Genomic DNA, 288358 nt, shown 5'->3' with positions numbered 1-288358 from the left:
TTATGTTCAGTGTTGCCTGATTAAGAATGTAGAAAATAATACATTGTCCTAGCATATGATTTCTCACCATAAAAAGTGATGAAAATCAAAATTTTATTGAACCTTGCAGAAGCAGTACCTCAACTACGTGGAAAATTCATTCATGTGGTATGCCTCATTCTGGTGAGGGGAGATAATTAAAGAGTTAATATACTGTCTTACATGGGTCACTATTATTTATTATATTTGGTCCTATCCCCTCTGTTCTTTGAATGTAGATTTCCAAAGATTTACATTTATTGGGTCCCTTCTGAGACTACTATGGAGGTGGATACATGGTAGGTGTTCATAGCAGAAGAAAACACAGGTATGGAATCAGGCAAACTTGAGTTCAAATCCCAGGACTAAATAATATCAAAGTCAGAATATGACTGTCTGCAGGTTGGTCCAAGCTGAAGGGCAGGATGAGGAAGAAAAGAGGATAGACACTGTTTTAAAATGTCCCTTTACAACATGCATAAGTCACCCCCTCCACACACTGATTCATTTGAAAAACCATTATTGGAAGTCCCTAGCATTTAGAAAGGTCTCTGGCACATATAGTCACTTAACAAGCATTGGGGCACTGGAGGTTCAAAGACAAGTATGGTGGGTCACTGCACTCAATTTGGAAAGCAATGAGAAAGTCTTTGTTTGGATTACTTCCATCCTTTTTCTCACCCAGAGTCCTGAATATCTCCCCATCTCTTCTTGTATGCAAGGCTACCTGTGGAGCCAAATATTCCACAACCCCTAGTCTTTAGAAGGCTTAGTTATTTATCAGCATAATCTAAGGGTTTATATCTTCTTGTTGTTGGCCTGGTTTATTCTGCTAATATGTGATGAGCACTTTTTATCAGTCACTTTTAAGGTGTATGATCATATTCAAAATTCATGAGATAATATTATGTCCCAGGATAATATTATTCCCATTTTACTGATCAGAAAACTGAGGCTCAGACACACAGCTAGAAATAATTTTTCAAGTCAAACAACTAGAAATAATGGAACAAAGATTCCAACCAAAATATCTGCCTTTCATATATTCTAATGTTCATATCATGGGCACAACAGAACAAACCAACCTCTAAAATTGGGATCCAGGCATGGCCCTTAGTGTTTAGACCAGACTCCAAGATCTCTTCAACTTATTCAAGTCCAGATGCCAAACAAGATGACTGAGACAATTGTGACCAAAGAAGAGCTTATGAAAGTATTTGCATCCAATCAAATCCCCAGGGTGGGAGCCTGGTGTAACAGAAAGAACACTGTCTGTGGAGTTCAGACACGTGATTCTTAGACCTGACTGTTGCAGTTGATGTTATTGGTGGTACAACTACTACTTATTGTATTTGCTAGGAAGCTCACATGAGATAATGATGAATGAATCACAATAACCACAGAATTAATTCCTTTATTTAAAAAAAGAAGAAAATGTAAGAAGGTGCTCTTTAGCCTTTAAAAAGAAAAAGATTTGGTGGAAGAGGAATTTTGGACTCTTAGTTACAATGAGAGTTTCCATCTATCTTTGGTTTTCATTTGTCCTGGCTTTTTTTTCCTATCACTCATTAAAAAGAATTGTTAAGGTCTAGTTCAAGGTCCTGCACAAACTTGTATGTTCAGTATGATCCCAACTATGTTAAAAACTAAATGATTCATTTTTTTTAAAACTGGCAGAAAATACACTCAAATGCTAACATTGATTATCACTGAGAATATAGATAATTTTTTTCTTTTTGTAAGAGCACTTTTTCATAGTGAGCACATGTTATTTTCTGAGTGAAAAAATAATACCTGCTCATTTTAAATCTTTTCAATACTCACCCAAATGTGTACCTTGAAGCAAACAGTAATGATGTAATTAGACAAGAAAAGAGTGTCTCAAAAAGTTTTTATCCATAAATATATGATCATATATGATCTACTTAGAGATAAATCAAAAATGAAGGGGAAAAATTATTCTGCAAAGTATAGCCATAATTTTACAACGGTGACTATATTTCTGCAAGCAGTATAATCTGGGAGTGGTATTGGTCCTTGATTGTGAAAGCAGAGACTTCTTCGTAGAATTCTTCAACATAGTAAAATATCAAAAACTGTTACCCTCAGGATTGTGACCACAGAGCAGAATGACCTATAAGCACAGGCTATGAGCAACTCAGTGGAAACATCTGGATATCTACCTTAGACTGGGTTTTCTTACAGGTGTTCGTTGAGCTGGGCAACATCAAGTTGGAAGAGCTCATGTTTGAAAGCTCCATGTATATATTTCATTTTCTTGGAATACAGGAAACTATTCACAATGCAACCATGAGGACCAAATTCAAAATGTACTACCGCCCCCCTCCCCAACACACTATTGCTTTAATACTCAACATTTATTGATGCCCCATCTTGTCAAAGGCTAGCTGAAGTTTTTTATCTACTCACTGCACCTTCACCAACCTCAAATATTTGTTTAGTTGCCACCTTCCTGCTCAAGATATTTTCCCAGGAAAAAAAAAGACAGTGCTGGGATTTAAACCTAATTGTCAAATGTTCTAGACACTACAGTGGCCTCAATAAAATAAACTCAAAAGATGGGTAGTCACAGGTGACTGGGAACATACTTCAGTGAGGCAGCCATACTTGTAGACAATTTACTTTGCTACAAATTAGTGACGACTAGTTGGAAGTTTAGTGTCAATTCATCATTATATCATGAGACATAAAGGAGTTTCATAATCATTTGTCATTTTTTCTGTTTGACAATGGTTTATTACTTTTCCTCTGACTCTTGTGTTCTTCCTGATTGAGTATATTTTCTCAGCAACTGTTTTGAACAAAGCACCGTCATCTGTTGTAATAAAAAGAATTAAGGCTAATCCATTGGCACTTTTATCTTTGCTTCATCCTCCTAAGTGAATGTGAGGCATGTGTGATTCCTCTTTTAGAAGGTTTGCTTTACTTGTTATTGCTACAGTCCACTCCTATCATTTCCTAATAATGACAACCGTATAAAAAGATTTTTTTAAATGCTTCCCATAATTTTGTCATGTAATACCCATAGGATTATTACTGGTTATGTTTTATGATATAGAGATATTATAGATACCTATATTTTTCTTTCTACCAACATGTAAAATGCTGATGAGTTAAAACCCTAGAGGGTGAGGCTTGACCAATGAAAGACAGGAAACAAGAAGGAACCTTGCCTAAAGACATTCCACAAACATGAAGTGATCACCTAATATATTCCAGGCACTGTATCTGCTTAATAATATTACATGAAACTTTGACATAGACTCTACTGTCTTGTTTCTTTTTATGGTAAAAGGAAGTGTTTTTTTTTCTTTTTTATCCTAGAAGCTACTTAAAAACTGGAATTAGTCGGAATAAAATAAAAGAGCTTGCATGCACAATGTCTTTCAAAAACAGCCAACTCTCTTAATGATAGCAAGTCTTGGAAATCTTGCTGAAAGCTACATGACTTGTTTAAAGTAAATGAGATTTTATCTTCCCATAATGATCATATCAGGGGAAGAGGAAATCTGAGAGATCAAGTGGATTACAAGGGCCAGAGACATCTCTAAAAACTATGAACCAGCACAGAGGTGCAAATTTACAATTTTTGGTCTTCAATGACAGCATTCAAAAATAAATTCAAACTATTATTACCATAATTTCATAATATAAAGAACATTTTAACCCCAGTAAGAAGGAAATTATCTCAGATTTCTAAAATTCTGCTATAAACTTAACATTATGAAAAACTCATTAAATATTTTATTTTTCTCCAAAGCTGGTGGGACTCAGGGTTCCTTCTGTCCTCCTTTAGTAGTTCATGCTTTAGTTTATTCTTCACTCATTTATTCAAAAAACCTATGTTGAGAGCCCACTATGTTCTAGGATTGCTAGCAAAAGATGGTTATCTCTAAATACTGCAATGTATGATTTTCAAAAAGTTAAAACATGACTCATATGATCAATTTATTTAACTAATTTAATATGGAATGATCAATTTATCTGACTAATTTAAAAGGGAATCAGCAGAATCATAAAATAGTATCAAAGAGCATTTGAGGAACTGAGAATTTATAGGGATTAAAGAAAGAATATTGGAGTAAAATTGCTAGGTTAGGTAGAAAATGAATAAACTGTCCTCTGTAGTTAAATTTTCTACGAGACAGAAATTTGCACCTCTGTTAAACAAAAATATAGCAGTTAAAAGGTAACATGACATGGGCTTCCCTGGTGGCGCAGTGGTTGAGAGTCCGCCTGCTGATGCAGGGGACACGGGTTCATGCCCCGGTCCGGGAAGATCCCACATGCTGTGGAGCGGCTGGGCCCGTGAGCCGTGGCCGCTGAGCCTGCGCGTCCGGAGCCTGTGCTCCGCAACGGGAGAGGCCACTACAGTGAGAGGCCTGCGTACCGCAAAAAAAAAAAAAAAAAAAAGGTAACATGACAGAATTAGGGCCCTGATCCATAAAAAATACAATATCAAATACAGGCATTTTCTTCTTGATTATTAAGTAGTCATTGGGTAGGTCTATTAGTCAATGTTCCAGAATGACACTGAAAGGACACGCAGTCCTCTTTGCCTTAGTTCTAAGTATCAGATAATTTTGAGAACAAGAAGCAGATTCTATGGGCTGGTCTATTACAACTATACTTCCCCAGTTGTTAGAAAGGAAAAAATAAAAGGATTATAGAGAATTAAGTCCTCAGAATAAATAAATATATATAGAACTTACATGTGGCACTTTGTTTTTTTTGCGGTATGCGGGTCTCTCACTGTTGTGGCCTCTCCCGATGCAGAGCACAGGCTCCGGACGTGCAGGCTCCAGACGCGCAGGCTCAGCGGCCATGGCTCACGGGCCCAGCCACTCCGCGGCATGTAGGATCCTCCCGGACCGGGGCATGAACCCACATCCCCTGCATCCTCAGGCGGACTCTCAACCACTGCGCCACCAGGGAAGCCCCTGCACGTGGCACTTTATTTAGTTCTCACGCAACTGAGCAAAGTGGTTATCACCAAGCAAATTTTAAAAATGGAAAAATCAAGGCTGAAAGCATTGAGATCACACAAGAGGAGCCACTATTCTCAAATCCATACATGTCTGTTCGAACCTTCAAGCACTTTCCAGTAGGTCATGTGGCCACTCATGAAATTCACAGGTTTGCTGAGCCATTCACTCACTGGTTAATTCGAAGGCATTTATTGATCACCTCCTACACACTCAGTATCTCAGGCCTGGCCCTGAAGCAGGGAGCTAAACAGGTTCTATCTTCATTTTATCTCTGCCTCATCAGCTTACATTCTAAGGGGCCCCAGGCCTTTATTTTAGCCAGTTGTCACGCAAGCATTTCCCTCTGACATATCAAAACACAGCAAAAACTAATTTGAAGTCGTTTCTTTTTCTTTTTGAAAGCATGCCCCTCTTTCTGCCATCTCAGCCCACAGACACCTGCCTGTTTCATCCAGCAGCCTCTCCCCTTTTCCTGCTACCTCTCATCTTTCCCTTCCAAAGCCATTTCATTCCCTGAGTTCAGAGAGGCCGAGCTTTCCTTGCAAGTCAGACAGACACCTCACACGTTCTATTCAAAGGTTTCAGATGCTTAAAAGACCAGCAGCTGCTCTTGGGAAACCGAGTCCAGAGCCCTTTCAAGCAGTGGCTCCAGGAACTCCCCTCCCCTCTGGGCCTGGGATGGACAGAAAGTCAGCCCAGGCTAGAGCTCACTTTCACGCAGGACACATGTCTGAGAAGCTGGTCTTTGTTACGAAATGTCACAGCTACGTGAACAGTGGGAGCATAATTCAGGCCACTCTCTTGGTGGTCATTCACAATGGATTAGGTCACTGGTAAAACAGAACCCAAAGGTCCCCAGTGTAGAAGGGCTCCCTTTGGCTTTAGCAAGAATGCAAAACGGCAAGAGCGTGTACCTTTACAGCTCATGGAGACTATTATTTACTTCCTTGTAAACTGGGGTAAAATTCATTTCCTGTTTTGAGCTACAGTGATGTGACTGTGCAATGCTTAAACAGCAGGCCAGGGCTTCCCTGGTGGCGCAGTGGTTGAGAGTCCGCCTGCCGATGCAGGGGACACGGGTTTGTGCCCTGGTCTGGGAGGATTCCACATGCCGTGGAGCGGCTAGGCCCGTGAGCCATGGCGGCTGAGCCTGTGCGTCCGGAGCCTGTGCTCTGCAACGGGAGAGGCCACAACAGTGAGAGGCCTGCGTACCGAAAAAAAAAAAAAAAAAAACAGCAGGCCACAGAATCCTAATCTTTTAGACCTGTAAGGACCCTACCAAAAAAAAGAAAAAAGAAAATGGTAACTATTGAGGTGATGGATATGTTCATTAGCTTGATTGTATTGATTATTTCATAATGTGTACATATATCAAAACATCAAGTTGTATACCTTAAATATTTACAATTGTCGTCAGTTATATTTTAATAAAACTGGAAAAAAATTCATATGTCCCATTCCTCTGCTTTCAGACAAGACTCCACAAGATCCATAACATTCAAATCAGAGAAATCCAGTCAGAGCCCAAGGGAAGCGGGGTGGAGCTTCCCACCTTTCCCCTCAATCAACCAGTCCAAGGTTTAAGGATACTCAGCTCCCAAATACATCTTTCCTGGGGCATAAGTGAAATCCCTCACACCGGAGCCTAATCATTTCTCCTTCCTCTTGTTCTGTAATTGTAGAGGTGCCATAAGACTGGTCAGTATCCACTGAAGTATAACCCATTGCAAATACTTAAGCACAATTTTCTCTAAATATTCTCACCCCAAATGTCTGAAACTACTTGACTGGTATAGGTGAACCGTGAAGTTGAACCGTGAAGTTGAACTAGAACCCAGTGAACTTGTCTCTGTAAACTCCCTGGGGGTCTGAAACAGGAAGCTCTAACTAACCCATGGGAAAAGGCATTTTTACTTCCTCCAGAAGGACTGACAGCCAGGCTCATTCTTATTATTCCCAAACCAAAGGCCAGGAGACAAATGGAGGCCCACATACCATATAACAATATATTTTAAATGTATAAATCAAGCTGACAAACTGTTGGTTAAAATATGTTCTATCCGCCTTCCTTGAAAAGTACACCTTCATAATGACAAAATTGAAAAATATTTTTAGTACTGTTAATTTTAAATGATTGTAAGTCAGTATGATATCAAAGATCACTGAATTTAATTCACATTACAGTGTTCTGTTGGTAAGCCGCCAATGTCAGAATGAGTTCTAAAGACATGCCATTCATAAATTATTATACTTTTTCATAAAAATATGCCTTGCCTTTATTTCAGCACATCACTAATTACATTGTTAAAGATTTTTCACATAATCTGGGATCTACTGACAGCAAAGCCAAATTAGACAAACTTTCTTGAGTCATCATAGTTCTTAGTTTTTTTAATTAAATTCAATGTAGAGAAATTTCCCTCTTCTGAGACAATAGCAATTAGCATTGTCAATGAATTCTTTAAGCAAAACAGATTCAGAAATTAATCATAATTTTACATGTCATTTAAAAATTTTTTATGGGGTCACATAATAAATTATTATCACAAAAATGTCATAAAATAGCGCTTCCCTGGGGGCGCACTGGTTGAGAGTCTGCCTGCCGATGCAGGGGACACGGGTTCGTGCCCCAATCCAGGAAGATTCCACATGCCACGGAGCGGCTGGTCCCGTGAGCCATGGCCGCTGAGCCTGCGTGTCCGGAGCCTGTGCTCCGCAACAGGAGAGGCCACGATAGTGAGAGGCCCGCGCACCATGATGAGGAGTGGCCCCCACTTGCCGCAACTAGAGAAAGCCCTCGCACAGAAACGAGGAGCCAACACAGCCATAAATAAATAAATAAATAAATAAATAAATAATTTTTTTAAAGTCATAAAATAACTTTATCATATAAGGCACAAATGCACTGTAAATTTAGCATCCCTTTATGAAATATTCAAATTCATAAGACCTGCGTTTCATTTCTCTCTTCTAGTGAATCTCATATGTTATCTAAATTTAATTTTGTTGCTCTAAGAATGATTTAGTCATTATTCTCAGCATGTGTCTGAGAGTAGTTATGATGTCAGACTTGACATGTGTTTCATCAACATGCTCCTCCATTGACTAGGTCCAGAAAACATATGTAATCTCTGATTTTTTCCCAATGTCATTGCTATGAACATCGAGACCATTCTCCCGGTAACAAATTCAGATGATGTACCTTACATGGCACACAAAATATTTCTGTATTTCAGCCAACATTCTACTTTGCACACTTTATTACCTTACCCACCATTTGGTGCCATTATCTTAGGCCTTTCCTGATTGATCTTTTAATTACTTAAATAAGCTGAATATTTTTTTTGAGAATTTGTTAAATTATATTAAATATTTTTATAAAGTACAACTTTTGCAATCCTAGCTTCGGTACCAGTCTAATTGCCAATGTGAAAAATAAATATCATGCTCCACATTCATTACATCTAGACCAATGCCGTTCAATAGAATTTTATGCAATGATGAAAATGTTCTATATCTGAACTGTCCAGTATGGTAGCCACACTCCACATGTGGCTAACAAGCACTTGAAATGTGGTGAGTAGGACAGAGGGCCTGGATTTTTTTTTTTTTAACTAACCTCTCTTTTTTTACAAAAAAAAATCGATTTATTTATTTGGCTACACCAGGTCTTAGTTGCAGCACACAGGATCTTTTAGTTGTGTCACGCAGAATCTTTTAGTTGCAGCATGCGGTATCTAGTTCCCTGACCAGGGATCGAATCCTGGCCCCCTGCATTGGAGGCACAGAGTCTTAACCAGTGGGCCACCAGGCAAGTCCCAGGACCTGGATTTTTAATTTCGTTTAATTTCAGTTTATTTAAATCTAAATAGCCACCATATTGGACAGCATAGATCTTGACCTACATATAAACAAATTTAAAAGTAATGTGAATTTTTCACACTGCAAAATATTTCTCATTTGGAACGTTGTGCCATTTAATGTATGCCTTCTTGTCCCTACCTGGAAACCCTATCTCCTTATGTAAAATTGGCTTCATGCTACCTGAGAGAAAGAACTTGTTAATTAATTTTTCTTTCTCTTAATTAAGAGTTCTGCCACTCAAATTATTTCCACGCCCTGATATAGTGTCTGTCTCCACTATCTTGTCCCATCCAGGAGAGGGAGTGGAAAAATGTTTTGTTGATGCCTGGCGCAGTGGTTGAGAGTCCACCTGCCGATGCAGGGGACACGGGTTCGTGCCCTGGTCCGGGAAGATCCCACATGCCGCGGAGCAGCTGGGCCCGTGAGCCATGGCTGCTGAGCCTGAGTGTCCAGAGCCTGTGCTCTGCAACGGGAGAGGCCACAGCAGTGAGAGGACCACGTACCGCAAAATAAATAAATAAATAAATAAATAAATGCAGTTTTTAAAAAACAACTTCACTTAAGTCATAAAAAAGTGGATTTGACTCCTGTCTTTGCTTTGTTATAAAGCAGAAACAAACACACCATTGTAAAACAATTATACTCCAATAAAAAGAAAGTGGATTTGAAATCATATCAGACCAATAAACAGGTCTTAGATACAATCACAAGTATCTTTATGAGATAGGCAGGAGATTTCAGATACACAGAGAGGAGAAGATAGTGTAAAGGTGGAGCAGAGAGAGATCTGGAGATGCTACATTGCTGGCCTTGAATATGGAGGGAGATGTCAGTGGAAGGAAGGAACGCCCACAGCTACCAGAAACCAGAAAAGACAAGGAAAATGATTCTTCCCTTGAGCTTCCAGAGAGAGCACAGCTCTGCCAACTCCTTCGATTTTGGCTCAGTGATACCAATTTCCCACTTCTGGCCTACAGAGCTCTGTGAGAATACGTCTACTGTTTTAAGCCATGAAGTTTAAGCCATGATAATTTGTTACAGCAGCCATGGGAAAGTAATTCAATACATCTGAATCCAAGTTTTTCATCTGTTGAGTTGGGGATGGGAGACAGAAAAGATAGGCAATTCTCAACTCTTGCTACACGATACCATCAGCAGGAGAGCTTTCAAATTATTCTGATGTGAGTCTGGCTCCAGAGATTCTGGTTTAATAGTCTGGGGTGAAGTCTGAGTAGCAGTACTTACAAAAGCTCTCCAAATGTTTATAGGATGCAGGGAAGTTTGGAGCCACTAGACTAAATGGTTCTTCCTGAATCTAACATGCTTTCATTCTATATTCTCTTACTTTAATACCATTACCTGTTTGAATGTGGGATAAGAAATCCCCAGAGAGGACAGGAGGAAAGAAACCTCCAGGAGAAACCAGGACAAAACTGAGTGATGTGAAAGAGAGCCAGAGGGACATAACAGCGAATTTCAACATGTCACTTTGGTGTTCAACAGCCTTCCTCTCCTGGAGAGAGTGAAATCACCCCTAGCAGTGAAGAAACACTGTAGAAGTAGGTGACTTTCAGAAAGGCTACATCCAAATGGCAAGCCAATTTACTTCTGTGCTTCACCAGAGTGAAAATCAAAGGACCAGTGGGAATTCAAAGGACTCCCTTTCTTAATGATTCATTTATCACTTTATGAAATATTTATTACAGTACTTTCTTGGATGCCATCCAACCTTTGGTCATTCAACAAATACATACAGGTTGCATACTGTGTATCAAGCACTGTTCTAGGTATTGAGATCCAGCCAATATCCAGAAAGATCCTATACTTGATGAGATCCTGGGGAAAAAACATGGTGTGAGGAAAAATAAATCAGGGATGGGGAACATGAAATGGGGTGGGAGGTAGTGCACATGTTTGGACAGGGAAAGGTTCCCGGGAGATACATTTGAGCAAAGCTCTGAAGTGGGTGAGGGAAGAGCCTTGGGCATTCACTTAAAGAGCTTCCCCAACAAAGGGAGTAGCAAGAACTCATGGCTACTTTACTAAATCTAGAGAATCATCTCTCTTCGGAACTTGAATACTTGATTCAAGAATCAATGTATTCTCTTCTGCTTTGCCCTATTTCAAAATAATTTGGAAATGGAAAAAAGGAGAAACTGTTTAAGTAAAGCTTGAGTATGGGGGACACTGCATTGGTGAAGAATTGGTTCTATGAATAAGACCCTTTTATATTCTTTTTATAAATAAAGAGAGCAAAAAGAGCCTTTTGAAGCATATACCCCCAAAGCAAAAGTTGAGCCACTGTGGGGCTTCAGTCTCCAAAGGGCAAGTTCCTTGACAGGAAGCTCAAGGGAAGAACAGTGACCAAGGCAGTAGAAACCCCTAAGCTCCATGCTGTTTTTCAGCACTGTGGTGTGATTTCCCTTTATCATTTTTGGACCAGTCCCCTTTCCAATTAGGGATCACAGCTGCTAAGAATAAAGTGGTGTCTGTTCTCCTGGCAGAAGGCACAATGGCCCACTCATGTCATCAATGGGAGTCATTGTTTGGGAAATATTGCCATTGAGATATTTTAAAATGCTAATGAGTTAATTTCTATTTCAATGCTGATTGTCACTCAGTTCCTTTTGTTTTTAAATGCAGGAGAGTTTTTTTTAAAAAAAACAAATTGTTGTGGATCAAAAATATTTCTCATGAATATATAAATTCAGGAACCTCTAATATTATTTATTTAACCAACTCACTTAAAGAAGAGAATGCAGCTCAGAAAAGCTGAGTACTTGGTTAAAGCAACAATGCTACTTAATGACAGACTTGGAATTAAGAACCAGTCTCTGTGCTCCATCCAGCATTCTTTTCACTACAGCAGCCTGTGCCATCAGAAATATTTTTGTTAGAGGGATCTGTAATTCACCATTAAATTTTCTTGCCAAGTAAGTATATTCTCCCAGCAATTTTTTTCTTAGTACTCAAATATGGAGTCCAGTCAAATTTCTCATGGCCTTCTCATTGAATCAATGCTATCTTTTCCACTCAAGGAAAAATAGTCCTTGTACACTGGACAGTCTCAGGGAATCAAAGGAATGTATCGTGCTTTCAGATACAGGCATGTTTCCTGATGCAGCCTGTTTGGTGGCTTGTGTGGACATTAGCTATAAAGCGTCTGTCCCCTTTAGGTGTCCTGGTCAATGGTTTGTTGCTGTTAAATAACTCTTTCCAGAAGCTGAGGGTACTTCAGCCATCTCAATGCAGTGCCCTGAAGACTGAATACTCAATGAGCCTCACTGGAAAAAAAAGGGGGGGTCCCTTTAATATTGTGGAACATATAAGTGTGATTCACTTCACACTTACATCAAAAAAGCTCTGCTTTATCTGCATACCCATTATTCTGCTGTCATTAGAAGAAAACACAACCCTAGTTTAGATATGCAGCTTGAGCATACACAAAAAATAGCAATGAACTTGGAGTTCAGAGAATTTTTGCTTTAAGTATTTCATTCAATCATTTATTCAACAAAAATGTTCTTAAGACGTATGAAAAGCCAAATCCTATTCTAGGTGTTAAAGAAAAAAATTATTCATGACACTTGTTAAAGATGAAAGGCAAACTTCATTCAGAGGGGGGGCTATTGAAATCAGTATGGGGATCACTGTAATAGAGTCTTGTAGTGGAGAAGAAATATTGGTCTCAACTTTGAACACAACCTGGGCAAGTGGAAATTTATAGCCAAGGAGCAGGGTGGGGGTCAGTAGATAGAAAATTACTAAGAGGAAACATCTGGGGTGAGGGAAGATTCTTGCTTAACCAACATAACAGGATTCTTGCTGAAGGCAGGCCAGGGTGATCAAACATCACTTGAGGGATGCTGGAAGGTGAGGAACCCAATTAGATATCAAGAGTGATCGGGAGGGACCTTCAAGATGGTGGAGGAGTAAAACGTGGAGATCACCTTCTTCCCCACAAATACATCAAAAAGACATCTACATGTGGAACAACTCCTACAGAACACCTACTGAACGCTGGCAGAAGACCTCAGACTTCCCAAAAGGCAAGAAACTCCCCACGTACCTGGGTAGGGCAAAAGAAAAAAGAAAAAACAGAGACAAAAGAATAGGGATGGGACCTTCACCTCTGGGAGGGAGCTGTGAAGGAGGAAAGGTTTCCACACACTAGGGGGCCCCTTCACTGGCGAAGACTGCGGGTGGCGGAGTGGGGGAGCTTCAGAGCCATGGAGGAGAGCACAGCAACAGGGGTGCGGAGGGCAAAGTGGAGAGATTCCTGCACAGAGGATCAGTGCTGACCAGCACTCACCAGCCCGAGAGGCTTGTCTGCTCACCCACCGGGTGGGTGGGGGCTGAGAGATGAGGCTCAGGCTTCAGTCAGAGCGCAGGGAAAGGACTGGGGTTGGCTGCGTGAACACAGCCTGAAGGTGGCTAGTGCACCACAGCTAGCCGGGAGGGAGTCCGGGAAAAAGTCTGGACCTGCTGAAGAGGCAAGAGACCATTGTTTCGGGGTGCAAAAGGAGAGAGGATTCCTTTCCCCTGTGCCCACAGAAGGCAGAGTACCACCTAAGCAAGCTCCAGAGATGGGCACAAGCAGTGGCTATCAGCTCGGACCCCAGAGATGGGCATGAAACACTAAGGCTGCTGCTGCTGCCACCAAGAATCCTGTGTGCGAGCACAGGTCACTATCCACACCGACACCCCCAGGAGCCTGTGCGGCCCGCCACTGCCAGGGTCCCATGATCCAGGGACAACTTCCTTGGGAGAACACATGGCACGCCTCAGGCTGTTGCAATGTCATGGCAGCCTCTGCTGCCACAGGCTCGCCCTGCATTCCAATTATGACTACTGTACCTCACCCTCTCCCTGTCCTGAGTGAGCAAGAGAGCCCTAATCAGCTGCTGATTTAACCTCCTCCTGTCTGGGTGGGGAACAGATGCCTGATGGTGACCTAGAAGCAGAAGCAGGGCCAAAACCAAAGCTGAGCCCCGGGAGCTGTGCGAACAAAGAAGAGAAAGGGAAATTTCTCCATGCAGCCTCAGGTGCAACGGATTAAATCCCCACAATCAACTTGATGTACCCTGCATCTGTGGAATACCTGAACAGACAGCAAATCGTCCCAAAATTGAGGCAGTGGACTTTGGGAGCAACTGTAGATTTGGGGTTTGCTGTCTGTGACTGATTTGTTTCTAATTTTTATGTTTATTTTAGTTTAGTTTTTAGCACTTGTTATCATTGGTGGATTTGTTTGTTGGTTTGGTTGCTCTCTTCTTTTTTTATTATTATTTTAATAATTTAGTTTTTTTAAATTTTTATCTTTTTCTTTCTTTTTTTTCTCTCTTTTCTTCTGAGCTGTCTGGCTGACAGGGTCTTTGTGCTCTGGCCTGCTGTCAGGCCTGAGCCTCTGAGGTAGGAGAGCCAAGTTCAGGACATTGGACCACCAGAGACCTCCTGGCCCCATGTAATATCAATCCGTGAGAGCTCTCCCAGAGATCTCCGTCTCAACACTAAGACCCAGCTCCACCCAATGGGGAGAAAGCTCCAGTGCTGGACACCCTATGCCAAACAACTAGCAAGACAGGAACACAACCCCACCCATTAGCAGAGAGGCTGCCTAAAATCATAATAAGTTCACAGACACCCCAAAAAACACCACAGGATGCGGTCCTGCCCACCAGAAAGACAAGATCCAGCCTTATCCACCAGAACACAGGCACTAGTCCCCTCCACCAGGAAGCCTACACAACCCACTGAACCAACCTCACCCACTGGGGGCAGACACCAAAAACAATGGGAACTATGAACCTGCAGCCTGCGAAAAGGAGATCCCGAACACAGTAAGTTAAGCAAAATGAGAAGAAAGAGAAATACAAAGCAGATGAAGGAGCAAGGTAAAAACCCACCATACCAAACAAATGAAGAGGAAATAGGCAATCCACCTGAAAAAGAAATCAGAGTAATGATAGTAAAGATGATCCAAAATCTTGAAAATAGAATGGAGAAAATACAAGAAATGTTTAACAAGGACCTAGAAGAACTAAAGAGCAAGCAAACAATGGTAAACAACACAAAAAATGAAATTTAAAATTCACTATAAGGAATCAATATCAGAATAACTGAGGCAGAAGAACGGGTAAGTGACCTGAATATACAATGGAATATACAATGGAGAAAAGAGAGCCTCTTCAATAGGTGGTGCTGGGAAAACTGGACAACTACATGTAAAAGAATGAAATTAGAACATTTCCTATCACCATACACAAAAATAAACTCAATATGGATTCGAGACCTAAATTTAAGACCGGACACTATAAAACTCTTATAGGAAAACATAAGAAGAATATTCTTTGACATAAATCACAGTAAGATAGGGGCTTCCCTGGTGGCGCAGTGGTTGAGAGTCCGCCTGCCGATGCAGGGGATGCGGGTTCATGTCCCAGTCCGGGAAGATCCCACATGCCGTGGAGTGGCTGGGCCCGTGAGCCATGGCCACTGAACCTGCGCATCCGGAGCCTGTGCTCCACAACGGGAGAGGCCACAACAGTGTGAGGCCCGTGTACCGCAAAAAAAAAAAAAAAAAAAAAAATCACAGCAAGATCTTTTTTGATCCACCTCCCAGAGTAATGGCAATAAAAACAAAAATAAACAAATGGTACCTAATGAAACTTAAAAGCTTTTGCACAGCAAAGGAAACCATAAACAAGATGAAAAGACAACCCTCAGAATGGGAGAAAATATTTGCCAATGAAGCAACTGACAAAGGATTAATCTCCAAAATATACAAGCAGCTCATGCAGCTCAATATAAAAAAAACAAACAATCCAATCCAAAAATGAGCAGAAGACCTAAATAGACATTTCTCCAAAGAAGATATACAGATTGCCAACAAACACATGAAAGGATGCTCAGCATCACTAATCATTAGAGAAATGCAAATCAAAACTACAGTGAGGTATTGCCTCACACTGGTCAGAATGGCCATCATCAAAAAATCTACAAACAGCAAATGCTGGAGAGAGTGGAGAAAAGGAAACCCTCTTGCACTGTTCGTGAGAATGTAAATTGATGCAACCACTTTGGAGAACAGTATGGAGGTTCCTTAAAAAACTAAAAATAGAACTACCATATGACTCAGCAATCCCACTACTGGGTATATACCCAGAGAAAACCATAATTTAAAAAGAGTCATGTACCACAATGTTCATTGCAGCTCTATTTACAATAACCAGGACATGGAAGCAACCTAAGTGTCCATTGACAGATGAATGGGTAAAGAAGATGTGGCACATATATTCAATGGAATATTACTCAGCCATATAAAGAAACGAAATTGAGTTATTTGTAATGAGGTGGATGGACCTAGAATCTGTCATACAGAGTGAAGTGAGTCAGAAAGAGAAAAACAAGTACTGTATGCTAACACATATATATGGAATCTAAAAAAAAAAAAGGTTGGTTCTGATGAACCTAGGGGCAGGACAGGAATAAAGATGCAGACATATAGAATGGAAGGGTAAGCTGGGACGAAGTGAGAAAGTGGCATAGACATATATATACTAATAAATATAAAATAGATAGCTAGTGTGAAACAGCTGCATAGCACAGGTAGATCAGCTCGGTGCTTTGTGACCACTTAGGGGGTGGGATAGGGAGGGTGGGAGGGAGATGCAAGAGGGAGGGGATATGGGGATATATGTATACATATAGCTGATTCACTTTGTTATACAGCAGAAACTAAGACAACATTGTAAAACAATTATACTCCAATAAAGATGTTAAAAAAAAAAAGAAGAGTGATCAGGTATTGAGGTTGGAGGATTCTGGCTAAACAGACATAGCAGGATTCTTGCTAAAATTAGACAGTGCAGAAATAAACATGTAAATCCAAGAGTTGAAGCCTAGTTGAAAAAAGAGTTTAGGAGAGAGTGAGTAGTTTGGTCAAGAAGAGAATCTTGGTTATAGGTTATAAGGGATGATGTTGAGCTAAGGCAGGTTTCCCGCTCTGTCATGATTTGCAATGTAAACTTTGAAAAATCAAGGAGACAGTTCCATCATTGCCTGGCAACTTTGCAGCCACAGCCCTGCTCCCATGTAATAATCCAAATCCTAACCTATGGCAAATTTGAAATGTTAGTTACATATGTTTTAGGTAGACGTGTGTTGGGGGAGAAAAATCAACTCATCAGATGTGCTCATCTGCCACCTGGCTTCCTCTGGGTGCCTGAAACATCCCTCAACTTAAGAACATACCAAATGGAAAGAAAACACAGCAAAGACAAAAGCTGAAGGCCAAAGCCACAGAGCAATGATTGAACTCAATTCCAAACAACTGTCCAGAAACAATGTTAACATCACTCTTTCTCAACTCTAAAAATGGCTTTTAATTAATTTATTAAAATCATTAAATTATGCCATTAAAAAATTCATATTTTTAAGATTTTTCTGTGCTTTGTGTAGTCCATCCACCAGTTGCAGAGAGAATGCTCACTTGAGCACAAATCTTCACTTCGTCCGCACGTATGTCCCCTGTGTGTTATGTTTATCGTGCCATATAGTCCAAAGTTGGATATAAAAGTGTCCATTACTGTTCCATGAAATGTATAAAGACATCTGTGTTGCTTTTCACTCATAGCAAACCCCTTCCATGTCCTGTCTCTTTCTGCTTAGCCTTAAAACAATCCTGTAAAGTAATTGAAAAAGTTACCATCACTCCCATTTTACAGATTAAAAAAACAAAGCCTCCAAGAAGTTAAGTGACTCGCCTGGCAAAGGCTAATGTCGTGTTGCAGGAAGCACAGGACACTGGAGCTGAGCAGACAGACCTCTAGTACTTACCACCTGCTTTTCTTCCCTTCTCCCTCCCTGGGTCCCTTCCCCTTCTCCCTCCCTCAGTCCCTTCCCCCTCTTCCCCCATCCTTCCCTGCTCTCCTTTCTCCTAGTGGTCAATAACTATTGAACTCTTTGAAGTCAGCCAGGCAGACATCCTGTTCAGTCACTGACTGGCAAATTCATGGCCATACTCCCATTCCAGGCATCCAAAAGCAGTAACCCCAAATCTGACCAGTGTCAAATTTGAAATTGTGGTTCCATCATGTCTTCCAAAACCTGAACTTTCCTTCCATCTTAGCTATCATAGGTATTTTTTTGGCTAATCTGGATAAACATGTATGTTGTTTACCAGTCCACATAATTTGCACAACTGTGTCTGTTGGGATCGCATGAATATTCTTTTGTCCCAAGTATCCTTGAGAACAATGATTTAAGCAACAAAGTTTGGGGTAATAAAAAACTGAGCAGACTTCCATATACGAGAAGGACTCACTGGAAGATTGAAGAAGAAGGAAAGAGAAGTTTCACCCCCTTGTCTCCAGTAAGACCACATTTCTTTCAAACACCCTCACAATGCAGCTGCTATTTCTTATTTCCAGCAATAATGCAGGGTCATTTCTGTTGTCTTTAATCACATGGCCTCAGCTTCTGACCCCTCCATCCTTCATTCATGAAGTGAAGAAACATACCAATTGCTTCACTGTAAAGTTTGAACGAGACTCCCTGGAGGCAATCAGCAATTTCATGATTAATGTCAATAGCAGAGATCAGTGAGCTATGGAAATGGGAGCTGGAGAGGGAAAGAAAAAAGAGAAAGAAGAAGCAGTTGCATGGGAGACTACAAAAATCTACTTGTAAGTCAATTACCAATTTCCACATTTAGTTCTTCCTTGAAGGGAGAAAAATTAGTCTTTCCCAGAGTATGTGTAAAGACATGATGCTAATAGGCTTCACCACCAAAAAAAAAAAAAGAGGGGTGGGGTAGGAAGTCTTATAGTCATCATTGGGCTAAATAAAATTTGAAATTTTGTAGACTTTAATATGTGAATGGGAGTGGTAAGACAAGATGAGTACAGAATATGTTGGTTTTACCAGATTTATGTGATTATGGAGACAATTTTCTTACAGTCTATGACACAGAATGTTCTGTGGAACACACTTTGCTCAGTTATAGTTGTAAAAAAAAAAAAAGAAGAAAGAAGAAGAAGAAAGAGATAAGAACTCCAGATAAGATATAGTTGAATTTCTCACATTCACATAGTAACTTACAGTTTATCAAATACTTAACTAACATAATCTCAACATAGGATGTTTTGATCTCACTGCCCCCTTGAACTTTACCTAATTCCATATGGCCCTCGATTAAAGCAGCTCATGACCCTTGTAAACAACAGGAGAATTCTTTCTCCATCTCCCTCCAATTTCTCCCATTCTTTTCATCCAGTGTTCTCTCCTCCTTCCCCCTGGACCTTAAGGTCCAGCACTTTCTTCTCTTCCAGTAGGATCCTAAAAAGAAGGGGAGTTCTAGGAGTGCAGCTAGTTTTCAGTTCAACTGGTGTTGAGTATGTACCGTATTATTAGTTACTAGTTGGTGATGCTGAGGTTGTCCCATGTTTCTGGCACTTGGAAATGCTAGAGAACAATAGCAGCAAATCAGGTTGCTGTATGTATAAAGGTAAATTCCAGTCAGACTGACATCCCAGCTTCACTGCTGCTGTTGGACAAAGGAAGGAGACACAAGTATGTCTTCTGCCACTTTATATTGTAGACATTGCTGGTGATTGGATAAAGCAGGTAAAAATAATTATCTAGTAATCTCTGTGTCATTTTTACTAATATGGATTCTATAGGCGTGAGTTGGAAATTTTTTGAACATGGCTTCTCTCAACTCTTGGTCCATGTGATATGGAAAGGATGAATTTCATCCCCCTGATCCAGGGCATGTCACATGGCCAGACAACTCCCTCCATTGTTCAAAAGGATCAATTGAGGGATGGGCACATGACGTCAGCGGGTCAATTAGTGTTGACCCTCGGCACTTTGCTGAAACTCTCAGGAAAGAGGAGCTCTTTGTTCTCTATGATCATTAGCTGTGAGAATGAGGTAAGCCTAGAGATTTTGGTGACCAAAACCGCCACGTTAGTTCCATGAGAATGAACCCAAAACTGGGGAAGGCAGGGCCAGGATAGAGAGAGAACAAGGGGATTTACTGGTGGCATTATCTGAGCTACTGGATGCCCTCCTGAAGCTAGAAACGCTTCTGAATTTCTAGTTTTATGAGCCAATAAATCCTTTTTTGCCTAGAGAAGTTTGATTTGAGATTGTAACTAAATGGATTTTGATTAATGCACATTATAATTCTTAACCCCTATAAAGAGACTGAAAAATATATCCTTTTACTCATTTTGCCAAAGATGATTAGAAGGATTTCAAAAACTAAATGTTTGCCTTCTCTAGAAACTTAATATACAGAGATATTTTAAAATTTTTTTAAATTGTTAACTTGGAAAAATAAGATCATTATCATTTTTAGAATGGTCCATTTTCTCTTATTTTAAAAATGTATTAGCATAAAAATATTCATTGTAATTAATTTTTTTAATCTCTCTGTATACTTATGTACCCCTTTTTTCCAGTCATGTATACTTGTTTATTCACTCTTTTTTTAATCAATTGACTCACAGTTTTTTCTATGTTATTATTACTCTTCACATTGAATCAATTTGGTAGTTATTGATCCTCTGTAGTTTTTGTTTTCTACTTCACTTATTTCTGCTTTTAAATTTATTGTTTTTTTTCCCTTCTACTTGTTTTATGTTTAAATTGCTGGGTTTTTTCCAAGGGCTACAAATTTCCCTATAGTACAGTTTTAGATTTTTGATAGGAAAAAACTCACGTATTTCAGTTCTAGGTATTTTCTGAGTTCAATAATGACTACTATTTAATCATTGGGTAAGAATGAAGTTTAATTTTTTATTTGCTCATTTTGTTTTCCAATCATGTCTGGTAATTATTTAGTTTTATTTTTGTTGTAGTCTTCTAGTTGCATTGGGGTTATAGAAAAGAGTCAATATATTACTACTGAAACTTTGGTTTTCACTAAGACATGCTTTGGAGGTAGATACATAATTGGTTCTGGCAAATGATCAATATATATTCACAGTGTAATTAGTAAATGTACATTTGCTAATCGTTAAATACAGAGTTTGTTGTAAATCCATTAGATAAAGCTTCTTAGTTGAGTTTTTAAATTTTTCTGTTTCTCCTCATTTTTATTTTGGCTTGATTCATTCATTCACTTACTCAACAAATGCTCTGAGTGACTACTAGCTGCTAGGCACTACTTTAGAACCTTGAGATACTGTGAAAACGATAAAAACAAAAGTTCTTGTCATCAAAATGCTTCCTATTGGGGAAAACCTGATAATTTAAGAGAGAGGGAAGAAAGAAGGAATGAAAGAAAGAATGGAGAGGTATACAGTATCTGAGGGTTCGATTCACCCAACTGCTGATGTGGAACCCACAAATACGGAGGGCTGACTGTAGTGCCATTTTTGATAAGGGGCTTGAGCATCAGTGGATTTTGGTACCCTTGGGGGTTCTGGAATCAGTCCCTCTCAGATACTGAGGGATGGCTGCGGAGAATTTCAAGTGGTGATAGGAACAATGGAAAAAATAAAGAAAAAAGATAAATAGTGCAAGGGTGGGAAAGGGAGGTGGTCTGGATTATATGTAGGATTCACAAGAAAGGGCTCACTGAGAAAGATACACTTGAGAAAAGACTCAAGAAAGTGAGGGTGTGAGCCAAATAGATTTCTGAAGTCAGAGAAATTAGCAAGTAGAAAGGTCCTACAGTGGGAGCATGCTTGGTAGGATCAAGGAACATGACGGACCAGTGAAGCTACCACAGAATAAGTAAGGGAGAGACTAGGGCATGATGATTTCAGCAAGGAAGGATGCTGGGTTACAGTGAAGAGGGAGACTGAAGGGGGACTTTTAGCTAATTTCAGGGCTTTGGCTTTTATTCTAAGTGAGATGGAAAGTCATTGGATGCATGTGGAGTGATTAATATGAGTAAAATCATAAACAGGTCATTTGGATATCTTTTGGTGGGGGGCAGGAGGGAGAGTGAACAGCTACAGTAGGCAAAGGGCAGAACCAGGGAGAACAGTTAAAAGGTAATTGAAATGTACATGTAAAAAACTACTGGAGCCCAGGCCAGAATGGTATCAGAGAAGGTAGTAAGATGAATGTATTCAAATACGGCTTAAAAATATAGCTAGCAAGATTTGCAAACAGATTAAATACACTTGGAGTATGAGATAAAGAAAGGAGTAAAACATGACTCCAAAAAAAGTTAATCTCTTCCTTCTTCCCATAACACTAAAGAGATTTTGAAAACTTTTACTCTTATCATGCCTCTCCTTTTTATATGTATAGTTTTCCAGTATTTTACTTCCATCTTGCTTTACACCCACCAAATGAATCACTGTTATCTTTATTGTTTTATATACAGCCATTGCCATTTAGATATGCCCACAGTACTGCCTGTTGTTTTTTTAAAACACACCTAATTCCTTGGATCACACTTCTTTCTTCTATATTCAACTTCCTTTTATCTAAAGTTTATTATGTCAGCTATCAATTTATTGCTTCCTAGCTCGAAATTCACCCTTCAATATTTGCTCTGCAATAGTGGAAGAAGTTCCTTTTTTTTTTTGCGGTACGCGGGCCTCTCACTGCTGTGGCCTCTCCCGTTGCGGAGCACAGGCTCCGGATGCACAGGCCCAGCGGCCATGGCTCACGGGCCCAGCTGCTCTGTGGCATGTGGGATCTTCCCGGACCGGGGCACGAACCCGCGTCCCCTGCACCGGCAGGCAGACTCTCAACCACTGCGCCACCAGGGAAGCCCTCAATATTTCTTCTTTACAATGAGTTAAGCTTTCTGGATAGAGGGCATGGATGGGGCACTTCAGTGGGGAGGAGAGCTCCTGCTTTATCTGGATGTACTGTCAGTGAGGGGTATAGGCATTAAGACATTCAACGGTGCTTGGCCCTAGCCACACCCCCAGAACATATATAGTGTTTTGGTTTAGCCTAGTGATCACTTGTCATGGTCTCAATAGGGACACTGTGAGTTCTGCCCACACTGGCACCCTAACTCCCTCTGCAACACTCCCTTTCCCTGGAGGTTTGTCTCCTATGACCTGTGGCCCATGGACAAGACTTCTCACACACTCTGGCATCCTGGCTCTCACTGCTTGCCCCTGCTCTGAGAAGTTTGTCTCCAGCAGCCCTCCTGATGCCACAGCCCTCCAGACAGGAACAATATATGGTAACCCCTCACCCACGCCAGTGCTCCACCTGTCCTGCAGACCTGCATGCCTGGCCACCACATGTAGCATGCGTGTGGCTTGCCTCTGCACCCTGGAGTGTTTAGAGGATGTTCTCTTATTGTCATTCTAGCTGCTTTTAAGATCATCTCTGTGTCTGTGCTATTCGGCAGTTTGACAGTGATGTATCTAGCCCCTCCCCACTTCTGTTGAAACCAAGCAGGTCCCTGGGGGACCTTCCTGGGGACAGACTCCCCCTTCTTATTTGTAGAAAACCTTTAGCCTCCTAGGCCTTCCGCCAGTTCCAAAGAGCAAATTTAATCAGAGAAGTGAGAAAATGCAGAAACAAAAGAAAACAGTCAAGCAAGACAAAATTATAATACTTTAGCCATCAAGCAAGTCAAGGACATTTAGTTCCTCCTCAAGGGCCATAGGTAATACTCTTAAGTTGTTTTGCAGATACCAAAACCCCCCACCAGTGGAAGAAGTTAACTGCATGTTGACCACCAGCACATAGACCTCAGACTGGTTGCAACTAGAAGGTTAATGATTGAAATTCTCAAATCATCACCCTGTTACCTCATGATCAACCAATCAGAGAACTGTGCATAAGCTGACCACACACCGTGTGACCCTGTCCCTCACACTGTCTTTAAAAACCCTTCCCTGAAAGCCATTGAGGAGTTCAGGTCTTTTGAACACAAGCTGCCTATTCATCTTGCTTGGCACCCTGCAATAAATGCTATATTTTCCTTTATCACAACCCAGTGCCAGTAGATTGGCTTTGCTGCATGTTGGATTAGTGGGCCCAAGTTTGGTTCAGTAGCACTGTTATGTTCTTCTTGCACTTCCAAATGTGAGAATCCGTGCCTTTCATCAATTCTGGAATATCCTCACCCATTTTCTCTTCAAACATTGCTTCTTTCTTATTCTCCCTATATTTTCCTTCTGTACTCCTTTTTGACATATGTTAGGCTTCTTCATTCTAACTTGCATCTCTTTAACCTCTCTTTGTAGTATCTACTTACCCCTCTGTTCTGATAATTTCCTCAGCTCTACCTTCTACTTTCCCCTATTCTCTCTTTCAATGTAACTAATCTACAATTTAACCTATCTATTGAGTTTCTAATATAAATGACTCCAGTTTACATTTCCAGAAGTTCTATTTGATTCATTTTCAAATTTGCCTGTTATTTTTTATAGCTTCTTATTTTTAGTTTCTTCTAAAGTTCTTTTGTAGTTCTTTAATTATCTTAAATGCCCTTATTTCATCATTTGAATTCCTGCTATTTGTTGTGTCTGCTGATTCTCAGGATAACTATTTTCTTAAATTGATTTATGATTTATCATTGTAAGTCTTTCTTCAGAAAGAATTTCTCAGTAAAAATCCTATGCATCGTTGTTGAGAGTACATCCTTCAGAAGAAAAATTTGGCCTTCTGAAAAATGCCAGAACTATTTTTGTGTTAATTTGTCATCATGGAATCCTCAAACCATGCAGGCAGTAAAAAGTACAATCCCTTATCCAAGTGCGAACATGCCAATGGTTAAATTTATCAGAAGGAACTTTGTTCCCACTCAGAGTCCAGGATGACAGACAAGGTTCCTTGTCATCTTACTGTGCCAATGGTTCATTTGTGTCTAATCTACCTTTTCACTAAAATGGCAGCCCTTGAAGGGTCAGACTTAATACAGTGGTCTCAGTTATAAATGTTTTTCTCATGTAGGTCCGTTTTGTCCTGTCCCAGTATGTGCACCTAACACCCTAGGTTACTAAGACTGACAGCCACCAACTTCAGGACTTCCACAGTTCTATAATATCAAGTCACTTTTTTACAACTCCATTGGCACCTCATGTCTACCCTTACTCATTGATAACCTAAGCTATGAACTCAAAAGGATGTTGTCTATATAATTTTTAAACATCTTTATTGAGGTATAATTGCTTTACAATGTTGTGTTAGTTGCTGCTGTATAACAAAGTGAATCAGCTATACGTATACATGTATCTCCATATCCCCTCCCTCTTGTGTCTCCGTTCCACCCTCATATCCCACCCCTCTACGTGGTCACAAAGCACGGAGCTGATCTCCCTGTGCTATGCAGCTGCTTCCCACTAGCTATCTATTTTACATTTGGTAGTGTATATGTGTCCATGCCACTCCCTCACTTCAGGCTATCTGATATTCCACCATGTTTCCAGATATAAAAGTATGACTATTATTTTAAAATATTTCCCCTAATAAAATGTAAGTTTTCCTCATTCTGACACAAACAGTTGTAAAAAAGTTGTATTGCAACTGGCTTTACAACTGGCTTTACAACTGGCAAAGGAGAAATGTAATTTTCCTATTGATCATTCTTTGCTTCTCAAAGTGCTTCTGTTGAACTAAAAGTCTAAGAGCAGAGAACATATTTTTATTTGAGTCTTCTGAGTCATATTAATTAGGCAATGTTTTCAAAGTGCTTTTTTTTTTTTTTTTTTTTTTGCTGTATGCGGGCCTCTCACTGCTGTGGCCTCTCCCGTTGCGGAGCACAGGCTCCAGACGCGCAGGCCCAACGGCCATGGCCCACGGGCCCAACCGCTCCGCGGCACGTGGGATCCTCCCAGACCGGGGCACGAACCCGTGTCCCCTGCATCGGCAGGCGGACTCCCAACCACTGCGCCACCAGGGAAGCCCCTCAAAGTGCTTTTTGAGATGAAACCATTATTCATCAGCAAACCCAGTTTTTTGTTAACATAATGATGGCTCCTTTTAAAGATGCTAATTGGCCCACCTGCCATGAAAGAAAAATTTCACCTTTGCATTAATGACTGGAAACATCATACCTAGGCATCCTACTTATGAGTTCATAAATAAAGACTTCATAGGCAGAAATATATATAATTTTACTGTTACAACAGCGATGAAAAGTCACTGCAATGAAAGTGAATATTTTGGCAATGCTGTGCACCTCCTGAAAATAGAAAGTTACTTGTGTGGGAACCACAAGAGAAAACCCATTATTCTCATTGTTTCCATATCATTGTTTCTATAGATAAGAAAAATATTTTCATATTTCTCAGCAGACTAGACCTTACTGAAGTAGTCCATTCCCAACAACTGTCCTATGAATATGGTTTTATGCTAGTTCTATTCTATGTCTATAGGGGGGAAAGAACTATTAAATGATTTTTTTTCAGCATTTAAATGAAAATAACAGTAACAAGTAACTTAGCAGTAACAAAGTTTCTCTCAGGTTCTTTTCTAACTTGCAAAGAGAATATTATGCTCTCTAAAATGTTATCCAAAGATTCCGTGACATTTTTTTTCAAAATTATATTTTTATCCACTCTGTATTTCATTGGATATCAAATATTTGATATGGCATTTGAACTGACTTAATTTTTTCCCAAGGGCTAAAATGATTTTTTTATAAATCTTCCTTACAGAATCAAAACTATTTGGAAGGCAACATTAATAGCCTTCTCTTCTGAGAAAAGTGAGAGGGCTATAAAAATCTAGCATAGAGAGCCAAGTACGCTACAGCTCTTATAAACCTTAAATCTAAAAATAAACCTTTTCATGACACTTGTTTGAAAAATAAAGGTTGTTCTAAGAGAATATTCTAGAAATAAATTTAATCCGAATGTCTCTTTTCAAAAGAATTAGTTTTGAAGTCATTGTTCCATAATAAAACAGCCTAGTATATGAGCAATTTGCTAGTTGTAAAGTAAGCATTTGGGGGTGTTTGGTTAACTCTTTTGTGGATCCAGAGGCCCTTGAATGGGCTAAGTACCCATTTATGAAATGGTGCCCCAGAGTCAAAAAACTAAGAGAGCAATGAAAAACACCTAAATAATTGTCAACAATCAGATTCTATCCCAGGATAACCTATATGGTTCATATATAACATAAATCTAAATGAAATTTTTAAAAATCTGATGATATATAATGTTGAGAATCTGGTCTCTAAACAGAAGTCTTATTTCTTAATTTCAAAAATCGATCAGGTTGGTTTATGAGGTTCCATACGATAATAAATTTCACTGTGCCTAAATAAGGAATTTTAAATAGCTGGGCCAAGAAACTCTCTACCATCAAGGAAGTTAATTAGATGCATTTTAGGGGGCTGAAGGTGTGTCTGTAATTCAAAATTTGGATGTTTACCTTTACATATTGCACTAGGTGTTGAGTATGTAAGAGGTGAATATAACATAATGATCCCAAGTTCAGAGGGGAGGCTGACATGTAGATCCGCAGGTATAACACAGTGATGGCAGGGAAAAAAAAGAGTGATCAATTCTACTTGGGAAGCTCAGAGAAGGTTTCTGAAGGAGGTATTTGCAGTAAGATTGAAAGCTGAGTAGGAGTAGTATAGGTGGACAAGGGGAACAAGGGGCATCCCAGCAGAGGTATGAAATAGGATTGCAGATTTGGAGAACTGTATAAGTTCAGTATAATTGGAGCATTAAATATACCCAGGGGAACACTGGGAACTGAGGTTCCAAAAATACACATATACATATATTTACACTTTAACATTTCAACCTTTTTAAAAAGGTGACTTAGGATCAAATTATAAGAAGGGTGTATTATGTACCTTGATGGCTGAAAACAACACATATTTATTATCTCACAATTTACATGGGTCAGGAGTCTGGCCAAGCCTTAGCTGGGTCCTCTGCTCAAGGTCTGACAAGGATACAGTTAAGACATCTACTGCCATGTGCTCACCTGGAGGCTTAGCTGGAAAAGAATTCACTTCCAAGCACATGCAGGTTATTGGTAGAACTAATTTCCTTGTGGTTGTATGAGGAAGGGTCCCAGCCCTTTGCTGGCTGGTAGCTAGATGTCACCCTCACACCTTAGAGGCTGCCCACAGTTCCCCACCATATGGCTCTCTACTTAGGCAGTTCACAAAATGGCGATTTGCTTTTCAGAGTCAGGAAGAGAGTCTCTCTCACTGACAAAGTCTTATATGATGCAGCCTGATCAAAGGTATGATATCCCATCACCTTTACCATATTCTATTGGTTATAAGGAAGCCACTACTTCTTCCTACACTCACGAGGAGGGAATTACATGTGTGTCATTCATTGAGGTGTCACCATAGGGTGTGTCCACCTCAGAGGGCTTGATGGAATCTTCATGGAATCAAATTGAAACTGAGTATCTAAACTGTTTTGATGTCATTTTCAATTCCTAATTTTCCAATGACTCATGTTAGAATATTGGAGGTAAATTCCTTTGGAAAATGATTGGCCCTAAGATATAACAACACAACACGTAGAAACATAACAAACATTCTCAAAACAAAATAATAGAAAATAAAGCTTTGATGAATTAATAGTGCTCAAAATAGCTCATAAAAATTCAGATATTACAAATAATATTAATTCTGTATTTTGTATAACAAACTAAATATCCAAACAATAGCAAAAATGGCACATTGGATTCGGTCATCACAACCCCTCTTCCCATGGTCCACAGCAAAGCAACAGGTGCTGAGAGCTATCCAGAGCTTTGTGAAAACTATTTGGTCTCTGGGAGTGATCATGACTGAATGAGATACAAAACAAAGCAATAGAAGTGGCAATTCCAAATGCAGCAAGTGATTACATGGAGTGACTTATTTACTAAAACCAGAGAGGAGAAACTTGAAAACTCCACTTATTCACTCAACGAGTATTGACACCTCCTACATGACAGGCATTGTAAAAGGCACTGAAGACATGATGGCAAACAAGGCAGACTCAGTTCATGTCCTCAAGGAGTTCTCGTGACCTTGTGGTGTGTGGGTATAAAGTGAGCTCCTGTAGACTTGCTCTGCCTGGTATGGTACCCACTAACCACATGTGGCTATTGAATATGTAAAATGTGGCTAGTAATGATTGAGATCATTATATACCATACTATATAAACTATAAGCTTAAGATGTACATTGGCTTTCACAAATTTACTAAAAAATATATATATATATAAATTATCTCAGTAATTTTTATATCAATTACAAGTTAAAATAATATTTATACATTGAATTAAATAAATATATATGTATACATAAAATATATTATTAAAATTAGTTTCATCTGTTTCCTTTCATGTGGCTTACATGTGTGGCTTGCATTGTATTTTTACTGGACAGTGCTCTAGACTAGGGACTTCTCATTTCTATGTCTTTTGTGCCAAAGATGGTGCCTGTCACATAGTTTACTCCACACCCATCAGGAAGCAGTAAAAGCAGAGAGAGAGGGACCACCTAGGGCTGTGTAACAAAGTAAAGGAGAGTTGTTATCAAAATTTCTCTCTAAACACTGGTGTTCTTGGAACTAGACAGTGGTGATCTACTACTAAAATATATATATATATATATATATATATAATTGTCTCTTCTCAATTTTCAGAGGGGGAAAGGCAAATAAAAGAATTTTCTTTAACTAGTTTTTTTTTGTTTTTGTTTTATTCATTTATTTATTTACTTATTTATTGGCTGCGTTGGGTCTTCGTTGCTGTGCGCAGGCTTTCTCCAGTTCTGGCAAGCGGGGGCTACTCTTCCTTGTGGTGCGCAGGCTTCTCATTGCAGTGGCTTCTCTTATTGCGGAGCACGGGCCCTAGGCACACACACTTCAGTAGTTGTGGCACGCGGCCTCAGTAGTTGTGGCTCACAAGCTCTAGAGTGCAGGCTCAGTAGTTGTGGTGCACGAAATTAGTTGCTCTGTGGCATGTGGGATCTTTCTGGACCAGGGCTCAAACCTGTGTCCCCTGCATTGGCAGGCAGATTCCTAACCACCGCACCACCAGGGAAGTCCCATTAGTATATTTTGTTCATGAATTTTTCTTAAATCTTTGTTACCAGTTGTTGCTTTTGTGCTATAAAATAAATAAGAAGTTAGTGTGATCAGTGGAAAAAAGTGAAAAATAGCCTCCATCTAGGAAACACTGAGAGCTTCCCTGGAAAAAAGTTTTCCAGATTCCTTTGCAATTTATTTCCAAACTTCTTTCAAGTCCAGTTTACTTTTGGCTTCTGATCTTTAGTATCATGTCTTGTTTGGGATCCTCTTCTGCTCTTTGGACAGAAGTCAATATTTGCCTTTGCTAGCTTTGATGTTTGATGCTACTAAAGATATTCTTTCTGTCCTTTTCTGGACTTGGGCAGGAGGAATCATAGCTCAGTTTTAGCCTCTTAGCCTTCCCAGCTAATTCTAAATTGTACCCACAGAAACAAGGTGTTAGACTGAGGAGCCATTATTGCTTTCCACAGGATGAATCATTCCTAAGGAAAAAAGCATCAGCTTCCATAGTCCACTTGATACCACAGATGACCTTGTCATACTCCCTATAAGAAGAGGAACATTTTTCTGACCCAAAATCCATGGCGGTGGGCGCTTTGGGAAGTTATTGAGAATCTAAAAAGTTACCTGTTCTTCAGATTACTTGTCATGGGAGTGGGATGCTGAGAAAGAAGATATACATGATGCAGAATGCATAGAATATGAACTGTAAGAAATATCAGTTCCCTGTTTTTCTTAAATTCAACTTAATTTGATTCTCTGCTCCAACCCACCAGGTTGGCAGACTATTCAATCTCAAGCATTATTGGGGTCTCCTCTCCGTCCCAGGTTTGCACCACAGTATGGGATCTAAAGGTACAGGGAAGGTCTTCTAATCGCCAGTCTATATGAGGACCACTGAAGTCTCAGAGTTCAAGTTTATTGTAGTTTAATGTGCCACTTGTGGAGTATGGGAACTCTTTCTAAAGCTGAGAACCTTCACAATACAGTTTCCACCTCCTTATGCACTCATCATAGTCCTAACTTCTAAGCCCTTGTCTCCTCTTTAGGGACAGGCACAGAGAAGTGTATGGTATACAGATGCCCACTGGTCTGGGGACACACAAATCTTTCTGCTTTTCCACTTTCAGGGGAATCTCTTTTCACTTCCTTGCCCTCAAAAACCTTCATCATCTCACCTCTTTCTCTGGGGCACGATATTTTTAAATACCCACAGTATTTTATAAACGACAGAAAGCATTATTGACTTCAGGTTGTTTTTACTAAGACTGGCTCCTACCTGGTACAGGAGGCAAGATGTGGTACAAGAAGGAGAAAAAAAAAAGAAAATTAAAATTTTAACCAATTAACCTGGGACCAACACTGTGAAAACCACAGATTTAAATAATGGTGCCTTTGTTTTTTAATCTGTTTCTAGTAACCAGTATTGGACCTGGCTCAATAAATATAGATTATGTAAATGAGTTAATGAATGAAGAGTATTCAGTTAGATTTATATAGGCCCCACCTTTCCCAAGGTCTGCCAAATTTAAGTTATCTCTGTCACTTTCTCAGGCTGCCCATCTAAATTTGTATATCAACATGGCTACTATCTCAACAGCAAACAGACCTCGTAGTCATGGTCTGAACCTTCAATGGTACACGCATCAGAAAAGCAGAATGCAATCCAGGACATTTCAAACATCTTTTAATCAAACAAAAAGTCAGTGCACTGGGCTTCCCTGGTGGTGCAGTGGTTGAGGGTCCGCCTGCCAATGCAGGAGACATGGGTTCGTGCCCCGGTCTGGGAGGATCCCACATGCCGCGGAGTGGCTGGGCTCGTGAGCCATGGCCGCTGAGCCTGCGCGTCCGGAGCCTGTGCTCCGCAATGGGAGAGGCCACAACAGTGAGAGGCCCGCGTACCGCCAAAAAAAAAAAAAAAAAAAAGTCAGTGCACCTATTTTCTTTACCCTTCTGTATGAGGAATTTTGATGGCAAGACTGTTCAGTTCCCTACCAATTCTAATGTAGAAAGAGTCTGCAAATTACTGCTCATCCCAGGAAGCCTGCAAAATCAGCTTCCATTTGAAGAAAAATAAATGCAAAGATAAGACAGAGTTGGGGTGAGACCCTGGTGCCCTCAACACATCCCCATGTTGACAGAACTCAATTTTTTGCTTCACCCACTAAAAAAATTATTTGTATCCATTTCTAGCCTTCTCTCCTTTGATCCTTTTCAGTTGAGAAGCCCTTCCCTATATTTCCCAAACAGCTCTATGGCTTACGTGACTGCCTAAAGGGCACCGTTGGTTTTCACATGACAAGTATGACAAATTTCTAGAGCACAGTGAAGACAATGAGGTGATGTAGAGTCCCATTCCGTCGGAGTCATTTATTTGGTTTGCATATAAGGAGCAGCCACTTGCTAAACAGAAACATTATCCTCCACTACTTCATGTTTCCACAGAAAGGTCATCCCACTAAAGTAACACTCCTGGCCTCCTTCCCTACCCTTTTGCTCACTCCTTCCCATCAGAGAAATGATTTATGCAGCTGAGGAGCGTGGGAGAAGAGACAGGAGAACTCCGTTCCTTAAGAACTATTGGGTTAGCCCTGCCTCTGTGATGGGGATTGGAGAAGCTGTCTTGGACCAAAGACTCTGTGGTTGAGTGAGTAGGTCTGTCTAATCCTAGAGTTCAGTATTAGGAAGCAACATCTTCCAGCCTGGCTGGGGGTGGGGGGTCCCTTAAAAGTCCCACACTACTGCGTCATGTTCACTGTGAGCTATTGGGAATACAAACACCCATAACAAATAATCATGGTCCCTTCACTCAAGAAACTCATGGCTCATAGGAGAGACCAGGCACATAAACATATAATTACAATATAAAAGGGTAAGTAGTGACTGAGAAAAGCACTGGGTACTAGGGGAACACAGAAAAAGACACTTAGTCCAACTTGAGGGGTTCAAAGAAAGCTCAAGAAGCAAGCTGTGTCTTCAATGAGAATTAAAATTTAGCCATCAAGGCAATAAATAACAACAAAAATTACCATTTATTGACAATGCACCATGTTCTAGGCACATGCTTTACATGAGTTATCTCATTTAATCCTCATGACAATATATGAAGTAGATTAGTACTCCCATCTGAACATGAAGGACACTGAGACTCGAAAAGTAAATTTTTTTTTTCCAGCTCATACAACTTGTCAGTGATGAGGCATGCACTTTTTTTTTTTTTTGGTACTTAAATCAGGATTCAGCAAACTTTTTCTGTAAAGGGACGAATAGCAAATATTTTAGACTTTGCAAATACTCTCAACTCTGCTGGAATAGTGTGAAAACAGCCAGAGAACCTGCATAAATCAGTGAGCACTGCTGTGTTTCAATTAAACTTTATTTATGGATGCAGAAATTGGAATTTTATATAATTTTTCTGTGGCACTAAAATCAATTCTTCTTCTTCTTCTGAATTTTTTCAGGTATTTAAAAATTTAAAAGCCATTCTTAGCCATAAAAATACAGGCCACATCCAAACAGGTGCTAGGCCAGATTTGGCCCTCGGACCATCCATTGCCGATCCCCGCTTTAAATCATTTTCTACCCAACTTCCTCTCTGATGCTTGCTTGCAGTTTTCCTTCTCCTTTGTGATGGTGGGGACTTTTGTTGGTTTTAGTTTGTTTTTATTAAAGTGTGAGTTACTGGATTTTCTTTGATGTCTTCTAAGGTAGAAAATAATTTCTCACCTTCCCAGAGTGCCACATAGCTGAAAGTAAGCATGTCATGGCTGGGACTTCCCTGGTGGCGCAGTGGATAAGACTCTGTGCTCTCAATGCAGGGGGCCCAGGTTCGATCTCTGGTCAGGGAACTAGATCCCACATGCATGCCACAACTAAGAGTTCACGTGCCACAACTAAGGAGCCCGCCTGCCACCACTAAGACCCGGTGCAACCAAATAAATAAGTAAATAAAAATATTTTTTAAAAAGTCATGACAGATGCTGGTGCCAGTTAGAACCCATCACAGTTTCTCTGCCCCGATGTGACTCTGAAACACTTGGCAGAACTTTACTTCTCACTCTTCCAGCCCATTTTGTTTTTACCTTGTTATTCCCAGGCACATTCCTCTGAGTTGATAAGTTCATTCCTTTATAAGTCCAGACGGGGAGACTGATAATAAGCAAAGTGATGATTTCAGAAAATGGCCCTTCATGGAGGTGTTGGGTGAGTCCTAAAACATTCCTTCCATTTTCCAAAGAGGAGAAGTTAAAGGCTCTAGTAGACATGGCAGTATGGAAGCCTCCTTGTAGGAAAGGCCCAAATAAAGTAAAATTGTCAAAGTTCAAGTCTGACACTTGTGATAATGGTGAAGGGATAGAACTTACTTTCTGAGCACTTCTGTTCTTTCTTAGAGTCTGTTGTGCCTGCTCAGCACCTCTTACCTATCTGCACACTTAGGTGCCCAGTGTCCTCAAAACGGACCTTGCTCAACTACTCAGATCAAAGCCATTGGCAGAATGGCCTTTGGTATTTCGAAACTATAATGATGAGAACTCCATTTTTTCTGACACCTGGGAATGGATCATTTTTGGCTGAACTGCTAGTCGCTTATCCTAAAATCCATTCTCCCTTTCTTTCTTAGTAATAGAACCCAAAATTGTTACCCAGGCAAATGACTGTCTAGAAAAAAGATGAATTTTTCTAGCTTCCTTACAGCCATTTGTGAAGAAATGACTATGTTCTGAACAATGATATACAAGGCAAACTGTATTCAGTAGCTTTCAAGAAGCATACTTAGGTATCTGGTGTGCACCCCTGCTCTCCCTTCTTATTGTCTCTTTCTCCTTGAAATAAAGATGCTATGGCTGCTTCTCCAGTAGCCACTTTGAACATGACTATGAAGGCCACACACAAGGGATGGTGGGTGGAGCGCTGGAAGGAGCGTCAGTCTCTAATTTCATTTGGCCATCAAATTAGTTCTGGACTACCTCTGGATTTTTTATACATGGGCAAAAAATAAATCTTTATCTTACTTAAGCAACTACTTTATTGGGTTACTATTATACGCTGACCCACCCCCCTGCCACTCCCCGAAGTCTAACAATCATGAACTGTTACAATTGATAAAATCATCAAGTTAGCCAAACTTATACGGGCAGAAATAGTGAATCTCTGACTTTTTGAGGAAGTTCAAGTCATGGACCACCACGTACCTAGCATAGATGATCAGGGGCACCTCTGAGACTGTTATGGCAACTTCTTGGCTCCCACCTGTCAGACCAGTTCTCATCTCAGCTATGAACTTCATGGTCTTCCATCTTACATAGGGACACAGGGTAGGATAGAGGTCAAGAGCAGAAACCCATGACCCACCCATACCTGCTCAACCTCTTACTAACCTGTGTGTCCAAAAGTAGGTTAACCTCTTTAAGCTTCAGGTCCTCATCACTAAAATAGTAACTACTTCATAGGATTATTGTAAGGCTTAATGAGTTAATGTATGCTAAACAGTGTCTGAAACAAAGAAGTGCTATCTGTGTGCTGTTAGTATCTTTGATGCTTTGGACTTGATGTTGATAGCTCTTGATCTTCCTAGTATAGAGTTACTATTTTATCCTTTATAAGTTCATTTAAAATATTGTTTAATTATAAAAGAAATAAACGTTCTCTATTAAAAACAGTTAAACTGCACATAAGTCATTAAAGTAAAATTCAAAATTTTCCTTAAAATGTTGGTTTCACTATGATTCTTAGAGTCAATCATTTTTTTTTTATTTATTTTATTTATTTTTATTTTTTGCTGCATTGGATCTTCATTGCTGCACGTGGGCTTTCTCTAGTTGCGGCGAGTGGGAGATACTCTTCCTTGAGGTGCAAGGGCTTCTCATTGCGGTAGCTTCTCTTGTTGCAGAGCACGGGCTCTAGGCACGTGGGCTTCAGTAGCTGCAGCATGCGGGCTCAGTAGTTGTGGCTCACAGGCTCAGTAGTTGCGGCGCATGTGCTTAGTTGCTCCATGGCATGTGGGATCTTCCCGCATCAGGGTTTGAACCCACATCCCCTGCAATGGCAGATGGATTCTTAACCACTGTGCCACCAGGGAAGCCCTCAATCATTATTAATGGTTGTACATGTATCCTTTCAGATATGTTCCATGCATGGAAAAATATACATAGACATATGTAGAGAGAGAAAGGGAGACACATATGTAGAGAGAAAAAGAGAGACACATATGGATATGCATATCCTATTGTTGTTTTATACAAAAGGCTCCTACTATAGCTACTATTCTATTATTTGCTTTTTTGACTTAATATTATTATTTTATTGAGATGTAACTGACATATAACATTGTATTCACTTTAGGTGTACAACATAATGATTTGATACATGAATATACTGTGAAACGATTATTACCACGATAAGTTTAGTTAATATCCATCACTACACATAGTTACAAATTTATTTTCTTCTGATGAGAACTTTAAAGATCTACTGTCTTAGCAGCTTTCAAATATGCAATACTCCATATTGTATATTACATCCCCAGGACTTTGTCTTAAAACTGGAAGTTCGGGGCTTCCCTGGTGGCGCAGTGGTTGAGAGTCCACCTGCCGATGCAGGGGACACGGGTTTGTGCCGCGGTCCGGGAAGATCACACATGCCACAGAGCGGCTGGGCCCATGAGCCATGGCCGCTGAGCCTGAGCGTCCGGAGCCTGTGCTCCGCAACGGGAGAGGCCACAACAGTGTGAGGGCCACGTACCACAAAAAAAAAAAAAAAAAAAAAAAAAAAAAAACTGGAAGTTCGTACCTTTTGACTTAATATGATTTTGACATCCTTAAAAATGTTTGCATTGTATTCCCTATTCATGGACCAATATATTGTTTGCAGTTTTTTACTATTATAAAAAACACAGTACCTTTGTGCATTTGTGTGAGTATATCTGTCAAAAAATTCCTGAAAAAAGAGAGCTGGGTCAAAGTCCACAAGCGTCATAAATAGTGCTGAAAAGGTCTCCAAAAATTTTGTTTCAATGTATAGCCCACTGATAGGGAAAGCGAGTTCAATCTCCTTACACTATCTTTAAGATTGAGTATTATCAAATATCTTAAATCTTTGCTAGCCTGAGAGATTAAAAAAAGTTTTATTGTTTTAATTTTTATTGTTAGTGGGGCTGAGAAGCTTCTGGGAAATTGATCATTTATCTGTTTTTTCTTAAAAAAATTTTTTTAACGCGATGTTTTTTGTTTACGTCCTTCCAGTATTTGAATCTTGCTGTTTCCTCGAGGACTCTGGCTCCATGTGCCTTGGGTCACCACGCATAGGGACTCCTGCTGTAATTCAATCTCTTTCTGACTTCTGACACCAGCCACTCAGCTGGCATCTTGGCCTGAGTGCCCTGGTTCCAACTGCCCTTGTAAGTAGATGGGAGAGGGGCTCTGGTAGGCAGATTTGGACACACTCATCCAAAAGGGTTAAGTGTCAGAATGAAAAACTATAGCACTTCTTTCCTAAGTCATATCTCCTCTGTGAGTCAGAGGAATAGGTTGTATAACCCTAGGCCTCTCCAAGCTGGTGTGAATCCTCACCCAGAGTACAAGTTCTCCAACAGCACCACATTTCCTAGTGAGAAACCATTACTCTTAAGTGAAGACTTTGCAGAAAGCCCAACAAGCTCTACCATCCTACTGTCATGCTATGTCAGAGTTGAATCCCTTTTGGAATGGTTGAGAGGGGCAGGGTCCTCCAGGCAATAAGGTTTCCTCAGCCCGGGGCTGTCTTTAGCTCACAAGGTTGACTCTGGCTAATACATTTCTTAGAGCTCCTGGAAGCACCTCTCAGAAGCAACTGAAGCCTCAGAATACAAAGGAAATAATAGAGAAAGTGGAGTCTACAAAATCAAGCTCTGGCTTTGCAAAGTGCATCTGTGGGCCATAATTTTGGTAGGTACATGATTTGAAGAACTTGTTTGTAAGAACCTATGCAAAGCCTGGTGTTGTGAGGCAAGCAGGTATAGAACCCTCCAGAGGCCTCTTATAGGCTCCTTCACTGTCCCCTAAGAAACAGCATGGTTCAACCCACTCTGCCTTATTCAGGGAAGCCCCTTCCCTCTTCTCCCACGGATGCTGCAAAATCTTGCTTTTCATCCACTTCAGGGAATACCTGAACTCAGGAAGCTAGGGCACTTGGCAAAAGCAACAAACTCCCCTTTAGAACAAAGAGGCACAGCTGTAAATCCAGCTCTGAGAACACGCCATACTAACCCACAGCTCTCCAGCGAGGTAAACCATCTGACCTCTGAGAGAGACTGTGCATCACTTAGTTCGAACCAATCACCCACTTATTACTCATGCTTTTCCAACACCCCTGTGCCCTCCTCAAACCACTGGGTCTGCACCAGTCCTGCTCTCTGTTTCTTTCAAGTTCCAACACACTACTTACTGTTCTGACGCTGTCCTTCTCTGAGGGTGCCCACCTTCCACATTTTCCTGGACACTGAAGGGTTCAGTCCCTATCACGATGGGCTCCTTTGTGTTCACGGAGTCAGAATGGCACGGTGAAACTCTCCAGGACTTTGACATCTGGCAGAGGTGCAGCTGAATCCCAGCTCTGGCATTTGCCACCTATGACCTTGGGCAAGGTACGTAATAGTTTCCTCCGTTGTCAGGTGGATAATCACAGGTGCCCTGGAAAGTTGTTCAAATGATTAAATCAGGTAATTATGTAAAGTGCTTAGCTCTGTGCTTGATTCCTGCTATGAGATCTAAATATTATTCTTAGCTTGACCTCTCTTTTTTGGCAGTTTCACATAATCCTTTTCTTTCAAATCCAAATTGTCTATCCTTTGAGATCACAAACCAAGTCCTATGTTTTTTTTAACCCCATAAAAGTGTCTAGCACAGGCTGTTTATGGATTAGTCAATAACTGTTTCTGAAATTATTGGAATATTTAGATAATATTATGGTAAAGGGTGAGAAAGATGGGAATCACGTTTAAAAGTTGATGGCCTCAACAGAACTGGTACAGTACTGTATAGAGCATAATTCTCCAGATACTGAAGAAAAATGCTCAAGTTTGACTCAGAAAATCTGAGTTATAATAACCTTGGCAACCTCGGTAAAGTCACACAACCTCGGGTTCTCGTCAGAAAATAATGCTTAACAAAACCTGCCTACCTTTCTGGGACATTTTGAGGTTCAACTGCCATCATCTATATGAAAACATTTTCAAATAGTAATATACTATAAAAATGAAAGAGCTGACAATGGTTGGATAAATTAGACCTCTTAAGATTACCTAGGAAAGGAAGAAAGAGGTAGGCTGTTTCTCCTGGAAACTGCCCAGTGTCTGAACATTGTTAGGATTTGTAGCCTTGAAATGTGTACATAATCTGATCCTCCCCTGGATGACAGAGGGTCAGGCTGTACTTCCCAAGACTGCTCAGAACCAGATCTGCTAGCCCCTTACACTCTGCTCCTGTGCCCAAGTTAAGCCTGCAGTGGCTAAAGCTAATTTCTAAAATATTAGGAGACTTCATGGGGAGCAAAGTCCAGGTACTTACCCAGAAATGTTCTCTGGGTTGACTATGTTTACAAAGAATGCAAAGTGCAGAGAATTCTGAGACTCCTATAGATTCAAATAAACCCCAAATTTATCTCTATACAAGTCCCATTTTTAGCACTTTTTGGATCAGGTTGGTTTCTTTTCATTTGCTTTTGCTGCAAGCTTGTGGAAGCGTTTGCTTCTTGACAAGTAGGAGTTGGGAAAGAGGTGGAAAATTACAATCTTATAGCCGCACCATGCCTTTTTGGCAAGAACCTAATATAAAAACATCGAGTCGGGGCTTCCCTGGTGGCGCAGTGGTTGAGAGTCTGCCTGCCGATGCAGGGGACACGGGTTCGTGTCCCGGTCCAGGAAGATCCCACATGCTGCGGAGTGGCTGGGCCCGTGAGCCATGGCCGCTGAGCCTGTGCGTCTGGAGCCTGTGCTCCGCAACGGGAGAGGCCACAACAGTGAGAGGCCCGCGTACTGCAAAAAACAAAAACAAAAACAAAAACAAAAACAAAACATCGAGTCTGGTGTTGAACCATACAGTAGAAAACAGAAAGTCTAGCATCCTATTTCTGTCACTAGTTTGGACAGTGGTGTAGGCTGAAGGTGCATACCATGAAGCAGAAGAAAGTCCAACTGGGTAGTTGCCATAAAACCTACCTTGTAGCATTACACTTATTGTATGAGCAAGGATGGGACCTCCTTGGAGCTCAGAGGTTTCATTCTATGCTATGAGAAGATGAGATTGTAACAGATTATGTACTGAAGACTGAAGACAGACCAAACATATGCAGACTTCCCAGAGACTGATATAAACATCCAAAGCTCCAACTCAGTTATGTATAGTGGGAGGTACAAAGTCATGACCCAAAGTTCAAATCCAGCCTACAGGAGTCTTTGTTTTCCTTGTCACTTATTTTATTTCTGGGGTTAAATAATATTTTATGCAAATTTGAGCCAAAGGTTTTTCCAGCTTTACTGTGATATAACTGACATATAACACTGGGCAAGTTTAAGATGTAAAACATGATAATTTGATATACATTTATATTGTGAAATGATTACCACAGTTAGGTTAGTTAGCACATCCATCACTTCACAGAGTTATCTCTTTTTTCTAATGTAAGAACTTTAAAGACCTACTCTCTTGGGCTTCCCTGGTGGCGCAGTTGTTGAGAGTCTGCCTGCCAATGCAGGGGATGTGGGTTTGTGCCCCGGTCCGGGAAGGTCCCACATGCCACGGAGCGGCTGGGCCTGTGAGCCATGGCCGCTGAGCTTGCGTGTCCGGAGCCTGTACTCCGCAACGGGAGAGGCCACAACAGTGAGGGGCCTGTGTACCACACACACACACAAAAAAGACCTACTCTCTTAGCAGCTTTCAAGTATGCAATACAGTATTGTTAACTATAGTCACATACTATACATTAGATCCCCAGAACTTATTCATCTTATGTCTGAAAGTTTCTATGTTTAACCTCCTTCACCTATTCTTCCTCGCCCATCTGGCATCCACCAATCTACTCTCTGTTTCTATGAGTTTAGTTTTTTTTAGATTCTACGTGTAAATGAAATCATAGAATATCTTTCTTTCTCTGTCTGGCTTATTTCACTTAGCATCATGCTTTCAGTGTCCATTCATGTTGTTGCAAATGGCAAGATTTCTTCTTTTTTATGGCTGTATAATATTCCATTACATATATAACTCACATTTTCTTTTTCCAGTCATCCATTGATGGACATTTAGGTTGCTCGTGTATCTTGGCTATTGTGAATAATGCTGCAATGAACATGGGGGTGCAGATATCTCTTCAAGATAGTGATTTCATTTCCTTTGGATATATATTCAGAAGTGGGATTTCTGGATTATGTGATAGTTCTATTTTTAATTTTTTGAGGAATCTCCATACTGTTTTCCATTGTGGGTGCACCAATTTATATTCCCACCAACAGTGTACAGTGTTCCCTTTTCTCCACATCCTTGCCAGAACTTGTTAGGTCTTGTCTTTTTGATAAAAGCCATTCTAACAGGTTGAGCCAAATTTAGAAAGTCATTTAAAAGTATATTTCTTGATTGTTTTGGCAAATCAGAGCATCTGGCTCCTATGCTTTTCCCAAATGACAGCAATCACTGCCTGTTGCTGAGCAGCACTGGCTCTTGACAGGGAGCCTGTGCTCTCCAGGTTTGCATATCTCTCACCTCTGATTATTATCCAACACTGGGATCATTTATCATGGTATTTGTGGAGAAATATCTCATCTATACTTATGTCTCTATCAAAATTTAGAAAATTTAATAGAAAACTAGAGGGCAGAGTATTTTAAGAAAACTGAAAGAGGACATATTTCCTTTTGGGGGTAAAGAATAAACATCCTCATCAAATATATATATATATATATATATATATATATATATATATATATATATATATATATATATATATATATATATATATATATATATATATATATATATATATATATCTCATCATCCTATGGTCATAAGCTTCTTTCTTCCCCAAGGTAAAATCACTTTAGCCTTGAAAAAATTTCAGAGCTCACTGATTATACCTGACTTTTTGTGACAGAATCTAAGTTCACTCTAAATTGATTCTTTTGGGGAAAACAAAATTCTCTCTTAAAAAGAAAAAAAGAAAAGAAGAAAGAAGAAGGAAAGAAAGAAATCCCCAACCAGCCTGAAACACATTTTTCAGTTGCTTGATTTTATGGAAAGAAAATAAATGGCAATAAAGTGTTTTGCATTCGTGAAAAAAATAAGACTCCCTTGCTCTGACTGTAATCTACAGCTGCCTTTACTTGGGGGCATTGGTGCTGGTGACATTGAAAGGAATAGCCATAGTTTTTTTAACCTTTCAGAAAGCCAGTGAGACAGAGTTTAAAACATACCAGTGTTAGGGTTGCCAAAGACTCATTCTTTGGAAGAGAGGTTGATCCTCTTGTGGGTTTCCCTCTCAAAATGATTGTAAAGGCCCTCACTCAGAGGACTGTGGATGTAAAATCTGAGTTTCTATCAACTGAAGCTTAAAATAGAGTGAAGGTGGCAGGGTGACCCAGTGGAAAGGGGACATGACGTGGAGTTTGTCAAGCCTCAGTCTGAATTTCAACTCTTCTACCCAAAATTGATGTGATCTAGAATGGGCTTATTTCTCTGCGTTTCAATTCCCTGTTTATGAAACATGGATAACTTCTTCACAGAGAAAACATAAATTGGCCCATTGTAGGCACATTCAAGTGTTGATTCTGATTCTTTTGTTTGTTTGTTTCCTTTATATATAATAATGTTAGCTAACATGGACTGAAATATTTACTATCTGCCAAACCCATGCCCCTTCACCTACATTCCAGTTTTCCCCTGCTTTTAAAGTTGCTCTAGTCTCTTTCCTAAATTTGAATACACTAGAGCAGGAGTCATTCTTTATTTCTGTAAAGGGCCAGGTTAGAAATATTTTTATATTTTTGACCATCTCTACTGTCAAAGGGTTCAAAGGTCAAAGGGCTCTATAGTTTGTCAGATTATTCAAACCTGCTATTGTAGTATGAAGACAACCACAGATAATATATAAACAAATGTCTGTGGCTGTGTTACGATAAAAGTTTATTTACAAAAAAACAAACAGCTGGACCAGGGACCATAGTTTGCTGCATCAGAACCCCCTTGATAAAATGTAAATTTCCAGACCCTACCAAAGACCAGAATCATCAGAATCCTTTGGAATGAGGCTTACGTTTCTGTATTTATTATTCCCAACTCTATTTTGAAAAAAAAAAAAAAAGTATTAAGCCTATCAATAATTTGAAAGAATCGTACAATGAATCCCCATTTATCTTTCACTAAATTAACTTATTATTAATTTTGCATCATAGATCTCCTTCTCTTTCTCTTGTTCTCTGTCTCTATGTTTGAAAGTCAGTTGATACTTTGCCACATTTTCTTGGTAATCCCTCCCTTTCTGCATTTGAAAGTCAGTTACAGACATCAGCATGTATCTTCTAAGAAGAAAAGCTTTCTATGATTATCACCTGCAAGAAACTTAATTAACATGGATACAATTATATGATCAAACATACAGTCTGTATTTAAATGTCTTTAATTGCCACACACAAAAAATTCCTTGTAGTTTTTCTTTTATTATTGAATCCAAGATCTTGCAATTTATTTGGGTTTCATGTCCCTTTAGCTTCCTTTCTTTTAGAAAATTCCACCCTGTCTTTTGTCTTCCATGACTTGACACTTTTGAGAAGCCCTGGCCACTTGTTTTATAGAATCCCTGCAATCTGGATCTGCCTGTTTCCTCATATTTAGTTATTTAGATGGTAGATTGGATCAGGCATCTATATGGTGATCTGTGCACCTTTACTGAAATATATTCTAAGGACAAAATGAACTGCAGAGAAATTTTGAACTTACTAAGTAGGTTTGTTGTTGGTACTGCTATCAGGATAGTAATAGTAATTCTGAAACAATTTCTTTTTGTAATGTAGGACACACCAAGATGAATAACTCTATTGACATGTATGAAAACCAGATTTCTCACATATTGGGAGACACAAATATGGAATAAGGAAAAGTAAGAAAGTATCTCATGGTGTAGGATTTGAAATGATAATAGGAGTTATGAACTCTATCTACCTATCATCATAGTTTAAATAAGCACACCTAGTCTCCAGATCTTGATTTTTTTTTTTTTTTTTTTTTTTTTTTTGCGGTACGCGGGCCTCTCACTGTTGTGGCCTCTCCTGCTGCGGAGCACAGGCTCTGGACGCACAGGCTCAGCGGCCATAGCTCACGGGCCCAGCCGCTCCACGGCATGTGGGATCTTCCCGGACCGGGGCATGAACCCGTGTCCCCTACATCGGCAGGTGGACTCTCAACCACTGCGCCACCAGGGGAGCCCCAGATCTTGATTTTTAAATCACATTTCACACTAAAAGGAACCAGGGCTCCTTAAGGAATGGCTGACCCCAGGGCTAGGCAGATAAAATACAAGTTGATCCTGAAATAGCTTGTTATGCCAGAAAGCAAAAAGAAAAAAGCAAAAAAAAAAAAAGTGCTCGATAATGAGGACCTGTCAAAAGAACACAAGAGGCAGCTTGAAGAGGTTCATACTGGCCATATTTGATATATTTAAGCAGAAAACAGAAAAACGATAGTAATGAATTAGAGCGCATTAGATAAGAATCTATATCACAGTGAAATTAAAAACCAACACCAAAAATCACTGTGTATAGAAAAAATTCCTCATTTCAGAAGTAATAATAAATGTGGAAGAAATTATTGAATTTGATACTTGCCTTTTTAACATGTTCCCCAGGTGGTTCTAATTCCCTCCAACCACTGGGAACAACTACTAGGTATCTCCTTGACACTGCTCTATTTTATAATAGCCATGAATCTTAAACATAGCCCCAGGTCTGGAGAACCTAATACTTAACAGAAATATATGAAAAATAGAAATTCTAGTGAACCTGTGACAATTAGTTTTCTCCTTCAAAATACTTCTGAAAGTATTTTTCCTCTCTGTTTAATAGATCAGTCATTCTGGCTACTCCTGAAACCTGCCTTTCTATTGTAGCGTGGTCCTAGGAGAAGTCCTGCTTACTTTCTCCATAATCCTCTGCCCCTGCAGTGCAAAGTCTGATCACCCATGGAGATGGGAAAAGGAAGCAGCTGCCTGGGATAGCCTCCAGGCTCAGCCTCTTGCTTTCTCTATTTTTTTTTTTTGTTGTTGTTGTTCCTTCACCAGGCAGACCAGAGCTTTCAGGCAGTGATTGCCAACTTCGAATTTAGTCCAGTGGACACTGCGTGTAAATACAGTGTCTTGCGATGCCTCAGAGGGCTTAAATTTTCATTTCAGAAGTAGGGCAGTAGCCCTTTGCCTTTAAATATGTCTTCCGCCTCTGGGTTTCCAAGTTTTGCAATTAATTGGGGCTACTTTTGTATAGTTCTAGTTTAATTATGCAGAGAAGCAATTGAAAAGTTAGCATATAGTTATGAATTTCTCTCCCCATAAACACTTTTCCTTTGCTCCCATATTCAAATCGATTGCTCGACCCTATCAATTCTGCTTTCAACATTTTCCAAGCATCATCCTTTGACTTTTCACTTCCTTGCTACCATATTTTAAAGACATGTATGGAAGAAATTTTGATTTCTTATTCCTCTTTACCTTTGTACCAGGACATCTTCTATGCCTACTTAGGCCAACTTGCTAAAGTTTTAATATGTGGTGGGATACACCTTGCCTACTAGGATTTCAGAGTCATTTTATTCAACATGTCTTCAGTATGGGATCTCACCTATCCTTCTACAGTTTTAAAAAAGAATCAAATTTATATCCCTTAGGAAAAGTGACTTAAATTTACAGCATAGATATTAAAAGACTGGGAATGGTTTGTTTCAGCAGAAGTAGTTATGGAAGAGAATGAGAGAGAGTGCAACTCAATAAGAAAAGAGAGAGGATAAGCATCTAACTACTTTACAATTCTGCCTTGAGCTAGTCCTGTTCCCCAAAGTCACCACTACAACATTCTAAACACAGTGAGCAATCAAATAACTCACCTGACCTACTGGCTGGCTGAGAGTCTGGGTGGTAGTCTATCTAGTTTACCAAGGATCCAGCCAGCTAAATACCAGGTCTATGCAATAGAGTGTGTTGGCCAACCCACTTGAAATGGATGATGTGCCTGTAGGCCTCCTGGGGCACGCCAGAGAAGAAAGAACCTGCTCAGCCTTCTGTTCAAGAGCTGTCCCCCAGTCTCAGTGCTTCATCTTTAAAATAAGAGTCACTCCTCCTGTGCCTTGAAGAAGCTTTGAGAGCCAACGTGGAGTCTTCCATGGGTCTCCCATTCTTGCAGCAAGTAACTAGCCTCAAGGGTCCCCTCGGGCTAAGAATTCCATCTGGGCAATTCCTCGTTTCTCAAGGTGGTCTCTGTTGCCAGTTAAGACTCCTCAGTAGGTCTCTGTGAGGCTTCAGTGGCCTCAAAGCAGAGGGTCCAGATGGGGGCCTGACTGAGCCCTCTGCTGTCAACCTCAGCTTGCTCTAGTTGCAGCCACTTATGACAATCTTGTTTCCTTACAAATTCCAGCCTGTGACTTTGGTGCCATGTTGTTACTTGTAAAAAACCCATTCTTCTGTTGTCTTTGATGTAGTCAAAAAAATTCATGTAGTTACATAAAAATATCTGATTCACAAGGAAGCCACCTATATGTCTTGTGTTGGGACAGTTCAAAATGTAGTTCCTGGAGGACTTTTGCAAATTGTTTTTGTCGCCAGACGTGTTCAAACATTGCTGTGCAGTTGTAGGGGAGGTTGGAGGGAAGGGGAGGGGAGATACTTTTTGGTCTTTTTGTTTTTCACCTTCCCCAAGAGGGGACAGTCTGGCCAGCTTGCTCCAGTAATGCAATAATGACATTGCAATAAAGCAAAAAATAGTGAAACCGTAGGGAAAGGGGCAGGAATTCCTTTAAAGGAATGACATAGCCTGAGGACACGACATAAACTGATTACAACCAAATAGGTCCAAGATGGTGGAGAGTCAACTTCCACTAGACCTTGAGCCCCAGTATACACTCACTGTAACACATCAGCACTCTAAATGACACACCCACAGGCGCCATGACAGTTCCAAGGCGGACCATAAAGGTCAAAAAGTGGGCGGTGGCCCAATTCCTGGGAATCCCCACCCCTTATGCAAAATAGCTAGAATACTCTTCCCACTCATTAGCCTACAAAATTACCCACCCCTATAAAAACTGACAACCCCATACCCTGGGGCTGCTCTCGCCTTCTAGCTTTTTTTTTTGTTTTTTTTTTTTTTGGCCACGCCGTGCGGCATGTGGGATCTTAGTTCCCCGACCAGGGATCGAACCCGTGCCCCCTGCAGTGGAAGCGTGGAGTCTTAACCCCTGGACCGCCAGGGAAGTCCCTGCTCTCGCCTTCTGAGATGGCCCACACACTGTCCGTGGGGTGTGTTTCTCTCTACATAAATCCACTTCTTACCTATCACTTGGTCTCTCACTGAATTCTTTCTGTGATGAGACATCAAGAACCTGAGCTTCATTCATTCCTGAGACCAGGTGTGTGATCTCCGTTGAAAGACTGGGGGTTCAAGTCCCAGCCTGAGGGTTCAAGTCCCAGTCTGAGTTGCACAGTTTTAGTTTCAATAGTGAGAAGAAGAAATAAAATGAGTCACTGACCAGAATTATGATTCAGCATCTGGAACCTGGCTGCTTCCACTCATTTCACACTCAGTACTGCAGCCATCTCATTCTCCCCATGAGCTCTTCATGTACATGTCTGTCTTCCTGTCTTAATCATCTTTGCATCCTTGGGTGTGCCTGTCTCCATCACCTTCCTCGGTGTTTTATAAGAACAGGTACTCAGTAAGCATTTGGTCAACACATATGTACATAGGTAGGCCTCAACTTAGGAGTTCTGCCTTTCAAGTACCCTCCCGCTCCTCTCTCATTCTGTTCTCTCATTTCCCCCCAGATATCAAGGAGCTTTCTGCCTCCTCGTCTTCACAAGGTGAATCCCTTATATCCAAACTCCATTCTGTAATTGGATAAATCCCCCTAAAGATGCTCAATCTGTCTTCAGGAAACAGCATCAAAAGTACAACGATCCGATTTTCCAAACCTAAACACTGGAGCATGTGTTCTAACCAGTAAAAATTGACTCCGTAGGTATTAGGAAGTAATACAGTCTCTCGCTCTCTGAGGGGGATTGGTTTCAGAACCCCAAAGGATACCCAAATCTGAGGATGCTCAAGTCCCTTATATTAAATGGCCTAGAGCAGTCGGCTTTCCATTACTGCAAGTTCTGCAACCACGGATTTAACCAACTGCTGATACAGAGGGCCAACTGTAGTTGTCATTAAGACAGTTCCTGACAATCCAAAATGTATGATGGCTGAGGCTCAAAGAGGACAAGGAGAATGGATTGGGCTGTAATCCCCCAAGGCCCTCCTTTGTGGTCTGGCCCAGTCTATCTCTCTGATCTCCCCTCTGGTCTCTCTCCTCCTCCCAGGGGCTGCTCCAGCCGTGCCGGCCTCCCTTGGTCCCTTGAACCAGGCAAGCTTAGTTCTATCTCAGGTGCTTTGCTTTGGTTCTTCCTTCTCACTGGGACCCTCCTCCCTAGATCTTTGCAAGATTCCCCTCTTCTTAACATCCATGTCTCAGGCAAAAGTCACCTCCTCACAAAGGCTTTCCTTAATGGTGGCCACCCATAGGTATCCCTTGCCCCTAGTCACTCTAGACCCTATTGCTCTGTTTGATTTTCTTCCTGGTACTTACTTCTCCATGAAAGTGTCTTATGTTTGCAGTCTTTGTCCACCTCCACCCTACCACCCACTATGATGTAAGCCTCATAGGGCACATCCTACCATTTGTCTGCTCGCATATCACAGCACCTAGAACAGTGCCTGGGACAGGACAGATGCACCACAAAACTTTGTGGAAGGAATGAGGACCCCTTCTGCCACGTGCTGCTGCTGCTCCATCACTATCCTCTGCTCTGTGCTGCTGAGGATTTCATGACCTGTTTTTGCAAGCCTAAGTCCACCCAAACATCTGCAGGAAAATGCACCTCCCACAGCAAAGGGGCACCCATGGGAAGATCCCGCTTTGGGCTGGGTGGGAATGGAAGTCAAAAGTTTAGGACAGAAGGAGGAAACAGACCTGGAGACAGAGCTGAGTAAAAGAAATCTGGTCAGGGCTTCCCTGGTGGCGCAGTGGTTGAGAGTCCGCCTGCCGATGCAGGGGACGAGGGTTCGTGCCCCGGTCCGGGAAGATCCCACATGCCGCGGAGCGGCTGGGCCCGTGAGCCATGTCCGCTGAGCCTGCGCGTCCGGAGCCTGTGCTCCGCAACGGGAGAGGCCACAACAGTGAGAGGCCCGCGTACAGCAAAAAAAAAAAAAAAAAAAAGAAAGAAATCTGGTTAAAAAAAGGAGGACGCGACTTCAGGGGTAATATCTAGAATGCTCAAGTTGGACTGAGATTCATGGTAACCCCGTTGTGTCTTTGTCACAAACCCACCACGTGGCCTTGGATTTGTCACTGCTCTTCTCTAAGCTTCAAATGCCACACGCATAAAGTGAGGAAGCTAGTAGTCTTTTCAGACCTGTCCAGGGACCATTCTTCAAAAGGGGAGACCTAAGAGAACATAACCTGTCCTAATTGTAAGTATTACAGGGCTGCGGTGCAGTAGTCCCATCTAGAACCAAGAAATGAGGTACGTAAGGTTTACCTTTGAAGGTCAGCCTTACTGCTCAGGGACCAGATATGCAGAGCTGTGTGAGGGATAAGAAAGGGCTTTTAGGCCAGCAAGACCACAATAGTCATCAGCTTCAACTTACTAACGTGTCTAAAGAAAAGCATGTGTCAATTCTGGAAGGGCCGGGTGTGCTCTAACTTTGGAAAGCAGGAGAGGCCACAGAGACGAGGCTGGCTGCACCTTTCTACACATATCTAGGGGAAGGGTCTTAACCCTCAGGGCTTTCCTCCCAGTGGAAAGGCTGGCCTCAGTCCAAGGTGAACACTGGGGCTGACAGGTTCTGAGCATTTTTAGGAGAGTGTAGGACAACGATTAAGACTCCAAATTCTTCATACCCGGGTTTGTATCCTGACTCTGCCATTTATTAGCTACAGGACCAGAGCAAGTTTTCCAATCTGTACCTCCGCTTTTCCACCTGTGAAATAGGAGAGATGATAATAGTAAGTATCCCCAAGAATTACTGGGAGGATTAAGTGAACATGTATAAAGCTCTTGGAATAGGGGCTATTACTCTAATTCCATTGGTGAAGGCATCTCTGGCTGACATGTATGCCTCAGGCCTAGTGATATTGAATATTTGCTCCTCTCCTTCTGATGCCACTTTCAACAAGCAACCTACTCCTTCCCATGCAGTGCTGCTTACCCGGAAAAAGGTGCTTATCACAGAGATTCTGAGAAATTCCCATCTCAGAGCTTGCAATTTCTTATGGCAAATTGATACATTACTTCTAGTTACGCCTGGGCCTCTGACATCACTTGACCACAGAGGCAAGATACAGGTGTGATGTGAATGGAGGATTTCAGTCCAAGGGCGATCTGTTTTGATTTCTAAATCATCACACTGGCATCCTGTTGCCTATTTCCACCTCAGTGCCTTTGGCAGCACTCCTGAAGAGTGATGTGTGTGGGTCCTCAGCCTCTAAAGCAGAGGGCAGCCCCAGATGGTTTTCCCACCCAACGGTGGAGCCGCCTGTGCTGTCCCGGCCGTGGGTACCTTTACATGAAAGAATAAACAGCTTTTGCAACACTGGTGGGTTAGAAATATAGGAAATAGGGATGCTACAAGCAGAAGTACAAGTCTAAGCATTCCCCTGGACCTACCTGCAGTGACTTCTTTTCCTCAAAAAAAAAAAAAAAAAAAAAAAAAGTTTCCATTTCATTCTGGGACCCTGCCTGGAATACCAACCACCGGATCTCTAGGGATTGGTCTGGGATTTTAAACATTCTCAATTAAATGTGTGAGTCATTCTGGAAGGGTTAGAGAACTTCCAATGATAATACACATCAGTGGGAATGTGTTCAATAGATTTCTTTCCTCCTGACACCTTGCTGGGTTGGGTTTACCTTTAGGTATTCTCAGATTTGTGAATTTTGTTTTGGTTTTTGGAGAGAGGGCAGAGAGAGGAGGGAAGAGGAGGGAAAGGAGAAGTGTGAAACCCTTCCAGAGTTCCATGAGACCTGCTTAGGGTCGGGGAGAACTTGAGAGGTTCAAGGACCAGGAGGGTTCTGGGAGGTTCATCTAAGACATGGGTTATGTTGGCACTTTCGCATTGGCCTGGGAAGGTAACCAATGATTATAATATCATTTCCCAGGAAAAACGCAGCTTGAGCTCCACATAAGTCACTCATAAAGGAAATTTTGAGAGACAGTCCATTGCAGCTGATTTCTTAAATGGTGGACTTTCTATATTGGATCTTGGGAAGAAAGAGAATGTCACAGGAAGCATGTGGGTGGCATTGGGGAAAAAAAAAAGATAGGTCAGAAGCAGAGAGCATATAATGTGCTAGAAATGGAAGAACATCTGTCCCTGGGGTCTGGGGCAGGCAGCAACCTGCTGAAAACCCTAGCCAGCAAAGACACCTCTCCAGAGACCCGGCAGAAAGATGTCCTGCATTTAAAAAGAAGTTTCCCGCACTCGGGTTATGCTGACGTTTCATTTTGGGGTCTTGGGACAGCCTTCCCTCGTGACTCTCAGGGAACCCAGGGCCTCTGCCTGAGTCTACCTGAGAGTCCCTGCGGAAAGGAGAGACAGGTAAGAACTCAGCAGGAGAAGCCGAGACTTCGTTTGAGGAAGCCAGAGGGAGGAGATTTGAATCTAGACACCCCTGGGGGTTAGGACTGAGAGGCGATTCAACAGAGGGTGTGAAAGGGGAGGGGGCTTGGGAGCATACAGGGAGGGGACCAACGCAGGACACACAGACCACGTCAAGGTGCGGTGTGGGCGCCCGGGCGCCCGCGGAGAAGGGCGAGTGGAGAAGAGACGCCTGGGGCGGGGTGGAGGGGAAGCTGTCCCTGCGGCGACGTGCGCTCGGGGGAGGGAGGCGGGGAGGGTCGAGCGGACGCGCGGCGTGTGACCGCCGAGGCCGCTGCCGCTGGAACAGGTGAGCGGCCGCCGGGCGCTGGGTCTCCGCCCTCCCCCTACCGACCTTCGCCGGCGCTTAGCCCTTACGCGCGGCTTCCCCTCGGTTTGGGGTTTTGCCACTGGCAGCTGGGTTTTTTTTCCCCTTTCCTGTTTCTGTCTCTCCTTCTTTTAGGCTGCTCCACCCCGCCCAGGATCAGGCCAGGGGGAACCGGCCGCACCGCGGTTGCCAACTCGCGCAGGGCGCTTTGGCGAAGTCCCGGAGTGGAGTCCCGCGTCCCGCCTCCTCCCTGCGGGGCGCGCTCTCCTCGCTCCCCCCGCAACCCTTCCCCACTTTTCCCCCCTTTTGCAATCACATGGCATTTTAAGAATGCCGGAAAGATGGCGGTAGCGGCGGCGGCGGCAGCGGCGGCCGGGCCGGCCGGCGGGGGAGGCGGCCGAGCGCAGCGGAGCGGGCTGCTGGAAGTTTTGGTGCGGGATCGCTGGCACAAAGTTCTGGTGAACTTGAGCGAGGACGCCCTGGTTCTGAGCTGCGAGGAGGGCGCTGCGGCGTACAACGGCATCGGGACCGCCACCAATGGCTCGTTCTGCAGGGGCGCCGGCGCGGGGCACCCGGGCGCGGGCGGCGCGCAGCCCCCGGACTCGCCCGCCGGGGTCCGCACCGCCTTCACCGACCTGCCCGAGCAGGTGCCCGAGTCCATCTCGAACCAGAAGCGCGGCGTGAAGGTGCTGAAGCAGGAGCTGGGCGGGCTGGGCATCAGCATCAAGGGGGGCAAGGAGAACAAGATGCCCATCCTCATCAGCAAGATCTTCAAGGGGCTGGCGGCGGACCAAACGCAAGCCCTGTACGTAGGGGACGCCATCCTGTCCGTAAACGGGGCCGACCTGCGGGACGCCACCCACGACGAGGCGGTGCAGGCGCTGAAGCGCGCTGGCAAGGAAGTGCTGCTGGAAGGTGAGGGGTTAACGCCGAGCGGGCCGCTCGGGATGCGCAGCGCACGACCCCCCCCCCCCACCCACCCACCGCAGCCGCATCCTCACAACCACCCGCGTGCTGTCACCCACCAGGGGGCCGCAGCGCGCGGCTGGCGGAGTTTTGACAACTTTTGCCCACCTGGGGGCAACTTGTTCCCTCCCTAGGGTCGTCCCAGGCGTTGACCCGTCAGGGGTGTAGGAAAGGGCGAGGCGAGCAGGGTTTCTTGAGCTCCTACTGTGCGCCGAGCAGCGGGTCGGAGGCGTATGATGTCTCATTTTTTATCCGCGCGAAATCCTTGTGTAGTGTAGGGGCTGGAAGTGAAACTGGCAACGAAGGGTACGCGCCCGCGTTCCGAAGCGAGCTCACTGAGTAATAGCAGCTCTGACAGTTTTCTGCTTTGGCACAGTTTTCTTCTCAGGAGCCTGGGCTGCCCAGCTAAAAAAAGGGTTGAATCTCAAAGGGGCCAGAGAGGGGTGGCAACGTGTGAATGCTAGAACTCCCACCACCCTTCCCGACTTCCCTCCTTTCAAATTGGAAACTGGGCTTCTGGCTCGGGAGCTGTGCCCAGGGCTGGGAAGTGAGGTGCAGCTTTATGCAAAAGTTCACTTCTGCTGCCAGGTGTTTGGCCGGTCCGTCTGGATTCCAGGTTGCTCCGGTGGAGGGCTGGTGAAGTGGTGTTTCTGCCTGCATCTTCCCCCGGTGTTTCCCCTCCATCTCCCCGGAGTGATGTGGAAACAACTTTGCATTTGTAAACAGTTTCCCCTGCGTGTGAGGTGTCTTAGAAACTACTCTCTTGAGATCTTATGTCCCCATCCTCCTAGTTACCGAATGTGAGCAGAATAGGTAGCACCGTTTTGTGCCCTTTTGTGACTGTGGGGCGTTACGTGGGGCAGAGGGCAGTGGTAAGGGGATGACGCATTCTCCTTTCCCACTACAGCTGCATTTTTCACTTGATGCCTGCCGCTCTGCCCCTTAGCTTGCTTTGTACGTAGCTCTTTCAGCACTAATGTCATAGAAATATCTATTTATCCAGCTTTTCCCCGCTCTAGATTGAGTTATGTGGGGTCTTTGATTTAATTATGGGTCATCTCCCTTGAGCTCCATGACATGCTTGCTGAGTCAACGAATAAATGAACCCATGGCCATTGAAGCAATGTTTCAACTGAGACCTTGTAAACCAGGTGGTTGATTTAAGTCCTAAATTAAACACTTAAGTCAATTTCCTGCTCATCAATTGTGGTGCTGGTGTGTGAAACCCAGAAAGTTCGAAGTTGGGAAACCAACTGTTCCCTGTAACAGCTGATGCAACTCTCTGGTACATGGCCCACCTCCTGGCCTAGAATACATGTTCCCCCCCTCCCCCTTATTTGTCTAGAGGATTTGTGATGTCTTCATATTTAATTGCTACCGAGGATCCAGAAAGTGGAAGGCTATTTGCTTTGGCTTTATGGTTAACATAAGTAAACAAAAAAAGTTTTCTTGATTCAAGTGTGTGTCGGCTTCTGTGACAAGGGGCAGGTGGAATCTGGACCAAGTGTAGTTTGGACTAGAAACGGCTGGACACCTGCTTGGCTTGTAATATTTACTGCAAAATATCAGGGGGCACAAAGGCAGGTCACTTCTATTTCGGGCACTGTCCTTCATTATGTCTCTTCTTTTCTTCTCAGTTTCACTTTAATGAATAGTGATTTAGCAAAGAAGTAAAACAAAACAAAACAAAAAAACTCTCTCACCCCAAAAGAGGAAGAAAATGTGACTCGCTACAGTTTAAAATAAACTTAGACAAAGAAAAAAAAGTCAAGCAGTTGCATGACTTTATTTGTGCAGCAACTGAAAAGTGAGCTTTGTAAAAATCTCTGAAGGTAACATTCTTACAACGGATTGTTGTGTGTTCCAGGCAGGACCTCTAGGGGCAGACCTATGGGCTTCCTAGACACGACCCACCTGGGCTTTGGGCAGCAGTCTCATTCCAGGCCTGAGTTTTCAGAAATTGACTGCTATTAAGATAAGCAAGAAACCCTCTCCCCCACCCACCCCCAAAAACAGTGTCTCTTCTTCTGAGAGTATTGGTCCGAAATGAGGTGGGAATGATCATGTATCATCAAATCAAATAGCACACAACCTTTCTTTTGTAGCTTGGCCTAGTACAGGGATTCCCAGCTGAAGGGACTTTTCAGAACCACGGGAAGGACTTTTTAAAATCACCTATCAGGACTTCCCTGGCGGTCCAGTGGTTAAGACTTCGCCTTCCAATGCAGGGGGTGCAGATTCAATCCCTGGTCCAGGAGCTAAGATCCCACATGCCTCACAGCCAAAAAACCAAAACAACTTCAATAAAGACTAAAAATGGTCCACATCAAAAAAAAAAATCTTGAAAAAAATTTAATAATAAAATCACCTATCTACTTGCTACTGCACTGAAATGCCATCTTGATTTCAGAATTTCTACATAGGAAAGTCTTTGCTGATGTAATCTAGTTGGACCAGAGGGCTAAGGGAGATGTATTAAAGATATATTTATATGGCATAAAATAAAATAATATAAATAAAATTTATATATTTTTATATAATATAAATAAAATTATATGGCAGATATATTATATGGAGACTATTTTCATCCCTCAACCGCAGCCAATATGACCCCCATTATGCGACATGCGCCCCCTAGTGGAGACTGACTGCCTCTACTAATGGTACATCCTGTGAAATGAAACCCCGCCCAGCAAATTTCAATGCCAGCATTCCAGTCTTAGATTCTGCCACAGAAGATGTCAACCTCCCTGAGTTTCAGTGTTTTCTGAAAAATGAGAATAAAGAAATGCTTACTTACTGGGCCGCTGTATGGACGAGCACTCTGAGAATTTAAAAAGGCCGGAAGGGGGGTGGGCGGGACAGAATGTATCAAATGCCTGCTGTGATTATTTTTACAATTCACATGAAGATGAAATTGCCCCTTCTAAGGGACACAGCTTTTCCATTCCTTTACTGGAGTTTATATTTTTAAATTTTTATTGTTTTTTTTTTTGTTGTTGTTGTTTTTGTACTATAGAACTGTAATGTTAAGAGACCTTTGCTCTGGGAAAAGAGAATCACAGCAACAGCTAACATCTGTTGAGCACTTACTATGTGCCAGGTTTTACTTACATTTGTTCGTGTACACTTCTGGTAACCCCATGAGGTTAGTGCTACTGTTGCTCATTTTACTGATGGGAAACTAAAGTTTACAGACTTTACAAGTTTCAAGTTTACAGGTTATTTGCATAAACTACCAGAGCTAGAAGGCATCCAGATCTATCAGACTTAAAAGCTCATACTTAAAACCTCGAGGTGAAATTGATACTCTGAGCTTCTGCTTCAACTGCATGCTTGAATCAGTTGAAGCTTCATCAGTGATTGGGCTCAAGATGTCCTTCCCCACTCCTCGAATGTGCTGACATGCTTGGGACAGCCTTGAGCAGGAAACAGCAATTGTGCGGACCACTCAAAAGGGAGAGACAGGAAAGAGGATTGAGTCTCAAAGCCCTAATCACCAAGTGTCTGGCTATCAAGAGGGAGCTGCTGCGATATGGCCCAAATTTACAAGGGGACCGAGCCTCCATCATTGAACACATGGCGGGCAAAGAGACTCAATTGCAATTCAGACTTAAAGAGTGAATAAACTATGCCAGTTAAGTCAGTGTTAAACCAAACGTGCATCAAAGTTAAGATCAGAAATCTTCACACTGTGAACTCATTTCCCATTTTAGGGAGGTGGGAACAGGGACCCTGCATTCAGCCATGCAGATATTCAAGCTCATAACTCCAGGGGTGCACCCTCTGGAGCTGGGCAGGGCATACCTGCATAAACGTCTTTGGCAGCTTTGGGTACAGAAGGGGGGATGGGGGGAGAGGTTTTTGCCCTTATATTAATAGTAAAATCATAATTTGGACTATATCAACCTTTTCGTAACTGAAGCGACCCTAAAATTAGTTTCTTCAGAACTTTGTTGAGATCAAGGAGTGCAGAATGTTCCGGAAGTGGAGGTGAGGGGTGGACAGAATTATCCTTGGGTACAAAGGTCACTTATGGAACTGGGCTAGAAAAAATGGAAACGCAAAGGAGAAAGTCAGAGACAGTTGTTGGCATTAACCTTCTCCATCAAAGTTCCTCCCTCAGTACCGCTCCCAGGAATGCTTGTCTGTTGAGATCATCTAAAATGTCACTTTCATAACCACTTTCTCCAGTGGTGGAAGGAGGGATGTTGGGGCAGGGAGATGGCAGGGTGCAAGGGAAGGGAAGGGATTTCGCTGTCATACAATCTCAGGGTTGGATGAGAATTTGAAGTTTAAAGAATATTAATTTATTTAGGATGTACAGATTCTTAAAGAATACCCAAGAACCCTGGAATTAGGATCTTGAAACTTGAGTTATCTTTTAACTAATAATTACACTTTTTGCAATATACTTTGTTTCTTTGGACCTTAATTCTCTTCATTGGAAAGCTAGAAAGCTGGGGTCAGCCATCTCTAAACCTTATTTCACTTCATATCTTATCAATTCAGACCCAACACACTTTTATTAACAAATCTAACACCCCTTTTATTATCATGAAATGAATTTCATAAATATAACCTAACTCCAATTTAAATTTAAAATCAAAATAATGCCCTATTATTTTACTATTATTAACATTAAAAAATGAAGAAATGAAGTGAATTATAAAAAATATGTTTCAATAGATAACTGCATGGTACAACTACACCAGAGGTCATAATGAAGGAGGTAGATGCTAGGACTTGTATGTAAAATTACTATCGCTGCATAGCCACAAATGAAGATGGGTAGGGGTATGTAGTATCACTTGGGATCTGGAAAAATCTTGCACTGTGAAGGACTGGCTCAGATGTTGCAGGGTGTCTTGGATCCCTGGTGGCTATCACTAAATGCTAGTCACATGCCAGCATGACCCACCTTGACCTCTAAAATGCCTCCATAAATTTATGACCTGCTATTGGGGAAGGGCAAGAACCAACCTCTTAAGAACCAGTGTTCTGTAAGAATGCTAATTCTACTTTACCACTTTATAATGCCTAACCTTTTGTAAACTCTTTTTACACGTGTGATAGTAGCTAACACTTATATAATATTTACCTTGTACCAGATGCTGTTCTTAGCACTTTACGTGGACTAAATCAGTGGAATCTCACAATAACCTGATGCTATCAGTATGTCTATTTTACAGATGAGAAAACTGAGGCACAGATCAATTAAGCCACTTGCCAAAGAAACACAGTGAATAAATGCTGAGGCTGAGATTTAAGCACAAGCCTTAAAGCTTTTAATCCTCATGAACAGCTGTATTAAATAAGCGGACTAGGGATGTTTATCCTCAACTTGTTGATTAGGAAAGTGAAGCTCCAAGAGGTGGAATGATTTGTCGTTATGAGGTCTTTCTTCTACTTTCTTGTTTGAAATACTCATTTTCTACTATGGCTGTAACAAATAACTAGAAACCCTGGTAAATTAAAACACAAATTTACTATTTTATAGTCTGTTAGAGTCAGAAGCCTGATGCAGATCTCACTGAGCTAAAGTCAACATATCTGCAGGGCTGCATTCCTTTCTGGAGGCTCTTTTCCAGAAGCTTCTAGAGACCACTCTCATGCCTTGACTCATGGCTCCCTTCCATTAAGCCTGGGGTAGCAGTTTGAGTCCTTCTCACCTCTGATCACTCCAACCTCTATTATACCTCCTTCTTGCATTTTAAAGGCCCCTTGTGATTACATTGGTCACATCCAGATAATCCAGGATAATCTCCCCATTTAAAGTTAATGTTTAGCAAGCCTAATTCAATTTGCAACCCTAATTCCCCTTTGCCATGTAAGGTAACATACTCACAGGATCTGGAGACTAGGCATCTTTTCAGGGGGTGGTGGGGAGGGATAACTTTTCTGCTACCACATCTGGTTTGCTGAAGTCATAATGGTGCAGAGTCCCCAGGTAGGACTTCATGAATACACTGAACCACAGTAAAGCATCACTTCGTGTCTCATTGCAAAGGAGTTCTTCATTCATTCATTTATTTATGCCTCCAATGAGTTATTTATTCCATGTCTTCTATGTGCCACACCCCACTAGGGAATTGCCCTCAAGAAGCAACATTGGAGTGACAGACACAGATCAGCACCGGATCAGCACCATGCAGGCAACTACAGGATGGAGTGAAAAGGGCAACATGCAGGGTTTTATGGGATGCTGTGGTCTCCCATGGGAAGAGCAGCTGAGCCCCTCTAGGGCTAGGGAAGGCAGATGCCTCAGGGCAGCCTAAAAAAGAGCTTGGCCATCAGCTGTAGCCCAGTGTGGCTGAGCGGGTAGAATGTGACCTTCAGACCTTGATGAGGGCCAAGAGTGAAAAAAGACCAGAGAATTGAGCAGGGGGCAAGGCTGGGAAGCCTTGTTACAGAGTTGGATTTCATTCTGAGGGTGAAGCGTTTTAGGCAGGGAAATGTCACGCTCGGTTTCACATTTCAAGCTTGCTCTCTAGGGCGATGCTTCTAGCATGAGGTTGGCAGGGCTTTAGTGAAATGGCTGGCTCCCTGTTTCCACCCAGCTACCCTGGGACACGGCCACTTGACCCTGAATTATACTTGGGGGCAACTCCGTGAGTAAGGCTTAGGTTTGTAAAGGGGCTTTACTCACATGATTTCGTCACCAGGTCACCCCTTCGTGGATGCTTGGACAGGTGTTACAATCTGCCTTTTGCACAGGAGGGTTAGGTGACTGGTCCCAGGTTACCTGTCAATGACAGAGCTGGAAATCAGATTATCTAACACCCCATCGGCTCTTCTGCAGCACACTACACAAACTCAAGACATCGTGTGGGGACCAAAAGAAGTCTCAGAGGAATAAGCCTTGGCCTCTGATTTTGGGAGCCTTACAGTAATTAGAGAGGTAGGGCATTTGAGGCTGATTGTGAAGTACTTGAGATTAGTAAGACAAATAGGGTGATTTTGACCCCAGCAAATATAGCATAGTACCTGGCAGACATCAGGCTGTTAAAATGTGTTAGAAAAGGAAAAAATGGAAGGACAGATGGAAGGAAGGAAGGGAGGGAGGGAGGGAGAGAAGAAATTGGGGGATTTAGCAATGACCCTTTTTTTATGACTCCCATCCTCCAGCACTCCTGCTGTTGGACTGTGGTGATAAACATTTGGCATCAGATAATGAAAACTATACCTTTTCCTGTAGAGAAGAGGGATAAAGAAGGGACTTTATAAACCTAGGAAGCACTTACTTAACATAGACCAGTCTTGAAAGACAGTTGACCAAAGAGGAGCCAGGCATGATTTTAAAAGTGATCCGAAAATGTAATTAATTTTCCTTTTCGTGTTATATTTATAACCGCTTTGCCTTTGCCCCGCTGTGGCACAGGGACCTACACATCTGAATAAGTAAGAACGCTTTCTACCCAAGGAGATGAAAACTCTCTGCTTAGATATTTTAATTGTTTCTTTTTTAAGCTTATGTATCAGCCTGAGAATTCAGACCATGTTCCTTAAGTGAAGCTGATTGGAATGGTCCTTCAATTCCTTCTTTCTGCCGGGGTAGGGGATGTTCTTGTTCAGTGGTGCATTTTAGCCATCACCCCATGAAGTATGTATAAAAATAACTCACTGCACATGGCTCCACACTTGTGAAAGACATCTAACCAAAGCACCAGTGTTCTGTTTGGCAAAGGGAAATTATTCTCTGGCAGCTAGTGGCCTACTAAGAATTCTACTTCAGATGATGCATTTCAAAGCAGTTAATGTTAAAGAAAAGCCAGAATTTCCCCCCGTATTTATAACAAGTGTTTTACGTACCAAACCTCATTACCCACTTCACTGGCTTTGATCTATAATAATGCTTGCCTTTAGCTCTGGCCTGCAGAGTGAGACTTAAGAGAAAATATATAATGTGCACCACAAAGTAAATATCCTAACAGACCCACACAGATGAGCTGCATTCCCAGCCCAGAATAGACAAGATGGACAGGTTCATGATTAATAATGATTATCATGGATCTTAAAAGGATGACCCGTACTTTATCTCAGTACTTTTAAAAACTGCGCCTCCCTGTGAACTGAAGCCTCGTTCTTAGCATGTTCATAAATGTGGGAGGCTCTGTCTAAAATTTAACGGGTTGCTGAGGATGACTGCAGTTGACATGTCCCGTTTGTTTGCATTGCTGTTCAAACTGCTCTTGTGTCTTCCTTTCGCAATTTTATTTTTTTTTCAAAGTGGTAAAAGACAATGGTTCAGAGGGTGGGCCTTGGATTTATTTTGTCTGGGCTTGAATTTGCAAGCTACCTCTTTCTCCCTGTGTGATCTTGTGCACTTAATTACAAGCTTCAATTTCTTAATCAGTGGGTTCATTGTAAGGTGTAGAGTGATTATGTATGTAAAGTGGTTAGTTCATTGCCTGCAATGTAGTCTGCACTAAATAATTACTAACTGTGTAATATGTCAGCTCTCATGCTTATCTAAGTATTATTTTTGGATAGAGGGTTCAGTCCTCTAAGTTAAATGAAGGGTTCAATCATATGTTCTATAAAGCCTTTTAGGGGGCACAAGGGACAGCTTGGGATTTGCCATGTTAGGGAACCAAATGATGTAAGTGATGGCTTAGGAGAGTTCGTTTGCCTTGCAGGGGTGAATTATGATCCCACAAGGGTGTATTTCACTGATGATTTTTAGTCGCATCAGATGCTTTCCATCAACCAAACCACAGCATAGGGTGCTGTGGCTTTTAGTGGGCAAATGTGAACTGTGTCTTAAAATGCTGATATGCAGGAACATGCAGAAGAGTGTTTTGTGAAGGAACAGTAGGCAAGTAGGGATTTAACCTACACAGCAAAATTCAAAACTCTTTAACAATTTTTCTAGTGATTATAGGAATGTGGAGATCTTATTAACCCAGAGAAACCCAAATGTTTCTTTTACAAAAAATGTAAAATATTTATATAATCATTACTAAGTCAGAAATATACTTTAGTTTTTTATTCTATTATTTAGTACTGTGTTTCATGGTCTCCAAGAGACCATCCAGTGGAAGATATATCATTGTTTATGTACCCTTAAGAAAGAAAAAACTGTCTAAGATGGGAAGTCTGATAGGTTACCTGCATAAAGTTGGGACACCAAAGGGCTATGCCTTCAATGCAGGAACAAATGAAAAATAAACCCATCACAGAAAAAGGGACAACGAAGGCACTCATTTCAAATTTGGTACTGGTAGAAGGAAGGAAGAATATATCTCCAATAATTTTGAATTGCAAGTTGGTTCTAATAAATATTTAGGTCTGAATATACAATGTCAGTGTGAGTTTTAAAAAGTACTTAGGCAGATAATCTAATCTAAAGTGTTTTCAGATAGAGAGGGCCCCCCGATGAATGATAGGAGAAATTATAAATACTCTGCAAGAACTTGGTTTCCATCCATACCTTCAGAGATTTTAAGGCCCATCCCCCAATTCAGAGATGATAAAATATGAAAAGAAATGGGCAGTTTGAATTGATGAGGTATGGTGTAAAATTGTTACACAACTATTTATTAAAATAATTTTCCTTCTAATGTTTGTAAGGTGGCACCTTGTTGGTAGATTGAAGCAAAAATCTGTAGAGGGATGAGATGAAATTCCTGTTCTAAAATAGAACAACCCAGAGGGGAGACAGGTGTAGAGTAATAAACTACATTTGTGTAAATTACAATAAGTTCTATAATAATAATAATAATAAATTATAAAGGAGTAGATGTTGTAACAGAACTTATGGAATATCTGAAGGTACAAAGGATGTATGAAGTGGAAAGGAATGCTTCACAGAAAAGGTGACTTGAAAGTAGGATTACATAAGCAAAGTGAAATTTAAAATATAGGTAATTACATGGCTATCTGGGGCCCTGCATTTCAAATACTTTCATCTGAAACATCCTTCATCTGCAATGAAAATCAAGGTTAATGATTTTTCTTTTTTGCTTGCGATATCCATATACCGTCCTCTGTTCTCTACTTCATTTTTAGAATTTGTCTAAATCAAAATACTACATGCTTATAGCATTCCTTCGCCTACCCTCCCCCATATCTTCTCTCCTGTTCCCCAGAATATTAGAATAGATAGCAGTATAGGCATATTATTTAGAATATTCTAATAGCAGTATGGGCATATGATTTAGAACACCCTAATAGCAGTATGGGCATATGATTTAGAATACTGGAATACTTTTTTTTACATACTAGAATATATATTCTAATATTCTGAATAATATGCCTATTACTGCTATTTCTTGATATATCAGATTTAGCCATTATTGACTAAATCAGTCTCTGTTTATAAAATTATGATGATGTCAGTATTGCTCCATTTTCCAGCCAAGTAATACTCTGTGATCAGGTCTTTTGCAGTTACTAACAGCTTTTCTTTTTTTTCCATTTGCTTAGTTTTCTTATGCCTAGCTCAATTTTTTTCCCCCAAATGCAGCACTAATGTATCAAATTTCTAGCAATAATTTTTTTTCAGATTTTCACACATATCAAATAATCCACCCATTCTGTTTATTTTTCTCCTGGAGCCCTGCCACTCTGGACTGGTTCTGTCTTGGCCTAGTGTTTGGCCATCTTCCTCAGGTTGTCCTTGGCTTTTTCCTGTGTCTGTTTTCCTGGATCTACTATCACCTTCATTTTTTGTTTACTCCCTAGTTTTGCTAGAGCACATTCTTTTTTTTTAGCGGTATGCGGGCCTCTCACTGTTGCGGCCCCTCCCATTGCGGAGCACAGGCTCCGGACGCGCAGGCTCAGCGGCCATGGCTCAGGGGCCCAGCCGCTCTGCGGCATGTGGGATCCTCCCGGACCGGGGCACGAACCCACGTCCCCTGCATCGGCAGACGGACTCTCAACCACTGCGCCACCAGGGAAGCCCTGGAGCACATTCTTTAGTGGCTTTCTGAGAAAGAATGGGAGGTAAATATGTGATAATATCTTTAATCTATTTTCTTACTGGGTGGGTCCTTTGATTGTGGTGGTCTGAGGTAGCATTTTCCCTCAGCAGCTTTCAGGGTTGCTAGTGAGAAGTCTTACGCCATTCTCGTTCTCTTTCTTTTATGTGTGAACTATTTCTTTTTACTGGAAACATTTGTTTGTTTGTTTGTTTGTTTTTGCGGTACGCGGGCCTCTCACTGTTGCGGCCCCTCCCGTTGCGGAGCACAGGCTCCGGACGCACAGGCTCAGCGGCCACGGCTCACGGGCCCAGCCTCTCCACAGCATGTGGGATCCTCCCGCACCGGGGCACGAACCGGTGTCCCCTGCATCGGCAGGCGTACTCTCAACCACTGCGTCACCAGGGAAGCCACTTACTGGAAACTTTTAATACTTCTTTTTATCTCTGATATTCTCAGTTGTATAGAGTGCCTTGTCTTGGTGTGAGGCTTTTGGTAATCAATTTTCCAAGCACTTAATGGAGAGCAGTAGGCTGAAGCCGTATTTCCCAAACTGTGTGCCAAGATACCCTAGGGTGCCCCAGTGAACTCACAGGGTACCATGGAATATTTTAAAGTTTCAAGGAAAACAGCAAAATCTCTTGGATACCAGGCAAACTATTAAAGGGAGTTTCAACATTAGATTGCTGTGTTCCTTCAATAATGTGGATATCTTTGCAAAGCCGGGTTTTCTGCAATTACTGTGATAAGAAATTAAATTAAATTAAAAATAACAAGTACCACATGAAATGAAGGTGGCAGTATCCATATGATTCCAAAGTTTTAGAAGTTGTATAGTGCCCAACAAATGTTCAGTTTTTAGGACTTAAAGATGTACTATGTTGTTTGGACTTAACTACTTAATAAATTGAATTGGTAGGTGTTTCTTTGGGCCTATGAGTGTCATGAAAAAAAATAACTAAGACATTTAGGGTGCCATTTACTGAGTAGATTGGGGCCTGTGGTCCAAAGGCTCTTACACTTCAGTTCTGGAACATTTTTCTTGTATTATTTATTTGACAGTTCTTCTCCTTTGCCGTTTTTGCTCTCTGTGTGTGGAAATCTTGTAGCTGGATGTTGGACCCTCTGTATGGACACGCTAAGAAACTAATTTTTGTTGTTATCTTTTTTTTTCCTCCAGTTGTCCTTCTCTTTCATGTTTGTTCATTTTCATGAACAATTACTAGGTTTGTATCTACAACTCTTGTATTGAATCTTTAAAAAATTTTATCTGTTCTAAGTTCCAGAACATTCTCTTGGTCTCATTGTTCATTCTTTTTTTATAGCATTCTCTTGTTTTGTGGATACAATATCTTTGCTGCTCTCTAAGAACCCATGAATAATAGTTTCCTGAAGACTTTTTTTTGCACTAATATTGGCTCAGATGTGTCGATGGACCTTTCTGTCCACTTAATTTTTCAGTGTGTTTAGGCATATCTGATAGTGTCACATATTCTGAGATTTGTTCCCTTTTTGTGTTCCCCGAGAGGCAGAACCTGATAAGAGTATCTCAGTGTAAGAAGTTTATTTGGGATAGAATCACAGAAAACACTGGTAGTAGAGTGGGAATGTAAGACGGTGATTGGAACAGACCCATAAAGACCCCACCGTGAGCCACTAAGCCACTCCGGAATGCATCAGATCCTAACGGAGGGGTGAGGAAGGGGGTGAAACTTATTCACCAACTCGCCATCATCATTTCGTTAAGGTTGACTGCTGAGGGTATTACCTCTCTGATACTCTTGCTGGCATCTCTGTAGGGGTCACAAGTGCCAAAAAGATGCCCTCCAGGCAGAGAACTGCAGGTATTCACTCTAAGCAGCCTTCTCTGCATGTAACATTGACTGCAGAGGAGACATGATATGCTAACTTGGGCTTCGTCAGAACCTCATTTCCTGATTTAAAAGTGTTCAGAGGAAATCGTGATGGAAGATGTACTGTGCTCAGACCCATTTCTGTCCCAAAATCTTTTGTAAAGGCTGGTTCAGACACAATCAAGATTGAGTATATTATCCTTGGGAAGACTTGTAAGGCAAAATTTTGCCCACCTTTACCTGATTTTTAATTTCTTTGAGTGTGTGGTTAGCAGAGAGGCTGGCAGTTCCACTTAGTTGATTGCACGGTCCCTGCAAGTAGGCTATGCACAAGTTAGATTCATTGAACCAAAGGGGAACATTGTGTTTCTCAGCCTCAGTGCTATTGACATTTTGGACTAGATAATTCTTTGTTGGGGAGCAGGGTCTGTCTTCTGTGATGTAGGATGTTTAGCAGCATCCCTGGCCTCTACCCACTAGATGCAAGTAGCATCCTCTGCCCCTACTTATAATAACAAAAAATGTCCCCAGACACTGCCAAATATGCCATGGAGGGCAAATAGCCCCTGGTTGAGAGGCACTGGTGTACAGCCTATAGTACCGGTTCTCAGACTTGGCCATGCATTAGAGACACCTAGGAAGCTTTAAAAAACCTTGTGACTGGATCCCTCCCTAAGGGATCCTAATTTTAATTAGTCAGGGATTTATTCTGGGTATTAGTCTGTTTACAGGCTCCCCAGGTGATTCTAATGTACCTTCAGGGCTGAGAACCACTGGCCAAAACTATCTGCTCATTAACTGTAAAGTAGTGAAACAGAGTCTAAGACAATCAGGAGTGGTGGGGCCCATGGTGGACTGGGTTAATCCAATGCCATCGTAAGGTGGGCAACTTCGGCCCTTATCGCCATGTGGAAGAGATCTCTTTTCTGTTTTGTCTCTGGAACTTGCGATTTTCCTTTATTGACGCTTTGGAGTGCCCAAAATACATTAACAGCAAGCCCCTCTTTTGATAATACTATTCCTGTTACAGGGACAAAGGAACTATTGAGTCTCAGAGGGACAGTCACAAGTGTAGACGAGGCATGAGCAGAGTGGACAAACTAGCGTTCTGACCTTGATCAATAGCCTCACCTGTCTAGAACTCAGTTTCCTCATGGCTAACGTGGGGATAACAATAGTCCTTTCTTTATGGGGCTGCTATGAGAATGGAAAGGGTGAATATAGAACTTAGTACAGTATCTAGTACTGTGCATTGTGTCAAAGTATCAAAGTGTGTTGGTTACTACTATGATATGTTTGTCTTCCTGCCTAGATTATATGATCATAAGAGAAGGGATCAGGCCTTCTCTACTTTAAGAACTTCAATGAACTGAGCAGAATTGGCTCATTGGTAGTTGTCTGTTGGTCATTAGCCATGGCCCTAAAACAGCAGGATTTGGGAAAAACTAAGAAACAAGCGGCTTCGTTTGGTAAGATTTACAGATGGTTAAATAATGTACGTGGTGTTGGATCAACCATTATTTAGCAATGTCTCCATGTCGTAGGTCTTTATCAACACCTGGTTGAAAGAGGGGCCTAACTTAACAAAACCAGATGCTCTGGCCCAATCCTCCTAACACCTGGAAAATAGAATTTTGAAATGGATTTGCTGGTTTTCATATATTTTGAACACTTTTCAATTTTTACGTGGGTACATTTTATTTTGAATTATACCTCATGTCCCAGAATCATTATTTCTCATTTTGCCAGAAAATGTACTCTCCAAAAATTTATCTTTGCCTCAATAATTATGAAATGACAGGAGACTACTTCCAGTATGGTATGTTTATCAATCTGTATTTATCATGAAAAAAATGAATATAACTTTATAACTGTTCCAAGTACTGAATTAAGTTGTCTATCCTTTGAAAACATCCATAAGGCCTGGAAGGATGATCTGAAAGAAGAAACATTTTAAAGAATGAATCTCAGCCACTGATTTGTAAAATTCCGTTCTCAGCTGCTTAATTTTTTTATATATGTTCATATTTATATATGTGTGGGCATGTAATGTAAAATATATGCATAAAATATATTTTGGGAAAATGGAAAGTTTCCCTGATATAGTTGTAGAGAAAGAACATACCTAGAAAACACACATGACACTATATGACAGCTTTGCTAAATGAGTGTTGTGGACAGTAAGTGCTACACACATAATGAGGGAGGAATCCTGAAAGCTGGGGACAGTAAGGAATGCTTTTACAGCGCCAAAGCCTGAAGTGGACACAGAATGGTTCATTCTTGTCTGCCACTGCGTCCTTCCACGCTGTGTAAAAGCAGCGTGCTTGCTTGCAGAGCAGCCTTCATCTGTCTCCTCATCAGCCCCCTCCCCCCAGGCTGGAATAGTTAGACTTTGCGGGGCCGGTCCCAGGTCTTGGGAGCCTCCCACTTCCCAGATTCTCTCTGTCAGGTTTCATATCCAGACTGGTCTCCTTCATCTTTGGCTTTCCTCTCCAGTCTTTCTAATACATTTACAGATTCCACCCCTTGTTATAAGTTAAATATGTCCCCTGTAAATTCTTGTGTTGAGGTTCTATCCCTGACGTGTGGAAATGGGCTCCTTGCAGATGCAGTTAGTTAAGATGAGGTCATACTGGAACAAGGTGGGCCCTGACTTGTATCCTCATGCAAAGGGGAAATTTGGACATGGACACACACACACACACACACACACACACACACATATACAATACCATGTGAACATGAAGGCACAGATTGGGGTGATGTTTCTACAAGCCAAGAAACTCCAAAGATTGTTAGCATGGAACTGATTCTCCCTCATGGCCCTCAGAAGGAACCAACCTGGCCAACACCTTGATTTCAGCCTTCTGGCCTCCAGAACTGTGAGAGAATAAGTTTCTGTTGTTTAAGCCACCCCGTTTGTGGTGCTTTGTTATGGCAGCCCTAGCAAACAAATGCACCCCCTATAGGAGGTTTTAGAATAAATTTCATTAAAATTTGGCAAGGAGTTTAAGGAGTGGGTGCATAGTCATTGAGTTCTAGCACATTTGTTTCTCTTTGTCAAATGTCTGATGACACCATCTGTCTTTTCTAAGTGTTCAAATAAATTCCTCATCACCTCTAGGTGTGTAAGTCAGCACCAGTAGGGCTGAGCAGTGGTAAAGGCTGTTGCAGGTTGATCTGTGCTCATGAAATAGGGGGGGACTAGCTCTCTGTTATGATGCATATACAGCACTGCAAAATTTTGCTCTCATGCATCTTAGCCTTGCTGTGAGTACTGTTACTTGGAAGCAATTTCTCTACTTTCTGGCTGAGTCAAAACCTGACATCCACGCTACTGGAATAAATCATTAATGTCATTCCCCAAATGTTCACATATACCGTTGCTGGATGCAATACAGTTATTTGATTTTAAAAATTTAAGTATAAGTATATCCCAAATACTGCGTGGGACATAGTTAGGCTAAAAAATTGTGCTGCTTACCTGAAAGCCAAGTTTAACTGGGCATCCTGCATTTTGATTTGGTAAAGCTGGGAACCCAGTTTACATTGCTTTCAACATTGTAGCCTCAAAGCCAGCCAGTGACAAAACCATGAGTCACTGGAGTAAGCCAATCAGAGGGTGGATCATTTAGAAACGGTTTTGTAAAGATACAAGTAAACCAAGAAGCTGCTCAGAAGGTGTAGCTGGGTCCTTTCTCAGGCCTTTTCCAGAAAAAGACAAGAGCAGGAGATGGAGGATGTGATTCTTTCTCTGAAGCCTTTGCTCCTTATCCCCAATTTCAGAGGGACCAGAGTCTGGAGCACTGACTAAGAAATGGGGGTAAGGGGCAAGGCATAAGAGAACTGTAAATCTAGAATCAGCACTGACTGAATTACTAATAAAACCTAATATTACCAGTGTGACCTGAAGTAGTTCTCATCTGAAAATGGAAGAATTGGCATCTTGATGCTGTAGGTGTAAACTAATTAACAAGATTGTTATTAATAACACTCCCCCCTTTATATCTTTACCCTGATTTCTTTCTAGCATGTCATACCCATAGTACTTATATTCCTTAGGACAGCCGGCCTTCAGTATCCCTGGGAGATTGGTTCCAGGACCCCTGTGAATACTAAAATCTACTGATGCTTAAGTCCCTTATATAAAACAGGGTAGTCTAGGCAGCCTTTGGTATCTGCAGGTTCCACATCCGTGGATACAAGGGCCAAATGTATGTATATATGTGTGTGTGTATATATTTATATATAGTGCATATACTGTATATTGTTTATTGGTTTCTTGTCAGATTCCTTCTGTTAGAGGCTCTATTCCCAGTGCCTAGAGGGTTACTTGGAATTCAATAGACACTCAGTAAATACTAGTTAAACGAATGAATGAATGAGTACATGGCTTTCTTTAAGTAACCCAAGGCTTTACAGAAGACCCTTTAGTTAGTCAATTTAAAAGAAAGGCCTGACCCTCTGAGCTTTCTGTGTGAAGGTCTGAAAATTTTCTGCTCTTGTAAGTTAATTTGGGCTAGTGGGGGCTGAGAGCATGGTGGGAGAAAGTTAGAGCTGGAAAGATCCTGTTTTCAAAACTTTCTAGCATTCTGTGCCAAGTTTTGGAGTTGTGTCAGGCTGCAAGACATTGTATGGTCTAAGGGACTTCTCGAAGTCTCTGCAGCTTCTTGCTAACTAGTAGTGAAGTTAACCTTCTTAATACTGAATTCACCAGCCACTTCCTGATTCCTCCAGTTGGTTTCATGAAAGGGAACAGAGGCATATGGGAAGAAAAGTTTCATTACCTGGATCTTACCCTATTATCGCCATAACTAAACCAGTTGCAGGATTTTTTCTTTTCCACGGCATTGAAAAAACATGATCATGCTTGACCTATATTAAAAATAAGTTGAAGCATATATTTATCATTGAGAAAGACACTGTGAGCTAGTCACACTTATGAAAGTTCTTTCATGTGCTTCAAATAGCAAATATATAAAGATGAAAAAAAACCTAATAATTTTTTCGTTCCTTGGCAGCAGCATTAACATTCAGATTAAATCTTTGATTGTTAATGTGTTCTAGAATCTTGTAAATAGGATTTTTTTTTAAATCACCTTTAAAAAATCTCTATTTGACTAGTTAAAACAAAGTAGGTTTGAAGTTAAACAGCCTGAGTTGCAGTTGTGCAACTCCCTGGACCCTCACTGCCTAAATCTTCATAATTCTAGTTATCAGAAGCCAAGGACTCTGGAAGAAAAAAAAAAATTGTTTTGGAACCAGAGTTGGTCCCTTGAGTGGAACACTTGATAGATTGTATGCTGAGAGATTACCTTTGGGAACAGCATTTGTTCGTGGGCACCCGGTGTCCTCTCTCTTAGATCTTGCCTTATCTTTTCAGCAGCACGATTAGAAGTGGCGACTGCAGTCGCAGTGGAAAAATCCAGCAGGAGGTTATCATATTTAATGTTTCAGAAAACTTCCTTTTGAAGGCGATAACAGTATTTCTTAATCACTGTGCTGTTGGGCAAGCACAGGTGTGTTGCATACCGTTAAATCACTCTCTCCGTAGGACATAATGTTGTTCTTTGAAAGTATTTGGCTCTCCTTCCACCTCTTTTTCCTCCCACCCCCGCTTTATGCCAAAGAAGGCACATTTCCCAGACTTACTCTCCACACCCAGCAAGGTGTTCTTTCAGAAATCCCGAATGATTTTTTTTTTTAACTCATTCCATTCCAGTTCCATTTCCAAGCTCATGATGCATGTTTTCTTATTTGGTATCAGTCCACACATTTTGACTGAGCATCTCCTGTGTAATGAGCATTATAGCAGCTTCCAGAGGTAGAAGCAAGCCCTCAAGGGGCTTAACAATCAATCCACTGGGGGAAAAGACCTGCAGAGTAGCCACGTTTTTCTCTTTTCTTCCATTAGAGTTTGTCTTGCACTGAGTCAGGGAGAACCATGGTGTAAACAGATAGCTCAAGCCTAGTCATAAAAAGGGTGGGTTGGAATAGCATTTCAGTCAATTTTGGTCACATTCAAAGTATGAGTCTTGAAAGGCAAGTGAGAGAGAAGCAGAGACTTCTTTTTTTTTGGTGGGGGAGGTACGCGGGCCTCTCACAGCTGGGGCCTCTCACAGCTGTGGCCTCTCCCGTTGCGGAGCACAGGCTCCGGACGCGCAGGCTCAGCGGCCATGGCTCACGGCCCCAGCCGCTCCACGGCTTGTGGGATCTTCCCGGACCGGGGCACAAACCCGCGTTCCCCGCATCGGCAGGCGGACCCTGAACCACTGCGCCACCAGGGAAGCTCACAGAGGACTTCTTGATGTGAGTCAGTTAAGAAACGTTTTGTAAAACCAGCTACCTTTTAATTTTAACTGCAGGACACAACCCCCAATCTTTGGTCAGCCGTTGAAACCTGCTTCAATTTTAGCCTCAACCTACTTTCTTCTTCCTTCATGAACAGTAGGCTTTAGCTAAACTCTTCTTCTTACCTCCTAAAAACACTGTACAGTATAGGATCTGCCACAATACTTGGCTAGCAGCAGGTAATTAGTCAATATTTGGAGAATGAGGAAAAAATCAATATGAAGGTAGGTATTTCCTCTTCCATTTCAATTCCAAATTTCTGAGAGAGAGAGGAAATCTGACTGGTATGGCTTGGGTGAGGTGTCTCCCCTTTGTCCAGATAGCTGTGTCCGGGAAATCGTGTCCAGGGCCAGGTGGTCCGTCAGCAAGGGTTTGGAGCATCTGCTCTGGGAAGGGTGTCATGAGTACGACCTGCTGTACTTCTGGGCTTAAGGAGCAGAATGTATTGAGAGATTGTAGAGGATCAAGTATCTGGAAGGGGCAGTAGGGAACAGAGTCTGTTGATTTTCCTTCTTTGCCCTTGTAGTTGGACAGAGGTTGAAGGAATGGCCAGCATTGGAAAGAGTTACAAAGGAAGTGGTCTTTTCAGGGGAAAGCCAGGCTTCCGTCAGGGCAAGTAGGAGGAGGGAGTGTTTAAGAAAAGATTGAAGATAAGGAGAAAGAATCTTTTTTCACAAGTAAACATAATTTATTTTAGTTTATGCTTAATTATGGGTATTGACATTTTTTTCTCATTATCTCATTATGATTAGATATGCATGTACTGAATACATAAGACCAAGTCTGCATGGGTAACACTGCTTTTATTTTAAATGATGCATTCCAGTTCCAAACAGTAGTGTTACAAATGGAAGGGAAGTAACCGACTTTTAGGTTGGGATTGACCCATGATTGTTGAATGACTCAGTGAAAAGTGAACGAGTGAGTTAATATAAAACATATAAACTGAGAGTGAGAAGTGGGTGTGTTTGGAAAACTATCAGCTTTATATAATTTACTCTTCTGAGAAATATTTGCTACTCTCTGTTAGTTTGCTGCCAGAGCTTGTTTTCAAATTAACCCAGATTCGTTGTCTCAAGTTAGATACACAGATTTGCAAAAGCTTTTTAGGCAAATGTACAATTGCATATTATAAGAGAACTATTGATTAGATAAACCAAATAAGAGGAAAATTCTCCCCTTGTAAACTTCCTATGAAGTGCCCTTGCTGTAAAGACCTGTCCAAGAAGAGTTGAGTAGAAATTAAAGGGAAACTTGTCATCCTTGCTTTTCTTTCTGGGTGGAAAGCAAAAGGTAAACATCATGGTCGAATGGAAAAGTAAATTGGATTTTAAATTTTTATGTGTGTTTCCCCAGTTTGAGGTGCTCAGGCTTCATTCAGCTGTACAGTTAAAATTGACAAGACCCCTTAAAATGTGACATAGTCACTTGAGGGTTGAACCTTTCAGTATAGCTATTGGGTGGATGCTTTTGGATGATGACTTTGTTGTATAACATTTGTTATGTTTATATATATAAATGTAAGCATATTTATAATTTAAATTATTATTACTTCCTTTGATCCTAAATTATCCTAGAGTATGTATTCATTTAGAGGAGGTAATGTAATGGTTAGCATTTTCCATTTTATTTAGTAGAGGAGTTAACAGTGGGTAAATGTAAAGTGAATTTCTTCTTTCAAATCATTTTTTCCAATTGATTTTAATTTTTAAAGGGACATATTCCTAGAAAAAGAAAATATTCAGTAAATTCTGTAAATGTTCGGAGGAAGGCTTCAAGGATCTGGTCATTGCCTGGTTTTGTGGATTGAATTGTGTTCCCCCAATATTCATATGTTGAAATCCCAACCCCCAGTACCTGAAAAGGTGACCTTATTGGAAATTGAGTTGTTGCAGGTGTGATTAGTTAAGATGAGGTCATACTGGAGTAGGGTGAGCCCATCCAATGTCACTGGTGTCTTTATAAGAAGAGGAAATCTGCACACACAGCCATGCATAGAAGGAAGACCATGGAAGAGACACAGGGAGAGGACAGTTATCTACAAGCCAGGGAGAGAGGCCCAGAACAGATCCTTCCCTCACAGCCCTTAAAGGGAACCAACCCTGCTGACACCATAATTTTGGACTTCTGGTCTCCAGAACTGAGAGGCAATGAATTTTTTGTTGCTTAAGCCACCCAGTTTTTGACACTTTGTCATGGAAGCTCTAGCAAATGAATCCACTTGGCTATGTAATCTGATGAGCAGGGGTGGCTATACAGGGTGCCGTGGGTCCCCCCTCCCTAGAAACTGACTTTCATTTTGGAAATTTCAGTTCCATACCCCACCTCCTGGTAGTTCCCTTCTTCTCTTTAACATCAGACATTTATAATGTCTGATGAGGCTGAGCTGTGATATAATAATTTTCCAGGGAAGTCTATCGTACAGTCTGAAACTTCCTAAGTAAGAATGGATCCCTTCCCTGCGTTGCAGAATTCATAAAAAGAGGCAGCTTGAGAGGGCGTTGATAAGGTACAGACCTAGTAGAGAGGCTGGATTCTTGCTTTGGCTCTAGCTGTTAGCTGTGTGGCCTTGGACAGCTCACTTAACTTCTCTGAGTCTCAGTCTTTTGATTTGCAAAACAGAAGATCTTTATCTTTTTGTGACTCTGTGAATGTAAATTCAAAAATCTAGACTACATAAGACAAAGTAAGCATACACGTAATCATAACATTTAATAGCTTTTTTCCACTTCCGTATTCTCCAAATAAAAATGCCGTTGGTTACAAAAAAAAACTTGCAAAGTACAGAACATCTTATAATGAATATCACAGCCTCCTGCTTCAGCCTAGTTTTAACTAGTTTTAAAGTGAAGAATCCCCACCCTCCTTAACTTCCAGTTCACTTCCCAGAGGAAACCACTTTGAACACTTGCCATATTTAGCTCTTTTAGCGGTTACAACCCTATCTTTAATGATATGTTTATGCTACATTTCCTTGATGATCAAGTCCAGACATTAGCTATTCACTCCCCAATGCTTACTAGTTTTAAAGTGAAGAATCACTGATTCAGCAGACATTCCTAATGCCTGTAGGTCAACAGGTCCCTTTAGGAGTCTCACTCTCTGTGGATCTAATTTGAGAACAGAAATCTAGCTTCAGTCAAAGGGAAACCAGGGATTAGATGATTTCCACAGGGCATAACACAAGATGTCGGGAAGGAGTTTGGTTTAATTACTCAGCCTCAAATTGGACCTGAACTGTTATGTTTTTACTCCTTTCTATTTTTCTTTTTTTAAAAATATTTTTTAAATTTATTTTTTATTTTTGGCTGCGTTGGATCTTCATTGCTGCGCGCAGGCTTTCCCTAGTTGCGGCGAGCAGGGGCTGCTCTTCATTGCGGTGCGGGCTTCTTATAGCAGTGGCTTCTCTTGTTGCGGAGCACGGGATCGAGGAGCGCGGGCTCAGTAGTTGTGGTGCATGGGTTTATGTGCTCTGCGGCATGTGGGATCTTCCCGGCCCAGGGCTCGAAACCATGTCCCCTGCATTGGAAGGCGGATTCTTAACCACTGCGCCACCAGAGAAGTCCCTCCTTTCTGTTTTTCTGTCTGCACATATTTATTTTAAAAGAAGTAAAATAAAACAAAATATTGTGTGTTATTTTTATAAAAAGGGTGAGTATCTACCCTGATAGCTCATCACTGATTAAAAAAAAATTAAGAGATACTTGACAGGTTAGATGCTTGATTCTTAAATACTAACCCAACTGCTCTGAAAGGGTCAATTGGTGTTCATTTGTGGCACTAGTTTGATTTGGTTTTGCAACTTCCCTTTTCTGGAAAATTGCAGTTGACTATCCAAAGAGTAAGATATGGAGTTGAAGAAACCATTACTGTTTCTTGGAAACACAGCATTTCTGCAATACAGATTTTTCTGGAAATGCTATTAAGTAAATGACATTGGCTTATAATTTAGAAAACCTCTTTTTCATCCATGATGGCAATAAAATATATTTTACAAAGGTTGTCATGTTGACAACTTGGGGTTTCTTTGAACCTATTCAAATAATCTGACGCGTCTGCTGTTCATTTCTAACTCATGATCACGTTAGATGTCTCATCAAAGTGGAGACAGGAAACACTGATGTTAACGGAGTTTCGAATTTAACTATCATATATACCATAGCCACATATTAAGATATACATTAAGCCACATAGACCATAGCCACGCAGATACATATTAACTCTTAGCTTAAAGGGGGATATTAAAGGATGTGTCTACAAATGAGACAAACAAATTTGGTGGTGAGGTGAAAAGAAATGTAGAAGGAAGGGTTGGATTTTCAGCACTTTTTTCTATTTACCAACCCTCTTTCTGGAAACTCTCTTAGTTCACCCACCAGGGATCAAACCTGGGCCCTCAACAGTGAAAGCATGGAGTCCCAACCACTGGACCACCAGGGAATTTCCTGTCTTGCCTTGTTGACTTCATAATAGCATTCTTTCCGACTTCTCCTGTTCTGCCACCTATCTTTTTTTTTTTTTTTTTTTTTGGTAGATCATCCCCTATATGTCCCTAATAGGCTTTGGCAAGGGTCCATCTGTAATCTACTTCTTTTCTTCTTCCATAGTTTTAACTGTTATTTATTTGCACACAATTCTTAGATCCCTTTCTCTAGCTGTTGCCCCTATCCTGAACTTCCGGCATGCCAGCTGGACATTCCTGCATGAGTGACCCGGAAATTTCTCAAATGAGACATGCCCCAAACAAAATCATCATTTTTCACTCTTTTGTTCAAACTTACCTCCTCCCAGTGCCCCTCAGGTGGGTTACAGACTCATGCTTTGCCCACTTATCCAACCCAGGAAACGGAGGCTTGGGCTCTGCTCACCTCTCAGAGTTCAGTTCATTCTACCCACACAGTTTGCAAATCCTGATGCTTCTTTCTGTGCCCACTGTTCTTGTCCTAGTCAGGTCTTATCATCCTGTTTCTAGGCTGTAGCAACATCTTCATAGTTGGGCTGTCAGTCATCAGCTTCCGTAATCCTCCATTGTTTAATTTTATTTTTTGCCAGAACTGTTTCACTTAGTAGAAGTTGTGGTCATGTCATCTCCCTGCTCAGAAATCCTTGGCTAGATCCCTAGTGACTATCAGGATACAACCGAAACTTCACAGCCTGACATCCGCCATTTCTTCATCTGTCCCCACTGGGCCTGGCACCCAGTACACGCCTGATGAATAAATGGATAATGAATGAAAGAATGACCGAATGAATGACTCAACAGGTATTGAGCCTGCCAAAGATACACTCGTCTCCTGCTGCCAGGGAAGCTATTTCCCTCCTTCTAGAATGGATGAAATGGTATCCAATGTGTCATCATTGTGCACTTTTTCATGACTATCCAGACACAATCAATTTCCTCTCAGTTTGTGACTGGGGGATGTGTTATTCACATCACAGTCACAGCAGTTAATATCCATCATGGTTATTTACGTGTCTGCTGGGTATTCACCGAGAATTGGACCTTTTAGGGCAATGAAGACTCAACCCCTAACACAAAGCCTGGTGCACATGGGAAATCATCCTTCGTTTGAATTCCCACCACCACTGATTTCTTTCAGACTCTCAGTATATCTCTCCTGGAGTTCTATAATAACTTCATAGGCGTTTTCCCTGTCTTCACTCTCTCATCCTAAAATCTACTCTTCACAGCCCTGCTAGGTTAATTCTTTTGTCCTAAAAATGAAAAGTTTGCAAAAATGTGAGAACACTGATGAAATCAGAGGTCAGGACTCTTGATTTAGAGGTTGTTGCCCTTTTGAAAGCATCTGAAGTTTTCCCTTTTTTGGTAACTCTGATGGTTTTAGAGATGTAGGCACCCTAGGTTGCAAAATGAATAGAATGTCATTTTGTGGGGCATGGGAGATCTTTCAATAACTTTTAACTGCCTAACCATTTTGTAGTATTTGTACTTTGAGAGTAAATATGGAGTTAAGAGGAAATGTTCCTGGGAGCAGGAAGGAGACATGTCTAAGCCTAAAGTGAGCCTAATAACTCTGTATTTCCCCTGCTAAGGAGTCTTGGAAATTACCTGAGTTGTAGCAAATAAATACGGTTATTGCAGCTTGACGAGGTTATGTTCACATGCACATAGAGTCTGGACTGATGCAAATGACTAGACTTTGTCAACAGAGCTGAAGTTTGCAGAACAGCTAAATAAGTTGGAGACTTGAGAAAGGGAGAGTTCTGAGAAACATCCATCTCACCAAAGTGTTTCTGCTGCTACTGCAGATGCCACTGTGAATTAGAATTGCTTATTACTTCAGTCACTTCCCATAGTGCTTTGGGGGATACTATTGCCTTTGTATTATCTAAGTCTGTTCCTGCCACCAGTGACTGGAAAACCTAGGGCATTTTTTTTTTTTGCGTTACGCGGGCCTCTCAGTGCTGTGGCCTCTCCCGTTGCGGAGCACAGGCTCCGGACGCACAGGCTCAGCGGCCATAGCTCACGGGCCCAGCCGCTCTGTGGCATGTGGGATCTTCCCGGACCAGGGCACGAACCCGCGTCCCCTGCATCGGCAGGAGGACTCTCAACCACTACGCCACCAGGGAAGCCCCAAACCTAGGGCATTTTAACAGGCAGCCTGTCACTTGAGAGTCAGCTTCGTGTTCCCTGTACTAAAGTAGACATTCCTCCTGGGATTTAACCTCCTGTGCAAAGCCTGAACCACTTTGGTAGGAAAAACGTGGTCCTAATCATGTTTGCCGGTCACCTGTGGCTTGCAAAGTACTTAATGCTTATTAACTCATTAATCCTCTCCATGAACCCTGTGAGGAAGGTAGATGTCAAGTCGTGTTTTCTTCCTTCCAAGGGTTGTGAATTCGAAACACAGATTTGCACAGGCTGTATAAGCACACGTATAGCCAATCTTGGGAAGTGACCCTACCATTTTGAGCTGTGTGAAATCAACATATTTTAGCAGCTGATTCCTTTTTTTTCTGGTAACTCCAAGATGGCTCTTTCAAACCACCAAGGAAAAGTCCTCACTGAGTAAATCTAGCAAGGAGACATGGGCTGAAAAATAAAACTTGAAGCAACAGCAACTGTTTGATTGGGTGGGGAAGAGATACTTATAACATCAAGACCATGATGCATGACCTTGAGGTTGTTCCAAATTCAACATGTTTATCAGTTTTTTGAGGCTCCTATTTATCCAAGGGGTAAGGGTTAGTTTAACCAACTGTTTCCTAATCTCCTCAAAAATATTTATGAATAAACCATGGCAGGTGCTCTTTTAAGAGACCCAGTCTCTGGCTTCGGAGAGTTCTGTTCTTCTTCATTCTAAATCTGAGCAGTAGAAATGCATCCTAGTTGAAGATTGGGATTAAATGCTTATAGCTGAAACTGGGATATTATTCCTACTTCTAGGTGAGAGTGTTATTACTGTCCCTTAGATCTATAAATTGAAGGTGATTTCTGAGGATCTGCCCTGTCACAGGGCCTGATTTTAATCAACATGCTTCTCAGATAACCATATTGCCATCTTATTATTTTCCTAATGAAGTATGCAGAGCCCAAGGACATGCAGACTGTTGATTCATGCATGTGTGCATTTATTCATTTCACAAGTACTTCTTTATTACCCACCATGTGACAACATGTGCTAAGCTTCTGGGGGTGCTGAGATGGCCAGGCTTAGGAGGAAGAGCAGGTGGGCTATTTAGCTTTAGGCCTCATGTTCATAAAAGGCCTCAAATTAAGACTCCTGACCTTGTTCCCCAATGAAGTTTTATTTTGGCTATCAATAAGGGTAATTTGTGAAATATAAGCATTTTAGACTATATGAGAGTACTGATAATTCTGCTTTGGCAGGTCTTAATTCCATAGCATATTGGGAGTTTCAAAAGGGGAAGTGACCTGGGCCAGGTACCACCTCTGAGAGTTTTTAGGAATGGCTCTGACACCCTTCCTGTGTCTCATTGCCCCCCAGAAGATCAGGCATCCTTTCCCCCAAGAAAGAAAGAAGGTGGTTTGCCTGGATGAAGGAGCATCTCCTGGCAGCAGCCATGGAAACTAAATGCTAGATAGAAGGGGCAAGAGACAGCCTCTGGGGAATAGAACTGAAAAGGTTGGGGACATCATAAGGCCCCCTGGGCAGTTAATGGCTAGACTAGAATGAAGGTTTCCTAATCTGATGTGCTTTTCTCTTTCCTCCATAGAAGGGGACCTTCAACAAAAGATACTGTGCTTTACCTTGCTGCATGGTCCCCTACATCACTCCTTAGGATACAGGTTGACTTCAATTTGCCCTCCTCTCTCTCCCACCCCCTCACTCCTTCTCTCCCTCCCTCCCTTCCTTCCTCCGTCTCTTCCTTTCTTCCTTCCCTCTCATTCTTTCTTTTTGTCTCTCTCACTTTCTCTCTTTCTTGTTTAATTGAGTACGTCCTGCTTTATACTTATTGCCAATGTCTTCTCACTACACTAGTCCATTGTTTCTACTAACAATAGAGGTTGGCCCACATCAAAAGCCGAAAGCTTGGTTTTTATCAGACCAATATTTGTGTTATGTGCTTTGATCTTGACTCTCCTGCCTGGGGCCAGAGCAGGACTTCATCACAGCAGTGAACTTGAGGCTGTGCGTTCTCCTTCCTGGAGCTGGGATGGCCAGGATGCAGTTAGCCTGTTACAGAATGAGTATCACTTGGACTAAAAGCCTGCAACCAGTTTTTCTCAGTAGGTCCCAGCTACGTAAGGCAGAGAGGGAGGAAAAGAAAAAAAAACCCACACAAATATTACTCAGCCATTAAAAAGAATGAAATAATGCCATTAGCACCAACATGGATGGACCTAGAGATCGTCATACTGAGTGAAGTAAGTCAGAGAAAGAGAAATATTGTATGGTATCGCTTATATGCAGAATCTAAAAAAGAAATGATACAAATGAACTTATTTACAAAAGAGAAACAGACTCACAGACTTAAGAGAAGGAACTTATGGTTATGGGGGGAAGGGTGGGAGGAAGGGATGGTCAGGGAGTTTGAGATTGACATGTACACACTGCTACATTTAAAATGGAAAACCAACAAAGACCGACTGTATAGCACAGGCACCTCTGCTCAATGTTGTGTGGCAGCCTGGACGGGAGGGGAGTCTGGGGGAGAATGCATACATGTGTATGCGTGGCTGAGTCGCTTTGCTGTGCACCTGAAACTATCACAACATTGTGAATTGGCTATACTCCTATATAAAATAAAAAATGAAAAAAACAAACAAACCCACCAAACAAGCAACCCCCTTCTCCGCCTAAAACACAGAGAAGATAAACTAGGCCAGAGTGACTTATTTACCTGCCTGTCCTGTTCTTATTATTTCTCTTCCTTTGGGTTTTAGACAAGTGCAATATGACAGAAGTTTAACTATGTTTTCCCTGGAGTTCCAGAATTATCTTTGAGCTGCCTGGTGGATAGCACACTCAGTGTGCCAAAGGCTTTTCAGACTCAGCGTGCCAAGACTGCACGTACCACTTTCCTCTAGAAACCTGCTCATCCCCTTCAGTTTTCCAAATCTGCCACCAAGATCCCACGCTAGAAACACTGGATTCAGCCTACACTCCTTTCACTCACCGTATCTGTCAATTCTCCCGCCTAAACGTCTGTGAATCCAGTTACTGCCGCCGCTCCACCCTGTGCTCCACACGGCTGCCAGGAAGATCTGTCCAAAATGCAAAGCCGAATGTGCCATTCTCCTTTCTAAAAAGCTCTGAGCATCCCCCAGACTCAGAGCATCACATCTGTACCCTGAAGCATGGTAGAGCCACGTGGTCCTCAGCACCGCTGCAGCCCTGTTGGGGTTACCTGTAGCCACACTGAATGTCTGACCAGGCCTTCACGGGGTGTGATCATAAATGCCCCTGTATCTTTGCTCTAGTTAGTTGCATCACCTGGAATATACTTTTACAGCTAGTCACATTCTGCTCTTTCTTTCACATTCAGCTCAACTCTCTCTACTCTTTTTTTTAATTTAATTTAATTTTAGTTTATTTTTTTTTGCGTACGCGAGCCTCTCACTATTGTGGCCTCTCCCGTTGCGGAGCACAGGCTCTGGACGTGCAGGCTCAGTGGCCATGGCTCACGGGCCCAGCCACTCCATGGCATGTGGGATCCTCCCGGATCGGGGCACGAACCCGCGTCCCCTGCATCGGCAGACGGACTCTCAACCACCGTGCCACCAGGGAAGCCCATCTCTCTACTCTTTATCAAGTCCTCTAAGGCCTCTCAATTAGTTGGTGGCTTCATCCTTTTACTTGGAGTGTGGCTTACTAGAAAGAACATGAGCTTCAGAGTTAGACCAAACAGATCTTGAGAACGCGTTTCACTCTGAATCTCAGTTGTGAGCCCTTTACAGAAACTGCCTTAGATGAATACTTATGTGTGACTCAGCATCATAAATACAGAATTATTATTCAGCAGGTAATTACAAAAGTGGGAGCTCAAGATGGCGGAGTAGAGGACGTGGGCTCACCCCTTCTTATGGAAACATCAAAATCACAGCTAACTGCTGAACAACCATCGACAGAAAAACGCTGGAACCTGAATCTCAGTCGTTTCATTCAGAGCATCAACACAGTGCCAACTTTGTAGACTCATTGATAGGATTAAACAAAATGGCACTATTTCCAATAAATACCAGTTTCCTTCTCACAAAACTGTACAGAGATATATATAGCACAGCGGTTAAAAGAATATGGCGCTGAATCCAGCGCATGTGGCTTTAAAGCCCAGCACCACCACTTACTCATATCAGTGACCTTGAGCAGTGACATTCACTTGAGCAAATTACTCTTCTTGCAGTGTCCTCATCTGTATGATTATAGAACCTACTTTGTAGGCTGCTTGGGAATATTAAATGAGATAAATGTGAAGTGATCGTGTTTGACACACAGTAATCATGCAATGGATGTTGGCTGTAATCATGTTTCCCCCGCACTTGCCATGCTATATCACAATTATTTCTTTACATTCTTCTTTTCCTATTAACTTGAAGATTCCTAAAGGGAACAGGCTATGCCATACTCGTGCGTGTATCCTCAGCAACTACCAGGAAACATGGAATAAGCATTCAGAAGGTATTTCTTCAAGTGGATAAAGCCAGGAGCATTTCATCCGAAGTTTTCATTCTGCACCACAATTAACAATACAGTCTGGGCTCCTTCCAGGACATTGCCCCGTTCTCCTCTCCATGCCAATCACCCTTTATGATCCATTCAAAATTGTCTCCTTTAGGAAGCCTCCCCCCATGTTACCCCAGGTCCATTCAAATCTCTCCTTTAGATCTCAGTTCCTGTTGTTTTGTTACTTTTTAAGTACATTATTATTATTATTATTATTATTATTATTATTTTGCAAGTGTATCCTCTGTAGGATTGGAGACTTGTCAACAACGGACACTGCCTTCTTCCCTGGTCTGTGAGTGCTGTTGGTACCAACAACAGTGATGCACTTGTCAGTGCTTTTAATGAAACGTGTTACCTCTCAGGCTGCCTCTTACGGCAGCGTCTTTTCTTCCCCTTCCTTCCTTCTCTTCCTGTTCCCTCCAAGGGCTCTTCCACCTTTGGAAGAATGTGGTTGATCACTGCTTTTGACTAGAGAGCTTCCATTCCTGCTCTGGACCCAGAGTCTATCAGTTTAAGGTGTTTCTCTCCTCTGTCTTGTCTGTGGCAGGCACACACAATTTTGAGTGTTCCCTATCCTTCTTATTTCAGTTTAGTTGACCCCAGTGGTACTGGAAACATTTGTCTGCGTCCTTTGTTATACTTTATATTTTTTTAAAAAGTGTGTCCCTAACCTTATATGTGAAAGGCAATCCAGAGAGTTCTGGACAGGACAGATACAGGACAGAGATAAAATATGTATTGTAACATTGTTACCCAACAGAACTCCTGAGAGAAGCTTATTTTGGAAGATTTCTTTTAGAAGGGCTAAATTCTGTTCTAAAGATGCTCAAAGAGCTTGATGTAAATTAAAGCTGTATGATTTGGGTTAAGTTTCAAAGAAGGCATGATTATATTTGTTTTAAGCAGGTTTTTCCGTTGTTTTCAAATCAGATCCTCGAGTTGAAAATGATTCTTGATTGGGAAGAAGACACAAACCAATCAAGGGCTTCTCCAGTTCAAACTGGTTGACTATTAAAAAGAAGCATAAGCATACAGCACTTGCATTTACATCATCTTCATTGTATTCAGTTTCTTAGCAAAGAAACCTAAATGCTTGTGATCTAATGGAACAGAAATTACTTATACATTTTCCCCTGAATCTGTCCTTTTATTTACTTTTGTACAGAAACAAAATTTTCAGGTGCATTTTCCTAAAGAATAATTATTTCTCCATTCTTCACATAACAGGAATAATAGAGACTAAAAGAGAATGCCACCCAGGGTTTCCTTTAATTCCATAAATTCTGATTTCCTTTTATCTTATTCTCTGGAGTCTGAGATTCTAATTTTTGACTGAGTCCCTGGACCTTTCTCTTTTCCCAAAACATTGTTCACCTCCCTCTGGGACAAGAAGTTTCCTTTCTTGGAGATACTGGGCGCCTGGCTCCATTCTAGTCCAGCCACAAATCCGATATCAGCAGCTGTCAAATCTTCCTGATCTCCCCACCTAACACCTTCTCTCACCCTTCCACTGAGTGAACAATCTGGAAATAGATGGTCCAAAGTGACTCTTCCTGTTAGAATTCTGAGATCATTACTCCATACCTCTGTCTGTCTTTCCCATAACCCAGCTTAATGTAAATATAGGTAAAGATTGGTACCAGAAATAAATTGCTTAAAAAAATAAGCATGGTCCATTTACATTAGATGAGTCTGCATTTTAAGAGGTACATCTTGCACACAGGATTTATAGTCTCCCTTTTAATATTGAAGGTTAAATTGGTTTGAGGTCCAAATTTTCAGTAAGCACTTGAAATCAGGCAAAGAAATGCCCAATTATTAGGCATGGTTCCTATCATGAAGGTAGGGGTGGATATAGGGAATGAGGTGAGGGAAAGTAAGGAAAAGATCCACACTGACTTGACTTTCTGCAAAGTGAATGGTGATTGTTTTTCTTGCCTTTTTGTGTCAGTCCCTTCACTGGGATCAATGTATGTTAGAAGGAAAAGCCACTTGGCAATGTAGGATTAGTAGAAGACAGCATCACAAGACTGATTACTATAGAGTCAGATGTTGCAGTAGTTATAGACATAAACTGGTAGGAAGAGATGCATTTCATGATGGAAAAGACAGGATGCATAGAAATGTTTCTCACCAAATACAATGGCTGATGATAACCAACTGCCCAGTGGTTAGCAAGAACAACTCTGTGTAGCAGAGGGAGCCCTGGGCTAGGAGTGCAGACCTGCCTGTGTTCTAGGCCCTGCCCAACAGCAAATTTGCTATGTGAGTTTGGGTTAATCACATAATAATAACATCATAGGCATACGAATATATGGAGCATTTTGTTAGGCATTTTATATGTGCTGGTTATCTGTTGTACAACAAACCATCTAATGCTTAGTAATTTCAAAACTGTATCATTCTCTCTTACAATTCCATGGTCATCTTTTGCCGTGGAGGAAAACTGAGGCTCAGAATAGATTTACCAACTTGCCAGGTCACAAGCCGACAAAGAGTAGAGTATGCTGTCAGGGCGTCATACCCTCTCTTTCAGCATCTTTTAAGTGGAACATCTGGCAAACCTTACCAGCACCTCCCTCTGATGTACACTACTTCCTGCAACCCTCCCTTGCTTGTTTCTCTCCAGAACCCTTATTACCATCCTGTATAGTCCATGCATACTTGTTTATGTGAGTGTTGTCTGCCCCTCTCACTAGAATGTGGTCAAATGTAAATGATGTGGTTGGAGTATAAAAGAGGTACAAGTACAAGCTAGTGTTATTTGCACACAGGAAGTACCACTGTGTCCCCTATAGTATTCGGTAAATACCTTCTGACTTTAGGATGTCCCCATGATGAAGCTCTGAGGATGTGGGCTGCTGGGTATCCATCACTCCTGGCTTTAGGGTGCCAGCACACAGCCGAGGGGCTAATGGTGGGTGCTGTTTTGCTAGAACTTGAGTGGCATGAGGACGATGTGTTCCATGGGACTCAGTGTTGTGACCATGTATAGGTGGGTTAGTCTCCGTCTCAGGTTAATTGTTCCGGGCTTTGCTGCTGTTTCCTACAGTGAGTTTCACAGACAGAAACAACTGCCTCTCTTTCTAGCAGAGCTCTCAGAACATCAAAACCATGGTCTGGCTCTTGGGTAGGTCAACAAAGCAATTGAACGCAGTTGCAATGAAATAATGCAGACCCCAGAAAGGTCCAGCTGCTTGGCTGGGCTGTGACCATCTTCCCAAGTGATGCCTGCAGGTCTTTTGTGGGGAGTAGAGAAGTAGCATCTCTCTTTTCATTCATCAGAGTCACTAGTTACAATTTATCAAGAATGAGAGAGGTTAGACTTGGAAAGTGCAGAAGTATATATTAATATATATATATATATATATATATATATATATAGTATATTTATAATAATGCCACCATGCTCAAGAAACAACAAAGCCCGATAAAAGCCTAGTAATAGAAGAAACTTTTTATTGAGGCATCTTGCAAGGGATTTCTGTGTTTTATCACATTAATGCCTCTGAACAACCCTCTGAGGAAGTAGTACCCCTGTTTAACAGATGAGAAGCCTAAGGCACAGAGATGCTAAGTGATCAGCCCAAAAGTCACACAGTAATGTGTCAGAGCCCAGGTTTGAACCAAGATACTCTAGCTGTAGAGCCTGAGTTCTAAACAACTATATCACTAGATCTTTCTACTGCCTTTTTTGTTGATAGCATTTTCAAGGTCTAAAGAGTGTATAAGCAAGTCAATGAATGCATCTAAGATGTAAGCTCTTTGTATTCTTCAACTATATAAGCATGGTGTGTTTGCGAACAATTTATAGACACTGCTTACAGTTATCAAGTACACTGGAGTGGGAAGTGATTTTAGAAGCAGTCTGTTCCAGCTTCCCACCCAATGCAGGGATCCCCAGGGAATCATCCTTCAGGTTGGCTTCAACTTTAAGGTCAGGTGAATAAAAATACTAACAACCAGCATAAGAACTGATGTTAATAATTGCTGTAACCATGGAAACAAATGAACACAAATGACAAAAAAGGTTCTTAAAAGAGAATAAAACACACACACACAGAGTAATGACTAGATTTGGGAACCCAAGTCAGTTAATAAAGGCTGGGTAATGGAGGAGAGTGGGGTTGAGAGAAGTATAGGCACTAAATGCCTGGGCATCTCTAAAACACGGTCAAACCCGTTTTTGTTTGTTCATTTGTTTTGATTAGGTAAATAAGATTTTTTGTGTGTTTGTGAAAAAACTCTGTGATAACCATTCATATAATTAAAAATAAGATGCCTGTCTTTTAAGTGGATATGGGACATAAAAGAGCCTCTAAAGGAAAAAAAAATAATGGAAAAGAAAAAGCAAGGAAACAAAAGAACAACAATAAACCCCAAAATGTATGCAGTATGGCAAATTCATAGGTTTAAATTCTTCTATTAAAACATAAAAATATTTCAAAGTGGATTAAAAAGCAATATTCAGTCATTTGCATTCATTACCCAGTGAATAAAAATGGTCTAGTCAATTATCACATTGTACAGTATTTTATTAGTTAATATCTTCTCTAATTACCTTGAAGACAGACTTTAAGTCTTATTCACTTCAGTATGGCCAGTGTATGGCTGGTATATTGTTGTCAAATATGTGTTAAATGATTTAATAATAAAAAGATAATACGTGGATAACAATTTGAGGAAGATAGTATTTAATCAAAAAGTATTATACACAAGAGACTGGGTGGTTTCACATTGATAAATGGTATAATCAGTGATGATTATAGATTTGAAATAGATAATAGATTCGAAAGTTTATGTGCCAAAGAGCTTCGCTATAAAACATATGGAGCAAAAACTGTTAGAAATACAAAGATAAGTCGGTGGTAAGAGGATGGGTTTTGTAATCAGTCGTACCTGGATTTGAATCATGGCTTCGCTGTTTATTAGCTTGGACCAATTATTTATCCTTTCTGAGCCTCATTTTCATCATCTGCAAACATGGAAATAACCTAATTGTTGTGAGGATTAAGCGAGGGAATGTAGGTCAAATACTAACCCACAGAAGTCAGCCTTCCCTCACCACCAGGTCCCTTAATTTTTTGGAAAAAATGGAAAGGAAGGAGAAGGGGAGGGAGGGAGGGGAAGAGGAGCCCTGTTCTGCTTAATATATCACTGCTTGGATGTACCATTATTTATTCTCTTGATGACATCTTTTGGGATGGCCATTAGAGAGTTTCTAACATTTTGCTATCAGAAACAAGACTGTAATGAATATTCTTAGAAATATGTCACTTTGCATACATGTAAAAGTACTCCAAGAATGAGAATTTATCCTGCGTCAAAAGGTATGTGTGCTTATGACTTGGAGACTATTGCCAGATTACTCTCCAGAGCTATTGTGCCAGTCTACTCTCCACCAGCAGAGTACTGAGAATGTATTTTTCCTCATACTCTTGCCCATTACATTGTGTTATCAACTTTGTGATCTTTGCTCATCTAATCGGTGGGAAAAAAAACATTGAAACTTTGATTTGCATTTCACTTACTTTGAGTGAGGTCAAGCATCATATTGTAGATTTAATATTTTTTTCCTATTTCTATTCTTTGCCCATTTTCTTGTTGGTGTTCTTTATAGTTTAAGGAAATTATCCTCTTGTTAGTTGTAAAATATGTTCCCCATTTATCTTTTGACTTTGCTTAATAGTATTTTTTTCATTAAGACATTTAAAAAATGTTTATATAGTCAAATTTATTAATCTTTTAAAAATGACATTCAGAGTTTATGTCATATGTAGCAGGGCCTACCTTACCTCAGATTATTTTAAAAGGTTTAATTTAATATTTATTTGGTTCCATTGTTTAAATTTGCGTCTTGTTCCTTCTGTAATTTATTTTGTTGAAGGTGTATTGTTTTAAAATGACCTCTACATTTTATGTACTAAAAACCAGTTGTACTAATAATCCTATGCCTTTTGGTGTCTAACACAAAGATAAGACCAGACAACCAGTGCCAGATACCAGCAAGGTGGTTGTTGAAGAGAAATATGTTAGCTCTGTTAGGGCAAAGACCCGTGAACTACTAGTTACGAGGAAACTGATTTCCGCTCCTCCAGGAAGAAAGAACATTTTAACAAATAGAGAGACCAACAATGGCATCGCCTCCTTTTTTCAGGTTTCTTTGTGGCTTAGTAAGCTAACTATTTTTCTGAGTATTCCAGGAAGCCTGCATTCCTCTGTCTGCTTTTCAAGAAGAGCTTTGCACTTTACAATGAGTGTCATTAACCAAGCAGTCCTTGGGAAATAAGCACATATAATAATGGGATATGTAAAACTCATTACTGTCTAAATAACAAAATAAATTTCCTGGGAATCACGTACCTTGTGCTGGAGGTAGACGTTTCTGAGCTAGTCCATTGCAGTGATAAGAGACCGGGCTTCAGAGTCAGAGGGCCTGTGTGCCTGGCTACACATACCTCTGAGCCTCAGTTTCTTCATCTATAAAATAGGGATATTAATACTACCAAGGGATTGTAGTCAGGCACTCCTGAAAGTTTAAATGATTGATAAATACTAGCTATTTTTATTATTATCCTGTTTTGGTACAATTCCATTGCCTAGCATTTTTTTTTTCTTTCAGCAAGCATTTATTGAGTGCCCACCGGGTACTGAACACTGTACTGGATTCTGGGGCATAAAGAAGATTAAACAAGGTACCTGTCATCAAAGACCACAGTCTTAGGTTGTACAGAAGTATGGGGACAAAATACTAATTAGATCAGTAAAGCCAAAAGCACTGTACAAGTTCTAGATTATAATCCAAACTAGAGAAGGAATGGCACATAGCGCAAAGTAACGTATGTTGGCAACAAGCCTGTGAGTGAACAACAGCTGGTAGGAAAATCAAGTAGAAGCTCCCTCTGCACCCTCCAAACCCAGACAGTCCCCTTCTTTCATGCACGTAACGAGAGATGACAACACGGGATCAGGTCCTAATGCACAGGCTTTCATGAACCCAGTCCTTCTTTTCATCCTGATTAGAGGATAAAGGAAATGGTTTTCCTGGCTGGTCTCATCCTGGTAAACATTTTGCCTGCTTTACAGAACTGCCACCCTAGTTAAGTGCAACTTGCTGGACCTGCAGTTGGTGGAAAACAGCAGGGCCTTTGTCAGTGAATAGAGCTGTAGTGACAGGGAGGACATTTATAAAAATGCTGGTGTGTCGCATGCCGCATGCCAGCTGGTGCTATTAGTGCTCTTTTATGTGACTCTTGAAATTCACTATAATCAATTCTGAAAGTAAAGCCAGGGCATAATGAGTAATCAAATTCAGTTCTCTGAAACCCATAGTAGTGGTGGTTTTAAACGCAGGTATTGTCTCACTGGAAGTTGAAAACTTCTGAGAAGTTGAGGAAAAAAAGGTTGATATTTTTATAAAGAATTATATGGGTTCTTTTCCAGTGGTTTTATTAAGAACCATCAATCCATGAGTTGCAGGAATACCATAGACTAGGCACCTTGTAAACAACAGAAATTTATTTCTCACAGGTCTGGAGGCTAGAAGTTCAAGAACAGGGTGTCAGCATGGTGGGGTTAAGGGCCGTCTTCCAGGTTGCAGACTTCTCATCGTATCCTCACATAGTGGAAGGGAGGGGCGAGGGATTTCTCTGCGGTCTCTTTTATAAGAGTGCTAGTACCATTCTTTAGCTAAGCGCCTCCCAAAGGCTCTACCTTTTAATATCATCACACTGGGCATTAGGATTTCAACATATGAAATGAGGGGCAGGGGGAGATACACTCAGACCATAACAACATGGGTAACTGGAACCCATGGATTTATGTGAATCCTGCAAATCCTGGTCTGAGTTACCATTTTGAGAAAAAGAAACACTTCTGTTAGAAGTCTCTGGTTGCCTCACAGGGTGTTCTATACCAAGCATAGGGGTGGGTTAACTATGACCTGTGGGCCAATTCCAGTTCACCACGTTTTTTGGGGGGTTATCTGCCTAGGAATTAGGCTGTGTTTATTGTTTCCTGGAACTGTAGGTGTCAGAGGCTGAATTCTTCTGGTGTCCTTGTTTTTGTCTGCTCTGTTGTCTTGGGTTTCCCTAGAGACTCCTGTAGAAATATGATCTGAGCCTTGCAGTTAGCAGTAATCCCCTGTTATTATACAGTAGCCACATTGATGTGGTGGCAGCATGTGTGCCAGGGGAAACACTCTTTTTCCTCTGTTCTTTTTTTTATTTTTTTTTTTTTTGAGGTACGCGGGCCTCTCACTGCTGTGGCCTCTCCCGTTGCGGAGCACAGGCTCCGGACGCGCAGGCTCAGCGGCCATGGCTCACGGGCCCAGCTGCTCCGCGGCATGTGGGATCTTCCCGGACTGGGGCACGAACCCGTGTCCCCTGCATCGGCAGGCGGACTCTCAACCACTGCGCCACCGGGGAAGCCCTGGGAAACACTCTTTTACCCTTTGATTATGATTAAGTCTCAGTCCTTAGTCTCCATCATTTCAGATTTAAGAGCCTTTTAATTTCTTTTCCTGTTTATATTCTTTGCCCATTTTTCTGTTGGGTGGGTTAACTCTTGTAGGCATTCTTTATAGTTTAAGGAAATTAGCCTCACATTAGTTTCCTATTTGCTCCTATTTTTGACTTTATGCTCTTTTTTTTATCCACAGAGAAAAACCAAAAAAAAAAGGTGAATACATTTGACTACACACAGTTCTTCACAAGTGGTTCTCAGAAGTTTTTTTCACCCCTTAGATGAAACAGGAAGACGAGGAAGGGCTGCAGTTGGGTGTTTCCCTTCCCTTAGCTCATTTGGGTTCTGATAAAACCCCAGTAGTTTAGGCTCTGGTAAAATAGTTTCCCTTGAAGGCAGGTCTTGTTAAGGAGAACAGAAGAGTCTGGGTATACAGTTGACCCTTAAACAGCACAGGTTTGAACTGCATGGGTCCACTTATACGTGGATTGTTTTCAATAAATACGTTCCACAGTACAACACGATCTGAAGTTGGTCAAACCTTCAGATGGTTGGTGGATGTGGAACCATGGATACAGAGGGCAGACTGTAAAGTTATATGCAGATTTTTGACTGCGGGGAGTGGGGCGGTGAGATGGGGTGGGAGGTTGGCACCCTTAACCCCCGCATTGTTCAAGGGTCAACTGTATTTCGGAGTGGTTACTTTTCCTCTCCTCCTGCTGGAGACATGAAGGGCTCATTTTCCAGTCTTCACGTTGAGAACCTGATGGAGCTCTCGGAGATAAAACTCAGGAAAGTGTTGGAGTCCCTCAAGTCTAGGCCTCCAGGAGTTTTAATCTCTCAAGCTAGGCCAAACCCAGTCTCCAATAATTAGTCATTAAAGGCTAATCAGCCAATTGCAATTTAGGTATTCCTACCCAATGCTCCTGGTAAGATGTGAATCTCTATAGCTACCTGTCTGGCCACTTGTGGGAGCATGGTGATTTGCTCTCACAAATTTGTGACCTCAACTCTCTACTGACCTAAGAAAAGTTGTTGATTTGTAGTTTCTCAGCTTTTTTTCCTGTTGTGAGGATGGGAGCGACGACTTCCTAGCTCTTCGCGTGTCAAACCAGAAAGCGAGACTCACCACCACCCTTTTTTGAACAGCCCATGAGCTAAGAATTCAGTTGTTGAAAATAATTTAAAAGAGAATATTTTGTGACTTGTAGAAGTTATATCAAGTTCAAACTTCAGTACCCAGAAATCAAATTCTGCTGGAGCATAGCCACTCTTATCCATTGATATGTTATCTACGGCAGAATCGAGTAGTTGCGAGAGGGACTCTGTGGCCAGCAAAGCCTAGCATATTTACCCTCTGATCCTTTACAGAAAAAACTTGCTGACCTGGCTTAGCACATTCTGGATGCAGGTCCTGATTAAGTTCAAATCCTTTTTGACACTGTGCTTGGGTTGGAAATCAACATTGAGTACCTACCAAGTATGGGACAGGATCATCACATTCAGAGATGAGCGAAGACATAGGCTTGCCCCCAGGGAACTTACAGGCTTGTGGTGCAGACTAAGGGTCGACCAAATAAGCATTTACTGGATTGTTTCAGAATGAAAGACATTGGAGTTAGCTTGCAAGAGAGCATCATTAGAGCCCAGCCTATCGGGGAGAATAGGAAGTACTTGGTGATGGGCCAAGGGCTGAGTCTTCTTAGAGTGCCAAGGTCAGGAGATCGTTGGTGTGCTGTACTTCCTTACTCAGTGTCGATCGCTAACAGTGGTGGATGCCCCGTGACTGCTGTGGCCACCTCACTATTGTAATGCCACGTTCAAATAGGCATAACTGTGTTCAGTGTGGTTTTCAATTCTTATGTTACCAAGAAGTATACTGCTTTGGGGAGGGAGTGTGCTTATTTATCAAAAAAGTATTTGAAGCAGACTACCAACCTAATGACCAATGAATCAGGAGAATTCCCTAACTGTTTATAAACAAGTAGAAAGACGTGAACATTTCCAGGTTGGTGTTAACTCTGTTGGTCATATTTGCTGCTCTCTTTCTGTCCTCTGAAGCTTGCTTTGGGTTTCCTGCAGAAAAAAAAGCTAAACCACTAACTGTTGAGCTCATATACATCCTATAATGCAGAGTGAGTCTACTATGATCTCCATAGAGAATAACAACTTTAGAACTCATGGCCATAACCTGTTTTAAACTCTTTCAGTTCTTATTGTTATGTGTATAACAGCTGTAAGATATCAGAAACACTTCCTGATCTTAAGTGGGTTGACGCTGAGGAAGGTCTGTGATGGGCTTATATAATAGGGTGGGTGTAGGCAACACGTAGATATACAGTCTGGATTTCCTTATTCATTGAAGATAACTTCAGTGAGGTCTGGAGTCTTTAGGAAAGAGAGATGACCACACTAGCCTCTTGGGTCTTCTTTGTGTTAAGTGTTAAGGTCAGCCGAGTTCATGATTTAATAGTAGCTTTGAGTCTTTCTGGCTATGTCCCCAAACTGCAACCTGATTGCACGCTATGCTGTGGTTTGGCAGGGGAACAAAGGTATATTTCCTTACCTTCTTCTTAGATTCTTTATCTGAGTGATTGTGAAATCCCCTCAGGATGTCTTGTAAGTGAGCCATCAGCAGATGACATTGCATGTAAATGGAGCTGGAGAAATAATGAAGCAAATGACCCATGCAGAAGTGACCTAGAGGCTGTCATACAGAGTGAAGTAAGTCAGAAAGAGAAAAACAAATATCTTATATTAACGCATATATGTGGAATCTAGAAAAATGGTACAGATGAACCAGTTTGCAAGGCAGAAATAGAGACACAGACGTAGAGAACAAATGTATGGACACCAAGGAGGGAAAGGGGGCAGGTGGGACGAACTGGGAGATTGGGATTGACATATATACACTAACATGTGAAAAACAGGTAACTAGTGAGAACCCGCTGTATAGCACAGGGAACTCTACCTCACTTTGCTGTAGAGAAGAAACTAACACAACATTGTAAAACAACTATACCCCAATTAAAAAAAAAAGAAAGTGACTGAGGCACAAATAAAGAGCATATTCTTGACTGTCTTGCAGCTCTCGTAGAATTTAGACTTGACAAGGACTTCCAACTCAATGCAGAGATCACTTTCATGAAACCTGTGTTCTGTTATCATCATCCAGGTCCTTTCTGAATGTGTCCAGAGGTGGGGAGCTCCTGCCCTCACCTCAACCCATATGCATTAGGGCTCACTAATGATGACGTTATAGGGATCTTGTGGTTGCGAGTGACTCCAAACTCAAACTCGTTTTAGGGATAAGCAACATTTTTTAGCTCTCTTGACAGAACTTGGGAACGGCAGGTTTCAAGGTTGAGTAGAAGCTCGGTTTGAATACTGGAAATCAATCCATTTCTCCATCTCTTTCCCTGCCTCCCTCACTTTCCTCATTTCCTCTTTTCCTTCTCTGATTTTCTCTATTCTCTTCCATCTTTCTAAGTAGAGATGGGCTTTCTCCACTTAGTGGAAAACACGGCCACCAGCAACTTCCCAAGCTCATATATCCCTGCTTCACAGTTAGAAAGGGTTTGCTATTTGTTCTTTCTGGTTCCCATGTTCCCAGTCGGGGGGAAAGATCTGATTAGCCTGCCTTCCATCTGGTGTCTATACTCACGCAGTCCAAGTAGCCAGGAAGGAAGGACACCCCCATTGGAGTGTTATGATTGGGATAAAGGAAAGTCTTTCACAGAGGAAGGGAAGAGTGTTAGGCTGATGAATCTAGAGATGCACATTAGAGACGTCTTGGGTGCTTGGGAATGCTTTCCTAAATTAAAACTGAGTGATTGTACTTCCTAGTTTTGCCTTCTCTTGAAACACAAAATGCATTAATTCTTTCTTCTTTGTGACCTTTCAAATATGTAAATACAGCTTCCACGTCTGACCATTTGGCCTATTACAACAATCTCCTGGCCTATGTCTCCTGTCTCTGAGTGACCTTCTCCTTTCACTTTTGGCTCCAATAGGACCTTCTTAGATGTCTCCCTACTTACTCTTTTCCTTTAGCCTCCTTACTCACCTGTCATTCCACCTTAGTCCCCAGAGTTCCCCTTAATCATCGCTCAGCTGGCCTTGGCAGCTGTGGGCCTGTTACCCAGTATCATGTAGGAATGCAGTTCTTTCAGTAGAAAACAGGTTTGGGAACCTGATAGATCTGTTTTGGTTCCATCTCTCCCACTGAGTAAAAGTGTGACCTTGAGAAATTGACTTAGCCTTTCCGCAGTGTTGTCATGAGGATTACGGACTAATACCTACACATAGTCCCTAGCCCAAGGTCTGGCATTGAGTAGGCACCCAATAAAGGATAGCTGTGGTTATTGTCATCATGATGATTACCTTAATTCCTGACATCCCATAGGTAAGGGGCATGTGGCTAGAGACCAGGTCCTCTAGCCTTTGTCCATGGAGAAAAAGAAGAGACTTTTCCTAACCTGGAAAAGGAAAAAATTGGCAGGCACAGGCTGGACCTTGGGACTTCAATTTCTTTCCCCCCCCGCAGGCATTAGATTTCAATCTCTGTGCCTCTGGGAATGTAGCAGTTGATTTTTTCATGTTTTCTACCTCAGGTCTTAGGCCAATTGTCTTGAGGGAAATAAAACCTCTGTTATCCCAAGCTAGGGAATTGGACAGAATTCAAATTCCATCCAGGTCAGCTATTAGAGACCCTAAAGGTAGAGATGATTCTTCTCTGGGGCTTTCTTGAAAGTGTCAGCCCAACTCGTTCAGCTCAGTTGAAGAAAGACGGTTCTCATATTATTACTCTGGGTAAATGTCTTGGCATTTGAAGCTCTCCAACTTTTGGCTCTAGTTTAATTTTCCAGCTTTAATTCCCTTTACTTTCTAATAATTACCTTCTGCCATTCAGGAAAGGTCAATTTACTGTCCCCAAAGCTCGCCCTGTGAATAGGTACCTCTGAAATTTCCCTATATCATTACCCAAGTGGGTGTCCTGCAACAAACTAAATCCATCTTTACCACCTTATCCATTCATCCATCCATACCCATCTGTCCATCCATTGAATAAGATAATATTTGTTCTATTCTATTATTAGTGTTCTGTTCCAGGTGCTAGATGTGACCAACATCAAGTCCTGGTCTCGTGGAGTTTACATTCTAGTGAAAGAAACAGAAAACAAATAGATGCTTTAATGTCAGATGTGTTAAGTGTTGTGCTGAAAACTAAAGCAAAGTGAGGACATAGAAAATGATGTTGAGGATGGGAAGGGTAAGGGAGTGATGCTATTAGATACACTCATTATGAATCCTAGACTCGTAATGATTTGGAGGATGGGAAGTGGAAGTTTGGGTAGTCCAGAATACCACCTCATTCTCTGAAAGATGTCTAGCCACGGAGACAATACACCATTGCTCTTAAGAGCATGGGCCTTGGAGTTGGATTAACCTGTGTTTGAATTCTAGCTCAACCACGTGTCACCACTTGCTGCCATCTCAGAGAGGAGATTTTTTAAATGATATATATTTAATATTAATTAATTCTATATTTTATTTATTTTAAATTATATAATACATGTGTACATATGGGGGTGTGTGTGTGGTTTTTTTTTTTTTTTTTTTTGCTAACCCCTGTGTTTCTGGGAACTTTAACTTAGCCAAGTTGCCTGACCTGAGATCAGGTTGGATTTTTCATTGCCCTTTTGTCTAATGAACCAAGTAAAACTGCCCTTCTACTAGGCTTGGCTTTTGATTTTTTTGTTTCTAAATGTACTTAGTATTTATTTATTTATTTTTTGACTGCGTTGGGTCTTTGTTGCTGCGAGCATGGGCTCTTGGCATGCGGGCTTCAGTAGTTGTGGTGCACGGGCTTAGTTGCTCCACGGCATGTGGGATCTTCCCGGACCAGGGCTTGAACCTGTGTCCCCTGCATCGGCAGGCGGACTCTCAACCACTGCGCCACCAGGGAAGCCCCCTTTCCACATTCTTAAATCACAGTCCCCTTTGCTTGTGCATAAAGCTGGTTCTGCTTGTAAAATGGAAGCCAGCTCTTCATTTCCCACCTGACTTCATGACAGATGGAAATGTCTCTTCCACTTCTCCTTCTTATCGCTCAGCGTCCTTCTTCTCTGAGCAAATGAGCATTCGTGACCCTTAGTGAGTCAATTCCATTTAAACAGAAGGCCAGATACACCCCAGTGTATTCAATTATTTTATAATCAGTTCCCTTTTCTGCAGCATCTTTCTTCCAAGGGTCAGAGAGCACTTTACAAACTATATTGGCAACATTATCACAAGTCGGAGCAGAGTGACTGGCATCTGAGGACAGTGATTTAGGAGAGAGTGAATATGAAAAGACAAATTTGATTTTGATCAATGGATGATAAGCTCTTTGTGTGTTATCTCCATAAGGCAACACCTAGAGAAATCAGCTCAACAAATGCATCCCAAATGAAGGAATTTCAGGCAAGCCAGTTGGTACTGGAAGTTAGGAACACAGCAAGTTATTTCACATTGTGGATACTTAGTAAATCTCTACTGAATGATTAACCATGTAAATGCATTAATTCAAAATATTTGTTGAGCTCCTGCTATGTGCCAGACACTGGGCTCAGCCTGGGGATTATAAAGGCGGGGGGATGCTGCCATAGGATGCAGTAGTGAATGAATATACCATAGTGCTGGCCTTCAGGAAGCTCAGATGAAGACACATGAGACACATCAACATAATAAAGATGATTAGAAGACCCAAGAGAACAAATAATGAAGATGAAATTTATAGAGCAGAGGTTACAAAACTGGCATATTTACAATGACCTGCTCAGAGTTTAAAAAGTAAATGTTCTTTTGAAAAATTGGGAGATCATACACACCCACCCACCCACCCCATATACACATGCACCCCTCAGATTTTGAGCTTCTTTTGAATCTCTCAAACCTGACAACATTAGCCCCTAATTCCCATTATGATATCTGGTGGATGCTGAGTAGCCTTTTAGAGACGGTGGTCCATCTCCGATTAGCCACAGCTTCCCCCGCTCCCACCTGTGCACAGTACAGACAAGTTCAGTTATACACAAGTGACCCTCTTTTGCATATATGCCTCCTTGCCACCCTAAGCATTTAAGTTTGAAAATGCTGCTGTCGGGTGCAGTGGGGAACGAAGAAGGAAGGTGTCAGGCCTATTTTGAGAGGTGTCAGAGAGGAAGTGAGTCTTGAGTGCTGTTAAAAGCTGAAGTTTTAATTAGGTGGTACATGGTGGATGGCCATTAGGGGAACTGTGAGGTTTTGCCTGAAGCAAGAAGATATCTTTTCCTGGAGTGAGAGGGCAAGGCCACATCATGGGAGATATTACTTGGCGAGCTAAGAAATGTGGGCACATTTACAGCCTCTTTCTCTCAGCAACACCTTCTACTCAAAGACAACGATACAATGGCGTCTAAAACTTGAGTTCAAGATAAAGCCACCTAGTTACTAAGGCCAGAATCCTGAGCTCATCCTTCTATCTCTACCCCTTCATGAATTTATTATCAAGCCCTGCTAATTCCACCTTCTAAATATTCCTTGATTTCCATTCCTTTCCAGCTTCATCTCTTGTTCACTACATTCCTTCCAAGCCCTTGCACAGTTCCCAGGTGTGTTTCTTCTCACCTCAGGTCTTCCTACGTGCTCTCTCTCTGCCTAGATCTTAATTTCCCTATGACAAGCTCTGGCCCACCCTTCAGGTCCTAACTTAATGATCACTAACTCAGGGTACCTCGCTTTGACCTGGCCATGCTCCCTTCTTCTTCTTGCACAAGATATGGTCTTCCTATATATGTTCTCAAAACATCCTTATGCTTCTCCACCACAGAAAATATAACAATTTTATTGCTTGTGTAATGATGTGTGCAGTGGTCCTCACCATCATTCAGCTGTAAGGTCCAAGAGAGCAGGGGTAGGTTGTGTCTGTCTTGCCCACTCCATCACCTGTCCCAACCCCAAGCAGGTAGCATAGTGACCACCATATTGTGTGAGTCACGTTATCGCCGTGGAGTAAAACTTATAAACATAATTATAAAAAATAATGCTTTATATAGTAATAATACTGTGGTGTATAATCACTGCCATATTATTGCTGAGGAGTAATGACAGAGTGACAGGCTGTATGGGCAAAGGAATCTGGTTTATTCATTCATTCCAACCGTATATATTGGAGGCTTGTTATGTGCCTAGTATTGTTTTAGGAGTTAGGGATAGAGCAGTCTCTGACTTTGTATGCCCATCGATGAGCGCATAAATGAAGGAGACAGGAAAGGATGAGCAGAAAGGAAGGAAGGAAGAATTATTAGCCTAAGTGATGGAATAATCTGTCTGCAGTAGAGAGGCCTGGCCTTGAAAGATCAAATGAGCTTTTTATACTTTTTTTTTTTTAAAGATGTTGGGGGTAGGAGTTTATTAATTTATTTATTTTTGCTGTGTTGGGTCTTCGTTTCTGTGCAAGGGCTTTCTCTAGTTGTGGCAAGCGGGGGCCACTCTTCATCGCAGTGCGCGGGCCTCTCACTATCGCGGCCTCTCTTTTTGCGGAGCACAGGCTCCAGATGCCCGGGCTCAGTAGTTGTGGCTCACGGGCCTAGTTGCTCGCGGCATGTGGGATCCTCCCAGACCAGGGCTCGAACCCGTGTCCCCTGCATTAGCAGGCAGATTCTCAACCACTGCGCCACCAGGGAAGCCCCGTTAATACTTTTAATAATGAAAATAATCATGGTTATGAGTGATTCAATTGAAAAATTGAAAGTGGAAGTTTCTATCCACATCCCATGATTGCTAGAGTTCTATAAAGTGAAAGCGTTAAAGCTCGGAGAGAATCAGGTAACGGCTTTGTTGCAAAGACTTGAACGGTCTGTTTGCCCAAAGAAGAAACAGAATCTGGACTCCTAAGGAGTTAGGTAAGTTCAAAATGGGCACTTTAGCAGACAGGGATTCCAAAACCAGCACAGACTTTTTCCAGACTAATATTTCAATATTGCAGCTGCTGAGCACCAGCTAGTTAGGCTTTCAGTGGAAATGTAAAGATGAGAAAAATAGCTGGCTCCTAACTTCCTATAAGTCTGTTTCAGTTTTCTTCATTGCAAACCTTTATCAGCATTTTTCACAAGACTTTCATAACAGCCATAAAACTCAACAGGCAACCACAAGACAGGGGCCTCTTCACAACGTACAGACAACCAACCACAAGACAGGGGCCTCTTCACAACGTACAGACAACCAACCACAAGACACTACCAAGGAAGTAGAATAAAATGCACCAGGCATATACAGAAAGGGACTGTAGTGGTTTATAAAGAGTATATTGATCCATTCCCTACACATGGAGAAACCAATACATTTAAGTAGTCTTTAAAAAAAGAGAGTTTTGGCTTCTCAGTAAACAGTCTGGTCAACTGCTAGCTTATAACGAAAGGAATTATTTAAGACTTAGCTTCCAACACAACAAGATTCTGCAAACATGTAAAGAGGAAAGAGAATGCTTTTCCTTTCTCTTTTATTTTCTCCTGCAACCAGTGAACTGTTGAAGGTTTGCCTAGCAGTTAATTTTAAAAGTTGAGGAAAACAGGTTGTTGGAAAAACTAGCTGGAAATAGGCTCTGACCCAGACCTTCTAACTAATCCCTGGAAGGCTGTCCTCTAAATTTTTTCCAGACCTTCCTCTGATATCGAGTTTGAAAAATCAGGCAAACTAGAAGATTATTATTAATATGACCAATGTTTGAAATAATATTTTTATTACTTATATTTAAACTATTAGTGAAATAGCTAGCCTTTATTATTTCCTTTCTGGGTGCCAGGGACTGTACTACCCATTGCACATATAATTACTAACAATAACAAAATCAGTACAGGGTTGGTAGTATTATTTCTATTATTTTTAGAAGAGGAAATTGAGGCCCAGAGGGATGCAAATGACTTAAAGTCCCACAGCTGTGAAGTCACATGGCTGAGGACTCAAAGGCTCGAGTCTGTCTTCCTCCAGAGCCTGGGCTATTTCCACCGCACTGGGCTTAATGAAACCAGAACACCTCCCTTTGCAGTGAACAAGGGTGTGTCATTAGCACCATGCTAGTCTTTTGCTAAGCACTAAAGTATTAACACCATTACCCTGGAAGAAATTTTCATATTTTATTTTCCTTTGGAATTCTCTGCCTTGAAGGTATATAGTCAATTCAAGCACTAACATGTCTCCCCTTCTCTGGGCAGCTCCAAAGAGTTCCTGTGGCCCCCGATGCAGGAATTTGACTTTCCCAGACAGCAAATCACTTCACCCTCCTTTTCCCTCTAGTCTTTACAAGTCCTGCATGTGCCAGATGCTTCAGAAAACAGATCCTTTGTATTGAATTTCCAGACCACAATTCCCAGATTGCGGAAGGATGAGGACCAAAATATTTTTATATTCCATCAGCTCAATTTTTTTGTGGATAGATATATTTTTAGAGTCAGTTAAAAAGGAGGAGGGAAAAAACCCACTCCCAAGCAAACAACTCCCTGATCTAATACAGAGAATGCAGGAGTCCTGACGTTCAGTGGAATGGACAGGATGTCAACGGTTGCTACAACAGAGCTTGTTTTTTTTTAACGTTTATTTATTTATTAAACATTTGGCTGCGCTGGGTCGGGTCTTAGTTGTGGCACACGGCATCTTTAGTTGGGGCATGTGGGCTCTTAGTTGCAGCATGCATGTGGGATCTAGTTCCCTGACCAGGGATTGAACCTGGGCCCCCTGCATCGGGAGGGCGGAATCTTAGCCACTGCGCCACCAGGGAAGTCCCCAGAGCTTGTTTGAATAGAGTGAGAATGTAATTTCTCTCACCTGCTTCAGAGCAGAAAGGGTGATGACAGGCTTGGGTTAATTAGAGAAGTCAAGTTACTCTTCGGCAGGTATCAAACAGTTGAACATTGGCAAAGAAGTCCATTCAAGATCTCATCAAACAGACAATGCCTAGTAATGTGTAAAATGTATCTTTTGGGGGAAAAATAGAGGGAAGAAAAAGGAAAAATAATCACTTTTTTTCTCTCCACTCAGAGACAAACATGTTTAAAAATCAGTGTATTATTCTGGATTAATTTGTTTGTGTTCGTACATAGGTGTGCATGGGTATGCTTATATGCATATATATTTTTTAAACAAAAATAGGACCGTACTACATATTCTGTATCTTCACCTGCCTTTTTTTTACTTGAAAATACAACATGAACCTCTTTCACTGGTTGAAAAAAATATTTTTTTCTTTCTTTTTTCTTTTTGGCCGTGCTGTGAGGCTTATGGGATCTCAGTTCCCTTACCAGGGATTGAACCTGGGCCACAGCAGTGAAAGCCCAAAATCCTAACCACTAAGCCACCAGTGAACTCCAGAAAAAAAAATTTTTTTTTTATATGATTGTTTTTCATTGCTTCAGAGAGTTCCTTGAGTGGATATATGAGTTGTTGGCTATATATGTTGCTTTCTACCTACCTATTATAAACTATCCATGTTGACATTCTTGTAGGCTGAATCCTTATTCAATACAAATTTCCTTATGATGAATTAATAAAAGTGGCATTTATTGGGCTAAAAGCTCTGCATATATTCAAGATTAAACTGTCCTCAGAAAGATCTACAGTCTGAATATAGGAAATACCATTTCTCTAATCTTCACTAACACTGAATATCCATGATCCGGAGTAATAAAAAGAAAATCATCATTTTAAAAGCCAGCGACTTATTCATTTTGGTTGGTATCCTGACAAATGGCAAAAATTGCCTTAAGACTGCAACTTTTATATAGGAGAATACCTCCTTGACCTTTTTTAGGTGAGAAAGGCTAGACCAGGGGCTGGAAAACTCTCTTCTGTAAAGGGGCAGATAGTAAATATTTTAGGCTTCGTAGGCCAGAAGGTCTCTGTTGCAGCTACTCAACTCTCCAGGTAATGGGTATGGCTGTGTTCCAGCAAAACGATGTACAAACACAGGTGGATTTGACTTCTGGTGCTATGGTTTGCCAGCCTTTGGGCTAGACCCTCAGCATGGTCTTTAAGGATAAGATTTAGACAAAGACTGAACAGTAGTGCCTTGCAGGATAGAGTAACTGGTACTCGGGAAACTCTTGGTAGGAGGGGCGGCAATTAGAGGGGGCGAAAGTTTGGGGGAGGTGGGAGAGAACTCAGACAAGTCCAGTGTCAGGGCAGTTAGCAAGGCTTAAGGAGAAGCCTGCCAGAGAGCAGTTCCCTCTGGTGGGGGTGGCTGAATAAATTTGGCTGAGAAATTTCGTCACATCTAAGATTAATTTTAACTTATTTCCTGTTATGCTCCAAATAGGAGGCCTCCTCCATCTTTCTCAAGCCTCTGGTAAGATCTTGCTACACTTGCTATATTGTGGTTATGTGCTTTGGAAGAATGAGGGCAATAGGACCAGTTTCAGGGGTGGGAAGAAGTGGCATTGGCTGTGGTGAGTGAAGTGTTTGAGAATTAAGCCAGAGAAGGGATCCAGGCAAATTGTGACAGGAGAATGTGATCTTGCTTCTCCGTGAGAACCTTCAGAAGTTCTGGGGGAATGCTGGACTACTCTCCATCTGTGGGATGGGGCTGTATTAGGCCGCATCCTGGCAGGAAACAGATGGAAAGCTGGAGCAGAGGCGTGGGCAGGGCTAAGGGAACCAGCCGAGATGGGGATGGGCCCAGGGACCAGCAAGAGTGGGGAGCCATCAGCACCCCTAGGTGTGGGGAGGTACAGGAAAGAATCATGTCACCAGGGGCTGATGAGGGCTGAAGCCATGTAAGAGGGACCTGCTTGCCTTTGCTTGTAGCTGTGTGCCGCCAAGATCAGAGTAGACATCTAGGTGGCTGGGCCTGTTAAAATAATCAGTCAGACCTCTTTTTTTCCATCTTTGTTCTCCTGCCTGTGCTCCCAATGGCCAGACCACATAAGTAAAAGTCAGAGGGCAAGGAGACTGGGCAATGGAATTCCCAGAGGTCAGTCTCCCAGTACACCAAGAGGAGCAGAATGACTTGGGGGCAAGGAGTTGTAATCAAGAATGCTATTCACTTTATTTGGATAATAATAATAATAATAATAAAGGATATATCAGAAAACTGAAGGCCTTGGGATATCTGGGTTTTAATAAATTTGCCAAATTATTTAATGAACAATCATATTTTATTATTTATATTTTTTGTTTTAAACATGGCAACAGTACTAGGTGCTTTAGACAGAGAGAGATAGAGGGGACAGCAGATACATCTGTGATTCGTACTGACTGATTGCTCTTGTTCTGGTTTTAGAAGGCTAAAATATGCCCCTAATTAATCGATGTGTGGCATCTATTCGAAGTTTCTTTTGTCCTGGAAAAACCCTACCAACACTAAAAAATAATAATAAAATATTAAAATAAAAGGAAAATGTTATGGCCAATTACAGCAGTTATAATTATAGCAATACGTCATATTTACTGGTAAAACATCGAACTTATGCTATATCAGACATATTAAGAGCAACTGAAAATGATGGTTTTGTGTGATCTATATTTGGTGTGAATGATCCATCTTCTCCAGAAGAGTCAGCCTCCGAGGCTGGTAGTGGGTCCAAGACAAATGTTAGGTCATAATCATCTTGTGTAGCTCTAGGAATCTGTACATTTTTCTATTGTATGGAATTTCATTAACACTGATCTTCACTTATGTGGATCTGTTGGCTTTTAGAGGGAAGGGAGAGGTACTAGTTAATTTTTAGTGTAAGAGATGTAGATGCACCTTCTTCTCAAGGTTGATTTAATCAGATTCTCTTCCTAATGAAACTGGAAATAAATGGAGGTGAAGACATGTCTCCCCAGCACATTAGTTTCTTGTCGGATGGATTCCGGGACCAGAAAAAAAAGCACAACATTTTCGTTTCTTGGCCCAGTGCAATAACAGTAGCGTGCTCTGTGCTTTAGCCCGAGACACACAGTTTACGAACAGATTGAGGCTATTTCAGCACCATCTGCCAACATAGTAATGATGACACCCACAAAAGCCCACCCCTCCCAAAGCCCCTCAGTCGCTAGACTACCTGCTGTTAGTTGAATGTTTTATTCATAGGTTGCAAGAGGATCTTACTTTATCAGGAGATAGAGAATTACCACTTGTACCATTGCTGCAAAACAAACTCCATTAAATTTTCAACTTCCTTCACGGATGCACAGCCCTTTAAACACAGGCCTTTGCATGAGCCTTCACTCAGCTTCCTGTTAATATGGGCTGATTACTCCCGCTCACATTACAGATCTCAGTTAACTACAGTGATGCTGGCCAGGTATCGGGAACATCGATTGAGAAGCCAAGGAAAGAGTGTTGAGCGTGTTTTTGTCATTACCTCTGTGTTCCATGCAATTTCCGGACTCCAAGTGATAATGAAACACAGACACTCAGTGTCATTTTAAGAACTGTATCCTTTGAAGGTTAAGTTTCATTGCACTTGTCCTCACATATTTTGTCCCTGCTAATCAGAGGTCTGCTTGCAGGACTATTGAGCAGAAAGACCTATAAAGAAGAATTTTTGCTTCCGTAGTACGGTCCCTGACTTAGAACCCAAAGGTGCCAGAGCAAGTTGCCAACTCCAAACCCTCTTCAATACTCACAAGAGAAAAACAAGTCTATTCATTTGTATTAGGCTTATATTAATGGAATGGCCAGAAACCCAGCAAGTAAGAGCATGTTCGATGTTACCTATCTTCCAAGAACAGCTAAAGTTTTGAGAGTTATCTCAGAGGATGACTGGTTCATACTGTCGACATCTGCTTGTAAAACTTTTGACCTTTCCTTTAGGAGTTCTGTGACTCTAAGGTTTTGACCATGCACAGGAATTACTTTAAAAGTTTGTATACATGATACCATGTTGGGCACTTTGAGAAATTTCTCAGCAGTAATTTTGGCCCTTCAGGATCTTTGCCTTACATTTAAGAACCCAAAGCCAGTCCCTACTCTCTGCAGGAGATGAGCTGTCACCCCTCTTCAGCAGAGTAAGTCTGTTACCTGGTTGTGCATATAGTCAAGGGTCTTCAGCCCCCTGATAAGTAACTATTGATTGTTCTCTTAGTCTATTCAAAAACATATACTACTATAACAACAAAAAAAAAAAAACCATATACACCGGGTGGTTTATAAACAGCAAACAGTTATTTCTCATAGTTCTAGAGGCTGCAAAGTCCAGGATAGAAGTGTTGGCACTTTCTGTATCTGGTGAGAGCCCACTTCCTGGTTCATAGTCGGCTGTGTCTGACTGTGTCCTCACATGGCAAAAGGGACAAGGGAACTTTCTTGGGCCTCTTTTATAAGAACACTAATCTTATTCTTGAGGGTGGAGCACCTCCCAAAGGCCCTACCTCCTAATTTCATCACCCTGGGGGTTAGGATTTCAACATATGAATTTGGGAGGATGGGGGGGGACACAGATATTCCGTCCATAGCAATAGTAAAAACAAACAAATAAAAAAGGCTTTTTAGTCATTTTATTTTATACCATTTTAGCTACAGCATTTTCTGAGTATAACAGATAATAGGTATAATGTCTGTGACCGGGGACAAAAAGAACAGAACGGATTATTTGTTGTGCTGAGCCTTGTGTGGTGGCTTTAGGATGCAGCCTCCTTGCTTCCTCCATGCTTTTCGGTGACTGCAGAGGCTGGTTCAGCATCCTTCCTGTGCAGTTGTCATCTTTTCCCTAAATGAATTGTTTTGCATTCGCCTTTAGGGAAGAGGCAGTCCCTCTGAGGACTCTCTGCAGGGCCTGAAGAGTCCTGTATTTTAACCCCACCTCACCTCACTTTACATTTCTTTGGAATGTCTTATTTTTGCCCTCTTGGAAATCTCTATACATTCTCTCTTCCCAATTATTATGAAAAATCTGCATTGAGACTTGAGAGAGGGTTGATTGCTGGGAATCACTATTGGTTTTACTTGTCTCCCACCCGCAAGATGTGAGTTGACCTGTCCTCCTCTCTCCCTTTGGCAAGAACCACAAGAGAGCCCTGGATTAGTTTTGAGAAATTCATGCTGCATTTGGGGCCTCTTCTGATGTTTGTGTGGGGTTCCCCATCTAAAAAATACCCATCAGTCTGATAATTTCCAGAAAGAGAAAGGAAATTTTTTACTCTGAAAGAGAAATCCATTATTCCAGCCTGTGTGGGGATCATTTAAAGCTCCTGAAAGAGACAGCCTAATGAAATGCCACCAGTGTGGCTTGAAATAGTTAACAAACATCGGAAAGATGGAGAACTTCTACCCCCAGATGGAGGAGGAAGCTGGGCTGGGAGTCACACAGCTGGGGCAGGCTGCTCAGGGGCCAGCTGTCAATCAAAAACCTCTGCCTTCTGTAGGAAAATAAATGGCCTCAGACGAATGTGATGCTTTCAGTTGGAAACCTCCTCCAGAACAGGTGAGGTGGTCACCTCTCTCAATAATGTATCCCTTACTCAATAATCCTAGGTTGATACACTTTTCCTTATATCTCGTGAAAATCTTTTTTATTGCTTTTCAAACCAATACAATATAATGTCCAGGAGAGGCAGGAAAAGGGTTTTTAAAGGCACAGTTTTCTACCTCAAAACGCTTTCCCTTAAGCCAAGGGCCATAAATTGGCAGGCAGTGTTTTGCTTGTCGGGCAGATGGCTTGACTTTTTTTTTTTTTTAATTAAATGTCTTTGATTTTGTTCCCTTGTTTCCACAGACCCTGCCATTTCCTACTGTTTTTCATTCAGCCCATTCACACGTGTGTTCTACCTGCCCAGCCCCTGTGGATATTTGGGTTCATGACTCTTGATTTAAACTCTTATTTTCTCAACTTTATAAAAGACGATTTAACATGGTCACCTCTGCATCTCCTACACATACCAAACTTCAGTCCTAACCCTAGGATGCTTTTGGAGAATGAAGAGTTAATAGGATGTGTTTCTCTCCCATATAGGAGAAGGTTTTTCTCCCATTAGTAAATTGGTAGCATTTGCCAATTTCCACGGTATAAATCCTCCCACCATGGCTGATTCCAGGCTGCCAATACAAAACCATCAAATGCTGATGTGGGAAAAGATGCACAAAGTCAGTCGTGCAAGCCAGCTCCAGCACACTGCTCATCGTTGCTGCCGTTACACCCATGATCTCTTTTGATTTATTTCCTCAGCTATGAGCTAATCAGATGAAGAGGACATTACTCCGATTATGGCAATGGACAGAGCAAAATGCTCAAAGAAAATATAAAATATATTGCTCTGCTAAACTTTAGAAATTATGTAAAACATGAGGTCAGCAATTTTTTTTCCCTATAAACAGCCAAATAGTAAATACTGTAGGCTTTGTAAGTCACATACAGTCTTTAGCACATACTCCTTCTTAGCATTCCAGCCATACAGATACAGTCAGGAGCCAGTCAGATCGGTCTGTGGGCTACAGCTTGTAGGGTATAAAAGAGTAAACATGGGAAGATGGTCAGATTCATGTATTTTTTTAATTAGAAGGGGTAAAATACCCTAATTCTAACTATATTTCTCTGAGTACCAATGCACAGAAAGAACATGAAACAAAGATACCTAGAGATTTTTTTTTTGCGGTACGCGGGCCTCTCACTGTTGTGGCCTCTCCCGTTGTGGAGCACAGGCTCCGGACGCGCAGGCTCAGCGGCCATGGCTCACGGGCCCAGCCGCTCTGTGGCGTGTGGGATCTTCCCGGACCGGGGCACAAACCCGTGTCCCCTGCATTGGCAGGCGGACTCTCAACCGCTGCGCCACCAGGGAAGCCCTACCTAGAGATTTTTAATACAGGGAAATAAAATTAATGAGTAGTTGCCACTGAGACTTGGTAGACTTGGTCATATATCTGGAATATAATCATCCTAGGATAATGCTTCATCCAAAAAGAAAAGCGCTATAAGAAGTGGAGGTGGATGCACTGAACACCAAAAACATTCATCCTCGGACCTAAGAGGTTATCATACTAGGTGAAGTAAGTCAGGCAGAGGAAGACAAATATATGGTATCACTTATATGTGGAATCTAAAAAATTATACAGGCACTTCCCTGGTGGCGCAGTGGTTAAGAATCTGCCTGCCAATGCAGGGAACATGGGTTCAAGCCCTGGTCTGGGAAGATCCCACCTGCCACGGGGCAACTAAGCTTGTGCACCACAACTACTGAGCCCGCGCGCCCAGAGCCTGTGCTCCACAGCAAGAGAAGCCACCGCAATGAGAAGCCCACGCACCGCACCGCAACAAAGAGTAGTCCCCACTGGCCACAACTAGAAAAAGCCTGCGCACAGCAACAAAGACCCAACGCTGACAAAAATAAATAAATTAATTAAAAAAAATTATACAAATGAATTTATTTACAAAACAGAAACAGACTCACTGACATAGAAAACAAACTTGTGGTTACCAAAGGGGGAAGTGGGGGAAGGATAAATTAGGAGTTTGGGATTAGCATGTACACACTGTACATAAAATAGATAAACAACAAGGTCCTACTGTATAGCACAGGGAACTGTATTCAATATCTCATCATAACATAATGGAAAAGAATCTGAAAAAGTATATATATATATATATATATATATATATATATACACACACACACACACACATATATATGTGTGTGTATATATATATATATATATCGAGAGAGAGAGGGAGATAGCTGAGTCACTTTGCTGTACACCAGAAACTAACACAGCATTGTAAATCGACCATACTTCAATTTTTTAAAAAAGAAGACAATGCATCCTTGTGTGCAAACTCACTGCCCAGTGTTTTGTGAGGACAGAAGACTGATGTGATATTACTGTGCCTAGAGATTAAGAGCATGAGCTGTGGGTTCAAATCCTTGCTCTGCCACTGACTAGCTGTGATGTCATCAGTCTTAAACTCCCTGGGCCTCAGTTTCCACATCTGTAAAATGGCAGTCATAACTGTAACCACTTCATAGTCCTGCTGGGAAGATTGAGTCAGTAGATTTAAACTGCTTATAATGTGTGTAGCACGTGGTAGATGCTTTATTACTGTAAATCCAGTAAAGGGAATGGACGATGCCTTCTTAAGAGATCATTCTCTGGAAGAAAGGTGTGGAAGTGATGGGAGAACCTGAACCTGGGTGCTTTTTTCCTGTATAAAATATGAGATAGAGCATGTGCCAAGTTCTTGACCATGACAGCTTCGTGACTCAGAAGACAGAGAAAGCGATCAGGGCAGCAGCCTCTCTCCTAATCTCGTCTTCAGCCCTATTTATAAGGGGTGCATCACTTCCCTTTCCTTCCAGCTCTCTTCATGTCACTAGAATTAAAGAATCCAGTAACGTGTCTGTTGCAAACACAGATCACAGAAATCTTTTTATGGGAAGGATGCAGACAACTCCTTTCCTATTAAATTTCTTTTAGGACCATTGGCTGATTTCCCCTCGGTCTGCATGGGTTAGTCTAGGAATATGGGTTCATGCGTGACTGTGTCATTTTCATTCATCCCAACCCCCAACTTTTCCATTAACTTTGCAATTTTGAAGAAGTTGCTCTGTGTTTATGATCCCCTGCTTCTTCACCAATAAAATAGGAGTAATAGCAACACTTCCACATCTGGGCAGAAGGCAAAAATGTGAGGAAGAATTAGAAAGCACTCTATAAGCCCAAATGCTTCGTAAATATTTAATACTTAGTAGTTGAGGTAGATGTCAGGGGAGCATGGAACCCAACATTAATCTTTTTGTTATGACAGCTCTTTAGATGTGTTTAATTTCCCAGTCCAAACACTGGGGACCCTGAACTTTTCTGACCCCCTTTCTCCTTTTCTTATTTCTCTTCTTTCACAATGCCCAAATATTTCCCATCCAACATCAAATCACAGTTCATTTCCCCCCCCCTTTTTTTTTATTAGTTTCTGATTTATAACAAAGTGAATCAGTCATACATATACATCTGTTCCCACATCCCTTCATTCATGCATCTCCCTCCCTCCCACCCTCCCCATCCCACCCCTCCAGGCGTTCACAAAGCACCGAGCTGATCTCCCTGTGCTCTGCGGCTGCTTCCCACTATCTATCTACCTTACGTTTGGTAGTGTATATATGTCCATGCCATAAAAAGAAACGAAACTGAGCTATTTGTAATGAGGTGGATAGACCTAGAGTCTGTCATACAGAGTGAAGTAAGTCAGAAAGAGAAAGACAAATACCATATGCTAACACATATATATGGAATTAAAAAAAAATGTCATGAAGAACCTAGGGGTAAAACGGGAATAAAGACACAGACCTACTTGAGAATGGACTTGAGGATATGGGGAGGGGGAAGGGTAAGCTGTCACAGTTCATTTTAATTCCTCAGCAAAGGGTAATTTTAGCTTATGAGGTACCCCGATGTCCTGCTGTCCATCTTGATTTCCTAAATGCTGGCGCAGAAGAACTTAGGCTTCACTGGGAAATTCCCTTTTTTGACAGAAATATCCCTTTGTGTTTGAACTGGACTGAATGCCTTTATCCCAGAACAGCCCCCATTGTTGGAAGTCCTCCCTTCTCATTAGGCTAGCTTATTCCACGGACAGGCTAAAGGCATTTCCTTCCAGCTTCACAACCCTACTGGGTCCTTGTCACTCATGAGACCCAGCACCTGCTACTGTCAGCAAGGTTTCCTGATTGAGGCTACGAGGGGTATAGGTAAATGAAGGCGGCAGGGGGATTATTTAAAAATTACACTTAATAATGCATGGAGATTTTTCTAGATTAACTCTGTTCTTTTGAAATGACAAGGGCTTTTCAGTAAACACTTGTCTGGATACAGTTTCACAAGGGAGATTTGCCACACTCTGAGGAGAGCTTTTGCTTCTATTGTTTGTTGCTATGCCCAGGTCACACCCACCTCAGCTGCCCAACAGAAGAGCAGTTCTTATGAACAATGATTTGTTTTGCAGTTTTAGTTTATTCCTAAATTGCAGAAATGGTTGATGAGTGAAGTCTTCTGATAACTTTTTATTGGAACAGAATAGAGCATAGATTCAGGAATACTTGAGGCTGACGTGTTTGGTGAAAAAAAGAAAAAAACCAATAAAACCTCATGCTTTTTTTTTTTTTAACTTCATGGTCATGCATGCAGTTATCTGAGGCTAGATATCTTATATTTGTATTGCGCTTTGCAATTTGCATAGGACTCATGTACTTTCACGTGCTTCTCCGCTTTAAAGTACTGTTATTGAGCGTTTTGGGTGACGATGTTAAGTGACAGCTTTAGAAGACGGCTATGATGAGTGATTGGGAGTTGGGGGTGGTAGTTCTTTTACATTTAAGAAGGAAGGAAGAACGGATGCATGGAGGGAGGGAATGAGAGAAGTCAGTTACTTAACCTCGGCAAGACTTGCTTTTCTTACCTGAAAAATGAAGATAATAGTAATCTTTATCCTGTTTGTCTCACAAGGTCTTTGATCCCCTGCAGTAACCTCTATATGAAAGTCCTACTTCATCCAAAAAGTGCTTTAGAAGTTCTAGTGGGTGTTACTGCTTATATTATGATGATGCATGGAAAGTCTGCCCAGCCAAAATTATTTCATTCCCTGGCCTCCTGCACTGTGAAATTCCCAGTTTCAGGGATAACACAGTAACTCCATAGCACTCATCAACACATGAACTGGCTTGGTTTGGCCACTTTCATGTTAGGTTCTAGGGAGACCTAGTAGGGATGAAAAATGGGATTATATATTCTGATAAATAAGAAGGGGTTGAGAAGAGTTCTGAACTGGAGAACAACAAGGAGAAAATGAGGACTGTATTGCAAGGGTAGGTTGAAGCCAGACTAAACAAAGACAGACCTTGACGTCCAGGCTGGCCCTAGAACTGCCTTCAGCCTTAAAACTCAACAACTGCTCTGACCCCTTAAGCGACTTCAGAACTCTTATGTCTCCCCAGTCTCTGGATAGTCCTTGTGGTTAGGTCTTTCTGAGCTTGTTTTGGTTTTCATTTCTTCTATCAAGACTTGTCGGTTTATAGGAGATAATGTCAGGTTTGGACCCAAATTGCCTTTCTTTCCCCTCTTAGAAAACATCAATAGAAGGAGTATATGCTATACAAGTCATGAGATTTGTTTAAACAAATTTATAGCTAACTTTTCTTTAATGCTTCATAGTTGACAAAGTATTTTTCAAATATTATGTAATTTATTTAGAGCATTGACTCTGTGGGTAGGTATCCTAAGTACTGGGGGGAAAAGGAAGGTAGTAATACATACCTGCCCCCCAAGATTGATAGGATTAAATGAGACAATGTTTATCAAGCACTCTGCTTAGCCCCCTGGCATACAGAAAACACATATTTCTAATGCCTCTTGTTTATGGATGAAGAAACAAATTCAGAGAGGTTATGTGATATGTTTAAGGTTACAGGACAAGTCAAAGGTGGATCCATAGGTCAGGCTGCCTCTCCACCATGATAACATGGCAATGAACAGGCAAACCACGAGACATTTAAGTTTGGATTCCATGTTACAAACTGTTGAGAAAGAAAGAGAGACAAAAAGAGGAAAAGGGAGAGAGATAAAGAGAAAGAAGAGAGGGGGAACACAAGCATGTGCTATGGTCTGAATGTTTGTGTGCCCCTCAGATTCATATATTGAAATCCTAATGCCCAATGTGATGGTACTAAGAGGTGGGCCTTTGGGAGGGGCTTAGCTAATGAGAGTGGGACCCCTTTGAATGGGGTTAGCACTTTTATGAAACAGACCCCTCAGAGCTCCCTGGCCCCTTCCATCACATCACAGACACAATGAGAAGTCTGCAACCTGGAAGAGGGCCTTCACCCAACCCTGCTGACACCCTGGTCTTGGATTTCCAGACTCCAGAACTGTGAGAAATAAATTTCTGTTGTTATCACCTACCCAGTCTGTGGTATTTTGTTAGAACAGCCCAACCGGACTAAGAGGGCTTTTTTCTTTTTTTGCCTGTGTTGGGTCTTCGTTGCTGCACACAGGCTTTCTCTAGTTGTGGCGAGCGGGGGCTACTCTTCGTTGTGGTGCACGGGCTTCTCAGTGCGGTGGCTTCTCTTGTTGCGGAGCACAGGCTCTAGGTGTGTGGGCTTCAGTAGTTGTGGCTCGCAGGCTCAGTAGTTGTAGCTTGCGGGCTCTAGAGCACAGGCTCAGTAGTTGTGGCGCACGGGCTTAGTTGCTCTGCGGCATGTGGGATCTTCCCGGACCAGGGCTCGAACCCGTGTTCCCTGCATGGGCAGGTGGATTCTTAACCACTGTACCACCAGGGAAGTCCTAAGAGAGATTTTAAAATGTTGACTTGCTAAGACATAGGTGAGAGATAATAAGTACCTCACCTTGGCACAGTTAGGGTATCATAAAAAATAAGTGTGTGTGTGGGGGGGGGTTGTGTGGCTTCAGTATGGTAATGTAACCAAAGGGCTTATGGGAATGGAGCACATTTAATTTTCCTCCAGCTTCTAGTTTCTTAGGCTTCCATGTTTTAGCCCTGCTGCATCAGACCTTGCATATTAATAGATGGTTGGCATGGCAATCCCTGGATGGCCCCAGGGGAGGGAGAGGTCTTCTAATAAAATCCAAACTGGTTCAGCTGAAAAGTTTAAGTCTTTTTATATCTACTTTGTTTCTTGACCTTCCAACAAACATCATGGAAATGTCATTTCCAGCCACAGAAGTTTTGGTCCCTTGATAGATTCCTGAGGGGAAGTAGACTCACGTTCACTGGTTCCCAGCTCTTCTCTGAGGTCCCCCACCATCATTCAGCATCTCTGACTTCCGCCTGCTGCAAAGTCTTCACTCACCTAAGGTCTCTTCAGAATCTCAACAATTGTGCTGGGCCCTAAGCTCTTATTCCCTCTAATCCACCAGCCTAAGGGCTACCTTCCAAAGAGCAGTTAACAGTAAAGAGGCTTGAGGGGGATATGGTGACACAGCTTTGGAACTGTTTGAACCAGTCTCTTGTGGCCTCCCCCACGTTCCCCCTGCATCCTTGGAGAATCCCAGGTGACTCATTTGTTGCCTCGTGTAGTCGTTTGCTGAGGGCTTCCATAACAAAATATACAGACTGGATGGCTTCCACAGCAGAAACTTACTTTCTCACGGCGTCGGAGGCTAGAATGCTAAGATCAAGGTGGTGGCAGGTTTGGTTTCTCCTGAGACCTCTTTCCTTTTTCTCGCAGATGCTGCCCATGGCCACCTCCTCACTGGGTCCTCCCCTGTCTTTCCTCCGTTAGCATGATCCTCCCAGCCACACCCCCATCTCCTTTTGTGCGTCCTCATCTCCTCTTCTTAGAAGGACACTAGTCACATTGAGTTAGATCCCACCCTACCAGCCTTATTTTAACTAAAGCCACTCTTTACCGGCCCTCTGTCCAGATACAGTCACATTCTGAGGTCCTGGGGTTAGGGCTTCAACATACACATTTTGAGGGGGACCCAGGTTAGCCCGTAGCACCTTGACAGCTATCAGATCTTCATGCTTTGCTGCCTCCATTGTTTGTTCCTTTTCTGGCCTCATCCCCCCCCAGGGGTTGTCTCATGGAGATCTCTTGTCTTCCTCTGCCAGCCCCTCTCCTGGGTTCTGACTCCTGTGAAGATTTCCTGACTTCCAGGCGGACTCTTGGGTTTGTGGAGACTTTGTTGCATTGACCTCATGTTGTCAACGTGGCCACGGCCACTGCTGAGCTGGACTATGGCCCCCTTCCACCAGAGTGATGATTCTTTTTCTTAAGACGTAAAATGGGCAGATGTGTGTCTTCTTTTTCAAATGCGCCTAAGTGTCTTGGCTGCTTTTCCTGACACACTCTTTCTATTTTATATATCTTCCCTCTTGGAATTTCACACATCCACTCCATGGGCTGGGTTGAAAAACAATTGGCATTGTGTTTAACTAGCCAAAGCTTCCCTGTCAACGTATAGCCATTCATCCTAGAATCATCTGCAAACTCTCAGAATCTCTATGCTGGGGGGGCGGGCTCTCTTTTCTCCTCCAAGACTTCCTAGACAATTCAAAGGTAGCCATTGTTCTGTCTAGGGCTGGCCAGAATGTCCAAATGCTTCAGTCACATCTCATTGGAAGTTACACCAACCTGTATTAGGGCATACAGCATCGGTTTGATCCCTCTGGCCCTGGGGTAAATCCTAGAATTGCCTAGAATTAAACCCTATAATGGCCCCTTATTAAAGGAGTATTATTTCCCAAAGGTCTCAAACTTCTTCATCTCTAAAGTGGTGATAATGAGAGTACCTATTTCTTAGTGCTGCAGTCAGGCATTAAATACGGTAGCTTAAAGTCTGGCACATAGTAAGCACTCAATCAATATTAGCTTTCATGACCATTATGCCAATAAGACGTCATGACAGTCTTGATCTTTTTACGTTAGAAGCTTCCTTCTTCCTCTTTGTGCTCCTCTGTTTATTCAACAAAATATTTATTAAATAAGTGGTATGTTTTAAGCACTGTGCTAAGGTCTTTGCATTCACTGATCTTACTTGCTTCCTCACAGTAAGCCTTGAGGTGGGTATTATTTAGGAAGAGAACTTTACAATCCTGGGAGTATAGCCTTGAATAAGACAGATGTTGTAGCCTCTTCCCAGAGATTGCAGCATAGTGGGAAAGTCAGATGTTCGACTACAATAGTCATCACATCAGCCTCCTCCACTGGAGGTGGTTGGCTACTTCTTCTAGGGATCACGGGATCCTGGAGTTTAAATAGAGTTGGCCTTACTGTTGCTAAGTGCTTCATGTTGTGAAATTATATCCCCAACCTCTGGCATCCCTTAGGGCTCTTATCAGTGAAAATCCGGAAAGCTTAGAGAAGGAAGAGAGTGGAAATCATATGGTCATTTGTATTTTGTTAGATTAGAGCTGATTATTTGTTATCACCTGGTAAAGAAGACACACAGACCCAAGCTCCAGTCTTTCTTTCAGGAGGCACCGAAGAGCTTGGAATTCCCAGCCAGCATCCTTACAGAAGGCAGTTACTTGGTTGGTGGAATAGGAGTTTAGAACAGACCTATTGCTTGGAGATCCAGGCTCACTGAGCCTGCCTGGGCCATGCGACTCTGCAGAGCCGTATACTGAACACAGAAATAATGTTTTAGAGAGAAAAATGATACAGACACCTATGCGCATACACCACCAATTGCCAGCCACGGCTACCTTTCCTAGTCCTCAATTAAAAACCACAGCCAGATTTTCAATATGGGTAGACATTCTTGGCTGTACAAAGTGACCCCTCAGGTACGATGACTCACTCCAGGAAGAAGGAACAGGCCACCCAATGATTCTGAAATAAACTATTGTGCTTTTTTTTAAACCACTTTGTGAGTACTTCTCAGAGATGATATTTATCTACCTAATACTTTGCACACATATAATTTTATTCCCAGTCAGGGCCTCTTGGATGAAATTAGTTTCCTTTGTCACCCCGGTGATGTTTGTCACGTGAACTAGCATTGCTGATGTTGCCTAATAGCTGTAGTTCTTGCAAAGATGTGTTTTACTCTAAGGTACAATATAAACTCCTGAAGGCATAGGCAAACAAGGGTTGACTTTTGCCCATCACATAAACTTCCGTGCCCTTTCTATTTGTCAGCCTGCAGGAGTCTCAGAGAAATAGTGTATGTGCTCTCTATTCATAAAATATTCCTGTGCTTGAAATAGAAATGATCAACTCTGCACTGAGGGAAGTGACAAAATGACGTGAAAGCAAAAGGAGAACTTTTCATGCTCAAGAACCCAGAACCCACATCCCCTGAGCTAGGTTTCCGCTTTTCTGGTTAATCGTGAGGAATAACCAGAAAAGTCTACTTTAAATATAAGTTCTGCTAGAGATAACAAACATCATTTTGAATGTCCTTGCTTTTTTTTTTTTCATCATAAGCTATAATGCTGTCTTCCTCTCAGTGGTTCAAAGTTGCAGAAATGAGGAGAGTTAAGGTATTTGATAACCAAAAGTTATAGGAAGCTATTTAATAACCAAGGGAGACTTGAAAAAAAAGTAGCTGATTTACCAACAAGTCATATCAGTGCTTTGAAGAAAAGAACACAGCTGTTACATCCTATGAAAAGTGTGGGTAATAAAATCTTTACAAAGGTGTTGAGCTTTCCAACTTTTAATTTTCATACCCTTGTGGAAAGATAAGCATCTTAAAAAGAGCCAAATTGCTTCATATGGCTGTCAAAGGAAGCTCCAGTTTTGAGACACTGCTCACTGCTTATACAGCCCTCCCATTTCCATGAAATAAAATTGTCATTCTAGTCGCCTTTGCAGAAATTACACAGCATTGGGGAATGCTGAGTGTTTTCTGTTGAAGTTCTTATTAGGGGAAGTTAAAAATTCAACAAGTCATAATCATTACCCAGAATTAAGCCCATGGTATCTAGTAACAGCTGGGGTGCTGGATGATAGGGAAGTTCTGCCACGGACATCTGCGGGTTTGGCTTCTGGTTCTGGGTTTGGTCCTTACTGAGCGAGCAATTCAGGACAAGTCGCCTCTCAGTGAAGCCCAGCTTCCTCCCTCGTGACATGACTTGATGTCTGCATACTCACCGATGTCCTTTCCTGCACCAATGTTCTATGACTCCTGGCAAGACCAGGGAGCTAAACTTTTCTAATGAAATATTTAGCAATCAAGATTTTAGGTCTCAGAAGTCATCTCTTCCAAGCCCCGTCCATCCAGAGTTTCATAAACTGGCCCAGAGAGATGATATTGGTCCTCCTCGTCCATTTCTAATGCTCTGCCATTGACCCCCTTTCACTCTCTCTGGGTCTGAAACCAAGGAGCAGCTACTGCCTCATGTTATGGAACGTGTGTGGTTCCTTCATATTGTGATTGGATCGTTTTTTTTTTAAAGAGAAAAAAAGACAGAGCTAAGCATTCTTTTTTTTCTTCTTCTTGTTTTTTTCTTGAACAAACTAAAATAACAGGGTATAATTTGACCTGGATTTATAAAACTGCAATTTATTCATTGAACTGAAAACAACTGTACTTTTTCTTCTTAGCTATTATTTTCTTTAATCTTTTTTTTTCTTAGCTATTATTTATTAAGCCACCCCATGGCAGGCACTGGGCTAAGTTCTTTTTCTAGCCATACTATTTAAAATCTTTAAATCGCCATGAAAGAGAGGTGTCATTACGCCCATGTTACAGAAGATGAAATTGAAGCACAAAGATATTAAGTTGCCTAGAGTCACTCAGTTTGTGATGGAACTGAGATTCCAGTTCATCCCAGTCATCCTAACCACAATGTACTGTATATATACACAGATAGGTATCATATACATATATATATCAATATGTATAAAACATATTGAGGAGATGTAGGTAGTGGTAATGTTTCCACTTCCATTTCTAAAATAGTTGGTTGCAAAATGAAACTCATTTTAAACTCACCCCCCCGAGGATTTAGAATTCATTGCAACAGCCCCTAGCATAGGGTAGGTTCTCAGTTTGGTTGAACAGATGCTTGGATTTATAAACATGGGATTTATGTATGGGACATCACTGTGGGGTCAGTGGTAGAATCGGCAGTGCATTTGTTGATGTTGAGTTGAGGTGATGGCAGTCTCTGTGTTTGCACTTTGACCTGATGCCGTGGTCATTGGCATGGTGCCTGTGGGGACACTGGGACATTAACCCACACTCTATGTTTAAAATATGTCGGTGGAAAGATTAGGTCTCATAAACAGATTTCTCTCCAGGCATGTTTTGCGATAGTCTCGCTCTTGTGGGAGGTTGATGATAAGTTAGACGTGGTCCTCACCCTGGTCCTTCAGCCTGTTCTGAAAGGGACATGACTGTCACTTTGGGGATCTTTGAAAGGCGTAGAGCATGTAGGCAAAGTGTGGAGCTTTTAACTAGAATTGATAATGATTATAGTTGTACCTACATAGGGAAATCTTATTTTTCAAAATAATTTTCAAGGGCTTCCCTGGTGGTGCAGTGGTTGAGAGTCCGCCTGCCGATGCAGGGGACACGGGTTCGTGCCCCGGTCCGGGAAGATCCCACATGCCGCGGAGCGGCTGGGCCCATGAGCCATGGCCGCTGAGCCTGCATGTCCGGAGCCTGTGCTCTGCAACGGGAGAGGCCACAACAGTGAGAGGCCTGCGTACCGCAAAAAAAAAAAAATAATAATAATTTTCAAGAGTTAATGCATGCATGGGGTACATAATTCAACAACTACCGAAAGTCCTACCTCCAGCCCTCCCTCTCATTCACCCAGTTCCCCTCCCAGAAGCAACTGGTGTCTTCCAGAATATTCCAGAGATACTCTAGACATATATAAGCACTCAGGCATTTATGTATTTTTTTTTTCACCAAGAGTAATACATTTTATACAATCCTATACCTTGCTTGGAAAACAGGATTTTAAAAAAGTGTCTAGTATTGAAGGGTCAGTTAGTAAATATTCTGTTTAACAAATTAATCCACAAAGGCAACAGCAAGAGGGAGGGGGTGGGGGAAAGAATATTTGCGTGGCTGGTAATACCATTCCCCAGTAAAGCTCAGAAAGATTTCCGTAGGAAGCTGGCTTCTAATCTCCATTCGTTCATCTGTGCTACAGTAGGAAGCTATGAGGTGTAGCTAAAAGATCACAGGGCTTGGAATCAAACTCATACAGAATTTGTGAGCCATTGATTTTCTCAGTGATCAGCAAACTGAGAATTCTCATAGGAGACTACCCAGCCCAGTGCTCGGTACATGGTGGATTTGACGCAGGAACGGTAGAAACTCCTGGTCTTTCATGAATCTCCTCTGCAGTATTTTCATTCTACTTCAACCTGGGTCTGTTGCAATATTCTACATACTGTGGAAAGAATCTGGCAGTAGTTTTTCTGGTCTCTGGAAGCAGTGGCCAGCATATACTGAGTATTACTCTGTGCCAGGCACCGTGCAAAGCACTTTGCGTACATGATCACATTTAAGGCTCACTGAGACCATATAAGATTATGACCATTATTTTTCAGACCATAAACTGAGCAGAAAAGTAAAATAATTTTCTCACAGTCACCCGTTGGGTGAATGACAACTATAGGACTTGAACTCTGAGCTGCCTGAAACCAACGTGCATACTTGTCACACACTCACCCGCTCCTTGTCTGGATCTGATAGTTTCACACCTGTAGGCACAGCCCTTGGACATCACAGGCAAGAATGAACTTGTTACCACCTCAGCCTAGTTCTCCACACACATCCCTGAAGTTTTATGCAGCTTTACACACCTCGCTAAGTTGTTGCAAACACAAATAACGAGATGAGTCACACCCTGAGCCCACATGTCAGTGTCCTTCTGTACTTTGTGGTCAGCAGGCCAGGGCTTGTACTGAGGTGTATTTTCTGATCTCTCCTACTCTCATCTTCCAACCCTCCGTTCAGGAGCCCCTCCATCTCTTGATCACAGCAGGAGCCATACAACTCTTGCTGCGTAATGCAAAAAGAAAGGGAGAAGAGTGTTGACTGAGAATTCTAGAAAACATTTTTTTTGTTTTGTTTTGCGTTACGCGGGCCTCTCACCATTGTGGCCTCTCCCGTTGCGGAGCACAGGCTCCGGACGCGCAGGCTCAGCGGCCATGGCTCACGGGCCCAGCCGCTCCGTGGCGGGTAGGATCTTCGCGGACTGGGGCACGAACCCGTGTCCCCTGCATTGGCAGGTGGACTCTCAACCACTGCGCCACCAGGGAAGCCCCCTCTAGCAAACATTATTTAAGCTGAAGAGGAGTGCTGCAGATTGACTGTTAGATTCTTAGTGCTAGGAATGCCCGGACACTTTCTTGTCAGACTTAAAGTTTCAGATTTTTATGACTGTTTAATTACCACCGCTATTCCACATTGCCCGCATGTGCCTCTTCCAAACACTATGGAAGTTCATTGTCAATTACAACCAGCTACGTTCACACTCTACATTGTGGATCTTTAATAGCTTTCTTTACTCCACAGCACTGTCACAAACAGTCCAGATAATGGCTCCAGTTTTCCCTGTTAGAACTCATTTTTTTTTTCCTTATGTACCATGAAAACAAAAATCAGATGAAACTGTTATGTTTCTGCGGAAGAGTGATTTTCCTTGTAACAATTATTTAAACAGGAGTCTATTTCAAAATGTCCACCCTCATCTTACACAGTATCAGAAATCTGTTCATAAATGTATTTCGCCATTTGAATAATTCTGGGAATTACATATTTGATATCGATGTTGAAAGAGGAGTTTAATCCACAGAGGGTGATTTAATCAAAAAAATAGCTTTGCTATTGGAATATATGGTTCTTTACAGAGCAACAAATTGAGTCCTTCCTTATCCAATAAAATTTATACTCAGTGGCCAACAGTGTCTCTGAGGACATCTGAGAAACTAGGGAAGAGAGCATCTAAGGGCTAAAATAATATTCAGGGTTTTTAAGTGATAGCTGATGATTTTTAAAGAAACATAAATTTTGAGCATAATAACCTAAATGGAAAAAGAATTTGAAAAAAGGTACATGTATATGTATAAGTGAATCACTTTGCTGTACACTTGAAACTAACACAACGTTGTTAATCAACTATGCGCCAATATAAAATAAACATTTTCTAAAAAGAAATGTAAGTGTTAAAAAACAGATTTTCAAAACTAAATGAACACAGAGCTCTTAAGTAAGGATGAACAAAATAGTTTTGGTTATACTGCACCAGTGAGCAGGGAAAACTTTGGTTCTGGTTAAGAATATGGTGGAAACAGAAGCCCTTCTTGTGGTCGGAAGGGAGAGGGGAGTAGTTTCAGTGTAATGAGATGCTGACCTCCCAAAGGATCATTGATCAGGTTGATTAGGTTGGTTTATAGCAAGTCAACGGTCATATCATTTTTTAGGCTTTTGGTGCTAGTGGTCTAATTCATTATTAGTGTTAATGATAATGATTAACTTCATAGATTTTGTTAATGATATTGAAGGATTTCCACATAGCAACTTTTAAGAAAGTCTCTCCTGCCTAGGATTGATGAAGCACCTGTCTTAAGGTAAGAAGACAGACTAGATAATGTCTTCGGAGTCCTTTCAGCGTATGTTACTATGATTAATATTGTGTATGGTTGGACCCTTTTGCAGGCATAACAACTGTTCTTTCTCTGCTGCAGCTGCTGCCACCAACTTCCTTCCTTCAATCCTCTTTTAGTTTGGGGTCCTCTGAAAGCAGAGTCAGAGACAAGGACTTAGGCGCAGGTACTTTATTTGGGAGGTGATCTCAAGAAGCTGGCATGAGGGCAGAGAGACTGATACAGGGAAAAATGGAAAGTCCATGAAGAGCATAACATTGAAATATTGAGCTGGTGACCACGTTGGGCAACTGGGGCTTAATCTCTTTGGGGACCCTTTAAGGAATTGTTCAGAATGCACCCAGAATAATCCCCCCTTGCCATAGGTTTGAAGGCTGCAACATCATCCACCAACTCCTCCCCTTGCCCCTGTTCCCTCTCTTCACCTTCCCCTTCCCTGCCTTCTCATTAACTCCTCCACGCTGAATGAATGGCTTCCGCAGTTCTGGAGAAAGTTCTGAGGCAGAGAAGCTGAGAAGCCTTAAGCTGGGAGGCTCTCAGTATCTAAAGACCTGTCCACGACAGCCGGAGCTAAATGAAGTCAGATGTGGTTCAAGTCACAGGAGGCCATAGGGAGGGGGCACGAAGCCCCCATTAGCAGCTGCCACAATATTCTAACTCCTTTCACCCACCAGCCCTTCTTCTCTACCCCACAGCCCGCTTCACTACTGTTCATTCGCTCTCTGCCTTGTACTTTTCAACCCACTGCCTTCACTGGTCCCTAAGTCTCCTTGCTTTTCTCCTCATCCCCATGTCTGTCTTCCCGCAGTAGTCTTCATTCAACTGTGCAATTCTGCCACCCCTGCTTTTCTCCCTCTATTAGTGATATCATCCTTGTTTGGGGGCCTTATCTTTTTTTAAATCTTCTTTCCATTTCATCAAAACAGAAAAAGACCAAAAGAAAAAAAGGGTGGGGATGGGTTTCCAAAGCTCAAATCTTACATGGGGCTAGTGATCGTAAAAATGCTGTGAGCTAATTTGCAGCTGTCGCTTTAAAATCTAGTGCTTTCTTTCCATCAAATTACTCTTTTCCCTACTCCATGTTCCCTAGAAGGGAATCGCTACTGAAAATAACTTTTCAGCATTTGGAAGCTGGAATGTGGTGTGGCTTGAGGATTTGGGCTTGGTGGGGAGAGAGCTTTATTCTGAGAGCTGCAGGAGACGCACACCCAGCTTAACAGGTGGCCCAAGCTGATGGGACTTCATGTTCTACAGCATCAGTGAAGGAATGTACGATGGACGCCAACTAGAGCCCATTAGAGCGGACAGGCCCAGGCCCATGGCTGTCACTCTAAGCCCGAACCTTGTCAGGGTGTCCAAGAGCTCTGACTCTCAAATTACCCACACACACGCTGTTTGGTACCCCTGAAACGGGGGTCTGTTTCAAGGTCTGTAGAAACATGAATTGACCTTTGCAGCAGAAAGGCTCATCAACGTCCAAAGCCTTTTTTCTCTCTGCTGTTGTCTGTCGGTTTCCTTTCCAACTACAGGGACCCAAAAGATCTTTGCAGAGCCTGAACTAATCTCTTTCCTTCATGGGGAATGAACAAGAGTTTCGGACTCCCTGGCTCGAGCCCCATCAAGCATGCCTCCTTTGAGTTCCCAAAACATATTGTTTATGCTTCTGCAGCAGTGATGATGGCGTTGTAGTGTCATTTATCTGTTTGCATGTCTGCTGTCTTCTCATGAGACTGGAAGCGCCTTGTGGCAGGAAACATATCCTAGGATGAATAACAGCTGCCATTTGTTGGACATTCAGTATGAGCTAGGCATGGTTCTACGGCTGTAAGCATATTTTATTTTCTTTATGGTAGTCCTCCTGGGAAGGTATTATTATCTTCATTTTGTAGATGGGAAAATTTGAAGTTGAGGGAGGTCAAGTTTGCCCAAGGATATACAGCTTTTGAGGGGGCAGAGTTGGAACTTGGACCCAGTAGCCTCTATGTCTAAGCCAGAGTGTATGACCAGTGAGCTGTATGGTGTCGCTTTGTCAAGCAACCAACTAGGAGTGAATGAAGGAATTCACAGAGCAGGCTTAGCAAACCCCAGGCTCGTCTCACACACTTATTTACACTCTGCATTTGGAAGTAATGCCAGTCACACCCATCCGTCTACACTGAGGAAGAGCCTTTGCTTTGCTTTCTGAAAATAATTCTAATTGGCTTTCTGTATGGTTTGTAACATTGGCATACACACTTTAAGTCTTTTCTAAGCATGTATAATATGTAGTATATATGTGTGTGTATTTATATATATATATATATATATAATATTGTGCTGTATATAGCTCATTTGAACCTTCCTTGTTCATTTAACAACATAACGCTATGAATATTCTTCCATATCAAAATATCATTTCTCTGATATAGCTGCAAACAAGTGTGATAAAATAATCAGATTGGAAGGGACTTTTTGAAGTCACCACCCACCTTTATCTAAAGTGGTGGTTTCAAACTCATTTTTAACCATGACTTATTTTTTTTTCCAAATAAATCTATATAGAATATCAACAAACGGCAGTAGGGTTATATTTGTATGAATTTATTTCATAAGTGCAGCTTTACACATTTACTTATTAAGAAGGCAACCAATTAGAGTAATAAGGCTGTTTTGGCTAGACAACCCTTTTTAGCTGGAAGTTAGGGATGGCAGTTGAAGTTTTATGCGTGCATAAAACTTGGCATCTTGTTTTGATTGTGCTGTGATGGGAAGATCATGGACCACACAGGTAAGTATCTGTGAGTGGTCATCAATATTTAACAGATACCACCACAATTAGCTGAGTACGTGCTGCAGGAGAAGCTTGATTTCAAGGTCTGTACAAACATGAATTAACCTCGTAGCAGAAGTCCACATCTTGGTGTGTGCCAATGTGTCAAAGTTTCATATAAGACACATTTAAATCTGGGAGTACCACTTTTTATTACCATTTTAAAAAATAGTCGAAGGTAAATTTTCACTAAAATATGAAATCTTAAACACATAGTTGTGTAACCCCTTAAAGCACGCATTGTAGAAATCTAGGATTCCATGACACTCTAGAGTTTTTTGGAACTCAGCTAGGAAACCACTGATATAGCATCCCCCCACAAAGTCTAATAAATTTATAAAAGCTGGAAAACAGGGAGGCTACCCAAGACTGCTTCAGGAATACACCCAAGTATTTAAATCCCCTCACTATGGTCAGAAAAATTTTCCTCATGCCTGACTCAAGTCTCTTAAGCTGCTGCCTGAATTTAGCACAGTAGATAGAGGTTCTCAGAAAATCCTTGATGGCTGGTAGCTTGAGGGTTCTGTGGAGGGGTAAAGTAGTTGGTCACCTTCCTTCTCACCAAATAAATATGTCTTCTCTCACCCACTCCTGACTTAGCATCGTGGGTACCCGTGATTTGGCAGCATCCTTTTCTGATTAGCCCCAAAGGCCTGCCAAAGCAGTAGTGACTTCTTTAAGTCACCTCAACAGAGAAGACATTTCGCTTGATATGTTTTCGGAGTTTGGGTTTGGAAAAGATCCTGGTTGATGCCCTTCATAGCACTTATGTGTGTCTCTCATCCGTCTTGTCATAGCTCAGTCCAGGATACCGATGGCTGCAGTGAGTCAGGCAGAAAGGGAAAGCCCGTAATCTGACCTGTCCACTTGAGCCAACTAGTTGTTGGGGAAGTTGGCTTCACTTGCAGCAGGTAGGAACAGGAAATGGTAGGCAGATTTGAGGAATAAGGAAAAGACCCAGTTGTCAGAATGGGGTCACAAGGTCAGAGAGTCAAGAGCACTTGATACTGATTGGCGTGTCTTATGCTGAGGGTGCTTAAATCTATCCTTTCTGGCTTATGGCAGGCTTGTACGAGAACCAGGATGCTGGCCCCTAGGACAGAAGCCAAGTAGGGAGCTGGGAAGAAAGAAAAGCTTCAGAGTTTGGGTGCCAGGCAAGGTCTAATATTCTTAGCATTGGGCAACCCCAAAGGGCATAGGGGGTTTGTTGCCACACTCTTATGGGGTAGCTGGGTTCTTCTGGACATCAATCACCAGGAGGTGATTGAAATTATTTAGAGAGCACTGCCTTATCTTGCTGTCTGCCCCTTTGCCCTCGCCCATATATTCACTACGTCACCTATCACCAGAAGGTGTGGTGGTAGCCCAGACTTCCAAGAGAATTTGCAGCTGTTCTAATCCTGATAGTGAGTATAAAATTTTTATTGAAATATATGGATAGTTTGAAGTTGTTTTACAAACAGGAGAACAAGAGCTTTGGGTTTTCTGAGCCTTGGCCCCTATTCATGTAATTGGGTTCCTACATGAGAGAGAAAAAAAGTCAGGCACATCCCATGATAGGAGGAATGGTGTGAGCAAAGGTGAAGGCTGGGTGAATAGGTACGTTTTGACCCCAGCACACCATATTGGCTCTTCTCCCTTCTTGGTCTCTCTCTCTCCCCACATCCTTGTTTGTGCTTCTTGGAATTACCCTCCAAATAATTCACCTGCACCCAAGTCCTTATCTGGGGCTCTGCTCTTGGGAGGAAGCCAAAGTAAGAAAGTGAGTTTGACAATGAGACCATCTTCCTCCACTGAGTGTGCCACAGCTTTGGGAGAGCGTTCTGTGGGGTGATGACCGAAGGCAGGCCCATCAGCTGAAATAGGCATCTTGACCTGAGCAAACCAGGGAGACTTGGCCAGGCCAATTATCCATGCATCCGAGAAAGCAGGGGTGTTCCTGGAGCAGGGAACTTGCACAGGGGGTAGTGAGGGAGGGTTGGGAATGGTGGCTTGGAATCCCGTTGTAGACAACTTGGACAACCAGGTTAATGAGTTGCCTCTCTGTTCAATTCCTCGGCAGTTGGACAAGTCTTTCTTATACCCCGCTGTTTGCTTCTGACACAGTGAGAGAGTTGGGGTTGGAAGCAGGTCCTGATCGATGCCATCCATTGCACTTTCCTACTCATGGTATCAGTGGAGTTCTGGAATCACAAAAGCCCGGGCAGAAGAAAGTATTCTATTCTTCCTTTCTTGTAGAGAATTGACATTCTATTGCCTCAATGCTTGTAATATTTGGGGTTTCTAAGGACCCACAGGGGGAAAATGTGCTCTGTTTTGCTTTCTTCTTGGTGGTTTTAATTTCCCTTAACCTCTTCATCTGTTCTAGTAGCTCTGTTGTGCCTCGTACTCAGCCCTCCGAAACCCTCAGTTCCCACCTCCCAAATAATGCTTAGTCTTTCTTTCCCTTTCCTTCCCAAGAGCAGTTAGTGAGCAAGGGACGTGTCAGAAGCAGGCCCGCTCCTAATATTTTCAGAGCCCTGGGCATGAATACAGGTGGAGATCCACATGCTATTGGCCTAAGTATTTGAACATTTTCAAACAGATTTTAAAAATTAAATAAAATCTATTTGGCCATCTCCTTTGCTGGATCATATTTAAAATTCTCAGATCCCTTGGAGTTCCAGTCCAGAAACTGGTAGGGGAGAGCTGGTGGGAGAGCAGGCAGAGGAGTGGCCCTGGGAACACCTTCGTCCTCTCTGTCTCCACCCTTGGCTTCACAGACGCCACTACATGCTTTGTGCTCACGTGAGTGGACAACTAAGCCCACACAAGCTCTGTCTAAGCCCTGCCTCTACAAACATGCATTGCTTTTGCTCCTCTTGAGCCTGAGGTTGTCATACTCTGGCTCAGTCAACCTCAGAGAGAAAGACAGGGGCCAATTAGACAGCAAATTCCGGGGAACTGAAAGGACGGGAATCACAAGCTCCAACTGGGCAATCCCCTTGGCCTGCAGGATTCATCACCCCATGGGGAGGGGCGTGGCCAGAGAAGGCCCAGAGCAGACCGCTTTAAGAGTAGAGCTCAGGGCGCTGTCCTCTCTTGCCGGGTTCAAAGGGCAGGACTTCTCAGAGCTGATGGGTGGATACATCTAACACCTCTTTTCTCCCACCTTCAGCCTGTCCTCAGGCACCCTAGAAGTGCTCTCTTGTTTGAGCCACTTGAGGAAAGAGGGCTCTGTTTTTTCATTTCATTTTTATTTTCTCTATGAATACCCTGAAGATCCTGTCTCTAAAAGTGTGGGCATTGAATAAGCAGCTTCTAACCCTGACCCCATTTCTGTGTCTGGAACACACAACAGAAAGTTCATCTTGACCCTCCCTGGCTTCCTTCCACCCTGGACATTACTCTTGGCTATTTACTATCAATGCTGCGGGAAGGTCTCATCTGATAATGCAAGCCAACTGGGTAGACTCCTGTCCAGCCTCTGCAGCAAGAGGTGGAGAAGGCAAACTTCAGTGCTCTGGAGGCTTAGCGTTATTTGCTAGCTGAGAATCTCCATCAGTAAAACTGAAATCAGAGAGAGAGTGCGTCATGGCAAAGTTGGAACAAAAAGGCAGCTGGTGAGCAGGAGTTTTAATCATATTCCCTGGGCCACTGGAGTCACCCAAGCATTCCTTTGGCTCGGGCCGCCTTTCTGCAAAGGCTCAGTGACTTAGCTCTAAACTTGTACAGTCGGAGAACAGTCTTAATATAGAGTGGGCCATTTGAATGGGGTTCAGTGGGCTGCATCCCGGGCTCTGTGGTAGCAGGTGATATTACATATCATCTAGGCAGGACTGAAAGGAACATTAAACTGCATTTCCATTATCAGCGAGGTCCTTAGTGGCCTGAGGATCAGAATCAGAGCATTCTAATCAGTCTGCCTAATGTCTTCCTGGGCAGCCTCCTACAGGTCTAGGATTAGTTGGCACAGGAAGGCTGAACCACCTTTCACAGGGGAAAAAGTCATCCACAAGAAAGCCTGAAGCATGTCGAGCCAGGGAAAGGCTAGTGACAAGTTAAAGGGCCTCGTATTATGAACGAAAGGGCCACTTCTGGGGAACCTAAGGATTTCTGCAGAGAGGATCGGCTCTCTTGGCTAAAATATTAAAATCTGTGAAAACTCCTGTGAGGGGATCAGTAAGAAAATTGCTTTTCAGAGAAGCCCAGGCTCTGGACCTCTTGAGCTTTTGCCCTTGTGTGAATTATTTAGCAGTCCTCAAAACTACTTCTTAGGGCTAGCAACAACTTCTATTTCCAGTGCAAAATCATGAAATTTTAGAATTTCAGGTGGAAGAGAAGGTAAGGGCATCTAAACAGAAGTGTGATGCAGAATTTCAGGTTGAAGAGTAGGTCAAGGACATGTAAACTGTGATGCTCAGTTCTTCTCCAAGGGGTTGCCCAGAGGACTTCCAGCCTCCGTGAGAAACCTCCCGTGACAGGGAACCCACTGCTTGTAGCTGAGGGCATTTCTGATTGTTAAAATTTCTTATTCCCTGAAGTCCGGAACATCCACTGTCCCAAAACAGAGACCTATATTTTAATCTCTAGCATCCTCTCTGAGTAAGGAAGCACACATATTTGCAAAGTCAGCTGCTGGAAAAGATGATTAACTATAAGTATTGACCTTCACAAAATAGAGTCGTTTGCCTAGAATGCTGGCTAAGGAATCAGTTTTGTTCTGTGTGACGGTGTGAAGAAAATAACAGAATATAATGTGAATAGCTTAAATAGGGATAAAAAAATAAAGGTTACTGATGTGGGACAATACTTTGAAGTATATTTCAAGTGAAAATTGTCAGTAATAATAATAATAATAATAATAGAATTCCACACAGACTATATACTTTATCCTTGGACAGTTAGTCTGTGGCAGATATGCTTAAGGTGTGAAAATGTATTCCTTTATTCATTCATTCATCTATTTTATATTTACTTTTTTATTGAAGTATAGTTGATTTACGATGTTGTGTTAGTTTCAGGTATACAGCAAAGTGATTTAGTTACACATATATATTTACATATATGTATGTATATATACATATATATGTATATATTTATACATTCATAAAACATTTTTTTGGTACCAACTCAGCCCTAAAATAGCCAGAAGAAAGACTTAAATTTTTTCATCTATGAAGGAGCCCAGAATCTGGTCGGAGAGAAGATGATTTAAATCACTCACTGTGGCTCACTGAGAAGAGGATTCCTGGGGTTCTACCAGGACTGAGGAAATAAATGTACCTGGATTAAATCAGAAGGAATTTCCCAAGGTAAATGGGACCATCATATATTGATATCAGCTAGTTCTCTTCATTGCTTTCTCAGAAACCCTAATCCCTTTATGAGTTAGAGATTTGGCTTTTTGATTAGTCCAGACTCTGGTTAGTTTCTCAAAATGTTTCCCCCACTGCCTTGCAAGCAGGACAATATCATGAATACAGGGAGTGCTTAATAAATGTGAAACGAGGAGGAGGAGAAATAAGAAAGGAGAAGAATGCCACCTCTCTTACTTGTTATTTCAACCTCTGGTAATGGGACCCTCTGGTCTCTGCCAAGTAATTGGTCTCAGTACTTGACATCACTTGAAATCTTGCATAGAAATGTACTCAAGTCCTATCCATCTTCTTTGCTTATCATACTTCTAGGCATCTTCTTTTGTTTATCACTTCTTTAAAGGGGACATCTTTAAATCATACAACCCAAGTCTATTCTTTTCTCTTTTTAACTACTTTTCTCCTCCAGATGCACAACTCATGTGATGCCAACTTGTTTGCTGTTGTTTTCTGGACTCTGTTGAATAACTGCCAGCCTCCCATTTTGATGAGAATCAAGAAACTTGAGCATTGGATAGGTATAAACTGTAAACCTCACTTAAATATAAGCAATTGATCCTTCATTAACAGGATAATGAACCAAATTCCCTGTTCCTCTCCTAAGGATATTGTGAGCTTAATGAGACCAAACACACGCTTTGACTTTCCTGCGTTCAATCTGAACTTGTTTTGGAGAAGTGAGTGGCTTCAGTTGAGAATGAATGACCTTGAATGTACTTTACTTATTAAAGGAAATGGAGCTATGCATGTCGAGGAAGAATGAAAAGAAGAGAAAATTACAAGATAAAGGTTGGATCTATTTTTTACAACTCCTAGAGTTGTGTATTGAAAGAGAATTCCACTGTGATGGGGATTTCCGTCTTTTGGGTACATGAAATTCCTCCAGTTTGTCCTATTATGTAGCTCATCTTTTCACCGAAATCCCAGGGTGCTGACAGATCAAGAGGTTTAACATTTCAGATCCTTTCAGCATTCAGCAAACGCAATAAATATCAGAGGTGGCTTGGGTTGAATGTAAGAGCAGATTTTGTTTCTGCAGGAGAGAAACTTAAACCCACTGGCTTGCGGTAACTTTGAGGAGATTTTCTTCTGCACCTCGCTCCAAATGTGACTTGGTATTTTAATGAATTTTGTATATCTTGTTGCTTCCCTGAGGGTATCATTCTTGCCCAAGTTGCCACCTGAACAAGGGGTCATTTCTAAAACTCTTCTGTTAGTTCACTTAACAGAGGCTTCTGAACGTTTTGCTCGAGGGTTTGGAATTGATACCGACCCCTCATCCTCTAAGACTGATTCTTGGGGAAACTCTTTGGAAATAGTTTCTGCTTCCTATTTAGATTGAAGACCATGCTTTTAGTGAAGAATGTCTCTGCCAGAAAGGACTTAAAATATCCATCTCAATGATTCTGTTTGCTTCTAGTGTGTATTTATTTATTGTGGCCAAATTGCCTTCTGTGAAATGCAGTATTGGTGTCATACTTATGCGGGCCAGGCTCCAGCTCCCTTGGAAAAATTGAATTACACAGCTGGCCAGAACCAACAGCATAAGCTTTGGCTCTTCCTGAGGCGAGCGTTATGGATGGCTTTTCACAGGCTGGTCTTTCAAATGTAATCTTCTGATTTAGGTCGGCCACTATCTCTGTGTTAGGCAAAAGGGAATGTTTCAGAAATACACTGGGAAGATACTCTTGGCATATCTGCATAGCAAAAAATTAATTTCTCATCTGGAAGGCTAAATTCAATCCAGTTCTACCCCAAACTCCAAATATATGTGTTTCTGACATGGGGCATCCTTAAACATATAAAGAATGGGATATGAGAGATGCTAATAATGGACTCCTTTCTCTAAATATACTCCAACCTGTGATAGATTTAGATATTCTCCCCTTGGCTCTAGCACTCTCATGTTTCTGGGTTTCCTCTTTTGAATAATAATAACTATATTTGGGTAGAGCCTTTAATAGGTAATAATGTACATTATTTTAATGCTTCTGTCAAATTGTTATTATTGGGCATGAACTATTATTACACACTACAACATGGGTGGATCTCAAGAATATTACGCTGAGTCAAAGAAGCCAGAGACACACATATACATACTGTATGATTCTATTTATAGACAATTCTAAAATAAGCAAATCAGGTTGCTTTAGGAGTGGGCAGTAGGGAGGGTTGACTGAAAAAGAGGATGGGGGGAATTTCTAGGTAGATGGAAATGTTCTGTGTCTTATTATGCACTCTTCTAATCTGACTGATGTGTTTAAGATCTGAGCCCTTTACTTTATGTGAATTACACCTAAATTTCAAAAAATTATGATTTCTATTAGTATATATAGATGAGGAGCCTGAGTTTTAGAAAGACCAAATGAGTTGTCCATTGTCACGTAGCTGAAGGAGAGAACTGTGCCTCAACCCAGGTGACGTAACTCATAAGTCCAGGTTTTTCCACTCTAAAACAATTTCTAAGAATGGTCATATTTACATTACTCCACTATGAGGTCAGTGAGTTTTCAGATACTTTTCTTCCTGGGAATAGAGATGGCTTTCCAAAAGCACATGAGTGGGTACTGGAATGAACAAAGAGAAGGGGGCCAGTGTCACAGATTCACAGCATGTGTAATGGTTAATGGCTAGTGCTGGAATCAAAATTCTCACTCTGCAACTGATTATGCATGTGATGTTGGGCAGGTAAACCTATCTGAGCTTCATCTTCTTCATATGTAAAATGGGTTGCTGTGAGGCATAAATATAACCATTCATAGACAGTCCATAGTTGTCTATGAATTATCAATGAATGTTTGCTATTATTAGTCACCATTTTGGTTAAAGGAGGAATAAATGCCCTTGTGTTATTCACAGGTTTACTGTATTATACTGTATTATTTACCTATATGTATTATAATGTGAAATCTTTGTCTCTACTATACCTGTCCAAGTGGCTACATAGTTAACTTATCATCATATTAAAGAAATGCAAGTAAAGCTAAGAGTCAGTAGTTCCAGTACTTCCCTCCTTGACTTCCTTGTTTTGGCAACGGGCATTGTCGAACAATTTATTACCATATGTACTTCATATGCAGTGTGTATAATGTCATGTATTTTTCCAAGTTCTGGAAGAAAATTCATTCTGAGTGTAATTCACTTATAAATCTATGATTGCATGAACTCTGGGAATGATTCACTGAAATGTCTTAATGTTTGTAAATGATTGTAGAACTGGAAGGGACCATCTTTTGGAAGTAATTAGTATATTGTATAGTTTAATGTAGGTAGACTTTCTTAAAGCAGGATATTCCATTTAAAAAGTGCTTGAGTATTACTCAAGGATTTAAAAAAAAAGAAGTCTTTTTGAGACATGATAAACAGAATATATGGCCTTTTTTTTTTTTTTTTTTCGATACGCGGGCCTCTCACTGTTGTGGCCTCTCCCATTGTGGAGCACAGGCTCCGGAAGCACAGGCTCAGCGGCCATGGCTCATGGGCCTAGCCGCTCCACGGCATGTGGGATCTTCCCGGACCGGGGCACGAACCCGTGTCCCCTACATCGGCAGGCGGACTCTCAACCACTGCGCCACCAGGGAAGCCCAGGATATATGGCTTTGATGGTGAAGTTTGTTTTTCCAGCTTCGTTTCTTTTGTTATACATAGCATAGTAGACTATAAATGTTTGATTATTATATATCAGAACCCTCTTGAGCTGGCTCAGGTCACAAATCCTGCATGACTTGCAGGCTTGTCCAACAAGGTAATATATTTTAGATAAGCACTATCTGTTGAACAAAAAAGAAGAAGAAGTGAAAAGTTTGGAGCTTGATAGGAAATAAAGCACTTATATATTTTTTTTCATGAAGAAATACTTTAAACTTTCTGGTTCAAGATGCCTGACAACATCTGCAGCTTTTGTTTCCATGGCATGTTTGCATGGAGCGAAGCCTGGATACCCAGGATGATAGACAATAAGAATGTCTAGTCTGTAATTCACAGCCAGGATTTTCCATTTTGCAACCCTTCAGCTGGTGACGCAGAGCTTGTAGGACCTTGCCTCAGAGGGATTTGGGGGAGATTTTGCCTTGGGGCAACAAAATTTAGAGTATATAAAGGTTTTTTTAAATGATTTGTTTAAAACTATGCAATATTTATAGATGTTATTTACATTAAGAGAGTCCAAGTACTCTTTCAGTCTGTAGAAAACTGTTGAGTTTCATACGTAGAGTCTGTTCACCATATCATCATATTAGTACTGCCTGTAAGCAATGTTATGAACCACAAAATTGATCTGAGATATTTTTCAGGCTGTTTGTCCCAGGCTTGTTACAACTCTGGTTTTAGCCTCTGCCAATGAACACCTGGTTCCAGTGTTTTACCACAAGTAATGGTTTGTCCTTTGCACAAGCCAAAAGAATTTTCGGTTTGCATTCTTCTCTAAGTGCAGGAAATATGCCTTCAAGGTCGACCAGCTGTCTCTTCAGGGTGTTCTGAATATGTGCTAAACATGATCTAATTGAAGATTTATAGTAAATATATGAGTTACATGTATTAGCCTCATTTAAGAGGTGCAGATACTGAGGCTTAGGGAGGTCACGAAAGGTTCCATGTAGCCATTTGTGGAGGAATCACAAATGCATAAGTCAGATTGGACTGACTCTCAGTCTGTAATCTTTTACCTAAACTATATTGGTTCTTGAATAACCCAATCTTTTTTTTTTTTTTTTTTTTTTTTTTTTTTGCAGTACACGGGCCTCTCACTCTCGTGGCCTCTCCCGTTGCGGAGCACAGGCTCTGGACACGCAGGCTCAGCGGCCATGGCTCACGGGCCCAGCCGCTCCGCGGCATGTGGGATCTTCCCGGACCGGGGCACGAACCCGTGTCCCCTGCATCAGCAGGCGTACTTTCAACCAGTGTGCCACCAGGGAAGCCCCCCAATCATTTTTCTTTGTTTAGTTTGAGCTTTCCCTTCATAACACCCACAACCTCCTCCTTCTTCTTTCCTGCTCCCAGATTAGATCATGGAACATAGATAATGTTTTAGAACAGGAGGAAGAGTTCAAGTCATCTGTTCATTTCAACAGCTACTTCCTTCTTAAGATTTGATCTTTACATTTGCCCTTTGCTTGGCCCTTAGTTGTCTGCAAAGAAGATGGGGCAGGGGGCGGTGGTGGAGATGTGGATTACTTGGAACGTAAGAAAATATCACTAAGGCTGGAATCCCTAAAATGACTCTGGGGTGATATACACCTGCCAGCTCCCTCTGTCCTAGTGTTCTAGTTCTCTGTGTCTGTCTCTGGGAGTTCGCCTTGGTTGGAAAGGATAAAGAGAGCTACGTGCGCCTTTTAAAATAACAGACACTGTACGTATAGTATCTGGTTTAATACACACAACAGCCCCATGTGATTAGTATTATTTTCTTCATTTTGAAGAGGAGAAATCTCAGGCTTAGAGAGGCTTAGCAACTTGCTCAAGATCTCAGAGCTCATTCAGGAGAGTAGATTCTACATCAGTTTGGATTCCAAAAGGCAGTTTAGCACAGCACAGTGGGGAAGAGGAAGGACTTTGCAGTTAGATCCAGGCTTGAGTGAAACACCATGACTTTGAGGCTGTGAGGCCTTAGAGTAATTTATTTGACTTCTGTGTCCTCATCAGTAAACTGTGAATAATAAGAGTACCTATCTTTCAAGGTTGTTGTGAGAATTAAAAGACGTAATCTATGTAAAATTCTGGACCTTTAGTTAGCACTCAATAAGTGTTAACCATTATGACTGTTATAGTCCCTCCTCCCCCCTGGGATTGAGGTGAAGCTCTCACCACTTCCCAAAGCTTCAGACTCACAGTTCTACTGCCTTTTGATCTCTATCTTCATGGATGGTCTGTCTACATCTCAAACCTTATATCTTCAAAGCCGAAATAGTTTACTCTCATGCCCCAAATCTGTACTTCTTCACCTATTTTCTGTTCTTTTTAATGGCATCACTGTCTACCTAATTAACCAAGATATTAGAAAGCGTGGATTTTATAGATAAGGAAGCTTAAGAGCATTAGAGGTTAAATGATTGCTAATGACCACACAGAAAATTAGGACCCCAGCCAGGATGGAAATCCAGGTATAATGAGCTCTAAGTACTTTACCTTACATCTTTTTCCTTTTTTCCTTTCTTTCTTTCTTCACTCTCTCACATATTCACTCATTTTTTTTAAACCTTTCAATCCTATACTTTTAATTGCTTCTTGTCCTTTAACATTGCCTAGGGCCTCAAGTATTATACTGAATAGAGTGGTAATAATGGGTATCATTATTTTGGTTCTGATTTTCAAGGAGATGCTTTCAGCATTTCCTCATTTAGAATGTTTGATGTCAAGTGGGTTTTTTTTTCTTTTGTTTTTGCGTGTGTGTGTGTGCGTATGTGTGTGTGTTTTGTTTTATCAAGTTAAGGAAGCTAACTTCTATTTCTGGTTTACAAAGGGCTTTTTTGTTTCATTAAAACTGCTTGCTAGTTTATATTATAAAATGATTTTCCTGATTGAAGTAATCGTATGTTTTTCTCCTTTTCTTCTGTTAACAGACTGAATGACGTTTATACCTTTTCTTATATTTAACTGATCTTGCCTCCAAATCATCCAAATTTGTACTGTCTTCTAATATACTATTTGGCTTCATTTGCTGATATTTTGTTTACTATTTTTGCTTTAATTTATGAATAAAATGGGTTGGCAGTTTTCCTTTCTGAAATTTTTCTTGTCTGGTTTTGTTATATTAGCTTCATAGAACAAATTGGGGAGGCTCTTTCTTTGTCTATTTTCTGAAATAATTTGATTAAGATTTGAATCATCTGTTCTTTAAAAATTTGATAGAATTCACTAATAAACTCTGGTTCTCTTTTCTTTGTGGGAAGAATATTGACCAGTGTTTCTATTCCTTTAAGAGTTATAGGACTAGCCATGCTTCCTATTTCTACTTAGTTTTAGTAAGGTTCCCCCCGCCCCCTGCCCCGGGAATTTGTGCATTTCATTTAAGTCTTCAAATTCATTATCCTAAATATGTCCGAAGTTTTATTTTATTATCTTTTTAATCTCTTTTGTGTCTGTAGTTATTTCCCCTTCTATTTATTTATAATACTGGTTTTCTATTACCTCTTTTTATTTCATCAAACGGGCCAGGAGGCTCTCTATTTTTTTAGTCTTTCCTTTGCTACTTTTAGATCTTTCCCTTGTGATGTGGATTAGTTTGACAATTTGAATTCTGATATAATCTTTACAGAATATGTTTATTAATTTAATCCTCCCAATATCCACAGGTTTTTCCAGCACCAATAGCAACTCATTAGTTATTAGTCACAATAATCTAGCCTATGTCTCCATGTCACTTGGACCATTTGCATTGCTATAGCTGGGGTTATTAGATTTATTAGATTAGATATTAGACTTAGAACATAAAAGACCAGATTCCAGGTCTGCTTCTTCCTTGAGGTAAGATAGTTAAGCCCTGTGAACCCCAATTTGTCCACTTTTTTATTGTTAACTTTTCCTATGGGTCTATTTATTACAAAAAGTTGTATCTCTTTGCTGCTGCTTACCATCACTCCTTCCTTGCCTCCTTAAAAAAACAAACCAAACAACAAAACAAGCCCTTCTATCTTGGCTGCTCAGGGTCAAGAGAAGCTTCTGGAGGCTTAGAGGAAAAACTTGGGAGGTTTTAGTCTCCTGGATCTGGCAGTCAGATCCAAGAAGCTTGCTTAGGCTTCTCCTCTGCCATCCTGATCAGTTCTTGTAGTTCTTGGCAATTCCCCTCCCAAAAGACTTGTAAGCAAGGTCAAGCTAAGTTTGGCCTATAGGACAAAATCCAGTGCATCAGGTGCGACCAGTAGGCATTAGTTCTGTTGAGCAAGATGTGTTTGTGTGCACGTATGTGTGCTTGGGAGGGGGTAGAATTTGGTGGGGAAAGTTGTTAGGCTCTTACCTCCTGGGCCATGGAAATCTCAAGCAAATAAATGCACAGCCAGATCCTTACAGGACTTGGAGATCATGCGTAGTTCAGTGGGGATGACAATAAGTATGAAATGAAATTGTGCCCTTAGAAGTGTCTTAAACAATAAAGCCTGTTGAAAATGGCAGGTATTCATAACATCGTCCAGTTTAATGGACCCTAATGTTTCAAAGCCCGCACCCCCATCTCCTTTACTCTCAGATGCTTCTACAATCGCTTTAGGTCTGCAGCATATCCAGGCTAGGGTGAAAAAACAATGTCAGACATGGCCCGAGTCTGCCGTTGGTAATGATATTTTGTTTACTTAATGTGGTTTCTTTCGGAAAAGCTTGATGACTCTGGGCTTCTGCCACTGAAAAGTAACTGCAAGTTTACTGAGCCCCCAGTCCGATTTGCAGGATGTTCTTACCAAGCTACATCTGGAATAATAGAAGTTTATTTTCCAGAGATACCTGTCAGGAGGAAGTGAGAGCAGCAGTTCCTGCCTTTTGACGTAAAGTCCTATTCACACATGATCTTCTGTCTAGGAAAGAGTAAGAACAATATTAGGACTTGAGCATTCAGACATCCTTTCTGCCCGTTACTCATTTCCTGCCTTCAGATGTTAGGCTATAGCTGTTAAAACAGTTACTGTATTTTCTGAAGGAAGAGAAAAACTATGATTACTTGCGATGGTGAAGAGCTTACGGGCAAATTGTTGGAGGATCAAGTCTGTAGACATTGTTAATCCATATTCTCTCAAGTACTTATTAATACCTAATGAATACACTTCAGTCCAATTGTGTGTGTGTATTGAATTATATGCTGTAGCAAACCCCAGATTTAATTTATGTGCAGTAAATGCATGAATGAAATGATACTTTATGCACTAAGCACTGATGATTTTGACAGTTCCTAGAGTTAGAAAAGAGATGGGTGTTCTTGCAATACATGCTCTCATTTAAATTTCCTAAAACAGTAACAGCAACATAATAGCCATAGTTATATGTGAGTGCCAAGGGTGTGCCAGGCACTGTTCTAATGGCTTTGCATACATTTTAAAAATTATTTAATCCTCATGACAGTTCTACAAGTAGGTCGTATTATTATCAGGTGAGGTAACTGAGGTTCAGAGAGGTTACATACCTTGCTCACAGAAGCCCAGCTTGTAAAGTAGAAGATGTGGGGTTCGAACCCAGATTCTCTGACTCTAGAGCCCATTTATTAAACTAGTTCATTTTATTGTCTCTCTAAAGAAGACACTGTTTTCCTCATTTTCTAAATGAGAATTCTAAGATTTAGATATTGTAACAAACTGCCCCGTTGTCACATAACTAATATGTAGCTAATAAGCATATAATAATAAAGAAATGTACAGCATGACTTTGCGTGGTATACAACCATGACCTGCCCTCACTGTACTGGAGTCATTGGATTCCGCTTCTTAATGAACCACATTCCAGGAAGAACATAGAACATGACAGCTTGAAGGGATTTTAGAAGCAATCTGTTCTTCTGCATAGTAAAAGAATCTTTTCTGCAATGTGGGAGATAGCTCATCCAGTTTCTGCTTGAATGTCACTAGCAATAGCGAACTCACTACTTCACAGTGTTTTCTTACATTGAACCCAAATATAACATCTATAATTTGTCTTCACTGACTGTGACTCTACCCTGCAGAGATACACAAAGTGAGTCTGGCACAGCTTTCTGTTCTTTAGGCCCCATCAATCTTCGCTTTTCTAGGTTACCTTCTAATAATGGTAACTGACCCTTATGGTGTTTACTATGCCAAGTTCCTTAGAAGTTTTTTTACTTATATTAACTCATTTAATCCTCACAATACCTATGAGATAGGTGAAAGAAATAACACATGAAGAAACTAAGTTATTTGCTCAAGAGCTTGTTGATAGAAAAGCTAGGAGTTGGACCCCAGCAGTCAGACTCCAGAGTTTATGCTCTTCACTACTATGAGCTAATGCCTCTCATTTAACCTATGTTTTCTTTATTTCTTGAATCTTTGACAAGCCGATTACCCTCTTTACCCTCATTTGAACATTGTCTAACCCATTAGGGCTTCAAGTATGGGCTGATCAAGGTGACAAAGAGGGGAACTATCCTCTTCTGAACACCATACATGTATCATTGGAGCCTAATGTCCTATTACTTTATTATGAAATCATAACCATGGCCATCCCTAGAACCTTTCTTCACACAAAACTGCTTATAATACAGTTCTCCTATCCTACATGTTACAATGATTTTTATTTTGAATACACAATGACAGAACTTTCCATCTTATCCCTATTATATTTCATTTATTTAGTTTGGGCTTGGGTGAAACTCTTAAATCCTTATTTTGTTATCTAAGGCATTAGGCCCCTCTTCCAGCAACTCTTTAGGGACCTAAAATAGTAAAAGCAATGTCTATGATGCCTGTCATACGTTAGGTCACCCATTAACTCCTTTAGGCCCTGAGAGAATGTGGACCAGGAACCCGATAACAACTGGATATCAGATGAGGAAGGTACTAGTGGTTCCAGCCTCCTTTTTGCCAGGCTTGTCTTTTTCTTTCTGTAAAGCCAAATATGTATGTTTCATCTGTTTATAAGGTGCTCTAAATGCTTTGTGTACTCTGCAGAGTAGAGCCACCATCAGAGAGTACAAATTATAGGAGTAAGATTTGGATTCATATAAGAAAAGGAGTATAAGAAAAACATTCCAGACAAAAAAGTCTTTTTAAAAGCATGACTTCTAAAATTTTCATGGTTGGACAAACAGGATCCATTCAGGCATAAGCATCTGGCCATGTGTAGAGGCAGCATCCAGAGTACAAGGAAAGAACACGGAACGTGATTAGGACTGGAGGCTTTGGAGCCGGACTCCCTCAGGTCAGATCCTGGCTCTGCCAATTGCTGCTGTGTGACCTTGGGCAAGTCACTTCAGCTCTCCATGCCACATCCCCCTAGCTTGTGAGGTAGGCATTATAATATTCCTACTTCATAGAATTGCTTTTAAATAAGCTAGTATACTTCAGACATTTAGAGTAGGGCCGGATGCATAGTGAGTAGTCAATAGCTGCTGGTTAGTATTCTAAAGCCCTTTGTTCAAACAAGGCCCACGGCCTGTTTGGGTAAATAAAATGCTGTTGCAATGCAGCCACACTGATTTATTTACATATTATCTGTGTGTCTTTCATGCTACAATGGAAGGAATTAGTTGTGACCAAGACCCTAAGGACCAACAAATTTTATATCTGGCCCTTTACAGAAAGAGCTTGCCAACCTTCATTCTTCAGGATAGAGGACAAGGATTTCTGAGCCTCATCTGTTACTCCTTTGTCTTGAAACCTTGGATCAGTGACAGATACTCTTTGGCCTCTGCTACTTCTGTTATAAGCCTCCTTCTCCTGAAGGACAAATCTGTGAAAAATCATATCTTGGAGATCCTACTAACTTTGTCTTTCATTTGCTCAAAACTTCTGTGTTTTACAGCCAGACTTTTGTGTTAATTTCTGTGGACATAGATGAGAATATCAATTTTTTATTTTTTCTAACACTAATGAACACTTAGCATGTGCTGACCTCAGTTCTAAGCCCTTCGTATGTGTTAGTTCATTTAATCCTCACAGCAGCTCTCAGAGGCCGGCACTACTCTTTATCCCCACTTTACAGATGGAGAAATGGAGCCACCGAAAGGTTGAGAAAATTGTCCCAAGCTCACACAGTTGGCAGGTGGCAGAGGCAAGATTCGAAACTATGCAGTGTGGTTCCAGAGTGTAGAGTTTTCACTTCTACTGTAGTCACTCAACTCTGAGGACCTTATGATTCCACCAGAGAGACCTATATGTGAACAGATAACTGCACGTGATGTGTAAGTGTTTAAATATTCATAAGATGAACCAGCACAGTGCCTTGCATGGCATAAGCCATCATCATCATGTTTATGTCCTGATGCTGTTAATAGCAGTGGAGATGGCCACAAACCATGGTTGGAGCTTAAGGGAGGCATGCCTGGAGGACTTCAAGAAGGAAATCTTACCTGAATTGAGACTTACTTGATATTAAGAGGAGTTTGCCAGAAAGCTTTCCATGCAGAGGAAAACACATGTGCAAAGAACGGAGGCATGTTCAGAGAATTAAATGGTATTTCCCTATGGCTGGTGTGTGGACAATGGGGACCAAGAGGTAGTCAACTGATAGGAAGTGGGCAGGGCCAGAATGGCTCTGTAGGAACTGGGACAGACCCAAGTCCTTTAGTGGGTGTCTATTTCAGAGCAGAGTTCTATATCTGTCTGTTTGTTTATTGTCAAACATACACCCGATCCTGCTCATATACACTGGAATGTAAGCACCTCAAGGGCAGGCACCCAGTCTGTTTTGTTCACTGAAATAACTCCAGCACTAAAGGCCATGCCCATAGCAGGAGCTCATTAAATGTTTATTCAGTTAATGGATAACTAAACCAATCAGCATCCTTCTGGGTGGTTGTAGGACTCATGGCATAGGATACTTTCCCTGGGTCCACCTGTCATCCCTGGTGACAATGAGGTTGCTTTGTTGAAGAGTCAAGGCAGGTCACCTCAAAGGACTATGCTGTCGAAAATAGGGTAATTTTTGAGTTAGTTTTTAAATTAGAGGCTTAGCAAATTCATAACCAGTTTATTTTAGTCCTGACTCCACATATGAAAATTCAGCATCCTCACCCACAGTGTCCTTATGACCTCATGCGAACCTTTCGGTCATCCTTCAGATGTCTGAAAATCCTACCCTCAAGGACCCACCTGGCAAAATATAAGTGAAAAAAATATTGGAAAGTGAATGAAAACAATGATTCTTCTAGGCCACTGTGCCAAAGTAAAGAAAAAGTAACCTGAGTATATAAGCTCAACATAGGTTTATTTTCATTTGTCAGGTGCCCATAGGGCTTGGTAAAAAGTCAGAAGGCACATCTCCCTAAGGCCTAAGGATTTGGCACACATTTTAACAGTGATGGGCCTCTCACTGATGTGGCCCTCTCCCGTGGCGGAGCCCAGGCTCTGGACGCGCAGGCTCAGCGGCCATGGCTCACGGGCCTAGCCGCTCCGCGGCATGTGGGATCTTCCTGGACCGGGGCACAAACCCGTGTCCCCTGCATTGGCAAGCGGACTCTCAACCACTGCGCCACCAGGGAAGCCCGATGTTAAATGTTTAACAGTGATTTCCCAAGGGATCATCAAATGTTTGAAGGGTAGGAGCCTTATTTCCCACCTCTGACATGTGAGGAGAATGAGGTCTAGAAGGTGAAATAACTTGCCCAGGGCTGGAGAGGTAGTTAGCGACAGGGCTGGAACTGGGACCAGATCCCTGACTCCCAGGGCCAATTCTCTTTCCAGTTCACCGCTCAGCCTCCTGAGAGATGAGCTATAGTTTCTGAGAAGCTTATATTACCTCTTTCATCATTTCTTGGTCTTTTTGGAAATATTGATGATCTCCTTCTACATCTTTCCTAAGATGACCCAGGAAACGGCATTAAGAGAAGTCTCTTGCGTATTACATTGAGTCAGCAAACCCCATTGTCACCAACTTGTCCCCAATTTGCAAGTTTCACTGAAGGTCCGAATACTCAGGTTTCTTGGCTCCAGCTGATGCCTCTTCCCTTTAATCACATTAGAAAATGTACATTTCGTGTTCACATCCCCTAGAGTAGTGAAATATTTCTTTTCCTCCTGTAATCTGGAAATCCCTTTTTTGGTTGTTATTTTTAAGAAGAAAACTTGCACATAACAGAGGGACTTGCTGGTTCTTCAGAAACCAGCCTGGTAGGAGAGTTGATTGGATTTGCCTAAAGCATTTCCTCATTAGTAGCCTGTGTGTGCTTTTCCTTTCAAATGTCACCTGGCCTCCTCAACAAAGATTTAATTGTGGCAACTTGGGGCCTTTGCAAACATGGGCTTTCCTGAATGTTCTTTTGAAATCTTCACAACTGTGCACCTTTCAGATGAAAAACTGGAAACATATTGAAAGTGACTTGGTGCATTATTGGTTTGGAGACCACTTCTCATTTCTCTTCTCCCCCTTTTTTGTAAGGGAAGATTGGAATTTTAATTGCTCAACCATGGTTTTTAATTCATGATGCCCAGAAAGGGCATGGTTTATTCATTAGTCCTGATTATGAGGTGCCCTGAGCCTGGGCCTGGCTGCTTCTTGATCAGTTTCAATAGTTCTTTGCCTGAAATTACTGTCTGTAAACACGTGGTGGTCTAATTATGCAGACACTAGCTGTTCAGTTCTGCCAGGTTAAACCCTCTATTATACATATGACAGTGCCTTAAAAGGCATTTGTTGAAATGCCATAGTTTACTAGTTCAGCCTTACAAAATCCAGCTCTCTTATGTTATAGGCAAATAGCCTCTTAATTGGATGTTTTCTCCCAGTACATTGAAAACGTTGGCTTAAATACACACACACACACACACACACACACTCATCCAATTAATTTTTTTTAAAGTGAGAAACAGTATTGCTTCATGGTTAAAGGTAAGGACTCTTTTTCTTCCACAGTAATAGCCTCCCCTCCCACCAACTTTTAGCCAGGTTGGCATAGAATTGTCCAGAGTTAAGAGTAAATTTCTTTTCCATGTCGAAGTGGCCATGTGACTAAATTCTGGCTGATGGGTTGTAAGTAGATAGTGTGTCAGCTTCTGAAAAGTGACCCTGAAGGAAGAAGGGTAGTGTGTCTTTGACTTTTTCCTTCTTCCTACTGATGGGAATTTGGTCATGATGGCTGGAACCCAAGCAGCCCTCTTGGGTCATTAGATGGCAGGTTAGCAGTGTAGAGCAGGAAAGGAGCAGAAGCCTGAGGACCTAAAAACTTCAGGGAGCAGAGTTGCCCTAGCAGCCCTTTTCTTTCACACTAGACTTTCGGTAAAAGCAAACCTCTACATTATTTAATGCACTGTAATTTGGGGCACCTATTGCTGTCAAATCTAGTCTTAGGTAACATCTTACCCTCGCTGAATTAGACCACACTCATTATTTTGATTGCAATGTGTAGAAGTTTCAGGACACTAAGGCCCAAGGAACCACGGAAAGTTTTCACACTCTCTTAATTTCCTATTAGAGGCACTGTGTCACAACACCCAGACATGGCTGCAGTGCTTTTACTGTCTGAATGAGGGGACTTAGCCTCAGGCCTCAGTTGGTGATTGGAGAGGGCACTGCTTGACAGTAGAATTATGCTCATAACTGTTGGCCAAATCTTGTAGAAACTACTTGGAATATCCCTCAGAAGGGATAGTCTGACAAGTTTATTACTTCCCTTGGGCCAGAAATTGTGAGCCTCTGGACAAATCCAAGACAATTTTCTTTTGCTCCCGTTGCTATACCCAAGAACAAGTTTCTCCACTTCCTATAAATGTCAAAAAGAAGCAGGACTCCTGAACAAAGGAACTTGAAGCAGGATTGTGGTGTTGTTGCTTGTTCTTCCTCAGGATAGATATGGAAATAGTTCAGTGATCTTAGTGTATCTTGCTTAGGAGCAATGATGATAATCTCTTAGTCTCCTTTATTTCCTTGAACTTGAATCTTATTTTCTGGTGGTGCTAGAGATCTCAAGACTCATTTAGGGATTTTGCTGAGCTGTCTTCTCAACACTGGTGAAAAGGAGAGATGACATCTAAAGCTCTCAGAGGAAACATATATTCTAAGGAAGAGTGCCTGATTTCATACTTGGCACATCATGAAGAGCATGATAAATGTTCTTCTTTATCCCCCTTCCAAACTGAGGTCCAATTTTCCTTTCCTATGGAATTGTGATAGAAATGATAAATCAGAGTACATTATATAAAAGAAGGACTGTTATTCTTACCTCTACTTTTAAAAGTCCTAGCTAGCCTTTACGGCCAAGGTCAAATGCCACCTACTCCATGAAGCATCCCTGGATTCCCACCTCCACAGCGCTCACCCCCTATTCCAGCCAGAAGGATAATAATACAATCAAAGTAAAATCTTCAATCTCAGGTGATACTTGAATTTCCCATATATCAATAAGTATAATTCTACAATATACAAAACTAAGCAGAGTTCTAGCTTCTGCAAAAAAACATTTTAGAGATGGAAATTCAGTACCTTCAAAAGAGAATTTATTGATTCCAGTTTTTAGACAGCTTAATTCTGTCCCACTAAATTTTCTGCATTTGTTTGTAGGTATATCTGTGCTCCTCTTTAAATACACTGCCCAGAAATAAACAATGTTCCTTGAAATACACTGTCCATGAATCACCTTTCTTCTTCTGTAACTACAACCTGTCCTAACAGGTTTGCAGCAACCATGGAGCTGTTTTCTCCCAGTTGCACTTATATTCAGCGAAAATTCTGAAATCTTCTTTTTAAATATGTGTTGGTGCTAAGTGACATCTCCTCTGTCTTAAATTCATGTGGCTGGTTTTGATATTTAGTTTGGGTCCTCCAATATATAGATCCATATTGCATGCATGTGGGTGTGTTTGGTCTGCTTATTAAAGTGTTGCAAACCTAACCTGTCACTCAAGCCCCTAGATCCATTTGTCTGATGAATTCTTCCAAGGTCCTTTATTCTTATTATAGCTCATTCTGCTTTATGCCACAGTTCATGAACTTGTTTTAAGCGACTGTCTTAGGTGGGGTTCCTTAGAAGCAGAGCCTCTGTCTGGGGAATCGGGCAGCAGCTCTATAGTCTCCCAGGTTTGACAGCTTCTGATGGTCCAAGAGCAGTTTTCCAGAGCAGGAGGGCAGCTAAGAATTGTTCTCAGCCCACACACAGCAGCTAGGATATAGGTGCCCTAGCTGCTGAAAAGGATCTGCTGGGACACCAACAGCATCCACTACAGTCAGCCATGATTTTGTAACTCTTAAGTGTGGAAACCATGTATTGTTTATTCCTGCAGTCTCCGTGAGCCTGAGTCCAAGTCTTACACAGGGAGGGCACTAGTTTGTGGAATTGAATCACCAAAGATCTGGAGGAAGTGCCCCCTGGTTTGCACCCATTCCAATCCACTGCCATTTGTAATAACAACTACCTCTAAGGGACTTAGTCAAATCCCTCCCCCAGCCCCAAGCAGCAGAGAACCAGACCATATAAGTGACAGAGAGAAGGATATGGAAGCTTATATTGCATATTCCAAGAATCCAGTTTCCCTGTCAACTTGAAAGCTGTCTAAGAACCAAATGCTTAAATTTAGAATTGGCAAATACTACCTTAGTAAACATATCAAAGAGCAGAATTTTAGTCTGCTCCATTCAGCTTTTAAACGATCTTGTTCCTTTAAATTTTATAAAGTAATATATGCATATGGCTAAACATGAGAATGGTATAAAAGAGTAATACATGAATAGTAAAGGTCTATTTTTCCATCGTCTTGACGTGCAGTTCCACTCCTAGAGCTAACTACCGTTAACATTTTCTTGGATTTCTATCCAGAAATAGTTGTAGCTATACGGGGATATGTATCTATGGTTTTATACACAAAGTGAGTACAGTATATGCACTGTTCTCTAAAGTTTTTTTAGACTGTTAATAGATCTTATAGGTTTTTCTACATCAACGCCTCTATAGCTACCTCATTTTTTTAATGAATGTATAAACGTCTTACAATTTATTTAACCTGTCCTCTTTCTTTTTAGTGGACATTTAGGTTGTTTCTAGTTTTTGGCTCATACAAGTAATTTTTTTGCCATCACAGATTTTTACCATTACAAAATAAGTGTTCTTCTGTGTATTTCTTTGCATATATGTTCTTTCTTTAAATTTTTTAAAATTTTATTTATTTATTTTTGACTGTGTTGGGTCTTCATTGCTGTGCACAGGCTTTTCTCTAGTTGCAGCAAGTGGGGGCTACTCTTCATTGCGCTGCGCGGACTTCTCATTGTGATGGTGGAGCATGGGCTCTAGATGCACGGGCTTCAGTAGTTGTGTCATGCGGGCTCAGTAGTTGTGGCTCGAGGGCTCTAGAGCGCAGGCTTGGTAGTCGTGGCGCACGGGCTTAGCTGCTCTGTGGCATGTGGGATCTTCCCAGACCGGGGATCGAACCTGTGTCCCCTGCATCAGCAGGCGATTCTTAACCCCTAAGCCACCAGGGAAGTCCCTGCATATGTGTTCTTAATACTATTAAATTGAAAAGCCTATCCCTGCCTCTCAACAGAATAATGGAGACGTGGATAGTTAATGTGGCCACCAGATTCCCTACATCTATACTGAATAACTGTGTGTCTTTTAGCCTAAGATATGCTTTCTTACTCTCTGCCCATTTGTTTTTCAGCCTCTTGCCCAGAACGCACCTCATAATCAGAAAAGATAGAAATTGTCATACTTGAAAAAAGCTGAGAGTAATTCTCAAGTTCAGGTTATCCTGATGGCAAGTTCTAAAAACCACATTGGTACATAATTTAAGGAATAGAAATTCTGAATCTTGTTCAGATTTTAAGAGTCTCTGTTTAAGAGCTTATCTAATACAAGTTTCAAAAATGCCATCAGACTTTCCAGAAATTCAGCCCTGATGTACTGAAAAGTGCTTACTGTTGTCTTTTTACTTGCAGTGAAGTATATGCGGGAAGCCACACCCTACGTGAAGAAAGGCTCCCCAGTATCCGAGATCGGGTGGGAAACGCCTCCGCCAGAATCCCCGCGGTTAGGCGGCGGGTCCTCAGATCCTCTGTCATCACAGCCCTTCTCCTTCCATAGAGACCGGAAAAGCATCCCTCTCAAGATGTGCTTTGTCACTCGGAGCATGGCCTTGGCTGACCCTGAGAACAGGTAAAGACGGCTAACGCCCTCCTCTGTATCTCAGCTGCTCTTTGGCCTCTGCGGTTGAAAGAGAGCTTTTATCGAGCTGTACTTGTGTTCTGGAAACACTGGACAGTTTCCAAAAATAGCCTGAAAGGACCACGATGCAGGAATGTATACGTCAAGCTAGGCCTCCCTCTCTTTCTTCCTCCATCCTTCTTTTTCTTCCTTTTATCCTCATGAAGAATCTGTATACTAAGCTCTGGTTCTGGAAAATGTTGAATCAATGGAGTCAGGATCTTATGTGTCTTCCCTGGGACTGCCTCTGCCAGTATATGTGACTTTGGGCAAGTCTCTCGGAGCACTGAACCTCAGTTTTGTCGTATGTAAAATGGAAATAGTTGAAATCAATACCTCGTTGAGTTGTGAAGATTAAATGAGGAAATCCATGTGAACTGCTTAGCCCAGGAAAACCTTCCATGAATATAAGCTATAATACTATGTATTATTCCTATTTTTTTTTTTTTTGGCTGCACCATGCAGCATATGGGATCTTAGTTCCCTGACCAGGGCTCGAACCCCTGCCCCCTGCATTGGAAGCACAGAGTCTTAACCACTGGACCACCAGGGAAGTCCCCAGTACTATGTATTATTGATGTTAGGTAACAATAAGCAACTAGGCCTCTCTGGGCCTCGGTGTCCTCAACTGTGTACTTGGAGGGTTTGATGAGAGCATCCTTAACACTTTTCGGCTCTGAAGCTCTCTTTATCCTCAAGAGAGAAAAAGGAGTGGCGATCAAGCCTGGAGTGCTATTTCCCAAAGCCTATACATGACATCTTTGCCACAGGATAGATATATAACCCAATCCATGGCAATTAGAAGGAATCCAGGCAAGATGAGCAAGTATTTGGGGTCCCTCTTCCCCCCAAAGTTTTCCTTTATCTCTGCTGCACAGAAAACATACATCTGGAAGGAAAATAAAAGACACTAGAGAAGAGAGAGAGAAATTGAGCCAGTGAAGGGGGAATCGTGGTGACCTTTGCATCCTCATTCAAATGCTAAAAAAAGAAACAGCTCTACTGGCCCTTATTTACAAATGAGTGGGACAGCTGCAACCCCACCCGAACCCAAGGAGGAAGTATTTGGCTGGGTTCTGAGCTGCTGTTGGGGAAAACCCAAAGGAAATAAGAGCAGGGAGAAAGTTGCCTCCTTGGCTCACAGCTCAGTGCTTTTTTTGTTCTCTTCCCAGTAAACTTACATTAAGGAAGCTGCTAGCCCTTCTGACCCCAGTCAGCTGCAGGGTCTACCCCGTGTCCCACCGGTCAGTTCTATCTGCTTAGGGATCAGAGATCAGCCACTGTATGAGCAAGTCAGGGGGTATCCTCAAAAGATGAATCTGAGAAGGCAGACTGGGAAGGAGGCAGAATTCTTAGATGGTCCATTCCCACCTGTTCTGTTTTGCTTCCCCTCCCCTCAATTTCTGCCACTTTCCTGGGCCTACAGTTGACATCCTGGTTCCTGAGTTTCCTCTTCCCTGGGCTTTTACGCACTCAAACAAGTCCTTTCTCCCAAGAGTCTGAGGTCTAAGGTTTCAGATCTGATGAATTCATAATTTATCCAGTGGCTGTCTTGTGCTGGGCAGCATGCTAATTACTTCAGCCCAGAGACTGCAAAGTGGCAGCCTTTAGGTGTCCCCAGCCCACAGATATGTTTTTTTAGTGGTCTATCTAGGGTTGCAAAGAAATTTGAATTAGGTGCCACATTGAATAGTCAGAAAATTTCACATTAAAAAGCCAGATTTCTGGACTTCCCTGGTTGTCCAGCGGTTAAGACTCTGTGCTTCCCACGCAGGAGGCACAGTTTCGATTCCTGGTCGGGGAACTAAGATCCCGCATGCTGCATGGTGCACCCCCCCAAAAAAAGAAAAGAAAAAAAAAAAGGTTTCTGCAACTTCCACGTGGGCTATAAGAAATTACTTTATTAAAAAGAAAAAGCCAGATTTCTACTTTTCTAGAAAAATTAGAAGATCTAATGATATCCTTAGGCCTATATTGCCACAGGCAGGCCTCCCATCTATAGGGGCCCAGTAGAGTCTTATCCTTTGAAAAGGGAATGGACTCCTCTAGTCACTCCTTTTGCCCTACGCTTAGTGGATTCAGTTAATTACCTGCCTGGGTCTTCACATTTCCTGCTTTGTCCTTGAATTTGTAATCATGTTTAGTCCTCTGAGTTTCTAACATCATCCCCATTCTACAGATAAAAATAACTGAGGCTCAGGGCTTACGTAAGTTCCTATGGTCATATAGTTAATGTATGATACAACTGGTCTTTAATGTCATGCCTATAGAATGGGTGACAGTGTCAGTTTACCATTCCCAGAAAAATACAGAAACTAGAAAACGCGGGATATGGTAGAAGTGGTTCATACATTAGGGAGAGAGTTTGAGTAGATGATTTCTAGGGTTCCTTTTAACGGTGGACTTACATGCTATCATATTTCTCCCAATCATTTAATTACATTGTAAAGAATACTTGGGGAGATATCAGGCCTTAGTTCAAATATTGGAAGCTTCATTTTGTCAAGCCAGTAGAGAGGATGCATTTTAAAAAAATTTTATATTATTGAAGTATCGTTGATTTATAATGTATTAATTTCTACTACACAGCAAAGTGATTCAGTTATACATATACATACATTCTTTTTCATATTCTTTTCCGTGATGGTTTATCGCAAGATATTGAATATAGTTCCCATTTTTAAACTTTTATATTGGTGCTCTTCAAGTTGACCATTGATAAGTATATGTAGGGCCTCTTAGGTGGTAAGGGAAAGCCTGTTCTGCTGGGGTGTGAGAACCAGTAGGGCCCGACTGAAAATGAGAATCCAGCTAAGCCAGAGGGTCCAGGAGGGGATTTTGGTCCAAACAGATCCAAAACTGCTGACAGTAAATTAACCTTTCACAATGTGTCCGTGTATCAAATCACCATGATGTGAACTTTAAATATCTTACAATTTTGTCAGTTATACCTCATTAAAACTGAAAAAAAGAAAAAAAAAAAACCAAAAAGACTAGGGGCTTAATTGAGTCTTGACCCTGGTTGAATAAAAGAAGAAAAGAAAAAAGGAACAAATATTTTATGGAGCTCCAATCACATGCCGGGCAGAGTATAATGTACCAGTCAGAAATATGGACTCTGCAAAATTCAACTCTGTGCTGAATATGAGACACACCTAACACAAAGTGATTTTCAAAGGGCCAAAAATATAGTCTGGGCAGATTATATAAGGCAAATTCAAACTAACAGCAAAAACAAAAAGCATCAATTTTGATCTTGATATATGACAAGGTAAAGTGCAGACTGAAAAGCACAGAATAAGACAAAAAAGAACTGGTTTATGTTAAAGGCCAGAGTTCACAAGGAACAGAATTCAGCAGTTATGAATGCACATCAAGTAACACAGCAGCAACCTTTACAGCAAAATATGCAGAAAGTGCAAGAAGAAATAGAAGCATACTAAACTTAGGTAGTTCAATTCTACTCTCAATCCAAGACAAGGCAATTGGACAAAAGATAAACAAAGATACAAAAGACCCAAATGACATAATTAAGGGATGTCTGGGTACATCAGTCTTTGTACCTTGATAATAAAGAGTACACTTTTTTTTTCTAATCCACATAGAACATTCACAAAATTAACCATAGATTGTCACAAAAAGATGCAATAAGTTCCATAAAGTAGAAATAATACAAACAACATCCTCTGATGATTGTGGAATAAAACTAGAAAATCAATAACAAAACCAAAGCACAGAAAGCCTTTCTTCATGGAGTTTTAAAAGCTCTCTCTGAAATAAATAACTCTTGGGTCAAAAGGGAAATAGAAACTGAAAGTGTAGCATTTTAAAAAATAATGAAAATTATGCAAATATTAAATATAAAAGGGAAAGAAGTTGAAAGGGAAAGTGTTGCCTCTGGTATCAGCTAGATCCACGGTGGAATCTTAGCTCCACCACTTATGTGTGAATTTAAGCAAGTATCTCATTTAATCCAGATAACAACCCTACGTCGTAAGTACCCTAATCTCTATTTTGTGGACAACGAAACTTCGTTCAGAAACAAGAGTTGAAGCCAACGGGAAATCTGAGATTCAGACCCAGGCCTGGCTGACACCAAGCTCAGTTTCTTAATCATGACACCCCATTGCTTCCGATTTTAGCGCCTGGCAGAACAGCTCACCTGAACTGTAAGCACCATGGCCAGGAATTAACGGTCTCCTGGATGCTAAAACCTCAGCATCTCGGGGCTAATCCCCTCGGTTGGTGACACACAGCTACTCATAGTTTGCATTAAAAGCTCTAATGTTCTAGCTTCCCTGGTGGTTGAGAGTCCACCTGCTGATACAGGGGACACGGGTTCGTGCCCCGGTCCGGGAAGATCCCACATGCCGCGGAGCGACTGGGCCCGTGAGCCATGGCCGCTGAGCCTGCGTCTCCGGAGCCTGTGCTCCACAACGGGAGAGGCCACAGCAGTGAGAAGCCCGCGTACCGCAAAAAAAAAAAAAAAAAAAAAAGCTCTAATGTTCAATTTCTCAAATTGAAACAGCCATAGAACAGCAGGTAGCATTGCTGCTCTTTGTGTAAAAAAGATCACCCAGCAGGCACTGAATACACAATAATATGTCACTGCTAGTGCTAGTTGTCAATGATTACAATAGTTCTTTTGAATTCCACCTCGTAAATATCTCCTGTGTTTCAGTCAGCTCTTTGCCTTCACAGCCACTGCCCTAGTCCAGGCCCAGACTATCCCAAGTCCTCTAGACTATTGGGACATATTTTCTACTGGATGCTTCCAAGGTTCTAGTTTGCCCCTCCCCCATCCCCTAGCATCTACCCTACTCGCAGCTAGTTAAGGGAGTGTGAAACACTAAAAATTTATCCATTTGGTCAACATGGCTTCCGTCACCTTCACTAATCATGAAACTCCTCAGTATTGCGTAAAATCCCCATGAGGTTTTGGATCTTTCCTAACTGTGCAGCGCTTCTGCATCTCAACCTTTATGCTCCAGGAACCCTTAAACGATTTCTGCACACCCTGCACTTGCCTCCCTGACAGCTTCCTAGTCACCCTTTAAGCCTCAACACAGGGGTAGCACAGGTCCTGCTATACCTTGTGTATAGATCCGTTCATGATAGCATCCTTTATAATGACTTGTGATTTTTTTTCTCCTAACATGATTACCCAGTTCTTAAAGCCAGAAGACCCTTGAGGTCTGGGATTCCCCATGCTTTTACTTTGATATCCCAGCTTTCTAAAAATTATTATGAAGAGAGGTAATCAGCAAGTGATAGAGTAAATGGAGGGAAATATTAACAGTAGGTACACCTGGGTATTCATATATTCTTGGCACAGTTGCTAATTTTCCAAGTTTTCTGTAAATTTGAAATAATTTCCAAATAAAAAGTTAAAGAAAAACCCGCACACTGCCAAAAATAAGAATCCCAGCTTTCTAGAGCATTGCTTGATATAAAGCAGGCATTCAAAAATATATGATGTTAATAAATGATAAATGGCATATTTATCTGCCCATTTTTGCTATTCTTACCTTTTCAAAGACTTCTTTTAAAAAAAATCTTCTACTAAATATTCTTGCGAATAAAAGAAAAACACGGTTCTATCCTGCCACGCTCAGCAAATTTAAACCAAGACAATTCATTAACCAAGCCCATTGAAAGCAGATGGACCAATGCAGTGGGTGGTATACAAAGCTTTGTTCATGACTTTGTGTACTAGTCACAGACCCCACTGTAGATCTTCATGGTTAAATTATGGAGCACACAATCTTTCTTGAAAAACAGTGCACATCTCTAGTTACAGCACATAAGTGAAAAACGCACAGAAAGCGTTGCTGTGGTTTCAAGTGGAAAAGCTCCGCTCATCACACCATGATTCAGAGAGATGGAATCTGGTAAATCCTATAGGACTCATGGATTTGTTCCCACAAAGTGCCCTTGGTGATATCCCCATAATCCAGTGCCCAAGCTTCTGCCACAGAGGATCAGAAACCTAATTAGAGGCACAGTGACGTTGGATCTGTCTCTAAGGGGTGGACTCATATTAACCAAGCAAACTAGGCTTCACTTGTAACGGGCACTGCAGTTGTCAAACAGATGTAAACACCTGCATGGGAGGATCTGTGTGTCCCCGTTAGGGGCAGGCCATATTAGAAGACAAATGTAAATAATAAGCAGAATACCAGAACTCCAAGTAACAAAAACACTGTGGACTTTCAAGGCAGCCTAAGCAATGCATTCTCTCCATGTAGGCCAGCTATGTGAGAAATTAGATTGTCACCAAGGTTATCAGTACAAGATATGCCAATCGACTATAAGAAGTATGTTTTCCATGAGGAAGCTGGAAGCTGTCCTTTCCTAGATCAGAAGAGCTTTGCCACGGTGGCTGTTACGGTTAATTTCTGCTCTACTCAGACTCCCATCTCCTTTGGTCTGTATGTAAATGGCCCGGGGTTCCCCCAAGTGGCTCTCCCCTGTCCCCTTAATTTCACACGATCTTATACCTGATGGGGATCAGAACAGTGGACTGAAGTTTTGCTAATCAAATTCTATCATTTTCTAGTCCTGGCTCCCTGAATTTTCTCCAGTATCCCCTTGTTCAGAGTTTTAGGTGGTCCCAAATACTTTAGTTACACATTTAAAAACAGATGGTCTTTTAGTGACCCCCAGTGGAACAGTAATCATTTTACTGGTTTCACCTTATTTTCTCCTTTTCCCACTGTCTGAGGACACATTATTGTCCCCCTTCCATATCTTATGTAGAATTCTAAACTATACTCTTTAAACTTAGAATACTAGTGAAAAATCCTCTCCTATAGTACATCCAGAATGAAGATTCATGAGGTACTTGTAACCATCTTGTTTCCACAGTAAGTTCTTGCTTATGAAAAGTGTTTCTCCTGTTAAGAGGCTCACAAAACATGTATGTTCTTGGTTCGGTTTTCTTCACTCTTGGTTAGACACATCATGGTGGCCTCATAACTGAAAATACCACCAGCAGATCATGATTGATGTTACATTTTGGAAACAAAGGAAAAATGAAAAATCAATTTATATTGGTGCTGTAGTAAGTGGGACACAGTTTAAATATCTAAAACAGAGGCCCAGATTAACTAATATCAATGAATAAAACTCTAGATTGAAGTTAGAAAATGTGAGTTTGAATCCCAATTCTGTTACTTCTTCCCTTTAACTTGAGACAGATTATCTAATCTCTCTGATTCCCAGGTTCTTTGTCTATAAAATGTGCCTTAAAATACTGACCACATAAGATTGTTGTGATAATTAGATGACTTAATGTAGATATCCTCTAATTCCTGGCAGCATAACCATGGCATAAATGCAGCTTTCGATCAAAATATCCTTGTTCCTGGGTGCAAGAGGGGTGGGGGGAGTTTTTTCCAGCAGAGAAGTTTCCAGGTGATCTCCCCAAGCTGTTGAACAGAGGCTGTTTTGTAAGACATTCTTTCACAGAGGGGTTTAGCCTTTTGAGACGTCTGGCTCTCTGCAGAAACTTCAGTTCCAGTTTCCCAACTCCTGGGCTCACGAAGCCTTAGCTGTCATTTATGTATCAAGATGGTCCTCAGCCCCTCACCACTACCTGATGCACTCCCTGACACCACCCCACTCCACCCCGTTTCATCAGGGATGCCTCATGGTCAGACTGAATACTCACCCTCCTGGTTTTCAATGCCCTTGTACCCTTTTTTTAATACCTGGGAGTTTCCTTTTCTTTCTTGCAAGCTCAGTATTACATTAAAACATAAACAAGCAAACTTTTCTTATTATATCTTATCCAGCATATCTAGGTGTTCATAGCAGAAGGGTTTCTGAATCTGTGTAGACCACCATTGTGCTGGAACGGGAAGCCTCCTCTCATGGCTGCAGAATTGCTTGTAATTGGCCATGTGTATCATGAACAAAAGTCAATGTTCTATTTTTTCAACTGTTATTTAGAAAAACAAGTTAAACTTTACCATCATTTTGAAAACTAAAAACAAACAAGTTGAGTATTAACGTTTGGATGATCTACCACTTTCATTTGAAAGTGTGGAGTTCCCTCTACCACCAAGAGCACGATTTTGGTCATGCTTATTCATCTGTCTATACCTGTCCATTTATCTATCTATCTATCTATCCATCTCTGTATCCATCTACTTATTTATCATCTTCATCAATCACATATCTATCTATCTATCTATCTATCTATCTAGCCATCTCTCTAGCCATCTACTTATTTATCATCTTTATCAATCACATTATCTATCTATCTGTCTATCTATCTATCTTTCTACCTATCTTGCTCTCTGTTCTTGTTTCTTACTCAGACAAGCCCAGTGAACTATTTTGTTACAGTAGGAAGAATATGCATAAAACAAGAGGTGGCCTTGGTGTTTGTTTCAACTGTGATCACATTCTGCATTTGGGAAATATAGGAAATGGAATATATACTATTATTTCAACAACTTGTTTAAAGATAATGGGAAGGGGAAATTCAGGGAAATTGGGCTGAATTAGTCAGAAATCTGACATAGGAAATAAAGTCCTAATCAGTTGTATTGTTTTTAAGTGTACATAGCGAGACAAAGTAAGGAGGCATGCCTCATAGCATTCATAAAACAGACCTAAGAAAATAGGTAAGATGCTCCCTTTTTAAAGTTATTTTAAATGAAAGCTTAAATTTTATCAAAAAACAATAAAGGCAGATAGTTTAAAAATCAAATAAACCTAAAAGATTTGTTTTACAAAAAACGCAATGGATTCTTATCATTAATCTGCAGCCCATTTATAAACCAATCCAGAGACTCATGTCTGAGATCTGGGAAATTTCCTCATATTATTTATTTGATAAAATTCTCCTCTGTTTTCTTTGTTCTTTCTCTCTGCCTCCCCTGTTGGAAGGATATTGGACCTCCTAGATTGATTTTCCAAGTCTGTTTCTTTCTCTGCTATTTCCACAATATTTTTTTACTTTATTTTTTGACCGTTCTCATGAATATATCTTGTTTAAATGTCAGCTATTATATTTTAGCTCTTTTTGTTCTCTGAATGTTCTTTTTCAAGAGAATTTTGTTCTTGTTTTACGGATCCCATATTTTCTCTTACTTCTTGTAGACTATTAATTAGTTTTGCTTATTTTTCATTGTGCTCTTTGTTTCTCCAGTTACCTTTTTTCTGCTTGTTTCGATTTCATATTCCTTGCTGGAAGTTTTCCTCAAATGTCTGGTGACCCATTGCTATCTGTTCATTTTTTACATGGAGAGACTAAGAAGCCTGTTGGAACCTATGTGTGTGACGAGTGGGGCTTAATCATTGTTGAGAATTCAGGCACAGTTGCTGCTTGCTGAGTCAGCCATACTAAGAGACCCCTTCTGATTCTGCAAATGTTGGTGTTTGGAAGTTTGAGTTACCTAGGGGAGAACCATCTAGTCTTTCTGTGGGTGTGGGTGGTGGGAAAAGTGGAGAACCTCCCTCTGCCAGCTTTCTCACTGTCCCACCACTCAGCTTGCAGACCTCACACAGGACCCTTGTTTTGAGCCCTGCATCACCCCCAGTCCTCTCTCTGGAGGTTCCAAGCCCCTGCAGGTTTGCAGAGCCAAGGGGCTCACACTTCACTGAAATCCTGTCTTCAGCCCTTCAAATTGTAAATTCCTTGCCTCTTAGTAAGGAATTAAGAGGAATTCCTTGCCTCTGACTCTGTAGTCAGTTACCTGGTTCCACTGCTGTCTGTCCTTCACACATGCATTGAACTCTTGCCTCTCTTATTTTCTTGTGGGTTTTATACCTATTTTACTGTCTTTTTCCTGGGATCTTTTAAGGGAGAGGAGATGAACATGGGTGGCCAAGCCACTATGTTTTTCCCAGTGAGAACCCTTACATGATTTGCATCTTTGTATACAACAGAGTGCACCAAAGGTTCATTTTAATGAGCTTAAGAAACATTTTCATAGCCTTGTTATTTTTAAGAAAATCAGTTTCCTCCATAGATACACTTCAGGACTGTATTCATCCTAATTATCATACATTTTTAACCAGTGGGACATGAATTAGTAAGGCTTCTCTGGCAATGGTAAGCAAGTTACAAAAGGGAATTCAACTATCTTTAGTTAGCCTTGAGAAAAAGAGTTGAGGAGAAGACTTGCCAAGCATGGTTCTGTGATTTCATCAATACACCAGTAAAATGAGTTCATTTTAATCCATTCCTGTGCCTCTAAACACCATTCCAGGAAAATCTCAGTTTCCCCTCTTCTAAGAGCACTTTGGGACATTGAACTTGACCATCTGGGTGCTGAGAGATTTTTGCTAATGTTGACTCTCAATATTTAGGTCTTGATCCTTTGCTCTTGGTTCATTAATTGAACTCCATTTGATTTGCAAAAAGCCGCCCCAGGATTTCCAGCTAAGATAATGAAGCTTCTGAAAATAACTCCAATGCTCTCATGCAGGCGTTCTCTATTCAAGCAGGCATCACCTACAGGGCAATGGGGACAGGAGAGAGAGAGGAAAGTTCACAGAGCAGTCCCTGCCCTTTGGTCCTTTGACGCATGCGTGCAATTGTATTCTCCTTAGTAGAGGATGGGTTTGGGGCACAAAGAGCTGCAGACACATTTAGAACAACACCCACTGGATATACAGAGTCTGTGACTGTTGAGAGATACTCTGTTTCTAAATAATAGGAATTTTGACATTGCCAGTCCTTTAAACCAGGTTGAGATTTCCTTCCTTCTCTCAATTTCAACTTTTAAATAGATAGTTTTGATCATTCTTTGCTAGATGTTGAAGCTGCAGCAGTGACAGTTCTTGCCCTGACACAGCTTACCGTCAGGTGGGAAATAGGTACAAGCACGCCGGCAATTACAAAACAATACTACGGAAGGGTGACGAGAGAAGTAAAGGATGCTGTAGAAGCTGTCTCACAGGACAACTACCTAATCCAGAGTTCTGGTTTTGGAGGGGGTGGGTGCAGGCAATAAGGGGTGATTGTCGGAGGCGATGATGTCTATGCTGAGACTTGAATCATAAAATAGAAGTTAGCCAGGCCAAAGGTCACTGCAGGGAGGCAGAGAAGGGATTTTTGGCAAAGGAAATAGTATGAGTCTAGGCACCAAGGCAAGGAAAGACATAGTTCTGTTAAAGAACTGGAAGAAATCAGTCTCTTTGGAGCAGTCGATGAGAAGACTGTGTCAAGAGTCTGGAAGGGGGCTTCCCTGGTGGCCCAGTGGTTAAGACTCCACGCTCCCAGTGCAGGGGACCCGGGTTCGATCCCTGGTCGGGGAACTAGATCCCACATGCATGCCACAACTAAGAGTTCACATGCTGCAACTAAAGATCCTGTGTGCCGCAACTGAGACCCGGAACAGCCAAAAAAAAAAAAGAGTCTGGAAAGGTTGTCACAATCTGAGCTAAGCCATTTTATGGTTAGACTTCATCCTGGGAGGGTCTGGAGCGGTGGAACAACAGAACAGAGATCCCTCGGGCCTCACGGTGAAGCACAGGCTGGAAGCGGAAGGCAAGACTGGAGGCTGGGGGAGCAGTGAGAGGGCTCTCGTAGAAGTGGAGGTGAGAAATAGTCCCAGCTTCTACCAGAGTAGGACAGAGGCCCTAAGGAGAAGTTGGACGAATTTGAGAGATTTTACGAAAGAGAATCTGCAGGAGTTCATGATAAAGCAGGCCTGGAGGGATGAGGGAAAAGAAGGTGCCCAGAACTAATCCATGGAAGCAGAGCCACACACCTGGCCACTGTTTCCTAGATGATTACACTTGCCCTGAGTGAACGGGACTGAGGACACGTATGTTTTGGTACAGGGTTGGGGGTAGGTAGAGGCTTAGAACAAGTTTAGGCCTTTGGAGATACTGCCTCGATTGAGAGTCTGAGTATGACACCTTTGGACGGTTTTATGTCCCTACCTGGATTTGCAAGCATGGTGAGGACCACCAGCATGTCTTGGCTTTCTTTTGCATTTGCCACATTTCTTAGAAGACCACACAGAAATCACTCACTAAATATAGAAAGGCAATTGCACTGATTCCAGTCACGGTCCTGGCAGGTGTCTGTCTTGAAGGGTTAACTGAAGAGCTTTTAATGAAGGGACTGTTTATGGACGAGTGGGCTGGGTTAAAGGAACCAACAACGGATGGAGAGGTGCCCAGCATTTAGCAACAGCAGGAAGCTATTCCCACCTCCTGGGACCGAGGGGCAGAGGGCACAAGTTTCTGCAGCCCGGTGAGGACCAGAGCCCTGTGAGATGCACAGTGGCCCAGGAAGGGTTGGGGGTAGGTCAATACCCTCAACCCTTCTTTTTTTTTTTTTTTTTTTTTTTTGCAGTGCGTGGGCCTCTCACTGCTGTGGCCTCTCCCGTTGCGGAGCACAGGCTCCGGACGCGCAGGCCCAGCGGCCATGGCTCACGGGCCCAGCCACTCCGCGGCACGTGGGATCCTCCCGGACCGGGGCACGAACCCGTGTCCCCTGCATCGGCAGGCGGACTCTCAACCACTGCGCCACCAGGGAAGCCCCATTTTTTTTTTTAATAAATTATTTTATTTTATTTATTTTTGGCTGCTTTGGGTCTTCATTGCTTCACACCGGCTTTCTCTAGTTATGGCGAGCGGGGTCTACCCTTCACTGCGGTGTGCGGGCTTCTCATTGTGGTGGTGTCTCCTGTTGCGGAGCACAGGCTCTAGGCATGCAGGCTTCAGTAGTTGTGGCACGTGGGCTCAGTAGTTGTGGCTCACGGGCTCTAGATCGCGGGCTCAGTAATTGTGGCACATGGGCTTAGTTGCTCCGTGGCATGTGGGATCTTCCTGGACCAGGGCTCGAACGCGTGTCCCCTGCATTGGCAGGCAGACTCTTAACCACTGTGCCACCAGGGAAGCCCAACCCTTCTCTTCTTCTGCCCTAGAATCTCCTGTCGATGCTTCCAATTGGCTGCATGCAACTGGGAGCCAGAAGCTAGGGAGCCTGAATGATTAGTTAGAGTTTGACATCTTGGAGCACAGAGCAAGGCAGAGAAGGGCAGAGAATGAATCTGGAGGCAAACATAGAAAACAAATCACAAAAGTGTATATACATTCTGCCTTTTTGAACATAGGTCTGATATGTATATGACAAGTTATATACAAGTTATATACTAGGTATAAGAAAAAATGTGGTTGACTCCAACACTTCGTTTCCTGATCTTGTTGGATAAAAATGTCTTGGACAGTCCCAAGTCAATATTTGTAGGTTCCTGCTTAATAAATGGTGTTATGCCCGTCTAGAGTTTTGATCGAGATTTCTTTTCACCACAGTGATGCGAGCTGGATATAGAGATGACAATTGAGAAGCTTAGAGAAAAAGACAGTTTATTTTACTCAGGCTGGAAACTGCCAGAAGGACAGGGAAATGTAGTGGACAGGGCAGCAAAGCTAAGAAATGGCCTTGATGACCATTGTTGTCATCTCTTTGGAAAGTGGCAGAGGTCTGGAGGGGGTGTCCTCTTCCATTATGACAGAGCTGAGGGCTGGAGAAAGGGCAGGTGAGAGCAATGCTGTGACTATACCAAGCTGCTTTTGACAGTGAAATCTCCATAAAAAGGCAACAGATAGACAGATGGAGATGTGAGGAGAGGGGGGTGCATTTGAGCAGTAACCGTTGGTCAGTGGGAATCAAAACTGCAAAATCTTTTTAACATTCATTTGCTGTGATCTAAAATGCCACATCATTTACCCTTTATAGACACACTTTGACTTGGAATACGGTGCTTCTTTTTTTCCCCCTAGAATAAACCCCTCTCCTCTACCTCTGTTATGAAACACACAGTAAAGGCCGAGGAGTGCAATGTGCTTCATTTCCTGTATTATTAAATATTGAGGCAATTGGAAAATGTTTCCTCATGTTACTTGGAAATGAAACACTAGATCCAGAAGTTAGAATTCTTGGAGCTATTTTCTCAAGCTCTCTGGCAATATTTTTTTTACTGGATGTGTTGTGTCATCTTGAAAATATGATTGACTTTCAGGCCAGGCTAACCTGAGTTTCATTGCTAGCTTTTCTACTTATTATCTGGGTGATTTTGGTCAATTTACTTAGCTTCTTTGAATTTTTTTTTATATATAAAATGAGGGTGATAGCATTTCTATGTATGTGCTGTTTTAGGAATTAAATAACTTAGTATGTGCCTAATTACCTGCCACATAGTAGGCACTTAATCCCTTCCCATTTAGCTTTTTTTCTGGTGCAGAAAGAGCCAACCCTAATAAGATTATCAAGAGAGTCTTTGAGTGTCATGAAGATATGTTAAGAATTTTTTAGATAGTTTTATTAAGTGCTGGGAAAGCCCTGGGAAAAATATTGAGTTCGAAAGTATAAAATAGCTGTTTAGGTAGATGAAAACCCCATCGTGATTTTATACACTTCTGTCTGATACGGCATCTGTAGTAGTTGACAGTCTGAAGGACTGGGTCAATCTGCAAATAGTATCTTTAGATTAATTTCTCCAGGAAAGAAAGAGACAGGACTTGAATCACTATGAAGGGGTGGACTCCTACCAAGGCCACATACAGTTTAATAGAAATATTCCAAGAAGTCTTGATGGAAGAATTCTCTAGCCAGCTGTCAGATATGTAGAGAAGGAGAGTGATAGAAAAAAAAAAAAAAAAACGCATGCATGCGCCAGAGTAGGAATTAAAACCAAAGTATTTCTGCGGATACCACAGTAATCCCAGGATCCTATTGACTTCAGTTTGCCTCAGGTTTCCAGGCTTCACAAATCTATCATCATTATGTCTATGTACAGAGTTATAATAGTGCTGTTGATGGGCGACCAGCAGTATAGAACGTGTATTTTAGTCATTTCTTTCTGGATTTGCAGATTCTTCTGTTATGTTCCATCCATCTTTTCTTCTTGAATTCTTTTTTTTTTAACATCTTTATTGGAGTGTAATTGCTTTACAATGATGTGTTAGTTTCTGCTTTATAACAAAGTGAGTCAGTTATACATATACATATATCCCCATATCTCTTCCCTCTTGCATCTCCCTCCCTCCCACCCTCCCTATCCCACCCCTCTAGGTGGTCACAAAGCACCGAGCTGACCTCCCTGTGCTATGTGGCTGCTTCCCACTAGCTATCTGTTTTACATTTGGTAGTGTATATATGTCCATGTCACTCTCTCACTTCGTCCCAGCTTACCCTTCCCCCTCCCTGTGTCCTCAAGTGCATTCTCTAGTAGGTCTGCGTCTTTATTCCCGTCTTGCCCCTAGGTTCTTCAAGACCACTTTTTTTTTTTTTTTTAGATTCCATATATATGTGTTAGCATACGGTATTTGTTTTTCTCTTTCTAACTTCACTCTGTATGACAGACTCTAGGTTCATCCATCTCACTACAAATAACTCAATTTCATTTCTTTTTATGGCTGAGTAATATTCTATTGTATATATGTGCCACATCTTCTTTATCCATTCATCTGTTGATGGACACTTAGGTTGCTTCCATGTCCTGGCTGTTGTAAATAGAGCTGCAGTGAACATTGTGGTACATGACTCTTTTTGAATTATGGTTTTCTCAGGGTATGTGCCCAGTAGTGGGATTGCTGGGTCGTATGGTAGTTCTATTTTTAGATTTTTAAGGAACCTCCATACTGTTCTCCATAGTGGCTGTATCAATTTACATTCCCACCAACAGTGCAAGAGGGTTCCCTTTTCTCCACACCTTCTCCAGAATTTATTGTTTGTAGCTTTTTTGATGATGGCCATTCTGACCGGTGTGAGATGATACCTCACTGTAGTTTTTTTTTTTTTTTTTTTTTTTTTTTGCGGTAGGCGGGCCTCTCACTGTTGTGGCCTCTCCCCTTGCAGAGCACAGGCTCCGGATGCGCAGGCTCAGCAGCCATGGCTCACGGGCCTAGCCACTCTGCGGCATGTGGGATCTTCCCAGACCGGGGCACGAACCCGTGTCCCCTGCATCGGCAGGCGGACTCTCAACCACTGCGCCACCAGGGAAGCCCCTCACTGTAGTTTTGATTTGCATTTCTCTAATGATTAGTGATGTTTAGCATCCTTTCATGTGTTTGTTGGCCATCTGTATATCTTCTTTGGAGAAATGTCTATTTAGGTCTTCTGCCCAGTTTTGGATTGGGTGGTTTGTTTTTTTGATATTGAGCTGCTTGTAAATTTTGGAGATTAATCCTTTGTCAGTTGCTTCATTTGCAAATATTTTCTCCCATTCTGAGGGTTGTCTTTTTGTCTTGTTTATGGTTTCCTTTGCTGTGCAAAAGCTTTGAAGTTTCATTAGGTCCCATTTGTTTATTTGTTTTTATTTCCATTTCTGTAGGAGGTGGGTCAAAAAGGATCTTGCTGTGATTCATGTCATAGAGTGTTCTGCCTGTGTTTTCCTCTAAGAGTTTGATAGTGTTTATAAGGTGAGAAATGCACCATTTTCAGGCAGATGCTTATAGTTTTTGATGTCTGTGGAGGAGAGAAGAACTAACTAAATATACCAGTGTTGAGCTGAATGAACTAATCAAAGCTCCATTACAAACCAATGTTCAGAGCAGCTGAGAGTTTTTTGCTCCAAGTCTGTGTGTTGTAATGGAAAGAGCTTGTGCCTTTGAAAACAGAGGGACCTAGGTTTACATCCTGGCTTTTTGGATCTTGGACATCTTATGTTATCTCTCTAAGCCTCACTTAATCCTTCTATAAAATGGGCATTATAAGACCTACTTTTCAGAGTTGTTACACAGATTAAATACCTCTCAAAATGAGGTATGCATAGCCTCTTAGATAAAGTAGGTTTTATCAGGGAATATATAAGACCAGTAAATGAAGAAGTGTACTTTCCAGGAGTATGAATTCTTCTCTGAATTTTGGGAGAATAGAATTTATTATGGAGTTCATTCACATGAATTTTAAAGCCAAAACATGGGACTTCAAACCAGTTTATGTTTGGAGATATTTTAGCTCAAACCTAGATTCCCTGAAAGTACAAGTTTACTCATTTCAACAATTCAGTGTTCTTAGAAAGTTGTTAGAAGAACCTATATATATATATAACAGTATTTACCAATGTCGCCTGTCACATTACAGTGAAGCAATAGTAACCAGCCTAGGTAACTTAAACAGAGAGGGATTTAATATAAGGAATTCACTGCTTACAAAAAATGGGAAGACTTTGGAATGGGTCTCCCTTAATGACCCTCAGAACTATATAATACTGCTATAATCAGGAAAGTGGGGAACCAGGAGGTTGCCACTGAAACTGTTGAAATTATATAGCACCAGAGCAGTGATCCAGGAATCAGGAAATTGGACTAAAGATGCTGGAACCTTGCATCTGCCTTGTGACACATAGAAAGTTGGTGATTGGACACCACAGCTCTAAGCCAGCTGCCTTTGCCTCTTCCTTTTGATGCTGCCAGCCTTGCTTGCCAGCAGTGGCAGTTAAAACATTAGAAGTTTGTCCTCCTCTTCACTTCCACCTCCCAAATCTCATGGGAATATATAAAACCTATATCTGGGGCTTCCCTGGTGGCGCAGTGGTTGAGAGTCCGCCTGCCGATGCGGGGGACACGGGTTCGTGCCCCGGTCCGGGAGGATCCCACATGCCGTGGAGCGGCTGGGCCCGTGAGCCATGGCCGCTGGGCCTGCGTGTCCGGAGCCTGTGCTCCGCAACGGGAGAGGCCACAGCAGTGAGAGGCCCGCGTACCGCAAAGAAAAAAAAAACCCTATATTTGGCATAATCTTATATGTCTCCAGAACCCTAGCTGCAACAGAATTGGGAAAGGTGGAGAAGCTTTTCTAAGCAGTCTACATTGTAGAGAGGGTATAATGAGGCTGAGTAAGCCGATTCAGAGTATCCATCACATAAAGTGTTGGTTCCACAGTGGGAGCTCAAAAAGTGCTCATTCTCCTCTCTTTTTCTGAAAAGACTCAAAAACAAGAGCTTAGAGGAAATTCTGTGCCTTGATATGGTTTGGGGAATTGTGGCAAAGATAGTACCTCCTCTCCTGGATCAGTTTTGTAGAGTTTTGGAAATAGATTATAGTGGCAGAGACAGTAGTGCCCACCGAGTCCATTTGTTCCTCTGAAGTTCCAGGCCTTCTTATAGTTATGTTGGGCCTTGTGACTAATTCTGTCTAATGGAATATGAGCAGAAATGACATGCACACTTCTGGGCTGAAGCTGTGATGGGCACGTGTGTTCTTGGAGATACAACTGCAAAATGGGGGAGCTTCCTGAGTGAGTCCATGAGTGGATCCCCACCCTACCCACCTAGGACCCTTTATGGACATATAGCATGTTATTTTCATAGAGTTTGGTTATGTGGAATGACTGAGATATCAGGATAATTTGATACCACATTAAACCTATCCCATCATGACTAATGTGATCATCCTGTAAATGCACTAACCATTCAGTCAAGCTGATTAATATTTACTGGGAGACACCACTGTTTCTCCTGAAGCTAGGAGTCTTCAGTAAATGAAAATTTCTCTTTCCCACTTTATATAGTTTTTAATTTAGAATGTAAAAACAACCATATTGCTTTTTTTTTTTTTAGTTGAGGTCATCCAAGTGAATGGGCATGACTTAGAGGTACCAGATGAAGGACCATTGGGCCTTTTCACACTCAGAACATGTGAAAAGCATCCTTTGTTGTTGCAATTATAGCTGTTGCTTTTGGGGACTGTTATTACTTGTGGCCAAGGCTCTTTCCCTCAGGGGCTAGAGGACACCTTTGTTTAAAAGGTGTTTGCCTCAGCAAAACTAGATGTATTTATAGTATAACCAAATTCTGCACAGCAGAATTTGTGGGTAATTTCGCGGCACTTCTTCTGCCTTTCTAGATTATAATTAGGCACTTACATTTGACGAGAAGGCCACCAATGTTTGGTCAATGAAGAACAGACTTGAAAACACTTTCCTCTCTAATTTACCTTTGCCCCTTTACCCATTCTCTCAAGTTTTCACCTATTAGCTTCTCTACAATAATTCTCAAGCTTCTTTTTTTAAATCTTGTCACTGCATAATTGATGTGAAAATAAAGTGAGATAATGTGTGTTAAAGTAGTTCACAATCTATAAAGCTATAAGAATGTAAGAGAAAAACATACCTCACTGAAGATGTCTACATCTCATCACCCCTTCATCAAGGCCCAAAGAAACCCAAAACTTCCCCAACTTGTCTCCATGTATCACACTTTTACAGCTGTTACAATGTGATGGTTTTACATTTATTTGTGTCTTTATTTGATTAACATCTGACTCTCCCCCTAGCTCCCTGAGTTCAGTGACCATGTTTGCTTTTGCTCATCAGTGACTGGCTCAGGGCAGGTACTGAATAAATAGTCATTGGATGTATATATGTAGGGATATATGGATGAATGGATTGATGAATGAAAGAGAGAAAAAGAACACAAGAAAGACCCAGGAGATAGGAAAGCGCTTCTCAACTTTCCTCTCCAGCATTCCTGTAGTCTGCAGGTTACCATCGATGGGCCAAACAGATGTCTAGAATTTCTTCAGCTATGATCTTTATGGTACCTTGTAAGTTCCCCAAGGTACTCCTGGTCCCCAGATGGAAAAATTCTTCTTTACAATGATTGCCTCAGTCAGTATATTAGATTGCAAAAACCATGAGGCACCATTTATGAGAGGAAAAATACCCTCCAATTATGACCAAAGGGCAGAGAATTCACTTTTTTCAAGGGAACCTCTGTTGACCTCTTTGTAAGAGTTGGATAGCTTTAATATTGTGAGTACCTTCCCTATTTCCATGTAGCCAGTGTTCTAATTGCGTGTTGTAACCCTTCAGCTTAGAATTACTTGTCCCGAAGAGCCATGAACTTGAGCCCAGAGGACTGGTGGGGAGGAGGACTGGACTAAAGATTGGCCTTGGAAAGTCAGTGTTCTTCCTCTTCCAGGAGGTCCTGGAGCTAATCAGTCCCAATGGAGCCAGAGGACCCCAGCTCCAGGCACTTTGGGAATCAGACAGAGTTTGTGCCACTCCAGGTGGTGCAGCTGTCGCTCCATTGACCTACATAACCCAGGTAGAGAGGATGACTTCCAACCACAGGAAATCAAAATCCAGCCTGCAGACAGATGTCATTCAAGGTCCAACCAGGAAAACAGACTACTCTGGGCATTTTAAACAGAGGGAATTAAAGGCATGAAATTGGTTATACTGGTGAAGGAAGAGCTGAGAAGCCAACAGGGGTGATGTGACCACCAAGAGCTGAGCAAGCTCTCTTAGGCTGAAGGGACAAAGTAAGGAGGGGGTATGTACCAGCCTCCAGGGTGCAGGGCCACTCATATGGGGAGGGAGAGAGTCATTGATTAAGCATACAGATTCCTGGGCCCACCCCAGACCCACAGACCTGGAACCTCCAGAAAAAGAGCATAGAAATCTGCAGTTTTAACACATTTTCTTGGCATGTCTAATCATTGGTTAAGTATAGAAAATCCTCTTTTGAAATAATCAAACAAAAGCAAAAATCCCCGAATATACAACTTGATCCAGTAGACTTGGGATCAAATACTGGTTGTGCCAGGATTCACTAGTTTATAGCCTCGGGCATATTTGGGCCTCAGGATCCCTATCTGTAGAATGGTAGTAATGATGTCAGCTACATTGTAGGGTTGCTAAAAATGGAAAGAACATATGTACATGAACCCTGAATGTGTCAGAGCTGCTAGGAAGCAGATCTGGGACTTGAATCCAGAACTTTCTAGTCCGTGTTCACCATGAACTTTCCGTTGAAATCTGTCTTCTTTTTGACTTCACAGAGGTGTCTGCATCAGAATTCTTTAAAGAATTTCTTAGGTTTCTCCAAAGAATTATAAATTTGATTCTATTCACAAAGCTGTAATACATGCGTACTTAGCAGAAAGTACTCAGTGAATAGAACAGTGTGTTATTTGACACCTTGCTGACGTCTTCCACCTAAACCACCTATTCACCTCCCTACCCACTGACTCCTAACAGACTACTTCATAAACTCCGGTCATTCTTTAGTCATCACACCAGGGTAGATATCACCTACTCTGGGAAGTCGTTGCTGTCTCCCTCTCTCAAGACAGAATCATTGCTATTATTAGTCCGTGAAATCCTGGCTATCATTTTTACAGCACTTACTGTAATAAGACCAAGGCAGTAAGTGACAGAACTGGGTTTGAGCCCAGCCCTTTTATTCCAAAGCTCATATGGCATAGAACCATAACTTCACATACTCTCTCCCTCTCTCTGTCTTCAACCCCCTTCTAAAGTTGCCCTACACAGACGTAGAGAATGGACTTGAGGACACGGGGAGGGGGAAGGGTAAGCTGGGACAATGTGAGAGAGTGGCATGGACATATATACACACCAAATGTAAAATAGATAGCTAGTGGGAAGAAGCCTCATAGCACAGGGAGATCAGCTCGGTGCTTTGTGACCACCTAGAGGGGTGGGATAGGGAGGGTGGGAGGGAGATGCAAGAGGGAGAAGATATGGGGATATATGTATATGTATAGCTGATTCACTTTGTTATAAAGCAGAAACTAACACACCATTGTAAAGCAATTATACTCCAATAAAGATGTAAAAAAAAATATATTAAACATATAAACTACTACATATAAAATAGCTAAGCAACAAGGATATATTGTCTAGCACAGGGAATCACAGCCATTATCTTGTAATAACGTTCAATGGAGTATAATCTTCAAAAATACTGAATCACTATGCTGTACACCTGAAACTAATATTGTAAATCAACCATACTTCAATAAAAAATAAAACATAAAAAAAATAAATTAAAAAAATAATAAATAAGTGGATTACTAAGGATAAGTAAGTAATACAAATGGAGTAATGAATGTGATATAAAAAAAGATGTTAAAAAAAAGAAATTAAAACTAAAAAAAAAATAAATAAAAATTTAAAAATAAAATGTAAAAAGAAAAAAAAAGTTGCCCTAACCATTCTGGATGGGGTAAAGGGGGAAAGCCTATTTCCTCCACTGACCTATGACCTTCTAGTCATCTATTCCAGAGCAAAACCCCATGTTCCATTCATTTTTGTGTCCTAGCACAATGCATGATTTATAATAGAACAGAGGTCAAAGTATGGTTCCAGATCAGCAACATCAGCATCACCTAGGAATGTATTAGAAATGCAGATTCTTGGAAGTCTGAGGGTGGGATCAAGCCAACTCTATTCTAACAAGCCCTACAGATGACTCAGATGCACAGTCAAGTCTGAGAACCACTGTAGGATGACACTCCCTCCTACCTGCTCTCCAAAACACAGATTCTCAGCCCTCTGTGTACTCTTAACAACCATTGCTTAAGCAGCTTTATAGCATGTGTGGCATCTTGTTATCATTGCCTGATTCTCTCTCTGAATTGATTTCTTAGTGCAGGTATTTGATCTAGTGCATACTTAACTAGCCAGTACCTTATTCAGTGCCTGACCCATGGTAGGTGCTCAGTACACGTCTGCCAATAGAAGGGGTGAATTCATGAAGACAGGGAAGCTTAGACCTATGCTTTCAAGAACATGATACATTTTTAGAGCTGGAAGGAACTTTAGAGAACAATTCATACTAAACTGAAGCCCAGCTGAGAAGGGTTCCCAGGTTACAGCAGTGACTTAGTGGTAAAATAAGACATGAATGATGTCTTGATGTCTTTGACCTCCTTACTGCTCGAAGTACGATACAGAGACACCAGCAGCAGCGCATCACCTGTGGGTTTGTGAGAAACGCCAAGTCTCAGGCACCCCCTCCAGACCTGTTATACCAGAATCTGCATTTTACTATGATTCATCTCACTACAGTTTGAGAGGCATTTTCATTTTGACTCGATTACTGAGCTTTCACCAAATTAATCTCTCATCCTTTGGTTGACTGTCCTTTTTTTTGTTTTCTAAAGATGAAATTCAATTTCCTAGTGAATCCACATATGTGAGGAATTTATTAAGGAGGGGATGGTGGGGGTGAAATTAATTAAATTCACCCAGTGCCTTGGAAATAAAGCTTTAACAAATGATCAGAAAAAGTTCCTTCAGTGCAGATGGGACAACTGATTTCTCATTTAGAATAGCACCCAACCTGGCTCAGATCCAGGCAAAATGTCAGCTGCTCCAGCTCATGAAAGGTCAACATATTGTTTCAAACAACTTTTCTGAAATGCTCATCTTGGACTTCCCTGGTGGTGCAGTGGTTAAGAATCCACCTGCCACTCAGTGGTTAAGAATCTGCCTGCCAATGCAGGGGACACGGGTTCGAGCCCTGGTCCAGGAAGATCCCACATGCCACGGAGCAGCTAAACTAAGCCTGTGCGCCACAACTACTCAGCCAGAGTGCCACAACTACCGAAACCCGCACTCCTAGAGCCCGTGCTCCTCAACAAGAGAAGCCACTGCAATGAGAAACCCGTGCACCACAAGGCAGAGTAGCCCCTGCTCGGCGCAACTAGAGAAAGCCTGCATGCAGCAATGAAGGCCACATGCAGCCAAAAATAAATTAATTAATTAAAAAAAAAGCCAGTTGCTGTTTAAAAAAAAAGAAAGGAATACTCATCTCAAAATTGGAAGCACTATGAAGATGGTTATATGTAAGCCAACACCTCAATGTCATCAACCTTGTACCCTTACTCCAGCCTGCTTTGTTCCCACAGGGTCTAGCGTGGAACCATTTGAGGCTTTGTCTTCTCCCATCTGAAGTAGAGCCAACTCTCTGTTACGGTTATGGCAATAGAGTAATAGTGTGAAACGAGGAAGCTCATTAGCATAAAATATTTCCCTCTAGAGTTTCAACTTCAGCCCCTAAGTCTAAGCCTAAGGGCTGCTTACAATTAGTAAAATCATGTGACTTGAGTTCCTTATTTCCTTATTTCCTCCAGCTGTCTATGATGCAAAATGAGTGATGGTATTGGCAGGCACGAGAACAAAGGAGGGAATATTAAAAGCATGGGTCATACCCAAGTCCTATAATTGGTTCCTTCCAAAGTTATTTGCTGTATACCATACAATACCATACTAATCAAAATCTCAGCAGGTTTTTCTATAGAAATTGACAAACTGATTAAAAAATTCATATGGAAATGCAAAGGACCCAGAATAGCTAAGCAGTTTCAAAGAAAACAAAGTGAGAGGACTAACACCACCTCATTCAAGGATTTTTATAAAGTTACATGATCAAAACAGTGTGGTACTAACTTCAAGATAGATGAATTGATCAATGGAAAATAATAGGGGTCCAAAAAAAGACTCATACATAGATGAACAACTGATTTTCAAGAGAAATGCAAAAGTAATGGAGAAAAGATAGTCTTTTTAGTGAGTGGTGCTGTAAAAATGGCATATCCAAATGCGAAAAAAAAACTTCACTCCATACCTTACACCGTATATAAAATTAGTTCAAATGTATCATCAACTTAAATGTAAAACTTAAAACTATAGAACTTATAACAAAATAAGAGAAAACTTTTGTGAATTTGGATTAGGCAAAGGTCTATATATGGCACCAAGAGTTCAATCCATAAAGATTGATAAATTGGATTTCATTAAAGTTAAAAACCTATTCGTAAGAGAATGAAAACACAAGAAAATATTTGCAGAGTAATACTTGATAAAGGACTTGTATCCAGAACAATGTATTAAAAACTCTCTAAGTTTAATAATAAAAAAGGAATAATGCAATTTTTTAAGAGCAAAAATTTATACAGACACTTCACCATAGAAGATAGATGGATAGGAAATAAGCACATAAAAAGATGTTCTACATCATTAGTCATTACAGACATGCAAATTAAAACCACAAATGGGGCTTCCCTGGTGGCGCAGTGGTTGACAGTCCGCCTGCCGATGCGGGGGACACGGGTTCGTGCCCCGGTCCGGGAAGATGCCACATGCCGCGGAGCGGCTGGGCCCATGAGCCATGGCCGCTGAGCCTGCGCGTCCAGAGCCTGTGCTCCGCAATGGGAGAGGCCACAACAGTGAGAGGCCCGCGTACCGCAAAAAAGACAAAACAAAAAACAAAAAAATTATGTGCAGTTTATTGTATGTCAGTTATAACTCAATAACGCTGTTTAAAAATAAATGCAGTTATAGAAAGAGTTTCCAATGAACTGGACTATTTGCTGTTTGAGAATATCCTCAGCTTCTGTGCCTCTCTGTCCCTGGTCATGGTCCCCCCCATCCCGCAGACTTGAATGTCCTCCATCCATTCTCCACCTGTCAAAATCTACTTACTCCATAAGCCCCATCTCAAATGCCTTTGTCTTCCAGAAGTATGTCCTGATCCTTGCAATCTAGCAGCTTTCCTTGGATAACCTATGCTTCTTTAATGGCACCTGTTCTGCCATATGCTCTGCCACCCCCCTCACTAGGCTGTAAATGGACTACATCCAACTTATCTTTGTATCCCACCACGCCCCACCATGCCTAGCAGACTTCTGTATCCATGTATGGGTATTTTTGAATTCAATATTTGGTGGACCCATTTCTCCAAAGATACAAGTATTAATTTATAAATCAAATGGTCAGAATAGAATGCTCTTCCACTGTGCTGTAGTTTAACCTTTAGTATCTAAATTGTTCTCTCCTCTGCATTTCTACAGAAATGCAGAGATGTCCTAGCAGGTCTCTCTCCCCTCCAATCCCATCTCCCCAGCATGATCTCCCTAAAATACAGCTTGGTCATGTCACTTGCTGAAATGAAATTCTGTCAGTGGGTCCCCTTCAGCCTCTCTCCCCTGTTTGTCCCTTCACTTCCTTGCCCACATTTCCCCTACACTTCGTCTAAGCCAAGACCCACACAGAGTTTCCATAATGTGCAGTGTGGATTTCCTCTACTGTCCTTGGCTCAGGCTGCCCCTCTCCTTGGGATACTCTTCCCTGGGCTACTAATCCTTCTTGGTTTACCCAGGGTATCCTCTTCCTTCAAACGTAAGCTTTAGGATCATCACTGTATTTGTTATAACTCAGCCCAGTCCTCTTTGTGGATGAGGAAAGTGAGCTACAGAGAGGTTTAGTTCTTTACTCCAGACTGTTCAGCTTCATAGCTAGCACATGGACCAAGGCCAACTGACTCCATCAACGACATTCTAACCAGTGTGCTATGTGGCCTTTCCTGGAGGGCAGTCATTGAGTTCTTTTTTTTTTTTAATTTATTTTGGCTGTGTTGGGTCTTGTTTGCTGCGCGCGGGCTTTCTCTAGCTGCGGCCAGCGGGGGATACTCTTTGTTGTGGTGCGCGGGCTTCTCATTGCGGTGGCTTCTCTTGCTGCAGAGCACAGGCTCTAGGTGCGCGGGCTTCAGTAGTTGCAGCATGCATCCTCAGTAGTTGTGGCGCATGGGCTTAGTTGCTCCCCGGCATGTGGGATCTTCCCGGACCAGGGATTGAACCAGTGTCCCCCGCAATGGCAGGCAGATTCTCAACCACTGTGCCACCAGGGAAGCCCAGTCATTGAGTTCTTTGTCTGCCACTCCCCACTCCCCCCCTCACCTTTCAGTCCCTGCAGACAATAAGCTCCTCAAAAGCCATGGCCATATTGTCAGACTCAGTGTCCCTAGCACCTAGCAGGCTACCTGGCAGAGAGCAGACCTTCAATAAATCTTTCTGAATGAATGATTCAAGCATGATTAAGGTTATATGTACTTGCCCCAGCCTCAAATCTGTCTTCTTTCGGTTTCTTTTTTTGGAGGAAGTATATTGAAGTCTTCGTAAAAGCAGTCTGGGCTAATTGATAAGCAGTCCTCATGCAGATTGCCTGAGGGTACAAAGCTGGATATAAAGTTTAATCAATTGCCTTGAACATCTGGAGGGAACAAATGTTTGGAATGCCATGAGGCAGAGGCAAGTCTCCCTGGCAGCAACCATAGAAGTCACTGCCTTCTTTTCTCCCCTCCAAGGCCTGCCCCCTCCCACCATCACCCACCCCAGTCCCCGGCACCTCCCCTACCCCATGCACTCCCATGCCAAGAAGTAGAGAGCTTTGAGTTAATTCCTTCATTTGTAACAATTTTCCAGTTCCACTATTTTAACATATATTTTCTTTAAAAAAAAAAAAAAGCTAATGAAGTCAAAACAAAATCAAACAAATCTAACCCACAGCCTTGCTGCTTCACAGAGAAACTGACTCTCTTTCCAACTTGTTTCACACCTTGGCATTTACTATAAGAATGAGGAAGATTGAATTTCATGTAGCGTGACCTTTTGAAACTCAGGATGATCATTTGCATTATTCTGATTTTCACCCTCTCTTGCAACCAGTACAGAATTGCATGACAATTTAAAACTTGTCTAGATAGTTCAGATATCGATTTTTTTAAATAGCAATTTTGTGGGTAGCTGATTTATTTGTTCATGCTTGTTTAAATCCTTCATGTAATGAAAATGATTATTACTATCTACAAAAGAGGTGAAAGTGTCTTTGAGCAAAGCCTTCGCAGAGAAAATAATTATGAAGCTGTCATTTCCATAAATACCTTGACAGTGAAATATCTAAAATACTATAGTGAGTGTTTCAAACGCAGAAAGAGCTACTAGCCTCAAATTCAGGATCAACCCTCTGGAAAATGGTAGAGAAAGTTGTTTGGCTCCAGCACACCATGAGTTCTCCATTCTTTCCTTATTCTCTGAACTTGGAACTTAACATGGTTGTTAAGAAGTTGGATTCTAGGGACTTCCCTGGTGGCGCAGTGGTTAAGAACCCGCCTGCCAATGCAGGGGACACAGGCTCAAGCCCCGGTCGGGGAAGATCCCACATGCTACAGAGCAACTAAGCCCATGTGCCACAACTACTGAAGCCCGTGTGCCTAGAGCCCGTGCTCCACAACAAGAGAAGCCACCGCAATGAGAAGCCCACGCACCGCAACGAAGGATAGCCCCCGCTCGCCGTAACTAGAGAAAGCCCGCGCGCAGCAACGAAGACCCAACATGGCCAAAAATAAATCAATTTATATAAAAAAAAAGAAGTTGGATTCGAGGCTCAGTAATATTGATACTACTGCCTGTAAGTGTGACCTTGGCTAAATCACTTCCAGAAGTTAGGGTTTTGTTGTTTTTTTTAATCTTTAAAATGAGTGGTTGGCTTAAATGACCTCTAACTTCCTTCTTGATTGCTAATTGTCTTTGATCACTCATTCATTCATACAGTAAACTGCGATAATTTTGGTTTCTGCTTTTCTTTATCTAGTTCTCTCATGCTAACGAAAATCGCCAATGGTCTTTTCCACTTCCCGAATCCAAACTCCCTGGCAGCTCTAGTCCTTTCAGGTGGTAGAACTTCTTCAAATTTTTCTTGTCCCATCCAATTTATGTCTCCTCTTCGCCATTCTCTTGGGGACCAGCAGCTTCTCTGCTGGCTGGTGGCTATTAATAATCTTTGTTGAAGGGTTCACGTCTATTAATGGTTTAAGGTGCTGCCTTCCGTAGCTAACACATCTTTATTTATATAGGGGTCATAGACATACAGTAGTGCTTTTGCCCTTATATTCTCCCCTTTTCTTCTCCTCTGTCCTTGAAAGACTTAGTCAAAACTAAAACTAAATGGATGAGCGATATTTTGGTGCTAGTGAAGTACTGTTCTCTATGTAAGCAGCTGCCAATTTCACATGGTTAATTATTGCTTGAGTAATTTATAGAGAATTTAACAAAAGATTCTCTGCTCCTTGAACAGATACAAATTCTTCTCTTGTGTTAGGAATTTCTCATGATATTTGAAAACTTAAGAAAGTGTGTATGCTTGTCCAAGATTGCTAGACAGTAACCTTAGTGATTACAGAAACCATATCTGTGTTGAGTTGCCCTTCCCCTCATGTACCTAATGCCATGTCTAGTAGGTACAAGACACTCAGAAAATAGTTGATAAGGAAATAAATGAAAAAGGCATCTCACAATTTTGTAAATGAGGCAGACCAATAAGTCTTACTTTTTCACATGAAACTCTGACATAGAAGAGTTAGATGACATCCACTTCTATTCTTATCTCTCAGAGATAAGCACTTTGAATTAGTATTCCTAGTTGCTTCAATTCTGTGTCATCATTTTACCCTGTTTTACACATTTGCAAGGCTGCCTGCTTTTACATCTAATCCGGGTAAGTCTCACAAGATCACAAATTGATCATTTTAGCCCAAGAAAATCATGTATGGCAAATTGTGTGATAAACATTATAATATGAAATAAAATACAATAAATAATTCTGAGCTGAATTCTATTGCACTTCACCCATGTAAACTAGCCTTCTCGTGGGACATTAAAACATATTTGACTTTATTTAATGTACCAAGCTTATGACTTAGAACTGAAGACACTTTGTACCATAGAATTAAATTCCATTCTTCAAGACTAAAAAGGTTAATTTCTAGTAAAGGAAAAAATAAAAATGTCAGTGGAGGCAGTGATAGAACTTTACCTAGAAAGGGAGCTACCATAGAGATGAGACAATCTTTTACTAGTAGACAGAGCCATCCATTCACTTAGCCCAGCCAATACTTACGGAATACCCTCCTCCATGTGCCAGACAGTGGGGGGTGAAATGAAGATAATTCTGCTAGATGTCATACCCTCAAGAAATTTACAGTCTGGTGGGGGAGATAAACTATAAAAGGAAAAATCTTGAAAGAGATTATCAGATGACTAAAAATGAGAACTCTCTCCAAGGGTAGGGCAATAAGGAGCTGCATGTCAGAGCTACATGTCAAAATGCTTTCTAGGTATTTCTGGAAACATCCAACAGATCGCATGAGTGCTGTCAGTCCTCACTGCCTTGCCCATGGCAGACGGCCATGTATGATTATGCTGCTTCGCCTCACTGAGCCTAGAATGAGACCTCAGGCTCCTTCACAAGACATCATTTCAGGCAACCACTACTTTTTAATCAAAGTTGACCTAGAAAGTAGAACTTATATCCCACCTTAGATATTGCTCCAGCTCCACTATGAAAATTTGGTAACTTACAGTCTGGCTAGCTTTTCTGAAAGGGAGATAATATTGATAACACTTTGAGACTGAATGAGTACCAGGAAAAAAAAGGCAGGAGGCATCAAGGATGCTTGGGTCATCCAACCTGGATTATTGGGAGGATGCTGATACTGTGAAGACAAAATAAGCACAGAATACTCCTGGAGAGTAGCTGGTATATGTATATTCTACAAGTATGAAGTAATTACAAGACACCTAAATGAAGATGGAGCATTTATAATGTTTCTTGTCAAATCTGGGCTTTTTTTTTTTTTTTTTTTGTCTTGGTGATTGGCACTGTCATGCATTCAGTTGTATAAGCCAGAAAACTAGGCATCCTAGACTCTTCCCTTTTCCTCACTCCTCATAGCTAATCCATCATGAAGTCCTATCGGTTTTGCTTTCTATACATTTCTAATCCGTGTACTTCATACGATTTCCACCACTAGATATTGCACGGGACATACTTACAGTAAAAAATTATTCATTGTTTACCTGAAAATCAAATTTGACCAGGCATCTTATATTGTTATATGTGAAATCTGGCAACCCTAGCCCAAATAATCTAATTCCAAAGAAGCAGAAATAGGTCTTTAGACTTCAGATGCTATGCTCTGGATTGAACCATGGGGTGGATTGTTTATTTTGTCAATGTATGGTGCTAAGATTCTAGAGACAAATGTATATTTTTTTGACCTGCATTGCACCTTGTATATTTACATGGCTTTAAAAAAAGAAAAATCCAGTTGAGTAAGGTCAAACCCCAGAATATTTTGTGAGGTACAGATGAAGTGTGGCATAGAAGAACAAAATGTTTCTCTAGTTTGACATTAGCTGCCTCCTCTTCCAAAACTTTGATAACAATATTGCTCCCGTAGGAGAGGCCAGAGTGCTGAAATTCTTCACATATTTTGTAAATTTATGTATTAGTGAAACACTGAAAACAGCCCATGTGAGAGATATTGTCGGGTTCCCTCAGAGCTGAGCAGAATACTATATCATGCATGACCTGTTTTTGAAATGGGGTTTTGTGAAAAAACAGCAGAACACCTTTTTCTGGCTTCTTTTCCATTAACTGCTCTCACACTTGACACATTCCTTAGATGATCTCATCAGCTCCCATCATGGCAACCATATTCCCAAATCTCCATTCTTAGCTGGGGAGTATAGTTTTAAGCAACAGAATCAACTCTGGCTGAAGATATTAGGGTGCTTGCATATCTCCCGGAGTTCAGATAGCGAGGCTAGGAAGTTCAGCATCCAACCACACGGTGAAAGCTGTTCTAGAAGAAATGCCACCGTTGCCATCGCTTAACAACCATCCACAGCCCACACAGCTGCCTCAGCTTGCACCTGTGACAGCTGGCACTGGCCGAGCTCTACCACTGCCGCCATTAAGAGCGGGGTGCCTCCACCACTGTACCTGCCAAAGGATGGATCCTGTACTCACCTACTTTCTCCCATTGCCTCCTTCAGAATTGCCATTTTGAGTGAGTGGCTCGGTGCCCTAGCGGTGAGGAAGGCTGAGAACTGGAATTCTGGCTTCTACTTTGAGGAAGCTCAACTCAGAGTTTGGAAAACTTTCCAAATACACAGGAAGGGTGTTCAAAAGATATTGAACAAAGCGTGAAAATTCTTCTCTACTCTTTTAAGCAACAGACCATGCTTTACAAACGTCCTACTAAATGGAACATAATGACTAAGACACAAGCCTTGCAGTTAGGTGAACTTGGGTTCCAGTTCTAGCTTTGCCTCTTACTAACTGGGAGATTGGACAAGCCTAGCCCCTCTGAGGCACAATCTTCTCATCTGTGATGTAGACACATTAATACCATTCCCCTCATAGGACGGTGGTAAGGATAAAAGGAGGAAAGTGAACTCATTTGATGGTGGAGTTTACATCCCCACAGGACAAATACTCACCCTCATTTTGAATATTATTACTGCCGTATTTTACCTCTTTCTTTAGTGTTGCCTTTTTCACAGAAGACTATTTTTTTTCTAGTGAATTGTTTCACTAACGACATATCACAGAAGGTATGAAAGCATTCATTTTCTTCAACTTTTTTTCTAGTATTTTTTTCTGATTACATTGCAAAAAGATTTTAGAAATTTTAGAAAAGCAGAAAAGTAGAAATAAAAATGCCTCGGAATTCCACTATCTAGGGGTAGCCACTGTTAAAGGTCTGCCATGTATTTGTCTGTCAGGAAATTTTTTATCGACCACCAGAGTCACAGATTTGTGGAACAGTAAACAACCATGTGGTTTGCGTTCCCCTTGATTCCCTGTAGATCTGCAAGTCCACAGGCCACCTTCCTACTCACCACCTTCGTCTGTGTTTTCTCCAGCCTCACATCGGAGGGGAAAGGTCACTTGAAACCTTCGTTGCCAGGTTGCAAGTTATGTTTTATGTATTAATATTGTGTTAGGAGGCTTCAGTTTTGTGTGTCAGCCTTGTGTTTCTAAACAGGGGAAGTAGAGGATGCTGGGAAATATTATCTGGCTCCGTGAGAGCCTTTGAGAGAGTGAGAGGGGAAGAAAATGACTCTTTTAGTGTGAGGTTTGCCAAATGATCTCTGAGAAGCTGTGATATCATTCATAGGCCTTGCCAAGCTGCATGGAAACGGCTCATCTTGGCAGACATCTAGAGTGAGCATATAATTCCTCGGGGTTGGTATGGGCCTTTATCAGAAATAGTTCCATAGGCAGTATTTACATAACTGTGGTGGAGTGTGAGAATAAACACAGCTGTGGCATTGCCCTAAATATTTCTATTCAGTAGGGAATTAAAAGAGAACTTTATCGCTGAATAAAGATAAACACAATTCATCAAGCAGTGGTCAGTTCAACTGGGGAACAAAACAGGAGTTAGAAAAGACTGGCCTGCTGAAAATAGCTCCAATCAGCCAGGCTGACTTTATTGCTCCTTCCCTCCCTCCCTCCCTCCTCCTACCCCAGTTCCAGAAATGTAGGAATCATCAGCTCTCAAAGAAGTTGTCTAGATTTATTTTTTTTTTACACCAAGGAGGAAGTGGAAGCCCCTCAGTCTGTTTACTGCGTATAGACCTACTGTGAGCCAGCATGCTTCCGGGTGCTTTATCTATGCGTCTCATTTTAGAAGGCTTTCCTTTTTTTTTCGGGTTATAGAATTGAATGTGAGTAGGAGTAAGATTATTTTGCCAAGGAGAAGATTTTTTAATACCAACATGTGTTGGAATGGAAGCAGGATTGCCACAGCTTTAAGTGGTCTGCATCTTACAAGTTCCTTTAAGCGTTCACATATATATAGGGTGCTGGCAATATTCTGTTTCTTGTTCTGGTAGTGGTTAAATGGGTGTTTGCTTTATAATAAAACACTGAGCTATACAAAATAAAACCACCGTGTTTTAACTGAACAGAGGGTAGCAGCTGATTTTTCCAAGTTTCTCTATAATAATTTCATTTTCAGTTTCTTAAATTTCAAAACATTATTCATTTACAAGAAGATGTGCATGTATATAAATGTAAGTAACAAGTAGCAAGTTAATAACATAAACATAAATAGTAATAGAAACCCAGGAAAAATTAACTTTAAATATTTTATGAAGACCATCTTGAAGACAGGAAGAAAAAGTAGTTAAGGACTGTTTTCTTTGAAAGTGACAGACATTCAACTTCAAACTACTTAAATGAAAAAGGGAAACCAGGAAGTTCAAGGGGGTGACTCCAACTACAGGCATGGGTGGATGTAGTGACTCACATGATATCATGAAAAATCTGTCTTGGCTTTAAGCATCCATATATTTTAAACATTAGTGCAGTCCCAGTTCAACGAGGCACAGGAAGATGGTTCCATGGTTTATTAGTTTACTAGGACTGCCATAACAAAATGAGCACAAACTGAAAGCTTAAAAGAAAAGAATTTTATATATTCTCTCTCAGTTTTGGAGGTCAGAAGTGTGAAATCAAGGAATTGGCAGGGTTGGTTCCTTCCCGAGGCTGTGAGGGAGAAACCATTCCAGGCCATCCTTGGCATTCCTTGGCCTTGTGATGCTTCACTCCAGTCTCTGCTTGCATCATCACCAGGCCTTCTTCTCTGTGTATCTGTGTATCTTTTTTGTCTCTTATACTGACACTCTCATTGGATTTAGGACCCATCCTAATCCAGTGGGTAGATTAATAAAATAATCATCTCATTATCATCCTTACTTTCATTACTTCTGCAAAGATTCTATTTTCAAATCAGTCACATTTGAGTTTCTGGATAGGCATGAATTGGGGGAGATACTATTCAACCATCTACACATGGTGAGCTTCTTGGGGGCAGGGACCATGCATTCTACTTTTCTCTGCAGCACCCAACACACATGTGAGTGTCTGGAAGACTCACAAATACTCACAGCATATTTTTTGCATGCATGTGTAAAGAAATCACTGCATGTTCCCAACTCCATTTTGTAACCCAAGAGATTTACTAGGATTTTCTGTTTTAATAGGCATGACTGTCTCTTTACTAATAGTTTAGCTAGGAGAGAGCTAACTTGCTTATATGTGCCATGGGTCCAGATAATATAAAAGCATTGCATCCACTAATATAGTTTCTTTTTCCAGCAACTGAGCCAACAATACAGTCTTAAAATGCCAAAAGCTTAAATGACAACTGCTAACATCAGGATTTACCAATCACGAAGAACATTCACAGTTATTATCTCATTTGGGTCCTTAGTAATAACCCCGTGAAGGTTATTATTATCACTTTCATTATAATCATCATTATCACTTTCATCATCATCATCATCATCCCTGTTTTATAGGAATAAAGAAACGCAAGGCTCATAGAAACTGTGACCTATTTGGGATCTGTGTTTGATTCAGGACTTGTAGTTGTGTTTGAAAAGTACACAGCTCAAGCTGGCTTCTGCAAAAGGGGAACATGGAAGAAAATACAAGGATATGCTCAGTGTCAGGTATGGCTGGATCCAGGTCTCTCATCTTTCTGCTCTGCTTTCCTCTGTATTGGCTTCATCTGCAGGCAGACCACCCCTCTTGATGGCCAGATGGCCATCAGCAGATCCATGATTATAACTGTTCCTTCTGTGTATATGATGAGAGAAAAACATCATCTTAACAATGACTCCTGAAGAAATCCTGGGCCTGGAACTCCTTGGCCAAATTGCATCACACCTACAACCTTTAACCCATCAAGCCCCCAAATCACATAGACTGAGAGTGGAGGTAAAGCCTGTTACCAGAAAAGGGGGGAGTAGAAACTAAGCAGACAGAACCACAGATGTCCATAGGAAGCATAGTTTATAAATGACAGAGCTTGGGCTTTGGGACAATGTTGTTTTAACCAACAGGCCAGTCCAGCTCCTCCCCTCCCTCCCCTCCCCCTCCCCCCTCCTCCTTTTCTGTTCAAATACAGTGAATACACAGTGGGTACACATGGAACAAAATTCAGAAAATACAGAGTTATACAGTGAAAGTTTCCCTTCTTAAGTGAGTGGGTTTGCTGATTCATTTTGGTTCTAACATTCTGCAAGGATTGATTGTGTTCTCAGTTGCTTGTTGGCATTTGTATTCAGGCAGGCCAATAAGACAATTTTTATAATGTGGCTGTGTTTTTATGTGGCTTGCAAACATATTTTGGTACTATCTCTATTGTGAAGATATGGCTTCGATTACAGAAATTGGCTTTGGGGGACTATTGTACCTCTTCTGTTATTAAATGTGTATATGTTTATGTCTCCATATGTAAAATCTAGCATAGAACTATTTTTTTTGAAATAAAAACTTTTTTTAATTTTTTAAAACAGAGAAAGTTTCCCTTCTTATCTTGTCCTGTCACTCAATTTCCCTCCTAACTGAACCTACCTGTACACCTCTCCAGGCATAGTCTCCACATTTACAAACATTTATATGGATCATTTTTACATTAATGATACGATACTGCTCTCACTGTCTGCCCTGTGCATTTTTCACTTCCACTGTATCAGGCATTTTTTGGTTTTCTGACTCTCATGACTTCAGCCACCCAACCACAGTGCCATTTTTACACACCGCTTAGTTATTTTTCCACCCCTGAGTTTTTCTTATTTTCCTTTTCTTTCTCCCCCATCCCAGCCACCTCCCCTCTTCCTACTTTATTTCCTCATCTTTATCTCTCCTTTACAAATGGATGAGGTAATTGTTGCAGTTGAAAATGCCTTTTTAAAGAATGAGTTACCTGAAATATTTGACCCTACAAAATGGTTCTTTTGGGGTAGTTTGTCAGCAAAATACTTCAGTAAGATGAAACCATTCCACATCTCTTTTCACCCCCAGAGTCACTGGTTAGCTCAGGCAGTTCAGAAAGCAAAAGGACTTCAACAGATAGTTGTAGCTCTAGTTATGGCTAAAACTCAACATAAGCCTCATAAAGTCCTTTTAGGTGGAATAAATTAGATATATGGGATAAGGGATAATGTAGAATCAGGTTTGCCCCAAATCTTCCAGTATCTCTCAAGAAACTCATGCATCTCTCCCCAAAGTTATTTTTTTCCATCCCAAGATGTTAGAAATAGCCCTTGTATAACTTTTTAGTTTCTCCTGGGGCTTGCATTTTTCAAGTCCAAGTACTCTGAAAAAGAGTCTCAGGGCCTACCCTGGAGGACTCTTCCTTGCCTCATGGGACCACTACCATCTTCTTGTATGCAAATTTGGGAAGACTCTTCATTGTAAACCAGAATGCAAACCAGAATTGATCAAGATTAGCTTGACACTGTGATATCCCATGCATATGTTATCTCATTTTTGTCTTTTCAATGATCTTGAGAGGCAAGACTGAGCCATCTTACGGATAAGAAAATTGAAGCTTAGGGAGGTTAAGGAACTTGGCTCACAGCCAACAAGTTTTAAAGTCAGCCTGAACCCCAAAATCTATATGCTTAACAGCTACCTCCTGACACATGTGTTTTAAATTGTTTTCTTTAAAAATGGGCTACTGAAAAAACTACTGCACAGCCAGCCCAGGAATAAGATTTCTTTCTCTCCTTATACTCCAAGACATGCATTGCACCTGGTACATTTACATTTTGGCAAAATAAGATTAAATGACAAATTAAGCCAAAGTGTGCGTGTTTGAGATTTGTGCTAGGTAGTGTGATAAGTAACCATATATATACATAGTCACTCCATGACCTTGACCTGAATCTTGAGTTGTCTTTCAGAAGTTCTGGGGACTTTCGTGCTACCAGCTACTTATTGTTTGCTTTAGCGTGTAGAGTACATTGGTATTAAAAGAAAAGGTTGGTACTCTTCTTCCTCCTTCCCTTTTGGGTTTAAGGAGAAGTGAATGTGGATCACTGAATTCTTTCATTTATTCATTGCACAAGTAATTGACATCATTTCTGTGCCAGACGAGCCAACAATTCTTCATCCACTATCATTTTATGGTGATTTCATGCTGCTCCCATACGCTGTCAGTGAAAGGCTCTTTCTCATCCCCCTGTTGACACTGACCCCTCTCTTGAGTCACATTCTGTCTCTTTATAGAATCTGTAAAGCTGACAAAGCTGCAGCTTTGTCAGAAAGAATGGTCTTCCTCTTCACTCAAATCTGTAAGCCCTTCCTAGGCTGTTGATTCACAACCCCAAACACTCGCCCTTTACATTCAGGACAGACTGTCTAGAGCCTTACTTCATCCAAGGCCTCTCTGTGGTGGTTTTAAGATATGTCCCCAAATTCTTTGATTCTCTTCCCTTTAAGAAGTGAAGCCTAACTCTTCCTCGCGAGTGTGCATTGGACTTAGTGCCTTACTTCCAACACAAAGAATGAATCAGACATATATACACTAATATGTATAAAATAGATAACTAATAAGAACCTGCTGTATAAAAATAAATAAATAAAATAAAATTCAAATCAAAAAGAAAAAGAATGAATGAATCAGAACTGATGGTATATGACTTTGGAGACCAGGGGATAAAAGGAATAGTAGTTTCTTCTTGCTCTCTGGGGGAAACCAGCTACCATGTCATGAAAACACTCAAGCAACTTTTGTGAGATAACAAAAGTGTGGAGTTGTTTTTTTTTTTTTTTTGATGTGGACTTTTTAAAAGTCTTTTATTGAATTTGTTATAGTATTGCTTCTGTTTTATGTTTTGGTTTTTTGGGCCCGACGCATGTGGGATCTTAGCTCCCAGACCAGGGATGAAACCCACACCACCTGCATTGGAAGGCGAAGTCTTAACCACTGGACTGCCAGGGAAGTCCCAAAAGTTTGGAGTCTTAAGCCACTTAGTTCTGGGGGAATTTGTTACTCAGCAGTGGATTACTAATACACTTTCCAAGAGCCCTCTGTTGTGTTGCCCTTCTGGTGACAATCCCCTACGGGCATAGCTCTTTGGGGGATGGTTTGAGCTGGAGCTCAGAAAGGCCTGCCATGATCCTTAATCTATATAATTTGTGGAACATGTAAAACATTTACCCAGGCCTCAACCTCTAGAAATTCTTAATAGGTCTGGGATGGGGTCCAAACATCTGTATTTAATTAAATGATTAAAAAAAAAAACTACTCAGGGGTTCCTGAAGAATACTTTTGATGGAGAACTTCTGATGCTTTCTTTTTTTGACTATAAAAAGCCACAAGCCTCTCTATTCTGTGTCCTCTCTGTTCCTTCTTTGAGACTGATGGGGCGGGGTGAGGTCAGTTAACTTTTCAGTATGTTCACCTCAGCCACTGGGGACCCTGGCAAACAACCAAGCTCAATGCTTTTTTCTTATGACCCCATAGAGCACCCTTCTCAAACTTAAATTGCATCAGATTTACCTGCAGGGGGATTGCTGGGCCTCACTCCCAGAATTCCTAATTCAGTGGGTCCAGGTACGAGTTGAGAATTTATATTTCTAATAAGTTCCCAGCTGATTCTGCTGCTGCTGGTCTGTGGTCACACTTTGAGAACCACCACTAAAAAGGCATAGGGGGGCTTCTCTGGTGGCGCAGTGGTTGAGAGTCCGCCTGCCGATGCAGGGGACGCGGGTTCGTGCCCCGGTCTGGGAAGATCTCACATGCCCCGGAGCGGCTGGGCCTGTGAGCCATGGCCGCTGAGCCTGCGCGTCCGGAGGCTGTGATCTTGCAACGGGAGAGGCCACAACAGTGAGAGGCCCACGTACCGCAAAAAAAAAAAAAAAAAGGCATAGGACCTGGTATTTAAACTTTGCCTCAAAAACAGTCCAAGATCCTCCCTATAGGGCAGGCATCAGCAACAACAAATGAAAACAGACAAACAAAACCTCACCCATTTTGCCTGAAACAAGTCATCCATGGTGACAGAAATTCTGCTAGTGGTTATTTGAGGGGAAAATAACTGGAAAGGGAGTGTGAGGGGACTTCTGGGATACTTGTACTATTCTGTTTCTTCATCTGAATGTTGGTTACAGGAATGTGTTCCCTTTGTGAAAATACATTTACAATCTGTGCACTTTTCTATCTATATGTTATGCTTTAAAAGCTTACTTAAAAATTAATAGTAATGATAAATGCTGGGGAAAATGGGCCTCCTCTTCACTAGCCTGGACCTCTGTTTGCAGGCCAGCTTTCCTCTGGTTATGCTGGCAACCCAACAAAGAAATTATTCAGTCTTTCTTTTTTGCTGGCATCATTTTTGTATGCGTGTGTGTGTGTATGTGTGATACCTGGCTACTGGCTGCTTCCCAAACTGTCATTAAGAAAAAAAAAAATCCAGATCTTCAAAGGAAAATATTCTAAGAGAAATATTTGCATGTTTTAAATTCCTAGAATGATGGGTATTGATAGAATAATTTGAAAAGCAAGTTGAGCTCTCAGTAATGTTTTTGGAGAATCCTAGTTTGTGTTTGGCTACTCAACTTTACTGAGGAGTAAGAACTTTGGGAGGGAAGGAAAACTCACCCTAGATTGACCACCCATTTCTTTGAAAAGTGCCTCAGAGGCATGAGAGTATTTTCTTCTGGGTAAGAACACATGTCACCTAAAAAATTCCCTGTTTCATCACATAAAACCTTTGAAGTCTTAGCGAGAAGTCTTGTTTTGCAAATTTCTTACCGAAAAAAATCTGCTAATTATTGCTAAAACTTCCCTAGAGATATTCTACTTTTTAAATAATTCTTTTTCTATCATTTAAGTTTATGGGTAGAAAAGGTTTACTCACTCTAAAATGTTGGTTTCAAATGTAAATGAGGCCAGGTTACATTGGGACTTCTAATTTTCTGGTGATCTGCAAAACTGTTATTTTAAATTTAGGAGCTAAGTAGGACACTGTTGGGCATATTTGTTGGTGATGATGCCTTGAGACAGCTGTAGAAGACAATGGATGCTCCCTTATTGGATGTCATCCAGTCTAAAGGAGAGGCATTGTAATTCAGTATTTAAATTCATGGTCTTTTGAGCCTCAGCATCATGGGTTGAATCCCAGTATCACCAACTTTGTGGCCTTGAGTCAGTTCTTTCTCTGTCCCTCCAAACTTTTGTTTTGTTTTGTTTTTTTAATCCTGTTAAATGAGGTAAATAATATCAGTCATAGGGATATTACAAAAATTATAAAAAATAATATAAAAGGGTTTAAATTTTTGCCTGACACACATAGTAAATACTCAATTCATGTTAGCATAATTATTGAGGGATGAAGGGAAATTGATACATGGCTCATTTCATTTAGTTTTGAATTTCCCAATGCCTGTATCTTTCTAATGCAAACATGAGTGAAGAAATGTTATTTATTTGCATGTATACATACATGAATGAATAAATAAAATGTATGCTTTTCTCTCTGCAATAAAAATTATCTGTCTAAAAATTATAGGTGTGGAGAACAGGTTAATGGTTGCCAGGGACTTGGGATGGTGGAGGGGAGGACAGCACGTGTGACTGTGAGGGGCGTGTGGGGGGGAGAGCTTTGTGGTGACGGAATGGTTCTGTACCTTGGTTGCAGTGGTGGTTACATGAATCTACCCATGCTAAAACTGCAGAGAACTATACGCTTGTGTTTTACCAACGTCAGTTTTCTGATTTTGATATCGTATTATAGTTATGTAAAATAGAAACATCGGAGTAAACTGGGTAAAGGGTATACTGAACCTCTCTGTCCTAATTTTGCAATGCCATATAAATCTGTAAGTATTTCAAAACAAAAAGTTGAAAACTAAAAGGATCGGTCTAGAATTTCTGCCTTTTACCATAATTACAGTATGTAGATCTCACTCTGAATCTCAGGTGATCCCGTTGGAGTTCTGGCATAAACTTTGGTATTTGACTTTAAATATAACACTTTTGGGAATTCCCTGGTGGTCCAGTGGTTAGGACTTCATGCTTCTACTGCCGGGGACCCAGGTTCGATCCCTGGTCGGAGAACTAAGATCCTGCAAGCTGCATAATGCAGCCAAAAAAAATGAATAAACAACACTTTTCATGCATCTCTCTCCCCACTGTTACCCTTTCCTCAGCCAACTCACTCCTGCACTACACTTGTCCAAGTATTAAGTGGTAGGGAAATGAGCCACAGACAGGATTCTTAAAGAATGCAGTTTGGTCGTCTTTGAGGCTAATTCACAATTAACCCTAGCAGTAGGATTAAGCAAGTGGGTAGATATTTCAATCTACTTCCCAGCAGCAGCAGCTAGGTTGTGAGTATATTGTAAAAATCCTCTGTGGATTGAGAAGTAAGGTAAATTAATATCAGCTCACAGTTTGGAAGTCTTAATATGATACTACTAAAAAGCCACTCAGCTGAGTAACAGGAAAACCAGACATCCTTAATTCAGGTGATTGAATGGTTGGATAGCTAGGCCCCCAGTACCTTGACCAATGCCTGCGTACAGTCAATGTTTGTAGATGAATGAATGAGTGAGTGAATGAATGAATGAATGAATGATGGGGGCATTAAGGTAAACCATGGGAAACAAGTTAAAAGTAAGAGTAAAGAATTAGTTCAACTTAGCGGGGAGAGGCAATATAGAGGTAGGAGGTGGGGAAAAAGGTTATTACGGAATTATATGAACTCTCATCTGTGTGAAACTTTTGAAAATTGTAAAGCGCTATAAAGAATCTTTTATTCAAATGAAAAATAAATTCAAAAATCTTAATTGAAAAGCTAAAAATTAAAATAAAATGTATAATAGGAAAAGAAAACAAAGAATTAGTTCACCTTTGAGGCCCAGGACTTAGGAAGCATGATCTGCCAGGGAACCTTCCAACTCTTCTCTCTTTGCTTCTCTAGGCAACTTGAAATCCACTCTCCAGATGCTAAGCACACGGTGATCCTGAGAAGCAAGGACTCAGCCACTGCCCAGGCCTGGTTCAGTGCCATCCATTGCAACGTCAGTGACCTGCTCACCCGAGTGATCACCGAGGTCCGAGAGCAGCTGGGGAAGACGGGCATTGCTGGGAGCCGGGAGATCAGGCATCTTGGCTGGCTTGCAGAAAAGGTAAGGAAAACGTTCCCCCCATCATAGGCATTTCCCCCAGGCTTTCCCAGCACTTGCTGCAACCACTGAAGTCAGGTACCTCATTCCACAGGCTGATTCTTTCATTGGGATTTCTCATCTGTCTCCAGCAGATTTTCCATTGCATTATGCAGGGGCTGTGTGTTCAGCAACCTTGATTCCCCACAGACAGTCCAATATGTGGCAAAATGCAGGTGGTCACTAATTGTCTGTTGCATGGATGAATGAGTGAGAAAGTGACCAGACAGTTTGATTCTCATATGTACACAGGAAGGGCAGGGGAAATAACTCAGACTCACAACACAGCTGTCGCCTTGGGAAGTAAGGAAGTTGAAATTGTTGCTTAAAAGAGGGTTTGTGTGGGTTTTGATGGACCTGCTTGTTAATGTAGGTGCATTTACAAATAATAACAGCAAGGAGTTCTTAAGCAGCTACTCCATGCTGACTCTTATGTATTATCTTTCAGTTGTATTCTTAAGCCAGCAGGCTCTGAATGTGTCATCATTTATGAGCACCTATTTTGTGCTAGGCGCGGTGCTAAGCAGGAGCGGGGAGGGGTGTATAAAGATGAAAAAACGCTCACTGTCTTTCCCTAGGGAGGACAGCTGCTGTGGAAAGGACCTAGGGTCATGGTAACACTGTCACTCTGATTTCTTTTTGCAAGTGGTGTGATACGTTGAAGATAGTAAAACTCACTGCAGCAATCTCCTGGGAGTTAACCCTCCTCTCGATTTCAAAGGATTGAGCCTTTGCCATTGCCCTTACATCTGATTGCTGTCCCTTGAACTTGACCTTGAGTGCTCAGGAACACTGGGCTTTGGTGACAGTCTGGCCTCCCCGTGACTCACATTCTAATAGGCGGTAAATGGGAATAATGATTGTTGCAATAACAGCTTTCCTGCCAGTGAACCATGTCATCTGAGAAGACCCAGTCCAATGGCACTTGAAAATAATACTTGAACACAGCATTCGGCAGTTTTCCACTATTGTTCTTTGTTCGCATCAGTTCATGTGTGGGTCTCAGCCACAAAGTTCAACACAAAGTGGGCTGTTTGGTTTGGTATTGTCCCATCTCTCACAGGTTTCAAAGGACTAAAGGGACAGTGCAGGTTGTGGTGGCACCAAGATCATAATAAACAAAAACCACAGGTAGTCTCTTGTGACACCGTGTGTGGGGATTCCTGATGAAAACAACACTGCAGGTCTGGATGATAGCATTTTAGAAGTCATTCTCTAACCCTCTCCACATGTTTGTGTTTTTATTAGGAGAAGTCTCATTAGTCAGGGATCTTTCAGTTGCAAGTGACAGAAAGCTCAACTCAGCTTGAGCATAAAAGGGGACCTACCACTTCTGATAACTACAGTGTCCAAGGGTAAGCTTCAGGCATGGTGGGATCCAGGGACTCACATGATAATAATAGACCTGCCTCTCCATTTCTTTGTACCCTGTCCACTTTGTTGGTTTATACCCTAGCAAGCCCCCTTTTCCTTGGCCTAAGAGTTCCATGCTTGTGGGGGCGGTTTTGTTTTGATTTGTTTTTGTAACTGGCTATTTCAGTGAATAGAAACCTCTTTGCTCTCATAGTTCCCACAAAAGTCCTAAGATCAGCCTGATCCTAACCATGTGCCCCGTTTGTTGAAGGGAGGTGGTTCTCCAATGGAAAATTAGGCTGCTGTGCAAGGAAAAGACTGAATGGGTTCTGGGACAGCAAAAACAATAGACATTCGCTATAGAAGGAAAAGGGGAGGCGTTGATTGGGATGAAAAATGTCGTCACTTGGTTAGGGTCCGGAGTGGACATGGAAGTGTACTGCATACTTTAGGATCCAGCAGGAGGTGGATGGCAAGCTCAAAAGGGATGATTGGAAGGGATTTAACATAGCAATAATCTATAAGGTGTGTGGCCGAGGCAAGGAAAACCAGTAAGGGATGGAGAAGCACTCCAGAGCTCAACAGTTAGAGGGCACTACCATCCTTTAACCTGAAATGGCCAGGAACAGGAGCAGTTACCTGAAACTAGCAAGACTTGTAGCTATAGAAAAAGGCATCCACTAAGAGCTATGGTCTTCGGGAGAGAAACATAACCCCTGCCAATCCCTGCCTGCCGATCTCCTGCTGGTGTCTCCCATTGGCTGAGGCTGATTGGAAACCAGAGGCAAGAGAGCCCCACTGATGCTCTGTTAGGGTCAGACTCCCAGGGCTCCGACCAGGGCAGAAAAGGGTGGAGCATGGATCTAGAGGCAAAAGGAGGCTGTCCAACACACACATCCCTCTACCTTGCAAGTAACTGAGATGGTCTCAACTCTAGAAGGTACTTTTCTCTCATCTCTTTTAACACCAACTCCATTTAAAACCATTACTATCTGGATAGTTGAAAAATGATATTGTGTCATTAGTAGTGATACTGACATTTTTTCCAAAGGTTCCATTTTCTCACTTATAAGTTGTCTGCTTGTGCCTTTTGCTTATCCCAAATTATCAGTAGACACATTAAGCATTCCTGTGGAGCAGTCATAAAGGTGCATAAAAAGCTTTCTGCTTTTAGAATATTGTTATTCTTTTGATGTAATTTCAGATCATCATTACAGATGTTTCTTTAAATTGTATTATGCACTTTATCCATAAGAGCAATCAATAATGAGTTATCATGGATAATTATCAGAGGCAAGGATGTCTTTTATTGCCTTCATCTTCAGAACTTCTTAAAAGATTACCATAGATCAAGTCCAAGGGAGCAAATGCAAACTGGAAATTTTTTGAATAAATATTTAATACTGAATCCTAGTGTGTAGACATATGAATGGTTTTTAGCAAAATGTTAGAATGAATGGCAAATCCTTAATACTGTGGCTTTCTTATATTATCACAAATATCAGAGAATTCACTTGGTATTTGTAAAGATATAAAGTATGATCCTATATATATTCAGCTGTAATTTAACTTAACTTGATATCCTTTGTATTTTCCTATACTGTCAATCTTTGATTTTTTTGGATTAATAACAGTAGCTCTAGGACAAGGTTTGTACATATTATATTCAATTTCAAGTTTTTAAAACTGGCATTTACATGAACTAAAACAATATGAAGCAACATTTTCCCTTCTAAAATCCTGTTCAGTGCAAACCCTAAAACTTCCTCTACACTACACAGAAGGAAAACTTTATATTTAACATTATTCTTCATTGTGAGATGGTCCAGGGACTAGAAGAATGTCTCCCAAGAAATGCTTAGGTCTTGAGTCTATGGGAAGAGTTCAGTACACTCCAAGAGAGGAGAATGAGCATGAGAAAAAGGTGGAGGTGACGGCTTACAGTTTGTAGGGAGAGCAGACCAGAGACTGGTCTAAAGGGAAGTGAGGTCATCCTGAAGGAAGGTGGTAAGCAAATCTGGTACCTTGGATGGCACCCAGTTATGGAAGATCTTGAAAGCTGGACAGATGGTTTGAATTTGATTTGGTGGCAATAGGAAATCTTCATATAAAAAATCAGAGAGAAGGGAACTTAGAGGTGACCTCTATGGACTGAACGTGTCCCCCCAGAATCCGTAAGTTGAAACCCTAATCCCTAATGTAATGGAATTTGGGGGTGGAGGCTTTGGGAGGTAATGAGGTTTAGATGAAGTCATGAGGATGGAGAGCTCCATGATGGGATTGGCACCCTTATAATGGATGAAGACACCAGAGCGCTCTCTCTCTACCACGTGAAGATACAGCAAGCAGGTAGACTTCTCCAAGCCAGGAAGAGGGCCCTCACTAGAACCCCAGGCTGACACCCTGATCTTGGGCTTCCAGGCTCCTGAACCATGAGAAATAAATGTTTATTCTTTAAGCCACCCAGTCTGTGGTAATGTGTTACAGTAGCCTGAGCTCTGGGACCTAGAAAATGGAAGGTGTTTTATTTATGGTCACACTTTAAGTCAAGATGCAGGAATAATTACTGAATGGGACAGTGCTGTGATACCATTTTCTCTTTAATTTTTAAAAGAATCCAGTGCAGCTCATTCATGGCAATCAATTTAATTCTTTCCTTGAATTCTGGCAGCCATTCCCTGAACTCTCTACAGAATCAAGGTCAGCTCTGCAATCGCCTTTGAGTGGGGCTGTTTTCCTTGTCTCCTTGTTGTCCTCGGTCCTGTGAACAACACCACAGTGACAGGTCCTGGACTGCTTTCCCCTGTGAGTGCCCTCTCACCTGTAGATGGGCCTGGTGTACCAATATAAAGTCTTTCCCGTGATCATATTAGTCCCAAGCCTTTTAACTCTTTGCAAAAGCCCCAGTTGCCCCAAAAGGCCCATAAATGCTCATCCCTGCCCTGAACAATAAAATGCATTATATGCCCCAAACAAGTTTTTTCAATCATCTTTCTTCAGTTAATCTTTTTACAGTTATTATTGAGGTGTTTTCAATGGTCCAATTTCAGACAAGAGAAAAAGAAAGAGAGAACAGGGCTTCCCTGGTGGCGCAGTGGTTGAGAGTCTGCCTACCGATGCAGGGGACACGGGTTCGTGCCCCGGTCTGGGAGGATCCCACATGCCGTGGAGCAGCTGGGCCCGTGAGCCATGGCCACTGAGCCTGCACGTCCAGAGCCTGTGCTCCACAACGGGAGAGGCCACAACAGTGAGAGGCCAAAAAAAAGAAAAGAAAAGAAAGAGAGAATAAAATAAAGAATAATAAAGAAAAAATAAATAGAAAAAAATAAAGTTGTGACTCTCTCACTACTTAAAACAATAATAAACAGGGATATGGCAGAATTGTTAAATTCTGTTTTGTGCTCAGTTTGTAGGGTATTGTCGTTGCTTTACCTTGTTATCTCAGTTTGCAAACATTTCTTGTCAGATTAAAAACACAACACAATTAAAAAAAAATACCCCATTGGTAGCTCTGAGATGCAAGTTCAATTCTCAACTTTCCTCATTTCCACTAGTTTCCTTCAAATGGACAGGTTTATAGAGCTGTGCCTCCCCAGGGTGTTGTTGGAAGAGATGAAGCTGGTAATTAGTATTTATTATGTGCCTAGTCTGTCTCAGGCAATGTGCTTGAAATAATCCCTATCCTAGGAGGCAAACTTGGAGAAGTTAAGAAACTTTTCTAAGATCACTCCTCTAGAAAGTGGCAGAGCCAGAGTTTGAACCCCTCTTTCTAACTCCACAGCTCAGAACTCTCCACTACGCTGAGCTAGTAAGGGACCCAGGGAACAAGTGTCCATATGAGTGAGACCCCCCCAGAACCCCGTGTCAGAGCACCACTACATACCAAAAGCACAGTTTCAGAACTAGGAGACATGTCAAAATAACTCAAATCCTTCATTTGCCTTTATGAAAATAAAGGGTGTCTTTGTCAGTTTGGGCTATCACAAAGTACCATAGACTGGGTGGTTTATAAACAACAGATATTTATTTCTCACAGTTCTGGAGGCTGGAAGTCCAAGATCAGGGTACCAGCATGGTTGAGTTCTAGTGAAGGCCCTCTTCATGATTTATAGACAGTCCTCTTCTGTATCCTCAAGTGGCAGAGAGAGAGACAGGGCTAGCTGTCTTCTTATAAGGGCACTAATCCTATCTTGGGCACTCCACCCTCATGACCTAATCACTTCACAAAGGCCCCACCTCCTGATACCATCACATTAGGGCTTCAACATATAAATTTGAGGACAGAAACATTCATTCCACAGCAGAGGGAATTTACATACCACGACAGAAAAACACGAAAATCTTTTCTCTCCTCTCCTACAAAGACTGAAATTATCTTTGGTAGGATAGGTTAGAGGAACACTAGAATACACACACACACACATACACACACACACACAAATATAATTTGTGTATACACACACACACACACATTGTCTATTAAATGCAGTAAAAAGGATTTGCACTGGTCCTTCCAGCAAAATATTGACTTACTGTATGGCTCAGAGGTTAATACACCATGGTAACTGAAATCTGAACCTTGTTGTTGAGAGACTGGGATTATTTAATTAAACCATGATAATTGGAATTCATAGATGTTGGAAACATGCAAAGCAAGGCTGATGCTGTGTGTGTTGTTCATCTCTGTTTGTTTGTTCTTTAGTTTTTCTAGATCTTTGTTAAACATTTCTTGTATTTTCTCAGTCGTGCCTCCATTCTATTTCCGAGATTCTGGATCATCTCTACTATCATTACTCTAATTCTTTTTCAGGTAGATTGCCTATTCCCTCTTCAGTTATTTGGTCTCATATGTTTTTACCTTTCTCCTTCATCTGTGACATATTTTTTTGCCATCTCATTTTTTTTTTTATGAGTGGGATTGTGTTCCTGTCTTACTGGTTGTTTGGCCTGAGGCTTCCAACACTGGGGTTTGTGGGCTATTGGGTAGAGCTGGGTCTTAGTCCTGAGATGAGGGACTCCATGAGACCTCACTCTGATGAATATTCCCTGGAGTCTGAGGTTCTCTGTTAGTCCAGTGGTTTGGACTGAGATCTCGCACCACAGGAGCTTTGGCCAGACCCCAGGCTCGTGACCCAAGACCCCGCAAGCTGCCTGAGGCTGCAAAAACAAACAAACAAACAAAAATAACAAAGTAAAAAACAGAATTAGACTAGGAAACTAACAGATATGTTAGGAAGAATATAAAAATAAAAATATAGATGAATCGACAACTGGAAGGTACATCAGTACCACAACAGTAAAAAAGAGGAGGGAAAAGAAAAAACAGGGGGTGTGTGGGGAGGCCTTGGCTGTGGAGGGTGGGGTCTAAGCAGTGGCGAGGTTTGGGCAGGGGACGGGGCCAGTGCTCAGGACCCACAGGGCTGGAAAGGCCCTGGGGCCTGTGGGGGGTGGGGCTTAGGCTGAAGGAACAGAAGGGGCCCAGCCATGCCCCCCACCCTGGTCTCAGAGGACAGGGGACCTCACCTGGGAGCCCATCAGGCTTCCTGGGCTTGAGTGAGCGGGGCAAATGCCCTCCTCTCCTCTCCTGCTCCTCCTGTCTGGGAGGGCCCCTCCCGCCTGCCTCTCCTGATCTCCCCGCCTCAGGGACGCTGAGTCTGTCTGGCCTCCACTTCTCCCCCCTCAGTCCCCCTACATCCTACCAGTTCACCTTGGGGTTCCTTCCGCCTCCTTGGGTGTCAGAGTTCTCCGCCAGCGGCAGGCAGGCGCCCTAGTTGTAGGGAGACGCTAACTCTGCATCTTCCCACGCTGCCATCTTCTCTGTTTTGTTTCAGGACTTTTTTTTAAAAAAAAGATTGAGTACTGTAGCATATTGCTTTTTATGAAGTATAGTCTAGGGCTTTGTGTACTGTACCAAAATAGATTTAGAAGTGAACACTCCACTCTCTCGTAAAAGTGTTCTTCCTTGGTGGCCCAACTCCAGGAAGCACACAAGTTATAATAAACTATTGTCTTGGACTTCTCTGGTGGTGCAGTGGTTAAGAATCCACCTGCCAATGCAGGGGGCACGGGTTCAAGCCCTGGCCTGGGAAGATCCCACATGCTGAGGAGCAACTAAGCCCGTGTGCCATGACTACTGAGCCTGAACTCTAGAGCCCACGAGCCACAACTACTGAGCCTGTGCTCTAGAGACTGTGAGCCACAACTACTGAGCCCATGCCCCTAGAGCCCGTGCTCCACAAGAAGAGAAGCCACTGCAATGAGAAGCCTGAGCAGAGCAAAGAAGAGCAGCCCCTACTCACCGCAGTTAGAGAAAGCCCATGAGCAGCAACAAAGACCCAAACAGAAAAAAATAAATAAATAAATAAATAAAGGGAATTTTTTTTTTTTTTTTTTTTTGCGGTACGTGGGCCTCTCACTGTTGTGGCCTCTCCCGTTGCGGAGCACAGGCTCCAGATGCACAGGCTCAGCGGCCATGGCTCACGGGCCCAGCCGCTCTGCGGCATGTGGGATCCTCCCGGACCGGGGCATGAACCCGTGTCCCCTGCATAGGCAGGCGGACTCTCAACCACTGTGCCACCAGGGAAGCCCAGGAAAATTTTTTTTAATAAATAAATAAACAATTGTCTTGTTTAGTTTGGGCTGCTTTAACAAAACACTATAGACTGGGTAGCTTATAAACAACAGAAATTTATTTCTCACAGCTCTGGAGGCTGGAAGTCCAAGATCAAGGTGCCAGCATAGTCAGGTGAGGGCTGTCTTATGGACTGCAGACTTACTGTTGTGTCTTCAGATGGGGGAAAGGACAAGGGGTCAGGGACCTCTCTGGAATATCTTTTGTAAGGCACGGATTCCATTCATGTAGATTCCATGTCCTTACAACCGAATCGCTTCCCCCAAAGCCCAATCCCATAATATCATCACCTTGTCCGTTAGTTTTCAACATATGAATTTTAGGGAGACAGAAACATTCAGACCATAAGTAGAATTAAATATTTGCTTCGTGCTTCATAGTGATTTCGTCTTCATTTCCTTTGACATTCCTGAGAACTCACTGATTCTACTCCATCTAACTACCAGAGCAGAGTTGAGTTCTGTTCTCTCAATGAGTGCGCATGAGGCTGTGTGCCCAGTTTAGAGGTGGGGACATCCTTGCTCTGCAGGAAACACATTCCCTTTCAGGAAGAACACAGGCACAATCGGAGATGTTGTGCATGCCTCATGGTTGTCATGGTGAAAAGTGCTTATTGGGATTCTGCCCAAAAAAGGTGTGATTGTTGAAAATAAAAGCTACTCTTCGAACTGTGCTGACAAGAAAGCCGATTCTCGGTGTTGGAATGATTCGTTCGACCTTTCATTTTTAAGAGGTTTTATGAAAATATGAGCACTGCATGCACCGTAATTTTAAACATGGAGTGTTCGGGGTTTTTTTCTTCTTCAAACCAGAGCTACAAAAATCAAGCTAATTTTAAATATCCATGTAGGGTCAGGTAATCATCTCTAAAGTACCAACTGCTGGGAGTCTTTACCTTCTTGTTCTACTCTTAAAGAAAGGGAAACTGTTAGTAATAGCAAGACGGTCCTACCCAAAAATGCCCTATTAAATAATTACTTTGAAACATGACGGATTTGGAGGTCTGACGAAGCCTTTCTTTTCTGATACAATTTTTCTGGTCCTGCTAGGGTTTGTTGTCCTCCAGGAAAAGGTGATAGGAGGTGTGTGAGCAGTATTTGTGTGCCAAATTATGCATTACAGGGGATGGCTTGAGAGGCCCCAATCTGGAAGAACAGGTTTTTAAAGAGCTGTTTATTACTATATCCATTTAAGGAGGAAGTTGGTAGGAAGGAAAGAAGGAAACAGGAAGGAAGGAGGGAGGGAGGGAGGGAAGGAAGGAGGGACGGAGGGAGGGAGGGAGGGAATGGGAGAGAAACACATGCTTTAATAATTTTACCTCCGTTAGATTGAAGCCAGCTTATGTTATTCAGAGGATAAAAATAACATTTGGATTTAAAGAGACATGCTTAAAACTTTCACTTGGATCCCTGATGCATGGCATTTGATTCCTGGAACTATGATAATAGCACTTGACTGTTCAGCACTCTCTCATTTAGGTGATAATCCTAATAAATTCTTCATGTGAGTGGAAGGGCAGATGAATAACCATGAATTCTCGTGGGTCCTGCAAAGGGATTTTTTTCCTCCCCTCAATTTTTAATGAGGCCCCATATTTGTCGTCCTCCCCAGTGGCTCCTGGGAGCACGATGTGTTCGGTGTGGGCTGTGGAGCCGACGCCAGGCTGCTGGCCTCGGCATTTGAGGAGTCCTCAGCTGAGACTCTGACCCAAGTTCCAACGCATTGTTGGCTCCATCATATTGATTCCTGGCTCTGATACTAATGTGCAACTAATGAGTTGCATGGCGTACATATTAACCCAGGCTCTGGCAGTGCTAATGCCAGACGAGCCATGAGATGGAGTTGGGAAGAGGGCAGTGAGACACCCAGTTCACTGACATCTTAACAGACGTGAGCAATTAGCAAGGCTGTGTTGCAGAATCACCATTTCTTAGCTTATAGGAAGTAATAAGCCATCAAGAGGTGGAAAAACATGTCTTATATCTCCTCTTAAATAAAAAATCCTTCTGCATCAGAGGGGTGCTCTGTGAACTGTGAAGTAGGGAGGAAAGTTGAAATGTTTAAAGTCAGGTAATAGCTTTTATTACCAAAGGGAAGCTGACTGACTTCCAGCCTTGCTGTTGAGTAACAGTAGATTTAAGACCTTCAGGCATGGCCATGTGGCACTGACCACAAGGACATTGGTGACACTTCAAGGCAGTGCTGTGTTGTCTGTTTTTTTTTTGTTTGTTTTTTCAGGAGATGGCAGGTTGGAGGTACAAAAGGGCATGGCACTCTGGCCTTAGAAGACAGTTGTGCACAAAAATTTCTACCAGCACATTCTGGGAGACATAATATGTCAAAGAAGAAATTGTGCCTAATTTTGTATGGCACCCAGAGTGCCTAGCACTGTTGCTGGCTTATAGTTCAGGGCAAATGGATTGAACTGGTTAAGGAGTTGAGAAAATTGATTACAAACTCAGCCATGCTACAGAAGATAGTTATTTGACTTTGGACAAGGCACCTCTCTTAAATTTGTTCCAACTGCCTTATTTTACAGATGAGGAAACTGAGGCAAAGAAAGGTAGATGGTTTTTCACTTTACTACACTGCTTCCATTAAGCATTAAGTTTATATAAGAAGGTACCTGCTATGATGGCATGGATAAACAGTGGACACCAAGCCCAAAAGACTCAGTTTTGACCCTCACTCTGCTCACACAAGCTCCTTCGTCTTGGGCAAACCACTGATAGTTTCTCTGAACTCTTGCATGCAACCCTGAAAAAGGCAATAATGATGCATGTGAAAGCTCTTTGTAAACTGTAGAGCTCCATACAAATGCAAGCTATTATCATTAATTTATTTTCTAAGACACTGCTTTCCAAACTGTTAATACAGTTTAAAAGAGGTAATGTAAGAGAAAAAGAAGTAATGGGATCCATGACCAAATTACTTTGAAAAAAGGCTATATTTTGCCTTTAATATTTTGCCTATATTAAAAGCTCTGAGAGGTCCTGATATAAAGAAACCGCTTTGACTGTGTTTGACATAGAGGTCCCTAAATCTGTCTCACCATTGTAATTCTTCGTCTTTACCCTTGTAGAAACAGATACAAAAATGTCACATGCCGTAGAGAACAGACTTGTGGTTGCGAAGGGCGGTGGGTGGGGGGGCGGGGAGGGAGAGGGATGGACGGGAATTTGGGGTTGGTAGATGCAAATTATTACATTTAGGATGGATAAACAACAAGGTCCTAATGTATAGCACGGGGAACTATATACAATATCCTGTGATAAACCATAATGGAAAAGGATATAAAAAAAAGAATGTATATTTGTGTGTAACTGAGTCACTTTGCTGTACAGCAGAGATAGGCACAACATTGTAAATCAACTATACTTCAATTAAAAAAAAGAATGTCACGTGCTTATCTTGTATAAATGTCTATAAATGTTATATCCACTTATTGACCATCACTGAGTGTCTGGTGCACAAACAACAGTATTGTATTGTTTCTCGAGAATTTTGTAAGAAACTTCATCAGAATTGCCTAGAGAGAGGATGCTGATGGTTAAAAATGCAGATTCTGGGGCCCTACTCCAAACCTACTGAATCAGAATCACCACAGGTGGCGGGGCCTGGAAATCTGCATTCTCAGCGAGCTCCCCGGAGATTCTGATGCACATTGGAGTTTAATAACCACTGCTGTCTACCATCGTGAAAAAGAGCATGGACTCTGGGGTTAGTCCACCTGGTGCGATGACCTTCTAGCGGTGTGGCCTGGACAAGCCCACTTTGATGTTTCTAAGCCTCAGTTTTCTTATCTGTGAAAGGGGTATAATAACTACTTGGCAAAGGTTTTGTGAAGATGAACTGTTGTAAAGAATGTGAAGCACTTATCACAGCATCTGCCCTAGTCCGTTCAGGCTGCCCTAACCAGAGCCCACAGACAGGCTGGCCTATGGACAGCAGAAATGTATTTCTCACAGTTCTGGAGGCTGGAAGTCCAAGATAAGGGTGTAAGTTTGAGGCCCTCTTCCAGGTCCAAACTTCTCCTTGTATTTTCGCATGACAGAAGTGGAGAGGGATCTCTGTGGGGTTGCTCTCATAGGAGGCAAAGTCCCGTTCAGGAGGCCTCTGACCTTACCATGGAATCACCTGCCAGAGTCTCGACCTCCTAATTCCATCACCTTGGGGATTAGTATTTCAACATATGATTTTTTAGGGGGGCACAAACATTCACACCATAGCAACCTGTGATATAATGAGATCTCATTAATAGTAAAAGTTGCTATTATTATTAGGACCACTATACAGGGTGGAGATATAAACATGATCGCTTTCCTCAAGTGTGCTCTGTCCAGGGCTGGAGTTAGATTTTAGCAGTTGACTGTGGACACCACGATACGTGCTGCAGGGATATGAATGAAGTCAAATGGAAACAGGGATTCACTGTTTGGAGGGTCACCTGGAAGACTCTACAAAGACAATATTTGAGCTAGCTTTGAAGTAGATGTCTTCTAGGTAACAGCCAAACAAGCCCACTAATAAACAGAAACAAACAAACAAAAAACCAATCCTAACAGGGCTTCCAGGAAACTCAAAGGACTTTCACCACATGTCTGACACTGCCTTCTTGGTAGTTCTGTGAGTTGGCTTCCTATCACCTCATGTCTAAAGGTAACTGTTCTTTCTCTGATTTAATTTTCTGCAGAGACTGCCATAGGAAGCACTAAAAAAAAAAAAAAAAAAAACCCGTAAATATTCAAAAATAATTTAAAATAATAATTCCAGTTTCTTTATTGACTCCCCCTGCCCCTGCTGCTTCCAATTGCTATTTAATAACTTTTGATTTTGCTGCTTCTCTCCCATCCCCACTCTTTGGTCACCGGCCAACAAGTGTCTAAGAGTGACCGTGAAGCATGGTCTAATTACTTCCAAGCTTAGTGGTGGATAAAACTAATAACAACCAGCATTAATTTCTTAAGTGCTCTGTTTAGCATTATCGAGAAAATTCAGCAAAGTTAGGTAAATTGCCTGCGGGAGGGCCAGCCCTGCTCAAGGACATACGTGGGCTACAAATGCAAAACGTAGTCCCTGTCCTCAAGTAGTTTATAAGCTGATCAAAGAAGGAAACGGCAAAGCGAGAAGTTTCAAAATCAAATCATGATCCACATAGAAAATGTGCAAGGCAAAAACCAATCCTGTTGGATTAAATAACAGTATAAGTCCTCCTGTGATTAATTAGATACACCTGAGATCAGGTGGGCTAGGAACATTGGTCCAGCCTCATGGAGAACCCCTAAGGAAAGATTTGGGTGGAAAATATGAATTTAGTAAGTCTCATCTCCGGTACCCTTAGGGATTACATATTTTCACAAGAGGCATCAGGTCTGTGCTATGATTCCAGAGTATATCAAACCAATGTGTCACGTATTTCCTACAAAGCCTGGAAAACATCAGACAGAACTGTGGCCCAGCACTGCTGGAATATCTGTGCGCAGAGACATGTTGAATATTAGATAAAGTGACACACGTTTCTCTTCTCTCCCTTCCAAGCAGAAAAAGAGGAAGAATGAGAGAGAGGGTGACATGATTCGTTTTCACTCGTTTTCGAGATGTTTTTAAACTTATTTTTCTCTTTGAAAATTAACGGGTGCTTGTTGTAAAAACTATTGTCCATTCATCTTTGAATTTGATTATGGATTTTGCAAGGGTGACTCTGCAGTGCAGGTAGCTCTCCCCAGAGACACTCCCTTGTTGATGGAGAGGCAGGTTGGGTTGGAACTTCACATCTTAGCAACAGTCTCCTCTGATGACTCAGGGCGTCCTGCTCCCGTCTGATGCCTGCTGGCCGGACTGTTGCTGGTAGGTGGTCATTGGATCACCCATAGAAGTCACTGGTGGGAGAAATGCTCCAGCACGGAGCTGTACACATGGTCTACCCCATTATTTCCCGAGGGTTAAGGAACACTGGGTCATGAACTACACGAGAGGGAAGCAGGCAATTCTACACTGAGTTCTTCCTATGTTAGGATCTTTGCTTTTTCTGTTTCTTTTTTTTTTTCTTGCCTGCTAGTGGATTTATTGTTTTTATTTTGTTCTTTTATTTTCCCTCTCTACTTATTTTGGAAATCATATAGCCTTTATCTGTTGTTTTAGTAGTTTCCCTTTAATTTTCAATATGTGTATATGACTTCACAAAATCTAAACAAAATTAATATCTCTAACTCATTCCCCCAAATGTAAGGAGGACCTTAGGAAGCTTTTGCTCCACTCCTGTCTTACATGGTATTTTGTTCAATGTCTTATTTGCCATCTTGTTTTACATTCCCCAAATTAGTGGTCACTTTTTTAATCCAACAACAGACACTTGCTTAGATTTGCACACAAGTTGACTGCTTTCTTTGCTCATCATTGCTTTCTACACCCCACTTCTTCCTTTGGAATTCAGTTTCCTTCTTGATGAAGTACTTCTTTAGTGCTTTTCACTTTTGTTTTTGTTTTTTTTTTTTCAGCAGGAGTTCTTTTCTTATTTTCAGCATCTTATTCCTTGTTTATGGTTTCTAATATTTTTAACAGATTTCTATGTTAGTGTCTGTCATTTTATTGTATGCAGTTAGTTGTATTAGTTTGCTAGGGCTGCCGTAACAAAGTACCATGGACTAAGTGGCTTAAACAACAGAAAATTAATTTTCTCACACTTCTAGAGGCTACGAGTTTGAGATCAAGGTGTTGACAGTGTTAGTTTCTTTCTCCTGAAGCCTCTCTCCTTGGCTTGTAGACAGCCATCTTCTCCCTGTGTCTTCACGGGCCGTCTTCTTCTGTGTCTTCACTTGGTCTTCCCTCTGTTTGTGTCTATCTCCTAATCTCCTCTTTTTAAAAGAACAGCAGTCATGTTGGATTAAGCGCCCCCCTTATGATCTCATTTAACTTAACTACTTCTCCAAAGACTGCATCTCCAAATACAGTCCCATTCTTAGGTACTAGGGTTTAGGACTCCAACTATGAATTTGGGGACTAGAGGAGACACAATTAAGCTTACAGCATAAGTTCTTAGTGTTCTGATAACCCTATATGATGTGTCTGTTAACTCATTCTCATGGCAGATTTTTATCATGTGTTGTGAAATTTTGGACTGTAAACTTATCTCCATCGGGGGCTTAATTGTGCGAATACTATGTGCCTGGGTCAAAGTTGTGTCCCTACAGAACAGCTTTATCTTGAAGGATCTGCCAGGTGCAGCCAGAGTTTCAGTGGCTCAGGTCAACATTTTTGATGATTGCTCAGCTTGGGGTTTCCTGGACCATGTGGGCAGGGTAAATGATGACCCCAGACCTTCATGGGCCATAGCCTGTCGTGATAAATGATCAAAGGAGGCCTCTTATCCTATTCAAATCCCAGGGTGTTGTCAAGAAAAATGTTTTCTGTCTGTTCTTTCACTAACTGTGAAGCCCTTCAAGGGTTCAGATTTATGCATGGACACAATTACAACTTCCTACCTTACAGGCATGGCCTGCCATGGCATTGGGCAGCAACCTGCTATTCCCAAGGAGTGCTGAAACCTGGTTTTGGTTATGGAAACCAATAACCTCTCCTTCAGTCTACCCCAGCCTCTCTATGCCAGCTTGGCCATAGCATCAACCTATTGCTTTGCAGTTCCCTCCTTTGTTCTTGCACCTGAGATTTTGAGGTATTCATTTAAAAGGATATGTGTTTGATTTTATCCAGCATTTTTAAGTGTTTCAAGATATCTCGTCTCCCGCTGCCAGAATGAAAATGTAAATGATGGGTCCTAGGGAAGAGTAACATCTTTATAATGATGAATAGTCCCTTTCAAGAACTGAGTATTGCTTTAGATTTTCTTTGAATCCCTCCATTCTATTCTTTTTAATTTTCTTTGCATGGATTTGTACTTATTTTTATTTACTTTTAGTTGTTGTACATAGGATCTGTTCAATTTTCACTTTTACAGACTGTATCTATGAAGTCTATGATTTCTATATATTAATCTTGTACCTAGCCAACTTGTTGTATTCTTCTGTTACTTACAAGTTTTCCCATTGCTCCTCCTGGGTTTTCCAGTTATACAGTCATCTCAACCCCCAAATATGATAATTTTACCTCTGTCTTCCAATTTTTTTTTATGACTCTATTTTATTTCTTTTGCTGGATTAATAGTAGTTTCTTAGCAGTGTTATATAAGAGTGAGGATAGGAAGCATTCTGATATTTTCTTTTCCCTAGCTTGAACAGGAATGCCACTCATGGTTTCTTGTTAAGCTTGACACTGGCTAGTTCGCAGATTAAAGTAACTGACATTTCTGTAGGTCTTCAGAATTTAAAAGCACTTTTCTGTATATTGTCATCTTGAATTCTCACCACCACCTGGTTTTGTGAGACACAGAAAAATGCCCAATTTGCTTAATTTTCTTTTAAAGACAACTTATTGAAAATTGGACCTGAGTGGGCAGTGACCTTCAACTGTACATACCAGTGGGAGTTTTATCCACTTTTGGTTACCAGATGTAATAATAAGACCTTCCTATTCAGACTTCCTATTATTTATTTCTTATTGAAAACCCAAATTGGGTCTTCTTCTCTTTAACTAAAAAGCAAGTGAGAAAAATCCAAAAGCAGTGCAGTGTTTTGAACTGGAATATATATGTCTCAGTGTAAACTTTTAGGGGAATAATAGCTGTTGCTTTGAGATGCTTGTATTAAAGTGCTGAAAAACCCTCATCTGTTCTGTTTGTATTTACATAGTTGATAATGTTCACTAAGGCTGCTCTGTAAGTTTGTACAGTTCGTGCGCTCCACAAAGGTGCCCAGCAGTGGGGAGTAATAGGGCAAAATCCAACTGACATTCCACTTGCCAAGCCTCCTGCGTTGGGTGGTGGCAGGAACCTGACCCCACCAGAAGAAAGGGCCCTTTGTTTTCAACATAATGACAGTCTGTAGCTAAATGGTGTACCTGCAGTGCTGGTGCTTCCCAGAAGAGGGCACCTTTTCCTAATTCTCTTAAAGAGTACATAGGCTGATACCACAAGCCATGGATTAAACCCTCTCCCTTAAAGCATAAGTCCATACACAGCTCATGGGGGTTACGGTGCAAATTCATGCTAGTGTTTTACAGGGGTTTTGCCTAATCTGGTCTTTTTAAAATTAATTAATTAATGTATTTACTTGTTTATTTATTTATTTATTTTAACATCTTTATTGGAGTATAATTGCTTTACAATGGTGTGTTAGTTGCTGCTGTATAACAGAGTGAATCAGGTATACATAGACATATATCCCCATGTCCCCTCCCTCTTGCTTGCGTCTCCCACCCTCCCTAGCCCACCCCTCTAGGAGGTCACAAAGCACCTAGCTGATCTCCCTGTGCTATGCAGCTGCTTCCCACTAGCTATCTGTTTTACCCTTGGTAGTGTATATATGTCCATGCCACTCTCTCACTTCGTGCCAGCTTACCCTTCCCCTTCCCCATGTCCTCAAGTCCATTCTGTACGTCTGCTTCTTCAGTCCTGTCTTAATCTGGACTTTGTTTTAACAAATGTGAGATAGTTTTTGCAGAGGGTTCCCTTTTATAACTCTCAGTTTTGAAACATTATACCGTCTTCATCACTGTCAACAACACGCATCTACTGGTTAGTTACTAAGCAGGGATCACTAATATGCACTAGGTGGAAAAGAGTTGAACTCAGCACGTCTGCTTAACAAGCACTAGCCAAAGGTGTGTGTCATGGATTGTCTTGTAAATGTATATTACTTTTGTTTGAAGCGACATTTCTAAAGAAGCACAAGCAGACATGGTAAGGTCACTGGAAGCCATATATTTACATCTGTTAGCCTTGCGGCTATTTCCTGGGAGGTTGGCAGGTTTTGTGGGAGCTGGAGGAAGAAACATCTTTTTCCGGAGTGAGTTATGAAAGGCAGGAGAAGCACGTAAGGCTCCTGAAAGCAGATGGAAGTCTTTGCGCTCTTCTGCAGCAGAGGTCTCAGCCCATCTCTTGCTGCTCCTCCAAGCTCCGGAGAAAGGGAACTGCTGAGTCAGCACTGGCGATTCAAATGAATACAGAGGGGCAGGGAATTGTGTACATCGCCCGCTCTGCATTCCCCACACATGAAGGAACGTAAGTGTGGGAAGGTTCTTTACCAATCCAAGACCACATGCTTGTCCTGGGAAAGTAGAGACTAAAATGCGGCACGGACCTCTACTCTGGGATTCAAGAGGCCCCTCCTTGTGAGATTTCAAGCACTTTCGTTCCTTCAGTAACAACTTATGATGCACCCACTACATGCATTCATAGTCTCTGGAATAGCAATGGCTTGAATAAGGAAGCACATCTTGCTGGAGACAGTTGCCTGGCTTTGAATCCTGATTTCTATCTTGTCTTACCTGGGAATGGTTTCTATAGTTCAGTCTTTAGATCTGATGCTTCTATTGGTGGAATAGTTGGATGTATGAATATGGGACACAGAAGTCACAGGCTACTATCCTTAGGCTAATCAGTGGCTGATGACATGACCACATGAGAAAAGAAGAACTGATACTTTGGGAGATTGCTAGAGTGAGCTGCTAGGTGTGGAAGCCTGACTGACAGGTGATTGAGACTCAGGACCTGAGAGCACCTGAGCCATGAGAAAGCAGAGGATGCCCATCTGCAAAGACAGCTGAACACACAGATGAAGAAGCAGAGGTGACACCTGAAGAGGAAGAAACTGCTTCCACTTCATCTGCCTTTCCACTTCTCAGGGGGCCTGGCTCATCTTCCCTCCTGGTCTTTGGGTTCTGCGAGACCTCTGCAGCCTCACTTTCTACACCCCCTCTTTATTTGGTCCCATATTTGTCATTTTTCCTTTTTTATAATCAGAGTGTCTGAACCAAAGCCAGCTGTCACTCTCAGACACTTGGACATTGAACCTTTGGGGGAGCAGGGGTCCTTTCGCCCAAAGTCTTGACCTGATGACTCTCTTCATCCTGCTGAGAAGGGCTGCAGCCACCTCTTCACCATCCGGGTTAGAATCCACACTTGGGGAGATGAGGACTTGACTCAAACTTTCTATTCTGTTAGAAAGAGCTCTAGCAATTCACTAAGAGCTCAATCAATTCACTAATCCCCCAAGTGACTAGTGAATTGAGTATTGAACTGAATTTTAGGTCTGAACATTTGAGGTAATCCCTGAATGAAACTTGAATCCCACAGAACTTCTGGGAGACTAAGCTCTGTCTCATCCTGGGAGCACAGAGAACACTGGAGTGCACATGGTCTTCCTGTCCTGTCCTCCAAGACTGTGGTTCTCAAATGTTTATTTGCATGAGAATCATCTGGAATGTTTGCTGAGACACAGGTGGGTGGGCCCCACCCCAAGAGTTTCTGATTCAGTAGGTCTGGATTGGGGTCCAAGAATTTGCACTGTTGACCAGTTCACAGATAATGCTGATGATGCTGGTTCCAAATCACGTTTTGAGAAACACTGCTTTAGAACAAAAAACAAGTGATAACTAGAGAATGAATACTAAAGAGTCCAGGGCTTTTTTTGGAGATGATGAACATATTCTAAAATTAGGTGATGGTGATGGCTGGCCACAGAACTCTAAAAATATATTAAGAATCATCGAATTGTATACTCTCAATGGGAGAATGTTGCCGTATGTAAATCACATGATAATAAAGCTCTTTTCAAAAAGCCATGACTTTAATTAGAGGAGGTTGCAAGCAATATTTTTCTTTTAATTAATTGGAATGAAATAGAAAATATCAGCATGTGTTTTATATGTTGTATTAGTCAGGGTTCTCCAAAGAAACAGAAGGAATAGGATATATACAGAGACAGACAGACAGAGAGACAGACTGGCCAAAATCTGCAGGGCAGGCTGGCAGTTGTGGCAGGATTTGCAGTTACAATCGTGAGTCCAAAGGAAGTCTGGAGACAGAACTCTTTCCCCTCTGGGGGACCTCAGTGTTTTCTCCTAAGGTCTTCAACTCATTGGATGAGCCCTACCCCCATTATGGAGGATAATCTGCTTTATTCAAACTTACTCCGATTTAAATATTGACCACATCTAAAAAATACTTTCATGGCAACACCTAGATTGTTTAATCAAACAACTTCACTCCATAGCCTAGCCAGACATATAAAACTGACATAAACAATTTACCATCCACACAGTAAAAATATCACTTCATGAAACTGTTGTTTCCATTTGCACCCAGATGAACTGGCTTGTGACTTAAAATGTCTTCATGACTGTGATTCGCAGATTTAAAAGTACGAAAGCCTCTGCTTTCGAAAACTTCATAAAGTCAACAAAACAAACAAAAAACCTGCTTTCTTACTTTTGGTGAAAGCACACTAAATGGAATGCAAGGAAATCTTTATTTGCCTCCAATTTAAAGACCCAATGGGGAGAACACAGTCTCCAGACTCCAGGAGCCTCATCTGGCTGTCACCTTTATTACTCTAGACAGCCATATGTTTGTAACTGTCTGAGAGATTGTAACGCCAAGCCTGGGATGATTGAACCGAGTGGAAAACACGTGTAGGCTGGCAGGCACCTCTCACAGACACATCAAGATGATTAAACAGAGGCTCCCTGTATCATTAACATGCAGCCAAAGCAGTTCCTGTTGAGGAGGCTGTTTTGACTTGGCAGCTTCAAAACGTAAAATCACTGTGATTTCATATAGGTTATCACAGAATATTGAGTAGAGTTCCCTGTGCTATAAGTAGGTCCTTGTTGGTTCTAAAACCTATATGAGAAAAGAATCTAAAAAAGAATGAATATTTATGCATATATAACTGAGTCACTTTGCTGAACATCTGAAACTAACATAATATTGTAAATTAACTATACTCCAGTAAAATTTAAAAAGATAAATAAATAAAAACACTGTGGTTTCTTAAGCAGTTACGTGCTTAGCTGATGCTCCTGAGCTCCCACTGCGTCCCCAGGCAAGGCTCACAGTATGAGTCGTGGATGGGGTGAGACACAGCGAGTGGACGAAGTTGTCTGTGATACACATTACTGTGTATTTTTTATTTTGTAAAGGGCTTTAAAATTAAGGATCATTTTTTTTTTTAGCACGAAGGATGTGGTGAGGCTCTCAGTGGGATTAGAGATGGGGTCAGGCTCGGTATGAGGTACAGAATGTCTGAGCGGTACTTTTGGTAACACATTTACAATTTAAAGTTTTTTTTAAGGTAACTTCACATTGTCTCGTCCAAGTAAGCTGTCTCAGGATCTCAGATACTTTCATCCTCATGAGACTAGTGAAATCTAAATTCTAACATCGACATTCACCACCCTTAGGTAGGTAATGAACCCCCTCCCCCGATGTGGCCAACCCCTACCCCTTGAGACCAGTCTGATGGTGACAGCCAGAGCTGGCCCCGTTCTTTGTTGAGATTTGGAATTATTCCCCAGAGTGAGAGTGCCCAGGTGGCCTGACCCAGCTGTATTCCCAGCAGTGCTAGGAGACAGCCGGTCCTGATGTAACCCCACAGGGAAGCAGCTTGACTGCCATGCCTCTTCCCCTTTGTCTGGGTCGCTTGGGCATCAGGCTCTTTTACCCACTTGAGTGTGCGGGTGTGCTGGCATGATTTTCCTTCTCTCTGTACTATTGGCTTTTCCTTCCAGCTTTAGTCTAACCAGTCCCCTTTTCTCAGGCTGTGCATAGCTGTGTTGCGCTCTTGTTCTGTTCACCAGGCAGATTAACCTTGACAGCCCTGCTCTGTGACTTATGCCTCTGCTTCCTTCACTCCCCATCTTGCAGCGATGGCCCATCCATTTCCCCATGACCAAGCCCAGTTTTCCTTCATTTCATGGCCAGCCTGAAACTGGACTACAACACCATGCAATCTGGCTGTAGAGACACTACACCATGCTGACCAAGACAGTTTGTAGGTCAATTAAATAATAACTTGATAGATACAATAATAGACAAGTAGAGAATTTCAGCTGTCTATTGCTAAGTAATATCTACAACAATTAAATGCTTTTTTAATTGGGGTAGTGGCTTCAAAACAACAACCATTTTATTATCTCTCGCAATTCTGTGGGCTGACTGGATTTATCTGGAAAGTACTTCTGCTCCATGTGCTATCGGCTGGAGCTGCAGTCTGGGGGCTTGACTGAGCTGCCCCATCCAAAATGGCACACACATATGGCTGTCCATTGATACTGGTTGTCAGCTGGGAGCTTGGCTGGGATTGTCAACTGGAGCACCTTGGTCCTCTGTGTGCCTTCTTTGTAGGGCTTGGACTTCTTGAAGCATGGCAGTTGGATCCCAGGAGTTCCAAGTGTACAGAAGCAGAAATTGCAGATCTTTCAAAACCTGATCTCAGAAGCTACAACAGCATCACTTGTGCTGCATCCTGTTAGTCAAAATTAGTCACAGGGCCAGCCTAGGAAAGGGAAATAGACTCCATTTCTTGATGGATTTGTATCTATCTTTAATCTACCACATCAAGACAGATAAACAGATGAATAAAGAATAGGTGAATTGAAACATTCCAATTAAAATTTCGAGGAGGTAATGGTGGTTTTTATGTACTTCAGTATAGTTGCTTCACTATATTTTCTGAAATACATAAATTGCTATTTTTTAACTTTAATAAGTATAATATATGCATGTATGTGCATATGTTATTAGTACAACTTGATGAATTTTAACAAACTGAACATACCCATGCAGCTTGCATCCAGATCAAGAAAGAGAACATTATCAGCACCCGAGAGATCTTCTTCAATAGCTATTGCTTTTTACTATGACAAAAAAAGTGTTGAAAAGGAAGGATCTATTATAAAAAACAACAATTCTTACCAATCTTCTATCCTTTACAAGTAAAACCACATCTTTGACATTTGCAAAATAACCACCAACCCTTCATGATTATTTAAATTATAGATTTCAGGGCCCAATTGACTAATATCCATCAATTTGTAACAAATGAATGGAAGTGCATTTTCCTGACAGTTGAGTGGCCAGTCTGAATGTTTAGTGAATTGACCAATGGCCTAAATTCTTAGCAAAGCTTTTATCATTGTCAAAACGGTATTTAATTCTTCAAATGTGTTTTGAAGTGAGGCATAAATAAATATAAAATTAGGGTTTTTAGCAAAAGCACCATCCAGCAATTAGCTTCAGAAACATACCAAAAAAAAATCTGCATGTGCACATAGTGTCATTTTGTCCAGTTTACTATTTTCAGAGGTAGTAGCTAGATTCTCATGAACTAGAAATCACACAATTACACAACTGACTATTACATAGAATTTTGATTAACTTTTAATGTGGATTTATATTTTGAAATGGACACTGATAAAAGATCAAGAACCAAGGCTTGTTCCTATTCTTTAAGTCTTGACTTAAAGTCTCCTCATGGCATGCACCTTCCCTGGCCACCTTATTTAGAGGAAGGACCCTTTCTTCCCACCTTGTTTGTTATCTACCTCACCCCTGTGATAGCTTCAATAATAGGCTCAAAATATAACCAGGTCCTAAGCCCTGGAACCAGTGAATGTTATCTTCTATGGAAAAAGGGTCTTTTTGATTATGTAATCAAGTTAAGGATCATGTGATGAGGAGGTAATCCTGGATTATCCTGGTGGACCCTACCAGTAACCACAAATGTCTTTATAAGAGGGAGGTAGGGGGAGGCTTCATACAGAAGAGGGAAAGTGATGCAATGGAAGTGGAGAGAAGTCAAAGAGAGAAGATGATATGCCTTTGGCTTTGAAGATGGAGGAAGGGGCCCCTGAGCCAAGAAATGCAAAGAATGCAGCTCTAGATGCTAGAAAAGCAAAGAAAGAATTCTCTAGAGCCTCTGAAGCGATTGCCGATCTGTGGACACTTTGACTTTAGCCTCGTATCACTAATTTTGGACTTCTAGCCTCCAGAACTGTAAGAGAATGAATTTCTGTTGTATTAAGTCACCCAGTTTGTGGTAATTTGTTACAGCAGACATAAGATACTAATACATACCTATCACAATTTGATTTACTTGTTGGCTTATCTTTTTTTTTAATTCTTTTCTCCCTCACTGAACACTAAGCTCCTGAGAGTAGGGACTTTGTTCGTCTTTACTGCTGTATCCACGGTACGCAGTTGGGTGCTTGGCATAGAGTAAATGTATACAAAGTGATACTGAAGCTAATGACAAGTTAGAGAAGGTTTTTGGAGGAACGCATGGACGTTAGACAGTGGGTAAAGTAGGGGAGAGCGTTACAGACAGGGGGCGCTGTTATGAGCAAACGTGCAAAGGTGAGAATAAATTAACATGGGGTTTGGGGATATGAATGAAAAAAGAAATGGCCAGATAAACCCTGAGTTCCCACTGAGAATCAGGAACACTCTCCCCTGGAGGGATGACCTGAGACCAGATTAAGCAGGGCTTTGAAAACCCAGTAAAGAGGGCTTCCATGGTGGCGCAGTGGTTGAGAGTCCGCCTGCCGATGCAGGGGATATGGGTTCGTGCCCTGGTCAGGGAGGATCCCACATGCTGCGGAGCGGCTGGGCCCGTGAGACATGGCCATTGAGCCGGCGCGTCCCGAGCCTGTGCTCCGCAACGGGAGAGGCCACAACAGTGAGAGGCCCACATACCACAAAAAAAAAAAAAAAAAGAAAGAAAGAAAACCCAGTAAAGATGATAGGAGTAGAAAGTGATGCAGTGAAAGCTGGATGGCTTTGGACTGGTGGGCAAATGGTTTACCCAGTGGGCAGTTATAAGCATCAACAAAGTAGCCTCCCTTAACAAAAGAGAAAAACTTATCTTTGAGGAATTAATGAAGAATTTTGCAACTGGACAATCTACTGAGATATTCTTCTAATTTTAGCATACAGTGTGTGTTCTGTTTTAAAATTAAATCTTGGTTTTATTTTGAATTACATGTAAATGAGTAAATCCACAACCTTTTTAGGACATTAAGCCTCTGCAGATCTTAAGCCTTTGAAGCTGCAAGATGGGCTAGAAAGCACGGGTTCATCCCTGGCCAGGGCTGTGTCCTGCCGCTGCCCCATGTGGCTCAGAACAGTGGATCGTTTCCAGTCTGCAGAGATCAGCAAATGGTGATCACTGATGGTGGCACTCCCAAACTCTTGTTTTGTATAATGATGATTTATGTCCTCAGTAAGAGCTTACCAGTCAAAATGGTGATTAATTAGCAAACTCACTAATTGGGATCCTTCCTTGTGGTTCTGCTGTGAAGGATACTCATTTTTCCACTGGTACTTCTGAAAACGGCCATCCTGTAAAAATGCCAATTTAGCAAGAACCCTGGCTATGAAACAGGCATGTGCAAATCACACATGCTTATAAAACTCCATCACACCCCTTGTGGGGGGCAGATTAATGCCCCTCACCCCCGCCAGATGTTGTATTACTTTTCTACAGCTGCTAGAGCAAATTACCACAAACTTCAAAGTTTGAAATGATTCAGAAATATCAAAATCATTTGAGGTTTATACATGAAGGCATGAGCTTTTTAGAAGAGACAACCCCTCTCACTTTGTAATTGACAAAAGTAATAAAGGCTCATCAAAGACTCAAACAATAGAGAATTAGGTAAAGTAAACAGTGAAAGTCCTTCCTCTCTTCCTGCCTGATCTTATCCTTGAGCAGTTCAGTATTTCCCTTCTTCAAGACAAGGACTTTTTGTATTTGTGAATTTGAGCCAGCTTTAAAAATAGACTCCCCGGATGCCTTCCTAGATGAGGTGATTTATGAGATTAGGAAAAAGCTCTGTCCACCGCCCCATCTCCCCAAATAATGTTCTCATTATGCGATTTTATGGCTGAAACTTCATCATTAGCAATTCATTTCTTTGGCTTAATGATTTGGTTTCTTAAGATGCAGGTACCTCATACCAGACTAACCCTTTAAGCTCTAACAGATCTTTATAAGAATGAGTTTATTTAAATTAAGCCTTTCTCTCTCCCTGCTCCCTTATCTCATCACCTGCTTTGTTTATTATCACAGTTTGGAATCATTTGTGTGTTGCTGTGCTTTTTTGTCTGTCACCACCACAGACTCTAAGTTTCATGAGGGCAGAGACTACTTATGCCTTCGTCACTATCCAGTTACTGGGCTACAGTGATACCAGATGTGCTCAATAAAGATGTGATTGGATGGAAGACCTTGAAATAATGGAATCAGACATGAGACCGAAGGGTGCTGGAACATTATGGAAGGCACGGGCAATGCGGCGTGCGAGGGTGGGGCTGCCTCCCAGGCCTGCTCTTCTGCTGATGTGCACCTGTCAGCATCTAGGGCTTCCTTCCTCTTGGCTCCCACTTCCATTGGTGGGGCTGTGCTGTTGTTAAAGAGCTTGAATATCACACCTGATGCCATAATTAAACTTTACTGACCTCACAGTTTTCTTAATTACCCACCCTGTGAATCAAAACTCTCTGGAACTGATTTTTTAAAGTCTGAGACAATAGAAAATCAAAGCAAGAGAAGAGTATCTGTTTTGGTTGGTTTTTTTTTTTTTTTTCCTCTGAGTCCCAAAAGCTGTTTTTTCCCCCTTTTTCTTTTTAACAGCTGTATAAACATTTGCAAAAACAAAAAACCATGAGAACAGGGTGTGGGTGAAGGATCATTGAATCTGCTGTTTGCAGAAATATTTACAGGAAGGTAGCAACTTCCACACACCTGTTATTCCAGGTGTGCACATCGAATTCACTGACCATGTTAGCACTTGTCTCGAATGGCATTCAGTGCACAGGGAACTTTGGAACTAAGAATAGCAAAGCTTCCAGAATAGGAGAAAGTAGACTTGACTCAATGGAACTCTGATATAAGCCTCATGATGAGTGGCAGCAGCCACCACAGTTTAAAATTGGATATTTATTGTTTGTTTGATGATTTCTGTAACATCTGTCTCCTCTTCCAGCCTATAAACTCCATCTGGGGAGTCTGGTTCTGCTTCTCACAACATGCCCAGCTCCTGGCCCAGTGCTTGCATATAGCATGTGCTCAAAAATATATGTCCCGTGAATGAATACTTATTACCTCATTCAGTTAGGATGGCCAGTGCTAGTGGTGTGAATGGATTTTTAAAAATTGTTCAGCTTCTTAGTTTGACATAGGACTGTTCATTTATCATTTTTGTCTGAGTAGCTTTCTAGCAAAGCTTTCAGACTCTTTTCACACTTTAAAAAAAAATTTATGCTGATCGATGACTTAGCTTTTCTCACGAATGGTGTTAACTGTGGATCATTAGTGACATGATAGAAGCAGTTGGAAGAGATTGACCCTGAAGATTCTCGTAATGAGAAAGTAGTAAAATTAAACTCAAGTAGTCTATGTTCTTCTTTTTACATGTTTCATCATCATCATCTTCAACTGAACGATCTCATGTTCAATTTAATTTCATGAGAATGGCTCTTTGCATCCACTGAGGCCAAATGCTTGCATATTACGGAAATCACATCCTTTAACCTAACTCACACCCGTTTGCACACAATGAAGATGAAAGAGTTTTTGCAGGGGTGGGAGAGAAAAGGGTGCAGACTGGACTGTGTAGGACACTCAGGGGGATGAGGCTGGAAAGGACCCCAAAATTTGTTGGAGGCGAGGTGAGTATGAGGCAAGGGAAGAGACCAGAATGGGTGCCTTTACAGACTCATAAAACAGGGCCGTTGTTGATACCAGCTGCAGTCCATCTATAACCCATTGCATTGTCATGGTTAATATGTTTTCAATCCCAAGCCTTACACTCCCCACACTGTGAGTTTAAAGCCAGAGTTATTCTTAGACATTCCTTCCTGACAGTGAGCGAGGAGGTCCCAGAGTTACCCGTCTCTGGCAAATCTTATCTAGAATAGCATGTAAGCCTTTAATCCTCAGTTCTTAAGATGGATGGGAGAAAAAAGTGACTCTAATGAAAAAGGTCACCAATTCTCTAGGGGTCAAAGATGAAGTGGACTAAATCTAACAGTGTTTGGTAAATGAAAAGCACATAAGAAGATGCTATAGGAAGATGTAAATTTTGGAAACGAAAGAGGAAAAGATAAGACGTGTGCTCTTGTGGAGTTGGGATGGCTAATTTTCAGAACTTACTGATGATCCAAGGGCCAAGAAAAATCTGGGAAACAAGTGTCTGAGAATCCATGATGCTGAGTGTCGGATGCGTTACGGTGTATGTTTTGTGCACTAACCACTTCTGCAGATGCTTTCTTTAGGGAAGTACAATCAGTGTGTTCTGCATCCCCATCTGTGTATTCTGCATCAATGGATATGGAGGGCTGACTGTATTGCCTCTTTATATAAGAGACTTGATATAAGGGTCCTTTTATATAAGGATCTTGGTATCCACGGGGTTAAGGAACCAATCCCCAACAGATACCTAGGGATGCCTGTATAACACCTCAAAGATAATTCATTCCAGAGAATCAAAAGTGTTGTTGTCATGTTCAGTTGAGACCTATGACTAGCACAGGGGTAGCCAGGATCGGACTTGCTAAGGATGTGCTGATATGACAGTGGGCATCACTTCGTAGGTGATGAGCCCTGTAAGGCCAACGAAAACTGTGGGGATTCCAGGAAGCATCATTCTCAACAGTGTGCACTTTTACAACACACACGCCTATTGACACTCTATATAATGCTTCTAATACTTCCTGCTTTTCCTATGTTACCTCATTTGATTCTCAGTTATCCAGTGAAGTAGATACTGTTTTTTCCTTAAATTAGACCAGCGTGAGGCACTGGTTAGAAACCAGAGGAAAAGAGCAGGGAGAAGCCAAGTTGCACTAAGGGATGACTAATAATGTGAAGGCAAAAATTTCGATTTCAAAACTCTCTGCAGAGTTAGCACATTGAACTGTCACTGGATAGCAGTTAAAACTATTCCTAAATGAAAATTTCAGCTATAGTTTGTAGCGTATTGAAACCATATTAGCCTATTTTGTCTCTTTACAGCACTGGCCAAGTTAACTTTTTTATATTTGTTGCTGATTTACTCTCTTTGCTGCCTCGTCTAACTTCCATTAAGTGGCCTGAGACAGGGAACAGAGTACCTAGCACACGATTTGCGGTAAATAAATACTTCTTGAATGAATGAATGAGTTCTGAAAGCAGAAAAAAATGACAAGAATGACATTTCTCTTCAGAAAACAACATTCTTTTTAGGTTCTTAATAGTGTACTACATTAGCAGTTTTATAAATTTGAAGTTAGAGCTCAGATTTAATTAGTATGAGGGTAATTTTATATGAAACCTGTCATTAAAAGTCCTCCCAGGGGGCTTCCCTGGTGGCGCAGTGGTTGAGAGTCCGCCTGCCGATGCAGGGGACACGGGTTCGTGCCCCGGTCTGGGCGGATCCCACATGCCGCGCAGCGGCTGAGCCTGTGCGTCCGGAGCCTGTGCTCCGCAACGGGAGAGGCCACCTCAGTGAGAGGCCCGCGTACCGCAAAAACAAAAAAAAAGTCCTCCCGGGAGATTCAAGGTCATCCAGAAAATGTCGACCTTTGGAGAGATTTCAGTTCTGACGTGGTACTGCATTTGAAACTGTGCCTTCCTAACGGTGTCTCATTTAATTCTGCTGAGCTTTTGTAGAATGTTCAAATGTCCTTGGAATTTTCCTCATGATTCTTTTACTCCTGAAAGGAGCGTGTTGACCACAAAGAGATTGTTCGTTGCATAAGGGAAAGCTGAAGGAGAAAACGTTATCAGAGAGAGAAGGAAAAGCACGTGTCACCCTATGTTTTCACAGTTACTCTTCTTTCTGCAAATGACATTTATATTGTTTCCTGTTTGATACCTACAAAGAGTGCACCCACAGACATGAAAGAGACCTCTTTTCAGAGTAGGAGGTACCTGGATGTTTGATCAGCCAAATGCCTATGAACTTGGATATTTAGACAATCCTAATAGGGTAGAGATGGAGGACATGCCTGTGTTGGAATTGTCAGAAGGGGATGAATATGAAGGAATGTGAAAGCTGAAGCTAGGAGGTAGCATGTTTTAACTGGACATACTGTCACTCCTAATAATTTTAGTAATTCTAAATCTCTTAATAAAAAGAAGGAGAAAACAGATTTTGGGTGGGCAGCTAGCGTTAATTCCCATATTAAGTAAATATTAAAAAATAATGAAAATAGTACATTGATGACTCGAGTTTGGAAAAACTACTGTGCAGGAATCAAATGTCCATGGATATCACATTAGGAAGAAATGAAGAGGGAAAATTCCTGAGCAGAGCCTTTTATAGATTAGAGGTTTACTTGGGCCAACACACCTTTACTCAGGTCAACTCATTTCAGCAACATTTATCATACTATCGTAGACGCTGATGAAATGGTTAAAAAATAAAAGGCTAAGGGACTTCCCTGGTGGTCCAGTGGCTAAGACTCCACACTACCAGTGCAGGGGGCCCGGGTTCGATCCCTGGTCAGGGAACTAGATCTCGCATTCCGCAACTAAAAGATGCCGAGTGCCACAACTAAGACCCAGCACAGCCAAATAAATAAAGAAATATTTAAAAAATAAAATTAAAAAAAAAGAAGGCTATGATCCAGTGTCAGAATGAGTAATGTGGGCCAGGGAATCCCAAAGCAAGCTGTGCATCAGAATCTCCAGACGAAGTTGCAAAAAAAAAAGATGTGTAGTGTCAATCCCTAGATATTACGATTCAGTGGATTTGGGATTCCAGAAGCTGTACTTTTTTTTTTTTTTTTTTTTTTTTTTTTTTTTTTTTTTTGCTGTACGCGGGCCTCTCACTGCTGTGGCCTCTCCCGTTGCGGAGCACAGGCTCCGGACACACAGGCTCCGCGGCCATGGCTCGCGGGCCCAGCCGCTCCGCGGCATGTGGGATCTTCCGGGATAGGGGCACGAACCCGTGTCCCCTGCATCGGCAGGCGGACTCTCAACCACTGCGCCACCAGGGAAGCCCCAGAAGCTGTACTTTTAAGGAGTCCCCTCGTGATACTGAGGCAGAGAATCCAAGGGCACTGGTCTTTGGAGATCACGGGTAGAAAATTGGTGTTCTGTACATTATGATTGTGCACATGGTAATTGACACGTTGATGTTTTCAAACAATAGTGGACACAGAAATTCCTGAGCCTTTGCTGTAAATGCAGGTTCCTGGTGCCACCCCCAGTGCTTTTGAAGAACTGGATCTTACAAGGGGCAGACATCTGAATTTGTAACTAGCAGCCCAACTGATTCAAAAGCAGGTGATCTGCACAACAAATGTTGAGAAACACTGATTTTTGAGAACTTAATATTTTCCAGGCACTGTGCTATAAACCATGTATACACAGTATCTGACTCCATCCTTCAAATAATCATATGGGCGAGGGACTTTTATTACCCCCATTTTACAGATGTGGAAACTGAAACATGGAGAAAACTGGGTCAAGATCATACTGTAAATAGCTGAGTTGACTTGCAGACTAGAACTGTCTGACAACAAGATTTATGATCGTAATACTAGATTGCCTCCTTGCTTTCAGGAGGTCAGAGGGGGAAAAAAAAAAGAATCTTCCCAGTTGAGGCAGACTTTATGAAGGCATTTAAACAAAAGTAGGATAAGGGGACTTTGGAATTTGTTGCTTGGTCCTTGGACACATAAAGTTTGAGCTGTCTCTAAAATGAATCCTTTTTTGCTCTTGTTTGTTTAGTTATAAAACTCTGAGAGGTCCAGCTGAAAGCAAGCGTGTTGATATTTTTTTCCTACAGTAAACAGTGGAATGGTGTCTGACGTTATTGAATAGCTGTTGGACTAGGCCATGACTTTAGAAAATGCTGATGTGTTTTTGAGGCTGACACCCCCTACATTGTTTTGCCTTTGATAGTCTTTTTTAAAATTGAAATATAGTTGATGTACAATATAATCTTAATTTCAGGTTTATTACATAATGATTTCACATTTGCATATGGTATGAAATTATCACCACGATAAATCTAGTAACCTTCAGTCGCTATGCACAGTTATTACAATATTATTGACTATCTTCCTTATGCTGTATGTTACATCCTCGAGACTTACTCCTTCAACGAACTGTTGGTTTTGTCCTTTAAAGGATAAATAAAGTAAGAAAATAGATAAGGAAGCCTGCAGATACAGTGAAAACAAAACAAAGGATACTGAAGCATAGATTATTTTTTTAATAACTTGCTCTTTTAGATTTAGTGATAATGTCAGCTGTCTCTCAAAAGATAACTTTTTTAAAAATTATAAATTTCTGCTGCCTATTAGCAGCCCTTTAGAGGGCAAATTTCCTGGGCATTAGAGAAGTAAAGGCTGTAAGTCAAAGATAACTTGTTTACCAGACAGGGACTGTAATTGAAATAGCCCTTTGGAATTAATGAAAGTATGAAATAGCTTTTCCCCAGCAGACCGAGAGGAGTCTAATTTAATTATCTGTGAGTGTCACAGGTTAGAAGCAGCCTTTCATTCACTTCTAGAAGCTGAGTATGGACAGCTCATACCTAGTGAAGGGAACAAGGAATTGGAGCCATGGGTATGTGAAGAATGTCTATGGGAGAGTACAGTGATCACAGGCCTCTGGGCTCCAATGGCAGTAATGGTTAGGTCCTATTTACTGTGTTTATCGGGGGCCTGAGACACTGAGGTATGACTTCAGTCCTTCGGCATTCAGCCAGAATCTACTGAACACTCCCCTATATCCTAGGCATTATGTAGGCACCATGCATACAGTATGGAACCATGAGTATTTTGTCCAACTGGTTTCCTTTTGGGGGACAGGGGGCAGGAGATTTCAAAACAAATGCCAAACTTCCTATCACTTCATTCCATACGTTATTTTTCTAACTTGAACTAGTTGCCACCTGAGGTAGGCAGAGTAATGGTCTCCCAGAGATGTCCACAGCCTAACCCTCAGAGTCTGTGGATATGCTGCCTTAGGTGGGAAAAGGAACTTTGCAGATGTAATTGAGTTAAAGCTCTTGAGGTGGTCAGATTTTCCTGGATTATCCAGGTGGCCCCAATTTCATCACATGGGTTCTTAAAAAGGGGGGCAGAGGGTCAGAATCAAGACAAAGGATGTGGTGACAGAAACAGAAGGAGCAATGTGATGTGGGGTCATGGGCCAAGGGATGTAGGCAGCGGCCTTTAGAAGGCAAGGAAATGGATTTTCCCTTCTAGCCTCCAGAAGGAAGGAGCCCTGCCAACACCTTGATTTTAGAACTTCTGACCTCCAGAACTGTAGGATAATAAATACCACTATGTTTGCAGTAATTTCTTAGAGCAGCAATAGGAAACTAATACACAAACTTTTAAAAATAGGGAGAACTCACATAATAATACAGATTGAGGGCTTCTTTTGAAAAATCAGAGACTGGGCAATGCTGAGCCCGCAGTCTTTCCTGGCAATGATAGGCTAAAGCTGAAAAGAAGCTACCTTATAAGTGGGATGTGGTTAGCTTGTTTTTTTCTTATATCTGGTCCTCTTTGGTCTCTGAATTTGTGACTGCTTGTCTAGAAGATTCTGTAGTTCGTATAGCCTCCATAACATTGCTGAAAGCATGTGTTTTGAATCGACTGTTATTTTAAGCCATGAGCTGGAAGGATCAGAAGCCACTTAACTTCCTAGTGGTTCCAATATCTAGAAAGGTTTGATAGTTACAAATATTCAAACACTATTTCATAGCCTACTGTACTCATCTGTTCTGTGTCCCTAAACATATGATATGTGGGTGATTTAAAACTACACAGTACGTTAAATTGGACCTCACCCTCTTAGAACTTGCAAACATTTGTACTGGGGTGAGCACCACCCACGAGGAAATGGGTTTACCAAAATAACAAAAACATGCAAATTAAATTTATAGCGTAATGGAATGTTTCGTCACCTTTAGAAAACAAACTGTGTTTCCTTTACTAGCCCCTCAATTGTTCAATGAAGAGTAAACATAAGAGACTAATTTTCGTTATAAATAGAAATATCCCTCTAGTGGAACAACCTATTATGGGTTATGAGACATTTACACCTTAGTCTTGAAACACTTTAATCAGATGTGAGACTGGGGGAGTCAAGAGCTTTGATGATTAGGAAGGGAAGTTAGGAGCTTGGATTAGACTGATGTCTGGCCTGAGTGAAGCCCTACGTGCCAGGAGGTGGGAAAGAGGGGCAAAGGGAAGGACCCGTGGGAAACAGCCTGCTGCACGGGCGCACAGAACAGGATCCCGGGCTCTCCAGCCTGCAGGAAGCATCATGGCTGAGCTCCCAGCCATCTCCCCTCCTATCTTTTACCTCATTTCCCCACATCATCCCCCTTTTCTTATAGGAGACAGCTTTGGGATATGAAAGTATCACAGCCTTGAAGACAGGGACTAATGTAACCTTGGCTGTACGTGACCTCTCTGAACCACAGTTCCTTCTATGAAATGGGGATAATAATAAATGCCTCATCGTGTTGGAAGGATTGAAAGAAGTGAAACATATCACAGTGCTTGTCTTATTTCCTAGAGCTGCCATAACAAACTGCCACAAACTGGGTGGCTTAAACAACAGAAATGTATGGCTTCACAGTTCCGGAAGCTAGAAACCCAAGATTCAGGCATTGGTGGGGTTGGTTCCTTCTGAGGGCTGTGAGGGAGAATCTGTTCCTTGTTCCTCTCCTAGCTTCTGGTGGGTTGCTGGCAATCTTAGGCATTTTGTGACTTCTAGATGCATCACCCTGATCTCTGCCTTCGTGTTCAGGTGATGTGCTCCTTGTGTGTGTGTCTGTGTCCAAATGTCCCCTTGTATAAGCACACCAACCATATCAGATTAGGGGCCCCTGTATTCTGGTATTACCTCATCTTAATTAATTACATCTGCAATGACCATATTTCAAAACATGGTCACATATTGTAGTATTGGAGTTAAGACTTCAACACATGAATTTGGGGGAGGGGGCAACACAGTACAACCCATAACAGTGCTCAGCATAGAGTAGGCTCGTAATACATGTTTACTCTCTCAGCTGTATCCTCCCTTGTCATAAGAGAATTCTTCCTTGGCATACAGATTTTTAAATGGTCAGATTTAAATGGCTCAAAATCTAATAACCCTCACACATGTCAGAATGGCTATCATCAAAAAGCAACAAATAACAAGTGTTCATGAGGGTGTGGAGAAAAGGAAACCCTCGTACACTGTTAGTGGGAATGTAAATTGGTGCAGCCACTGTGGAAAACAGTATGGAGGTTCCTCAAAAAACTGAAAATAGAACTACCTTACAATCCAGCAATTCCACTTCTGGGTATTTACCTGAAGAAAACAAAAGCACTAGTTCAAAAAGATACATGCACTCCAATGTTCATAGCAGCATTATTTACAGTTGCCAAGATGTGGAAGCAAGCTAAATGTCCATCAGTGGATGAATGGGTAAAGAAGATGTGGCATATATTTATATATATATATATATAAAGATAGATAGATAGATAGATATAGATATAGATATAGATATAGATATAGATATAGATACACAATGGGATATTAGCCATAAAAAATGAAATCTTGCCATTTGCAATAACATGGAACTAGAGGGTATTATGCTAAGTGAAATTAGTCAGACAGAGAAAGACAAATACTGTATGATTTCATTTACATGTGGACTCTAAAAAACAACAAACAAAACAAAACAGAAACAGATTCATTAATATAGAAAAAAAAACAGGTGGTTGCCAGAGGGGAAGGGAATGGGGAGATGGGCAAAACAGGTGAAGGGGGTTTAGAGGTATAAAATAAATAAGTCACAGGGATGTAATACACAGCATAAGGAATAGAGTCAATAATACTGTAATAATTTTGTATGGCGACAGAGGGTTATTGTGGTAATCATTTCATAATACATTTAAATGTTGAATCACTATATTGTACACTTGAAACTAACATAACATTGTACATCAACTGCACTTCAATAAAACCCAAATTTAATATGCCATGTTCTCTAAACCTTTCTCTCCCAATTGCCTCTTCTAACTTACCACTATTTTTAAAAGACTCAAAGACATAGCAAACCCCAAACAATTCTGACCTTACTCAATTATAATATTGTGTAATTCAGGCAGGGCACGGAGTTGAAATGTACTTTCGGACTTTTCTCAGAAAAGGTTGAGCCGAGCAAACAAGAAAACAAGACGAAAAGGGAATGTTTACAGGTTTAAAAGAATAAACAACTCTGAAGCACTCGAAGGAATCCATTTTCATGCAAAAGCAGGTCTCCATTCCAAACAGCTGGTGTTTTGAAGTGGTCCACAGGAAGTGGCCGTGTCCTGGGGAGAAGCCCAGGATGTTACCAGTTGAGCCAAGGCGCTGAGGGAGGCTACAAACAAATCTTTTGACTCTAAATGGAATGGTTGGTGAGACAGCCTTCTAGGAGTCAAGGCTCACTAGTGAGGGAAGGGCTACAGAATGGGCAGGTCTCGATCCAGAAACCTGGGTGGGGGAGGTGAAACAGCTTAATGGTCGTGGAACCAGGGTTTGTCTACAGGGAAGGAGAGAAGAAGCTGTCTAGTGGTAAAAACTAATACAGGCAGGAAAAAAGGGCAGGCAGACTTTTTCAAAGTGGGCAGGACAGGGGGCATACACAGCAGAATCTAGTTTGGGGCTCAAGTTCATGGTGAGGATTTCTCCCAGAATGCTGAGTGGTTGGTGAGGGGTTCAGGGTAGGATTTGGGTCATGTTACCACTCACCCTTTTCCTTTCTGAAGTCCCCAACAGGGAGCAAGAGAGAATGATGTACTAATGGGAAACAACCAAAAAAAAAAAAAAAAAACACATCTATTAATAGCTGAGCAAGTGCCCAATAAACCCTAATGCCAAACTCGGATGAATGTTGGGTTATGTAAAACATGGCTGAAGTAATGTACCTTGCTTGCCTCCTATGGCCTCTCCTGAAGCTAGGATGCTTGGATATGGAAATAAGTCCGTGGTGTGGACCAAAATGGACAGTCTACCCCTAGCCTCAGTCCAGCATGTATGTTCTTACCATGTAGACACAGGGATTGGGAGTGATTGGGTAGTGACCACAGATACCCACCTTTGACAAACATGACAATGCCTGCTATTTAGAGTCCCGAAGACAGTTCCTAGATTTGGACAGTTACAGTCATAGCACCTCTTTCCTTGGAGAAAGAGTTAATTAGATTGAGGTGGAGAAAAGGGCAGAAACAGGGGTGGTTCTCCTCCTCCCTGTGGTAGGGGCTCCAGCAAGGCTGTCATTCTGCTTTTCAAAAGGCAAAAGCAGGCGCTTCCCTGGTGGCGCAGTAGTTAAGAATCCGCCTGCCAGTGCAGGGGACACAGGTTTGATCCCTGGTCCAGGAAGATCCCACATGTCACGGAGCAACTAAGCCCGTGCGCCACAACTACAGAAGCCCACGCACCTAGAGCCTGTGCTCTGCGCCAAAGACGATTTACCACAATGAGAAGCCAGTGCACCGCAACGAAGAGCAGCCCCCGCTCGCCACAACTAGAGAAAGCCCGTGCACAGCAACGAAGACCCAATGCAGACAAAAATAAATTTTAAAAAAATTCTGAAAAAAATAAAAAAGGCAAAAGCAGGCGTAGGGTGGGAAATCATCCCAAACTTAACGAGGCTCAGGCTCAAGTGGATAGATCTGGTTCTTTCAAGTCATTAGTCCAAGTTGATTATGTTTAGCCTGAACTCACTGTAAAACAGAGAGAGTCATCCATGTAGAATCCAACAATCTTTTTAAAGCAGGAAGAGACCCTGGAATCACTTCATGGGATGTGTCTTAGAATGCTGTCATTTTGAAGAGTTGTCTCGTTAGTAGTAAGCAAATGAAGCAAAGCAATTGAAAGGTCAGGTTCATGTGATTGAAATGCCGTCTCCTGAGAGCATTTCAGGAGCGAGCACGGCCCCATCCTGTGCCGCGATGGGGGCTAGACCTTCACATGCCTTCTACCTCCTCTTTGCGTGACGCTCTATGATGAGAGGAGACTTAAAACCCTGGCTATGGGGCTTCCCTGGTGGCGCAGTGGTTGGGAGTCCGCCTGCCGATGCAGGGGACGCGGATTCGTGCCCCGGTCCGGGAGGATCCCACGTGCCGCAGAGCAGCTGGGCCTGTGAGCCATGGCCGCTGAGCCTGCACGTCCGGAGCCTGTGCTCCGCAACGGGAGAGGCCACAACAGTGAGAGGCCCGCGTACCGCAAAAAAAAAAAACAAAAAACAAAAAACAAAAAATACCCTGGTTGTGCACTTACCTCCGTGGATATGTGTGATCTGCCCTAAGGTTGGCTTCATTATGAAATCCCGGGGACCAAGGCATTACTTTTAATAGAGCCACCAAGGCCTCTGTGAGAGTCCATTAGCATCTGACCTTCTGCATACTCAGTAAATAAGACAACTTTCAAAAAAATCTACTCTGGGTCTGCAAGTGTTCAAAGGGAAAAAAAAGACAAAATTGGAAAACTGACTGAAAATAGAGTGGGTTCAGACCATTTTCTTATGATTAATTTCTTGTCTTAACCTTGCGCCCCAAATTCAAAACGTGACCTGGTTTGGAAATAGGGTCTTTGCAGATGTAATTAGTTGAGTTCATATTGGAATACAGTAGGCTCTAAATCCAATGACGGGTGTGCTTATAAGAAGGCCATAAGAAGACACACAGAAAGCAGTCCATGTGACCACAGAAGCAGAGATTGGACACATGCAGTACGAAGCCACAAAACACCAAGGAGCACTGGTAGCTACCACATGCTAGGAAGAGGCAGGGAAGAATTCTTCCCTGGAGTCTCCAGAGGGAACATCGTCCTGCCGACACCTGAGGTGATTGATTTATCTATCACCCAAGCGCCAGAGTCTCACCTCACTAACTTGTATGTTGACTCTGGTGAGCGTTCCAACCATAAGCCCAGAATCTGGGGCTTTACTATATATGGCTTATAGGAGTCCAGACCCAGTTTCACAATTTGGCAGAAGAGAGCCAGCTTGAACTCGAAGACTGCTGCTGTTGGTTGTTGGGAGAGTTGGCGTATAAAAATGATGTCCTCTTTAATTGCCCCACAGTCAGACTATATTTTTCATCCCATATTTTTCACTCGGCTTTCTCCAGCATTTTTCATCACTGTCTTGACATCCAGCAGACAAAAGGGATCACTCAGTCTGCTGCTCACTGTAAGCCACCCTTGAATTCGCCGTGTAATCCAGGTGCCAAACAATTTGGGAATTGTGTGAGAGGCAAGAAATGAGTCCTGTGAAGCTGAGGCTCCCCCAGAACCCCGTCCTGAACCTTCTTTTTCTAGCCTTCTTCCCCTTTCTCCTTTGCTTTCTCTTTCTTTCCATTCTCCTCTGTGTCAAGCTGTGGATGACCCACCTGGCTCCTGAATGCTGGGTCTCTGCATGGTTCAGGACCACTTGGAAGAGAGTTGCAGGTTGAGTGGGACTCGCTTAGCGCTTCCCTGTGCTCCCTTTGGCCGCATTTAAACTCCTTCCTCTTCTTTCGGTAAAGTGGAGATGATCTTTATCTGCCTCTCGGAGAGTTGGTGCAGGGATTATCTAATGTTTGTGACGCATTTGGAAGTTGATAACTGCTAATTATTTTACCCTGATATCTTGTCTTTTGCTCTAAATACTTTGCAACCTGAGGTGAAAAGACATAAATTAAAAAGTGGTGGAGATAACCATGATCTCCAAAACAAAGGTTGTGATTGACCTTCTTCTTTTATGAACTGCTTTCACTCTACTATTAGTCACTCCGTCTATTCTAGACCTTCCTTCCTGAGCAGGACGGCTGGAAGAAGAGTGCACTCGAAGTAGGCAATGGAGAGAGTTAATCTACCAGTACCTGCCGTTTGGGAAGAGCTTTATATACATTGTCTCATTCAATCCTCATATAATATGCATAGGAGGTCATTATTAGCATCTTACACATCAGTGAACAAGTGCTTATGGCAGTTCTGCTGAGAACTGGTAAAGCCAGATTTTGAAGATGTTGTTTGGCTCCAAAGACTTCTTCCTCACCTTGTGCTCAAGTAGAAGGAGAAAATAAGTATGTTATTTGTAATGAGGTGGATGGACGTAGAATCAGTCTGTCATACAGAGTGAAGTAAGTCAGAAAGAGAAAAACAAATACCGTATGCTAACACATATATATGGAATCTAAAAAAAATGGTACTGATGAACCTAGGGACAGGACAGGCATAAACACACAGACGTAGAGAATGGACTTGAGGACACGGGGAGGGGGAAGGGTAAGCTGGGACAAAGTGAGAGAGTGGCATGGACATATATACACTACCAAATGTAAAATAGATAGCTAGTGGGAAGAAGCCACATAGCACAGGGACATCAGCTCAGTGCTTTGTGACCACCTAGAGGAGTGGGATAGGGAGGGTGGGAGGGAGGGAGACCCAAGAGGGAGGAGATATGGGGGGGGATATGTATATACGTATAGCTGATTCACTTTGTTATACAGCAGAAACTAACACACCATTGTAAAGCAATTATACTCCAATAAAGATGTTAAAAAAAAAAGAAAATAAGTATGTTGGGAAGAGTGAGTTGGTATGAGGAGAGAAAAAGAGACCCACACGTTGTTTTTTGCCCTGTGAGCAAAGTCCACAGAACACAGAAGAGGTATAAAGCAAGAGTCTAGAAACTAAAGCAGTCCCAGCCTATATAGCAGGGAATTTTAAACTAAAAAAAAAAAAAAGAAGATCTGATTTTGAATTTGGAGAGGCTGTTAGCAATAATTTAGTCTTACCCTATCCTTTGGCAGATGAGGACATTAGAGCTCCAAAGGCAAATAATTCTTGCCCAAGGTCACTCAGATCTTTAATTTGATATTCTTAGTAGAAAGGGCTAATATTTTCTTAATTCCATAGACCTCTTTACTTATTGTTTGTTAATTTTTATCTATTTTTAATTTTATTTATTTATTTATTGAGATATAACTGACATACTGTATAAGTTTAAGGTGTACAGCATAATGATTTGGCTTACCATACATCATGGACTGATTACCACAGTAAGTTTAGTGAACCTCCACCATCTCATAAAGATACAAAATAAAAGAAAAAGAAAAAATATATACATTTTCCTTGTGATGAGAACTCAAGATTTGCTCTCTTAACAGCTTTCATATATAGCACACAGCAGTGTTAATTATATTAATCATATTGTACATCATTAGTAATTATTTATTTTATAACTGCAAGTTTGTACCTTTTGGCCATCTTCCTCCAATTCCCCCTCCCCCATCCCAGCCTCTGAACCACAAATCTGATCTCTTTTTCTATGAGTTTGTTTGTTTGAAGTATTATTGACCTACAACACTATATTAGTTCCAGGTGCACAACATAGTGATTCGATATTTCTACACATTGCAAAATGATCACCATGAGAAAAGCTAATATGTTTAAGACTTGCCTGTTTACTGCACTCAAGACACTTTTCTAAGTTCTTTATGTGTATTTATTCATTTAACCTTTACAACTCTAAGAGGCAACAGCATCATTCTTTTCTTTGCGAGTACCTACAGAAAGGGCACGGAAAAGGTTTGGGGTTTGTTTTTTTTTTTTGTATTTTTCATTATCTTATAACTTTAATTTTTTTAACATCTTTATTGGCGTATAATTGCTTTACAATGGTGTGTTAGTTTCTGCTTTGGTAAAACCATCTCTTTGAAAGTAATCTGCAGATTCCAGGTATTTTAGAGGAAACGAGTTCAGCAGTTTTCAAACTGTATTTCAATGTTTGTTAGGAACCCCGCTCAGAGGTGTGAGTTGTTGGAGGATAAAGCCATAAAGTCTGGGACCCCAACCCGGCTGCAACCCTATACAAACTCTCTTTCAGTTGTTTCACATTTTGCTTTATGACTAGATGACTGTTGAGACCTGCCTCAAATTGAGGATTCAATGACTACTTCCCTCAATTCTTTTTTAAATTGAGATAAAATTGACATAGAACATTGTGTAAGTTTAAGGTATACAACGTGTTGATATCATACATTTATATCTACTTCCCTCAGTTTTCAACCTTGACTTCTTACCACTCTCTCTTAGATTCTGCTTGTCTTTTCGTAAACCTTTTCTCTCATGCTCTGCAGAGGTGACTGTGCGATATCCCCCCATGGGATTTAGCTCACTTCAGTTACGCATCAGAATAATTTCAAAATTGAATATCTGTTTCCCTGCTTTTTCGCTTCACCTTCTTCATTAGAAACATGATCAGTTCCTGAGTCTCTGACCGCTGCAGCATCTGATGGCGGGAAGCCGGAGTGGGGATGAAAGTTGTCACAGCCGTTTCAGGAGTCACATTTCAATAAAATGCAGACACATCCCCAGAACTGTTGCATAGACACTGGAGAATCTTTGGGTGCCAGGAAATTTGGACTTGTAACAGAAGCTGTCACCAAACAACAACCTAAATATTCAAGCCTGAAGAAAAGTGTCCTTGAAAGGCTTTACAATGTGAAGCTCACGTGGCCCAAAGTATAGTTTTAAAAACCTGTTCTTCAACATGAATTTTTTCTCCTTGGAAAGTCAGTGGTCCTCATGAGCAGACTTCTACCTTTGAGCATCCACATAGTATCAAAACGAACATTCTGCACACAAGGATGGTGGGGATTGCCCACTCTGAGTCTTCTCGCAGTAGAATTAACTTATCAACATAGAAGTCTTTAATGAGCCACAAAATGTTTTAGGGCTTTGGAATTATTCATACCTATATATGCCACTTAACATGTGGGTGAGTTTATGATTCCACCATTAGAAAGGTCTGCACTTTACTGATGGTATTTACTGTTGACATTTATTTTACAAACTTAATATTGTTTTTGAAGAATGATGCTTAGTTGTGTTCACATTTAAATGACTGGTTCCAGTCAAAGTTAATGGATCAGATCTGACTAGGTAAGTAAGACAGGCGTTTTGGGAGGATTGTTTGTAGCTTCTCCAGTCCTATTTAATGAGCTGGAAAAGTAATTTACTAGGTTTAATGTAGAGGCTGGAAAAAATTTATTCTAAACCCCCCAAACACTTTATGCCTTGAGACCATAGCTTATTCACCTTGTAGGGTCTGGTACATTGCCTTCTCTAACAATTCATTCTGATCTCTTGAAGATACTGTTGGAAAAAGCAATAAGCTAAAGCTCAATTTTTTTGTATGCATAAAATGCATAAAGGGGGAAATAAGCCAGGCAGTCATTCACATTCTAGTATAAATAGCTCTACAGGGGATTTCCTCATTCTAAAAAGTAAACGTTTATTTGGAATTGTTGGAAGGTGGGCATTAAAAAGTAAAGGTGATCATTGTGTAATGAATTCTTCCTGGCAGGAGAATGAGTTGAAATTGTCAGCACCGAAGATAATCTTGTCTTGCCTTATAGTTTTTCCCAGGGAAAGTAGGTAGTCATATTGTTGCCGTTTCCAAATAATACCTTTTTTTGATAAGTTTAAAAATTGGTGAGCCTGCCACAGTTTTTCCACCCTGAGTTTCACCATCTGCCAGGTACCAGGCTCAGCACATAACATGCACTGTCTCATTTAATCTCCTCTCCAGCATTATGAGGTCCATGCTACTAAACAGGCTCTAAATGATGTTTAATCTGCATTTTAGACATTTTAACTCAATCTTCACAACAACACTCTGATATAGGTACTATTATTTCCCCATTTTACAGATATGAAAACTGAGATACAAAGAGAGTAGTTGACTTGCCCAGGATCCCACTGTCTTGTGGGGATATTGTAGCAAGTTGTGGAGCTATGATTTGTGTTCAGGCATTCCAGCTCCAGAATATACTGTTGTATATTGTGTTATCATTATCAGTGAGGAAACAGAAGAACAGAGAAGAACAACCTGCTCCAAGTTACACAGGTCAGGCAGCCGATAAGCTACATAAACCTACAAAAGCTGAACCCTCATGTCATCCTGCACACCTTCTCTTTTTTTTTTTTTTTTTTTTTTTTGCGGTACACGGGCCTCTCACTGTTGTGGCCTCTCCTGTTGCGGAGCACAGGCTCCAGACGCACAGGCTCAGCGGCCATGGCTTACGGGCCCAGCCGCTCCACAGCGTGTGGGATCTTCCCGGACCGGGGCACGAACCCGTGTTCCCTGCATCGGCAGGCGGACTCTCAACTACTGCGCCACCAGGGAAGCCCTGCACACCTTCTCTTTGATCAGTCATGTGTAAAGCCACATACACTTGCTTCCACCTCAATACAGATCTCACTGTGGTGCTTAGAAAAGATAATGATAAGCATAGAAAGGGAAGAAATTAGCTTTATCATTTATTTAGCTTACTGTTTATTTAGTTTACTGTTTCTTTTATTTCTGAATAAATTGGAGATGGTGGTTCATTATGAGAGAGTTGAATCATCACTGGATTAATTGCCAGTGTCAGAGACAATCTTAACCTCGTCTAGAGCAGTGTTTGTTATCTTTAATGACAGTAAGAATCACCCGAAGATCTCGTAAAATGCAGATTCTGATTCAATAGTCTGGGATAGACCTGAGATTCTGCATTTCTAGCAAGCTTCCAGGTGATGCTGATGCTACTGGAACATGATCTGTGCTTGAAGTACCAAGGCTAGAGCATTGAGCTTTTCCAAACTGATCAGAAAAATTTATCCCAGGGCCCAGAGTTCAAGTGGGAAGGAGGGCATTTTCATAGATGGAAGAACACTTAGGGAGTCTGGTCAAATCAACACTGGGCAGAGGAGGGATGGCTCATGAGGTAAGATCTGAGCTACACAGACTCTCAGGATCGAAAGGAACTTTAAAGGTCATCTGGTCCAAACATCCAGCTGATGTTTGAATCCTCTTGAATCCCTGCCAGGTCATCTCAGCCCTTGAGTTACAGAAGTATTCTCCATGAAAGGAAATAAACATTCAGTTGAACAAAAGAATTTTAAGATGCTGCCTGAATCACAGAAACAATCTAAGAGTGAAAGACTGGGGGAAGAGCTGTGATGTCTCATGCCTGTGAAGACAGACATTTGCCTCCGTGGTATATTTTTGGAGGCTTTGGATATTTATTCAAAAGCTTTCAGGGGCTTCCCTGGTGGTGCAGTGGTTGAGAGTCCACCTGCCGAGGCAGGGGGCGCAGGTTCGTGCCCCGGTCTGGGAGGATCCCACATGCCGCGGAGCAGCTGGGCCCGTGAGCTATGGCTGCTGGGCCTGCGCGTCCAGAGCCTGTGCTCCGTGACGGGAGAGGCCACGGCAGTGAGAGGCCCGCGTACCGCAAAAAAAAAAAAAAAGCTTTCAGACCTTACTGTTTCATAATAAAAACAATGCACTCTACCAGAGAACCAGCTGGGAGTGCTTATTCCCCTAGGCATCTGCGTCCCACTATGAAATAGAGATTTCAGTGCTGACTGGCAGGTGAGAAACAGTGACAGATGTTTGGCTGCTGGGCTACTTCTTGGCTGCACTGACTGTATATACCAGGGCCCTTGAGAAAACATATTTTCAAGGACCAAGAATCATGCAACAATGAATAGTTTCTTCTCATTTTGATTTTTACAACCTAAACCAAAAGGCACTTGTATTGTTGGGTCTTCTGATTGGGGGGTGCCAACTTCTTTTCAGTTACTCTTCTCAGGCTGTTGCTTGATGGGTCTCTGCTTTCTGTTTCAGGTGCCCGGGGACAGCGAGAAACCGTGGAAGCCAGCCCTGGTTGTGCTGACTGAGAAGGACCTTCTAATTTACGACAACATGCCACGGAGGAAGGAAGCCTGGTTCAGCCCAGTTCACACGTACCCTCTCCTTGCCACCAGGTAACCGTGGTTTTGTGTCCGGGTATGATGTGTAGTCTGTTTGAAACTATTTTAATCAGTTACAATTATTTCAACATATTATGATATTACTGCTTCCTCTTGCAACAAGAGCTGAGAGATCCTCCAGAATATAGCCAACGTTTTTAGCCATTTACTGATAGATTATTATTTATGACCAAACACAGGGCAACACAAAGCCAGAGAACAAACTGCTTCTCCATCTGGAAGGAACAGTGCCATCTGTGATATGGTCCCAGCCTAGTCACCTTCCTGGGTCTCCATCCCATTCCCTCTGAGATGAACTGTACCAGTGTGTTTACAGTCTTGACGTTCAGGTAGAATTAAGAAAGGGGCTTCACTTGGTGGCACAAAAAATGTCATGTGGGAATGTCCCATTGTGCTTTTTAAAGCTCACTCAGCGGGAGACCCCATAACAAGTTCTTCTGCAGTTGTGTGATGCTTCCCGTGGAAGTGGGGCTGCCAGGGTCCGTCTGTTTCTTAGCACCCTCAATGCACATTTATTGTTCATGTGACATTATCCTAATACATCATATGCTTACCCCCCCCACCTTCTTTAAAGCCCTATATCCTGAGCATGAAAGCACATCAAACCAGAGTCTTGCCTTCAGACCTGGCTTCTGTTGCGAGCTCTTTCTGTATGTGCCTTATGATAATGGGTGCAGTTTTCATTACTCCTGTTACCTCTGTTTCTCTACCTAGAAGCCATGCGTGTTAACATAATGTTAGTGGCCCCCGCTGGCATAGTGCCTGGTAATTTGGGGCCCTTAAATGTCTATTGAATGAATTATTGAACAATGTGGGGCAAACTCTTGAAGAAGTTTGGTCCAATGGATGCAGCATAGTGGACTGAGGTTTGGGGGCATCTGTTCTGAGCAAGAGGTAGAATCAAGATGGGTTCTCCGTTCTGAAGGATTGAGATGCCTAACAGGTTATAGTCAAGGCTCAGGTGCAGGGAAGAGGATGAGACTCAGTAGCAGAGCAAAAGTACCACAAACTCAAAATGGCAATAGTGACTAGAGCGGAAGCGCCCTAAAATCCCTCCTCCTTCCACTCATGGGTGGTTATGGAGAACAGCAGAAGTAACCTGAAAATGCCGGTTATTGGCCCCAGAGGTGAATAGAGGAAGCCTTCCAGGGCTAGGAACCAGGCCTAGATCACTTAGATATTAATCAAATAAATAAAATGAAATAAAACAGTCATTTAATTTGAGTCTCCTAAGCCTCAAAAATTTCGGCAGCCTAGCTATTCAAGTACTACTGATGTTTACAACAAAACCTCAATGATCAGAATCCAAGCATCCTAAAATGTTCCTGCGAAGATTCAGGCTATGTCTTGGGGTTCATTCAAATTCAGCCCAATCCCCATCACTTTCTGCAGTTAATATCCATTTTCCTCATCCATGGGCACTGATGTTCAGATTCTGAGACATTCCTGTAATTGAAACTAAAGAAAGATTAGACCACAATCGTGGTCTTCCATTTACTGAGAGGATAAACTGGACTCATACCTCTTGGAACGGTTTTCAGGAAAAAACGTTTAAAGATGGTAATGTTTCTGGGTAATTCTCAGGCAACTTGTAAATAAAACTTACGCTAACATGTAGCTTTTGCCTCACAGTTTCTCAGCATTCTGACCTAGTGGAGGCTGCCATTTCATTCCTGCATGCATGCACTTATTCATTCAGGATTTTACATATTTAGTCCCTCAATCACACTGGCCACATTTCTAGGACTCAGTAGTTGGGGCTAATGGCTACCATTTTGGACAGCACAGATCTACAACATTTCCATCATCACAGGAAGTTCTGTTGCACAGCACTGCCCTAGAGCATACATGACTTCCTCAGAATTTGTCCCAATTCGGGCAAGTGACTGGACTTGCCCATTCCCACAGAAGTCAGTCAGAAGCTCGGGCTGCCTGACGGGATTTCATCCTACAGGCTTTTCAGGCTGTCGGCGCAGGCAGGGCACCTGTGGCTCAGGGCACTCACTGAAGAAAATCATAGGTATGAACCCATAAAAAAGCAAAGCCCCCAGAAGGAGAGATGGGTGCACAGACACAGTAAAGGGTATCTGAGTAGGTTTGGGTGGGGCGCCTGTCATAGGCTCATGAGCCATAGGGATGTCAGGTCTGGATTATAAGCAAAACACATGAATAGCCTAAAACCCTAAGCCTGCATCCAATATGGAAATAGAAAATGGAAACCCCATTCAGTGCAAACTGCTCATTTAGAACAGAAGCTGCAACATTTAAAAAAATCAATGTCTACCACCTAAATATAAAGGAGATGTAGCGGGGATACTTGACATCTATCTCATCTCGCTACCCCTCTCCCAAATTACTGACCTCTGCACTGCAAAATAATTCATTATGATGTGCGATATTAGCCATAGGAGCAATGATAAAATTAGGCCCATAATCATGACCCTGATCTTACGCTGGAAGCCTGTGAGGCAGGGGTAAGATGTTAAGGCAGCGCTGGCAGTCCATTCTATTTCAGCCCCTTGAGCTAGTAGGTAAGGAGCTGTCTGTCCTTGAACAGCAGCCTGGAGATGCAGGAGCTGAACTTCCCATCCTAGTTTTGCTCCCGCGCAAACAGTCTTACCCCACCTGATCACTTCACCTTCCTCTTCTGAGTCCTTATCTGTTAATGCACTAGGCAGAATGCTGCCCTCTGCCAAACCCAGGGAGAGATGTGCTTTGGGGAAATGGGTTTTTCACTGACCTTTTGGCTTGTTCATCAGCTACCGTGGTTTGCACACATTGGTCATGGTCAACTTCCCTCCTCGACCCTGTGGATGTGTCTAGAAAATGACAAGCAGCGAGGAAAACGACCCCTCCCTTCCCCTGTGTAATCACGCCGGGGAGATAGATGTAGCCCCTTTGTAGCTCCAGGCTGTGAAGCAGCGTTCAACCCAGCTGAGGACTGAAACTCTTGTGTCCTTGCAGGTAAAGCTGGTTCTCTGAGGTGGGAGGCTGGGCTGAGGATGGTTGAGAGAAACCACCGTTAGAAGTGGTAGAAGTGCAAGGAAACTCTGGATCGTTGCATTATAGAAGCTACCCCAGTACTTCCACTGGCTTCTTCCGCGACCGCATGTTGAAGTCCATCAAGTGACTCTTTCATTTACTTTCCGTGTGTTCCAGGCAGTCACATGTGGCACTGTGCCCTTGATATATGAGCGTTTGGGCACACAGCCTGTCTAGTAGCATTATTTGTCTGTGAGGGCATTTCTCTAAGGAAGGGGAATCATGTCTTTTTAATATTTCTTTTGAAGACCTTTTATTGAGGTATAATTTATAAACAGTACTGTACCTGAATCTTAAATGTACGGTTCAATTAATTTTTATTTGTGGATACAGAGCCACGTCTTCTAAAATTTTATTATCGGTTAGGGTGTCTACTAATTAAACATCCTGGGTAACATTATCACAAAGGCCATGGTAGTACCATTTGCAAATAGCTAGACCCAGCTGGTAATAAGCCAGTGGCTGACCTTTGTGGAGGGAGCATAGATCAACACCAAGGGCTTTACATGGATTCTATCTGAGTTTGCAAAACTTATCCAATTTAAGAATCACCTGGCTGTTTATTAAGGATTCTGGTCCCAAGGCCCTGCCCTGGAGATTCTGGCTGAGCAGGCCAGGGTTAGGAGTCAGGAGTCTGTTTTGTTGTTGTTGTCGTTTAAGAAAGCAGCTCCTTTTTAAAAAAAATTTATTTTAGTTTTGGCTGCGTTGGGTCTTCATTGTTGCTTGCAGGCTTCCTCTAGTTGCGGCGAGCAGGGGCTACTCTTCATTGCAGTGCGTGGGCTTCTCATTGCAGTGGCTTCTCTTGTTGCGGAGCACGGGCTTCAGCAGTTGTGGCTCTCAGGCCCTAGAGCATAGGCTCAGTAGTTGTGGCGCATGGGCTTAGTTGCTCCGCGGCATGTGGGATCTTCCTGGAGCAGGGCTCGAACCCGTGTCTCCTGCATTGGCAGGCAGATTCTTGACCACTGCGCCACCAGGGAAGCCCAGGAGTCTGTGTTTTTAACAAGCATCAAGCAAATGTAGTCCTCAGGGATACCACGTTTAACCCTCACAACCCTACAAGGTTTAAGTTTTATTCCGATTTCACAAAGAAGTAAACTGAGGAACTAACAGGTTAAGTAACTTACCCACAGTCATACAGCTGGTGAGAAACAGACCTGAGATTCTGCTTCTGAATCCCCCTTCTTTACCACCATTCTCTGCAGCGTCCCAGGAGCATGTTTCTTATTCCCTGAAGTTTTGGTGGCTCTTTGAATTTGCTGTGTGGATCACTCAAATCTTTCCTTAGCTCTCCTAACAACTTAATCATGAATAGATGGCCAATCAGATCCCCCAACAGAGTGAGGACGGAGCTGGGGATGCTCTCAGAGACCTGGAGTTTCTACCAAGGACTTAGACCAAGGGTTCTCAAAGTAGGGTCCCAGACCGCAAATTCTCCATCCCACTTCAGACCAATTAAATCAGAAACTTCTGAAGTGGAGCCCAGCCCATCTGTGAGTAAACAAGTCCTCCAGGTGTTTCTGATGCAGGCTAATAAGAACCACTGGTTTAGAAGATTCCTGGAAGGCTCTGCTGCCTTCCAGGGTTCATGGTAGGAAGGAAATGTCATAGCAAGGAGTGGGTTCTTTCTCCTCTGTGGTTCTTCAGAAGCACTGTTTTGCCTCAAGCTGTTATGACCAATGATGAATTAGTTCAAAGGGTGTCCTGGATCCAGGTGCTCACAGAGTCATCAGCAGCTCCTAGAACGTACAGTATGGATGCCCTGCTTTCTCATCTTATAGGCATTTTCCATGGGTCCTTTGCCCTCTACCTCAGCTTCCTTTGAATGACTGTGCAGTGCCCCACTGCATGGATCCTCCAGTGCACAGGATGTCACTGCAGAGCGATGACTTAAGTACAGCCTTGTTTAGCACGATGCCTGGCACATAGCAGGACTGGGCAGCTGTCAGTCCTCTTCCCTTCATCTTAGCAGTTCTGGAAAGCATTGTTCAGAATGTCAGAGATAGTCTTTTCTCTTGCACAGGAAGAACTGGCTGGGACTGTAGCCAGTAGGAAACGGTTTTCTTCTAAAATCAAGTTATCCCTCAGCTCAGACAGTTCATAGTTGATTTGCTGATTTGTTTTGAGGTTTTTTGGGGGGGCCCAGGCACATCTAATTTATATTTTTCTGGAAGATGAAAATTTGATTGTATTTCAAGGCAGAGGCCCTAGAAATGCTCACAATATGTTCTTGGTCTCAGCCTCCATGCAGAGAAGTTTACAGGCAGTCAGTTCTTCCACTGACAAAATCCCATGGTGCCTCTGTACATTGATGGCGCAGTTCATAGCAGTGTGCTCAGGAAGTTTGCAAACATTTTGTAATTTTAGTTGTTCTCATCCTTCAGCTTTTTATGCATCCCTGGGAAAACATTTTTTGCTTAGCTAAAAGTTTATTTGATGTTGCTGAACATTAAAAAAAAGAAAGGTATTCTTGCCCATAAGGAGTAAGTGTGTTGGTTTTTTGTCACTGTCGTCACAAATGGCAAGTGAGATAGGTCTACAGAGAGCGAAGAGTAAGGTTGCAATATTTCTGGAATTCTAGAAGAAGCTTAACCCAGAAATTCTGCCCACCCAGTCCCAGTGGTTGGTGAAAAGTTCGGAAGCACAGAGCTTGTAAAAAGAATGACTCTGCTCTGAGCCCAGTTCCCTGACCCGTGGCTTTGAAGTAGCTCAAAAAAAGGAACAGACAGATATGCACTCCTCTCCTTTGATATCACTTGGGAACCAGAGACATGGAACATTTGGGGGAATCTTTGGTGCCTCAGGAACTAACCTGTTTCTAGTGCTAAAAGTACCTGCTGCCTCAGGCCAGCCTCAGACGTTTTAAGAATGCTTTCCACTGGGAAAGGCTGGCCAATTGCATTTTGTCAAACATTAAATTATAATCAGCCCATGGTTTTCACACTAAGCCTGGGAGCCGCCCTCACTCTTCCAGAATGTGGGCATATTCCATGGGCATTCCCTAGGGTAGCATAAAAGGATCTACATGCCCAAGGATCTGCACTCTGTCAAACTGAAAAGTGTGGGGTTTGCCTACACACCCACCCGTTCCATTTGTTCCCATATACCTAGTACACATATTAACTGTCAGCCTCCTGGCCTCCTTCTTACCAATCCAGGAGTTCTTCAGAGGTGGTGAGTGGGAGATGAGCAGAGTGAGGAGATTCATGGACTTTGGAATCAGACAAACCAGGAGTCAAATTCTGAGACCTCTACTTGCAGTGATTTGGGGCAAAATATCAATCTCTCTGAATACAAGTCTCCTCATCTATATGAAGGGGGTAATGGTATCTTCTGCTTCATACAGTTATTAATAGGACTGATTGAGACAGTGTATGTAAACGTTTAGCAGATTACTGAGATATAATAAGTGATTGATAAATGCTAGCAACTGTTATTATTGGGGAAAATATTAATAATTGGCATTAATGTATGAATGACTGAGAAGTAATTGGACCTATTTGACCCTACCTGTGATACTGTATTTATCAGGGACTTGCAGTGTCTTCAACCAAAGTCATTGTGATGTAAGGATGGGGTTACTTAACAGTTGTGGGTTTGTTTATAGGGAGAGGGAAGTGTGAGATGGAAATAGGGAGCCTGGAACCCCTTACCTCACATCACAAGGTTAGTTCTGAATGCTGCCTGTAACAGCATTGCAGGTAGGTGGCTTAATTGATGGCTTCCTCCTTGGAGAAGGAATTTCAGTTCAATTTAAGAAACTTTTAACAGACTCCTGTTAGGAGCCAACATGGTACTAGAGGCTGATAGTAAGGGAATTAAAAAAAAAATGCGAGAGATAAAAGCCAAATGTTGTAAGAGCTAATTGTTCAGTTTATGCACCCATGGTTTTATTTTCTCAGTAAACCAGGGCTGAGTTTAATTGTCATTACCTTACATGGAGAAGTTCTTGAAGGTCTTTTAATAATATGTATTCTATACCCATTGTGATATATGTTGAAGTAATTAAAGCATAGACGGGATAGAAGAATATGTAAAGATAATCAGACAATTCAAAGAGTATATCTAAAAATTAGAGTTCTAAAATTGCTAAATAATTAAAAGGCTATGAACTTGAAAGGAAAAACTTACCAAGACTTTGGATGATCATGATGCGACAGTATCCATCAGACTGTGAGTCTTGTTTGTCCCTGGAAAAGGAAAGTACATGCATGAGTTAAGCCCAGGGATGACCTGAAGTCTTCATTATACTCTCTCACTTTAATGTCCTTCCCACCTAAAGTTGACCAGCTGGAGTTTGGCCCCTTTTCCTGGTATGATGGAAAGAGTCTTGTGGACCTGGGCTCAAATGCTGGACCCTCAGTATGTGGTCCTGGGCAGCTACTTTACCCCAGAGAACCATGGATTCCTTGACTGGAAACTGGAGCTCATAATACACTGTCAAGAGTCATTGTGGAGGCTAGACGAGATAGTTTACCAGTGCAACTTTTCACATAGTAGGCATCTACTTTCCTCCCTCTTTATAACTGCTGGAAGCTGGCTATGAATGATTGTGAGGCCATGGGGAATGTGGGGAGGATGATCACGTGTCTCTGGAAATGCACCTGGGCAATACCATTAACTAGTCAAAACTGGGCTCCAATCTGTTTTGCTGCTCATTCTCCTATGTTCTATGGGTCTTTGCTTACACTCAGTATCCCTCAATGATATCAACTTTCTGAGAGATGGGACCTTGCCTAACTCTTTTACCACCATATTCAGATGAAAGAAGTTTAGAGGGTAGGAATGAGGCAAGTGTTCAGTTATTCTTGGCTGAGGGACAGCATGCTTGTTCTTGGGCAGCCCTTCCTGTCTGATAGTTTGGGGTTTATTAGAGATTATTTCCCCTCACTTCTTTCCTGAAGAGTCTGTTGACTAATGAGCCCCATTAGGGGTGACCAGTTGATGAAAGTATTCAAGAGGAGCACCAGAACCACTGAAGGGATCTAACTGGCTGCCTTTCCTTCCTCCCTTCCTCCCTCCCTTCCTTCCTTCCATCCTCCCTTTCTTTCTCTTTCTTTCTTTCTTTCTTTCTCTTTCTTTTTCTGCCTTCCTTCCTTCTTTCCTTCCTTTACTTATTTTTGTGTGGCTTGCATTGTGGTATGCAGGGAGATGCTAATTACAGCAATTAAGTAAAATGAGGATGTAATATTGCTTAGCAACCCAGTTACCTAATCTGTAATTTTACTAATTTGGCTGAATCTGTGTGCTGCAACTGTTTTTGTTTTAATTAAGGATATTCATAATAATGTTTTTTTATGGAACATTTTATGCGAACACCTATGCAGAATTACATTAGTGCATAAGCATCCCTTGTGAGATAGATTTTTTTGTTTGTTTATCTCAAAACCAGTCAGACAAAAGGGGCTTATCTGAGGATCAAGAAACAATATGCAGCCTCATGTCATACCTCAGTTATTGATAGAGAAACATGTGCCTGGCCTCCTGCAGGAATGAGTATTTCTACTGCCTTGTTCCCCCAAATCTTGGACAAAGAATTTGACTTGAAAGTGGGCTTATCACACAGCCCTTCTGAGCCTCATGGAATCCACCACTTTGGGAATTGGAAGTAACTTTAAAATGTCTCACACTTTCTTTTTATCTTATAAAAAGATAAATGGGTTAGAGACCCAATTATATATAATTCTTTAAATGTACACTGGATCCATGCTAGCCATGAATATAAAATCTTAATGACTTTCATTTTTTTGATAAGATGATTACCTTCTACTCCCAGACCAAAAAATACCCAAAACATTCAGACTCCCTAAGCAACCAAGCTACTACTGAAAACACCAGTTGCTAAAGATGGATTTGAAAGAAGAAACAGGAAATGGATGTTAGCCTGATCTCATAGAACATCCAATCCCAGATACCTTTCAAGATCACTTTTTTTTAAGGACTGAATTAATCTGGAAATTAGCATTTAGTGCATGCAAACCAAATTCTTTGGATTGAGCCGTAACTACTGTTTGGTGTGGTTGAAGGATGGAGGGTGGAAGAGAAGTCAATATCTCATAGCAGTAATTAATCACAAACTTCTTGGAAAAGAGTCCTCTTTGTAGTCTAGCTGTTCATTTAGTCATTCATTTAAAAAATATTTACTGAGCGCCTGCCATGTGCTTGGAGTTTTTCTAGGTGCTAAGTGTACAGCAGGGGATAATGAAATAAAAAGTGCTGCCCAGATCATATTAATTATAATAATGACTATTACTATATATTCTGTGCCAGGTGCTGTTCCATACAGTATTCCTGTAACTCATTTCATCCTGCCATATTGCTAACCCCAGTTTGCATTTGATGAACCCAAGGCATGAAGAGTTTAAGAAACTTGTCAACATCATACCATTGGCAAAGAGCCACTGGGGTATCTGCCTCTCTGCTATGTCCCCTCCTACCTATGGCTTTATTCTCTTGCCCCACTCTCTCATGTTATATGGTCCTATTCATTTGTTCAACTATCTACACTCCTTGCTAACAGGGAGTGTAAAATCTTGCTAGAGTTTGTGGTATTGCTTCCAACCATGGAAATGTGTATCTGAATTTTGTACCGAGGGAACAAAATATGTCCTTGGGCTTCTCAGTTTCAGATAAAACTTAGAAATTGGGTGTGACACCAGAGGGCAGACAGCAAAAGCAAGAAGAACTACAATCCTACAGCCTGTGGAACAAAAACCACATTCACAGAAAGATAGACAAGATGAAAAGGCAGAGGGCTATGTACCAGATGAAGAAACAAGGTAAAACCCCAGAAAAACAACTAAATGAAATGGAGATAGGCAATCTTCCAGAAAAAGAATTCAGAATAATGATAATGAAGATGATCTAGGACCTTGGAAAAACAATGGAGGCAAAGATCAAGAAGATGCAAGAAATGTTTAACAACGACCTAGAAGAATTAAAGAACAAACAAACAGAGATGAACAATACAATAACTGAAATGAAAAATACAGTAGAAGGAATCAATAGTAGAATAACTGAGGCAGAAGAACGGATAAGTGACCTGGAAGACAGAATGGTGGAATTCAGTGCTCCGGAACAGAATAAAGAAAAAAGAATGAAAAGAAATGAAGACAGCCTAAGAGACCTCTGGGACAACATTAAAGGCAACAACATTCACATTATAGGGGCCCCAGAAGGAGAAGAGAGAGAGAGAAAGGACCGAGAAAATATTTGAAGAGATTATAGTTGAAAACTTCCCTAACGTGGGAAAGGAAATAGCCACCCAAGTCCAGGAAGCGCATAGAGTCCCATACAGAATAAACCCAAGGAGAAACACGCGAAGACACATAGTAATCAAATTGGCAAAAATTAAAGACAAAGAAAAATTATTGAAAGCAGAAAGGGAAAAATGACAACATACCAGGGAAGTCCCATAAGGTTAACAGCTCATTTCTCAGCAGAAACTCTACAAGCCAGAAGGGAGTGGCATGATATACTTAAAGTGATGAAAGGGAAGAACCTACAACCAAGATGACTCTACCCGGCAAGGATCTCATTCAGATTCGATGGAGAAATCAAAAGCTTTACAGACAAGCAAAAGCTAAGAGAATTCAGCACCACCAAACCAGCTCTACAACAAGTGCTAAAGGAACTTCACTAAGTGTGAAACACAAAAGAAGAGAAGGACCTACAAAAACAAACCCCCCCAAATCAAGAAAATGGTAATAGGAACATACATATCAATAATTACCTTAAATGTGAATGGATTAAATGTTCCAACCAAAAGACACAGGCTTGCTGAACGGATACAAAAACAAGACCCATCTGTATGCTGTCTACAAGAGACCCACTTTAGACCTAGGGACATATACAGACTGAAAGTGAAGGGATGGAAAAAGATATTCCATGCAAATGGAAATCAAAAGAAAGCTGGAGTAGCAATACTCATATCAGATAAAATAGACTTTAAAATAAAGAATGTCACAAGAGACAAGGAAGGACACTACATAATGGTCAAGGGATCAATCCAAGAAGAAGATACAACAATTACAAATATATATGCTCCCAACGTAGGAGCACCTCAGTACATAAGGCAACTGCTAACAGCTATAAAAGAGGAAATCAACAATAACAAGATAATAGTGGGGGGCTTTAACACCTCACTTACACCAATGGACAGATCATCCAAACAGAAAATTAATAAGGAAACACAAGCTTTAAATGACACAATAGACCAGATAGATTTAATTGACAGTTATAGGACATTCCATCCAAAAACAGAAGATGACACTTTCTTCTCAAGTGCACACGGAACATTCTCCAGGATAGATCACATCTTGGGTCACAAATCAAGCCTCAGTAAATTTAAGAAAATTGAAATCATATCAAGCATCTTTTCTGACCATAATGCTATGAGATTAGAAATCAATTACAGGGAAAAAAAATGCAGACACATGGAAGCTAAACAATACGTTACTAAATAACCAAGATATCACTAAAGAAATCAAAGGAGAAATCAAAAAATACCTAGAGACAAATGACAATGAAAACACAACGATCCAAAACCTATGAGATGCAGCAGGGGCAGTTCTAAGAGGGAAGTTTACAGCTATACAAGCCTACCTCAAGAAACAAGAAAATCTCATGTATACAATCTAACGTTACACCTAACAGAACTAGAGAAAGAAGAACAAACAAAACCCAAAGTTAGCAGAAGGAAAGAAATAATAAAGATCAGAGCAGAAATAAATGAAATAGAAACAAAGAAAACAATAGCAAAGATCAATAACACTAAAAGCTGGTTCTTTGAGAAGATAAACAAAATTGATAAACCATTAGACTCATCAAGAAAAAGAGAGAGAGGACTCAAATCAATAAAATTAGAAATGAAAAAGGAGAGGTTACAACAGACACCGCAGAAATACAAAGCATCCTAAGAGACTACTACAAGCAAGTCTATGTCAATAAAATGGGCAACCTGGAAGAAATGGACAAATTCTTAGAAAGGTATAACCTTCCAAGACTGAACCAGAAAGAAATGGAAAATATGAACAGACCAATCACAAGGACTGAAATTGAAACTGTGATTAAAAATCTTCCAACAAACAAAAGCCCAGCACCAGATGGCTTCACAGGTGAATTCTGTCAAACATTTAGAGAAGAGCTAACACCTATCCTTCTCAAACTCTTCCAAAAAATTACAGAGGAAGGAAAACTCCCAAACTCATTCTATAAGGCCACCGTCACCCTGATACCAAAACCAGACAAAGATACTACAAAAAAAGAAAATTACAGACCAATATCACTGATGAGTATAGATGTAAAACTCCTCAACAAAATACTAGCAAACAGAATCCAACAACACATTAAAAGGATCATACACCATGATGAAGTGGGATTTATCCCAGAGATGCAAATATTTTTCAGTATATGCAAATCAATCAATGTGATACACCATATTAACAAACTGAAGAATAAAAACCATATGATCATCTCAATAGATGCAGAAAAAGCTTTTGACAAAATTCAACACCTATTTATGATAAAAACTCTCCAGAAAGTGGGCATAGAGGGAACCTACTTCAACATAATAAAGGCCATATATGACAAGCCCACAGCAAACATCATTCTCAATGGTGAAAAACTGAAAGCATTTCTTCTAAGATCAGGAACAAGACAAGGATATCCACTCTCACCACGATTATTCAACGTAGTTTTGGAAGTCCTAGCCATGGCAATCAGAGAAGAAAAAGAAATAAAAGGAATAGAAATTGGAAAAGAAGAATTAAAACTGTCACTGTTTGCAGATGACATGATAATATACATAGAGAATCCTAAAGATGCCACCAGAAAACTACTAGAACTAATCAATGAATTTGGTAAAGTTTCAGGATACAAAATTAATGCACAGAAATCTCTTGCATTCCTGTACACTAATGATGAAAAATCTAAAAGAGAAATTAAGGAAACACTCCTATTTACCTTGCAACAAAAAGAATAAAATACCTAGGAATAAACCTACCTAGGGAGACAAAAGACCTGTATGCAGGAAACTGTAAGACACTGATGAAAGAAATTAAAGATGATACCAACAGATGGAGAGATATACCATGTTCTTGGATTGGAATAATCAATATTGTGAAAATGATTATACTACTCAAAGCAATCTACAGATTCAATGCAATCCCTATCAAATTACCAGTGGCATTTTTTACAGAACTAGAACAAAAAAATCTTAAAATTTGTATATTGACACAAAAGACCCCAAATAGCCAAAGCAGTCTTGAGGGAAAAAAACGGAGCTGGAGGAATCAGACTCCCTGACTTCAGAATATACTACAAAGCTACAGTAATCAAGACAACATGGTACTGGCACAAAAACAGAAATATAGATCAATGGAACAGGATAGAAAGTCCAGAGATAAACCCACGCACCTATGGTCAACTAATCTGTGACAAATGAGGCAAGGATATACAATGGAGAAAAGACAGCCTCTTCAGTAAGTGGTGCTTGGAAAACTGGACAGCTACGTGTAAAAGAATGAAATTAGAACACTCCCTAACATCATACACAAAAATAAACTCAAAATGGATTATAGACCTAAATGTAAGACCGGGCACTATAAAACTCTTAGAGGAAAACACAGGAAGAACACTCTTTGACATAAATCACAGCAAGATCTTTTTTATCCACCTCCTAGAGTAATGAAAATAAAAACAAAAATAAACAAATGGTACCTATGAAACTTAAAAGCTTTTGCACAGCAAAGGAAACCATAAACAAGACAAAAAGACAACTCTCAGAATGGGAGAAAATATTTGCAAATGAATCATCACACAAAGGATTAATCTCCAAAATATATAAACAGGTCATGCAGCTCAATATTAAAAAAACAAACAACCCAATCCAAAAATGGGCAGAAGACCTAAACAGACATTTCTCCAAGGAAGACATACAGATGGCCAAGAAGCACATGAAAAGCTGCTCAACATAACTAATTATTAGAGAAATGCAAATCAGAACTACAATGAGGTATCACCTCACACCAGTTAGAATGGGCATCATCAGAAAATCTACAAACAACAACTGCTGGAGAGGGTGTGGAGAAAAGGGAACCCTCTTGCACTCTTGGTGGGAATGTAAATTGATAAAACCACTATGGAGAACAGTATGGAGCTTCCTTAAAAAACTAAAAATAGAACTACCATATGACCCAGCAATCCCACTACTGGGCATATACCCAGAGAAAACCATAATTCAAAAAGACATGTGCACCCCAGTGTTCATTGCAGCACTATTTAAAATAGCCAGGTCATGGAAGCAACCTAAATGCCCATCGACAGACGAATGGATAAAGAAGATGTGGTACATATATACAGTGGACTATTAGCCATAAAAAGGAACAAAATTGGGTCATTTGTAGAGACGTGGATGGACCTAGAGACTGTCATACCGAGTGAAGTAAGTCAGAAAGAGAAAAACAAATATCATATATTAACGCATATATGTGGAACCTAGAAAAATGGTACAGATTATTCAGTTTGCAGAGCAGAAATTGAGACACAGATGTAGAGAACAAACGTATGGACACCAAGGGGGGAAAGCCGCAGTGTGGTGGTGGTGGTGGTGTGATAAATTGGGTGATTGGGATTGACATGTATACACTGATGTGTATAAAATGGATGACTAATAAGAAAATCAATCAATCAATCAATAAATAAACATTAAAAAAAAAAAGAAATTGGGTGTGAACTGCACCTTGAAACCCTGTCCCAGGGTGCCAGTATTTTTTCTAGCTGGGCAAGAAAGTTATCTTCTCTAGGGAGACAGCATTTCCTTGGTTTCTGTAGTGTAGTCCCCACCGCAGATGAGAGACAGATGGTCGTATTTTTAAGGATACACTTGCTTAAAAATGTAAACTAATTGAAAGATAAATAATAGGTGTTTCAGAGTCCCCTGCCCCCCACCCCACCCAGACTGCAGACCAGGAAAGATCTTTGGGAAGAATCTTGAAAGGAATGTAAAAAGGCTGTTCTTGGCAGGATGGGAAAAACTCAGGCAGACAGATTCTGTCCTTAGCCCCACCCTTTCAGAAGTCCAAATGATGACTTTTAAAATCTTACTGCCCAGCTGACATTTACTTGGTGCATTGTATCCAGAATCTGACTACTGTAATGTGTTCTCAAATGCAGTCTGCAAATGAAGAGCCCATTAGGAGCTTTTCACTGGCCCCAAATTTCAAAGGATTTCAAAATAGGTCAGTTGTGTATGAGTGTGTGTGTGTGTGTGTGTGTGTGTGTGTACTTCTCTTTGTAAAATTGAACTCACATTTCAAAAACTTTTGAAAAACTTGCATTCATGCAGTTACTCAGCCAACATGTATTGAACACCGACTATGAATTAGGTAAGATACTACACACTGCGGAATCAATGAGAGATGGGACAAGGATCCTACCTTGAAGGACATCAGGGATGATGATGTGGTGACCTTAAGCAGTGGGGTAAATGAATTGATAATAATGTGTGGTGTCCAGAGGAGGGACACCTACCTTGAGGAGATCCACGCTCTGCTTGGTCTTGAGCACCAGCCAATCACTGCGCTGTCAACAGCAAGTTTGCTTCCCCCAACATCTTCCTACCCAGGAGCTGTCAACTTTGACACATGAGCAACAAACCTTACATACAGAGAGGGCACCCAAGGACTCCTGCTGGCTGCCAGCCTAGGCAGTCTGAGCCTTGCTGGAAATGTCGCTACCTCACCTTAGATCCCAAGAAGCACATCATCTACTCCAAGTGTGGTTCTCCCAAGAGGGCCCAAAGTCCAGGGACGCCTTTGATCCAACCATAGACTCTCAAGGTGAGAGAACTCTACCATCCCAGGGGAGTCGCTGACCAGCCCATGCTTGAACACTTCCACAGCTACTGTAGACATGTATGCTTGTCCCCTTCCTCCTTCCCATTCCTCACACAGTCTCTCATCGCCAAATTATGTTCTGAGTGATTTCTGGTGCTCAGTTGAAAGGAAGGAAGAAGAGGCTTGAACAGAGCAGGAAGCTCGTCGAAGGCCCCCCAGTGCACCCCTGAATCCAAAAGGATCGTGTAACTTCAACTGGCAGGTTTCAGCAGCCCTCGTGACTCACTTGCTGGAGGCCAGTAGGTTCATGTAAGGGATTAATGAGGCCATGAGTGTAGGTTTCATCCCACATGGATCGGTTAACTTTATTCTGAGAAAGGCTATTCCACAGCCACAGGCTGCAGGTGTCAGGTAATAGGACCTAGACATGGACAATTTAGACTAACGCAGACACAAACCAAGGCAAGAGGACACAGATGAGTTCATCTAGTATTCCAGCCCTGAACTGCCGCTAACATTAAACAAACATGTATTCCACACTGAGTCAGAATGCATATATTTTTCAGTGCAATGGAAGTCCTGATTCTAGAAATTAAGGTGAAATATTTGGGTTCATTTTAGCCCCACAGCCTTGTAAAGCTAATCTTTACCTTGTGCAGTATATGTTGCTTAGAGAAAAATTTAAGAATTAAAAAAAAAAGTAGAAATAAAATCACACATGAAATTGCTTGACAGTTTAATTGATTTGTTTCTAAGCTTTTATTTTACATAGTTCAGTTGCATATTTGGAGCCTTTCAATGAGTACAGGTGCACTTCTCCACATTCACATATGCGTTTCTAAAATAATTTGTTAGGACTGTGTAGTACCCCATCCAGAAGATGTGTACCCAAGTGCATTGTGTGGATATCTGATGTAGTTCATTTGATTTTCATCTGGAAAAAGTATCCTTTTGTTACCAGTATGCACACTAGGTAGCAGAAAAGACAATTTGCTTTGTCTCACAGTTTACATACAGTACTGTACGTTTCATTAACCAATATTGGTCTATTCAAAAGAACACATAATTCAGCATGTTCTTCAGATTGCAAATCAACTTGTTCTTTGACACAAATGTTAGATAATTCACACTTGGGTAGTTGAAAAATCCATTTTTCCTCTTCCCTTTTCTTCTTCAATGATAATTTGGTGATGAAACAAATAACAAAGTACACCAATAGTCCTCCCCACAAAGGGCTTTTTTTTTTAATCATTATTTCCTGTAACACGGTGAATTTCCCCATCAAGGACTCCCTGTGCCTGCTATTGGTCAGCTAGATACAGGGCTTGCTCATACCTTGTTACACTCTGTTAGTAATTTCATTCCTTTATATCCAGACTTACCAAATGCAAAATTCCTAACAAATTGCATTTTCCAGTTATTATTGACTTTAATTTTATACTCTCTCTAGAGAAAAAGAAATATTGGTAAGAAATTCACAAACATGTGACATTCTTCAGAGGGTGGTGTAACTTCTTTTTTGCTTCACTTGTGCCTCTGTGTTACATTTACACTATCCCTGGACTGTGACAAAGTTGATGTCCTCTGGGTGGAAATTTAGTGGATAGAAAGTGAGAACGTGAACAGGGAAGGCATCAGGAAAATAATTTTTATTGAATGCTTACTATGATGCACTAAATACTGGATTAAGTCCTTTATATATTTTCTTTTTTTGTGTATGTATAAACATGACTTTTAATGCCTTTAACAAAGGCATTTAATGCCTTTATGTACCCTTAGGAACATAAAGAATCAGGTTTGTTTGTTTTTTTCTTTCCTTCAAAAAAGTAATTTTAACTAAAAAAAAAAAGTACCCAGTTAAAAGCAAATAAGAGTAGAAAAAGATATATAATGAGAAGTCAAATTTTCTACTTTAGATCTGTTTCCCAGGGCAACCACTATTAGTATTTTCTTATATGTTCTTACATAAATATTTTATAAACACACAAAAGCATATATAAATATGTAAGTGTGTGTATTACTCCTTCCCCACCTTCTTTTCTTAAACAAATGGTCTATTCACTTTTGTTTTTTACTATAGATGTTTCATTTCTGTAAACATCAATACAGCCCATTCTTTCCACAAGCATATATAACTGAGTATATCATACTATGAGTATATATATATGATGACTTATTTAACCAGGTATTCCTAGTCTTTTGCTTTTATAAACAACGTGGCGTTGAAAATCCTTGAATATACATACATTCCTTCACATACTTTTTAATTTATGTAGAAGCTGCCCCAGTGTATACCCCAAATCTGTTACCAAACTCTTTGACCTCTTCGTTTCTCTTTGGTTGACATTACCATCTCATTGTTATTTTGATTAGCCATCTTCTGTTTACTTCCACTGATCTTCCCATTTCTACCTGAATGAGTACTAACCTGTTTTGATTAATACAGTCTTAATATATATTTTTATGTCTGGTAGGTTCTGTCTCCTTATATTTCTCTATAAAAGGAGCATTTAAAAAATATTTTAAGGAAACATTTCAGATTGCCTAAATGACAGACTCATACAAATCCATCACAGGCTGACCTTGGAGATATTGTGGGTTTGGTTCCAGATCATCACAGCATATCTTCTTTATATATTTTCTTATACTTAATCCTAATCATATGAGGCAAGAATTATATTTTTAAAGTAAGGAAACAGAAGGTAGGGGCAAGGGATGGAATAATACTTATTGATTACAAACCATATCTAGGTTCTGTACAAGTACGGCACACAGATCATTTCATTGGATCTTTATAACACTACTTTATGAGGTGGTGACTCTTGGAACATTTCACTAATGGTAGAAGAGGGTTCTAATGCAGTTTGCTATGCCTCCCAAACCTATGTACCTTTTCGGTTTACCATGCAGCCTGCCAGCTGTGCCCAACTGACACAGATTTTAAGATTTTAAAAGGAAGAGCTAGATATATTTCTTGAAGCAACTAAAACGTAAACACCTTTGAGGAGAAGAACACTTTGGAGCAACTAAGAAAACACAATAGGAATTTGTGCTTTCTGTACATACTTCTTCTTAATGAAGTTTTATCTGACCCTCAATCCCTTTGAATTCTTAGGCTTTTCAGAAGTGCTTTCCATTTTCTCTACTCTCACCCAGATTTTGAAACCTTCCAGCAGCTTCTCAGTTACTCTTGTTCCCTTCTTATTACAAAACACCCTCCCCCCTCCCGACGAACTCAACTCAGTCTCTACATGTTAAATCCCTGGGTGGCGGCACCCATGTCAGCAGACATTTTCCTTCACGCTGTCCTGGACTCTCCTCTCAATGACATTCATGGAACTTCTGTCTTGTATTATTTTTTTTACTGGGGTATAATTGACAAATAAAAGTATACACATGACGATCTCATGTCCATGTATATTGTGAAATGGTTACGACAATCAAGTTAATACATCGATCATCTCACATAGTTACCTCTTTTTTTGCAAATTTTAATTGTTAGCAGATTTCAAGTCTACAGTACAATATTATTAACTATATCACCAGGCTATTCATTAGATCCTCAGAACGTATTCATCTTACAACTAAAAATTTATACCCTTTGACCAACATCACCCCATTTCCCCCAGCCTCAGCAATCATCATTCTACACTCTGCTTCTATAAGTTTGCCTTTATTTTTTTTTAAAGATTTCACATATAAGTGACATCATACAGAATCTCTCTTTCTCTGTCTGGCTTATTTCACTTAGCATAATGCTTCTAGGTTCATCCATGTTGTTGCAAATGGCAGGATTTCCTTCTTTTTTAAGGCTGAATAATATTCCATTATGTATATATGCACCACATCATCTTTATCCATTTGTCCATCGATGGACTCTTAGGTTGTTTCCATATCTTGGCTATTGTGAATGATGCTGCAGTGAACTTGGGAGTGTAGATATCTCTTTCAGATGCTGATTTTGCTTCCTTCAGATATATCCTCAGAAGTGGAATTGCTGAATCATATGGTAGTGCTAATATTAATATTTTGCGGAACCTCTATACTGTGTTCCATAGTGGCTGCACCAAGTTACATAACCACCACCATGTACAAGGGTTCCCTTTTCTCCACCTTCTTGCCAACATTTGTTATCATTTGTAATGTCTCTATCTTCAAAGAATTGTACAGCCAAAAGCCTTTTTCAGTTAACCTTTTGCTTCAAGTCAGCGTTGCAGACCACATCTCCCACTGAGTTTCAACTTTGTAAGTAAAAGAAAGCTCTTCAGAGTTATACGAGCCTGTCGCTAGAAATTCAGTGGGCTACAGTATGTTTTATTTCAGTGATAATTTTGGTCTACAATATTTAAGCTTGCAAGAGAAAATAAGCTTTTGGATTTCCTCTGTACAATTTTTAATCTAGAGGTAACAAGCCCTTTGCATAAGAAAATAACTCTCTCATCCACCAAGTGAATAGACACCTGGAATTTCTCTAGCCAATACTGAAGTGTTTCTTTCCGTATTAAAAGATAAGGCTGAAAATGCAAATACCCTGGAGAGAAGTAATATTTACTAAATTATACTCATTCTCTCCTGCAAATTATTGATATGAGAGTCTCTCCCAGAAGGAGGTTGGGGTATGGAGGAGAAGGAGAGAGCATAAGAGATTTGAGTGTTTACAGGGGGCAGGTGAGAAGTAGGAGCCAGTGCCTGTTCAGAAGGCAGCTCTGAGAGCCTTTGATTCCTCATGTTTCCTCTGGCCTTTTAGAAAATATTTACCATGAGAGTCATTTTTTATGCTGTGAATGTATGTTCTAAAGTCAGTGTGAAATCATGTACAGTAAAAATCACCCTTGGAGGTGCACCAGACCCGGGTGACAGGCAGAGCCACGACGACGTTGCAACAGCCCTGGGGCTGAGCGGAGGTGAGAAACAGGCTCACGGATTTTAGGGCTGTGCCTGGGTTCCACAACCAGCAAGTGACTGAGGCATCACTTCATCCAGTTCTTCTGACTTTAAACCCGTCTGTCTCTCAAGTGTTGGGTGCCTGCCACAGTACCCCGACCAGGGATCAAACTCAAGCCCCCTGCAGTGGAAGTGCAGAGTCTTAACCACTGCACTGCCAGGGAATTCCCCAGAATCTGCTTTTTACCAAGACTCCTCCTGCCAACCAGCTGTGTGGCTGACAGGGTCTTGGTGCTCCATCCGGGTGTCAGGCCTGAGCCTCTAAGGTGGGAGAGCCGAGTTCAGGACATTGGTCCACCAGAGACCTCCCAGCCCCTTGTAATAACAATCAATGAGAGCTCTCCCAGAGACCTCCGTCTCAACACTAAGACCCAGCTCCACTCAACGACAAGCAAGCTACAGTGCTGGACAGCCCATGCCAAACAACTAGCAAAACAGGAACACAGCCCCACCCATTAGCAGAGAGGCTGCCTAAAATCATAATACGTCCACAGACACACCCAAAACAGGCCACCGGACGCAGTCCTGCCCACCAGAAAGACAAGATCCATCCTCATTCACCAAAACACAGGCACCGGTCCCTTCCACCAGGAAGCCTACAAAACCCACTGAACCAACCTTGCCCACTGGGGGCAGACACCAAAAACAACGGGAACTACGAACCTGAAGCCTGTGAAAAGGAGACCCCAAACACAGTAAGTTAAGCAAAATGAGATGACAGAGAAACACACAGCAGAAGAAGGAGCAAGGTAAAAACCCACCAGACCAAACAAATGAAGAGGCAATAGGCAGTCTACCTGAAAAAGAATTTAGAGTAATGATAGTAAAGATTATCCAAAATCTTGGAAGTAGAATGGGGAAAATACAAGAAATGTTTAACAAGGACCTAGAAGAACTAAAGAGCAAACAAACAATGATGAACAACACAATAAATGAAATTAAAAATTCTCTAGAAGGAATCAATAGCAGAAAAACTGAGGCTAAAGAACGGATAAGTGACCGGGAAGATAAAATAGTGGAAATAACTACCACAGAGCAGAATAAAGAAAAAAGAATGAAAAGAATTGAGAACAGTCTCAGAGACCTCTGGGACAACATTAAACACACCAACATTCGAATTATAGGGGTCCCAGAGAAGAAGAGAAAAAGAAAGGGACTGAGAAAATATTTGAAGAGATTATGGTTGAAAACTCCCCTATGGGCTTCCCTGGTGGCGCAGTGGTTGAGAGTCCGCTTGCCGATGCAGGGGACACGGGTTCGTGCCCCTATCCCGGAAGATCCCACATGCCGTGGAGCGGCTGGGCCCGCGAGCCATGGCCGCGGAGCCTGTGTGTCCGGAGCCTGTGCTCCGCAACGGGAGAGGCCACAGCAGTGAGAGGCCCGCGTACAGAAAAAAAAAAAAAAAAAAAAAAAAAAAAAGAAAACTTCCCTAATATGGGAAAGAAAATAGTCAATCAAGTCCAGGAAGTACAGAGTCCCATACGGGATAAATCCAAGGAGAAACATGCCAAGACACAGATTTATGATAAAAACCCTCTAGAAAGTAGGCATAGAGGGAACTTACCTCAACATAATAAAGGCCATATATGAAAAACCCACAGCCAACATCGTTCTCAATGGTGAAAAACTGAAAGCATTTCCACTAAGATCAGGAACAAGATAAGGTTGCCCACTCTAACCACTATTATTCAACATAGTTTTGGAAGTTTTAGCCACAGCAGTCAGAAAAGAAAAAGAAATAAAAGGAATCCAAATCGGGAAAGAAGAAGTAAAGCTGTGACCATTTGTAGATGACCTGATACTACACACAGAGAATCCTAAAGGTGCTACCAGAAAACTACTAGAGCTAATCAATGAATTTGGTAAAGTAGCAGGATAAAAAATTAATGCACAGAAATCTTTTGCACTCCTAAACATTAATGATGAAAAAATCTGAAAGATAAATTAAGGAAACACTCCCATTTACCACTGCAACAAAAAGAATAAAATGCCAAGGAATAAATCTACCTAAGGAGACAAAAGACCTGTATGCAGAAAACTATAAGACACTGATGAAACAAATTAAAGATGATACAAATAGATGGAGAGATATACCATGTTCTTGGACTGGAGAATCAACATTGTGAAAATGACTATACTACCCAAAGCAATTTACAGATTCAATGCAATCCCTATCAGACTACCAATGGCATTTTTCACAGAACTGGAACAAAAAATTTCACAATCTGTATGGAAACACAAAAGACCCTGAATAGCCAAAGCAATCTTGAGAAAGAAAAATAAAGCTGTAGGAATCAGGCTCCCTGGCTTCAGACTCCACTACAAAGCTACAGTAATCAAGACAGTATGGTACTGGCACAAAAACAGAAATATCAATCAATGGAACAGGATAGAAAGCCCAGAGATAAACCCACATGCATATGGTCACCTTTCCTTTGATAAAGAAGGCAAGAATATACAATGGAGAAAAGAGAGCCTCTTCAGTAAGTGGTGCTGGGAAAACTGGACAGCTACATGTAAAAGAATGAAATTAGAACACTCCCTAACACCATACACAAAAAGAAACTTGAAACGGATTAAAGACCTAAATGTAAGTCCAGACACTATAAAACTCTTAGAGGAAAACACAGGCAGAACACTCTATGACACAAATCACAGCAAGATCCTTTCTGACCCACCTCTTAGAGAAATAGAAATAAAAACAAAAATAAACAAATGGGACCTAATGAAACTTCAAAGCTTTTGCACAGTGAAGGAAACCATAAACAAGACCAAAAGACAACCCTCAGAATGGGAGAAAGTATTTGCAAACAAAGTAACTGACAAAGGATTAATGTCCAAAATATACAAGCAGCTCATGCAGCTCAATATCAGAAAACCGAAACAACCCAATTCAAAAATGGACAGAGGACCTAAATAGACATTTCTCCAAAGAAGATATACAGATTGCCAACAAACACATGAAAGGATGCTCAACATCAGTAATCATTAGAGAAATCCAAATCAAAACTACAATGAGGTATCACCTCACAGCAGTCAGAATGGCCATCATCAAAAACTCTACAAACAATAAATGCTGGAGAGGGTGTGGAGAAAAGGGAACCCTCTTGCACTGTTGGTGGGAATGTAAATTGATACAGCCACTATGGAGAGCAGTATGGAGATTCCTTAAAAAACTAAAAATAGAACTACCACGCAACCCAGTAATTCCACTACTGGGCATATACCCTGAGAAAACCATAATTCAAAAAGAGACATATACCACAATGTTCATTGCAGCACTATTTACAATAGCCAGAACATGGAAGCAACCTAAGTGTCCATCGACAGATGAATGGATAAAGAAGATGTGGCACATATATACAATGGAATATTACTCAGCCATAGAAAGAAATGAAATTTAGTTTATAGTGAGGTGGATGGACCTAGAGTGTGTCATACAGAGTGAAGTAAGTTAGAAGGAGAAAGACAAATACCGTATGCTAACACATACATATGGAATTTAAAAAAAAAAAAGGTTCTGAAGGACCTAGATGCAGGACAGGAATAAAGACGCAGATGTAGGGAATGGTCTTGAGGACACGGGGAGGGGAAAGGGTAAGCTGGGATGAAGTGAGAGAGTGGCATGGACATATATACACCACCAAATGTAAAATACGTAGGCAGTGGGAAGCAGCTGCATAGCACAGGGAGATCAGCTTAGTGCTTTGTGACCACCTAGAGGGGTGGGATAAGGAGGGTGGGAGGGACACCCAAGAGGCAGGGGATATGGGGATATATGTATACGTATAGCTGATTCACATTTTTATACAGCAGAGACTAACACACCATTGTAAAGCAATTATACTCCAATAAAGAGGTTAAAAAAAATCACTCTTGAAAATCCCTTTAATCTCCCATAAAATGCAGTTCTCCTCCATGTCTCAAGAAGTCCAGCATTACTGCTCTTTTTCAAGCTTTAACACCGATACACAGATTGCTACTTCTTCAGCTGAGTCCCCTGGTTGTCTGCTTGCATTTGGACACTGTGTGCATGAGAAATGCATGCAGAAGTGCATTCAGTGCAGCCAGATGAACCAAAGTACAAGAAACACAGGGGGAAACTAAGTCTAACCCAGGAAACAATAGATTTCCTTTCTTGTCTCATGCTCTCACTGGGTCATACATATGCCCAGGAATGGAATGGGAGAGATGGGATTTACCACATTATTTAAATTGTTCTCTCATTTACTTAATTATCTTCCTTTTTGGTTGAGTGAGTATAGCTGAATTTGTCTAAATAAAGTTAAAGTCACAATATTCAATTCCTCTGCATAGTCAACCGGATGCACAGTTCTTGGCCACTATGCTAATCTCACTCTACCATTGGCCAGGCACTGGGTGAGGAGATGGCAGAAAACCATGGTGAACATTAGGGTATAGTGGACCTTTTGGTTCCGGATCAGAAAATTGAGAGCAAATCACCAATTTGGGGCTCTTCACAGGTGTATCAGGTGAATACAGTAGTTTCCATTTTGATAATTTCTCTCTCTCTGTTTTTCTCAACAGGCTGGTCCATTCAGGTCCAGGGAAAGGATCACCCCAGGCTGGTGTAGATCTGTCCTTTGCAACACGAACTGGTACCAGGCAGGGTATTGAAACGCATCTCTTCAGGGCTGAGATCAGCAGGGACCTCTCACATTGGACAAGGAGCATAGTACAGGGGTGCCATAACTCAGCTGAACTCACTATTGAAGTCACCACAGGTGAGCATTGTTGGCTTTGGTTTTGTGATGTCACATCCTTATGGAAAGAATGCACCCTCTACTCCACCACAGCCTCAAAATTGTTTCCATTACTGGCCATTTGGGGTACTTAAAATTCCAGAGATAAACTTAAATTCCAGAGGTAAATTTAAAATTCTTCTAAATTAAGGCACTGAATGCCCTACTAACATGGAACCTAGGGGTTTGATTGTGAAAAGCTTTATCTCATCTTCATTCAGGAAAAGTGGGTAACTTGGATAGTCAGATGTCATTTCTACCATGATAGACAGTGCAAATCTAGAACATTTTCATCATGTAGAAAGCCCTGATGGTATCTGCTCTGGATGAACAGGATTTTCCCACAAGACCTCTAAGGTTGTGAAATAAATGAAATAGAAACCAAGAAAACAATACCAAAGATCACTGAAATTACAAGCTGGTTCTTTGAAAACATAAACAAAATTGATCAACCTTTAGCCAGACTCATCAAGAAAAAAAGGGAGAGGACTCAAATCGATAAAATTAGAAATGAAAAAGGAGAAATTACAACTGACACCACAGAAATACAAAGGATCATACTACAAACAACTATATGCTAATAAAATGGAGAACCTGGAGGAAATGGACAAATTCTTAGAAAGGTACAACCTTCCAGGACTGAACCAAGAAGAAATAGAAACTATGAACAGACCAATCACAAGTAATGAAATTGAAACTGTGATTAAAAATCTTCCAACAAACAAAAGTCCAGGGCCAGATGACTTCACGGGCAAATTCTATCAAACATTTAGAGAAGAGCTAACACCTAGCCTTCTCAAATTGAACACTCCCAAGCTCATTCTACAAGGCCACCATCACCCTGATACCAAAACCAGACAAAGATACTACAATAAAAGAAAATTACAGACCAATATCACTGTTGAACATAGACACAAATATCCTCAACAAAATACTAGCAAACAGAATCCAGCAACACATTAAAAGGATCATACACCATGATCAAATGGGATTTATCCCAGGGATGCAAGGATTCTTCAATATACGCAAATCAATCAGTGCAATACACCATATTAACAAAATGAAGAATAAAAACCATATGATCATCTCAATAGATGGAGAAAAACTTCTGACAAAATTCAACACCCACTGATGATAAAAACTCTCCAGAAAGTGGGCACATTGGGAGAACCTACCTCAACATATGGCCTCAAAGGCCACATACGACAAACCCATAGCAAACAGAGGAATGGATAAAGAAGATGTGACACATATATACAATGGACTATTACTCAGCCATAAAAGGGAACAAAATTGTGCCATTTACAGAGACATGGATGGACCTAGAAACTGTCATACAGAGTGAAGTAAGTCAGAAAGAGAAAAACAAATATCGTATATTAATGCATGTATGTGGAATTTAGAAAAGTGGTTCAGATGAACCTATTTTCAAAGGAGAAATAGAGACACAGACATAGAGAACAAACGTATGGACACCAAGTTCAGGGGTGGGATAGATTGGGAGATTGCGATTGACGTATATACACTAGTGTGTATGAAATAGATGGCTGGGGAGGGCCTACTGTATAGCATGGGGTGGGGGGAAAGACGGTAAAATCTGTTTGAAGGACATATAATAAGTTAACCTTAAAAATGCACTCCAATATACATTAGATGCAGACAAATACTGTTTGACTCCACTTACACGAGGTATGTAGAATAGCCAAATTCATAGAGTCAGAAAGTACATTGGTAGATGCCAGGGGCTGGGAGGTGGGCAGGGGAGGGGGAATGGGGAGTTAGTGTTTAGTGGGGACAGAGTTTCCATTTAGGAAGGTGAAAAATTTGGGAGATGGATGATGGTGAGAGTTGCACAACGATGTGAATGTACTTAGTGCCACTGAACTGGTTAAATAGTTAAATATGGTTAAAACAGTATATGGTTAAATATGGTTAAAATAGTATGATTTATATTATGTAACTTTTACCACATTAAAAAAATTCTTTTAAAAAGAATTAATTAAGTGGAATATAAATCCTTTCTCCATCTCTGCTCTGAAGCAGAACTATTCCTCTATCCTAAACGAGTATCTGTCTCTTGTGGTGCCTGAATTAGGTGTTTCACCCAGGGAGGGATGCCATATAAAAACAAGACATTTTGTGTTTACTTTAGGTTAAAATAAATTAAGTTGGCCTTAAAAAAGACCTCTTAGGTACAGTGTTTCCAAACCGTAGTCACACTGAAAACAACAAAAACAAAGCTTTTTAGTTGTACCCTCAGAAGCCTCCGATTGCTGATGCCCATCCCTAGAGACTGACGCAGCAGTTCTGGGGCGGGGCCTGAGAATCTGCATCTAGTACGATACCAGGCAGTGCTGATGCTGCTGGTCTGTGGACCACTCTGTGTGCAGTACTGCACTAGGGTGCAACTTCCTCCAGCACCCAGGAGGATTCTACAAGACGGGACCCACGTCAACATGTAGTAGGGTTTCTCCACATTTCCTTTACTGGTGCAAACATGAAAAACCAGATGTTTTGTAGAATTTCTGCTGCAGCATCTCTGAGATAATCACTGTCTTTTAAAAATTATCCTGAAACTAGTTAGTACCCCCCCAATATTTTCCAACATTGTTGAAAATGTCTCTCAGAGTGTCACTGAAGTTTTTATTTTTGATGCCTACTCTGTATGGCACGAAAAAGTAGAGTTTCAAACCTGAGTTGGAAAAGGCTCAAGTCACCTGAAAACTAAATTTAATGAAGTTATATGTGTAATTGCAGAGAAGTCCAGACTCCTTGCAACAACTTCTGGGGTGTTCTAGAAGAGAATGAAGATGGCCAAAGGGGTTTGGTTTAGTTTACATTCCACAAATTTCATAAAATCCTTCTCTCAGTAAGCTAAACTCTACTTTGACAGGAAAACAATGAGGCTGTTAATAGACCAGCCAAAGGAGAATAACAAAGAATTGTGTGGACTGAGCTAGCTGGGTGGTGGGAGAGAAGAAATTATGGAAATGGCCAAAGGTGCAGCCCAGTTTCAAATGGAAAGATGCCTGCAGAGAGTTGGGGGGAGGGGCTTATGTTTTAATCAGAGCTTCAATTAACTTGATAATGGGTTCAATTTATCCTGTGTAGATTAAGAACGTCTTCAGATAACTGATTACATTATATAAAGGCCACGAATACCACTTTAGGTCAATTAAAATGAAAAGTAACCACAGTCAATTAATTCAAACCATCCAGTGGCACAGCTTTCTAATTCAAACATAGAGGAAGGGGGAAAAAACATGTTTAGAGCTCAGGTGCCCACATATTCTGCAGATGTTAGAAGTGAAAACTTTCAAAAACGAGGATTCGAGATGGGAAGTCATAACTACATGTATGCCGTGTCTATGTTATGTTTTGGTCATCCTTGAACTGGACGGGTGGCAGGGGTCTAGGGCCCTTCTGAGAGGATAACTTAAGACTTGCCAAGGGGCTCCTTCCAGGACTCATTAGAGAATGCACCTTTGGAAAATATCAACCCTTTGTTACAAGTTGAAAGATGGCTGCGGTCAGTCGGAGGAAGGGGTATATGTTTTAACCAATTAAAAGCCACCTCATTCTGTGGGCAGATAGACACTCTCTTTCTTCCCCCAAACTCTGAGGGGCTCCCCCCACCCCAGTTATTAGTCTGAGAGCCTCTTCGCCAAGATCCCTCCCCACATGCCTCTGTATCCTGAGCACCAGAGCGTGAGAAGGCTGTACGAGACAGACTGGAAGGAAAGAACTTGAATTTTGAAATCTAAACCACTGGGTTGTGACACGTTCACCTCTCTGAGCTTTGCTTTTATCACCTATAATATTAATCTAAGGTCCTGCTTCTAAAGTGTGCTGAGGTGAAATTCAGTTTGGTTTATAAAGCTGAGCTGAGCTAAAGACGGTAGACAGTAATCAATACTGCCTATGTCCTCCTATCCCCAAAGAGCTTTCAGATGTATATGAAGACCAGAGCCAGTTGACTTGCCAGGGCCTGTTAAAAGTGGTGTTTTGTGAGGCAAAAAAATCCAGTCTGATACTTTTGCTTTTTTTTTTTTTTTTTGGCCAAGCGGCTTGCGAGATCTTACTTCCCCGACCAGGGATCGAACTGGGGGCCGGCAGTGAAAGTGCCAAGTCCTAACCACTGGACCGCCAGGGAATTCCCTCCAGAACTTTTTGATTAAGGGTTTAAACACTCACAAGTCTTCCTAATGGGAACTTGGAATCAGGTGGCAGTCCCCCTGTCCAGCTCATAATCTGAGAGTGCTGGTCTCTTTTCCTAAACGCAAGGTGGACCACAGATAAATGCTGGCACCTAACCTGATCAAAAGGTTTTACTTTTGTTCCGTTGGATCAGAGGGCACCTTGTGGACACCAGCTGAGGATCCTGAATACCACACTGCACAGAGGGAGGAAACAGCATCTTTCACCGAAGGTGCCACACCTGACATCGATCTACAACAGCAGCTTTTCCAGGACCCAAGACGATCAGATCATCAGGGAAACTCCAAAAGCACTTCTTTCTGTTTATAAAATGAGCTTTATTCAACTTTTTTAAAATTAAAAATCAGGTTTTTTTTTTCACTACTCACTCCTGACTTCTTACATGTGTTTTTGTTAACTTGGGTAATGTCACTGGGGGATTGCTTGCTTCTTTCACCAGGTGGTAGACATGGCGTTCATTGATCGATCAATCGATTGATTGATTGTGTGTGTGTTGACGATGATCAGAGGTAGCTTGCTCTAAATTAAATGTCAGTTTTTTCCAGCTTGATACAAGGCCATTGGAACACCCGTCTCCCTACATACATGTTGTCAGATGATCATATAAGGGCTAGAGCCCAGACAAAATTCAGTAAATCCCAGCAAAAGGAATTTCTTTCAGTTTATTTCCCTTAGTTTCAAAGGGCAAGTTAAATTACCATATGACAATCAATCTAAGGAGAATATTTTCATGCATGATTATTAATTTTTAACTTTAGGAAGAAGTTGGTGGCTGGGCCCTGGGTTTGGGGAGACAAGAAGCTTAAGTGCCTGGAAAATGGATGGGCTTCCACTGTTCATACTCCTGTCTCCCTCTGTCTCTCTCAGCTTGCACCTATAAAAACCAGGAGTGCCGGCTGACCATACATTATGAGAATGGATTTTCTATTACCACTGAACCACAGGAGGGTGTCTTTCCCAAGACAATCATACAGGCTCCTTATGAAAAGCTGAAAATGTCTTCAGATGATGGAATCAGGATGCTGTATTTAGATTTTGGAGGCAAAGATGGAGAGCTTGTAAGTACACTTTTCTTTAGACAGTGTGGTTTCGTATATTTTGTCTTGCAATACACCGATTATGGCCTGCAAACATAATGCTGCCTGTATTTATTTAGCACTTGACTACTTACAAAGTACTTACAGGTTCATGTCTTAATTGAACCTTTAAAAACAGTGAGGGGATCCAATTTTTCACAGTTCTTTACTTTGGTCTCATTTTCCATGGGAATATTACAGAAATATTTGAATCAAAGGAAAGGATCCTTTACAAAGTCAGCATTAAATTCTTTTCAGAGAGGGTCCCACCAGCTTTAAGATATACCATTCATTGTTTAAAAGTATCAAGCGTCTGATCTAACCTGGGCATTGTGCTAGGTGTCAGGGATGTAGGGATGTAAAACACCAGTCCTGGCAGCCTGGGGGGTCTCAAAGGAGCAGAGAGCATGAAGAGTACAGACGGGGAGGGGGTGGGAAGCGGCAGAGTGGAGGGGGCAGTGAGGAAACCCAGCAAAACTGGTCAACTCTACCCGAGTGGAGAGAGGGCCAGACAAGGACCCAGAAGTTTTGAGCTCACATCAAAAAGCGTCCAACAAGATCAGCAAGTTTGTCAGTTAACATAACATCTATACTTCTCATATCCTTGCAAATTGCCCATGTATTTAAATTAAAATCATGATTTCCTGTGATCGTTACTGCCTACCATAGTGAAGAAATATGTTACTCTAGTTCCACTGAAGGGTGAAAGTGGCACATTCTTCTACTTTCTAGCAAGTATAGTTCTCAAGAAGACATAGCATCTCATTTAAGCTGTGGAATGTAAAACTTCAAACAGGACCTTGATTTGGAACAACTAGTCTCTGTCTAGGTCCTTCCTAGTCAACAAATATCTGTTGACTCACACTTGATAACGGGGACAGAGGATATATAAAATGCAGAGATAAACCTCAATTTTAAAGATCTAGTCATTTTAACTCAGCTACTGGCCTTGCACAATTCTCCCTCTCCCTACTCCCGTCTCTCTGAAGGAAAGGGCCAGGGCCACACTTGAAAGAGCATAGGAGCCTGAAATCTCAAAGTTTCAGCACCACTGTCCTAGATCATGCACTACTACTAGCCCCAGTGCAGTACCACGTTTCTTCCTATGGGTGTCACAGGAGTCATGATGAAGTCAGTGCCCCGTGGCTGACAGGTGATCTGAACTCACTTTCTGAGAACCATTACCAGCCAGTCATTTTTCTAACCTTTAAAATGGATCCGCAGAATTTTATAGAATTTTGTTGTTTATTTGTGTGTTCAATCAGTAAATTCAGCCTGAAGCACCAGTTTGGAAAGAAGTGGTTGGAAAGTCCATTTTGCTGAGAACGCTTCTGGTTCAGTTGCTGCTCTATCCATCACCCAGCTGTGCACTTTTTCCTAAGGGTGACTACTCCCTAGCAGCAGGGAAAAGAACAAGAAGCAGTCTCCTGTTTTATCCATGGCTTGAAAATTCAAGGCTATTTTTGCCCATGGGGGAAAAATCACTTATGTCTAAATTTCAGCCTTTCTGCCTGTAATTACGACCTGACTTGCAAGGCTTAGGAAGGACTGATTTTTTGCTGCCAATATTTTAGGCTGAGAAGCTCAAGTTCAGACACAGCTCCCCCAGGGTCTAGCTATGCAACCCCCAGAGGCAGGTGCCAGGGAGGAGGAAAGGAACAGAGGTGAGCTGTACAAAATGCAATAAACTGAGGGTCAGGAGACCCTCGCTCTCTTTCTGAGTGTGGAACTAACTCACCAGTTGTCTTGCGCAAGTCCTTTTATTTCTCTGGATCCGAGTATCCATAAAATACAGGGACTGAAGTAGATAATCTTTAAGGCTACTTCTAAAAGTTGCATTCTGTTAGTGAAATAGAATATGGTGATTAAGCCCAGACTCTGGCATCAGATAGACCTGCGTTTGAGTCCATGCTTTCTCTTTACTGCAAGATCTATGATCTCAGAAAATTTTATAACTTCTCCAAATCTTAGTTTCCCATATAAAACATAGAGATAGTAACAATAGCTACGTCATAGTGATTTTGTGAAAATTAAATAAGATAGTATATAGAAAATGTTTAACACAGCACCTGGTTCATGCTAAATACAACTTAACTTCGCTGGATGCTAAATACAACTTAACTTTGCTGGATGCTAAATACAACTTAACTTTGCTGGATGTTATTTTATGATCAGGTTGTTATTCCCCAACTGTGTCATCATCAGAACAGAATTGGGGACAGTGGATGAGAATTGGGGGCGACACACTCAGTGCTCCTGAATTAGGCCAGGTGATAAAAATTCAGCCTATTAGGCTCTGACCACGTGCCAGCCCAGTAGGAACACACGGAGAAAGATAAAACTTTAGAGGGGGTCTTAACAGACAAGTGATGTACATGATTACAACAATCCATGAGTATAGGACAGTGAGGACACAGCTGCTTCAAAACCTGGGTTCTGCATTTTATGGTTTATGAGGAATTTTCACATACGGTATCTCATTTTAATACTCTACCCGCTGTGAGTTAGACAGGCCTGGGAAAAATTTTCAGTGACTTGTCCAAGATTATGTACACATCTAAAATGTGTTAGAACCAGGACTCAAACCTATGATGTGAAATTTAGTACTGCTTCATACTGTACCTAATCCAACATAAATAATAGCACTGTCGTGATACCAAAAATCAATGGTTTAGACAGTCAAGAAGGGCAGCACTGGGGCTTCCCTGGTGGCGCAGTGGTTGAGAATCTGCCTGCTAATGCAGGGGACACGGGTCCGAGCCCTGGTCCGGGAAGATCTCACATGCCACGGGGCAACTGGACCCGTGAGCCACAACTACTGAGCCTGCGCGTCTGGAGCCTGTGCTCCGCAACAAGAGAGGTCGCGACAGTGAGAGGCCCGCGCACCGCGATGAAGAGTGGCTCGCCGCAACTAGAGAAAGCCCTCACACAGAAACGAAGACCCAACACAGCCAAAAATAAATAAATACAAATAAATAAATAAACTTATAAAAAAAATTTTAAAAAAGAAGGGCAACACTGATACTTATGCTCTGGGTATGTGTAAATTTCACAGAACTTATTTTGGAAAAAAAGATATACGAGATGTAAGGAGTAAGTTCAAAGAGTTATTTTTTTATCTCACTGGGGGGCAAGGATTTAAAAACACAATTGCTCCAGTTAACGCTTAAAAGCAGGAAGTGCACAGATCTGTTTGATGTGTAAATGACTATTTTGTATCAAGCATTAGTTGAAAATCTTTCATATTCTCTTCTTTTTGAATTTCAGCAACTGGACCTTCATTCCTGCCCCAAGCCGATTGTTTTCATCATTCATTCCTTCCTGTCAGCTAAGATTACAAGGCTGGGGTTGGTGGCCTGAACAGAGGAGCGAATTGCCTTTGAGAAAAGGAGGGCTGCGATGCCACCGAGAAGTGTCATATCAGACACCATTTGCAGTGACGCACCAGATGTAGCATGCCACTGTCAGCTTGAGATCCCAAGAGTCCGTGTAACAGTCCCAGACTCCTCTGTCAATTTCAGCAACTATAAAGGGTACCTTCAGAAAAATTCCACAAGGACTATCAGAATAAAACTGTTTTTTTAGAACAGTAAAAGGGTAAAGAGGTGAGGCTGATTGGAAATACACAGCATAGCTTTTAAATAATGACAGTCAAGGACACGAACATTAGAACAGCATGTGCAGATCTTAATCATACCAGTTTCTAGGCAACTGGTTCACCCAGGTAAGCAAGGGCTGTATAGATGAGAAATTGACATTTTTCACCTCTGCCCTCTCCACCCCAGTAATAAGGACCCGTTGTTTTATTGTGCTTTATTTCCTATTTCTAATTGAGTTGACTTTCGCTGGTAAGGAAAGAAAAGTACTTCAAATGGAAACCCACCTTTTATTTAAGTGTGAAACAGCTCTTACTTTTTCTTAATGAATTATCTTTCAATGATGTAGAATGATTCTGAAGTGTTCTTATTAGCATATGATGAGTGGGAATTAAATAAAGCATCAGATACTGATCTGAGCTGTAAGCTGGTGGATTCTGAGCCAAAGTAGACTGCTTAAATTGCAAAGCTTTGCTGAGGAGTCGTGTGCATGAAAGATGATTAATTCTGGGACTACACTCATACTCAAGGTCTGCTATCTAAGAGCCATGACTTATAGCTTTATTTATAAAAGCAAATTATGGATTTTTTTAAAAGATTGTCAATGGAGATATATATATATATATATATATATATATATATATATATATATATATATATAAATAATTCATGTGGGGGTTAACTAATTTTCCCCATTTTGTGGTTTTCAGTGGAAGTACTGAGCAATTTATTGGCCCTTGTTTCTGCCTGTGCTTGTATGCATGCATTTTCAAACAAGTAATAGAGCAACCTTATATGATTCGGGTTAATGCTGGGTTTTACATAGAGAGCCAATGTTATAATCAAACCCATCAAACCCACCAACAGCTCTTTTGGAATTCCAGGGAAATAATATAATGACCTGATATTTTTGTACAAGAATATTTTCAGACATCGTACAGCATATTACTGATTTAACACTTTTGCTTTTTATCTTTCAAAACAAATTCACGGAAAACACACCTATTATTTGATTTAAAGTCGCTTTTCTCAAATCTTGAAAATTAGCTCTAGAATTTCTGTATTTGTAACCGTTCTCTCCCCTAGAGTTTTACATAGACAAATGTTCCAGGTTAGGTTTGTGTGTTATTTTTCAGAACCGTATTTTAGCAAATACCTATGCAAAGAGCTTTAAAAAGTATAACTTTTAAAAGAATGTGATTTTGTTCACTCAGATACATGTGTTTCTTGAGTTTTACTTTAGATCAGCATTTTATTTTAGATCAGTGTTTCCCCAAAGTAATGCAAGTAACGTGTAATACAAGTTCCAGGGGGCATTGATTGACTGGTGTTTTGTCGGGGGGCAATTAAAGGGATTGGTCATCAAAAATGTTCAATACTGAGTTAAAAAATGTTAAACAGATTTCATGATTGCAGGCCTCCTCAAAGACTTTATTGCACATTGCGATTCTGCAAGGGGGGGCATCCTGTGTGCCGTTCCTAACGCTTACCTACAGAACTCCTCTCTAAAGGAGCATCTTGTGAAGCTAGTGTTAAAACACACACACACAAAACAAAACAAAAAAACATTTTGGAAAACACAGCTTTAGGACACTGATTTTGCTTTGTTTCCTATTTTAAAATGCTAAAGAGTGAAGTCCCAGCCCGAATACTGTAGGAAAGCTTTGATGAATTGTAAATTGTAACGTACTCTTTCATTATATTTTCAAAATCACTGGAATGTTGTTATACGAGAGAATTATACTTGTGTATTGTAAATAACATATTAAAATACATATATTAATGCCAATAGCTTAATTCAACAATGTGTAATCTAAGGTGCTCAGTACTACATGAAGTGTGAGTTAATTATTCACAATTTAGTTGCAGAGATCCTATTATATATTTATAGGCAAAATGATCATAATTACAAATATTTCTTCATCACTTGAGTTTTGGACTGATTAATATCTGGATGCGGGTCAACAGAAACTACATTCTCTGTGTTTATAAAAGTTTAATTTAAATATTTATATTTTAGAAAAATATATTTGAATAAAGTTAATGCATTTTCTGAATTAAAATGTGTTATTAGCAAGAAATAGAAAATTTTACTAAGAGAATTGTGTATATAAATCATTTTTCTTCCTCAGAGTTAAACTGTATCATATCACAGTGGCTATGATGAATCAATTTAAATACTCATTTTTTTCTCATTCTGAATTCAACAGGTTATAAGTTTACACTGTGGATTTAATCTTGTTGATGTGTGTTATGAATGTTGTGAATAACACAAACTCATACATCTGGATCGTGCGTGAGTATGGTTAGCAAATCAACTGAGTGATTCTGGGGGGTTTGTTTTTGTCCAGTTCCCTCTGTGCTCTATCTGTTTCTTATTTGAATTGATGAATTATTAAACTCACAATGTCTGTCCTTTTAGGGGCAAACCAACACCAATGAATGATGTCTTAATCTATATTTTGTGGGAAGCTGCCCATTTGTTAGATGTGATTAGGTGAGCCCTTTGGTGTGGTGACATATCTTTAAACCATCCCATTGGAATTTAAAGAAAGCCAACAGGAAGTTTGCTATCAATTTTTTTTTCTGACTTGAATTAAGTAGGAGGAACAAAACTATAAACCTATTCAAAAAAACACTCAGGCAGAGACATTTCATTAATTCTATCAATTGATGAATTAAAATGCTGAAAAATGCATGTTTCTTTATCCAGATGCTTGTTGACCCTGATTGGTTGAAGTCAGAAGGAGGTCTTAATGGGCAGAAGGATTCTTCTGAAATTAATGAGCAGGGCCTTTCTGGCCCCTGTTACAAATACTCTATCTTGAGGGGATTGGAGTAGACTGGGGTAAGGGAGTAATTTTTGAATGTACCATGGGTTTAAAAAAAAAAATGTGCCTATGTTTATAGCACTATGGATATCATGTAAAATTGATATATGAATTAAATAAATATTCATCTCTGAATATGGTGGGCTGGCTGGTGGTTTCCTAATAGCCACAGAGGGATATGGGAGTGTAAAGACACATCCTGTTAGTCTGTGCCTCCAAGACTGGCCTTGAAAGGTGCTAGTGGGTGGAGGTGGGGGGATGATGCCACTAGCAATTTTTTTGTGTGTTTTTGTGTATAGAGTTCCAGGATGGGTCTTCACCTGGGGCTTAGGGCTTTCAACTCTTATTTTAACTAAATTTTCATGGGATTTTACCTGTACACCAAGCTCCAAATACTCAAATTCTCTGTAGAACTTGGTTCGTGTCTAAGTTACTTGTAATAAATGTAACAGGCTGGGGTTGAGAAGTCTTTTACTATTTGAAAATTTAGTAGTATTGAGATTTAGAACTGTAGAATCTGTTTTGAAGAGACTTCAGAGGTCATCAAGCACATTATTGCTCAAAGTTTACCTATAATTTTAGCAATACTACCTTAGTATTGATATTTTAGGATATGGAATATACTAGTAATATAGCAACATGGTGTATACATATAAAAATGAATGTACACCAATTATAACTTTTGGAAAAATCTGTACCACCACCACATACACTATAATCCAAGTACTACGTTTTGAGAAACACTGACCTTGTAGCATATGCCACTAAATTCAGGAATCTCTTCAATCCATCGTACTTGTTCATTCCACCTGAAATTGAAAATTTTCAGCTATGGGGAGGAGGCTCCTTATCTCCTGAGGCTGGCCACCCCATTGCCGGATGGCTAGAGTTGTTAGAAAGTTCTTACACTCGTAGAGCCAAAACTTAACGTCTGTGTCAATTTCGTCATCACCCTGTTCTACTCTAGAAAACACTGAAAGTCCAATCTTTATACAGGACACGTGAGTGTCCTGTATAAAAGACAAATCAAGGCTGGGGGCTCCTAGGTAATGTAAAATGATCTGAAAATGGCTTTAAATAGGATATTTAAACTTCCTCATTTTTATCTTTAAAGAACCAATTGGCCAAGATTAAAGCTTCCACAGTACTTAGTGGTGGGAAATGATGGGAAAACAGGCATTTATACACCCATTAGTAGGTATATATTTGGCAATAATTTGGAGGGCAATTTTGCAATATCTATAAAAATTTACAAATACATGTACCTTTTGACTTATGGGAATTTGTCCTACAGATATATTACAGAAGTGCACAAAGACTAATGTATAAAGATCATCTTTGCAGCAACATGCGTAACAAGAAGCTGAAAAGGTCAACGTGACCGTCGCTAGAGCTAAATAAATCATGGCTCACCGATGCATCAGAATATTCTGCAGCTGTTACAAAGAATGGTCCATCTAATATGGACAAAATTTCTAAATGCAAGTTCTGCAAAATGCAGATATAGATATAGATATAGATATGTAGATATATAGTCCATTTGTTCTTTAAAAAGAAGTGGTTTTCAAGAACAACGGTTCTGCGGGGCACTTGGAAGGCTGTGCTAGTGCTATTGTCACAATGATGGGGCCGGGGTGGGGAAAGGGGTGCAGGAGGATGACACTATCAGGTTCTACAGGAGCAAACCGGAAGCTGCAAGATGCTCAAAGCCTAGGTCCTAGCTCACACCATGTCATTTATACCATATTCTACCAGTCAAAGCAAGTCACACTGCCAGCCCAGATGCAAGGACGAGGGAGACAGACTCCAAAAGCCTAGGTTCTAGCTCACACCATGTCATTTATACCATATTCTACCAGTCAAAGCAAGTCACACTGCCAGCCCAGATGCAAGGACGAGGGAGACAGACTCCAAAAGCCTAGGTTCTAGCTCACACCATGTCATTTATACCATATTCTACCAGTCAAAGCAAGTCACACTGCCAGCCCAGATGCAAGGACGAGGGAGACAGACTCCAAAAGCCTAGTTTCTAGCTCACACCATGTCATTTATACCATATTCTACCAGTCAAAGCAAGTCACACTGCCAGCCCAGATGCAAGGACGAGGGAGACAGACTCCAAAAGCCTAGGTTCTAGCTCACACCATGTCATTTATACCATATTCTACCAGTCAAAGCAAGTCACACTGCCAGCCCAGATGCAAGGACGAGGGAGACAGACTCCAAAAGCCTAGTTTCTAGCTCACACCATGTCATTTATACCATATTCTACCAGTCAAAGCAAGTCACACTGCCAGCCCAGATGCAAGGACGAGGGAGACAGACTCCAAAAGCCTAGGTTCTAGCTCACACCATGTCATTTATACCATATTCTACCAGTCAAAGCAAGTCACACTGCCAGCCCAGATGCAAGGACGAGGGAGACAGACTCCAAAAGCCTAGTTTCTAGCTCACACCATGTCATTTATACCATATTCTACCAGTCAAAGCAAGTCACACTGCCAGCCCAGATGCAAGGACGAGGGAGACAGACTCCAAAAGCCTAGGTTCTAGCTCACACCATGTCATTTATACCATATTCTACCAGTCAAAGCAAGTCACACTGCCAGCCCAGATGCAAGGACGAGGGAGACAGACTCCAAAAGCCTAGGTTCTAGCTCACACCATGTCATTTATACCATATTCTACCAGTCAAAGCAAGTCACACTGCCAGCCCAGATGCAAGGACGAGGGAGACAGACTCCAAAAGCCTAGTTTCTAGCTCACACCATGTCATTTATACCATATTCTACCAGTCAAAGCAAGTCACACTGCCAGCCCAGATGCAAGGACGAGGGAGACAGACTCCAAAAGCCTAGGTTCTAGCTCACACCATGTCATTTATACCATATTCTACCAGTCAAAGCAAGTCACACTGCCAGCCCAGATGCAAGGACGAGGGAGACAGACTCCAAAAGCCTAGTTTCTAGCTCACACCATGTCATTTATACCATATTCTACCAGTCAAAGCAAGTCACACTGCCAGCCCAGATGCAAGGACGAGGGAGACAGACTCCAAAAGCCTAGGTTCTAGCTCACACCATGTCATTTATACCATATTCTACCAGTCAAAGCAAGTCACACTGCCAGCCCAGATGCAAGGACGAGGGAGACAGACTCCAAAAGCCTAGGTTCTAGCTCACACCATGTCATTTATACCATATTCTACCAGTCAAAGCAAGTCACACTGCCAGCCCAGATGCAAGGACGAGGGAGATATCATTAAGTTATATCACACTGTTAAGTGAAAAGCAGGCTATAAATTAATATACATATACACACACATCACACATATAAACACACGTACACAAACACACACATGTATGACACCAATTTTGAAAATATTTTAAGCATAATGTTTAAAAATATTAACAGTGGTTACCTATAGACAAAAACAATGTTAGAATTTTTTTCCACTCTTTTTTGTATTTTCCACATTTTCCAGATTTTCTGCCATGGGAAAAGATATTTCTTTTCTGGGAGTCTGTACTTAGTCATTTTCACTGTGTCTTATTTTCATAAGTTTTGCTCTTTCTTCATTTTTGATCCCAAGTAAACATGAATAGCTCAACAGTGGTGGCTCTAGGGCAGGGGTAAGGGAACATGGCTAACTGTGTGAATTTTCTTGCCAATATTTTCTAAATCAGGGGCCGTCCAATAAATCATGCTTATTGGAACACAAGAGAAAAACCACTGGCAATGTCTTACTTAAGACTCATTAATTTAAATAGGCCTAACAACAAAGACATTTACCAAGAAGTAAAGAAATATCTTTTTCTATTTATTGGACTAATTAAATAACCAAGAGTAAAATTTGTAAACATATATAAAAATATTAACTTAAAAAATTAAAATATAGTAAAACTATAAGTATATAGTTAAAAATACATTAAATGAGCAACCTCAAAACTATATAAATATAGGATATTTATGACATTCTTTAGAGATGTAATATCAATTCTTTGAATAAAGTTTTAAATTTGTTTGTAATTTTCAAACTATGGAAGGAAAAAGTAAATAATAGCTCTGTCCAATTTATAATTATCCAAAGAGAATGATTCTGTGTTATTTCTTGCTTGTCTTTTCTAATACCCATTCAATCACCTAGGGAGTGAAAAAAATATGATTATGGTACATTTCTATTGGAAACACAAGTGATAGAAAAAGATATTGTTAAAACTTCAAAAGAGTATGGTACAAAATGTAAAGCAAAAAATAACCTGTCAAAATCTTAAAATATATATTATCTTGAAAATACATTTTACTAGCAGTTACCAGTGGGGACAGGGAAAGGGGAAGGGGCAATATAGGAATATGAGATTAAGAAGTACAAACTCTTATGTATAAAATAAGCTACAAGGATATATTGTACAACACAGGGAATAGAGCCAAGATTTTATAATAATTAAAAATGGAGTATAACCTTTAAAAATTGTGAATCACTATATTGTACACCTGTAACTTACATAATATTATACATCAACTATACTTCAATTAAAAAAAAAAAACTAAGGAAATGATTATCACACACACAAAAAATCAGTAGAGCGGTTACCTCCAGAGGTGATGCAGTGGGATATGGTGGGGAAGGGATTCTTTGGGGGTTTCCAAGGTCCCCACAATATTTTATTTCCCAGGTTGAACAGTGAGTGAGCCCAAGGATATTCTCTTTTAAAATTATTTTTTAAAATTTTATGTGTTTCTTTGCATTTGTGTATACATATTACATGTTAGATCATGAATTTGTAAATGGAAAAAAAACCCACATTTTATTTTCTTGCTCGAGAACACTTTTTGCTGAACTTCTGCTGCAGAATACAATAGTGTTCTCACTGGACAAAATGAAGGGTCTACTCTATTTTCTCACCTTTATTTGAAAATGTACTTTCAAAGCATCACTAAAAAGAAATTAAACTAAACTTTGAAAATAGCTAATCGAAATGGATTAATTTTTCCAGCTCTTTTTTTTTCCTGTTTCTTTCTTAACATCAGTTTAGAAGCTCTTTTGTTAACAGAGAAATCTCTTAAATACTACTAAAGATTCTGCTTGCATAAGTCTATTATTAACTATTTTAAAGAGTGGTCATAGGGACAAAGTTGAAAAGACCACTCACTAATTCTTACTGCATATATTACAGCATCATAGCTACTAGCCTGCAATAAAATAGCAATTTAATTGAATGTAGTTTCTTGGGAACAATTTATGTACCTGTACAACATTGTTGCTTGCTGTTTTCTTCATTTCTTCAAATAGACCCCTTGAAGTTTTAAGATCCTAAACATAACAAAATACAGCAGTTTAAATCTGCACACTAAATTACAGAGAACAAGTCATTATTAAATAAACTTGAGATGATCCTAAATCATTCTGTAAGTATCAACGTGAAGAGGGAGATACTACAAAAAAATCAAAGTAACAGATTATAATTTAGTTCCATCCTGAAAGGTCAAAGTACTCTAGCCAAAATACATCCATATATACATAAATCCATGCCACTCTAATCTCAAATACTCAATGGCACTGACCAAACCTAAGCCCCATCCTCAACTATGAGTGGCCACATTAACTTCATTACTCAGGAAATGAATATACAGTTTATATTTATTTTTTAGATAAAACAACTTTTTTTCCTCTCTCTTCTTTTTGGCTATTTCATTCCACCACAAAGAGGGAATGACATAGGAAATAAAACTGAAATCTCTGACTTGTAAAAATGTAATGACTATATCAAATTATATTATAAAAATTTAAAAATCCAATTGTATTAAAAAAAAAAGGAATCCTCCGCTGCACTTCCAAGCTATGTTCCATTGAAGTAGTCACTTTGAATTCTTTCAGCTCTTTCTCTTATTTATACCTTCATGTTTCTAAATAATAAGCTTATACTGTTATTTCGTGATTTAACAGTTCTAGACAGTGATTGCTGTTATCCTGGATTCAGATCTCTGAATCCTCCCACCTCCCTTCTCTTCCTCTCAGTAACAGCTGCACCACAATTTTTTGATTAGTAAATAGTCAGTGTTTGCATTTTATACCTAAGCAAATATAGTTCAATCCTGAGCTAAGTAATGTATAATGGTTATAATTTCTCTTTCATCTGCTTTGTTTATCCTGTAGTTGAACTACGTTTGCTTAGCTTTCCATGTGTGTAATCCCACCCCCACCCCACAATGCTGTGAAAGACTGATTAAATGTACAGCAAAGTTCTTCAAACACTCAGGGATACTGGATAATCTCTCACTTCAGCTTTTCATTTTTGCTTTTGTTTTCTTAATTGTATTTTTTTTTTTTTTTTTTTTTTTTTTTTTTTGCGGTATGCGGGCCTCTCACTGCTGTGGCCTCTCCCGTTGCGGAGCACAGGCTCCGGACGCGCAGGCTCAGCGGCCATGGCCCACGGGCCCAGCCGCTCCGCGGCACATGGGATCCTCCCGGACCGGGGCACGAACCCGTATCCCCTGCATCGGCAGGCGGACTCTCAACCACTGCGCCACCAGGGAGGCCCCTTAATTGTATTTTTTTAAACTGGAGATCCTTCTCCCATAGCCTGCTCCAATTTGGTCCAATTGCTCCCTCAGCCTGGTCCCATTGGGACTTATCTTTCCCAGTCTAGGTTAGTTTTTCTTTTATTTCTTGATTCAGTCCCTTGTTCTATTGAATTTCATCTTCTCACAGATTCGTCAAAAGGGTACACAAATGACAGAATTTTTCAGACCTTCCATGACTGAAAGTATCTGTACTGAATCTTCATACCTGACTGACTTCTAGACCAGGTATAAAATACTAGGTAAATCACTTTCCTTCAGAATTTGAAGATACTCTTCTACTCTCTTCTGGCACACAATGTTACTGTAGAAAAATCCAATGCCGCTCTTATTGATTCTTTATATGTAAACTACTTTCTCTCCTGGGAAGCTTTTAGGAAATATTCTCTCTGTCCCAGGAGATGTGACATTCCACAGTGATGTGGCTTGTAGAACTGTCATCCACTAGGCTGGACAAGCTGTGTGCCCTTTCCAGCAGGAGGAGTGCGTCCTTCAGGTCTAGAAAATTTTGTTATATTTTTGAGTTTTCCCTCCTCTAGTCTCTATTTTTGAAACTCCTATTATTAGCATATTGGATCTTTTGGATTAATTCCCCCATTTTCTTATCCTGTGTTTAATGTTTTTATCCTTAATTTTGTCATTAATTCTAATTTCTGGTAAATTTCTTAATCTCAACTGTTAAGCCTTTCTATTCTCCTGATTTGATCTTATTTCTAAACTTAAGGAGCTTTCACGTTCTACAGTTTTTGGAAGCAGCATCCCATTCCAGTTTTGTGCACCCAATTATCTTCTCTCTGAGACAGTATAGTTTTTTATGAAGTTTTCTTGAGCTTTCTGCTCCTTCATAGTTCACTTTGTTCCTTCATGTTTTGGCATCTGCTGTATTAGAAGCTTTCCTCAAAAGTATGCTAACTCTCGACTGTCCAGTCATATTTTAAACTGAGGTAATACAAATCTTACTGGAAGCTCTGTCTGTACAGAGCTTGTTCATTGGTATCTTTACAAGGTAGGGGAGTAAGGGGCCAGGTGGACTTTTTACCGTGGCCTCCAATCCTTTTTTCTCCAGAGACTATTTCCTGCATTGTCGCAGGGGTGGGGCAGGGGGGTGAGGATAAAACTATGTATAATATACTTATCTGTAGTTAACGTTGTGGGGGAAAAGCATGCAGAGCAAACTGAAGGCTCCCCAGTTCACTCTGCAGATCTTTATTTAACTCCTCTTTTTTTTCACCCGGCACCTTGCCCCTGCTTTCCATGATACTTGGTGTCTCCAAGACCTGAGCAGGTCAGAGACCGTGTCTGTTGAACTGGCTTGGCTCTCACAGGTATCCCCAGGCAGACATTTAGGCTGTCACTTCTTCTACTCTGTTACATCACGCTTCCATGTGTTTGGTGTTTGTTTTTTTTGGTTCAACAATGTATGACAACACTTCTACATTTCTCCTTTCCTCTTTTCTTAGTTTTTGTACTTTCAATACTGTCTTTCTTGAGAGATTTTAGAAGGGAAGGGAATCGAATGCATGCGGTCCATCTGCAGTTTTAATCAGGAACCCATATAAAATTGTGATTCAAGTCAGAAACTCTGAAAACTGGAACTAATCTAACACCATCTAAGTTTTACAAAATTGTCATCTGAATGGCCGATCTGTCCAATGTCTTACAACAAGCTGATAATGGATCCAAAATTAGAAGCTGGGTGCTTCGATACGCCCTCCAGTAGTTTCACTATGTACTAAAATTACTTGAATAAGTTGAATAAAGTAAGTGGAAGCTTATTATGAACTTAAGTCAAAGGCTTGTTAGGGAAACACTGAGGATACCAGTTAAAGTGTAGTTTTCTATATCTGAGAACTAAAATCAAATAAATCAAATATCAAATTTTTGACTCCAATTTTTCTACCTCCATTAAAAAAATTTGGTAATAAGCAATCAGTGATAGCTTATTAATACTTAAAAATACTCAGTCAATATTATCTTGTGTCAAATAGGAACATTAGAACTTGACCTCGATTTTGCAATCAGTAGAGAAGACACTGTACCTTTAGATAGAACTTGGAGATCTCAAAGAGACGTTGGCTGCAAGCCGTGAAACATTCGTGAGCCTCAGTAATCCTGTGTTTCTTCAGGGTTTCAGTAACTACTTCTTTCAATATCTTGAACAGAACATAGTACACAACTAATTTGTCTTGGAAAAGGTACAAACATATTATTTCAGCTTTAGAGTTGAGTTCTGTGAATCACAGAACCATGTAGCTATGCTAAAGATAGATAAGCTCATTAAGACAAAAGCATCGAGAAGAAAGGAGATCTGAAACAGTGACACAATCACACGTGTCGCAGGCTATCTGTCAGGAAGAGAGGACTACAGTGTCTGAAGAGAGGAATTCACATCCTGAGTTCTGAATCAAAATCTGAGTGTAAAAGGTACACACAGCAGGGATATACAGGTGTGTACTTATTTTTTATTATGGAAAATTTCAAACATTGTAAAGAGAATATTTGTAACAAATCCTCATCTCGATATATCTACTACCAGTTTCAAGAAGGATCCATTTGTGGCTCTTTCTGTTTCACTTATATGCCTCCATTATCCTTCTTGCACTGAATTTTTTTTTCCTCCATTTTTTTTGGCCACAGCGCACAGCTTGCAGGATCTCAGTTCCCGGACCAGGAACTGAATCCAGGCAAGGAAGTGAAAGCCCAGAATCCTAACCACTAGGCCACCAGGGAACTCCCCTGAATTATTTTAAAGTAAATTACAGATACCATTTCATTTCATTCATAAAATTTTTAGACAAACGTTTAAAACGAATCAAATGAAGAAATTTCTTCCCGTGCAGAACTAAGAGAGTCAGGAAATAAATCTTTACCCGTGTGTGTTTCTGTGATCTTGATTCCTTAGTGGGCCTTGATGTTTTTGATTCATGCACACTTTTTTGACCTGAACTGGCATTTGTAGTGACTTTGGGAGTTTCATTGCTAAGAACTGGAAGAGATGGACAAGTCACAGATAATGATCTCTCTGCCCGTGGCTTTATGGATGTCACTGCATGATGATGATGATTAGTAATGCCACTTCTCTGAGAAAGAAGAGAATCTGAACTTTCAGATTTCACAAGTCTAATGAGGGGGAAAATATAAAAATGCAGATTAAGTGAATCAACAACGAAGTCCATTTTCCGTCTTAAATGTTACAACCATAACCATTGACATATAAACCCAAGAAAAGCAAACACAATTTCTTGCTATTACTGCCTAAAATAAGCAGTCAACATCATATTATACAGTTGCTCCCTTAGTTCTTCAAATGAGTGACTAGAACACGGAAGGCAATGAATAACATTCTAGGATTTCAGCTAATATTAAAAGCTAATAGGAAAAGCAACTAGCAACATTTCTGTCACCCTCCCCGTTAATTTACAATTTCTCACATAAATCAGGGATGGCACTCCAGGCAATGCTATTTATAGATCCAGTACTCATCTGTCAAGTACTTATACTTTTCTGTTAAGATAATTTTGATGAAGAAACCATAATAATCATGCTTGTTGTAGCTATGCAACTACCTGTGCAAAACAAACAGAAATAAAACTATAAAAGTAGTTCTTGTTTCAATCTTTCTAAAATGTTTAAATTTCCTGTTACAAGATAGGGTCTCATATTTTTCAATTCTGTTAACCTAGAGGCCACAGTGTACTTTCTTGTCTGGAACACATCACATATCTATCAGTCACAGTCAGAAATAAAAAATATTATTACAAAATACAGTATCCTAAATGTTAATGGATTTGCTTTTTAGCTTTATCGCGTGTAAAAAGTACCATGAACCTGTAAAGTCCTCATGAAAATAATTTAGTTATTCCCCATTAGGGAAAAAGTATTCTAATAATTTTCACTCTTTAAAAGAAGATTTGAAAGTTTCACTTTAAGATATTTGATACTTTTTGAAAGATTTACATATAATAAGAATTTACGGTTTGTTTTAGGTGTCAAAGACCTAAATTTGACAAAGGTTCTAAAGATATATAAATTCAACAGAAATTAGAGTGTTTATCTCATAAGCTTCTAATTTCTGTTCAGGTATTTGGATATTTTATTTAGCCAGCAAATAAAGTAGCTAGAAAGATCTCATTTTTAATATATTATTATGTAGGCTTTAAAGCTATATTTTATATGAAACAAGTTGTTTTAAAAAGGTACCTCAGGGCTTTCCTGGTGGCGCAGTGGTTGGGAGTCCGCCTGCCAATGCAGGGGACACGGGTTCGAGCCCTGGTCTGGGAGGACCCACATGCCACGGAGCGGCTAGGCCCGTAAGCCACAACTACTGAGCCTGCGCGTCTGGAGCCTGTGCTCCGCAATAAGAGAGGCCGCGACAGTGAGAGTCCCGCGCACAGCGATGAAGAGTGGCCCCCACTTGCCGCAACTAGAGAAAGCCCTCGCACAGAAACGAAGACCCAACACAGCCAAAAATAAATAAATTAATTAATTTAAAAAATATTTTTTTTTAAAGTTTAAAACAAAACAAACAAACAAACAAAAACGGTACTTCATGGGAATTTCCTGGTGGTCCAGTGGTTAGGACTCCTCGCTTTCACTGCCATAGCCCAGGTTCAATCAAAAATGATACCTCATGAAACCCCTTGTTTAAGGGGCCAATGTAGGTAGGAAACAGTGAGAAGAGAGCTAACAGAAAAAATGCATCCCTAAACATCCTCTTCAAAAGAGCAGCTCAGCTGCTTAATCTATTGGATAAAATCGCCAGTGTTCCATGGCTTAAAAGCTTTACAACCCATTGTGCTGATGGGCTGTATATTAGCATATAAAGCAAGAAACAATGTGTTTTTTCCAAGTCATTTCTTTGTATAACTTATAAGCATAATCATCAACTGCTCACAATACAAACACAATTCCTGGTATGAACGAATTACATTAAAATCTGCACAGAAAGCAACTTAAAAATCTGAAAGATTAATTCAATTACCCTCGGACTAAAATACTTTCTGTCAAGATACTATCTTTATGTACTTAATATACCACCTTTTGGGGGGATAAAGGCAGTTCAGATCTTTTGATCTCCTTTTTACTCGGGAGACTTCAGTCCGGAGTTCATTTTGTAAAGCTTCTCCATCAGGGACACTTCCGGGCTCTGACAAAACTGCTGGAGACGGAAGAGGGCTCAGTACGGTAGGTACTGGAAAACTTTCTCTGGTGCATGTAGTTTGAGTTTCATAACGAATAAGACGAGACTGAAGTTCTGAAAATCCCCCGTCTCTTTCTAATGCTTTTCGGTCATCCAAGCAATATCTAAACAAGAGAAAGATCTTTAAAATCAAAGACTCCATGGCAGCCATGGGCTTTTCCCTGCCAATTAGGGAAAAGCAAAACATGTACTTAAAAAGCTCTTACTAAACTTCCTAATAATCGTTGGAAGGTTGAGTGAACGGCCAACTTCCCTCACAAGTTCAGTTTTTTCCAGCCTGCTACACAACATGGCAAAAGATTTTAAAAATTTGAAGTACAATCTGATTCCTCTTTGACTGTTTCTGGGCAACAGATTAAGTTAATCCTCTGGCTTATTTTCAAAATAATACAGGTGCTGTTTTGATACTTTTTAAATCTCTACCAACCTCTGATTCCTCAGCATGGCTGATATGTAATGACGTGAAATGCTAACTTCTGTTAGAAAAAACAAGT

General features: G+C 41.3%; 2 protein-coding genes across 3 annotated transcripts in view; one reads left to right on the top strand and one right to left on the bottom strand.

Annotated features, from left to right (window-relative positions):
* Positions 1 to 52345: 52345 nt before the first annotated feature.
* SNTB1 (syntrophin beta 1) lies at positions 52346 to 273866 on the top strand. The gene is made up of 7 exons (XM_081258841.1): positions 52346 to 52969; positions 150461 to 150677; positions 192861 to 193068; positions 238634 to 238773; positions 264147 to 264343; positions 269447 to 269637; positions 272923 to 273866. The coding sequence occupies exons 1-7, from the start codon at positions 52396 to 52398 to the stop codon at positions 273013 to 273015; spliced, it is 1620 nt and encodes a 539-aa protein (XP_081114967.1). The 5' UTR covers positions 52346 to 52395; the 3' UTR covers positions 273016 to 273866.
* Positions 273867 to 279512: 5646 nt separating this feature from the next.
* The window catches only part of MTBP (MDM2 binding protein), a 70224-nt gene continuing 61378 nt past the window's right edge, over positions 279513 to 288358 (bottom strand). The window contains exons 18-22 of one of the 2 annotated variants that reach the window (XM_081258578.1): positions 287702 to 287968; positions 285535 to 285784; positions 284704 to 284817; positions 281331 to 281396; positions 279513 to 280225 (exon numbers count right to left, since the gene is read on the bottom strand). In XM_081258578.1, coding sequence (XP_081114704.1) covers positions 280187 to 280225; positions 281331 to 281396; positions 284704 to 284817; positions 285535 to 285784; positions 287702 to 287968 — 736 coding nt within the window. In that variant the 3' untranslated portion in view covers positions 279513 to 280186. The remainder of the gene's footprint in view (positions 280226 to 281330; positions 281397 to 284703; positions 284818 to 285534; positions 285785 to 287701; positions 287969 to 288358) is intronic. The other variant, XM_081258579.1, reaches the window with a different exon arrangement.

The sequence above is a fragment of the Mesoplodon bidens genome (genome assembly GCF_964165515.1).
Source record: "Mesoplodon bidens genome assembly, chromosome: 16".
In the NCBI taxonomy this organism is placed as follows: domain Eukaryota; kingdom Metazoa; phylum Chordata; class Mammalia; order Artiodactyla; family Ziphiidae; genus Mesoplodon; species Mesoplodon bidens.
This window is presented reverse-complemented; position numbering and strand designations above follow the sequence as displayed.

Excerpts from the sequence above, each read along its gene's own strand:
- SNTB1 (XM_081258841.1), top strand. The coding sequence starts at position 52,396 with ATGGCGGTAGCGGCGGCGGCGGCAGCGGCGGCCGGGCCGGCCGGCGGG. Across the intron at positions 193,069-238,633 it reads TTGGCTGGCTTGCAGAAAAG|GTGCCCGGGGACAGCGAGAA; the intron begins GTAAGGAAAACG and ends TTTCTGTTTCAG. Across the intron at positions 264,344-269,446 it reads CACTATTGAAGTCACCACAG|CTTGCACCTATAAAAACCAG; the intron begins GTGAGCATTGTT and ends TGTCTCTCTCAG.